The sequence below is a fragment of the Panthera pardus genome, unplaced genomic scaffold (genome assembly GCF_024362965.1).
Source record: "Panthera pardus isolate Hobbes unplaced genomic scaffold, ASM2436296v1 HiC_scaffold_11, whole genome shotgun sequence".
Lineage (NCBI taxonomy): Eukaryota > Metazoa > Chordata > Mammalia > Carnivora > Felidae > Panthera > Panthera pardus.
Genome location: NW_026526666.1, coordinates 8,920,001 through 9,165,116, shown reverse-complemented (window position 1 = coordinate 9,165,116; position 245,116 = coordinate 8,920,001). Strand labels below are relative to the sequence as shown.

General features: G+C 36.2%; 4 protein-coding genes and 1 pseudogene across 7 annotated transcripts; 4 read left to right on the top strand and 1 right to left on the bottom strand.

The window, feature by feature from the left end:
* Positions 1-8,303: 8,303 nt before the first annotated feature.
* Positions 8,304-15,666, bottom strand: SIKE1 (suppressor of IKBKE 1). Its single transcript, XM_019457935.2, has 5 exons — positions 15,427-15,666; positions 15,085-15,190; positions 14,075-14,217; positions 12,095-12,208; positions 8,304-10,261 (listed from the first exon to the last, which is right to left on the bottom strand). The coding sequence occupies exons 1-5, from the start codon at positions 15,583-15,585 to the stop codon at positions 10,160-10,162; spliced, it is 624 nt and encodes a 207-aa protein (XP_019313480.1). The 5' UTR covers positions 15,586-15,666; the 3' UTR covers positions 8,304-10,159.
* LOC109272106 (bile acid receptor-like) lies at positions 15,561-65,712 on the top strand. 2 transcript variants are annotated; one of them, XM_019457934.2, is made up of 11 exons: positions 15,561-15,670; positions 54,033-54,144; positions 56,265-56,627; positions 58,235-58,375; positions 60,015-60,154; positions 60,260-60,364; positions 60,528-60,627; positions 61,474-61,596; positions 62,003-62,128; positions 62,286-62,399; positions 64,958-65,712. In XM_019457934.2, the coding sequence occupies exons 2-11, from the start codon at positions 54,081-54,083 to the stop codon at positions 65,203-65,205; spliced, it is 1,524 nt and encodes a 507-aa protein (XP_019313479.1). In that variant the 5' UTR covers positions 15,561-15,670; positions 54,033-54,080; the 3' UTR covers positions 65,206-65,712. The 2 variants fall into 2 exon arrangements, with proteins under 2 accessions (XP_019313479.1, XP_019313478.1); XM_019457933.2 differs by lacking the exon at positions 15,561-15,670 and adding an exon at positions 49,750-49,864.
* LOC109272108 (microtubule-associated proteins 1A/1B light chain 3B-like) lies at positions 19,036-20,559 on the top strand (annotated as a pseudogene).
* Positions 65,713-67,515: 1,803 nt separating the features above from the next.
* Positions 67,516-192,338, top strand: SYCP1 (synaptonemal complex protein 1). Of its 3 annotated transcripts, XM_053890884.1 has the most exons (33): positions 67,516-67,871; positions 68,312-68,443; positions 71,661-71,745; positions 71,924-71,967; positions 72,152-72,208; positions 73,540-73,704; positions 74,390-74,457; positions 83,543-83,616; positions 92,637-92,695; positions 94,134-94,203; positions 95,147-95,220; positions 97,566-97,674; positions 104,996-105,090; positions 105,557-105,741; positions 107,186-107,253; positions 114,013-114,074; positions 121,835-121,939; positions 122,754-122,857; positions 124,341-124,458; positions 125,253-125,323; positions 128,351-128,432; positions 131,446-131,508; positions 133,951-134,013; positions 134,176-134,238; positions 148,234-148,350; positions 148,772-148,882; positions 150,131-150,223; positions 150,740-150,814; positions 171,624-171,683; positions 177,749-177,928; positions 183,922-184,065; positions 191,717-191,806; positions 191,904-192,338. In XM_053890884.1, the coding sequence occupies exons 2-33, from the start codon at positions 68,336-68,338 to the stop codon at positions 192,039-192,041; spliced, it is 3,000 nt and encodes a 999-aa protein (XP_053746859.1). In that variant the 5' UTR covers positions 67,516-67,871; positions 68,312-68,335; the 3' UTR covers positions 192,042-192,338. The 3 variants fall into 3 exon arrangements, with proteins under 3 accessions (XP_053746859.1, XP_019313481.2, XP_053746857.1); XM_019457936.2 differs by lacking the exon at positions 131,446-131,508; XM_053890882.1 differs by lacking the exon at positions 67,516-67,871 and having other exon boundaries at positions 68,139-68,443.
* Positions 192,339-237,831: 45,493 nt separating this feature from the next.
* TSHB (thyroid stimulating hormone subunit beta) lies at positions 237,832-242,308 on the top strand. The gene is made up of 3 exons (XM_019457937.2): positions 237,832-237,934; positions 241,394-241,556; positions 241,971-242,308. The coding sequence occupies exons 2-3, from the start codon at positions 241,395-241,397 to the stop codon at positions 242,223-242,225; spliced, it is 417 nt and encodes a 138-aa protein (XP_019313482.2). The 5' UTR covers positions 237,832-237,934; position 241,394; the 3' UTR covers positions 242,226-242,308.
* The last annotated feature ends 2,808 nt before the right edge of the window (positions 242,309-245,116 follow it).

Genomic DNA, 245,116 nt, shown 5'->3' with positions numbered 1-245,116 from the left:
CTATGCAATGGGGTAGTTATGGATTTTGAGGAGATATTTATTCTATTAAGGAATAAACTGAAACAAAAAAAATGCATACATTATTTTTTGGTATTTATCATCCCAGTTTTTCTTCCCTGAGAAACTTAGATAGTGAAATTGATTATGATTGTGTTTTTTTCTCTCTATAATTATCAATAAGCACATATCTCTCGAATCTATTTGACAAAAGCATCCTTTACACATTTGTAAGTTTTTCTTGAGCAGTGATGGCAACTGTATAGGATGAGATTTTTGTCAGTTCTCTGTGAAATGAGAAATATTAGGTCAATGTAGAGATTTTTTTAAAAAATAAGGCTAAATTTATTCAAGATTCTAAGGGCTGTTTTCATTCTGACATGTCTTTCCTATTTAGGGGAGGTAAAGGGAACTTTTATTTATTTATTTATTTATTTATTTATTTATTTTTAAATTTTTTTACTTTTTTGAAATTTTTTTTAATGTTTATTTATTTTTGAGACAGACAGAGACAGAGCATGAATGGGGGAGGGTCAGAGAGAGAGAGGGAGACACAGAATCTGAAACAGGCTCCAGGCTCTGCGCCGTCAGCACAGAGCCCGACGTGGGGCTCGAACTCATGGACCGCAAGATCACGACCTGAGCTGAAGTCAGATGTTCAACTGACTGAGCCACCCAGGCGCCCCTAAAGGGAACTTTAAAAAAAAAATTTTTTTTTAATGTTTATTTCTGAGACAGAGAGAGACAGAGCATGAGTGGGAGAGGGGCAGAGAGAGAGTGAGGCACAGAATCAGAAGCAGGCTCCAGGCTCTGAGCTGTCAGCTCAGAGCCTGACACAGGGCTTGAACCCACAGACTGGGAGATCATGACCTGAGCCAAAGTCGGACGCTCAACCGACTGAGCCACCCAGGCACCCCCGGGGACTTTTATAAAATTTTGCTAATAGTGGATGGTAAAGGTATCCACATTCAAGATTTCAGAACAGAAAAACACAATTTAGAGCAGAAACTTTCATAAGGAATCATTATTTCCACAAGAATGTAAATAAGATTTAATCCTAGAACCCTGCATTCCAAAACTTTTTATTCATTAACAAGCCTCTAACAGTTAAAATGCATTATGTAAATAAGAATGATATAAGGATAACAACATGTAATAAAATATTAGAATTTAAATAAGAATAATGCAAAAACTTTGTATAATGCTTCCCTTTTTTTTTTTTTTTTTTCAATTTTTGAAAGAGAGAGGGAAAGAGAGAGAGAGGGAATGGGCGGGGGATGGCAGACAGAGGATCCCTAGTGGGCTCTGCCCTGACAGTAGAGAGCTCAATGCAGGGTTCAAACTCACAAACCGTGAGATCATGACCTAAGCCTAGCTCAGTCGCTCAACTGACTGACCCACCAGGTGCCCCTATGCTTCCCTTTAAAGTGTCAACACTGCACGTAAGAGAAGAATTATATGCTAAGCTGCTGCATTAAAAGTAGTCACCATAACACTTTAGCTCTGGGAATCAGCCAGAGGGAAGGGTGGAGCAAAAGAATATTGTTAATTAAACTTAATTTAGATCCTAATGAAACCAATTGTACTCAGAATAAAACCCAAATTCTTTTACCATGGCCTACAAGGCCCTAACTGACCTAGTTCCCACTAAATCTCTAACCTCTGGTTCACTGTGATTCAATTCCATTGCTATTTTGGTTTTTCCCACATTGCAGATTTGTTTCTACTCAGGACTTGCATTTACTGTTGCCGCTGTCTGGAATGCTGTTCCCCCAAATTATCACTTTGTGACACTTTCTCATCAGTAACTTGTTAGCTTAAATGTTACTGCCTCACAAAGATCTTCTCTAAAGTAAAAGTACCCACTATCAGCATCGCTCTCCATAGTATTAGCTTGTTTTATTGTCTTCATAATATGTATTGCTGTCCAAAATTAACACATTTATGAATTTAGTTGTTTATTCCCCTTCTTTCTAAACAATAGTCCAAGTTTCAGTTCTCTGGTTCATCACTACATCCCCTAAATCTAGGACAGGGACTGACATAACAGTAAGTACTTAATAATATTCATCGAATGGATGAATTATCCATTTCACTAATTCTAAGACATTATTGATTGTACCATACATCATTATTTGTGCATCAGCAAGAAGAAAATATGTTGCCATTTTCACTCTGACATAATACTGTCATTGGTTACAATTTTTATATTTGTTAATGGAGTTCCTTTAAAGTTATTTAGACCTGGTTTAGGTCTAATTAGATAAAACTTTAAAAACATTTTCATCATGTGTCACTCTTGTGTGTATATAAAGTAAAAAAAAAAAAGCAAAGTAAATTGGTGGTCTTCCTAAAACTTCTTCACAAAACCTAACTCTTCTGAATCTTTCTTTGTAGTAATAAATTTTACTGTATTTTAAAAATTCCATTCATCAAGAGACAGCATTAAAAACTTTAAAAAATCAAGAAACTAGAATATATATGTTTGCAACATGTAAAGCTGATAATGTATTAGTATCATAAATATATACTAAATTAATACCTATAAATAGGAAAAAGTGAAAGAAAAGAAATGGGGGAATGACTTGAATGTCTACATTAAAAAAAAACGTTAAGGGCACCTGGGTGGCTCAGTTGGTTGAGCGTCTGACTTCGGCTCAGGTCATGATCTTGCAGTTTATGAGTCTGAGCCCCGCGTTGGGCTCTGTGCTGACAGCTCGGAGCCTGGAGCCTGTTTCAGATTCTGTGTCTCCCTCTCTCTGCCCCTTCCTCACTCATGCTCTGCCTCTCTCTGTCTTTCAAAAATGAATAAATGTTAAAACAAACGAACAACTGTATAGGTACGGGGTGCCTGCGTGGCTCAGTTGGTTGAGTGTCTGACTCTAGATTTCTGCTCTGGTCATGATCCCAAGGTCACAGGATTGAGACCTGCATTGAGCTCTGCATTGAATATGGAGCCTGCTTAAGGTTCTCTCTCTCCCTCACCCCTACCGGCGTGTGCGAGCTCTGTCTCTCTCTCTTTCTCTAAAATTAAAAAAAAGAAAACTGTTAGGCAAATAATCATTTGATATTATGCTCAGCCTCATTAGTAATCCAGGGAATACATATTTGTTTTGAGATAGTTTTAGACTTACAAAAGAATTACAAAAACTATATAGAAAGTTCCCATAAACACTTCACCCACTTTTCCATTATGTTAAGCTTACTTAGCCATAGGACAATTTTCGAAACGAGGAAATTAACCTTGACACAATATTAACTAAACTACAAAATTAATTCAGGTTTCATGAGTTCTTTCCCTGATATCCATTTTCTCTTCCACAATCAAATCCAGGATCACACCCTGCATTTAGTTGTTGTCTCCTTACTCTCCTCCATTCTGTGACAGTTCCTTGCCTTTCGTGACCTGGACACTTTGGAACATTGATCAGTTATTTTGTAAACATCCCTCAACTTGTTTTTGTCTGATGCTTCCCTGGGTTAGAGTGAGGTGATGCATTATTTGAAAGAATGTTATGGAGGTGATGTACCTTTCTCATTGCATTATACCAGGGGGCATAAGATGTTGAAATTTATTATTAGTGATGTTTACCTTAATCAGTTGGTTAAAGTGGTGTCTGCCAGGATTATTCATAGTAAAATTGTTATTTTTCCATTATAATTACTAAATGTTTTGGGGGAGATACTTTGGGACTTGATTGAATTGTCCTTTCAAAATTATATCTACTCAGAATCTCAGAACATGGCCTTGTTTGGAAATAGGGTCTCTGCAGATGTAATCAAGTTACAATGAAGTCATACTGAATTATAGCAACAACTAATCAAATGACTACTGTTCTTAGAAGAGGGATATTTGGATACAGACACAGACATACAGGGAGAAAATCATGTGAAGATTGAGGTAGAAATTGCAGTGCTGTATCTAGAAGTCAAGGAATGCCAAGAGTTGCAGGAGCTAGAAAAAAGGGGCATGGAACATACTCTCCCTTAGAGCCTCCAGAAAGAACCAACCTTGTCAACACCTTAATTTCAGACTTCTAGCCATCAGAACTGTGACAGAATACATTTCTGTTGTTTTAAGCTATCCAGTTTGTAGTAACTTGTTATGGTAACTCTAGGAAACTAATAGAAGCTAAGCAAATACCTTTTTCTGTTTAAACTTTAGTTCACTAGGGGCACCTGGGTGGCTCAGTCAGTTGAGCTGTTAGCACAGAGCTCACTTTGGATCTTTGTCCTCCTCTCTCTTTGCCCCTCCTCCACTCATGTGTGGTCTCTCAAAAATAAATAAACGTTAAAAAAAAAAAACCACTTTAGTTCACTGATTACAGCATACATTGATGAATCTTACTGAATCTCTTTTTGGCTCATAGATGTGCAGGTTTTTCCACACAGGATTATTCTTAGGCCACCAAAAATACTGGTAACACAGGATTTCCTAAGAGTGCTTCATTGTGGTGTCCAGAATTTTATTTCAAGCTAGCAAAAGCTGTGTGGCAGGCAGAACTGTGAGATGGCTACCAAGAATCCCGCCACCTGGTGGTGTACATGCTGTGTATAGTCCCCTGCCCTTGAGCATGGGCTAGACCTGTGGATATTAGAGGATACCTCATATCTCCTTTATGGCAAAGAGATTACTGCAGGTGTAATTAAGATCTCCAATCAGTTGGGTTAATCAAGAGGGGGATTATTCTGGTTGGGCCTAATGTAAGCTCTTAAAAGAGAGTCTAGAGATGGGAGACAAGGAAGGTTGGAGAGTGATCTCCTTTTGGCCTTGAAGTCCTGGGAGTTTTACACCTGTATAGAAATGAATTTTGCCAACAACCATGTGAGCTTGGGAGGGGGCCCAGAGCCTCAGATGAGATGCCTAGCCTATGCTGACACCTTGATTTCAGCCTTGTGACATCATTAGATGGGAACCTAGTTAAACCCTGCATGGACTGCTGACCTACAGAACTGTAAGAGAAGAAATGGGCATTGTTTTAAGGTGGGAAATTTGTGGTCATCTGTTATATAGCAGTAAAGAACGAATATAGCCATACTCCCAAGTTCTTATGCTGGCACTCTCTTGATCTTACCAGAAGGTTCACATGAATGGAAAGTTCACAGAAAACAGCTAAACCCCTACTCCCTTCTCAAATAGTGCTTAAAATAGTTTCTTGACAAAAATAGCAAGAGCTTACCTTTGTCCAGTCATGCCACCAGGAACATAGCCAATTATGCTTATGCTTACAGTCAACTACACCACAAACCCCTACATGTGTAAGACATATCCCAATTACAGGGATGTTAACATATGAAATAAAAATCAAGCTTAGGATCAATAACATATAGAAATCCACTTCCATCAATTCCTCTTGTATTTTTAGGCTAGATAAAATGTTGAGTAAATTGCAGTTCATTCAGCTCTGAAGGTTCTGCCTCCTCTTTAGCATTCTTTGTGGGTGACAAAAGAAAAAGCATCATCTGCTTTCCATTATATTAGCAGATAATAGTCCTTAATTCCCTCTAAAAGTTGCTGAGACACCTGCAAGTGAAATACTGAAAAATGTGCAATATAACTGCTTATTGTGAAGTGTATCTAATATAAAGATGGATGGAGAATTAAAATTCAGGAAGTCAGATATTAGCAAGGATTTACAAAATGCATAAATTGTAGTATTATATATGTATCTCTTAATACATTATATGATCACACAATGAAATAGTGAACATCAGTGGAAATAAATGACAGCTATGTACAAAACTATTTTTAGAAACATGTTCAGTTGAAAATATCAAATCCCTATAGACTATGTAAAATATGGTACCATTTTTATAGAAATCAAAATGGAACAAAACTAAAAAATGTCACTTTAGGGATGCATACGTATTTTAGGTCTTTTTGCATGTGGTAGAACTATCAAAAAGAGGGAGTAGGGAGATGGGGAGAATAGGAAAGGAGCTTAGATAAATGCAAAGTATGGGTAATGTTCTAATTCTTAAGTTAGGTGATGAATGATTATGTTTGATAGCTTATTTGCATGTTACATATCCTTTTCTAAGTGTCAAATATTAAAACGTAAGTGCAAAATTATGTATAAAGTATTGGCAAAATTTGTATTTGCACAGTTGTTTTTTAGACTATGCTTATTTGATCAGCGTTCTTAATTAGAGGCAAGTCAGGTTCATTTTAACAAAAAGTGATTTTATTAAAAGGCAATCCTCAGGATCTCTAAGACAGGCAGAAAACCAAAATGAGAGGCTACAGAGCCTCTAAATCACTTCAGATAATTGCTTCATTGAAGATCTCACTGTGTGGCAGAGACACTGCAGCCGCACCATTGACTTTACTGACACTGGATACTGAAATGTTGTCACTAAAGCCGCTTGGGCTGTTCCTCTGTGGAACTGGACATAGTAGCCAGCGTTGTAGGCCTTTACTCAAAAGGAATTCTGCATAGTTCCCTGCTTCTTTGTATGCCTAACTTTAAAGTTTAAAGCAGGTATATCTTCCTTAGCTGCAAAAGAGGCTGGGAAAACATCTGACAAATTTCTTAGGAGGGAGGAAGGCCTCTGCCTCATTAGGTGAGGGACTCCCTAACAGGATAGGAATGATATTGGGCAGCCAGGAAAGAAATGACAGTTGTCTGCCACAGCCACTCTTGGCCACTCAACACCAACACCTTCAACTTTCACTTATTAAGAATGATTCAGAGTAAAAGGACTTGTCAGACCTTGTTAGTTGCTTTCTCAATACTCTTTCCTCCTTGCTAATGGAATACCGACTTTATTTGAGGCAGCTATGTACACAGCCTCCTTTGAAGATAGAAGTTACCATTTAAAGAGGCAGGCAAATTAAGACAAGGGGAAATCTGTCTGGAATTTCAGGGAAAGCTTTGCTTTCCTTCGTAAAAGAGGATACACAGCTGGCACAGGCCATTTCCCTTTATCTTCCTGCCTTCAGTATGGACATGGAATCTGGCACAGCACCGACCTTGCAACCACAAGAAAAGAGCATGAAGGATGAAAAATGGCATGCCCAGGAGGCGGATTTGAAAGACAGCACTGCACTCTTTGTATGTAGGTAAGACCACCGATTAAACATTGTTTAATCGTATGCACACATGGTCTCAGCTGCACCACTCTAGAAAAGAGAGGACAATTACGTCTCATGAGTTAAGACTCCATTTATTGAATTCATATTTTCTAATATATGGGCTGTGGTGTTTCTTTTGCACTATTAGTAAAAATAGATTTTGCCAATCAAGAACCACTTGAACTCTGACCCGTATTTGGCATTTAAAGGCATCCTAACTCAGTGGTTAAGAGTATGTTTAAGGGTCTATCTAGGTTGGAATCTTGGTTCCAGTTTAGACAGATAGCATAACCTCCTTGTGCCTGAGTGTATGTAAAATGAGGTATAGTTGAAATGGAGATTATAGAATAACTAGAAAGCACCAAGCTTTCTCCTCCTTATAGAGCCTTCTCTGTATCCTATACATTCTCATATTGGATTTATCACTGCCCTGTAATTATATGTATACTTGTCTCCTCTACCAAATTTTTCTTCAAAAACAGTGTCAACGCCTTTCCCTCACCTTTTTTCTATTCGTAACTCCAAATGAAGTGCCTGGTACATAGCAGATTAGACATTCTCAAACTAGTATCCTTAGAAGTTATCTGGGATGATTATAAAATACAAATTCCTGGATCCCATTCCTAAGTTTCTATTTCAGTAGTCAGCAAACAATTTTGGGGAACACAGAATGGACCTTCAATGTTTGAATCAAATTATGTGAAAATTATCAATATAAGTCAAGGTAAAAGGTATTAAGGTAAGATCAGTAATATTTAAGCATTTTTCAAGGTACTTCTAAACTCAGTTTTTGTAATTTGATTTGTAATCATATAATTTTGGATTTCTAAATCATGAGGAAATCTCTAAAACTATTTTATTTATTCATTTATTTGTTTGTTTAGTTAGTTGAGAGAGAGAGAGAGAGCCAGCACATGAGCCGGGTAGAGAGGGCAGAGGGAGAGAGAAGAGACAATCTCAGGCAGGGTCAAGCTCAGCATGGAGCCCGATGTGGGGCTCGATCCAACAAACCTGGGATCATGACCTGAGCTGGAATCATGCTCAACCGACTGAGCCATGGAAGTACCCTTCTAAAACCATTTTAGATACAACTATTTGTAGACTTATACATCTGACTACATTATGCTAATTATAAAATATTTATGAAAAGCCCTGTCTACTTGACATGTTGCTATTATGTGAAAAATAGACCTTTGTATTTCCTGATAATTAGACTCACTGCGGAATAAAATTAACTGTTATTCTCAAAATGAAGTTTTTATTAGAAACATTTATATTAACACTAGCCAGAATTACATTATGTAGGGTGCTGAGAGCTCTTTAGACTCAGACTTCAAGCTTTTGATTTGCTGGGGTGAAAAGTTAACATAGACATTTATCCTGATATCTAAGATGTAAAGTACTCTATAAACACCTTTAAAGGAACATAAGGCAGATAAAGAGACACCATGTCATATTTTAATGGGCCATTTGATGGCCCTGTATAGTCCACTGCCTCCTGAGTGGAACTGTGGGACACACAGTGTCACTTAGGGTATATACTTCAAGCCAAATGGCTGGACTAAAGGTTTACTTACTCTTGGAAAACAAGATAAAAATGCCCACACTGGGGGTGGTAGTATTTTTCAAATTCTGTATAGGACTTTGAATAGAAATTTGACAAATTCTAAAATACCTGATTATTAAAGACCACCACTATAGGCAAAGTCATTTCAGTATTACTGGGATCAGATGCTTTTAGGATATCTTAGTGAAGTTTTACTGTTTTAATTGGAATTAATTCTTTATGGCAGTATGAAAGTTTACATCACACAAAGCACAAACAAAAAACTCTTTTTAATACTGGGTCTCTCCTATGCAGTATGGTGCTTAGTACTCCTGGAAAATATGGACAGGTTTAGGATTTGTTATTTCAATTATTTTTAGGCAAACCTAATCTGACAGTATAACATGAAGTAATTTGTAAATTTCACATGTGACTAAATTGAGATGGGAGAATGAGTTGATGAGTGAGCCTAGTTGACCACTCAGCATTTGAATCTCAACACTGCTTTGTTGTCTGCACAACACGATGAATGTAATAACTCTCATTAGGTGATAAACCTTTGCTTCCTTGTGAAAAGTGGATCTAAAAAGAAAGCCAACTGCCAGTACTAATAATGAAAGACATCCAAGTGAGTGATGGTACTCAACTATAAAAAGAAGTTCTATGTATAGTAAACAGAATGTTGTACATTAAAAACCATGATGTGAATAAACCCATTGTATGCTCTTCAACTGGGTGAATCACCCAAGTTGAAGATTTCCTATGAGGACAATATTGAAAAATTGACTATTAATATCAAATAAATAAAAGCTACCTTTAGGATTTAACTAAGAGTACATGTGTATATGCACATACACGGGACAAATTTCTCAGGATTCTTTGAACAATACAATGACTTTACTATCACCAGAAAAAAGGTGGACTTATTTTCAAGTATGTTTCTTGGGAACTAGCAGTAGGTTCTCTCAAATTAAGAGTAAAGACACCAGGTCAAAAAGTGCCAACTCTTAGCACCAGAGAGACTTAAAACTTCATAGGAGGTGAATGACGTTACAAATCAGAGAATCTACTAATCTAGTTCTATGGAATTGTATTACTTTTCTCAACGGGAAAAAAAACTAGGTGTGTGCCAAGTAGATTTAAAAAGCTAATCTCTTTTAAAAATTTTTTAGAATTGTAATTTACAGTCCTATATAAAATAAAATTGCTGGCTTATAATAAAAGGCTCTAAGTTTCAGAGATATGAACAAACAAAAAGGAACTGGTAACACAGTTTATATAAATCAAGGTCCCAGAACTGAAAATTAAAAGTAGTCTCTCAGAGAAAGGAATGGTGAAACTCAGTGTGTATTTTCACGAACACACCCAAAAACTGTTTTGTGGACAGCCAATCTGATTTCGAATTTCTGAACTGCCACCTGGTACCTTTAATCAACACTAAATCAAGTCTGAGGCAAGACATTACATGGACAATACTCAAATAGAAAGATAATAACTTCCTTCCTTCCTTGACAATCTCCAGCTGTCATTCAGAAGTGGAGTTATTTGATGGCTTGGGAAGCAGTGTCCATTGAGTTTTCCTTCCTGACCTGAAGAGATTCACTGCTGATGGACAATAATTCTCGAAGTTCCTTATTTTCAAGCTGGAAAAAAAAACGTATGTTTATTTCAGTATTTTGATTGTCAAACTGTATCAGAATACATTGTTTTGGGCCAGGAACAGAAAGCATATTAATTTTAAACATTTGAAAGAAACAAAATAACTGAGAATTTCCTAAAATACTAATTATTAATCACTTAATATACATTTACTGAGTAATTTATATAAACCACATGTTAGGATTACAAGGAAAAAAAACCAAAGTCTCTCTCCACCTGAGGTATTCAGTGCTTGTTGTACTTTTTGTGGTTCCCGCTAGTTTTACTACTATTTCTTCTACCTTTTAAATTCCTAATAATATTTTTACTGTGCTCAGTCTTTTCTTCTGAATGTGCTACAGTTTTGGAGGAAGGAAGAAAAGGAGAAGAAACTACACATGGGTCCACAGCCAGGTACCAGTTGGTGTCCTACATATATCATCTCACAACATGTAGGGCAGGTACCATTCCCTACATCCATGTTCTCTAGAAGACGAGGACACTGTGGCTCACCAAAGTCCAAAAACTTGTCCAAACGCAGACAACGTGGATGTGATACTGCTAGGGTTTCAATCTGATGTTGGTGTCCTTTCCACTTAAAATACTGAGTAAAATTTGTTCCACATTTCCTTAGGGCTATTTCCATATTTCAGGTACATCAGGGATACTACAGACAAGGTTGTTCTACTGTTTTAACTAACTCCTAATTCCTACTTGGGACCTTGTCTCTCCCTTTGATTTCCAGCTAGGGCAGCTTGCACTCTGTATCCTCATTCTCTCTGTAGGAAATTCTAGGAAACCATAGCATTTTTAGGCTTCATCAAGAGTCTGCGTCCATGGTCATTAAATCGTCTAACATATAAAGTGCTTCCCTTAGTACTGTGCATCTCTCCTAGCATGTACAAACCATTTCATATCATATAAGTACTAGTCTTATTCCTTTCAGTAGACTCTGTGCAGGGATCCTCTCTTTCTCTCTGATATTTCTCAAAGGGGCCATGACAGCATCTTGTAATAAGCAACATTCAAATGATTGTTATGTGTTTTCTTAATAATTTTATGGGATTCTAATACCTCCAGGTCTTTTTTTTTCCCTTGGTAAATTATTGCTATTATAATAAAAATATTACATGAAAAGAGCCTTTAAAAAATCAAAACTGTAAGGCTTATAAAATAAATAGCATGCCCTTGGCTTTGTTCCCCAAGGGCAACTACTTTTAAAACTTTTATCTATTTCTTTTGGTACTTACTTCCATAGTTAATAAATGAATAATTAATAGTAATTATTATGCCTGTACTGCTATATATATATTTTTAATGTTTATTTTTGAAAGAGAGAGTGTGAGTGGGAGAGGGGCAGAGAGGGAGACACAGAATCTGAAGCAGGCTCCAGGCTCTGAGCTGTGAGCACAGAGCCCAATGTGGGGCTCGAACTCATGAACCGTGAGGTCATGACCTGAGCCGAAGTTGGATGCTTAACCAACTGAGCCACCCAGGTGCCCCTGTACTGCTATTTCTTGATGATCAATTTAAGACATTATCTGACTTCCTTTTATAGCAGAGGAGGGATTTTAGCTCACATGTAATCTGTCTCTTCTACTCTCTCTACCCTCTCAATATGATAATATCTCAATTTCTAGCCAATACATAGTTGGCATTTTCATTGTTTGCTGCTGATTGTATTTACTTTCTTGGAAAGGATGTAGAACAGGAGTTTTAATTTTAAATCATGAACACACAGAAAACATCAATATACTGCCTAGGACAGCAATGGCATACCTTCTGGACTCTAAGAAAACTCCCTGAATATTGTGACCCTATAATAGCAACAATCTTACCTCTAATTGGGCTAGTTTTTCCTGAATCTTACAAAATTGGTCATCATCCACCTGAACTGCTTTCCTCATCACTTCTCCCATTTCACAGATTCTGTCAATCTGGCTCTCAATTTCCTGTAAAGATTAAGATTAAGAAAAGACAAAGGTGAAAAGTTATCTTTTCTACAGATGTTCACGAGAACATATGCATTATGAGTTAAAAAATTCCTTTAATCTATGCTATAGAAGTTACACAGGAGTTTCATCACAATCTGAGTCTGAAGAGGCAAAGACATAATCAAGTTATCTTGTGGTATTCACAAATAAATAATTTGTTTTCAAAAGATTGATTCTAGTCTAACCAACCACTGGCCATTGAACAACATCTCTAAGTGGCTGTTTAACTTAAATTTGAGTATATTTATTGGCAGGAAGCTCACCGCATTCCAAGGTACCTTATTCTATCATTGGACATATCTCTTCGCAACTTTTTCATGTGAGTTAAACTGTTTTTTTTTTTTTTCTTTTTTTAAATGTTTATTTTTGAGAGAGAGTGAGTGAGGTGAAGAGAGAGAGGAGGACAAGGTCCAAAGTGGGCTCTGCGCTGTCAGCACAGAGCCTGACGCAGGGCTTGAACCCATGAACCGTGACATCATGACTTGAGCTGAAGTCCAATGCTAAACCAACTGAGCCACCCAAGGCGCCCCAAACTAAACTGTCTCTTTTAAGGTTCAAGTTTTTTCCTCCAGATAACAGAAAATCATTTATTTTTCTCTTCTAGATGAGAGCTATTCACATATTTAAAATATTCCTGCTCCCTAAGACTTTTGTTAAGTCAGTAAAATGCTTTCAAAGGAATCTAAGATGCAACTTATCTTTCATAAATTCCCTGGAGCAAATAGGTGCCCATCTTTTAATCCCGTTTTAAATGATATAGTACATGTGAATGTACAATGACAACTATGAAGCACTCTACAAACATAAGCACAATTACTAGGTCTCCCAAATTAAATCATAAGCAACCAAAGTATAGAAACTACGCCATGTATTTTTTTAAAACCATACTTCTTTTTTTTTTTTTTTTTTAAATGTTTATTTATTTTTGAGACAGCGAGAGACAGAGCATGAACGGGGGAGGGTCAGAGAGAGGGAGACACAGAATCGGAAGCACGCTCCAGGCTCTGAGCCATCAGCCCAGAGCCCGACGCGGGGCTCGAACTCACGGACGCGAGATCGTGACCTGAGCTGAAGTCGGACGCTTAACCGACTGAGCCACCCAGGCGCCCCTAAAACCATACTTCTAACAATATAGTATGATGCTATGTAGTTCAGTTTAATAAAGGTTTACTGACTGCCTGCTATGTGCCAGGTACTATGTTAGGGATAAAAGAAGAATTCATGCTCCTTACAATCAAGGAGCTTATAGTTTAGTGAAAGTACAATAATAACCAACCAAATATTGGGGCGCCGGGGTGGCTCAGTGGGTTGAGCGTCCAACTTCGGCTCAGGTCATGATCTCGTGATTTGTGAGTTCGAGCCCCGCATTGGGCTCTGTGCTGACAGCTTGGAGCCTGGAGCCTGCTTTGGATTCTGTCTGTCTGTCTCTCTCTCTCTGCCCCTCCCCTGCTCCCTCTGTGTCTCTGTCTCTCAAAAAATAAATAAAACATTTTAAAAAATTTAATAAGCAACCAAATATTTACTGAGCACCTTCACCACTACCTGGCATTATGTTTGGTCAAGGAACTAAGCATCCATTAATCTTGAAAAGAGATCTTGGTGAAGAAGGGAAGAACCTTAATCCCACTCAGAGAAAAGCACCTGAACAGTCCCTTACCCCCTTCTTTCTATTCATATCCTTACAAAGGTATAGGGAAATCAAAGCAAATATGACAAACATGAAAGGAAAACAAGCTTACTTTTCTTCAAAAACAAGCAAACAATTTAAAACAATTCAAGATTTCAATCCTGTTCATTTAGAACTTATTCATCAAAATTTCTTACTGCAGAGTGAGACTGGTGAGCTTTCAGGACTGGTTCAGCATCCACGGCCTTTTTAGCAACCATTAATTGTAACATCTGTTTCCGGTACTTGCTCATGATGAGTTCCAAAGCATCCTGGTGTTCCTCCAAGGAAACCCATAGCTCTATAAGAAAATAAATAAATAAAATCACTTGGCAGTGATGTCTGAGAGAGAGCTCTCAAAGCCAAAGCTCTTAAAGTTGGAATTTTATGACAGTCCATGAGATATTGTGAATGCAAAGTTATAACTCAGTGTTTAAGTCCACAAAACTCAACAGTTAAGGTCTATCTGAAAAATAACTTTCTAGGCAGAGGCAGCATAGTCTGTTTGAAACAACATGGGATGTAGAACCAGAAGACATGGGTTTCGGTTCAATTCTGTGAGTTACTAGCTTACTACTACTCCTATGCAAATCATTTAACCTCTCTGAGCCTATTAACTGCATTGTAATATTAAATACTGGCTTATCTACCTCAAAATGAAGATATGAGAATATAATGTGATGATATATGTGAAAGCTCTCTGTAAACTGACATACAAATAACTTCATACTATCACTGATCATTTACTCATTAAACCTGAGAATATATACCCTGAGGATAAAATTCATTTCTTCCACCTTGCACAAGAACATTTAAAAAACTTCTTCAATCTTAGTGTTTATGTCAATTAATAAACAAAAAATTTAAGCTCTTGAGGATATTAACTCTTTTCTTATGCAAATATCCATATGGGGATACACAAATAAGCCATGCAATAATTCAACTCTACTAAGCACCCACTTTGGTAAGCAGCCTATAAATACAAAATCAGTCAGATGACCTTAAAAAGGGTAACGTAAACTTTATTGTTACCGGGCCAGCAAGGGATAACGCTTTTTCAAAGTACTAATCCGGAGATATATATAAGATGTGAAGTTAGTTTGGCAAGAACTTTTGAAACATTATTGGATATTAGAAAATAATAACTACAGAAAAAGACCTGACTAACCTCTGTTTTCCTGCTGCAAGTCTCTAATCTGTGTGTTCTCTTGGGACAGCAGAATGTGAGGTTTGAATTTGGACATGTCCTTTATATCGGGTGCATCTTCTTGATACTGGACAAACAGAGACAGACTAAGCGCGCCGTTAACAGGAAAACAGCCGCGGATGCAACCGAAGAAGTTGGGGTCGGGGCTCCAGGCAGCATTCTCAGCCCCGACCCCGCAGAAAGGTCTCACCGCCACCCTCTGAGAGCAGGCATAAATTTAAAGCCGGGTTCCCACCGTCCTATGCCCTCCACCCCTCCCGGTGCACAGAACCCGCGGGCACGGCCCCCTACCCTCTGCCCGACCTGGTCCGGAAGCGCCGTCCCCGCCTCCCTCATAGCGGCCACCCGCCGGTGCAGCGCGGCGGACTGATCCACTAGCGACTCTGCGGCCGCGTCGTGCTCCCGCAGCCGCTCCAGCAGCGTCTTGGCGTCTGTCAGGATCTTCTCGATGGTGCAGCTCATAGCGGCCCAGGACCACGGCCCCCCGCCCTGCTCACCTACACGAACCTTCCCTGAACCTGTCTCAGCGTTACAGACGTCACTTCCGGTATGTTTAAAAGGCGCCTAGGCAGCCGCCATATGCGCCTGCGCAGTGGCGGCCTAGTCCGCCGGTGACCCAGTTTAACCAGCAGCCTCGCCGTGCGGCCCCGCCTTGCGCGGAGCCCCAGGCCTGGCCTGGCCCCGCCTGGCCCCGCCTCTGGCTTCTGACTCCGATGGCCAGGTAGTCAAGCTGGGTTCTGGTCCGTGTCTTTTTTCCCAGTGGGTTCTGACTGATGTGGATTGCTGTTCAGTCATCTTTTTTTTTTTTTTTTTTTTAATTGGTGCTTGGTTTCTTTTTAAAATTAATTCTTAAAAATTGTGGTAAAATACACATAAAATGTAGCATATTAAGCATTTTCATGTTTATTTATTTTGGGAGATAGCTAGAGCAAGTCGGAGAGGAGCAGAGAGAGGGAGGGAGGGGGAGAGAGAGAGAGAGAGCGAGAGAGAGAATCCCAAGCGGGCTCCACGCTGTCAGCACAGTGCAGAGAGAGAGAGAGAGAGAGAGAGAGAGAGAGAGAGAGAATCCCAAGCGGGCTCCACGCTGTCAGCACAGTGCCGGATACTGGACTCCATCCCACCAACGGTGAGATCGTGACCTGAGCCAGTATAAAGAGTTGGACGCTTAACCCAGTGAACCTTTTTTAAATGTATACTCTAGTACTGTTTAAGTGCATTGCCTTCCTTATGCAACCATCACCACCATCCATTTCCAGAACTCTTCCTCTTGCAAAATGGAAACAATATGTCCATTAAATACTAACTCCCTATTCCGCAGTCCTCTCAGTGCTTGGTAACCACTAATCTACTTTCTGTCTGTATGAATTTGACTACTTTAGATACCTCAAGTACAGTAAGTGGAATTATACAAATCATATCTGTTGTTTTGTTACTAGCTTATTTCACCTAACGTGTCCTCAGGGTTTATCTATGCATTTCAGAATTTACTTCCTTTTTAGGGCTGAATCCATTCATCCACTGAGGGACACTTCCACCTTTTGGCCACTGTGAACAGGGATGTTTGCTTATCTGTTTTGAGTCCCAGCTTTCAATTCTTTTAGGTATTTACTAGAAGTGGAATTGCTGGGTCATATAATAATAATTCTGCCTTAGATTTTCTGAGGAAAGATCATACTGTTTTTCACAGTGGCTGTAACCATTTTACATTTTTAACAACATTGCATAAGGATTCCAGTTTCCCCACATTCTTGCCCACACTTGGTGCTTGCTTGCTTTCTTTCTTTCTTTCTTTCTTTCTTTCTTTTTTTTTTTTGATAGCTATCTTCATGGGTATGAGATGCAGTCATTATTATTTTCTGCTTGCCTATTTTTCCTTTCTAATTCAATTAACAAATAATAAATTTAACCAGAATGGCACTGACTTCCATACTATTTGTTATATTGGTTTATAAGAGTTTACCATATCAAGCTTGTATGCCAATCTTTGTTCTTTTTCATTCATTACTTTAATAAATATTTTTGGTGAGACTGCTTTGGTTCAGGCACTGTTTAGTGTCTGAGAATGCTTCAGAAAATGACACAAGGTCTCTGTCCTTAGGGAGTTTATATTCTAATGGGAGAAAGAGTTCATACTCATGAATAATTGAAGTTCATGACAGCATAAGGAGGCTGGTAAAACAGGCAAGTGCCTCAGAGAAGTAGTGACAGGTTAGAGAAGCAGCGGGGAAAGAGCTATGCTTTTTACTTTTGTATTTCAACACATGGCACAATGGAGACATTCAATGATTGTCAAGAGGGTGATGGGGAACAAGTTAAACAAAAATAACAAATCAGGACCACTGATCGACAGAATAAAGAATAATGTAGAGCCACAGATACAAAGAGGTTTCATTCATTCATTAAAACAAAACAAAATACCCTCCCTAAGTGATCTCTTTCACTTATTTACCTTTGACTTCTATTCAGGGATGATGGTTCTCAAATTCATCTCTGTAGCCCCAATCTTTTCCATGAACCTAGAATATATTTGTATTCGCAGAGGGAGAAGATCAAAACCCGATCTCATTATTGATGTTTATATACCTGCTCTTCCCCATTTCAGTAAAGAGCATATTCATATATCCATTTGCCCAAAAGAGCATCCTGGAAGTTGTCCTTTATCCTTCCTATTTATTCTTTACACTTAATTAGTTATCAAAGCAATCTATCTCCTTTATACCATTAGGACATATTTCCTTCTTTTTATTCTCACTGCTACTGGGTAGTTGGGCCATCATCCTTTCTCACCCGGATGCAGCAACAGTCTCCCAACTGGTCTTCTCCCTACCTCAAGTCTTCTTCTTCTCTAATAGCTCTCCCTTAAGGACACCACAAGCCATGCTGCCCTTTCCATGGTGTCAATTATTCTTCTATGCCCCACCCATGTTAGGGCTGAAAACTAGACTGTCATTGTAATTCCCCAATGACACTGCCAAACCATTACTTGTACTTGGTTGTGTAATTACAACCTCTACTTTATTTGAAGTTTACATCATGCAGCTGATGAATCTTCTGTCCCTCCTTATTGTTGTCAGTTACTGACTACCTTGGATAGTCCCCTTTATTCGTAGGAATAAGGAATTGGCTTACAGTCTTTTTGATTACTTCATTGGTTTGCTCTCATCTTGGGTGACATTCATGTCTATGTGGACAATTTGTATAATGTCTTCCTTGGCCTTTTCATTTCAAGAGACATTGAATTTATTTGGGCATCCATGACCACACCCTTGATCATTCACTAACAATTTTTCCTCATTGGGAATTTAAACTTTCAGGGGCACCTGGGTGGTTCAGTGGGTTGAATATCTGACATTGGCTTAGGTCATGACCTTACAGTTCCTGAGTTCAAACCCCACATGGGGCTTCTCGCTGCTGTTGGTGCATAGCCTGCTTTGGATACTCTGTCGCCCTCACTCTCTGCCCTTCGTCCACTTGTGCTCTCTCTTTCTCTCTCTCAAAAATAAACATTTAAAAAAAGGATTTTAAACTTTCATATCTAGTCATTTGACTGCAACCTTTATTTTAATCTGTCTAGTTCTTGCATACTTTTCTCCCACTACTGTCTCTTTGACCTCATCCAGCTCTTTCATTTCTGAATATGTCATAATCTCTCTACCTATCAGATTATTTTGTTATGCTCTAATTTTCTTTCCCTGAATAGACAGGGAGCTTATGATAGCCAATGTGAACCACAGTCTCTCTAGTACCCTTAATTTCTGTGCATATAATTAATAATCAATAATATATTTTAATTATTATATATACTAAGCCATATTATTATATAATATGTTACATGTTATGTATAATTATCATACATTAATTATTAATTATATATATGTATATTTATATATCTTTTTTTTCTTTTAAGTAGGCTTCATGCCCAACGGGGAGCCCAAGATGGGGCTTAAACACAGGGCTCAGATCAGGACCTGACCTGAGATTGAGATTTGGATGCTTAAGCGACTGAGCCACCCAGGTGCCTCTGTGCACTTTTTTAAAAAGCCAAATGCAAACAGTAAACTCCAACCGTTGACCAATACTATGATTCTAGTAGTGGTTAAAACAGGATACAGGGTTTTTGTTGCCATTTTTGCTTTTATTTCTATGAACAAGTGTTGAGCATGTTTATAGCCTTCATATGGGAAGGATCCAATGGAGGAAGAGTTAAAAGAGAGGAGGGGGTATGAAGGAGGAAGAACCAGAAGAAAAGGGACATAGTAACTATTTAATAAATTTTTTCAGGAGTTACTATCTCCACAGTCAGAGCCACCGCTGCTGCCATCCTATCTCAATCTCCTATGCCAAGATCTTGGAGAAGACCTTCAAGTGGCTCTGCACCTTGCAACAAAGAATAAAAGATGCCAAATTTACCCAAGAGCAGTATCCTACCCAAATCCCAGTGATAATAGAACCAAGAAAGGGTGAGAAGCAGTTTCCTATCCTGGATAAAACTGAGTTCTTTGCACCTGATCACATCAAAATGCGTGAACTCATCAAAATAATTAGCAGTCTCTTACAATTCAATGCCAATCAAGTCTTCTTCCTGGCTGTGAATGGACACAGCATGGTGAGTGGATCCATGCCAATTTATGAGGTGTATGAAAGTGAGAAGCATGAAAATGGTTTCTGGTATATGGTATATGCCTCTAGGAGACATTTGGAATGAAATTGTTGGTCTAAGATTAGAAAACTGGGTCTATTTTATTTTGCTCCTTTGTCCTCCATATGGTAAGTTTTGAGCTCTCATACCTATTTTTTTTCATGTTGTTGCTAACTAATGGCTTTCTAGGACTTGGTCTTGAAAAACCACAGACCTTCATAATTATGGTAAAAGAAATCTCAATAAGATAAGGAAAAATGTTTAGTCTTCTAGAAAGTCAGAAAAGCAGATACTCATTTTGTATCATAAAACTTCTTGTAAATGTTAATTCTAATTAAGAGACACCCTGACTTCAGAGATTGTTGCTATGGTCTGTGAAAATAACCTTTAACATCTAAGAAGTCTGTAATTCTGATTTGCTGTTTTACTTAATAATTTGTCCAAGCCCTAACTCCCTGTACCGGTGACTGTGACCTTCCTTGGAAAGAGATCTTTCCCCAAATGATATGTCTCCCCAAAAGATATGTCCAAGCCTTAACTTCCTATGCCTGTGAATATGACCTTACTTGGAAAGAGATCTTTGCATTTGTAATTAAAAAAAGGATCTCAAAATGAGATCATCCTGGATTAGGATGAACCCTAAATCCAATGACAGTCAACCTTAGAAGTGGCAGAAAAGGGGGTACCTGGCTGGCTTAGTCAGTAAAGCATACGACTCTTGATGTCAGGGTTGTGGGTTTGAGTGTTGGGTGTAGAGATTACCTAAAAGATAAAATCTTAAAAAAAAAAAAAAAGAGTGACAGAAAAGAAGAAGACACACAGAGTCAAAAAGAGGAGAAGGTCATGTGACGGAAGTAGAAATTGGAATGGTGTGTTTACAAGCCAAGGAATGCCAAGGTTTGCCTACAGCCACCGGAAGTTAGGGAAAAGGCATGGAATAGATTTCCTCAGAGCCTCCAAAGGGTATCAACCCTGCTGACACCTTGACTTCAGACTTCTGGCTTCCACACATCTGAGAGAATAAACTTATGTTGTATTAAGCCACCCGGGGGTAATTTATTATGATAGCCCTACGAAACTGATACACACATATAGTTGTTTTGTGTGCGTGTGTGTGTGTGTGTGTGTGTGTGTGTGTGTGTTAACGGAATCAGAAGAACATCATTGGTGATCACTGGCGATGTTCTTCTGATTCCGTTTAAAAAAACCCACAAAAAACAAAACAACTATATGTGTGTATCAGTTTTGTAGGGCTATCATAATAAATTACCACTGGGTGGCTTAACAACATAAGTTTATTCTCTCACATGTGTGGAAGCCAGAAGTCTGAAGTCAAGGTGTCAGCAGGGTTGATACCCTTTGGAGGCTCTGAGGAAATCTATTCCATGCCTTTCCATAAATTCACCCTTCTTCTCCTTCATGTATGGAGATTAAAAACAAAGAAACAAAAACTGTGATGGGTATATTTCTTAAGTAAACAAAAAGCCTATTCTTATTTAAATTAACGAGGGAATCCAAGAAACAGGCATTTGGGGTATTATAACAATGTTGGGAGAACAGCAAGATGGGTGGTCCTAGTTATGAAACCCAAACTACCTCTTGTTGGATTAGACTCTGCTGAATCTGCTTGCCTGGCAGAGTGGGAAGGCAGGTGAATGCAGCCCCAAAGTCCTATTAACAATGGTGGAGTCAGTGCAGACCAAAGGGTGGCTGACTATGCTTTTAATTGTTCATTTTTAAAAAACACTTCTGTGTATAATCCAGTGTTTATCATCTAATGTGCTCCAAATCTTTCACAAGTGTGCTGACCAATTCTGATCAATTTGTAAAACTATATGCAATAGGGTCACAAATTTACTTTTATTACACAGATATGTGCACAAACTGTAGCTTATTTTCTGTAATCTGCAATTTCTTGTGAACCCCCATGTCCACCTTATTAGGTAAAATAGGGCAAAAACCCCAACCCTAGCTTTTAGTTGAGTCTGATAAACTTAGTCTAATTAAGTAATTTAACAGTTTCTTTAGGTAAATCAGATTCTTATGTGTGATTGTTTTTCAGATTTCATCCCCCTTTTCCCTCTTTGACCCATGATGGAGTATGGGTATTTGGAGGTGTTGGGCAAAGAGTGTCCCCTGCAAACCCCAGCCTTTGGAGGTGTGATTGGTCTGTGGTTGGTCTGGTTCCATCCCTCAGAAAGCTTGGTCTTTCCTCTCTAGACTCGGGACCTAGTAGTCCTCCCTGACCCATATGCAGCAGTGGGGAGGGGTTTATACATCTAATACCTCCTTAAGGCCATACCTCTCAATAGGTTCCTGGCTGAGGCAGTATTTGGAATCCTTAGTTATAGGACCACCTGGGTACCTCCTGATGTTGCAGTGAATTCCTCTGGTAAGTTTCCTAGCCAGTTTCTCAGCTACTGCTCTCATTTCCTTAGAGGCCAGTGGGAACATCTGGGTGTCTTCCATGTTGTGATCACCATTTCTCTTTCTCAATATTTTGAGAGCGAGAGAGAGAGCGCGCGCAGTGGAGGGGCAGAGAGAGAGGGAGACACAGAATCTGAAGCAGACTCCAGGTTCTGAGCTGTCAGCACAGAGCCCCATGTGGGGCTTGAACCCACGGACCGTGAAATCATGACCTGAGCCGAAGTCAGATGCTTAACCGACTGAGCCACCCAGGTGCCCCACCATTTCTCTTCTTTATATCAGCAATGGTTGTTGTGGGGCCAGCAAGGAGTCCTCCTCTTTAACTAACGAGATACAGATTATCAAACTCTTTGTTTAAAAGAAATCTACCTAAGTCGGGGGTGGGGGTGGACAGGTTAAATGGGCGATAGGTATTAAAGAGGGCACTTGTGATAAGCACTGCGTGTTGTATGTAAGTGATGAATCACAAAATTCTACACCTGCAAGTAATATTGCACTGTATGTTAACTAACTGGAATTTAAATTAAAACTTGAAAAAAAAAAAAGAAAACTTGCATTTAGAAGGTTAGGTTCTGGAATTTTAACTAATTAATTTTAATTTAATTTAAATTAGTATTATATGAGAGAGCAGACCCGATGAGTTCAAATTTTACTAGAAGAAATAATAATGGGTATGGAATGGAATGCGTTACATCTGCATAGAATTTCAAATGGGAAGCAGGACAAAACATTCTTCTATTTTGGACTTTAACCTGGGACTTCACGGAAGAAAGGTCAGGACCTGTATGTGTCTGTGTCTTCCCACAATCTTCTGATTTTTTCCACAGTCCACCCTGACAGAAATGGCAAGATATTTTTTTTCTATTTCCTCTCAGGCCTGGACACTCCCAAAATATCCCCTCCCTCCTTTTTGGAACTGTAAAGTGAAAGGAAAGAGAGGCCAGTTGATTAATAAGAAAGCAAATGAGGTATTATTTCTAAATGCAATATATGTTATGAAGTTATGGAGTTATTTGTCAGCAGAAACACTGAGTTAGGTGAGATATGAATCGCTGTATAATATAGAGTATCAACCTGGGTTAAGAGGCAAAGTTGGCTCCAAAGCCTACTGAATGTTCCGTAAAACATGAATGAGATTGTAAATAGTTCACTCTGTAACATGGGCCCACCTAAATGGGTAGGCACTGTGTTCTGATTCAAAAGATTTATCACCCTTACCCTCATCCTTGACTGATCAGTGTGTCCCTAAATTATGGAAACATATAACCAACAGTGACAGATCCCCTTCCATCGTATGGAGAGCCACATCACAGAAGAGTCTTGGAATTTGAAGATTTAGCATTCGTGACCTTTGAGTATTCCCAAAAGATCGTGACAGTCCATGAAGTATAGTGATTTTTCTACTACAAGCTAGTGTGTAGGGTCTCTGCTTAGCTAGTGAGTTGGTTTAAGCAACAACTTAACTCTGCACTGGCACCATTTTATTGTTGCATATGTGGTTTTGTATTCATTTTGTGGGGAAAATTATATGCTGCAGTCATCTTTTCAAATTTGCAGTATCATAAAAGTCTCAGGCTTTTTCACTCAGGAATGTTAAGAGTCTACTCTATAAGAAACTGTTATGCCTTTGTAAGGAAGACTGTGTTGGTTGAGGCAAAGCTGTAAAGTGGTAAGAAGACAGTCAAGTTGTCTTCAAAACTACTTTGAAGGAAATGGGAATCCTGAGATGATGAAGTCTGACCACCTTGGTTTGCATCAACTCAGAGAAAAATGAAAATGCTTAGCCTATGCCAGATAAAATGGGCAATTTTATCAAAGTTTTGCCTTTCACATCATGCATACAGCCAGAACTGGGGAACGTAGGTTTGTTTATAAGCTTTGACAAAAAGCCGTGCAGGTTCCCTGAGAACTCTTGAAAACTCTGCAGCTTTCAGCCCTAGCTGAAAAATATATTAGACTGTTTTTGTTTCCTCCTTGAATTTTGAAAGAAATGGTGCTAATCAAAAGGCCCATAATCTAGATTCCTGATTGATGTAGTCATCTCCACTGTTTTTTTTTATTTCTTTTTCTTTTTCTTTTTTTAATTTTTTTATTCTTTTTTAATATTTATTTATTTATTTATTTTAATATATGAAATTTATTGTCAAATTGGTTGCCATACAACACCCAGTGCTCATCCCAAAAGGTGCCCTCCTCAATACCCATCACCCACCCTCCCCTCCCTCCCACCCCCATCAACCCTCAGTTTGTTCTCAGTTTTTAAGAGTCTCTTATGCTTTGGCTCTCTCCCACTCTAACCTCTTTTTTTTTTTTTTTTTCCTTCCCCTCCCCCATGGGTTTCTGTTACGTTTCTCAGGATCCACATAAGAGTGAAACCATATGGTATCTGTCTTTTTCTGTATGGCTTATTTCACTTAGCATCACACTCTCCAGTTCCATCCACGTTGCTACAAAAGGCCATATTTCATTCTTTCTCATTGCCACGTAGTATTCCATTGTGTATATAAACCACAATTTCTTTCTCCATTCATCAGTTGATGGACATTTAGGCTCTTTCCATAATTTGGCTATTGTTGAGAGTGCTGCTATAAACATTGGGGTACAAGTGCCCCTATGCATCAGTACTCCTGTATCCCTTGTATAAATTCCTAGCAGTGCTATTGCTGGGTCATAGGGTAGGTCTATTTTTAATTTTCTGAGGAACCTCCACACTGCTTTCCAGAGCGGCTGCACCAATTTGCATTCCCACCAACAGTGCAAGAGGGTTCCCGTTTCTCCACATCCTCTCCAGCATCTATAGTCTCCTGATTTGTTCATTTTGGCCACTCTGACTGGCGTGAGGTGATATCTGAGTGTGGTTTTGATTTGTATTTCCCTGATAAGGAGCGACGTTGAACATCTTTTCATGTGCCTGTTGGCCATCCAGATGTCTTCTTTAGAGAAGTGTCTATTCATGTTTTCTGCCCATTTCTTCACTGGGTTATTTGTTTTTTGGGTGTGGAGTTTGGTGAGCTCTTTATAGATTTTGGATACTAGCCCTTTGTCCGATATGTCATTTGCAAATATCTTTTCCCATTCCGTTGGTTGCCTTTTAGTTTTGTTGGTTGTTTCCTTTGCTGTGCAGAAGCTTTTTATCTTCATAAGGTTCATCTCCACTGTTTTAAAGAGTTATCTCCAGAGATTTACTAACAACTTACCTGTGGCCCTCAGACTTATTATGATTCTGGTAATCATGTCAGATTCCTTTGTGTTATGTCCACATGTCCATTGCCAATCACCTTAGGACCAATTTGCCAAACAGATTATATCAACAGAATTCTGGAAGACAAATTCCACTACCATATCTACTCTAGATAACACTGCTGGTCCTCCTACCTCACCACTGCAGAACTGCAAACAATACTTTAATATACTTTTTACTAAAACCCACAATTCCAGTACTCTCCCACAATTCCCACACTGTTGAACCACAACCCTCCAGGACATCTACATTATACAAAGCAGAGTACTTCAGTATGCACAACAGAGAGTGGCCTACAGGAGAGGCAGTCTTGTGGATGTCCCTGTCTAATTCTCTTGCTATGCTTGTACAATCTGTTCCTATCAAAATCTGGAAGACGACTTTTTGGGTCCATTCAAAGCCACAGAGATAACCAACTGCATTGAATTCTACCTCTCATTATGCTATTCTGTGATATTTTTTCCTATTACTATTCTGTACTGTGCCTCAGGAGGCCTACATCCTGCCCCCCTTCTCCTGACATGGGAAGCCAAAGTTTACAGAAGAGAATACTGGTTTTATAGAACCATAAACATCTCTGACACCTGGTCTAATGGAAGGTATTAGATCCAGAAGAGCTGTCATTGGAACCAAACTCCTACTTCAACAAGAATAATAGCAATACTGATGTTTAATAAGTGCTTACTATGTGCCAGTCACTGTTCTAAGGACTTTATATTAATTACTTAATCCTCATGATTATCCTATGTGTTAGATTTTTTTTTTCTTTTTTCTTTATTTTTTTTAAGGCTAGTTGAGTGAAGCAGTGGGAGTGGAGAAGGAACCAAGAAATCTGTAACTGGCTATGATCAATTAATTATAAACACCACTGCACTCGGACCAGCCCCATGTATTAGATACTTTTATTTCCTACTTCATGCATGAAAGAGCTTTAGTATTATCTGTCAAGCTCAGACTTTTATGATAAGTCAGGTTTTGGTTATACAATCGCATAATTCCTTACTAAAAATCTTGGGTCCCATGTATTCTGAGATTCAGAAAATTTAAGATTTTACGGAGGCACTGAGATCTATAATATTGATATTATAGAACACCCTTGGCAGGGTCTGGGGAAGTACTCAAAATTAAACAGATTTCTGCAGCAAATAAATGCATATTGATTTAACATGGGTATTAAAGATTATATATAACCTCACTCAGCAATAACTCAAGTCATGTTTTTTGTTTTACTTTTTAATACTAGCTTTATTGAGATATCATGTATCATGAATTTCACCCTTTAAAAGCATACAATTTGGTGGTTTTTAGTAGATTTTAGAAGTTGTGTATTGATCAACACTAATTCTAGGACATTCATTACCTGAAAAGAAATTCCATAACCATTAGCAGTCACTTCCCATTTCCCTCTCACCCTAGTCCTTGGCAACCTCTAATCAATTTTCTGTCTCTAATGATTTGCCTATTTTGAGTATTTCATATTAAACAGAATCATAGAATATATATCTTTTGTGTCTGACTTCTTTCACTTAGCATAATGTTTTCAAGGTTTGTCTATATTGTGGTGTGTATGAGAACCTCATTCCTTTTTATGACTGAGTAATGTTCCATACAATGGAACAATATATCACATTTTATTTACCTCTTTATCTGTTGATGGATATTTGGATTGCTTTTTGGCTATTATGAATAATGCTACTATGAACATCTGTGTACAGGTTTTTGTGGGAACATATGCTTTTGATTTTTATGGTTAAATACCCTGGAGTGGAATTGCTTGGTCATAAGGTAACTCTACATTTAGCTTTTTGAGGGACTGCCAAACTATTTTCCAAAGCAGCCACACATCATTTTACATTGTCAGTTTCTTCTCATCTTTGCCAACACTTGTTATCCTTCTTTTTGTTGTTGTTGTTAGAGCCATACTAGTGGGGCGAAATGGTATCTCACTGTGTTTTTGATTTGTACTTCCCTCATGGCTAACGATGTTGCGTATCTTTTCATATGCTTAATGGCCCTGATATATCTCCTTTGGAGAAGTGTCTATACAAACACATTGATCATATTTAAGTTGGATTTTTTGTCTTTTTGCTGAGTCATAAGAATTCTTTGTATATTCTGGATTTAAGTTCCTAATCAAATATATGATTTGCAAATATTTTCCTCTATTTTGTGCTTGCCTTTTTACTTTCTTTATGGTAGTTTTTGAAGTACAAATGTTTTTTAATTTTGATGGAATGTAAATTACCTGTTTTTAATTTGTTTTTTTATGTTGTAGCTGTAATAGCTAAGAAACTACTGCATAACGCAAGGTCATGAAAATTTACTTTTGTTTCATGTAAGAGTTTTATATTTTCAATTTCTTACATGTAGGTCTCTTATCCATTTTGAGTTAATATTTGTATATAGTGGGAGGTAGCCAGCTTTGCTGCCAAATGAGTTATGAAAACAAGCTTTCAAATTTCAGAGATTTTTGGATTTTGTAAGAATATTTAAGGGATTATAGGCCCTTATGATCCTGCCCCCTGACCACAGGTGGTCGAAGTAGGCATGGACAAGTCGCATGAACTGGAAAGAATGTCATTTTAAGGACAGTAGCCAGTCTCTATATTGTATGATGGAGCTTGGAGTTGTTCTGTAAGCATTTTGGTGACCTCTTTCAGTGTTGGAGATGTTGAATAATGAGTAATAGTACTTACTGTATGGGGATGATCCTTACCGGGTGAAACAAAACAAATTAATATGCTTAATTTCGAGATGATTAAAGTTTGGCTTATTGTGTGAATTATGTGCATCTTTTACACATAATTGCATCTTTTACAGAACAGGCTGCCTACAGTTAATTGTTTTCTTTATCATTCCAGAATTAGGCTGCTTTATGACAGAATATAATCATTACTTTTATTTGGGAGTGTGTATGTCTTTGTTACGAATGTTTGTTTGTAAGAAATTGGGAGAGCAGACCACAAGAGGAACATGAAGATCTGAAATCTTTTCAGTGTAACCTGGAGGAAAGTATGGGAAAAGGAGCTGGACTGGATCTGACACGGTGGCAGCTGGGTGAGACAGTCAGTGAGCCACATGTGATCCCTGTTAAGGCTGAGTAACTCAGACTTTGGAAACTCTAAACTATTGTGGCTTCCTGTGGCCAGGGCCCATATCATATTTTGTGTGGTGGGAAATAGGAGATCTTTCCTGAATACCACACTTGTTCCCACCGTTGGTCATCCTTGAGAAGGAGATGAGGCTCCTAAGGAGAGAAGGCCAGCCTTTTACTCTGGCTGGGTCTGGGAAAGAGCAGGAAAGCCCATGGCCTGGGAAGGAAAGGATAAAAAGCGTTGAAAGGACCCCGAACTTTGGGAGGAGAACTGTCATTCTATACCACTGTGGCCGACTGAAGGTCACTGGTAGGGAACCCTCTGTGGTAAAGTATTGCCAGTAGATACAAGGGCAATGATGACTAAAATTTTGTTTTAAATAATCATCTTTTCCTGTGTTGTAGTTTCTTTTATCTTTTATTTTTTTTTATTAATTTTTTAATATTTATTTATCTTTGAAAGCTAGAGAGACACAGAGTGTGAGCAGGGGAGAGGCAGAGAGAGAGAGAGGGAGACACAGAATCAGAAGCAGGCTCCAGGCTCTGAGCTGTCAGCACAGAACCCAGGAACCATGAGATCATGACCCGAATTGAAGTCGGATGCTTAACCAGCTGAGCCACCCAGGTGCCCCTATGTTAGAACCTTTTAGAGGGCAGAGATTTGTGGGAAGTCCTAGATTTTTTTTTTTTAATTTTTTTTTTTAATGTTTATTTATTTTTGAGACAGAGAGAGACAGAGCATGAACGGAGGAGGGTCAGAGAGAGGGAGACACAGAATCTGAAACAGGCTCCAGGCTCTGAGCTGTCAGCACAGAGCCCGACGTGGGGCTCGAACTCACAGACTGAGAGATCATGACCTGAGCCGAAGTCGGCCGCTTAACCGACTGAGCCACCCAGGCGCCCCGCCTAGATTTTTAAGTCTTGACAGAGTAGGTCTGAAGGTGGGAAGTGAGAAGCTTTCCCTGGTGCCACACCTTTAAGCCAGCCTGGCAAATGTGAAAATGTTAGCCATAGTCAGGCTAGTACTGTTTGTGGCTATGTATTGAACTTCATTTCCTCTCCAGTCTGTTTCCATCTGATCCTAATTCTTGGCTTCACCTCTTATTTACAGTTCTGCTCCTGCTCATTAGACTGGCATCAGTATTTGGTATTCCCTGTTGGACTTTTGGCCTTTCCTCAAGGATGTGTCTGACAGCCACTTTAGTATTTCAAGTCTCAAAATCAAGCTTGGTTTGGGGGTGATGAAAATGCTCTAAAATTAGATTTGTCGTGACGGTTGCACAAGTCTATAAACATACTAAAAATCACTGAAATTTACACTTTAAATGTATGAATTTTATGGTATATGAATACTGAATATGGTTGTGAATGAAACTGTTAAAAAGTCAAGGTCACTGGCCAGTGCACAATAAACATAATAGTAGCTTATATTTTTAGTGTTGACTATGGGAAACAAAATGGTCTCAAGGCTTTATTCATATTTTTCCCCACAACTGTATGAGGTAGGTATTATCACTGTCCCTACTCTTACAGAGAAGGAACACGTAATTTTCTCTCAGCCTTATAGCTTATATGTGCCAGAGTCCAGATAAGAATTGGGAGTCTGGCCTTAGGATTAGTATTCTTGGCCACTATGCTATAGTGCGGTGTTTGGTCAGGGTGGGGAGTTAAGTATGTCTGTTTTTCTTATTTGAAAAAGGAGGTAAAATTAGGTACCTAGAATGGTAGCGGGGGTGGTCATTGAATGCTTGGAATAAAGTACTGAAGTGACTCAGAAGGCGGATCATTTATTTCTTGTTACATAATAAACTACCCCCAAACTTAATGGCTTAAAACAATAACTATTTTGTTCATGAGTCTGCAGGGTAGTCCCTGTGGTCTGGGTCAGGCTGGCAGATTCTGGTTTGTGATTGCTTGGCTGGCAGGAGGCTAGATGGGAAAATATTTAAGTTGACTTTCTTAGTCATTTTAAATTGGCTTAAGGTGTAATATATAATATTGTCAATTGAAGCATAGTGGAAGTTCAGTTTTCCAAATCTTGCTTAACAGTTATTCTTCATTATCTAGGAGAAAGAGAATACAATGTATTATATTCTTTAGTATTTTAAGTATTTCAAGTCTCAAAATCAAGCTTTGTTTGGGGGTGATGAAAATGCTCTACAATTAGATTGTGGTAGTGGTTGCACAACTTTGTGAACATACTAAAAATTTGGGTATTTCGGTTGTAAATAACATGATTGAGGCTGTTCACTTAGATTACTTACGTTAGTGTTCTTTTGAGACTTCAGTCTAATCTCTCATTTAGAGACTATCAAGATATTTTACTATCCTATGTTTCAATTATTGAAGGAACACTCCTTCAATGTATTTTGGATAATCAAGTCTGCTTTGAAGCTCTAGCATCTCATAGAAGAGGAATTCATTTTAGGGTCAGGTCCCTCTGATTCTAAGTCAGTAGCCTTAAATGTCTTTATCATATTTGACTTTATTGATCTAGCTAAAATGTGGGGGACTATTTTCTCGGCCATTTGAGAATTTTCTGCCTCAAGCTTCTGCCTCCAGCTACTCCTTTATGCCCATTTCTACAGTCTTCTCCCTGATGGATAGTTGCATGTCCCAGTAGATGAGAACTAAAATGTAGTCTTATGTTTATGTCATAATACTGTCCTGTTGGACCACTCAGCTTAGTTTGTCTGTTCTACTGATGGTCTTGTATGAGATGGGCCATGTTCAACAATAAGCCAAGAAGTTCCAACAGGTTGCTCCTAGGAAGTGAGGATTATGGTTTTTATTTCAGGCCTCTTCCTTTTCTCTGGTCACAAGGCCATACATATTGCGGTCAGTGTTTGTTTGTTTGTTTTGTTTTACTTTTTTAAAAAAATTTGAGTGGAGTTGACACGATGTTACATTAGTTTCTGGTGTACAACATAGTGATTCAACATCTCTATATATTATGCTATGCTGTGATCAGCATTTTTCTTTTTTTTTTTATTTTAAGATTTTATTTTTAAGTAATCTCTACACCTAACATGGGGCTCAAACTTACAACCCCAAGAGCAAGAGTCATATGCTCCACTGACTGAGCCAGCCAGGCGCCCCTCTGTGATTGGCGTTTTGAGGAGGATAGGCCAGTTTATCTCCTGTCTTCACCTACTCCTCCTGAACCACTGTATGGGCTTTGAATATACCTAGTTGAATATACCTAGGTTTAATCTGGATAAACACCTACCAGCTGTGTAACCCTGGGAAAGCCATTTAAATTTTCTGAGCCTCAGTTCCCTCATCTATAAAATGAGGATTACATGAGTACTTGTGTAACATGGTGGCTGTAGAAATGAAAGAGGCAATATATACAAAGAACCAAGTATAGAGCCTGGTCCATAAATAGTCGGTGCTAGTCTGGGATGATTTCAGGGTTAAATAGCACAGAAGATTGAGCTGTGGAACTAGTCAGTTTATTGAGAAATGACTCCTAAGGAAAACAGTCCTAAGGTGAGGCAGAAGTAGAAAAACTGACCCTAGGGCTGGAAGCACACATCCTGCCATGATACTCTTCAGTCATTACTGCAGATCTCAGCTTACCCTGAACAGTTATCCAGCCAGATTCCTGGGGAAGTTTCTTTGCAAAGGTGCCAAATAGCAACTTTGCCTCTTTACAGCAGCTCATCAGTTGAAGACTGCTGGAGTCTGATGCTTTGGACAGCCCAAGTACCAAAATCCACTAAACCTGTCTTTGAAAACATAGTGTGAACAAAGGGAATAAGTGTATTGCTTACAAGATGTGCAGGTATGTAAACAAACAAACAAACAAACAAAACCCTGGGGAATTGCATCTCAACAACAACTTGGAATGATTATATGCATTATTCCAAATATATATTCTTTCCTTTTAGGAGTTGTAAACTCAAAGACCAGGAGGGGCCAGACAGGAATTGTGAGTTAATTGAACTTAGTGCTAGTAACAGGGAGTGGAGGGCCTTGGGGTCAAAGTGAATTCAAGAGAGCTTGTTTTTCACACACCCCCGCTCTCCCCCCCCCACCCCCAGATAATCACAGAGGATGTTTCTTGACCAATTCCCTTTCTGACACTAGTTTCACCAGTCATAAGTGATTAGAATTATGTTAACACTAAAACAACTATTTATACTGTCTCTTCCTTCTAATGCCTTACTTTCTATCACATTTATTCTTTTAGGTTAAAGGGAATAGATCCGTTGTTCACTCCAATTTTTAGCGTTTGACTTCAGTTTGATAAAATACTGAAACGCGGGTACTGAGTGAAAAATGAGGTTGCTAAAGGTTAATGTTTTAATGCTTTTAATATCTAGTAGTGCCACTTCTGCATCTTGTCAAAATGAGACAAGTTCCATTCTGGTAGGACTCAGAAGAGCTGCTAACAAAGAATTACTTGATTTAGTTAAAAACAAGAAAGGGCAACTCTTCCCCTGTATGCAGCTATCATCCAGAGCAACTATCCTCCTCCTTAATCTAAAAAAAATACCCATTCTAACTCTGACATTAATGTAAAGAGAACTGTCAAGTAGTCATAAACACTACATTAAAAATGTGAAAAATTTTTTATTCTTACAATTAGAGCCTGAGCTGATCTGTCAGTGCTGCATCACACAAAGCAGACTGGCAATGCCAAAACAATCCTCAGAAATCATGTGCATTTCTATAACATTATGCCAAACATAATATCAAGGAACAAGGGGAAGTATAATGGGAAAAATGTTAGAGTGTTTAATTCTATATTTTAATGTGCATTTATAAAACATATCTGACAGTCTAAAACCAATGGTGAAATTTCCAGGTAAAAAGTGTTAGTATCATAAGTGGTGACTGAAATTCTCCCTGATATCATTCAGTTCTTTAATTCATATAAAGGAGATTCACTTGTCGATTTAAATCAGATGGTGTGTGTGTGTGTGTGTGTGTGTGTGTGTGTGTGTGTGTGTGTTTCCTCTCAGAATACGGACCCTTAGCAGGTGCCTATGTACCTTTGCCACTTTGGAGAAAAATGAATATTTTTTCCTAGATTGTCCCTGATATTATGGGAAAATTCTGGGAAATTTTATTTTCTAAATCCTCCAGATAGGAGAATTGTAACTGGAACATTAAATTTTCTGCTCTTGAAATTGGGTTTGTAACAAGATTTAATTTTTTCATTGGTTGTTGTATTAATATAATTTTTTAAATGTGTAATATTCTGTAAAATCCAAATGAAGAAATTTCTAAAATATTATTTAATGCTAATTAGAAGTCATAAATTTTTGGAGCCATTTCTTCGTAAGTCAGAGCCAATCAATAAGATTTCGAAAATATATTGTCACAAATAAGTAGAAATGCCCATGGTATTATCTGCACATTCCTGAATTCTGAAAGGTCTGTACTATATTAATACACTAGAAACAACTTAAAAATGAAAAGGAAAATATTTTTAGAAAAGTTTAAACTTTGGGTTCAGCAAGCATTTATTGAGCATCTCTTATGCACAAGTCACTGTATTAAGCGCCAGGGAGATAAAAACGAACATGGTGTTTGCTCATAAGGTATACATGACTAATGGGTTAAATAAATATGAATGAAAACAATTAAGGCCCAGGGAGATAAAGTGCTAACAGATGCATAAACAGTGTTAGCTACTAGTGCTCAGTTTTCCTCCTGCAAAATGAGGATAAATAAATGTTGAGTTCGAAAGTGAAGGTGTAAGATAATGGGCTCCTTAATTGAGTATTTTGACGTTCTCGAATGCCAGAAGTATTACTTTATTACGTCTTCGCTTTCAAGTTCTGGACAGTTAGCTCAATTGGTTAGCATAGCCGTCATTCATCCTTCATTCATCCATTTGTTTATTCATCCACACAAGAAATACTGAGCACGCATTCTGAGCCAGGCCCTGAGATGGGCACTGGGAACACAACAGGGAGGCAGATAGCCACAGACCAACATTCTAATAGAATAGTAATGAAAAAAGATCAGGGATTAAATCACCCGATGTGCTTTCTCCTGCTCCGTTGCTACTGTTGATCTTTTAGCTAGCAAAGTACAATTGTGTACTAGAAAAGAAGCTCAAAGAACATGCTCAGTTGGTGATCTACCACTTGCATCATTTATATATATAAAGTTTGCATCTCATCATTATCTCTTGTATTCTGAATTAACATTTTAATTTTTGCCTTATTTTTCTAAATTAGTAATATTCTAAATTCTATAAAATATGAAGCCTTGGAGAGAAAGGATTACAATAGTGGAGCCTATTTTCCTAGAAATCATTTAAAACTTTGTGGCATTCTCATTAAATGCCAGTGGAGCAGTCTTTTAGAATACTTAAATCTAATTTTGTTTTTGGATATACAAACCATAATTTTGCTTGTGTGGTCTCATAAATATATCTTGAACTAAGAAATATGTCTTCAACTATCTCCCATGCTCCTTTTCAGTCACCTAAAAATCAAGTAAATAGAAAATAAAGTCTCTAAAGGTGGCTTGATTAAATAGGAATCTGATTTTTATAAGTAATAGACATAAATAAGCAGCTGAAAACTCAGAGCTTTTCATAACAGCGGATAAAAAGTATTGTTAAAATAATTCCTCTTGGATAAAAGAATTCAGATAACTATGCCAAGAGAAAATCTGTAGGTCCTGAAGGATTCTTTCATAATAAATGGAAAACAACAACAAAATAACTAGAATACTTTATAATTAGTTGCAGTAGCTTTCAAAGAGCTGTTACTTTGCCCAGATCCTATTCTTTGTTTAAATTTTGTTTGACAAGCATTTTATAAATGATTATAGGAGGTGGTTTCTGTTTCATTAATGAAGCTGATAATGGTTAATTACTAAAGTGGAGTAAACAGTTCAAAACCAGATCAAGAATGAAAAGCCAATTATGTAGAAATGATCCAGCTGTACTAAATATGATTTCCTTTTACTATTAAGAACCTCAAAAATATTTTAAAACCCTTAAGAAAAAAACCAACCAAACCACCTATGTTATAACTTTATTTCTTACTGTTTGGTTTAGTATTGAAAGCCATATCTAGTTTGGTTTTCAAATTCAGTGAAACAGCTCCAAAACACAAAATGGAATTCACTTGATCTTAACATGAAATGAAAGTCAGTACAACTGGAGACATTCTTTTTGATTGCTTAATATGAACTCTTAAGTATAGAACCAAATTTAGAATCCAGCTTTTCTGTTTCTAAGTTGAGATTCACGAAACATAACCATTTAAAAAGTGAACATTTCGGTGGTATTTAGTATATTCACAGTGTTGTACACTTACTACCTCTGTTTTAGTTCCAGAACATGTTCATTACCCCACAAGGAAAGCCCATACCCATTTAAGCTATTACTCTCCATTTATCCCATCCCCACCTCCTGGCAACCACCGGTGTGCATCCTGTCTTTATGATTTACCTATTCTGGATATTTCATATAAGTGGAATCATACAATATGTGACCTTTTGTATCTACTTACTTTTACTTAACAACATTTTTGAGACTTATCAACATTGGACCATATGTCAGGACTCATTTCTTTTTATGGCTTAATTAATATTTCATGGTCTGTTTATGCCACAGTTTGTTCATCCATTTGTCTGTTGGTGGACATTTGTAGTGTTTCCCATCTTTTGGCTAAAGTGAATAGTGCTGCTATGCATATGTATTTGAGTACCTGTTTTCAATTCTTTTGGGTATATATTTAGGAGTAGAATTGTTTGGTCATATGCTAATTCTATGTTTAACTTTTTGAGTTATCAATAAACTTTTTCATAATACTGAACTATTTTACATTCCCATTAGCAGTGTACTAAAGGTCCAATTTCTGCACACACTCGCCAACACTTATTTACTATTTTTTTAAATTATAGCTATCCTAAGGAGTATGAAGTGGTACTTCATTATGGTTTTGATTTGCATTTACCTAGTGGCTAATGATGTTCATCTTTTCATGTGTTTGTTGGCTGTTTATAGGTCTTCTTTAAAGAAATGTGTAATCAAGTCCCTTGTGCATTTTAATTTAATTTAATTTATTTAAAAGTAGGCTTCATGCCCAGTGTGGAGCCCAATGCAGGGCTTGAACTCACGACCCTGAGATCAAGACATGATCTGAGATCAGGGGTCAGATGCTTAACTGACTGAGCCACGCGGGTGCCCCCATTATGCATTTTTAAATTGGACTTTTTAAATCTTTCTGTGGTTGAGTTGTGAGAATTCTTGATATATTCTGGATACTACATATATGGCTTGCAAATATTTTCTCCCATTCTGTAGATTTTCTTTTCACCTTTTTGATAATGTTCTTTTATGCATAAAAGTTTTTAGTTTTGATGAAGTCCAATTTATCTATTTATATCTTCTTTTGTAACTCATACTTTTGATGCCCTATCTAAGAAACCATTCCTGAATCCAGGATCATGTCAATTTACCCCTATGTTTTCTTCTAAGAGTTTTATGGTTTTAGCTCATATTTAAGTCATTAAGCCATTTTGAGTTAATTTTTTTATATGATGTGATATATCATATATATGGAGATATATATATATATATATATATATATATATATATATATATATATATATATTTCCAAAAATATCCACTTTTGCATGTGGGTATTCAGTTGTCCCAGCACGATTTGTTGAAGGGACTATTCTTTCCCCATTGGATGGTTTTGGCATCTTTGTCAAAAATGAATTAGCCATAGATGAATAAATTAGAGACTGGATTTTAAATTACTGCAAAACCAACTAGTCATTTTTATCTTACTACAGAGATTCTAAAAAATTTGATCCAAGGCTAGCGGGGTGTATAAGGATTTTCCTGATGTTATACATTCTGGTCTCTTAGTTTAGTTCCTATAATAAGAAATGGTAGTGAGGAAGCATTTTACAGTGGAAAGAGCAGTCTCTGTACACTGTCTAGGCTTTGAATCCCATGTCTGCATTTACTTGTCATCGATCTTAGGCAAATAACATTATCCGCTTCTTTAGGACAGTGTCTAAACATTTCTTAGCTGAATTTATTATAATGGTGTTCATTATTGGTAAGCTGCCCAACACTACAGTCATGCTTCTGAACTTTGTTCTTTTACCGCAGTGAAAACTGTGTGAGAAAGAGGCTCCACTGGGTCTTTTTTCCATGACAAGGTGTACTGTAGAAGAAAGAAGCTTGGTGTATACTTTTCTGTTGTATATTCTGTTCTCCCTCCACCTTCCACTTAAGTGGTGTAGACTCATACAAGCCAACTGTGCGCATTTTTTCCTGAGTCTGTATCCTATAACATCACATTGGTGGCTTGATATTGGCCATGGTGGGAGTATATGCACCAGTGAAATAATCAACCACCACAAATCAAGTTTGTGTTTTTCCAGCAAGCTGGCTTACTAGCTTACCACCGCTTCCACTTCTCTCTTACCTTACTAATTGTTAATAATTCTTTAAAATTCAGTTTAAGTGAAATCTCACTCTGGAAGTCTTCACTCACCTCTCTAAGTCAAGTGTAACTCCTCTGCTTTCCTAGAAACCAGTGGATAACTTAATTGCCTTTTCAATGGCTTCTTAAGGATCAAATTCAGTATCAGTCAGGATTTAATCAAAGAAGCAGAACCAGGAATTTTAAGGGATTTACTGCAAGGAATCAGCTGAAGCATTTGTGAAGGGTGGCTAAGTGAGTCCAAAGTCCGTAGGCAAGACAGGACAGGAAGAGAAGATCACAAGTAGGCTGGAACCCATGGGCATGAGCTGTTTGGAGTCCTCTTTATTCCCTTGACTTGCTGCATCATTAATCTCTCCCCTCTTCACTGCGATCACTCCTGTCACCTGACAAAGATTGTCTCCTTGGCGTTAAAAACAACAATAGCAAAAAAAAAAAAAAAAAAAAAAAAATGCAACCAAAAACCTTTGGACCTTAAATCCCAGTCTAGATACCATCCCACTTCTCTGCTCCTCCATACAGCTAAACTTCTAGCCAAATGAAGAATGTTTCCATCTGTTGTGTTTTGCTGCCTCTCCCTCCAATTCACTTTTTTAAAAAGTCAACAACTTTTATTATAATTCCATGTATTTTACAGAAATAAGAATGTAGCCAACAGGTCAGAGGCATAGGACAAAATGTTCTAAAACTGCAGGTTTGTTCATGTTGCTCTACTGACATCTGGAACAGGCTCTCCATCACATCGGGCACAGCAGCTGCGCTTGTCTGATGCCTCCTTCTGATGCCAGATGCGGCCCTGGGCACACTTGGCACTGCCCACCAGGCAGCAAGAGCAGCAGTTCTGCTTCCTGCAGTGCATTTGCACTCTGCATGTGCAGAAGCCACTGGTGGAGCAGGGGCAGTTGGGTCCGTTTCCAGCTGAGGTGGGGACAGAGGTCCAAAGCAGGTGACACAGGGAGACACGCTGCAGGCATAGTTCCAGTTCCCTCTTCAGTCTCCTATGTAATCTGGTTTTGTTCTCATCACACCACTAAAACTGTTGTGGTCAGGGTCATCATAGCAGGCACTTTTGATCGACTTAACCCTTCATTCCCAACTCCCTTTTCCCTTGTCTACTTTCTCCGTAGAGGCTAGAAAAATTCAACTCTCACCTTCCCAGAGCTTCCCTTGCAGTTCAGGGTGGCTACGTGGCATAGCTCTGACTGATGAGGTACAAAAGAATTCTGGGGATGGAAGCTTCTTGGAAAGTTTTTCTATTATTAATAAAGGGATATACACTGTGGGCTCCACACCTTAGCTTCCCCCCGCCCCCCGCCTTGTACACGAGTCCAGAACAGTGACACCCATCTTGCTGCCATCAGAGCATAACAGGCTCCGATATTCAACTGCCAACTAGCGCCTGTAGCTGGTGATACCTCCAGACTTTTTGTGGTATGTGTGGGGAAAAAAATCCCAGATTCTTATTTGGGTTTAATCTCATTTTTTGTTGTTGTCATTTCTTGACTCTGAAACCCGTTCCTATTAATACAGTCACCACCAACTTTCATGCTGCTAAATTCAATAGAACCTTTTCTTTCCTCATCTTATTTAACTTCTCACTAGCATTCCACACTGTTGAGCACTTTCTCCATGAAACATGTCTCTTTTAACTTCCTTGATGCCTTTTTCTTGTTTTTTTCTTTTACCTTTTTAGCTACTCTCTCTATTTTGCAAGTTCTCTGTTGTCAAACCGATACTTAAATATTGGAGTTTGTCAAGGTTGTGTTCTACTACTTTTTTCTTCCTCAGTGATCTTATGTATTTTAATAGCTTTAAATACCATCAGTATCCTGAAAACTTCCACAGTATTACCACCAGCATGGACTTCTCTCAATTCCAGCTTCATATTATCTGCTTGGCATTCCAGATGCTTCACAAACATTTTAAACTCAATATGTCCAAAATTGAACTACTACTTTTCCATTTAAAAGTGCATTCCTTCTTTATGTCTATATATCTTAGTAAACTTAGTAATATAATCCATCAACCAGAAACCTGGGAGTTATCCATGGTTCCTTACTCTCCATCATCTTTAATGTGGCAGATACTATGGGTTGGCTCACCTAACACCCATTACAATAAACTCCTCCTTGCTTTTCTTTCCTTTAAAGACTGGAAAATGAAATACTCATTTCCTAGCCTCCCTTGCAGCTGAGTAGCCACGTAGCTTTTTTTTTTTTTTAACTTTTTTTAAAAGTTTATTCATTTTATGAGAGAGAGAGAGCAAGAACAAGCAGGGGAGGGGCAGAGAGAGGGAGAGAGAGAATCTCAAGCAGGCTCTGTACTGTCAGCACAGAGCCCAATGTGCGGCTTGATCCCACAAACCATGAGATCATGACCTGAGCCTAAATTGAGACTTGGTTGCTTAACCAACTGAGCCACCCAGGCGCCCACCAGTTACATAGTTTTGATCAAGGAAATATGAATGGATCTTTACAGAAGTGCTTAACTTTCTTTTCTTTTTCTTTTAGAGAGAGAGTGAGAGTGTGAGTGGGGGAGAGGGGCAGAGGAAAGGAGAGGGAGTGGGAAAGAGAGAGAGAGACGCTTAAGCATGCTCCATGCTCAGCACAGAGACTGATGTAGGGCTTGATCCCATGACCCTAGGATCCTGACCTGAGCCAAAATCAAGAGTCAGACGCTCAACCTGCTGAGCCATTCAGGCATCCTAGAAGTGCTTAACTTTCTACATAAAGTTTTACTAAAAGAAAATCTTTGCAAGTCTCTCTTTATCTTCCTTACTGGAACTTATCTGTGATACTGGAGGTACAGCATCCATCTTGTGACCATATGGTTCAAAGCTACATGCTAGTGATGAGAAAGCAATGCATAGAAGTATCTTGAGACACTGATGACATCAATAAAACTACTGTTAAACTGTTAGACTTGTCACATTCAGACTATTGTTATATGGGGGAGAAAAACCCTCCACTTAAGTCATTGTTGTGGACTTTTTTTTTTTTTTAGGGAGAGAGAGAGCATGCGAACAGGAGGAGGGACAGAGGTGGGGGTGGGGGAGCAGAGGGAGAGGGAGAGAGGGAATCTTAAACAGGATCCATGCCCAGCACAGAGCCCCATGCAGGGCTCTCTCTCATGACCCTGAGACCATGACCTGACCTGAAATTAAGAGTCAGACACTTAACTGACTGAGCCACCCAAGTGCCCTGTAGTAGACTTTCTATTGGTTGCATCCAAATGCAATTTCTAACTCTAACCATCCAATCCATCAGCAAATCCTACAGAGTCTACAGCAAAATATATCTTGAATCCATTTACCTATCTCCTGGTTCAGATCACTATCATCATCTAAGCCTAGGCTATCATCATCTTTCACCTGGAGTACTGTGATAGTCACCTAACTGGTTACCTTACTACTTTTTAAAGTCTCCTCTAATGTATTCCTCTTACAGCATCCAGAGTTATTTAAAAACAATATTCACTCAGTAAGTGAGGAATATAAGAGATTTACCTCAACTTGAGAGTATCTATAAAAAGTTACAGTTAATATCACAGAATGCTGAAAAACTATATGCTTTCTCAAGATTGGGAGCAAGGGAAGGCTGTCTGCTCTCACCACTCTTATTCAGCATAGTACTGGAAGTTCTAGCCATTGCAAAAGGTCAAGAAAACAAATGAAAGGCATACAGATTGGAAAAGAAGAAATAAAACTGTTTCTATTTGCAGATGACACGATTGTCTACATAGAAAATTCCAAGGAGACCCATGTTGGGTGTAGAGATTACTTTAAAATATTTTTAAATTTTATTTTGTTTTAGTTTTTAAGTTTATTTATTTATTTTGAGAGAGAGAGAGAGAGAGAGAGAGAGAGAGAGAGAGCGCACAAGCAGGGGCGGGGCAGAGAGAAGGAGAGACAGAATCCTAAGCAGGCTCCACGACATTAGTGCAGAGCCCAACGTGGGGCTCGAACTCATGAACTGTGAGATCTTGACCTGAGCCAATATCAAAAGTCAGACGCTTAACCAACTGTACAACCCAGGCACCCCAAAAATAAAATCTTTATTTTTTTATTTATTATTTATTTTTTTTGCATTTTTTTTTTCAATATATGAAATTTATTGTCAAATTGGTTTCCATGCAACACCCAGTGCTCATCCCAAAAGGTGCCCTCCTCAATACCCATCACCCACCCTCCCCTCCCTCCCACCCCCCATCAACCCTCAGTTTGTTCTCAGTTTTTAAGAGTTGCTTATGCTTTGGCTCTCTCCCACTCTATCCTCTTTTTTTTTTTTTTTTTTTTTCTTCCCCTCCCCTATGGGTTTCTGTTAAGTTTCTCAGGATCCACCTAAGTGAAAACATGGTATCTGTCTTTCTCTGTATGGCTTATTTCACTTAGCATAACACTCTCCAGTTCCATCCACGTTGCTACAAAGGGCCATATTTCATTCTTTCTCATTGCCACGTAGTACACCATTGTGTATATAAACCACAATTTCTTTATCCATTCATCAGTTGATGGACATTTAGACTCTTTCCATAATTTGGCTATTGTCGAGAGTGCTGCTATAAACATTGGGGTACAAGTGTCCCTATGCATCAGTACTCCTGTATCCCTTGGGTAAATTCCTAGCAGTTCTATTGCTGGGTCATAGGGTAAAAATAAAATCTTTTAAAAAAAGGGAGGGGGGCACCTGGCTGGCTTAGTCAGCAGAGCATGCAACTCTTGATTTGATCTTGGGGTTGTAAGTTCAAGCCCCATGTTGGGTGTAGAGATTACTTTTATTTATTTATTTATTTATTTATTTATTCTTCGTTTTTAAAGTTTATTTATTTTGAGAGAGAAAGCAAGGAGGGGGTTGTGCAGAGAGAGAGAGGGAGAGAGAGAGAACCCCAAGCAGGCTTTGCACTGTCAGTGCAGAGCCAGCTGTGGGGCTTAAACTCATGAACCTCAAAATCATGACCTGAGCCAAAGTTGGATGCTTAACCAACTGAGCCACCCAGGTGCCCCAGGTGTAGAGATTACTTAAAATCTTTTAAAAAAAATTTTTGTTTTAACGTTTATTTATTTTTGAGACAGAGAGAGACAGAGCATGAACGGGGGAGGGTCAGAGAGAGAGGGAGACACGGAATCGGAAGCAGGCTCCAGGCTCTGAGCCATCAGCCCAGAGCCTGACGCAGGGCTCAAACTCACGGACCCCGAGATTGTGACCTGGGCTGAAGTCGGACGCTTAACCCACTGAGCCACCCAGGTGCCCCAAAAATAAAATCTTTAAAAAAGAAAAAAAGAAAAGAAAAGAAAATCCTGAGGAATAACAAAATCACTCCAGAACTAGCAAGTGAGTTCAGCAAGGTTGCAGGATACAAGATCAACACAAGAAATGAAACCATATTTCTATATACCAACAATGAACATGAAGTAACTGAAATTAAAAACAGTACTATTTACAATCACTTCGAAAAAAATGAGATACTTAGGTATATACTTAACAAAACATGTATAGGATATAGATGCTGAAAATCATGATGAGAGAAATCAAAGAAGACCTAAATAAATGAAGAGATGTATTACGTTCATGTTTGGAAAGGCTTAATGTAGTAAGATGTCAGTTCTTCTCAAACTGATCAATAGGTTTAATACAATTTTTATGAAGAATCCCAGTAAGTTTTTGTTTTGTTTTCTTTTCTTTTGTTTAGAAACAGACAAGCTTATTTTGAAATTTGATTTGTGCGAAAAAGCACAGGTCCCAGAATAACTAAAGCAATCTTACTAAAGAAGGATAAAGTGGGGGGGGGGGGATCTCTTCACTCAATATTACAGGCTTACTTGATAGCTATAACAATCAAAATAGCGTGGTGTTGTACTGGTGGAGAGACAGATACACAAATCAGTGGAACAGAATAGAGAACCTAGAAACATATCCACACAAATATGTCTAACTGAATTTTCACAAGGTGCAACAGCAATTCACCAATGGAAAGATTGCTTTTTCAACAAATGGTGCTGGATCAATTGAACATCTCTTAGCAAAAAAATGAACCTTAACCTAAACCTCATACCTTTTAAAAATAGTAACTAAAATCGTAGACTTAAATGTGAAACTTAAAATATAAAATTTTAAGGAGCGCCTGGGTGGCTCAGTCGGTTCAGCATCCGACTTGGGCTAAGGTCATGATCTCATGGCCTGTGGGTTCGACCCCCACAACAGGCTCTGTGCTGACAGCTCAGAGCCTGGAGCCTGCTTCGGATTCTGTGTCTCCCTCTCTCTCTGTCCCTCCCCTGCTCACACTCTGTCTCTCTCTCAAAAATAAATAAACATTAAAAAAAAATTAAAATATAAAACTTGCAAAAAAAAAAACACAGGAGAACATCTTTGGGATCTTGGGCTAGGTGAAGAGTTCTTAGACTTAGCACTTAAAGTACACTCCATAAAAGGATAAACTGATAAATTATACTTTATCACAATTAAAAACTTGTTCTGCAAAAGATCCCCTCAGGAGGATGCAAAGACACACCACAAATTGGGGAAAAAAAGTTTGCAAATCACATATGCAACAAAAGATTAGTAAGTATCTAGAATATGTAAAGAACCCTCAAAACAGTAAAACAAAACAAAACAAAACAAAACAAAACCTCAGTCCAATTAGAAAACAGGAAAAAGACATGAACAGACATTTCTTTAAAGAGGATATACAAATGGCAAATAAGTACATTAAAAGATGTTCAGGGGTGCCTGGGTGGCTCAGTCAGTTGCTTTGGCTCAGGTCATGACCCCAGGGTCATGGAACCTACTTGAGATTCTCTCTCTCTCTCTCTCTCTCTCTCTCTCTCTCCCCCTCTACCCCTCTCCCAAGTTTGCTGTCTCTCTCTCTCTCTCTTTCTCAAAAGAAAAAGGATGTTCAATATGATTAGCCAACAGAGAAATGCAAATTAAAACCATGAGATATCACTACACATCTTTCAGAAAGGCTAAAATAAAAAACTGTGACAATATTGCATCCTAGCAAAGATACAGAGATACATTTGCATGTTGCTGGTAGAATTGTAAAATGGTATAGCCATTCTGGAAACGTTTGGCAGTTTCTTATAAAACAAAATATACAATTACCATAAAACCCAGTAATCACACTCTTGGGCATTTACCCAAGAGAAATGAGCATATACTTGTACATATCTGTACATGAATATTCATAGCAGCTTTATTTGCCATAGCCAGAAAATGGAATCCACCCATGTGTCCTTCAATAGGTGAATGTTTAAACTGTGGTATACCTATAACCATAGAATATTACTCACCAATGAGTAGACTATTGATACGTACAACAGCTTGGATCAATCTCCAGGGAATTATGCTGAGAAAAAAAAAAAGCCCACCATAAAAGGTTATATAATGTATGATCCATTATATGACATTTTGAAATTACAAAATTTTAGAAATGGAGAAAAATTAGTGACCTCCAGCACTCGGGAATGGGGAATGGGAGGAGGGAGGTGGGTATATACAAACCAGGGCAACACGAGGGCTTCTGGTGATGTTGGAACTATTCGGTGTTTTGACTGTGACTGTGGTGATGGATACATGAACCTATAGGTGATAAAATTACATAGAATTTAATACACATGCAAAAATAAGTACAAGCAAAATTGGGGAAATCAGTATCAATGTCAATATCCTGGTTCTGCTATTGTAGTATAGTTCTGCAAGTTTTACCATTGGGGAAAACTGGATTAAGTGTAGACAGATCTCTCTGTATTATTCCTTACCTCTGCAAGTGAGCTGACAATGATGTCAATGAAAGCTCCATTAAGAAAAGCAGGGGCACCTGACTGACTCAGTAGGTAGAGCATGTGACTCTTTATCTCAAGGTTGTGAGTTCAAGCCCCATGTTGGGTGTACAGGTTACTTTTAAAAAGGGGCGCCTGGGTGGCTCAATCAGTGGAGCATCTGACTCTTGACTTCAGCTCAGGTCATGATCCAGGGTCATGAGATTGAGCCCAGGATCAGGCTCCGTGCTGAGCGTGGAGCCTGCTTGGGATTCTCTGTCTCTCTGTCTCTGTCTCTGTCTCTGTCTCTCTCTCTCTCTCTTTCCCTCTCTCTCCCTGCCTGTACCCTTCCCCCACACGCACACGTGTGCTCATCCTCACTTTGTCAGGAAAAAAACAAAACAAAACAAAACAAAAAATATACTTCAGATTACGTGCCTTTTTTGGGTAGTCCTTCAATGATTTCTTATTATACCTGGAATAAATTCAGATGTCTCTCTAAGGCTCTTATGTTACCTAACTGGAATTTAAATAAAAACTTAAAAAAAAAAAAGAAAGAAAAACAAAGGGGAAAAAATCAGGTTTATGTCTTTTCCCCAGTATCATTTTATGCTAACTGTGTCTTCTTTCCCCATTCATCACACTGGACTTCTTTCCATATTACACAAGCCAATACACAACACTGTGTTGTTCCCACGAAAACATTCATCTCCCAACCCTTCTGTGGCTTTTTCTCATCTTTTAGGCATTGGCTTGGATGTCATCTCCTTAAGAGCCTTCCGTAATGATGCTCCCAACCCTACAGCAAACTAGTTGGTTAGATTTATAACTCTTTAGATTGTTTGTTACTGATATGGTAACAATGTTAATATTTATTTTAAATGGCATGTATTGATAAGATAACAATGTTAATATTTATTTTAAATGGCACGTATCTATCTATCTATCTGGGCTAGCTGCCTATTGAGTGACTGTATGAAAAGAATAAACTTCAGGATATTCCCCCATTTATGCTTATTAAGGAATATCAGTGAACTATGTAATTACAGAGTGCTTAGGTGACAGTAGCCTGTTGTATAAAATTTAAAAATATGTTCTGCATTCTCTATTTTAAAGTATTAACATATATTTGCACATATTTTCAAGTACTTGGAATGAGTACTATGTGAACAACATAGTAAGTCTAGGGTGTTATCATAAACCAGGGAAGTACATATAAAAATTTGTAACAGAAAAGGTCTGAATGAATTACTCTTTGCAATGCTAAACAAGGAAGCTGGTGGCAATGAATTGTAATATTTCAGATATAGTAAGGGTGGAATGAGGGTGTAAGTGGTCATGGTGATATGAATTAATGAAATGTTTGAATCATTGAGCATTTGAGATACATCACTGAATACAGAAACTAATAATTATAGTTATAAGTAGAGGCTAAAATTGGTAATTATCTGAATAATAAAATTAATTTATAAAGCTCCTAGAAGTAAACATGGACTATAAGCTCATTGCTTTGGTCTTGGTGATGATATTTTGGATCTAACACCAATAGCAAAGGCAACAAAAGCAAAAATAAATAAGTTGGACTACATTAAACTAAAAAGCCTCTGCGCACCAAAGGAAATACTCAAAATCAACAAAATGAAAAGGCAACCTACTGAATGGGAGAAAACTTTTGGAAATCATATATCTGGCAAGGGGTTAATTTCCAAAATATATAGAGAACTCATATAATTCAATAGTAAACAATCTGATTACAGAGTGGGCAGAGGACCTGTATAGACATTTTTTCAAAGATGATATAGAGGTGGCCAAGAGGTACCTGAAGAGGTGCTCAACATCATTAATCATCAGGTAAATGCATATCAAAACCATGATGAGATATCATATCACACCTGTTAGAATGTCTGTTACCAAAAAGACAAGAAATAACAAGCATTGATGAGGATGTGGAGAAAAGGGAACTGTTGTACACTGTTGGTGGGACTGCAAATTGGTGCAGCCATCATGGAAAACAGTAAGGAGAATCCCCCCAAAATTATAAATAGAACTATTATATGATCAAGAAATTACACTTCTGGATATTTATCTGAAAAAAAAAATGAAAACACTAACTTGAAAATAAATATGCAATCCCATGTTCATTGCAGCATTATTTACAAGAGGAAACATATGGAAACAACCTCAGTGTGCATGGATAGATGAATGAATAAAGAAAACATGATGTATACCATTTGCATTTACAACAACAGGGATGGACCTTGAGGGCATCATGCTAAGTAATGAATGAAATGAGTCAGACAAGGACAAATATCGCATGATCTCAATTATATGCGGAATCCTAAAAAAAGCAAAATACAACAACCAGTCTCATAGGACAAATTGGTGATTGCCAAGGGGGTGGGGAGTGGAGGGTGGGCAAAATGGGTGAAGGGGATCAAAAGGCACAAACTTCCAGCTATAAAATAAAATAATGAACAGGATGGTAACTATACTTAATATACTGTACTGCATATTTGCTATTTGCTAAACGAGTAGATCTTAAAAGCTCTCATCACAAGAAAAAAAAATTGTAACTATGTATGGTAACAGACCTTAACTAGACTTATTATGTTGATTATTTGACAATACATACAAATATTGAATTATGTTGTAAACCTGAAACTAATACAAGGTCTTATGTCAATTACACCTCAATTAAAAAGATAAAAAAATGATAAAATAATTTATAAACTATCCCTGATACTTGTATACTAATACTGAAAGGGCTGAAGTTCTTTTAAAAATGTTTTTTTTTGAGAAGCAAATGTTCCTGATAAATATTTAGAAGTTAAACATTGCTTTTAAAACACATCAAGTAGTGTATGTTTGTTTTGCCTTATTTCATTGTAAGGTTTCCAGTAGAGTGTCAGTTCTTCTGAGACATAATTTGGAGCCTGTTTTTGGAATATTTTATAATCAAATAAATGAATTTATAATGCTGGAACTATTATTCTTTGGTTCACGGATTAAAATTCATAGACACAGGGCCTATTCTTTTAAGAAATAAGCAAAACTCTGTGTGACATGACTTGCAGATTTTATCATGAATTCTTCCCAGTAGTAGATAAGGTCCCTTGAAGAATTCAGCAGATATAGTAGTTGTGAAGTCAGAAACGGGAGGTGGACTAAGATGCCAAGAAAGGTGGAAATGTATACTGTGCTACGTTAACGTGCAAGCAGAACTGGGCAGGACAGAGACCAGAGCCTAGAGTCACGTAAAATAGGTGAGTTAGAGGAGGTGTTACCAGAAGAATTGGAGGTTAATGGTGGAACATGCCTCTGTAGAGATGCCTTACAGGGATGATACTATGAGCCTGGTAGCCAACAGACTTTGTTTACGTAAGTGACATTAAAAAAAAATCATAGTGAAGTTATTTATGTATCTTGTTCAACTACATGAATTTTCATTGAGTTTCAACTCTGCTACTAACTGGCTTAGCTATGAGAACTTGAACCAGGAGTAGTATTTATTGGTGTTGCAGTTTTTTAAGCCAAAACATCGAGAGGGTTGGACTAGATGGCTTGTATACATGTAACACTGTACCGATCTGAATTATTATCAACATTTCTAATTGGACTAACAATTACTTTGTAGGTAATGCAGAGATAAACTTCAAGTTGAATTGTTACAACACCTGTATTAATGACGTTTGAATTAATGACGGGTTTTCCTTTCCTGTACATATTGCTTAGTAGTTTCTAGAGACCCAGTGTTTTGTAACCAAAGTGGGAGAATGTCAAATTTAATCAAGAAAACAAAATATTTATTAAGTAAACAATAAGGAACTCTGGGAGAGTGTGACCTGAAGGTCCCAAAGAACTCTATCCCTGATGATCTGGTTATTATTTGATTTATGTCAAATAATAACTGCCCTTGTTTTGACCTAAGAGAGGATTGTCTGGGAAGTTTGTCTCTGAGATAGAGCTGAAGCGTTGCTCTGCAGAGTGTCTGGAGCCTAAGTGTATGCAGAGTGCCCCCCTCTCCGCTCCTTGATAAATAGGGAAAAGGTCCAATTTGCTCCAGCTGGAAAGTTGAAGTCCTTGTTAAATCTATCTATACTCGTTCTGCGAGGAAAAGGACAATCTCTAGTAATATCATTTAACTGTGAGTATTTTGTCTTCTTTCAAAACACAAAATTTTATAATTTTATGCTGTCTAAATTAAATATGAATATTAATTTTGTTGGCAATTTAAACTATTATTAAACTGGAAGGTGTTAAGGGTATTTTTGGAACCCTTTAGTTTCCATCATCATTAATTTAATTTTTGCAAAGCAAATAAGCCAATGTTGTTGCTATGATAGTCAAACTATAAAAAGCATTTGCTCCTTGAAAACAAGAAACTTAAGTAGCTTATACAGTGGTTTGGTTTTCCCCTGAAGAATGACAAGGCAATTTTGAACCGTAGCTGGGCTTCAGGTGACATTCGATGTAATAATGTAAGTTGATTCACAGTGGTATTTACTCTCATATTTAAAAATGAAATGTGTTTTTAATCAAGAACTTATTCTTAAAACACATTTTATTTTTTAAAGCAATAGGTTATATGTAAATTGAAGGCAACTTGAAATATATTCTGATAGGGGTATATTCAGGGAATTACACCTCTGTTCAAAATGCTATGATATTTATAAACATTCTTCCAGATTATGGAAGTAGACACAAACTGTATTTCCACATCTCTGAAGTATACATTAAATTCATAGCCATGAATTTTCTAAACATTTAGTCTGTTTTCTCTTTCTTAAGCTGTAAAAATTACTTGACATGATATTAACTAAATATGTTTTTTCATTTAAAACTATATATGGAATTGTAGGATTCCATTTATATGAAATGTCTAGAATAGGCAAATACATAGACACAGAAAGTGGATTGGTGGTTGCTAAGGATTGGGGGGGGAGAAGAGAATGAGGAGAGACTGTTTATGGGTATAGGATTTCACTTTGCAGTAATAAAAATGCTCTGCAATTAGATGGTGGTGATAGTTGCACACTCTGAGTATTCTAAAAACCACGAATTGTACATTTTAAAAGGGCGAATCTTATATTATGTAAATTGCATCTCAAAAAAGCTGCATGATAAAACTATATGTGAAGACTTCACAGTGTAAAATCCTCCAAGTATTCGAAGGTTAAAGGACAGATCCTTGTAAAGGAATCCAGAAGCCTTAATTTGTGCTGTTATTCAAATATATTCTTTTCATTTTCTTTGGTTCCAATAAGCTCAGAGAATTTTGGATCAAAGAAGTTCTGCTCTGAAAAACCTTTTTATAATTGTGTATCATACAGCACTATCATTCCTTTTTTTCTAGTAGAGGCTACTCTGAAGAGTAAAATGTTTTTCTTATGAAGCTATCTACTTTTCAGTGATAACAGTTTTATGCAATGCATTATTCATGATTCAAGTGACCTATTGCAAGAGTGAAAATGTAAAAACCGTGCCTTTAACATGTCACTGTAGTTCTCCGGAGTCAATATGTTTTTCCTGTTAAAAGTTCTGGCTACGTGAAGATTTCCTACACATGATTTAGGGTTAAGGCAGAGGAGATGCAAATTCATTTCTGCAATTAAGCATCTTTTCAGGTAAATAGCTATTATAATCTGTGGAAAGCACAATTTTTTAATAAAGTTATATTTGTTCTAGAAAGAAAATACAGACTTTGCCCATGCCAAATTGATCCTCTTGATAAAAGCTTCTCTCTTAACTAAGTTATTTTTGTTTTTAAGTAAATATTTACTAGGAAAGATAACAAAACAGAATCACGCCAGGCCTATTGTAACTTTTAACAGGATAGGAAGTCTTTGATTACATACCTTTCTCTATGTTGTTAATAATTTACTTAAGTGATCTTAAACTAATTGTACGAACACTGTATTTCTGAAAGCTTTTATTTACTATATATACATATTAAAATAATTCTATTAAACATCTAAAAGGCTGAAGAAAATTAGTGAAAAATTTTATGTAGAAAATAATACAACATTACTGTGAGCATTTAGAGAGATGAATATTTCATATTTTAAGAAGCATATTTTTAATCAAAGGCTTATTTATGTATGTTTCATGTATGCCCGGGAATATAACTAGTCCATAAACTGATAAAAACAGGTTTACTTTAGATAATATTTTTGGGTGTTTATTTACCAGCATTGGAAGGACTGGATTTTAGAACATCATTGTTTGTGATTTGAACCCTGATAGTGGCATTACTACAGGATACTTATGTGTGTCTTTGTCAGGATACTACCAGTTTTGTTTTAATGTGCTACCTCTGGTTTGTTCTATATTATTTCTCAAACTCTCCCTCAGCAAAGTCTGTATCTAAGTAGTACCAAATACTTTTAAATTATCAGACTTCTTCAGATATTCAATATTGTATGAAGCCTCATGGCAAATGCAGCAATTTTAAAAGGAGGGTGAATAACAACTTCAAGTTTTCACATTCATTTATAATTTTATGAAATTGAGTTGAGACTCCAAAGAGAAGTATGGAAAGAACTGAACAGGATCATTGCTAAAAGGGACCACACAAATTAAATGGATGGCATTCAGAATTGTTTTTTCCATGGAGGGCCAATTGACCTGTTGCAATATAGGAAACACAGAAGTGTATGCTGACTGATCATACTGATTTTAGTCCTGACTTTTCAAGGAAGGAAAACTTCATATCAAAGTTGCACTTATTTGGGGGCACTGCTTTTGCTTCATCTCTTCCATCCAATGCTCCTTCTACTGACTGCTATGCTGTCAGAAGACTGGAGATTCAAACGCTTTTAAAGGAGCATACATTCTATTAGATGATAAAGGGGACACATTTCAGAGATATTACTATTTGAACCGTCTTCGTGGACATAGAAACCTTAGCCACGAACTCGTCACATGGGTAATAAATCCAAGTGAAAGATTTTTCAATATAAGCTCAGAGACTGTCTCAGAAGTTGGTCACATAAATTTTCTGGCATGATTTAAAACCCCAATTTCTCCTTTTTTGGTTCTTTTTGAAGGTGAAAACAGTCTTTATCTTCTAATAGAGAAGATAAAGCTGTAAGATACGATGGACTCTAGGGTGAACTTTATTTTCTTCCAATAATTTTCAGTCTCTTAAACTGTGATTTCCTGTTTAAGTTTATTTAAATTTTTGGAGTTCCTTTCTAGGAAATAACAAAAATAAAGACTTTTTTTTCCCATTAAAGGATAGCCTTAGATTTTGAATAATTTTTCTTATAACAGCTTATGATTTTTAGGCTTTACTATTAAAAATAAAACACTTTCTCCAGTAATCCATAAACTTTCTTTAATAAATAAAAAAATAAAATTTTAGTTAAGCAGAACCAAAATTAATGTCTTAATGTTTAGCATATCATAGGACTATGAAAAATATTTATAGAGGACTTAGAAGATAAACACAAGTGCTATGAAAGGCATTTTTTTCTTCCTCTTTAATTTCCTTAGTGAAAAAGTCTCATTTTTCTTCCTAGTTCATCTAAATTTAGAACAGTGAAATCTTGAAACTATTAGAATAGAGATTATGAGAATCAGTTATTAAGACAAGAAGTGTGCTGGATTTTACATACATTAATTAAACTCTCCCAATAATTTTGCCAGGAGGGTTTTATTATTTTTCTTCTACAAATGAGGAAACTAAGGTTTAGGGAGGTTTAATAAATGACCCATAAGTAAGTGGTGAAAGCAGTGTATGAAGCCTGACACCAAAGCTTGGTACACTTTCAAAAGCCACATTAAAAAAAAAAAAGCCACATTGATTATTACCAAGGTTTAATGAGTTATTTGTAAAGAGCTGAGCAATAAGAAATTGGCAAAATTAGGGATGCCTGGGTGGCTCAGTCAGTTAAATGTCCGACTTTGGCTTGGTTCATGATCTCACGTTTCATGGGTTCAAGCCCCACTTCGGGCTCTGCACTGACAGCTCAGAGCCTGGAGCCTGCTTTGGATTCTGTGTCTCACTATCTCTCTGCCCTTCCCCTGTTCATGATCTCTCTCTCTCTCTCTCTCTCTCTCTCTCTCTCTTTCAAAAATGAACATTAAAAATTAAAAAAAAATATGTATAAAGAAATTGGCAGAATTAATAATTTGGTGTTGAGAAATTGAAAACTCACTATTTTTCCAATTAAAGTATAAATATAGATGTCTAATTTTAGTATAAATTCTGCTAACTCCTCTTTTCCAAAAATAGTACTGTACTTTTATAAAGTCATGCTGAGTTGATAATCATGCTTTCAGATAGTCTACAAAAGTTTTATTTCCTTCAGGCTCTATTTCAGCATTCACTGATGAGTAAGTGAGAATTGGACCAGAGAATGGCAAATACTTACGTTACTACATCTGATGGGTACTGTCTTGCTGAACCAGTGGAGTACTATGGTATGTAGACAAATACAGTATAATAGTTAATAAAACATTTTTGTGTGTGTGTGTGTAATATTGGTTAATAATAGGGTTTTTTTAAAAAAGAAATAAACAAGTAAACCAAAGACTTTAAATTATTCTTAACAAGAGGAATTAAAATAAAAAACTTAATAAAAAATTATTCCCTCTACGAGAATATAATTTAAAAAATCAGTAATATGAAAATATTGTAAGCCAGAATCAATTGTAAAAGGGAAAAGCCCAGCGTGCTTGGGTAACTCAGTCAGTTGAGCATCAGACTCTTGATTTTGGCTCAGGTTATGATCTCACAGTTCATGGGATGGAGCCCTGAGTTGGGTTTTGTGCTGATAGCTAGGAGCCTGCTTGGGATTCTCTCTCCCTTGCTCTGACCCTCCTCCGTGTGCCTGCAGGAGTACACTCTCTCTCTCAAAATAAATAAACTTTAAAAAAAAAAAAGGAGGGAAAATCAAGATAGTACAAAATTGTATTTAATTTTTAAAATGTGAATTAACATGCACATTAGAAGTTGTTTTAGGAGTTAGTTGTAGCTAGTTCACATGCAATTTAGTAAATGTAGCTCAGAGTGCTATTCAATGTACTTGAAATTTTAATCTTGATATAAGATTTTTATCAAAGGGAAAGAAATAGAAACAGAATGCAGGATATGACAGGAATTTTCTCCAAAAAGAGTAAGGCTATAATATAAATTTATTTTAGGGGCAGTTTTCTTGTTAGGGGTAAGGTTAGGGTTGAGATTTCAACTCGGATTGCCATGACAATGGAACATCAGCCAGTATTCTACAGTCTTTTGACACTCAGTCAAGAAGGGCCTTCTTTTTTAAAAAAAAAGTTACATTGTTTTTACTGATAACCTTTCTTTTCGTACCAGGTGATCATTAGTATTTACTCAACACTTAGCATTAGACTGAATGCTCTAAGATTGCAAGTGACTTATGTGAGTTAGTTAATGAAAATTATAATGTTTACTGATCTTGGTAGAATTTTGAGGTTAATCACCTGGTGATTCAGCATCAGGAAAAGTACAAATATTGTTAGTTACAGACATAGGGCACTCAGTACTCCTGGATCCATTTGGAGCCAATTTTCTGGATTTAGATTTAACAATTTTGCTGAAAGTGAAAAGTAAGTTGGTGTTTGGGAGCTTCTGATAATTATAATAGTGATATTCATTAAGCATTATTTTGTATCTTATGTTTTATGTTTTATATTTGCTTTTGCATACCATCTTTTATTTATCCTTACAGTAACCCTTTGAGGTAGGTGAACTTATCACCACATAATTGCTAGTTAGAACTGTTAGTCAACAAAACACAAAAGAAACTAGTAATTTAAATCAGGCCTATGAATTGCAAAGGAGAGTGTTAAGGTATATTAAATGGGGAGTTCAAGTAAATAATATTTTTTAAATTAATTTATTTATTTTGAGAGATAGAGAGAAAGCACGAGTCAGGGAGGGGCAGAGAGAGAGGGAGAGAGAGAGAATCCCAAGCAGTCTCCGTGCTGTCAGCACAAAGCCCAACACGGGACTTGAACTCATGAACTGAACTCATGAACTGTGAAATCATGACCTGAGCTGAAGTTGGACACTTAACTGACTAAGCCAGCTAGGAGCCCCAGAAAAAAAAATTTTCTTTGCTTGAAATAACCAGGTAACTGGTAAAATTGTATTTCAGTTTGGTATTTTGGGGAGGTGCTAATTTATGAATTCATCTCTTTGTTGGCCTGACTGCATTGCAAACGGTTGTATCCACAATAAGGGAAATGCATACGGTAGGGAAAACCTTCTTTCATTCCAAACTTTGGGAAATACGCATTTGTATTTAAGACGGAGGCTGGGGTTGGTATGCAGGCCATTAGCAATGACTGCCCTTTCTCCCAGCTCCTGGGCAACCTCTGCATACCACTGGGACGGCAGCACTTAGGATGCATTGCAATACAGTTTACTGCCTGCTCCTCATGCTGGACAGCAAGTCCCTGGGATGTAGTGGACATGTTGAACTGTTTGTTGAGCATAAAACTCTTTGACCTTTGAAAACAATTATGAAATTTTGACTTTTTACCATTTGTTCTTTGTTTATGCTAAAAACACCTAGATATTCTGCCAGAGCAAATCAGTTATCAGCTGTATGACACGGATTTTCAAGAATCGCCTTTTTGCCAGTATTCTACCGCCCAGTTTCCAACAGCTCTACAGTCCCAATCTTTACAAAGTCATTTCAACACTTACAGCTTGGATCCACAGTTCAGTGGTGGAGAATGTGGACTTGTTTCCTGTGAATTAAATAAACCCACTTATGTGGTTGACCATGATGTTGAAGACGGATACTCTGGAATAAAAAGGTCCAGACTAACTCATTCTTCTATGCGAATTAAGAGACAGGAAGACCTCTGTGTAGTTTGTGGTGATAAAGCATCAGGATATCATTATAATGCACTTACTTGTGAAGGTTGCAAAGGTAAGGATAAAGTTAAAACGAAACTGAAGTCCTAGTGTTCACTGAAGAGACATGAAATTTTAGGCCTGTAAGAATAGGCTTACTTTTTAAAGTGTGAAAAAGAAAACCAGGGAGACCCATTGATGTATTTAAAGGTGATCCATCTGTGGCAAAAAAGACATGAAAGTGGAATGTAATAAAGTTTTGATTTAGTTTTCATTTTTGATGAAAACTTTTACATTTAAATACAAACTTCAATATTTATATAATAGCAGGAGGTTTCTGTGTTCCTAGATGAATCTGATATTGGAATGGAAAATGATTTTTAAAACCATCTGAATGGTAACTAATACATCCTCTCATGCGGCTGGTATAATTCATGCATTAGAAAGGAATTTGAAATTAAATGACTTCTATGAGTCTATTTTAATTCTTTTGGAATGCTTTTTTGAAAACAAATGGGAAGTTTGCAAGCAAAGATCATTATTGACAATGAAATTTTCAAAAAGTGAAACAGCCCTTGATGAAATTTCGAGGTATTAAAACACTTCTGCACTATTTTTATTTACAAATGCAATGTTGAGACAGACCTGGAAATGCTTAGGCCAATGCAGCACTAGGTAAACATATCTATTAGAAGTTCACGGTGAAGACTTACTGTCAGAATCTCACAGCATACCCCTCACAAAGAATAGCCAAATAAAGACTGTGGGAAATGAAGTACCAGCTTTGTGAATAGAATAGCTGGGCATGTATTTGCTTACTCTTAAAATGCAGGGCCTTGCTGTTAAAACTAGGTGGAGGATGAGGCATAGTTCTTGAAGACTTCAGCTGACCTTTCTGCTCCCTTTGTTGAATCTAAGTCATGAAACTCTCACTCTCAAGTGTGGCTACAGAAAAAAGGTATGGCAGGCCTCTGAGAGAGGCATTGACATGGCTTATCAACTTTACTGCTTGGAATGGATTAAGAAGGTAGCAGGGGTGACTACAGAGAAATGGGAAATAAAAGAGGAAATGGGAAGAGGGACTGCTATGCGTGGATTTAGGAAATGAAAGAGAAAATATAGATACCTCCACCAACACACACACACACACACATAACACCGCCGACTCAATGTCTCAGGCCAAATAACTTAAAAATATTTTCTCACCTGTGGGGGTGCTAAAAAAGGAAGGACAGGGGACTAAGTTTCGAAGAATATCTCTTCCTTTATGGGTTGAGGTGGAAATGTGAGGAGAACAGAAAAGAGGTTTCACCTGAGCACATATTATTTCAAAGGCAGCTAGAGAGATGCTTCATGGAATCTTGATAGTCTGCAGAACATAGTTATAAAAATGCTTTAGATGATATAGTATAACCATGGTAAAATAGATAAAAGAAAATCTTAATGTGTTGGAGCTATTTAGTTTAATTTTCGGATGTGATTATTGAAAGGAATACCCTTGGAATAGAATATTATCAATCACGAGGGAATATAAATGTATATCAAACCAAACCTTCTTATTGATAGAAAAACACATTTATTGAAATAATTTTATTTTGATCATTTTACTAGGAAGGTATATTAATAAAAAACAACTAAAAATACCTAATCGTAAATTTTAAAAGTAGTTTTTCTTGTCATTAGGTTTTTTTCGACGTAGCATCACCAAAAATGCAGTATATCATTGCAAGAATGGTGGCCACTGTGAAATGGACATGTACATGCGTAGGAAATGTCAAGAGTGCAGACTAAAAAAGTGTAAGGCAGTAGGAATGTTGGCAGAATGTAAGTATTATTGTGGATTTGGGGGGCTCTTTTTTTTGAGGGGGATTTTAGTTTTTCTTATCTTCCTGACAACTTAATGCATTCCTCAGATTGTCATTTTGAATTGTAACATACTTGTCTAGATTTAAGCTATTTCTCTAGCAACTGATAAATTAGGATGACCAGTAACCAATCTAGGTAATTATTTCCATAAACCCCATTCTATACTATATTGCTCTAATTTTTCCAGTAATCATATGTTCTTAACTGGAAATCCTTGTACTGCCATATTACTTAACCTAAAGTTATATAATGTATCTGTAAAGAGCAGAATTTTAAATTGGTAGTTCCCCTTCTTTGGTCTGGTATCGTTACAAGCCTACATGATAACATGATAGGGAAGTAGAGCCTACTAACAACCCATAGGTGTCAAAACCCAACTCAACAGGCAGAAGAATACCTAAGCTATTTGGGTTCCTTGTATGTTCACTGAGTTTTTAGCTGAAACTTACATGATGTCATTTAATCCTCAGAGTAGCACTAAGATTTTGGCATTATTTCCTCAATTTCTCCTATTTCCCAGGGCTCAAAATCTCATGGTGATTTCAAAATTTCATTTTTCTTAGTAAGGTACTATTAATGTTTTCTTATGTCTAATCTTGCACAAACTCTTATCATCTTGCACTTATACTATTATATTAATTTTATGGCTATTTCTTCATTTTCTGTTTTTTAGTTCAATCTACCTTCAACTGCTATAATATTCTTCAATTTTTATTAAGTTACATTCTTGTTCAATAAATACCAATGCAGTATCCTGTTTATTTTATACAGCTTATTATAATAAAATCCAAACTCTTCAAAGTTTTTGAGCGAAAGGATTCCTATTTAAGATTCTAGGGTTGGAGAAGATCTGAAGGTTATCCTGTCCAGCCCGAATCCTTTACTTTATCCCTGTCTTGAGACTGCTCGGGCTGCCATAACAAAATACCATTTTCTTGTCTTGTTAGGAAAAAATTGACTTAGCTCATTTGAAAAATCACAAGATATTCTCTTGACCTTATATAAAAATCAAAGAAAAAAGCTCATGGATAAGGTAGTTAGTTCAACTGCTATACCAATTGATATTTTATGTTACTTCCGAGATCTAATTAATGTGTATATTTCTCTGACATAAAAAGGTCTAAACTTTTAGTTTGGAGATGCAAAATTAATTTTTAATTTATGTCTAGGCTATGTATTTTTTTTTGATGTTTATTTTTTGAGACACAGTGCGAATGGGGGAGGGGCAGAGAGCGAGGGAGATGCAGAATCCGAAGCAGGCTCCAGGCTCTGAGCTGTCAGCACAAAGCCTGATTGATGCGTGGCTTGAATTCACGGGCCATGAGATCATGACCTGAGCCAAAGTTGGAAGCTCAACCGACTGAGCCACCCTGGTGCCCGTAGGCTAACTATGTATTTTTAAGTAGAAGGTAGTGATGGAAGGAAAAGGAGAAAGTAATGTAGTAAATTTAATTGCTGCTTGCCATAAAAGAAAGATTCTTTGTGAAAAGACAAGTCTATGATTATATATGTATCCAGTATAAGACAATTTTCATCAAATCCTAGAATGTTATTTGCCATACCTAAAACATTTTATATGAATTTTGTAATATCACAGGTTTGCTCACAGAAATCCAATGCAAATCAAAGAGACTTCGAAAGAATTTTAAGCAGAAGAATAGTTTTTCCTCTAGCATCAAAGTGGAAGAGGAAGTAGACAACAAGCTTGTATCATCCACCACTAGATCTGGAAAAGTGGCAAGACTCTTCTTATAAAATTTCTTGTTTCTTTAATGATGACATGATGTCTTGTTTAATAAGAATTCATTATAGTTCTCCTCCCTCCCCCATGTTTTCTTACAGATTAAGGAGAGCATGGAACTAACTCACGAGGAACATCAGCTCATTAAGGACATTGTGGCTGCTCATCAAAAATACACAAGTCCTTTAGAGGAAACAAAGATGTTTGTATGTGTTCATTATTGGCAGGAAATAATTTATAACTAATTATGTTAGAAAATAAGAGTGTCAATGTGAAAGTTAAAAATTTAAACTTGTAATTTAAAAGTTAAACATTTTAATTTACTTAAAAGAAAAAAATCTATTAACCTTATTTCTTTTTGCTGGCTAGCTCCAGAAGTATGCAAATCCTGAGCTGAGCTTTTTGCAACTCTCGGAGACTATGGTCCTACACCTACAGGGGTTAGTGGATTTTACCAAGGGACTCCCAGGTAATCACTTCACCTTTGGAAAAAAAATTACTTTAACACTTTTTTTTTAATTAAAAAAAATTTTTTTTAATGCTTTATTTTTTTGAGACAGAGAGAGACAGAGCATGAGCAGGGGAGGGGCAGAGAGAGGGGGAGACACAGAATCTGAAGCAGGGTCCAGGCTCTGAACTGGCAGCACAGAGCCCGATGTGGGGCCTGAACTCATGGATCCGAGATCATGACCTGAGCTGAAGTCGGATGCTTAACCGACTGAGCCACCCAGGCGCCCCAACACTTTTTTTTTTAAGTTTCCTATTTTAAAGGAAGGGGACCATTTAGGAAAATAAAAACCTCTATTTTTCCAGCAAAGCTGGTGGAAATGGTTCATTTTGTCTGCTTTAAACAATCAGGTAGTTGAAAGTATAAATATTTTAAAATATTCAAATGACTTCAAGGACTTAGGAACAAGAGAAATAATATGACTGTATCTTTTAACTTTAGATAAAACATGAAACAAACAAAATTGCTGGTACAGTATGAAAAAATCAAGGTACAGTTGGCCAAAACTTACCTATCTACAAATACAGATAACTCACTGTAGAAATAAATTCTTTGAGGCTAAACTATGTTTGATTTGCTCTTGCCATATGAAAGTATTATTATCTAGTTCTGATGAAAGTGCTCCAAAATATTATCATGTGGAATCAAGAATTTTATTTAGATTTGAAGTTACAAATTGTGATTATTCTAAGGAAACATTTAGGATTTATATTATAACTAAATGGATGGTTAAAAATACTAAATCTTATACCTGAAAATTATCTTTTCATTATTGATTTCAAACAATTATGTGATCTTTTGTTAAAGGATTTGAAAATTTGACAACTGAGGACCAGACTGCATTACGTAAAGGATCAAAAACTGAAGTGATGTTTCTTCACGGGGCCCAACTTTACAGCCTGAAAGAATGTCTTTCGTCAGCTTCTGAAAGTAAAAAAGTCCGGCCAACATAACCTTACTGTTAACAGTTAACTATTAAATACAGCAACAAATTATACAACATTGAGTTATTTTTCTTATTATATTTTTGTTTTACTAGTTAGTGTAGTAATAAGAATTTCGTAACAGCTTTTCTAATTCATTGGTCTAGCTTTTGCTTTTCTTTTAAAGTAAACCATTTTTATTATATGGCATCATAAGAAAAATCTTTTTGGAAGGTTTTCTACACAAAATTTATATAAAATCTAAACTATTAATCTCACTTCCTGTTTCAGTAATAAAAATTATAAATCTACCATTTGTTGGGAGTGTTTCCTAACAGATTAGAGAGAATGGATTTACTATCTGTGTAAAGTTTTTTTCAAAAATCAGACTTTATGTTTTCCCCTGTTACTAGGTACTATGAGAATATCAGATCATTCAGATCATTCACTGAATTGTCACAATCAGAGTGTTAATGGAAGTGTTATTTATTCTATGGAAACCTTTTGCAACGAAGACTGTCCTCCTACTACACTGACTGGTAATATTACATATCATACAAAATATAATGGGTGGAAAAAATTGGTCAGATATAATGTTTTATTTTATTATTCTGCTTTAAGAAAAAATGATAATGACAATATGTTTGATTCTGCACTATGTTCTGATGAAAATACATTTGATATTAATCTTTTTAGGTATTGCTGAAGAATTTATTAACACATTGTTTTACTTCTACAGAAGAATGAGTGAGCTTAATATTACTAATACTGAATATGCTCTGCTTGCAGCAACAACTGTGTTTTTTTCAGGTAAAAACCATTCAAAAGTAAAAATTTGGACTAAGTTTGGCAATCAAATCATGATGTCTGTGGTTATTACATTATTCACTGATGCCAAATGTAACAATTTTGTTTCATCAAAATCTCTTTCTCCTTGAGAGAATTCTCTTTAGCTTACAAACATGCTATAATTTCTTGCATCTCAAAAAACGCCTTCTTGACCTATAATCCGCTTTCAGCTGTTCTCCCATTTCTCTGTTCTACTTTACAGAAAAAAAAAAAAAAACTTTTTGAGTTGTCTGTGCTCCTGCCTTTATTTCTCTCAACTCATTTACTCATGAACCCACTGCAGTCAGATTTTGTCCCCTTCTTTCCATTCTGCCATAACTTGTCAAGAACTTTAGTAATCTGGCATTGCTGATTCCAGTGGTCAATTCTTAGTCCTTATTGTACTTGACCCATCATCAACTTCATCTGACAGAGCAGATCATTCCTTCTTTCTTGGAACACTTTCATCACTTGGCTTCTGTTGGTCACTCCCTCCCTCTTGAAAAAAAAATTTTTTTCCCCACTTAATTTCCAGGACATCACACTCTCTTGATTTTCCTCCTCAATGACTGCTCTTTCCATCTCCTTTGTTGACTCCTCCTCATCTTTCACACTGATAAATGCTAAGAGTGTTCTAAGGCTCAGTTCTTTTCTCTTTCATACTCACTTCCTCTGAAATTTCATCCTATCTCATGGCTTTGAACACAATCTACATGTTAACAACTTTCAAATTTTTTTATCTGAGAGAGAGAGAGAGAGAGCGTGCATGTGTGCGCGGGAGAGTGAGTGAGGGAGGGGCAGAGGGAGTGAGAACTTAGGCAGTCTCCTTGCTGAGCCTGAGCTGAGCATGGAGCCTGATGTGTGGGGCTCAATCCCATGACCCTGGGATCACAACCTGAGCCAAAATCAAAAGTTGGATGCTCAACTGACTAAGCCACCCAGGCGACCCAGCCAATTCCCAAATTTATATACCAACTTGGACTAACTCCTAACTCCACTAAATAGCCTACTCAAGATTTCAACCTGCAGTAAGGCATATCAAATTTAACCTATCCCAGGATGAACTCCTGATCTCTCCCCGATCCTCCTATATTCTTCCTCCATCTTTACTAAATGGCATCTCCATCCTTCAAGTTGCACAAACCAAAAACCCATATCAAAAAGGCAACATCTCCTGTTGGCTCTAGCCTCAGAATATATCCAGAACTCAACCATGTCTTACTGTTCTGTTCCTGCCACCCTAATTCAAACTAGTGTCCTTTTTTGCTTTCCTGTTTCTGCCCTTTCCTCCCTAGGGTCTAGTCTCTATATAGAGACCAGAGTTATTCTTTTAAAACATAGGCCAGATCATTTCACTTCTCTGCTCATAACCCTTTCATGGTTTCCTATTCTACATAGCTTAAAGCCCAGTTTTTTCCATTATTGCCTACTACTATTCCTTTTGCTTACACCACCACAGCCACATTTTTTTTTCCACATTACTTTTGATACATTTTGTTACTTGAAAATGTCAAGCAGTCTCCTGCCACAGGTTGTACTGTACTTGACAAATATCCTTGGAAAGCTATTTCCCCAGAAGAGCTACATGCCTCCCTCCTTCATCTTGGATTTCTGCTTAAATGTCATCCTATCTCTGATTATCCTTTTAAAAATAGCTAGTGTGCCTCCCCCCCTAAATTCTTATCCCTTTCTGTTTATTTGTCTCTGTAACACATATCATTGTCATATTATATTTTTATTTAAAATGTGTATATGTCTCTTTTCTCATCCACTCCTCCCAAACTCAGGATATAAGCTTAATGAGGGCAGGAAATTGTGTCTGTTTATGTTCACTGCTGTATCTCTACCAAAATGCCTGGATAAATAACTGTTGCCTAAGCATTAAGAAATTCTTGGTTGGTTCTTATTTTTATAACTAGGTACTTAAGAAGCTTAACCTTTTGGGGCACCTGGGTGGCTCAGTCGGTTAAGCGTCCAACTTTGGCTCAGGTCATGATCTCACAGTCCGTGAGTTCGAGCCCCGCGTCGGGCTCTGTGCTGACAGCTCAGAGCCTGGAGCCTGCTTCAGATTCTGTGTCTCCCTCTCTCTCTGCCCCTCCCCTGCTCATGCTCTGTCTCTCTCTCTCTCAAAAATAAAGAAAAACATTAAAAAAATAAATAAATAAATAAAAGAAGCTTCACCTTTTACTTGTTGTTGACCCGGAGGAAATTAATCTTTTTAAGTTTCAAGTAAGCTTGAAACTTGCTTTTATATTCTTACAACCACTTACTGACCTTTCTCTTCCTATTTGACTTCTCTACATCTTAAGAAGCTTGTCCAAAAAAACAGCGGTAATAATAGAATTTACCTCATAGTGTACTCTGAAGACTAAATAAGACATTGCATGAAATAAATTACTTAGTGTAATATCTGGCATATATTAAGGGTTCAGTAAATATTTGCTATTTTTATTATTTACAAACTGTATTGTTTTCAATGAATTTGCTATCTTTTACCACTTTCCAGTATTCATTAAGATGTATATGATGATGTTTTTCAGATCGTCCATGCCTTAAAAATAAGCAATATGTGGAAAATTTACAAGAACCAGTTTTACAGATTTTATACAAATATTCAAAAATTTATCATCCAGAAGACCTACAGCATTTTGCTCGTCTCATAGGGAGGCTCACAGAACTGAGGACACTGAATCACAACTACTCAGAAATACTTAGCACTTGGAAAGCAAAGGACCCCAAATTGGCTAGTTTACTCTCAGAGAAATGGAATTTGTATTCACATTGCTGAAATTTTAGAATGTGGCTGTGGTTTGTCTTAAAACTTTCAAAATCTAGATTGTTTATCATTATAGGATGACTGCTTTGAAAAACATAAACAGGATTGCTAGGTTACCAATGTATCAGCATAAAATGGGACATTATCAGTGCTCATCAAATTTTGTGGAATATAGGACCACCACTAGAGGGACATCCAGGATTCTTTTCCAGATTTGACTCAAAAGAAGCAAGGATTATTGTTTGCATGGTTCCTTCTAAAGGGAAAAATGCTAAATAGAGTTCTTTCCTGAAGATGCTCTACTTTTTCCCTTTAGTAGAAAACTGAACGAAAATATGTAGATTACTTATAGACATGAGAATGGGTATCTAGTGGAAACAATTGTAATCAGAATAAAGGCAGTTTGTGAACCTCATTAATTAGGCCAGATTGATGGATAAAGAACTAACATTTTAAACTTATTCCTGTTATGGCATTTTATGAATTATTAAAGAGGAACAAAACTTTGTTCAACTCTTACCTTTTCTTAATGTTTTTTAAAAAGAAATCTTTTATAAGTCTAAATTTAAAAAAATTGCGATGGTAAAATATTGAAAAAAGTTAAAGTGACAAATCATTAAAATGGTTTTTAAAAATTTTTTTTTAACGTTTATTCATTTTTTGAGAGACAGAGCGTGGGGTGGGGAGGGGCAGAGAGAGAAGGGGAGACACAGAATCCGAAGCAGGCTCCAGGCTCTGAGCTGTTGGCACAGAGCCCGACATGGGGCTCGAACTCAGGAACCGGGAGATCATGACCTGAGCCAAAGTCGGACGCTTAACCGACTGAGCCACCCAGGCGCCCCTAAAATGTTTTAACACATATTGGGAAATACTGGCACGATTTACTGCTTATTCTGGCAGACAATACTTTGACATTTTTGCCAATATCTTTTGTAGAAAAAAATGAAGTACTTAAAAACTGAAATCTTCCCACAAATATTTTAATCCTTGTAAGGATAGGAAGGCTATCTAGTAAAAATAAATTTCATATGAAATGCATGAAATTAATAAATTCTGTGGTGGTTTTATTATTTTGAAAGACTGGGTGTAAGTCTTTCAATGCTGTGAATTTAAGCTAATTTGATAGCAGGAGTAGTAGCAGTTTGGTTTTCGATGAAAAAAAAAAGCCCATAGTTAAATTTTTCATATTTATAAAACTTAAAAAAAAAAGACATAGTTGAATTTATATCCTCAACTTCAAAAAGATCTTATTTAAATGTATTAATTATTGCCCCTGGGGGGGGGTATCTTGGGCATAAACCTGGAATCATCTCTTGGAGGGAATATTCTTTTTTTAGGGTATCTAGACTCAATTTTCTTAAAGTGTAAAATGAAGGACAACCTGGCTCATCTCTTTCAAAGCTCAAAAAATTTTTAAATTCTAGCAGAAACTATGATGTCTCATTAAATTTACACAAAACAAAATTGGTTATTTAAAAATATTACTCAAGTCCTTTGGAAAAACATCAATTATAGACATTAGAAAACAAAGTCAAATGTGGTCAAAACGGAACGGAACTCATCTAATTGCTCAAACCTAGGTACTTAGAATCATAATATTTATTACATTTACTTGCCCAAGTCTGAAACTAGGAAGTCATCTTAGACTTCTCTCTTTCACTGCTTACTGTTAAAATAGCCCATCAACTCCTATTAATTTTACTTCTAAATACCTTTTACTTTTGATGCCTCTTCCTCATCTCCAGCGCCACTGTCATGGCTCGGGTCCTCATACTTCACCCAGCCTATTAAAACTGTCTCCCTAACTCAAGTCCCAATGCCTGCCTAAACCATTTCTCATACTACAAATTTTCTTCTGAACTTGATCTTGCCTCCCTCTCCACTCAGAATTCTACAAGTTCCCCATCCACAGAGGCTAAAATCCAAAGGTCTTTGCAAGGCCTTATCTGTCAAGTCTGCAGTCTCCTTCCTGCCATTCCCCGACCTTGTCCTCACACACATACGCCACACTTGTTGGAGTCTCTCTTGTACTAATCTCTTTCACAACCACAGGGCCTTCGCCTACCTTCAGGAGTAGTCTTTCCCCATTGACTAGCCCAATCTGTCTATAGTCACTCTATTCTTGACGGAAGCCTTAAAAGAAGCCCATCACATCTGGGAAGCCTCTCCTGACTCCCCAGGCCACTGAAAGTACCGCTTTCCCTGTGTCCTAACCAGTCTTTGAAAATTACCACCTTTAAGTGATTACACGTGGCTACAACTGTTTGCCCATCTGTTTTTTGCCCTAAGACCGAACTCTTGGAAAACACAAGTGGAGTTTTTATTCTTCGCTCCAATCTGTCATGGGACTTGTTATAGTTTTCCTTGCATTCTCTGACAATCGCAGAAGCTTCAAGAATGTCTAAGGAAAAACAGAATCCAGAGAAGAATTGTTACTAACACAAAGGAAAATCTCGCGAGAATCGGGAGCCGGCCAACGGTCGCGGCTGACCGTTATTTAGCCGTTAAACCGTTGTGCACCCGGCCCTTTTCGGCCGGCCGCTGAGGCGGAGCGATTTCTTGCTTTTCTGGAGGTTCAGAGGCAGAAGTTCTCGTAGATTCTTTTTGCCGCCCTAGTAGACAGCGGGTAGCAGTTCGCGTGGGCACCGAGTCCACGGTTTCCCGCTGACTATTCAGAGGTAAGGGCAGGTGTACTGAGTTCTCTTCCTGACGACCGAACCCGGAGCTGGGCGATATTTTGATTCTGGCCGCCCCCCTCCCCACCCCCCGGCGCCTCGTTGGTAGCTGTAGCCCTCTAAGAACCTAAGGTAGTTCTCGCGGCTGGGTGATGCAATTTACCAGGGCCGGTGGGGGCAGAGCTTTCTTTTCTGGGGTGGGAGTTTCTGGCTTATCTACGCTGCCAGCGTGGCCATTGGCGGAGGGGGGTGGAAGGGAACAACTGCGGGGTGTTTTTACTTTGCCCAGTAATGTGACGCTGCAGACTCACATTGTGGCAAAGGTACACCTGCTCCTTGACACAGCATTTATTGTACAAACATCGCCTTTTAAAATAAAGAGGGTATTAATGAAACCATGTAAAACGCTTTCCCTCCCTCCACCCCGCCCGCTGGGGTAACAGATAATTACAACTGGAAGAGAGAAAATGGAAAAGCAAAAGCCTTTTAAATTGTTCGTACCACCAAGATTAAGTAGCAGTCAAGTATCTGCAGTGAAACCTCAGAATTTGGGAGGAGATTCTAATTTCTTCAAGGTAAATTTGCGTATGAATCTTGATTTGAATATTCTTCAGGTAAAGAGGCACGGTGTACTTTCTAACTGGTAATATTGTATAATTTTATTTGTACATTGTATAATTTGTTTTTCACCAAGTGTGGCCTGATTTGCCCAAGAATTTTTATTTTTAATTTATTTTTTATCTTTTTTAATGTTTATGTTTTATTTTTAAGACACAGAGACAGAGCACTAATGGGGGAGGGGCAGAGAGAAAGGGACACTCAGAATCCGAAGCAGGCTCCAGGTTCCAGGCTCCCAGCGGTCAGCGCGGAGCCCCATGCGGGACCTGAACCCAGGAACCCTGAGGTCATGACCTGAGCCGAAGTCGCTCAATGGGCAGAGCCACCCAGGCGCCCTATTTTTGATTTTATTTTAGCCCAAGAATTTGTAAACAAATTTATTTAAAAATTTAAATCCAATTTACTTGATATACAGTGTTATATTAGTTTCAGGTGTACAATAGTGATTCAGCAATTCTGTACATTATTCAGTGCTCATGAAGATAAGGGTACTCTTAATCCCCTTCACCTATTTCACCCGTCCCTCCACCACCTTCCCTCAGGCAACCACCAGTTTGTTCTCTATAGTTATGAGTCGCCTTCTTGGTTTGTCTCTTTTTTCCCTGTAGCCTCCTTTGTTTTGTGTCTTAAATTCCACATAGGAATAAGTCATAGGGTATTTGTCTTTTTCTGACCGACTTATTTCGCTTACCACTATACTCTCCCAACTCTGTGCTTGTCGATGCAAATGGCAGGCTTTCATTCTTTTTTTACAAATCAGTACTATTCCGTTGTATATCTATAGCACATCCTTAAATTTTTTTTTGATGTTTATTTTCGAGAGAGAGAGCGCAAGCCGGGGAGGGGCAGAAAGAGAGGGAGACACAGAACCTGAAGCAGGCCCCAGGCTCTGAGCTGTCAGCGCAGAGCCCGACGTGGGACTCGAACCCACAAGCTGTGAGATCGTGACCTGAGCCAAAGTCGGATGCCCAACCGAGTGAGCCACCCAGGCACCTATGACACATCTTCTTGATCCACTCATCTATCAGTAGACATTTGGGCTGCTTCCATGGCTCGGCTATTGTAAATAATGCTGCAGGAAACATAGGGGTGCATACATCTTTTCAAATTAGTGTTTTCATATTCTTTGGGTAAATACCCAGTAGTGGAATTACTGGGTCATAGGGTAGTTCTATTTTTATTTTCTGAGGAACCTCCATACTGTTTTCCACAGAGGCTGCACCAATTTGCATTCCCACCAGCAGTGCACAAGTGTTCCTTTTTCTCCACGTCCTCACCAACACTTGTTTCATGTGTTTATGGTTTTTGCCATTCTGACAGGTGTGAGGTGATACTGTGATTTTGACTAACATTTCCGTGATGATGAGTGATGTTGAGCGATGTTGAGCATCTTTTCATGTGTCTCTTAGCCATCTGGATCTCTTCTTTGGAGACCTGTTTGTTTCATGTCTTCTTCCCATTTTTTAAATTGGATTATTTGGGTTTTTTGGTATTGTATATATATTTTGGATACTAACCCTTTATTGGATATGTCATTTGCAAATATCTTCTCCCATTCAGTAGACTAGTTTTGTTGATTGTTTCCTCACTGTGCACAAAGAAGCTTTTTATTTTGTTGTAGTCCTAATAGCTTATTTTTGCCTTTGTTTCCCTTGTCTCAGGAGACTTGCCTAGAAAAATGTGGATATGGGCCAGTGTCAGAGAAACTCCTGCCTGTGTTGTCTTCCAGGATTTTTATTACCCAAGAATTTTGAATAGTATTGCTTTGAATGAATAATGAGCATACTTAATGTTTGTGAGCATTGTTCATTAAAAAAAATAATCACTGTTGCCATAGAACTCTGGGTACATAATGGGTCCTAATTTGAATCCTCTCTTGGAGGCAACTTATAAGACATGTACATTGAAGTAGCAAGATATAAAAGTATATTCAGAGACTATTAGGATCAAAAAAATAAGAAAATTTGGACAAATATGTCAATATACTGGTAAAAATTAGTGTCTGACTAAGCTTAAAATTTGGCTTTGAGCTTCCTGCTTGACAGGATAAAAAGAGAAATTCATTTCTGTAGTAGAGTTCTTACCAGAAAGGGGGAATCATACCAAGTTTCTCAGGCAAAACAGCTCTTACTACTAAATTATTTTAAAAATTTCTCTGGAGATTTAAAAAAAAAATTTTTTTTTTAAGTTTATTTATTTTTGAGACAGAGAGAGACAGAGCATGAACGGGGGAGGGCCAGAGAGAGAGGGAGACACAGAATCGGAAGCAGGCTCCAGGCTCCGAGCCATCAACCCAGAGCCCGATGCGGGGCTTGAACTCACGGACCGCGAGATCGTGACCTGAGCTGAAGTCGGACGCTTAACCGACTGAGCCACCCAGGCGCCCCTCTCTGGAGATTTTTATATCTGGAGATATAAATATCTCCAATATTTATAATAATATATAATCTATATATAATATATATAACATGTAATAATATAATAATATTATAATTATAACCCAATAATATATAATATTTATATACTAAATATATAAAATGTTAAAATATTTTAATTTTATATGCTGTAGAAAAATTTCTATGTCTGTATAGCTAAGAGGATAACATTAAAATGCTATTCAGTGAAGACAACTCTCAATTCTCTCAAGGGAAAGATAATGAAATTGAAGAAGACTAATATATTAAGCTAGTAATTAAAATTACTGTTACTTTTGGGGTGCCTGGGTGGCTCAGTTGGTTAAGTGCCCAACTTCAGCTTAAGTCATGGTCTCATGGTTCATGAGTTAGAGCCCAGCACTGACAATGTGGAGCCTGCTTGGGATTTTCTCCTTCCCCCTCTCTCTGCCCCTCCCCCCACTCATGCTTTTTTTTCCTCTCTCTCTCAAAAATAAATAAAAATAAATAAACTTTTAAAAATAAAATAAGATTTTACTGAATACTTCCAAAGTGTGTATTGTGAAATTTATAGTTTAGCTTTATCTTCTAAGTCAAAAAATTTTTTGCTTTCTTATATAGCAAAACCACTTGATATTTTAAATACTGTATATACATGAAAGGGTTTACAATTAAAGTCACTTTTTCAAGCAGATGTATGTTCCATATATAACTACATATTCACTCCTAGTTACCAGAGTGATATGGAACAGTATGTTTAAGAACTTCTTTGTGTTTCTAGAGTTTCAACAAATGTATTGAAGATGATTTTGGCTTTCCATTTGCAATGACTAATCTCTCCAAAAATGGGGAAAACGTTGATTCAGGTAAGAAACTGGAACAGCAATACATCACTATACGTATAAGCATTTTTTATATATACATTGTTAGATATTGAAAATGTAAGTATTATATTGATAGCCTTGACATTAAAGCTAGATATAATACTTGACCTAAAAAATAAGATGTTGGCATACTTAATATCAGTTGTCTTCTATCTTGCAGATCCTGCTTTACAAAAAGTTAAGGTTTTGCCCATGCTTGAACAGGTCAGTTAAGTATAACGTACAATACTATAACATATAACATGTTTAGGTCTTGAGTTGCTTGTTTGAAAAAAGGAAAAAAAAATCTTTATTTGTTGGATTACTAGCCTTCAGTATTTAATTGCTACTATTTGGAAACTCTCATCAGAAATATTTTCTTACAGGAAACATTTATTCATTTTTTTAGGTTGATAACTCTGACAGTTGTCACTACCAGGAAGGACTAAAAGACTCTGATTTTGAGGTCAGAAGTTTTTCTATCCATATCAATTTATTGTAATTGAGTATCATTTATTGTTATTTGTTTATATTTTTCTTTTGAAGCTTCTAAAGGATTAAAGTTTGGCTAATGTTTTAAGTTATATCCTTCAAAATCTTTTTCCCCTCTTTGTTTTTCTTTTAAAGTTATTGAAACACTAGGCTTCTGTATTTTCCTGGGTTATACAAGCAACCATCCTTTAGGAGAAATTTAATTTTAAACTATAGCAAGAATAGAAGAGGGGCTGTGGCTACAATTTCATAGGCTCAGCTTATGAAAAGGCTGAGAATCAAGTCACTATTTTACAAATAAAACTAATAGGTATGATTGTTTGGCTGGTTTGCTGTCTAAGGAATTTTTTTTTTTTTTAAGGTTTATTTATTTTGAGAGAGAGCACAAGCAGAGGAGGGACAGAGAGAGAGGGAGAGAGAGAATCCTAAGCTGACAGCACAGAGCCTGATAAGGGGCTTGATCCCGTGAAATGTGAGATCATTATCTGACCCTGGTGTTTAACTGACTGAGCCACCCAGGAGGCCCCAGAGCATGTGACTCTTAACCTCAGGGTCCTTAGTTCAAGCCCCACATTGGGTGTGGATCTACTTTAAAAAAAAAAAACAAAAAACCCAACAGAGAGAAACTATGGCCTGATAAAATGCTATATGTTTGTTGCTGTGATTATAGCATCACAGAATTTAATATTCATATATTTTGATAACAGAGCTAATCAGAAAACAGAAATCAATGTGATTTAAAAAATACAAACTCTGGCATTACCTTATAATGTTGAAATGGATAATGAAGGAAATCCAAATAAAATCTAAATAGAACCTGAGAATAAAAAAAAAAGAAACTGTGAATAAATGAAAGCTAGATCTTTTGTTAACTATATTTTTTGTCATATTTTAAAATTCTTGTCCTTTAGGTAATCTTCAAACTGTATAACCAAAATGTTTTAAGACCATGGTAAAAATTTATAGATATCATGTAGAGGGATTTACTCTAGCTTTTAATCAGCGATACTCTCTCACTGATTAAAATATTTCCAATTTCTGGCTTAGGTACATTTTGAAGGTATTTGATTATACTCAGTGGGTATAACTTAATCAAGTGACCAGTAACTTTAGTAAAGTAGCTAATACTGCCTTAGTATTTTAAAGAATTAATGTAGCCGTATGATATTAGGACGTAATTTGAGGAGAGATTTATTGTCAACTAGTAAGGTACTATTAGTCTTGGGTATTTTCAGTGGGCAGCTGTAGTTTAATTGTTCATAATTTTAGTGTAACCAATCTTTGAAAATCTATTTGTTTTAATAGAATTCAGAGCCAATGAGCAGACTGTATTCAAAACTGTATAAGGAGGCTGAAAAGATCAAGAAGTGGAAAGTGAATATAGAATTTGAATTGAAGCAGAAAGAAAATAAGTTGCAAGAAAATAGAAAGATAATTGAAGCACAGCGGAAAGCCATTCAAGAACTACAGGTATAATGAGATTTGGAATTGAAAATGTAGTGTAGTAGATTTTGTCATAATAGTATTTAAAATAGAGTATTTCTGTGGTGTGGATTTTAAGGACAGTACTTTTTTTAAGTTTCAGCGATACTGCATTTCAACTTTAGGATGAAGACAGAAGACAAGTTGTACAGAGCTTAATGCAAATGATTAGGGAAATAATAAATTACTTTAGATAAAGATTGATTTAATGATTCTAATTATAGACTTTGAATTTTTTAATTCCTATTACTGATGTTCTGTTTGAAATAAATGTCTTTTATTAATTGGAATATGATATTGGTGGTTAAAACTGTATTTGAAACTATTGAGCTTCAGTTTTGTGGCCTAGTGAAAGAAAAAGGTTGAGAAAATGCACCATTGGGTTAGGACAAAGATAAGACATCATTTAAAAATGTTTAGGGAAGATAATACTGCATTAAAATATTGTTGGATACTTTCTGGAGATGATTCAGCAAACTTGATTTTACATCTGTGAAAGTGAGACTGTATTCTTATGGGAAAATCCATAAGCTGTGACCAAAAAACTTTTTTGTGTGCAAAGAAGTTTTTTACACTTCTTAGTTGTTAGCAAAGAAATCCTGCTTAATAATTATACTCATGTTTATTTTCCTGAGCAAAATGTGATGCACTGTTCTTTTGTTTTGTTAATTAGTTTGAAAATGAAAAAGTAAGTTTGAAATTAGAAGAAGGAATTCAAGAAAATAAAGATTTAATAAAAGAGTAAGTAATCATTTAATGAATTTGTTCTCTCTAAATTTTATTCCAGATTTATTAAAATAATTTCCAGAAATGTACTGAACACTTTCTATTATGTATTATATACAGAATTTTACCTGGGTACTGTGGGAGAAGGAAGACATAGTTATTCTACATTCTTATGTTTGGCAAACAGTGGTCACTGACTAATAATTTTTCACTTTCTAAAATGTCAGGTAGGAAAAACCATTAATTGGGTGTCAAAAAGGTATCTGATAATTCTGTATCTACAACTGCCTATGTATATTGTCTACCTTTCTGTTGTAGTATTTTAGGTACAGTATTTATAGTGTAAATAGTATAATAGTTAAATAGTATAAATAGTGATCAATTTAGTTCCAAGCTAATTCTCACTCTCAAGTTTCTGTTTTTGTCAGTGGCCTAATGATTGTTTCATGAACATTAGCTTTAAATTTTAGAGTCATCTTTAACTTTTCCTTTTCTTTGTTCTAGGCAGTAGCTAAGCCTTATTTTATACACTCTTACCTCATCCTCATTCAGATTATATCATATACAATTTAATAGAAATATATAATTGTTTAATTCATCTGCTAAATAGATATTGAATAGTTAGAATGTAATGTATGGGTCCACAAAGAGTGCAAAACTTATTTATTCCTACTTGCTTGCTAAGTATGGTTTTAGAAGACCTATCACCTTGTCAGTGAAGTTGCTGATAAGTGAAAAGGGCTCTTAATGACAAATTGTTTTAGCCCAAGTGAAAGACAACCTGTGGAGGTGCCTGGCTGGCTCAGTTGGAAGAGCATGTGACTCTTTTTTTTTTTTTTTTAATTTTTTTTTCAACGTTTTTTATTTATTTTTGGGACAGAGAGAGACAGAGCATGAACGGGGGAGGGGCAGAGAGAGAGAGAGGGAGACACAGAATCAGAAACAGGCTCCAGGCTCCGAGCCATCAGCCCAGAGCCTGACGCGGGGCTCGAACTCACAGACCGCGAGATCGTGACCTGGCTGAAGTCGGACACTTAACTGACTGCGCCACCCAGGCGCCCCTAGAGCATGTGACTCTTGATCTGAGGGTCATGAGTTTGAGCCCAATATTGGGGTTAGAGATTACTTAAATAAATAAACAAACTTTAAAAAAGGTAACCTATGACTTCCCAGATCAAATTGAAATATTATACCTTAATTTTTTCTCTGCCTACTTGAGGTTTGGTTATTAGGGAGAAGAGAGAGTGAAGAGGAAGTTTCTGACATTGTGTGCCTATTGTATATTTTGTACTTACGGTCACTTTTGTAGGTTATGTGACTGAGTTCCTACAGTATCTTACTGTCACCCTAATACCAGTATTTGATAACTGGTGAGCTTTCTTAAGTTTGGTGTTACCTCCACTAATGAACATGTGTATTTTTGTTAATACTGTGACTGTTTAATTACATAGTATAATGTAACGTAGTGTAGCGTGACATAGGAGTTACACCATTTTTTTGAGGTGAGAGGTAGTTTATTTTGGATGGGATCTCCTTCTATTTTAAGCACTTGTTTGAGTTGTGTGTCTGTTTTGCCCTCAAATGCTGAATTGTCATTTGTCATCTGAAAGAACCTTGACGTTTAGGTAAGAGCTTTGTCAAAATGTTGGTGAGAAACAAAGTTGCACTTAAGGTCCAGTGACTTGATTGTTGGATGACAGACTTAATATAAAGTTGCTCAGGACCAGCCTATTCACTGGTCATGACTTTCTAAAAGGGATATAGATTTGAAAGAGACTTTGGGTATTTCTTTTTTTTTTTATTTATTTATTTATTTATTTTATTTTATTTTATTTTTTTATTTTATTTTTTTTTTAATATATGAAATTTACTGTCAAATTGGTTTCCATACAACACCCAGTGCTCATCCCAAAAGGTGCCCTCCTCAATACCCATCACCCACCCTCCCCTCCCTCCCAGCCCCCATCAACCCTCAGTTTATTCTCAGTTTTTAACAGTCTCTTATGCTTTGGCTCTCTCCCACTCTAACCTCTTTTTTTTTTTTTTTTTCCTTCCCCTCCCCCATGGGTTTCTGTTATGTTTCTCAGGATCCACATAAGAGTGAAACCATATGGTATCTGTCTTTCTCTGTATGGCTTATTTCACTTAGCATCACACTCTCCAGTTCCATCCATGTTGCTACAAAAGGCCATATTTCATTTTTTCTCATTGCCACGTAGTATGATACCACCTCACGCCAGTCAGAGTGGCCAAAATGAAGAAATCAGGAGACTATAGATGCTGGAGAGGATGTGGAGAAACAGGAACCCTCTTGCACTGTTGGTGGGAATGCAAATTGGTGCAGCCGCTCTGGAAAGCAGTGTGGAGGTTCCTCAGAAAATTAAAAATAGACCTACCCTATGACCCAGCAATAGCACTGCTAGGAATTTATCCAAGGGATACAGGAGTACTGATGCATAGGGGCACCTGTACCCCAATGTTTATAGCGGCACTCTCAACAATAGCCAAATTATGGAAAGAGCCTAAATGTCCATCAACTGATGAATGGAGACTTTGGGTATTTCAAAACCATATGCCTGGCCTGTAGTAGAAGTTTGAGAGGGAATGGACACTTTAATTTATTGACAGTTTTGAGCAGGAAAAGACTTTTGAGATAGTTTAGATAATTTGGGAGGGATTTTTTTTTTTTGAGTGGAGTGCAGGACCTTATATGTGATTTTATTTCCATATATTAGTGTCTCAATTTTCAAATTTCAGCAGTCAAACCTGAAGCATCCACAATTACATAATTCAGAAATTACTTTAAAAAGCAGCATTTGTCAGACTCCTATCTGGGATTTGTTTAATTTGATGAATTAAACCCTTATGGCATGCATATGGCAAACCCTGTGGCATGCATGTGATAGTGATAGTTATCAGAGAAGAGAAGGCTTTCTACAGATGAGGATGTCCAAAGGACGAATAGGAATTAACCAGGAGGAGAATTAGAGGTTGCAACTCTGGCATTTTGTGACACGCTAGAGTTTTGATTTTATCTTAAAGTGGGGTGGGAGGGTAGGGCTTGAAGAAGAGTGGGCTGAAGAAAGGCTGATTGGCTATAGCTATGGCTCCCTTCAACAAGAATAGTTTTATTTTTTCAGTATAATTTAAAATCTTGTGTATCCAGTTAAGATTTCATTTTGTAAGAGAATTTTGGTTCTAGAAAAAAAAAAAGATTGAAAATTGCTGCAGATGGTCATTTTGAAGCCAGTGAAGGGTTTTCAGAATTCTAAAATTGAGCCATTGTGAATACAGAGTAGACTTGAAATATTTATTTGATTGGATGATTGCTTGTATATGGATATATGGCTAGTTTTATACCAAGCTGTGCTGCTCAAAGGGTCTTTGTGGTTTGGGGAGCGTATTGCTAAAGACACTTTCGTCCTTTACCTCTCACCATAGATTAGCAGGAAGAGGCTGAAGTTGTTTTTTCAAATTGTAATTGAAAAATTAGGTTTATGGTCACTTGTTCTGATTTTTACAAAACCTCTAACAAAAAAGACCCTCTCTAGACCAGTGGTTCTCAAATTTTAGCAAGCATCTGAATTATCTGCATAGCTTGTTGAAGAATATACTGTTGTCCTCCCCCCCCCCCCCCACCCCGAATTTCTGATTCAGTGGAGTAGGGCTTCAGAATTTGCCTTTCTAACAAGTGATGTGGATGCTACTGGTCCAAGGATCATACTTTGGGAGCTACTGCTCTGTACTAGAGAACAGTCACAGGCTTTAAAAATAAAGCAAACCCACCTTTTCTCTGACTGGCTTATTTTTCTTAGCGTTATACTCTCTAGATCCATCCATGTTGTTGAAAATGGCAAAATTTCATTCTCTTATGACTGAGTGATAGAATGTTCCATTGTGTGTGTGTGTGTGTGTGTGTGTGTGTATGTGCATACACCACATCTTCTTTATCCATTCATCTATCAGTGGCCACTTGGGCTGCTTCCATATTTTGGCTATTTTAAAGCTGCAATAAATATAGGACTGTGTATATCCCTTCAAATTAGTGTTTTTGTGTTCTTTGGGTAGATACCCAGTAGTGCTATTACTGGATCATATGGTAATTCTGTTTTTAATTTTTTGAGCAACCTCCATACTGTTTTCCACAGTGGCTGCAACAGTTTGCATTCCCACAGTGCATAAGGTTCTTTTTTCTCCACATTTTCGTCAGCACTTGTTGTTTCTTGTGTTTTTGATTTTAGCCATTCTGACAGGTGGCGTGATTTTGATTTGCATTTCCCTGTTGATTAGTGACATTGATCATCTTTTCAGGTGTCTGTTGGCCATCTGTATGTCGTCTTTGGAGAACTGTTTATGTCTTCTGCCCATTTTTAAATTGGGTTACCAGGTTTTTTTGTGTGTGTTGAGTTTTATAAGTTCTTTGTATATTTTGGATACTAACCCTCTATCAGATATGTCATTTGCAAATATCTTCTCCCCTTCAGTAGGTTGTTTTTTAGTTTTGTTGATTGTTTCCTTTGCTGTGCAAAAGCTTTTTATTTTGATGTCCCAATAGTTTATTTTTGCTTTTGTTTCCCTTGTCTCAGAAGACCTATCTAGAAAGATGTTTTATGGCTGATATGCCTGTGCTTTCTTCTAGGGCAATCAGACAACAAAAAGAAATAAAAGGCATCCAAATTGGAAAGAGTTTTATGATTTTAGGTCTCACATTTAGGCCTTTCAAAAATCCATTTTGAATTTGTTTTTGTGGATAGTATAAGAAAGTGGTCCAGTTTCATTCTTTTGCATGTAGCTGTCCACTTTTTCCATTACCATTTGTTGAAGAGACTTTTTTCCCATTACATATTCTTGCCTCCTTTGTTGAAGATTAGTTGACCACATAATTGTGGGTTTATTTCTGGGTTTTATATTCTGTTCTCTTAACCTGTGTGTCTCTTTTTGTGCCAGTACCACAGTTTTGATCACTATATTTGTAGTAGCAGTTGAAATCTGGAATTGTGATACCTCCAGCCTTCACTCCTGTGGAATTTAAGAAACAAATGAACAAAGGAAAAAAAGGCAAACCAAAAACAGAACAAACAGATGGTTACCAGAGGTGAGGTGGGTGGGGGGTGGGTGAAATAGGTAAAGTGTATTAAGAGTACATTTATCATGAGCACTGAGTAATTTCCAGAATTGTTGAATTACTGTATTATAAACCTGAAACTAATATAACACTGTATGTTGACTACTCCTGAATTAAAATAAGTAAAAAATTTTGAAAAAGCAGACAAAAAACCACACTTGATTTCAGTGATTTCTTAGCTTTTTCATTTATTAGATTATTGAAAATGTCAAAGGATATGGTCTATGTAATAATCTTTTGCTTTTTACTAAACTAATATGTAGATTTAAAAACTCAGAAGTTTATTTTTATTTATTCTTCAGAGAGAGAGAATGCCCATGCAAGTGAGAGAGGGGCAGAGAGAGAGGGAGACAGAATCCCAAGCAGGCTCTGTGCTCAGAGCACAGAGTGCAGGACTTGAACTCATGGACAGTGAGATCATGACCTGAGCTGAAATTGAGATCCACACTTAGTGACTGAGCCACCCAGGTGCTGCTAAAAATCATTATTAATGAGAGGCACCTGGGTGGCTCGTCGGTTCAGAGTCCGACTTCAGCTCAGGTCATGATGTCATGGTTTGTGGTTTGTGCTGCTGTCAGCACAGAGCCCACTTTGGATCCTCTGTTCCCTTTTCTCTGCCTCTTCCCTGCTTGCGCTCTCTCAAAAATAAATAAATATAAAAACACCCCAAAAATCATTATTAATGATTAATTTTTAACAGTTCATTTCTATGGAAAATTTATAAGGTGGAAAATTATATCTAACTGTTGAATATATGATAACTTCAGGATATCTAGAGGTCTTTTTTCCCTCTTCTTTTTTTTTTTAAAATTTTCATTAACATGTAATGAGATTTGGAACATACAAGACTACATTGTATTGAACTTTCTAAAAAAATTTATTGGTATAATTTATCTATGACATTAATTTTAGGTATGAAACATAATTATTGGATATATGTATAGCAAAATGATCAGCAAATATATTCTCCCATTTAGTAGGTTGTCTTTTCATTTTGTTGGTAGTTTCCTTGGCTGTGCAGAAGCACTTATTTTTGTTTTTTTATTATTATTTTTTAAATACTGATCATGTATTGATTTCAGTTGTCATGGCTTTTTTTAAATAATTTTTTTAACGTTTATTTATTTTTGAGAGAGTGACATGGAATGCGAGCAGGGGAGGGTTAGAGAGAGAGGGAGACACAGAATCCGAAGCAGTCTCCAGGCTCTGAGCTGTCAGCACAGAGCTGGATGTTGGGCTCAAACCTACAAACCTTGAGATCATGACCTGAGCTAAAGTCGGTGCTTAACCAACTGAGCCACCCAGGCACCCCCAGAGCCAGCCACCAAGGTGCCCCTTCTCAACACCATTTATTGAAGGGATTCTCCTTTCCCCGTTGTATATTCTTGGCTCCTTTGTAGTGAACTCACTGACCATATATGCATGGGTTTGTTTGTTTTGTTGATTTATGTGTCTGTTTTTATGCTAATACCATACTTTTGAAAAACTTTTTAAATTCAGTTAGTTAACATACAATGAATATTAGTTTCAGGTGTACAATACAGTGATTCAACACTTGCATGCAATACTTGGTGCTCATCCCAACAAGTGTACTCCTTAATCCCCATCACCTATTTGACCAGTTCCCCCCTCCTCCCAGACTGTTTTGATTATTCTAGTTTTGTCATATAGTTTGAAATCAGGAAGTGTGATTCCTCTAGCTCTTCTTTCTCAAGTTTGCTTTGGCTCGTTGGTGATATCATACAAATTTTAGGTTTGTTCTGTATCTGAAAAATGCCATTGAAAATTTGGTTGGGATTGCATTGATTCTGTGAATTGTTTTAGGTAGTGTGATATTTATAAGAAAAATATATTTGGTCATTCAGATGACCAAATCTGTATTTCTCATATAAATATAAATATAAATATATATATACATACACATATACACACACACATATATGTATGTATATGTATATATATATGTATATATTTGGTTTTCATCCACCATTCCTGGCTCATAGCTTCCAAAACCCTTGGAATTTCCTAAGTGCTAAGAGTGACAAAAGTATCTCTTATTATGTTAATGAGATGACTTTTGGAACCTACTTAAGGATGAGGTTGGCTGCTAGGAGAACCCAGCATGTGATTAGAGGGTTGGAACTTACAGTCCTTCTCCACCCCTACCCCTCCACCCTTGGTAAGGGGAAGAGGGTCTGGAAGTCGAATCTGTCATCATTGACCAATGATTTAATCAATCATGATTATGTAACTTAGCCTCCATGAAAACCCAAGAGGACAGGGTTCAGGAAAACTTCGAGCTTGGTAAAGAGATTTGAAGAGAGTGGTGAGCTCAGAGAGAGAGCATGGAAGCTCCCCACCCTTTCCCCATGCCTGTCCCTATGCATCTCTTTTACCTGACTATTTCTGACTTACATTCTTTTATAATAAACTAGTAACATGGCAAGTGAATTGTTTCTCAGTGTTCAGTGAGCTGCTCCAGCAAATTAATTGAACCTAAGGAACCTCAGATTTATAGGCAGTTTGTCAGAGGTATAGGTAACAATCTGAGCTTGTTACTGGTGTCCCGAAAACTAAGGAGTGAGTCATGGGAATTTTTTATTTATAGCCAGTTGGACAGAAGTGTAGGTAACAACTTGGGCTTGCAACTGGTTAAGTAGGGCTGGGGGAACAGCAGTTTTGTAGGACCGAACCCTTAACTTGTAGAATCTCAAGTAGGACTGGGGGAACAGCAGTTTTTGTAGGACCGAACCCTTAGAATCTGAGGCTATCTCCAGGTAGGTAGTGTCAGATTGAATTGAATTGTGGTACACTCAACTGGTGTCCCAAGAATTGCTTGTTGGTCCCAAGAATTGAACCGCTGCCCCTCCACATTGGAATTGGTATTAGGACCCATTTAGGTAATGTGGACATTTTAACAATATTCTTCTAATCTATGAGCATGGAATATCTTTCCATTTATTTGTGTCTTCAATTTCTTAATGTATTATAGTTTTCAGTGCACAGGTCTTTAATTTCCTTGGTTAAATTTAATCCTAGGTATTTTATTCTTTTTGATGCAACTGTAAATAGGGTTGTTTTCTTAATTTCTCCTTCAGATAGTTCATTATCAGTGTACACAAATGCAGCTGATTTTTGTGTATATTGATTTTATATCCTACACACTTCACTGGTTTTTTCTAACAGTTTTTTGGTGGGGTCTTTAGAGTTTTCTGTATATATCATGTTAAGAGTTTCTTTTTCCTTTCTAATTTGGATACCTTTTTTGATACCTTTAATTTATTTATTTTCTTGCCTCATTGCTCTGACTAGTTCTTCTAATACTATGCTGAATAAAAATGGCAAGAGGGGGTATTCTTGTCTCGTTCTGATCTTAGAGGAAAAGCTTTTGGCTTTTTACTGTTGAATATGATGCAAGCTGTGTACTTGTCATATATGGCCATTATTATGTTGAGGTACATTCTCTTTATACCCAACTTTGTTGAGAGTTTTTATCACAAATGGATATTGAATTTTATTAAATGCTTTTTCTGCATCTATTGAGATGATCAGAGGTCGTCTTATTCATGTAATGAAAGGCTAGTCAGAAAATTACCTGTTTACTGTTTTGAGGGTAAGACAGCTAGAGTATATGTGGGATAATTAGTAAATGAAAAGCCCTACTCTCTTTTCTCATATTTTTTCTTCTGCAAATCTAGATCTGTTTACTGAAGGGTTATTGATAGCTACTTGGGTAGAAACTTGTTAAGGAACTATCCTTTTTACTTTAAAGGGAAGCAGTTACTAAATCATCTTTGCTAATAGTGCAGTCAACCCATTTTTTTTCCATATAGTCATTTATGAGGGATGTGATATATATATTAAAGTATTATAAGACTTTCTTCAAAAATTATAACAATAATGTTTCATAACTTTTACATATGATTTTGCTTTGAGATCAGATTGCACTTACACAGACTCTTTGCTTTCTTTCAGGAATAATGCTACAAGGCATTTATGTAATTTACTCAAAGAAACCTGTGCCAGATCTGCAGAAAAGACAAAGAAATGTAAATATTTTTCTTGTTTTATGTGATTTTCTAAGTTTGTTATTATTTAAAAAAAATTTTTTTTAATGTTTATTTTTGAGAGAGAGACAGAGTGGGGGAGGAGCAGAGAGAGAGGAAGACACAGAGTCAGAAGCAGGCTCCAGGCTCTGAGCTGTCAGCACCTAGCCCAAGCCCGACGTGGGGCCCAAACTCACAAACCGTGAGATCATGACCTGAGCTGAAGTCGGATGCTCAACCAACTGAGCCACCCAGGCGCCCCATCAACTTATTATTATTTTAATGGAGAAGGGAAGAAATTGTTTTTTCACTTTTTGGAGCCAACTTTGATTTGAACAAGTTACATGTGCCTCATACCATTTCTTTGCATAAGTAGTGATTTGATTCTCAGTTCTTTGAGCTTTCAAAGCTCAAAGTTTTTTTGAAAGATAATTTATTTCAAAAGATGTATATCTGACATTTGTAGTTCTTATTTCAGTTAAAATGTGATCTTGAGACTAAGCTTCTTTCTGTCTGGAACAACCAGCATATTAAATTTTGATGCATAACCATGTTTATAATAGAAACTACTGGTGGAAGGCTATGCTGAAGGCCTAGTACTTAAGAGTAGTGCAATATTTATTTCCTATCTAAATAGAATTCTCAAGTTTCTTCTAAAGAAACATGCTTTTAAAATATTCAAATAAGGTTGTGGTATATATATGAAAGTACACCTTTTCATTGTATGCATATTTTGATTTTACTTGTAGGAATTTTTTTCATTTCGATGAAAAACAAATTTTATTTTCAAAAATAATACTTTTATCTTTGTCATTATTTTCACACTAGCTCTACTTTGTTTCTGCCAAGAATCTATTAGGATATTCTGTCTATCTGCTTTTTCAGGATAGCTAAAATTTTAGTGTCACACAGCTTATTGCTTAAGAGCCTGGGCTTAAGAGTTAGGTTGCTGTCTACTTGACCTGGGATAAGTTATATAATCTCTGATCCACTGTTTATTGGTTAATAAAGTGCCTCTTAGTGTTGTTTTGAGAATTAAATTTGTTAATAAATATAAATTGCTTATAACAGTGCAAAGTGCTCCTCCCCTCCTCCTCCCTCTTCTTTTTTCTTTTTCTTTTTTTCCTCCTCCTCCTCTTCCTTTTCCTTCCCCCTCTCCTCTTCCTTGTCTGTCTTTCTTTTTTTCTTTCTTTCTTTCTCTTTCTTTCTTTCTCTTTCTTTCTTTCTTTCTTTCTTTCTTTCTTTCTTTCTTTCTTTCTTTCTTTCTTTCTTTCTTTCTTTCCAGTATGCACTATTGCTAGTGTTTTTAATTCTTTGTCCCTACACATAGTACTTTGCTTTTAGAACTAATATATATAGTTCTAGAATGTAGTGTACCCTACCAGCTCCTCCACTGCATCCTGTTTATTCAACTTTCAATATTAGCTTTCCCATCTATATATAAAAAATGGTGAAAAGTATACACTGATGGGTGTAGAGGGATGGTGTGTTGACTGCTTTGTAGAAAGTAACCTGGGCCATAGAGACAAGGCTGCTAGGTTTTTTTTTTTTTTTTTTTTTTTCTCTGTTTAGTTTTATGTTCTCTAAGTCAGAGATAGATGGTGGGAGAGGTTTGCTGAATCTTTAAAAAGATTTTTAGGTGATTTCTTAAATGAACCGATGAGTGTATCTTGATATGATGTGTAGATCGTTTTTTCCTATACAAAGTCTTTACACTTATTAATGTAAACTCCATCTAGATTCTTCCTGAAGTCTTTCCTTTTGCTGTTGGATTTTTCTGTCTCATTTATTCATTCACCAGCTTTTTAAGTGTCTACTTTGGGTCATGAAATATTCTGAATGCTGAGGAAAACAGCAATGAACAGTTTCTGCTTTTAAGGAGGATGCATCCTAGTGGAGGGACACAGACCATAAACAAATTATATGTTGGGTGATGGTAACTACTTAAGGAGAGAGTATTTTGGGATAGGGTGATTGGGGAAGTATTTTAGGGACCCTAGTAAGTGTGTGTGTGTGTGTGTGGGGGGGGGGGTGAGCCATGTAGTTATTTTGGGAAATAGTAAGTGCAAAGTCCCTTAGATGAAAGCCTGTTTAATCTTTTCAAGTCAGTGAGGCCACTGTGCTGTTACCTTTCATATTTCTGCCTTGTATATGTTTTTCATCTTTTTTCTTGTGTGCCATTCGGGAACATTTCTTCTAATCTCTCTTCTAGTACACTGATTCTCTTTTTAGCTAGTTCTAGTTTGTTTTTTAATTCATTAGTCGAAGTTTCAATTTTTGTTATTGCATTTTTTGGTTTTGTATATATTAGCTGGTCTTAAAAATATCCGTAGTGTCACTTTTTAGACTTTCAGGTTTGTTGCTGAAATTTTTCTTTAACATAAAGTTGATGGACAATGTTACATTAGTTTCAGGTGTGTAACATAGTGATTTAATATGCGATGTTCACCACTAGTGTTCCTTGCTGAAATTTTTAAGTTCAGCTTTTTTATCTCCATGAACATAGTAAATTAAACATTATTTTATTAAGGTTTTAATAAAGTTTATTAAAGGGGTCTATTCTGGTGTGTCGTCCTCTAGATTCTACTTCTTGTTTATCTCATTGTGTACTTCATTATCTATGATTATTTGCTTGAGACCTAGAATGGTGTCACATTTTCCTGGTTCTTTGAATGCTGAAAAGTTTTGATTATATCCTGGACATTTTGAAATTATATGTTGTGAGAATCTGGGTCCTTTTAAAATCCCCAGGACAATGTATGTTTGTTTATTTATTTTTTAGCAGTTTGTCAACTCCAGATCAGATCACAAGTTCCATCTTGCCTTTTGTGTGCTGGGTTCCAGTATCAGTTCAGTTTTCAAAGCCTTTGGTATACTGCTCTGGCTCTGTTTCTTGTATGCTCCACTCAAGATTAGGTCTGGGATGTGGGTAGTGGTTTATATTGGAGTTTAGTTTTCAAAGCCCTTGCTGTATTTGTTTTGGGTCTGTCTTGTACATGTATAGTCTCTCAATTTTCCCATGGGACTCATATCATAATTTAGGTAATCCTCTTTTGGAGCTGTCTTTAAGATTTCTCCCCCATGCTCAGCCTTGGGCCCATTTTCCCTGCCTGTTGGCTGTAAATGTGGAATTTCTTTTGGGGTTTTGTATGTCCTCGCTGCCATGGCTGCTACTATTCCACTACTAGGGCCATTTTGGGGACAGGTCTGTGAGGGGAAAAAAAAGAAAAAAATCAGGATTTCCTTTTGCTGCTCATGTTTCCTGTTACAGTTCTGCTGGGGCCTTACACTTTGGCTACTGTTAGGAGGGAAGATAGGAAAAAACCTTAACAGGAAACTCACCTTCCCATGAGTCATTTCTTTAAGATTTTACTTTTTGTCTCCAGTATATCTGCCTTTGCTTACTTTTCAGAGTCCTGAAGTAGTTGCTTTATGTATTTCATTCAGGGATTTTAGCTGTAAGTAATGGGAGAGAAAAGCTATAGTGGAATTACTTCATCTTGACTGGCACTGGAAGTTGGTTTGGTGTTTTTGAATTATAACCCTCAATCTATTCTTGGCCTGATTATGTTTTCATCATTATGTTTTTAGATCTTTGATTCCTTCAAGAATTAAAAAATCCTCCAGGTTTTTAACTGTCTGCAGTAGGAGGGTTGGTCTGAATTACTTAGCTATTACCAGAAAACAGAGTCCTTGATGCTTTCCTAAAATACAGACCAAATCATGTTACTGTCTAATTCATTAAATGGCTTTCCATATGTTTTTTGGTGGATAGCATGGTGTTTGCCACTTTCCCATATATACAGGCTCATGGAGAACTACTTGTTACTCCCTAAACAGATTATGCTTCTGAGCTTTTGAATATATTTTTTTATTGACTGATCCTCTTTCCTTCATCTCCTTAGCTCGTATTTGTCCTTCAAAACTCAGAATAAATGTTACTACTCTTGGGAAATATTCCCCAATTTTGTAGTCTGATTTAGATGCTCCTCTTCTTTGTATACCTTTACCATGTACTGTATTTATGAATTCCCTCAACAAATATTTGAGTGTCTACTACTATATGCTAGACATCTCACTGCAAGCTTAAGGACAAGGGATCATATCTTAATTCAGTATAGTCCGTTCTTTAGACAATGTCTTTCAAGATAGTAGGTGATAGGTTAATAAAAGAACAAATCTGTTCTTAGATGCACCTTTAAAAAAAAAAACCCTTTAAATGGCTGTTGCACACTGAATGATATTGAATTCTTTAGCCTGCTATTCGAAATATTGCATTAGCTTTTTTTTTTTTTTTTTTTTTTTTGTAGCCTTAAGTCCTAACCTAAAGTAGTTAGTGTTTTAGTGTTGGGAAAGACTTTAAAGCTTTTGTAGTCTACTTACATTTCCATTGATCTACTTTCCTTTATAGCATGTCTAACCAAGTGGTAGTCGTTTTTATGTTTGAATATATTCAGTGATGGAAACTCACTAACCCCAAGATTGTCATTTAAGGACAGCTCTTAATTTTTATGTTGAGCTGAAATCTTGACATAGTTTCTGTCTTCTTATTGTAGCTCTCCTTAGGGCATATGGAAAAAGTCTAAGTCATTTTTTATGTGCTATCTCTTTAGATCTTTAAAACTGGCTTCTTGTCCTTTTTTAATCTTGTCGTTAGCCTAGACATTTGAAGATTCTTAAGTGCTTTTGGCATTTTGGTTGATCTGTTGAACATCTTTGTTATAGAGTCCAGATCTGTCTGAGGTAATCTAGTTTTGTAACTTAACCTGTGTAAGGGACTATTCATTGTCTAATTGTAGGTGTCTTTAATGAACTCTAAGGTCAGCTTATTTGATAGTCACAATGCATTATAGGCTTAGTGAGTTCACTATTAATTAAAACCTTTACATTTTCTTTTTTGCTTCATTCTTTGCATGTACATTTACATTTTTGGATCCAGATAGCATTCTTTGCATTTATCCAAACTAGATTTAATCAGGCACACCTGTGTTTAAAAAAAAAAAAAAATTTTTTTTACATTTATTTTTGAGAGACAGAGACAGAGCACAAGTGGGGGAGGGGCAGAGAGAGAAGGAGACACAGAATCTGAAGCAGGCTCCAGACTGTCAGCACAGAGCCTGATGCTGGGCTCAAACCCACAAACCATGAGATCATGGCTTAAGCTGAAGTCAGACGCTCAACCGACTGAGCCACCCAGGTGCCCCCAGGCACGCCTGTGTTTTAATCATGTCCCACTACTCACTAGCTTTGGAATCCTGGAAAATAACATAATTTTCTGTCTCACAATTTCCTCATCTGTGAAATGGGGGTAATCACAGTTCCCTAGATCTATACCTAGATATTGTGTGTGTGTGTGTGTATGTGTGTGTGTATGTGTGTGTGTATGTGTGTGTGTGTGTATTTTTGATCATTATAATTCACAGTTTTGTCAGTACAACCATTTCAATCTGTACCGGTCTTTTTTTTAGCTCATGAATGCTTTATGATATCTTTGGGCACTGTCTGATTTTTGTTTGGGCAATACTTGTTTGTTGGCCTTCAGTTCTTCTTTTCTCTAATTGTTTTAATATTTTCCCCCTCATTGGGTTTGTTTCCTATATTTCCAGTTTGACTTTTGAAATATCAATTCTGTACTGTTCTGCCTCTAACCTGTAATTCTCTTGTAGTGTCATCTAATTCATTGCCCCTTTCCTCCTCATTTATTTTTCTATTTGATTTATCCCATTTCTTGCATTTCTGTTGTGGCCTGTTCTGTCTTTTTTCACTGTATCTTCCTCTTTCATTGACCATATTTTCTTGGTTCTGTTGAGAATACTGGATAGTTTTCTGAAATCTTCATCTGGGTTCTCTAGATAGACTTTGTTTTCAGAGATAGGTTATTCCTTTTAACATCTCTCATGTTGTTCCCTTTTCTTTGTTTGACAGTATTTTTTTGTAGGCCTCATGTGGGTTTTCTCACCATATATGTCATTGAAAAAAGCAAGAACTATCCAGACTAAATAAACTAGGTGATAAACTGACTTTAGTCTGGATTTACCTCCTCTGGTTTAGTGGCTGAATCCTCTTTTTATATTTACAGTTGTATGGCAGATCCCTGAGCAGTTTGTAAATTTTTCACCTTGTGTAACTCTGCCCCTTCTGGCTAGTTTTCTGATGCTCTGATAAATGTAGAAACTATGATTCTGCATAATTGTAATCAATAAACTGAAACATGCATAACACTTTGATATCTTAAAATATTAAAAAATCTTAATTTTTAATATCTTAAAGCCTTGATGCTGCTAACGTAGAAGAAACATAATCTTAGTAAATTTGGGAACTTTCCCCCTTCCCCTGGGGTTGAATCTAAATTTGGAAGTTCCCATATTGTACCACGTGGTAGAGAAGGACATTTGTTATCCATGGAGACTTTTCTCGTTTCGACTGGTATTCGGTAACTGGTCCACATAGGTTGCTGCTGAGTCCTCCCTCATTTCTGTCCTCAGGGCCCATTCAGATCTGCTGGTTCTCTGTGCTTTGTCCCACCATGCTCAGCTGCATCGGGTGTTGCAACAAGGGTAATGGAAGCTGTCTAAAGCCCTATCTGCCTAGATATACTTCACAGGCATTTCTTCTTAGGTTTTGTCATCTTTCTAGAGCCCTACTGAAGAAAAAAAGTATAGTCTCACTCTGCTCTTGGTTGGCCCACACTCGCTGGGGGTTTTGTGGTCCTCAACCCTGAGGCTTAGTCTGGTGAGTGTAGAGGGCTCCAGAACCTTTTCTTAAGTGTCTGCCAGAACCTACCAAGCTCTCTTAGCTTCCCCTTCTAAAGGCTTTTTCCCACAAATTAGTAAATATTTCTTTGACGTAGAGGATGAGAATCTTTGTTCTGACTCATATATTTAAAAAACCTAGTGTTTATGTCCTGAATCCTTCCCTTAATCCCCAATCTGGTGTTTTGAAACCCAAAGAGTTTTTCTTTGCTTTTGTTTGAATCATCTCTTCTTTTCTAAATTATTTTTTAAATGTTTATTTATTTTTGATAGAGAGAGAGTGTGAGTGGGAGAGGGGCAGAGAGAGAGAGGGAGACATAGAATCTGGAGCAGGTTCCAGGCTCTGAGCTGTCAGCACAGAGCCTGACGCGGGGCTCGAACTCATGAGCCATGAGATCATGACCTGAGCCGAAGTCGGATGCTTAACCGACTGAGCCACCCAGACACCCCTGAATCATTTCTTCTTTAAGGCAGTACATGCTGAAAGATCTAGTTGCCCAAACTGGGGCAAAGCATGTGTGGGGGAGGGGGGGGAGGAGGGGTAGAGTGTGAAGGGAGAGGGAGGGAGGCTAAAGGGAAGGGAGTGAAGGTGGGGGGTAGGGAGATAGATCAATGGATAGATAAATATCAAGAAGAAAAACAGAAAATGTAGGGTTATATTTTTACAATACTGCATTACCACATTGGAACACTCAACAGCTACCAGAGTCCCTACTTTGTACTACCTATAGGGTCTTGCTTCTGACAACTGTAAAGTATATCTATACCCGTTTATGTTCTTTTTTGTAGTTTTATTTAATTTCCAGTACTTTTCTATTGGAAGAATGGCTGGATGGTATCTTGGAAGTACTAATGGTATTGGTAATGGGAAAATTGGAGATGTTGGCAGTAGAATGCAGTTCTTTGGTACAAATCATTTCTGAGGAATAGAGAAGATGTGTTACTAAGTGTGTAAGTAGTGAATATAAAACAGAATAGATGGAGTGAGAAGTATGAACTATCTTTCTGTTCAAATGCTGATATATTCTGCCTCTATTTCCTTAAATTTTCCAGCCCTTTATTTCCAGCCCTTTAATATTCAGATAAAATTGGTTCAGTTCCTGTTTCATATGCTGTAAGTCCAGAGCTTTCTCCATTATTTTTTAGGGGTTTAGCACACCTGCATTCTTCTAAAGATAGTTCATGTACCCTCTTTTTGGTTATTTGGGTTCCCATTGACAGCTGCTATTCTCTTGTTTGCAGCTGGTTACTGAGAGTCTGGGACTAATACCCTCTTTACATTTTTTTTTTAACGTTTATTTATTTTTGAGACAGAGAGAGACAGAGCATGAATGGGGGAGGGTCAGAGAGAGAGGGAGACACAGAATCTGAAACAGGCTCCAGGCTCTGAGCTGTCAGCACAGAGCCTGATGCGGGGCTCGAACTCACAGACTGTGAGATCATGACTTGAGCTGAAGTTGGACGCTTAACCAACTGAGCCACTCAGGCGCCCCTACCATCTTTAAATTTAACATGCTTTAATGTAATGCTGGTCTCATTTGGGGGGATGATAAAGGAACAGCCACGTTGTCTGTTACTGCTTTGTAATTAAGGTACTGCCTTCTACCTTCATTCCCCTCAGCATAGCTAGAGGGAATCATTGCTCAGGTAAAAAAAAAAAAAAAAAACACCCAGAAAAATAAAAAGGTTGTAGAGGATTTATAGGGGATTTCTCTCTGGAGCCACACCTATTCTTAAACCTCAAGGCATGAAGAGCAAGTTTATCTTCCTTTCTGCCTCCTCAGAAGTAGAGCAAGAGATCATGGGCTTTGGTTTTCATGTGGACTCTATGAATCATAAATATACACAGGAGAAAGTACTTAATAGAATAATTGTTAAATCCCTACTCATTTTAAAGGCTAAAACTGTAAATATATTTTACAAAGTTTGAATAAATTCATGGGTAGTAATTCGGTAAAAGAAAATTAGAACTTTTGAGGTTGAAATAAAATCATGCCTTGCTGTGCCTTGCTGTGAAACTACTATGAAGTAGCTTATTTAAAAAACTTTGTTACTGAAGTAGAGTTGACATACAACATTATGTTAGTTTCAGATGTACAACATAGTAATCAACAATTCTGTACATTTGATACTATTTTCAGAGACTCAGGATATACTAATACATTTCACTAACAGAATTTTAAATATTTTAATGGTTTCTTGAGGCATTTTGAGTATTATTGGCATTATAATCATTTTTAAATTTAATTCTGAATTATTTTATATTAATAGATGAATATGAACGGGAAGAAACTAGGCAAGTATATGTGGATCTAAATAATAACATTGAGGTAAGTTGTAGTGAAAAGTTAAATGTTTTAAACAGAGGCATTTAAAAAAAGTGTTTATTTTTGAGAGAGAGAGAGAGCGGGAGAGAGCGAGCACACACAAGCAGGGAAGGGGCATAGAGAGAGAGGGAGACACAAAATCTGAACCAGACTCCAGGCTCCGAGCCTTTAGTGCAGAGCCTGATGTGTAGGACTCAAACCCATGAACCATGAGATCATGACCTGAGCTGAAGTCGGATGCTCAACTGACTGAGCCACATAGGCACTGCTAAATAGAGACATTTCTAAGCAAAATTGAGTGATAGCTACAAAGATATATGTAACTCTTCTTGATAAAAGGATTATTATTTGTTGACATAGGATTATATCCAATAAGATTAAGATTCTGTACTAGGTGTGTTAATGTTTTGTTATTCAGTGGCTTTTGAATTTATGTGTTAGTGACACCATTTAACTTAATTTATCAAAAATGTATTAACTCTGTGTCAGAGACTATCACATTATGTTACATAACCATTAATTTGAAAAAAAATACAAAGTATTACTAATGTGTCTGGTTCCTCCTTACCTTTCTTATCCCTCTTGTTTTCCACTTTGCTTTTTCAGCTATAGTCATTCTCTTCTATGTTTCTCAAACTTGTAACTTCTTTATGATCTCGGTTCTTTGACTTTGTCTAGAACTTTTGTGTCCAAGATTTTATGAGAACTCTTAAGCTTCATTCTCCTTTTTAATTATCCCCCTTACTACTTTATCTAAAATACCTTTCCTTTCAGTTTTTCTCTATCTCCTCACCGTGTTTAACTTTGCTGAAAGCCACATGACATTTATTTGATATAGATGTATATGTAAGTATTTTCCATTACCCTGGAATATAAATTGGTTCCCTATCAGAACCTTGTCCTATATCCTAAGTGCCTGAAACAGTGGCTGGCACATGGTAGATACTCAGTAACTATTTATTAAACAAATAAATGAATTCGTACAAATCCGCAAATCAGGATTTGTTGAATGCTGAATGAACTTAACACTGCTAGATGACGTAAGTGTTAATTTGGACTCTAATAGGAGGGAGACCTCACAGAGGTTACACTTTAGTGGGGGGAAGACAGAAATTAAGTAAGCAAAAAAATATGTAAAATTATAGACTTTGATATGGGCTATTAAGTAAATGACTAGAATACCAAAAATCATTTTGCTGCTGTTTGGTAGTATGTAACATGTCTCCAGTGCATTTAAGCATCTGGGAAGCTAATTTAGTAGGCACTTAATACATTTTTAGTAAGTTATTTAATTATTGCAAGTTATGGGAATTTCATTATTCAAAGTTGAGTGTTTTTATATCTAGTGATCATGAGACAAATTTATTAATATTTTCATAGTTTGAAGAACCTATTTAAAAAATGTTAGTATGATTCTTAAAAGTCAAATTTTATATTTCAGAAAATGATAATAGCTTTTGAGGAACTTCGTGGGCAAGCTGAGAATTCCAGATTGGAAATGCATTTTAAATGTATGGATCCTATTTAATTTTATATTACTCTACTGATGTTTATAAAAAATATAAATAAATAAAATAAATAAAATAAAAATAAATAAAAATATATAAATCTAATAAAAAATTAGATTCCTTTAATGTTTTCCTAGCTTCAGCTTGATTCCTCAGGTCTTTTAAATTTCGTACTCAGGGTTTTGTAAACCCCTCAAAATCTTGTGGAATGTGGCAGGGAATTGATATATGTTAAAAATAGTCTTTTGGCTTCAAAGCTACATTTTCCCTGAAATCAAACTTACTATGGTTTGTACTTAATTTTTTAGAAGAGTGATTTGGTCTTATTTTTACATTTCTTGGTAAAGTTTCATGATAAAATAACAAGTTGACCCTTGAACAACACAAATTTAAACTGTGCAGGTCCACTTCTGTGGATTTTTTTCAGTTAATACAACATAGTACTATAAATGTACTTTCTCTTATGAATTTCTTAACATTTTCTCTAGCTTACTTTAGTGCAAGAATACAGTATATAATACATATGACCTACAAAACATGTTATGGGTAAGGCTTCTGGTCATCAGTAGGCTATTAGTAGTTCAGTTTTTGGGGAGTCAAAAGTATATGTGGATTTTCAACTGTGTAGGGGTCAGTGTCCCTAATGTTTGTTGTTCAGGGGTCAACTCTGTATATATTTAAAATCTGTTATTTCAGGTTAGGGTGTTATAAAGTATAAGGTTTTACATATTTGCTGTTATAAAAATTATAGAATTTTCTTGTTATATTTTGATATTATTTAAATTCAATATTTTATTAAACAGCAAGAAAACAGCAGTTTTAACTTGATAGAACTTTGAGGTTTAGTATCTAGATACATAAGGAGGTGAAATAAAGTCTCAGAAACTTTAAATTTTATTGTGTAATTGTGTTAAGATATTAAAGTATATCGGCTTTATTTTTAAAGTAAAGGAAGATCATGAAAAATTCCAACACCTTGAAGAGGAATATAAGAGGGAAGTAAATGACAAGGAAAAGCAGGTATTTTTAAAAAAAATCAACTCTTTGTATTCTTTGTATTCGCTAATTCATAAAGTACTTAAAATTTCAAAAGAAATCTATTGCAGACTGCATGATAAATTTCTGTGAGAGATTTTAAATATATATTTCCAAATACTTAGCTATTTACCTAGCAGAATTAATTTCCATTGTTCAAACATGCATGCCCTGAATGGCAGCCCTATTTTAAAAACTCAGTGAATTTTCTACAATATTTATATTAGTGGGTAACATTGCTGCAAAAATATTTTATGAGAACTTTAGATAAAAATTTTATCAAATGTAAAGATGATGATCGTTGACCACTCAACTCCTATTTTGCAGTTTATTTTGAAATGTATTTGGTATTAATGACACCAAGGAGGGGGAACTAAAATACTCTTTTGCTTCTTTCTATTAATGTCACATAGTGGAAAATGTGAAAATAATGTCTGTGTTCTTTGACATTCACAAGAATGTCAATTATGCCAACTTAATCAATTTCAAGTCATGCTTACCAATGGAAAATGTTTTATAGAAAGGAATCCCCTTCTTTCTGTCTCCCCCTATTTTTTCAGAGTTTTTTTTTTTTAATTTTTTATAAGATACTTTGTAATGATAGATAACAAGGATATCTACTTAAACAATAGTAACAAAAGTTAATTGAAAGTACAGAGAAGATACTTGTATTTTTAAATTCTGGTTAAATTTATGTGTTAAGGCTTAGATCTTTTGAAAGACTTAATAATTTTCCATATTGTAACTGAACTTTTAAACCAGATTTCTGAGAGAAGGCCTTTTTAAAAGTTAAAATTGTGAATATTATAAAGAACAGAAAAGAAGAAGGAAGTGCTAAAAAGCTTGTTGGAGTTCTGGGTGCATGGGCAGGGCTTATAGATTGGTGGGGTTCCCTGTGAAATGGTGGCGTGGCCAACTAGTGTTTTGCTATGGACTCCTAAATGTCATTATTTATAATGCTTTTTTTTTTTTTTTTTAATTCTCCAAATTCCTGCATGGTGATACAGACTTGACTGATGGCATTTTGGATTGAGGCTGGCAGAGTAGGAAGGACAGAATGAGTTTTACTATTCCACAGGCTGACCTTTCATTACAACCCTCCCTGTGATTAGAAAACCTAGGTTTAGAGATTCTCTTTTTCAATATGACTACGTCTGTATCTTTAGTCAGGTTAGTTCTCTGACTACATTGGCTATCAAGGAGGAGAGTCCGAAAAAGGAGGATTAAGTGGACCTGGGGAGGTTTTAATACGCTTTATACAGACTTCCAAATAGCCTCCTTATACTTAGTCTTTTTTATACCTATCTTCCACAGTGTCTGTTGCCTCTAATTCTTGAAACATTCTGGAGTCCTTTGGGATTGAATTGTTTTGCTTCTCAATAGTATCTTCCCTGTGTAGGCTCTTAGGTTTGACCTTGCTTTTCTATACTACATCATTTTCCATTCCTTTTAACTGCTTTCCTTCTTTACATATTGTGGTTTGGGTGATAGAAGTCTCATAGTTTCATGGGAAATGGAATTTGTCTTTGTTCTCCTGGTTATTTCTTGGGTGATTTGGAATTGAATACAGGGCAGACAGGTCTTTCTGCCATCTTGAATCTGTGAGTCTTCAGCTTGTCTTTATAAGTTTATCTTTTACCTTTTTCTTCACATGGACTCTATACTCTAGCCATCTGAATATTTTCAGCTCTTTAAATAAAACATGATCTCTTGATCCTTTGTGTTCTTGTATGAGTTAGAATGTTAATTTCTGTGTTTGATTAATTTCTATTTGTCTATCAAGACTCAATTCAGTACTCTGAGAAGGATTAATTTTTATTTACATCCTCTAAGACTGATTTAGGTGTGTGTGTGTGTGTGTGTGTGTGTGTGTGTGTGTGTGTGCTGATTCATATAACATTTTGTCCTGTTACTAATAATATTCAAGTATAGTTGTCTCCTGGTGTAGGCTCTGAGTTTCTTTAAGGTAAGTTTCCTTATCTCTGTATACTCAATGCTTATTATGGTTTGTGGAATGAAGTAGGTGCTCCATAATATTTATGGAATAAATGAGCCAATAGATTTCATTATATATCTATTTCATTATCTGTGTATTCTAAGTACTAACTTGAAATGCATATTATAGTATCGCGTAGATCATTGGGTAGATCATATTAGTTTGTTCATTCACTTAGTAAATGTTTATTATGCAAATATGTACTAAATGCCAGGCACAACCAGTTGAAAAGCATATAAACAAATACATAAATAATCGTAGGTAATGGTAAATGCTAAGGTGTTATATTTAATTTTTCATATTTATATTGTATTATTTAAATATTTCATTTTAGGTATCACTACTATTGGTCCAAAATACTGAGAAAGAAAATGAAATGAAAGATTTGGTATTTCTGCTGGAGGAATCCAGAGATAAAGTTAATCAATTAGAGGAAAAGACAAGTAAGAATTTACATAAGAAAATATAACAATGTGTCTTGTGTATTACTCTTGTTATATTTAAAATTTTGGCTTTCATTACAGTTTTGTCGTAATGCTTTCTAGTGCTGTAATTCTCAACATGGATTGGATCTTTGGAGGAGGGTGTAATAGAGTCACTTAGGGAGATTTTTCAGTGTACATATGCTCTTTTCACTTTTCCATACTGTCCCTTTCTTCAGAATTTCAACAAAATGCTTCAAGAAAACAGGGATTTTCTTTCTTTTGTTTACTGATGCATTCCAAGTGCCTAGAACAGTGTTTGGCACACAGCATACTCAATAAATATTTCATGAATGAATGAATACCCTGGGAACACTCTAGAGGTATTGGGAAAGGTATTAGGGAAAATTGCTTGTTAAACTAAATATACCTTTGATGATTAAAGTTTCTCTACTGAATTGGAGGGGAGAATGTAGGCAGAAGAAATGCCTTGTGCAAGTCATAGAAGTGTCAGAGTTAGGGTATATTTGAAACACTGATTTGTGTGTTTATATCTTAGAGAACTCAGGTACATGACTGGAAAAGAATGTTTGGGTCAGATTGTGAAGGTTCTTGAATGTCATGTTATGTTTAGACCACCTTATTGAATATTTTTCAAACTTGTTTAGGTGGCAGGGCACTTGGAAGGCATAATACACTTTGTGAAATACTGTATACCTTCGAGAGCGTCATATAGATCTTGTGATATTTGTCACTTCTCTCTTAAAAAAAAATTCTTTTTTTCACATGATAAATGATTACATAGTTTGGGTGAAACGTTGCCCACTCATTTTACATTACTGTTATTACTAAATCGGTATACTCCAGGTATGAAATAGTTTAACTTCCCATACATTTTTTGTTCTTCTTATCTCTCCATCATGATTTTGGCTACTTCCTCTACCACAAGTGAGCCTCTTACCTCCACTCCAAATATTTTGCCTAAATTCCAGTGAACTCCTTATTCTTAAGAATGGCTTAACCATTACTCATCTGTGACTATGGGTGTCTTGCAGGCAGGGCTGTATTTCATTAAGTATCTGTGTAATTCAATGCCTAGCATATTGCTGTGTACATAATAGCTAAAGAGTTGTTAGGATGAATGAATGTTTAATCTTATCATTTAAACTGGAAACAATTTCCTGGTACTAAGTAACTAATTCTCTGTGATTCTGCAGACTCATAAGCACTGAAATGTATTCATTTAAGTTACTTTTCATTGTGTCCCATATGCGGTATATCTTTTATTTTTTCTCTTTGTTTCAGTTGGGAGATCTTCTATTGACCTGTTACCTAATCCCACCTTCTGTGTCTAATTTGCTTTTCTTTTTAATTTATTTTTAAAATATTTAAATTATTTTTAAAGTTTTATTTAAATCCAAGTTAACATATAGTGTAATAATGATTTCATAAGTAGAATTTAGTGATTCATCACTTGCATGTAATACCCAGTGCTCATCCCAGCAAGTGCCCTCCTTAATGCCCATTCCCCCTTTAGTCCATCCCCCCCCCCCCATCCAATACCCCTCCAGCAACCTTCAGTTTGTTCTCTGTACTTTAAGAGTTTCTTATGGTTTGTCTCTCTCTCTGTTTTTGTCTTATTTTTCCTTCCCTTTCCCTATGTTCATTTCTTTTGTTTCTTAAATTCCACATATGAGTGAAATCACACGATATTTATCTTTCTCTGTCTCATTTCGGTTAGCATAGTACACTTTAGTTCCATCCATGTTGTTGCAAATGGCAAGATTTCATTTTTTTTGATTGCCAAGTAATTTTCCATTGTTTATATATACCACATCTTCTTTATCCATTCGTCAGTCAATGGACTGGATTTGGGATCTTTCCATAATGTAGCTATTGTTGATAGAGCTACTATAAACATTGGGATGTATGTGACCCTTTGAATCAGCATTTTTGTATCCTTCAGATAAATACCTAGTAGTGTAATTGCTGGGTTGTAGGGTAATTCTACATCTGTTGTTTCCTGAGTTGTTAATATTAGCCATTCTGACCAGTGTGAGGTGGTATCTCATTGTGGTTTTGATTTGTATTTCCCTGATGATGAGTGATATTGAGCATCTTTTCATGTGTCTGCTAGCCATCTGGATGTCCTCTTTGGAAAAGTTCATGTCTTCTGCCCATTTCTTCACTGGGTTATTTGTTTTTTGGGCATTGAGTTTGGTAAGTTCTTTATAGATTTTGGATACTAACCAATTATCCAGTATGTCATTGCAAATATCTTTTTCCATTCCATTGGTTGCCTTTTAGTTTTGTTGATTGTTTCCTTCACTGTGCAGAAACTTTTTATCTTGATGAAATATAATAGTTATTTTTGCTTTTGTTTCCCTTGCCTCCGGAGACATGTCTAGAAGTAGTTGCTGTGGCCATGGTCAAAAAGATTGCCTGTTTTCTCCTCTAGGATTTTGATGATTTTCTGTCTTACATTTAGGTCTTTCATCCATTTTGAGTTTATTTTTGTGTAAGACAGTGGTCCAGGTTCATTCTGCATGTCACTGTCCAGTTTTCCCAACATCATATGCTGAAGGGACTCCCTTTTTTCCACTGGATATTCTTTCCTGCTTTGTCAAAGATTAGTTGGCCATACATTTGTGGGTCTATTTCTGGGTTCTCTATTCTGTTCCGTTGATTCATGTGTCTGTTTTTGTGCCAATATCATACTGTCTTGATGATTACAGCTTTGTAATACAGCTTGAAGTCCAGAATTGTGATGCCTCCAGCTTTGGTTTTCTTTTTTAACATTACTCTGGCTGTTCAGGGTTTTTTCTGGTTCCATACAAATTTTAGAATTCTTTGTTCTGGCTCTGTGAAGAATGCTGGTGTTATTTTGATAGGGATTGCATTGACTACATAGATTGCTTTCTGTAGTATTGACATTTTAACAATATTTGTTCTTCCAATCCATGAGCATGGAATGTTTTTTCATTTCTTGTGTCTTCCGTAGTTTTCAGCATATAGATCTTTTACCTCTTTGGTTAAGTTTATTCCTTGGTATTTTATAGTTTTCAGTGCAGTTGTAAATGGGATCAATTCCTTGATTACTCTTGCTGCTGCTTCATTATTGGTGTATAGAAATTCCACAGATTTCTGTACATTGATTTAATATCCTGTGACTTTGCTGATTTCATGTATCAGTTGTAGCAGTTTTTTGGTGGAGTCTTCTGGGTTTTTCATGTCGAGTATCATGTCATCTGTGAATAGTGAAAAGTTGACTTCTTTCATGTGGATTTGAATGCCTTTTATTTCTTTTTGTTGTCTGAATGTTGAGGCCGGGACTTCCAACACCATCTTGAACAACAGTGGTGAGAGTGGACATCTCTGTCATGTTCTTGACCTTAGAGGGAAAGCTCTCAGTTTTTCCCCATTGAGGTTGATATTAGCTGTGGGTCTTCCCTATATAGCATTTGTGATGTTGAGGTATGTTCCTTTTTGTCCCTGCTTTCTTGAGGGTTTTTATCAAGAAAGGATGCTGTATACTGTCAAATGGTTTTTCTCTATTTAGAGGATCATGTAGTTTTTTTAATTTTTTATTAATGTGATGTATCATGTTGGTTGATTTGTAGATGTTGAACCAGTCCTGTATCCCAGGAATAAATCCCACTTGATTGTGGTGAATAATTCTTTTAATGTAATGTTGGATTTGGTTTGCTGGTATCTTGTTGGGAATTTTTGCATCCATGTTCATCAGGGAAATTGGGCTGTGGTTCTCCTTTTTAGTGGGGGTCTTTATCTAGTTTTGGAATCAAGATAGTGGCTGGTCTTATAGAATGAGTTTGGAAGTTTTTCTGCCATTTGTATTTTTTGGAACAGTTTCAAAAGAATAGGTATTAACTCTTACTTAAATGTTTGGTAGAATTCCCCTGGAAAGCTGTCTGGCCCTGGAGTCTTGTTTGTTGGGAGGTTTTTGAGTAAGATTTAATTTCTTTAGTGGTTATGGGTCTATTCAAATTTTTTTTCTTTTACATTTATTATTTATTTTATTTTATTTTTTTTAATTTTTTTTTCAACGTTTTTTATTTATTTTTGGGACAGAGAGAGACAGAGCATGAACGGGGGAGGGGCAGAGAGAGAGGGAGACACAGAATCTGAAACAGGCTCCAGGCTCCGAGCCATCAGCCCAGAGCCTGACGCGGGGCTCGAACTCACGGACTGCGAGATCGTGACCTGGTTGAAGTCGGACGCTTAACCAACTGCGCCACCCAGGCGCCCCTATTATTTATTTTTGAGAGACAGAATGAGACAGAGCACAAGTGGGAGAGGGGCAGAGAGAGAACGAGACACAGAATCCAAAGCAGGCTCCAGGCTCCAGGCTCCAGGCTCCAGGCTCCGAGCTTCAGTTTCAAGGCTTCGGGTTCCTTGGACCACTCAGGTCATGGGAACCTGGGCTGCAAATCTGCTTGAGGATTGGTTTCCTTTGGCTTCCTTTACATAAACAGTGTGTCAGCTTATTGTATAGAGGTTTAGTTCTTGGATTCCTTTCCTTTTTTAATATTTGTTTATTTTTGAGAGAGCGAGAGGAGAGTGAGGAAAGCTGGGGAGGGGTGGAGAGAAAGAGGGAGACACAGAATCTGAAGTAGGCTCCAGGCTCTGAGATGTCAGCGCAGAGCCTGACATGGGGCTTGAACCCATGAAGTGCAAGATCATGACCTGAGCCGAAGTGGGACGCTCAATTGACTGAGCCACCCAGGCGCTTCAGTTCTTGGATTCTTTGTCTTATACAGTCTTTTTGGGTTTTCATGTTTCTTTTCCTGACCTCATTTTTTCATCACCTCATTTCAAATCAAAAGTCTAACTTTGCCAGGATCTGCAAATGCTTTCAGGGCAAAAGAGGGTTTCTGTGCTTATCTTCTCCAAGTTTCTGTTTTCTCCTTCACTTGGTCCTGGTAATTTCTTACGATTTTGTCAGGAGCTTAATGATTTTAATATTCTTAATATTTGATCCTGGGTTTTTATGCCTTTTTAGAGGAATGTTTGAATGACATACCTTACTCATTACCCCAATGGAATTTTCAGTTTCAGTTTTGTAAATGTCATTTCTAGGGGCGCCTGGGTGGCTCAGCTGGTTAAGCGTCCGATTTTGGCTCAGGTCATGATCTTGCGGTTCGTGAGTTCAAGCCCCGCGTCGGGCTCTGTGCTGACAGCTCAGAGCCTGGAGCCTGTTTCAGATTCTGTGTCTCCCTCTCTCTCTCTGACCCTCCCCCGTTCATGCTCTGTCTCTGTCTCAAAAATAAATAAACGTTAAAAAAAAATTAAAAAAAGTCTTTTCTAGAAGTATTACTTAGTTTATAGATATCTTCCTTTTTTAGTTTTTAAAGAATGTTACAATACTTTTTTTTTTTTAATCCAAAGCCAGTAATTCTAACATCTGAAATTTTTGCAGATCCAAGTACGCCTTTCATTTATTATGCTGACTCTGCTCATGGTGCTTTGTTTTCTCTTGTGATTTTGAGGTCATGTAACTTCATCTGTGTAACTTCTTTAAGACTTGGATTGGAAGTAAATTTCTACAGAGAAAATTTGCATTAGCAGTTCTGGATTCCTGGGTGAACTTAAGGACATTTCAAATTAAGTTTCGGCTTGGAGCTTTTTAGAACATTCAAGCAGCATACATTCAGTTCTCATACATGCTGAAGTACTAGTTTGTGATTATGATTTCTCAGAGGAGACATTTATTACCAGACTATAATAAATAGTACCATAGCAGACACCATAGTCTTTGGTAATCATTTTCCTCTCTCCAGATCTATTTTTCCCATTTTGTTTTCAGAGGTGGACCACTAACCTTTTCATTTCTACACAGATTTTCAGAGTGGAACTTTAAAAAAATATGAACTTGAAACATTCTGTGGTCTAGCATCTTTCATCATTTTTCATAGTGTTTATGACTTCTGAACTACCCTCTGAACAAGTCATATAAATCCTGTTATCTTGTCCTTGTTATTTTTCTAACCATAATTGCTATGATTCTTCCCTCTTACTTTATGTTTCATGCTACTGAAATGCATTTCATTTAGACATTTAGATGTGTCATCTCGTCTCTTTCATTTTTGTCTTTGTACATGCTCTTTGACCTGTCTGTGATATTTCTTTCTCTCCTAGCTCCCACTACTCTTATTAATTCTTACTGGCTTTCAAATGTTTGAACTGATCTGTCACTTTCTGGAAGCCTTCCTTGAACTTTCCCTCTTTATGTCTGTCTCCCCTTGCCTCTAACTTTTATTGATCCTTTTTGGCTTAAGTTCCCTGTCTGTATATTTCCAGAATTTCTGAGTGAGTGCCCATCAGCAGTTATCATTGATTATTTGTCTGCTTGCATTGTAAATACCATGAATTTTTAAGGCCCAGTTTCTAGTTTACACCATCATTATCATACTAATCGTTAACACTAATTGACTATATATGCTAGACACTGTGGTTAATCATTTTAAGTTGCATTATTTTGTTTAATCCTTCAGGATATGAATAACTATGATTATTCTCTTTCTCCAGTTGAGAAAAGTAGTGACAGACTAGTTATTATCATGCCTAAGTTTAGGTAGCTAGTAAGAGGACATAGAATAATTTGAATCCAGGGAAGAGCATGAACTTTTTTTTCACCCTATTTTTTCCATGAGGTTTAAAAGTAGAATGCACACATATAAAGCACATAGACTAGTACGTAACATTTAGTATTTAATAAATATTAGCTATAGAGTCAAAAGCCTTTTTTCATAATATTTCAATATATAAATGTAATATTTTAGAAAACTAAAAATCAAGATGTGCAATGATAAAAATAAAGTATTGAATAATTTCACCATTAAGAGGTAAATTACTTGCAATATTTTTGTATTGTTTCCTTTCATATGCATTATTTCTATAAATACCGTTTAAACTTGCCCTTTTTATTCTGCCCTTTTTATTTAATACATATTCTGTGAATATGTATTCCAATTTGGAATAAAGTCCATTATCTTTTATAGTGGTTACATGGTATGCCATTGTGTGTATGTACCATCATAATTTAATTTATCTCCTATTGAATATTTAGATTGTTTCCTTTGTTTAGCTGTTATTAAAATGTAGCATCAAACATCCTCATGTTTACTGGTGAGTGCTTGGGAGTTAATAGTCTTGAAAAGTCAGTAAAAGTAGATGATGCCAATATCAGTGCATCTATATTTGCATAATTTTCCTTCATTTTGGAGTATCTCATGGAGGAAAGAAAAGTAGTTGAACAAATAATTTGTTTTCTTGGTATGTATTTTTTTATTAAGTACTACCAATCCACAACTCTCTTTTTTAGAATTACAGAATGAAAACTTAAAAGAATCAAATGAGAAGCAGGATCATTTGACATCAGAACTAGAAGATACTAAAATGTCTTTGCAAAGAAGCGTGGTATGATTTAAAAACTGATTTGTGTGTGATAAGCCTCACACTATGAATCAATAAATACTTATAAAATGCTAATACTGTGTACAAGGACCCGGAACTTCATCCCAGTCTACAAAATGCTTATAATTAGAAACATTGGGTAAAAACGCATCAAAAGTATAAAATAGAAGACTCTGCTAAATACCAACAGAGTGATTCAGGCTAAAATTGTTACAGTAGTTCTAAAAATGGAAAGAACACTGTGGGCTAAGAAGACTCCATTGGGAGGTTGGGACTATAGGTTGGCTTTGGGAGAATGGTAAATTGAAGTAGGAATACTGAATGGGCATTGAAATTGGCCAGGGTGGGGTAATGGAGGAGGGTGATAGAATAATAAGGAGGGAGGAGAGGCGGCAAAGGCAGATGAGTTCAGTTTTTTTTCTTAAGGCCCTTGGATTATAGCTTTTGTTTTGTATTTTATTTCATTTAGATTACTCAGAAGGCTTTAGAGGAAGATTTACAGGTAGCAACAAAAAAAATATATCAGCTCACTGGAGAAAAAGAAACTCAGATGGAAGAATTTAACAAAGCTAAAGCTGCTCATTCATTTGTGGTTACTGAACTTAAAACTTCTGTCTGCAGCTTGAAAGAATTATTGACAACAGAACAGCAAAGGTAAAGCTATTTTTATTTAGCTAGATAAAAACAATTTATTTCCAATATTCACTGTATTTTCTATTCATTGTCAAGTGACTTCTAATTCCTATAGTATCTGTAACCAAGTCTCTTTTTTAATTTATAAAATGGGAATACATTTTAAAAGTTTGTATTAGGTAGGCAGGTGTCCTGGGAAAAGATAGCAGGTATTCTTTAGGATAGTTCCCATGCATACTTGGCCACAGAGTCCAGCTATATAAACAAGCTCATAAATGCTGATGCAGTGATAGGACGTATTTAATTAAACTGTGGATCATTATTAGCTTCATAGAAATAACTTCCCAGGTTGTGAGTTTGTTTTACTTGGGTCTGTAACCTCTCTGATGTATAAAATTAGTACTAGCCTGGTATAGGGTAGGTACTCAAAACATTTTTTTATTAAATTAATGAATTAGTGAATATTATATATAAGATATTCATTTGAATTTCATCTAAATAACAGTTTGTCTAAAGCTTGAATTAAAAACTTACTCTGTTTTCACTATATGTGTATTTTTAAAGCTGTGTTATGAGGCCTAAGTTATTATTTTTGTCCCATTAGCATTAGGGTTTAGTAAGTCTAGTAGGATGAAAGACAGGAACACGCTTTTCTGTGAATTCATGACCCGAACCTAGTAGTATTTCTTCTCTACTGCTTATGTATGGTGGTGGAAGAAAAGCTAGTTTTTCTACTTCAGCTCATCTTATATATTCTTTGTTGATATTATAGGTTATTTTCAAATTTTGAAATTGTAAGTTAGCTTAAATATCATCTGTTCCAATTATTTCAGTTAAAATTTTTTTTTTAAGTATTTATTTTTGAGAGAGAGAGAGAGAGAGGGAAAGAGAGAGAGAACTGGGGAGGGGAGAGCAAGAGGTAGACACCGAATCTGAAGCAGGCTCCAGGCTCCAAGCTGTCAGCACAGAACCCGATGCAGGGCTCAAACCCACCAGCAGCGAGATATGACCTGAGCTGAAGTCGGATGCTTAACTGAGTGAGCCACCCAGGGGCCCCCAATTACCTCAGTTTTATAGATGAGGAAGCAGAAAGCTAGAAGAGTTAAGCGGATTGCCCAATTCTCACATTTATATTGTTTCTAAGGCAGAATTCAATGTAACAGTAGTTACATATTCAGTCTCTTTTAAAGTTCTAGGATGCATTAATTTGATTATCATCAATAGCTAAGAGATAAATTGTGACCATAAGCTTTAAGGTTTTATGCAGATATAATTAATATACAACTATTGATTAATAATAGTGATACCTTATTTTGAAATGTTATACTATATGGCATGGTAGGTACTCAAAAATTGTTTAATTGGGTGAATCTGTGAAAGATATATTGTTAAATTGCACCAGTTTTAGTTACTAGATGAATTGTGATTAAAAGAATGTTTTACATATAAATTAATATTTTACAAGATTGGAAAAAAGTGAAGATCAATTGAAAATACTTACCATGAAGCTTCAGCAGAAATCACGTGAACTCGGTAAGATTTAGAGAATAACGTGTACGTGATAATATTAGTCTATTATACAGATATAAATGCTATTTCAGATTATAATATAGTTTCTCCTTTGTCATTTATCAGTAATAATTATTTTGTAACTTTTAATTTGATTTTCAAAGACAGAAAATTTAAACCTTAAGAAAGACTATTCTGTGCCATTATCCAATTCATAGATGTCTAGAAGTGGAAGGAGCTTAAGAGATGTTTCTAGTTTATTTTTCTTATTTTAGGATTTAGAGGCCTTAATAATTCTTAATGGAAAAGGTCTGTTATATTTTAATTGAATTTTGACATTTTATTGATTAGTCATGTTGGATTATGAACTATCTATAGGAGAATGCTATCCTGTTTTGTCATGTAGTATTGTTAATACTCAATAGATTTCATGGCCAAAAGAGAAAGAAGTTCTGTAGTTATTTTGTGAATTTATAACCCTTTAATTAGCTAATCATAATTTAACTCCTGTATTTCATATTTACAAATCTTCATATGTACAGATGTGGAGAATTATAAAGCTATAAAAACATTTTTCCAATTTTGGTGAAAAGAATTATTTTTATAAATTAACTCAGGAATTTGCAGGTGTTTTCTAGACTGTCTCCACAACATTCTGTAAACTTTATTATTAGGTTTGAGAAATTGTGTAATTAAAATAATTGTAAGAAATTTTGCCTTGTTAGGATGTTTGGTTGAACTTTCAAAACTTATTTATGCCTTTCCTTTGACAATGCTTAATCTCCCACTATAGACTAGACCAATCTTTGAGCATCCAAAATTGTACTTTTCAGTGGTAAATAATTCCTTTGGTATTATTTTATATTACAATGACTGTAAATGCAATTTTCATCTAATTTTTAAATCTTCCTTCAAAGCATAATGTAGTATTTTAAATCACTGCACATACCTGCTTTCTTAGAATTATTCAATTGAATGTGGTAGACTAAGGAATAATTTTAGTCCTTAAAATATCTTTAGTGGATATTTATTTGTAACAATTCAGTCTGATATTGAAGTTAAGTGGCTGTTATTGTCAGATTAACAAATCAAATGCATAAGGTGATTTTTCTCATAATAGAGAAATCTCTAATTTAATGAGAGAAAGGTTGAACACATAAAATCATTAGAGCAATGAGGGGATGAGCAAGAATTCTATTAAGAGAAGGGAATATTTAGAGTTTCTATTTCTATTTATCTTATGCTTTGCATATATTTCATAATGAATAGTGTAGTACACATATTTATATTTTAAAATTTTACACGATATATAAGTATGTATTTGGGGTGAATGCTCACAGACTTGTTGCTGATGGAGATGTGTTAATGCTGATGACAAGAGGAAGCCAAAGGTATCAATGTGGACTGCAGAATTGGAAATGATTCTCTAGAAGAGGTAGATTTTAAAAGTAGACTTTAAGGTATAAAGAGGCTTTGGGTAGTTGTAGAGAATGATGGAATGTATAAAGCATTATGTGTAGGAGAGCAGCATTAACAATGACATAAGTACTGAGCATTAGCTTATTTCCTTCTTTGGTTAATAGTATAGTTCTCAAAATCAAAATCTTGAATGATATTCTGTACTGTTCTTTCTCCCTTACTTTTCACTTCTAATTGGTTATCCAGTGCTGTTGTTTCTAACTTTTAATATCTATCTAGCTTGTAAGATCTAACTAATTTAACTCTATCTTGCGAATCTTTGTCTTTTTAAAAAATATTTATTAGAGGGTGCACACAGGTGGGGAAGGGTCCAGAGAGAGAGAGAGAGAGAGAGAGAGAGAGAGAGAGAGAGAATCCCAAGCAGGCTCCATGCTGTCAGTGCAGAGTCCTACCAGGGCTCAAACTCATGAACCATGAGATCATGACCTGAGCCAAAGTCAGACATTTAACCGACTAAGCCACCCAGGTGCCTGTGGTTTACATTTTTAGAGGATCACTGCCACTTTTGTATGGCAGATAAATTTGGTGGTGGGTGGGGAATGATGATAGGAAAAGGACAAAGAGGAGAAATCATATTAGAAGCTGTTTGAGTGGTACAGGCATGAGAGACTATCTTTTAAAAGTGGAATCATATCACACTTTTGCTAGCATTTGGTGAGCTCTTGAATCTGAGGACACTGTCTTCAGCTCTGAAAAGTTCTCTTAATTCTTCTTTTCTAGTGTCATTGTTCTCTCTCTGTAAATTTTGATAGGTGGATTTTAGAAATTCTGAATCTTTTATATTTTTATTTAAAAAAATTTTTTTAATGTTTTTTATTCTTGAGAGAGAGAGAGAGAGAGAGAGAGCGAGCATGAGTGGGGAAGGGGCAGAGAGAGAGAGACATAGAATCAGAAGCAGGTTCCAGGCTCTGAGCTGTCAGCACAGAGCCCCAAACGGGGCTTGAACTTAACAAGCCATGAGATCATGGCCTGAGCCGAAGTCAGACGCTTTACCAACTGAGCCACCCAGGCGCCCCAATCCTTTATATTTTAAAATTTCTCTCTTAAACTCTTTACTTTTTAGTTTATTTTGAGGGGAATTTTGGGAAAAAAGTTTTTTGGCTTCTCCCTAATAATTCAGTCTTTAGATATGTTTAATTTGCCTTTTTTTGTTTTTGGTAGAGAGCACATGCATGAGCTGGGTGGGGAGAGGCAGAGGGAAAGAGAGAGAATCTTTTTTTTTTTTTTAATTTTTAAAAAATATGTTTATTCATTTGTTGAGAGAGAGACAGAGACAGAGAGAGAGAGTGCACGCACAAGCAGGTGAGTGGCAGAGAGAGAGAAGGAGACACAGAATCCAAACCAGGCTCCAAGCTATCAGCACAGAGCCCCATGCGGGACTTGAATCCATGAACCGTGAGATCATGACCTGAGCCAAAGTCGGATGCCCAACCAACTGAGCCATTCCGGTGCCCCAGAGAGAGAATCTTTAACCAGGCTCCATGCTTAGTGCAGAGCCCGACATGGGGCTAGATCCCACGACCCTGGGATCATGACTAGAGTTGAAATAAAGAGTTGGATACTCAAATGACTGAATCACCAGGCACCCCTACTTTGCTGTTTTTAAAGTCTTAGTTACCAAATTTTAAGTTTCTGAGAGCTCTAGGTGATTAATTTCATGGATATTGTATCCTGTTGGAACATACTATACTTAGCAACATTTCTGCTTCTGTTTGCTCTATTAATTCCTTCTTGAATTTTATTTTAGTTCTTCTCTGAATTTGGTGCCTAACATTTATGGTTTTGCTTTTCTTCACTAATTGGTGATTTTTGATTATTTACTCATCTAAATATTTGAGAATCTTTTTTCTCCCACATATGTTATAATGTGATTTTTCTGATTATGTTGGGGGGAGACGGGAGGTACTGTAGGGAAGGGTGGGCTCGGTAGCTAATCTTTTGGATTTAGGGGATTGTTTGTAGAGATCATGAGCTGTTTGGGGGCACTGCCTTACCCCTTGGGCTCCAATTCCTAGGATCTTTGATTTAACCTGAGGTGGACTCTGTGGTGGGAGGTATAGTCACCTGGTCTAGTTGTTGCACATAGTCTTCAATGAATTAATGTAGGTGACCCCTCCTCCTTCTAGGATTCTTCAGTATTTTGGTTTGTTTATGGTAGTCTGTCTGGTTTTGTTATTGTTGTAAATATATATATATGAAGGGGTTTTGGGGTGATGGTGGGGTCCAGAGCAGACGGCCAAGGAAGAATTCTTGAAGACATCTTTGGTGTAAAAAGTCATTTTATTAAAGCACAGGGACAGGACCCGTGGGCAGGAAGAGCTGTGCTGGGGTTGTGACAGGTAACTGATTATATACCCTCAGGTTGGGAGGGGATTAGGGATAGAGTAACTCTCTAAGGTATTTTGGAAGCAAGGTTTCCAGGACTTTGAGGGGCTAGCTGTGTTAGGAAAACACCATTTATTACCGTTCAGTAAAACCTGTCATGAGACCCTTCATATGTGTATCAGGGGGCCATAAGCTTGGAGTATAATTGCCAGCATATATCTTAGGGGAGTTGAGATAAAGGAAGTTTCCAAAGGAATTTTTATATGTTGAAGTAGACTTACAGATTCCTGGGGGGTCAGGATAAGCCAAGATTTCCTTTTGCCCCTAGCAGAGGTCACTCTGCCTGTTCCAAGGACTTGTCAGTGGGCTGTAGACAGTAAGGCAATTTAATTTTTCATTTGTCTTCGTTTTCCACATCATCATGGCAAACACTTAAATCCCTTTCCTTTATTCTTGGGTAGCCAGGACTGTCTGAGGAATATCACACATATCCCACCTGGGGGTGGGTGGTGCCATTAGCCTGTGTTTTGCCCTCAGCTTGTCCTGCACTCCCTCATCATATATTTTTATATATGATTTATATTTTATATATATATAAAATACATATATATATATATATATATGTATCTTTAAAAAATTTTACGAGAGTGGGGATGAGAGAATGTGAAGATATGCTTAGTCAACTATTTTTAATTAATCCTTGAGTTTGAAAAACTCTTTTTACCTAAAATGAAAATTGTGGTTAAATAAGCTTTGCTTGTGACAGGTGTTTCTTTTAGACTCCATGCTGGCATTTCCTATTTGTTTGATTTTTCCTTAAAAATTGTGGGCAATTATTACAATTTTTTTATTTTTTACTTTTATTTTTTATTATTTTTTAAAAATATTTAGTTTTGAGAGAGAGAGTGTGTGTGCAGGCGGGGGAGGAGCAGAGAGAGAAGGAGACACAGAATCCAAAGCAGGTTCCAGGCTCTGAGCTGTCCACTCAGAGCTTGACGCAGGGCTCAGACTCACGAACCGTGTGATCATGACCCAAGCAGAGGTCGGACACTTACCCAACTGAGCCACCCAGGTACCCCTGTTTATTTTTAATGTACAGAGTCTTGGAAATTTCCAGTAAATCTCTTATATCTCCATTTATTAAAAACCCTTAATTAACAGTGAAGAAAGACAATGTTTCAAATACAATAAAATTGTAGCTGACAGCTAGGCATCACTTGGGAACTTTGTAGGCGGTTAAAGAATTTAAGAAAGGAGGATAAAGGTGGTTTGGCCTGGAAAAGTTTTATAAATTTATTAGTCTAATACTGAATTAATAGAAGATAGAAATAAAAGCGTTGTGTAGAGTGTTATTATTTAGGTTAGGAAAAAAAAAGAAGGGTGTCAGCAGAGAAAACAGGAAATGCAAATAACACAAGGTCTTGAAAATCAAAAAGAGAAAAAGAGAGAGTAGTTGATAGCATTAAATTCCAGAAAGCTCCACAATAAAGAGGACTGAGAATTGTACCACAGAATGGTTATTGAGGATCATAGTTTTAATAATGTAATTATAAATAATGTAATTATAAATATTTTATAAATATAAATTATGAATTATTTATAAATATTAAAGTATTTATATTTATAAATACTTATAAATAATGTAAAATAATGTAAGAGATGTAATTAATGTAATGTCATGAGATAGGCATTAGTTTTGCATAGGACTAAGAAATGTGTAGATAACAAACAGGAATTTGTTTGCAAACCAAAGAAATTGGACAGTAGTAAGAAAAGGCAGAAACGTCAGATATTGTTTTGTATTCAAATAGATGTTTCGATGGGATGGGGGAAATAAAAGATTCCTTTACAGAGAGTCAGTATATATATTGGTTATATAAGCAACTAAAGTCTCAGAGGAGGTAGGAATGTTGAGGTCCAGAGTACAATGGTCAGAATTAGCTTGAGAAAAGTAGATCACTTGTCCTTTTTAGTTGAGAGTGAAGATTAAGAGGCCAGGTATTTAGACAGTGATGAATTAAAGGTAAAGGTACATGCTGAGTAACGGAATGTGTGTGTGTGTGTGTGTGTGTGTGTGTGTGTGTGTGTGTGTGTGTGTGTGTGTGTGTGTATTGCTTATTTTGACTAATGAACTCCGGGCTCATTTGGTTGTGGAATTAACTTGATACAAACATTGCTATTAATACGTATCCATTATTTTTGCGTAGTTCCATTTGGACTTCTTCTATGCTTTATGGGGCTTTCTTTTTTATTTTGTTTTTTTTTAACTAAGGCATTTACTTATTTATTTTTTAATATGAAATTTATTATCAAATTGGTTTCCATGCAACACCCAGTGCTCATCCCAACAGGTTCCCTCCTCAACGCCCATCACCCACTTTCCGCTCCTTCCTACCCCTCATCAACCCTCACTCAGTTTATTCTCAGTTTTTTGTTTTTTTTTTAATAAGGGATCAGTTTATGGGTAACAATATCGTTTTTTTTTGTTTTTTTTTTGTTTTTTTAATAAGGATCAGTTTAGTTTATTCTCAGTTTTTAAGAGTCTCTTATGGTTTGCCTCCCTCCCTCTATAACTTTTTTTTCCCCTTCCCCTCCCCCATGGTCTTCTGTTAAGTTTCTCAGGATCCACATAAGAGTGAAAACATATGGGATCTTTCTCTGTATAACATATTTCACTTAGCATAACACTCTCCAGTTCCATCCACGTTGCTACAAAAGGCCATAATAGCCAAACTATGGAAAGAACCTAAATGTCCATCAACTGATGAATGGATAAAGAAGTTGTGGTTTATATATACAATGGAATACTACTTGGCAATGAGAAAGAATGAAACCTGTCCTTTTATGGTGCTTTCTTTAGTTGCACTAAACCATCTCGGTTTTCTTCCCTTTCAAACTGTGGTATTCTTATTTCTCATCTTTCCTTTCCTGTTCTTCTAATCTGGCTTTTCACACCTTGTATTCTTTTGCTTATTTTAGAAGAGATGACTAAGCTTAAAAATAACAAAGAAGTAGAACTTGAAGAATTGAAGAAAATCTTGGTAAGTATATAGTTTCTCTTATTAATACAGAGCAGTTATTTTTCAAAATAATATGAATCTGTTGACCTAGTCTCATACACTATAGATATTTTATATTAGTGTTTTCAGCTAAATATAAAAAAATACACTTGTGTTTTAGTAAAACCACATTCTTATCTGTACCAAGTTTTATACATCTGTCTTGGCAAAAGTGTTTATGTTATTTGAACATGTGTTGACAGTACCTTTAAGTAAGAGCAATGCATATGATATAGCTGGTTGTAAATTTGGTATGCCTTTGATCCCTTTGAACCACAAAGCTACACTTTTAAGGAAGATATGTATGTTATATATTCAGTAGCTATGTTAAGTGTTCAGATAAAATCACGTTTAATGGATTTGTTAGGGTAGGCTTCATTATGTTTTAATTGATTATAATGTGTGGAGCATGGGTGGCAAACTTTTATTTAAAGAACTGGATAGTAAATATTTTAGGCTTTATGAGCTATATACAGAATGTTAATTCTCCTCTCCTCCTATTTCCACACCCCCTTCTCCTCCTCCTCTCTTTTATTTTTAAATAAAATGTAAAAATTATTCTTAGGTCAAGGGCCTACATAAAGAGATTGTGGGCTGATTTTATCTAGCAGGCTACAGTTTGCCAACCCTTGCTATATAGTATTGTTTATGATTATAGATATTTGATGGTGGGTTTAACCTATTGTGTCTCTACCTGACTTTGCAACTCCTGATTCTTCCATCTCTTGGGAAGCATTATTTCCAAATGCTTATCTTTTCTCCACTGAATTGCTTTAACTCAAACTCTTGTGAATAGTAATGTTTACATTGCTTTCAGATTTGATAATGCAGACTCATACTTTAAGTTTCAGCTTGAATATCAGTTGTTTAGGAAACCTCTCTTTAATACTCTTATCTAGTTTAGGTCTCTGTATGGCTTGTTCCCATAGCCACCCTGTACATTTCCTGTGTAGCATTTATCACAAATAGAATTATTTTTGGTAAAATTATTTAAAGCTTTATTCACCCTTTTGATTCCCCCTTACTTAGCACAGTAGGTGGTATACAGTAGGTCTTCAGTTAATAAATAGTGGAATGAATGTATGCTCCCATAAGGGCTAAGGGCTAAGAATCCATGCCCTGTTTTCCTTATAAACCTAGTACTTAGTACAATGACTGACACTTTATGAATATTTGTTGAATGAATGAATACTAAAGCATTATTTTTAGTGTAAAGATTCACTCCTATGCAGACAAGAACTGGTTTAAGGTTTTGTTATATTTGGACAGCAATAGAACACAATTAATATCTTGGTCCTTAAAATTATGTTTTGGTTGGTAATCTAGCTCTTTGCTTCTTAACTGTATGACTAAGAGCAATTTAACTAAACTCTTGATGCCTCAGATCTCCATCTCTGAAATGCACATAGCTAATGGGGTAGTTGTAAGGGATAAATAAAATAATACATTTGCCCTTTTAACAAACATTTGTTGAGTTTCTATTATGCTATACTCTGGAGGTACAGCTGGGAGCAAATGGATGCATATGCAGCTTTCATGGATCTACAGTCATGAAATAATCACATTTAAATATAAGCAGTCATTCAAAGGTAATATTACAATGGTGACAAAGGCAATAAAGGATTAATTTTCAGTGCTATGAGGCCTATAATTAAGGAATTTGAACTAGTTGGGTCAGGAAAGTCTTTTTTTAAAAAAATAAATATTGAACTGAAATTCAGAGAAGGAAGGGAAGAGCTTATCAGGTAGAGGAAATATTATGTGCAAAGTTTCTTTAATAGGAAGGAGTATGGTGAGTACAACCTCGAGTGAAAAGAAGAGAATGGTACAAAATGAGGCCAGAAAGTTAGGTAGTAGGAGCTTGGCAGTTCATGGCCTTTTAAATCTTATCAGGATAATTTTGTATTATCCCAAGAGGTATGGTAAACTCTAAGGAATTTCAGTAGGGAGTGACTTGGTTTGCATTTTGAAAAGCTCATTTGGCTTGCAGAATTGAGAACAGATTAAGATAGAACAGTTAATTAGACAGACAATCACAGTAGCTAGAGGAGAGATGATTGTAGCTTAGGCTGGGAAGTAGTGGTGAGAAAAAGTGGATGGTTTTGAGAGATATTTAAGATTTAAATACTTAGGTTGATCCAGGATGATATTAGCATTTGTTGAAAAGATTCTTTTTCCCCCTTGAATTGCTTTTGCACTTTTATAAAAAATCAATTGGCCATATTTGTGTGGATCTGTTTCTGGACTATTTCTGTTTTCTTGATCTATTTGTTATCAATTCACTGACATAGTAGTGTTTTGATTACTGTAGCTTAATAGTCTTAGATTTGGGTAGTGTGGTTCCTCTGGCTTTAATATTCTTTTTCAAAATTGTTTTAGCTATCCTAGTTCCTTTATCATCTAGATTTTCAGCTTGTCTATTATCTAAGGAAATCCTACCAGAATTATGATTGTAATTGTGATTGTAATTGTAATTGTGATTATGATTGTAATTGTGTGAAATCAAGTTAGGTTGAATTGCTGTTATTACTTATGTTGGGTCTTCTAATATATGAACATGGTATCTGTCCATTTGTATAGATCTTCCTTCATTCTTTAGCATTTTTTAGTTTTCAACATACAGATCTGTACATGTTGTATTTATACCTAAATATTTCCTTTCTGGAAAGTGTTTTAAGTAGTATTTAAAAGTACTTTTTGACCTCTCTGACCTCAGCCGTAGCAGTCTCTTACTCGGCACATCCCCAAAGGCAAGGGAATTAAAAGCAAAAGTGAATTACTGGGACCTTATGAAGATAAAAAGCTTCTGCACAGCAAAGGAAACAACCAACAAAACTAAAAGGCAACCAACGGAATGGGAAAAGATATTTGCAAATGACACATCGGACAAAGGGCTAGTATCCAAAATCTATAAAGAGCTCACCAAACTCCACACCCGAAAAACAAATAACCCAGTGAAGAAATGGGCAGAAAACATGAATAGACACTTCTCTAAAGAAGACATCCAGATGGCCAACAGGCACATGAAAAGATGTTCAACGTCGCCTCTTATCAGGGAAATACAAATCAAAACCACACTCAGATACCACCTCACGCCAGTCAGAGTGGCCAAAATGAAGAAATCAGGAGACTATAGATGCTGGAGAGGATGTGGAGAAACAGGAACCCTCTTGCACTGTTGGTGGGAATGCAAATTGGTGCAGCCGCTCTGGAAAGCAGTGTGGAGGTTCCTCAGAAAATTAAAAATAGACCTACCCTATGACCCAGCAATAGCACTGCTAGGAATTTATCCAGGGGATACAGGAGTACTGATGCATAGGGGCACTTGTACCCCAATGTTTATAGCAGCACTCTCAACAATAGCCAAATTATGGAAAGAGCCTAAATGTCCATCAACTGATGAATGGAGAAAGAAATTGTGGTTTATATACACAATGGAATACTACGTGGCAATGAGAAAAAATGAAATATGGCCTTTTGTAGCAACATGGATGGAACTGGAGAGTGTGATGCTAAGTGAAATAAGCCATACAGAGAAAGACAGATACCATATGGTTTCACTCTTATGTGGATCCTGAGAAACGTAACAGAAACCCATGGGGGAGGGGAAGGAAAAAAAAAAAAAAAAAAAAAAAAAGGTTAGAGTGGGAGAGAGCCAAAGCATAAGAGACTTAAAAACTGAGAACAAACTGAGGGTTGATGGGGGGTGGGAGGGAGGGCAGGGTGGGTGATGGGTATTGAGGAGGGCACCTTTTGGGATGAGCACTGGGTGTTGTATGGAAACCAATTTGACAGTAAATTTCATATATTAAAAAATAAATAAATAAATAAATAAATAAAAGGTGTCAAAACCTTAACTATAAAAAAAATAAATAAATAAATAAAAGTACTTTTCCCAAAAAACCTGTATTTTTCCAGTTGTACATTACTAGCAGGTGGGGATACAATTGCTTTATGCATTGGCCTCGTATCCTACAGTCTTGCCAAAATCATTTATTTTTTATTTTTTTAATGTTTGTTTATTTTGAGAGAGAGGGAGGGAGCAGATAGGGAGAGATGCTGTCAGTGCTGAGCCCGATGTGGGGCTCGATCTCATGGCTGGTGAGGTCATGACCTGAGCGGAAACCCAGAGTCAGATGTTTTAATCCACTGAGCCACCCAGGTACCCCTTTTCAAAATGACTTACTAGTTCTTGGAGTTTTTTGCACATTCCTTATAATTTTCTATGTAGACAGTTATTTTGTCTGCAAATAAGGACAGTTGTAGTTCTTTTTTTCTTGTCTAACTGCACTGGCTCAGACTTCCCAGTATGATGTTGAAAAGGAGTGGTGACCATGTACATCTTTGATGTGATCTTAAAGGAAAATATTCAGTGTTTTACCATTAAATATGATGTTTAATTCTAGTTTGTTTTTTTTTTTTTTTTTTTTGGTGGAAGTGCCCTTCTGTTCCTAGTTTAAGCTTTTTTTCTTATGAATCTGTGTTGAATTTTGTCAAGTGCTTTTTCTGTGTTTACTGATATGATCATGTTGTTTTTCTTATTTAGAATATTAATATTCTAATCAATGTCATACATTGATTTTCAAATATTGAACCAGGCTTGCATTTCTGGGATAAATCCCAGTTGGTGTGGTATATTATTCTTTTTCTAAATTGTTGAATTTATGAATATTTTGTTGAGGATTTTTGGTTTTGTGTTCTTGGGAAGTCTATAGTTTTCTTCAATGGTCTTTATCTGGTTTTGGAATCAGGCTAATACTGGCCTCATAAAATGAGTTGGGAAGCATTTCTTTCTGTTTTCTGGAAGAGATTGTATACAACTAGTGTTATTTCTTCCTTAAACATTTGGTAGAATTCTCTGGTGAAATCATCTGGACTTAGAGATTCTTTTTTGGCAAGATTTTAAAGTATGAATCTAATGTTTTTCATTATTACAGAACTGTTAAGGTGACCTGTTTTATCTTAGGTGATTTGGTAGTTTGTGGTTTTTAAGGAATTAGTCCATTTCATTGAAGTTGTCAACTTTCTGTGCATAGAGTTGTTCGTAGCATTCTGTTATTTTTTTAATATCTATGGAGTCTATAGTCTATACTCTTTGATTACTAATATTGGTGATTGGTGTCTTCTGTCTTGTCAGTCTTGATAGAAGTTTATTGATTTTACTGACCTTTTCAAAATAACCAGCTTTGTGTTTTGTTGATTTTTCTCTACTGTTTTTCCATTTTCAGTTTCATCAGTTTTGGCTCTTATCTTTACTATTTCCTTTCTTCTACTTGCTTGGGTTTATTTTGTTCTTTTTCTAGGTTCTTAAGATGAAAACCTAGATTGTTTTGAGACTTTTCTTTTCCATTTAAACATTTAATGCTATAAATTTAATCACTTCCTTAACTGCATCCCACAAATTTTGATATCTTATATTTTCATTTTTATTTAGGTTAAAATATTTTCTAATTTCTCGATTTCCTCTTTGACCCTGGGGTTATTTAGAAGTCTGTTATTTAATTTCCATGTATTTGGAGATTTTCCTCTTTTACTTATTTCTAGTTTAATTCCATTATGGTTCAAGAATATACTTTATTATTTAAATTTATAAAGGTTATAATCTATCTTAGTAAATGTTCCATGTGTACTTGAAAAGAATGTGTATTCTGCTGTTGTTAGGTTCTATATGTGTTCTTTAAATGTTAGATTCATTTGATTGATGGTGTTGTGAAAATCTTCCGTGTTGTCGATTTTTTTTTTTTTGTCCTGTTCTATTACTGAGGGGTGTTAACATCTCCTATTTTGATTTATTAATTGTCTATTTCTCTATAATTATGTCAATGTTTGCTTCACGTACTTTAAATTTCTGTTATAAGTCTCACATTCATATAGAACTATTCTGTCTTCCTGACAAATTGATCTTTGATCATTATTAATATCTCTCTTTATCTCTGACAGTATCTTTTTGTCTTGAAGAATGTTTATGGTTTGCAAGGTATATCTTTCAAACTGGATTAGTCTTTTATTTGTAAACACTTGTGTATATGTATATATGTAGTCTGTATATAATTGGGTCTTCCTATGCAATAGTGCATAGGAGTTAGCTTTCTAAATCACAGATGCGATCATGTTATAGCTGTATCAAAATTTTAAATAGCTCCACATTGCCTATAAAATTGAGACTCTACAAACACAATTTAGTAGTTTTTATTATTAATATAGGGCCTTTATTGTCAAGCCTTTAATAAACCGTTGTGATCTCATGCTTAAGTAAACAACATGAAAATTGACTTAAATCTATGTTGGATAACAGGAGGAGTTGATAGTAATTAAGCACCTGTAAGTAAAGAGTTAATGGTTGTTTTATACTTAGTTTTGCTCACTTTCTAGAGCTATGCCATCCAGTATGGTAACTAGAGGCCAAATGTGGCACTTAAATTTAAATTAATTAAAATAGACCAAATTAAAAAAAAAAGTCAGTTTCTCAGCTCCAGTAGCCACATTTGAAGTGATCAGTAGCTACCGCATGTTCCTGTTATTGCAGAAAGTTCTATTGTATAGGACCCATCTAAAGCAAAGATTGACAGAATTTTTCTTTAAAGGGCCAGTAGCAAATTTTTAGGCTTTGTGGGCCATGTGGTTGGTCTCTCTTGCATCTATACAGCTTCATTGTTACAAGGCAAAATGGGAATATACAATATATAAATATGTTGGCTGTATTACAGTAAAGCTTTATTAAAAACAAGTAGGGACTGGATTTGGCCTGTGGGCTGTAGTTTGTTGATCCTTGATTGTCTAGAACATTGAATTTAATTCTTTTTTTTTTTCAATATATGAAATTTATTGTCAAATTGGTTTCCATACAACACCCAGTGCTCATCCCAAAAGATGCCCTCTTCAATACCCATCACCCACCCTCCTTTCCCTCCCACCCCTCATCAACCCTCAGTTTATTCTCAGTTTTTGAGAGTCTCTTATGCTTTGGCTGTCTCCCACTGTAGCCTCTTTTTTTTTTTTCTTCCTCTCCCCCATGGGTTTCTGTTAAGTTTCTCAGGATCCACATGAGAGTGAAAACATATGGTATCTGTCTTTCTCTGTATGGCTTACTTCACTTAGCATAACACTCTCCAGTTCCATCCACGTTGCTACAAAGGGCCATATTTCAACATTGAATTTAATTCTTGATACCTTATTTAAAATTGTATATTGACAAAGGAATCCTCGGGGAATGAAGTAATTTAAAACCATTTCATAGGAAGAATGATAATAAGAATTAGAGATTTTAGAATGGTTAAGAGAAAAAGAAAAGTTAGGGAGTGTTGATAATTCTCTTCAAATATTTGTCAGCTATCATGTAAAAAAGGAATTAGACTTCTATGCGACTAAGAAAGGCAGAACAATGACAATTGCATGGAAGTTATAGGGAAGCACGTTTTAGTGCAATATAAAGACAAACAGGATTGGTAGGATAGTGAGTGACTAATAAAAGCTAATAAATTAGAGTGAATTATGCATAAGATAAGGTTTGAATTCAATGACCTGTCTGATTTTTTTTTAAATAAAAAATTTTAGGGCTCTGTTTATTCAATCCTTTGTTATCGTATTTAGTTTTGGAATTAACTTATTAATTACTTGTTTTCTCTTTTTAAAAAATTTTAGCCAAAGAGAAACTCATAAGTCTCTTCACTCTAGTTAGGTAGTTTGATCATTTTGCATACGTGTGTGCTTTGGTTGTCATGATTTATGGTGTTCTTAAATAGGTAGAAAACCAAAAGCTTTTAGATGAAAAGAAACAATTTGAGAAGATTGCTGAAGAATTAAAAGGAACACAACAAGAACTGACTGGTCTTCTCCACACCAGAGAGGTTTGTTTAGAAAAGATACATTTTGTCCTGCAACATTTTGTTAGTAGAGTACAGATTTACAGAATAGATTATGGTATAGCTATTAGCTTTGTGAAAGATTTCTTCACAAAATTCCTTTCAAAGGAAGTGTTCCTGCTACATTTAATGTACTAATGATTTATGTGATACACATCTAGAAAATCTTCATATTCTAATGTGGGAGAGAGAGGTCAGCATTTAAGATATCAGGAGTATGCATGATGCTATGGTTTATAACAATCACATTTTTGATGTCTTCAGTATTCTTAATTTAAACATTTAAAATTTAACTTTTGTTAAGTTCTTAGTTTACAATAATTTTTATAGTGCTTACGTTATAATTTTGGAATATGTTTTTTATTTTATAAAGGTATTTTTTCAATACATAACAGTATTACGTTGTAACTATACAATAGTTTAAAATAGTAAGAACAGCTTAGTTTTTAAGATACTGCCTGACTTCATTAATTATTATATTTTTTCTTGATAATATAACATTTTAATGGAGATTAATTACCTGGTTGAGTAAAACTGATGAAAATATTTTATAATTTGTAAATATAATTTTACTGGTTGAGCTTTAGAATATCAAGATGGAATTTACTTGTATTACATTTGTCATTATTCATTATTCTAAAATTATAATGTTTTTGGCATTAAGTCTATTAAATTTTAAAATGTGACATTTTCTTACCAAATTTTTGCCTAATATATGAGTTGATTACAGACTGACCATACTTTTAAAATAAGAATATTGTAAAAATGTTTGCTGTGATTATACACATTTATTTTCCAGAGAAAAGTGCATGATTTGGAAGTACAGTTAACTGCCATTGTGACAAGTGAGCAACATTATTCCAAACAGGTTAAAGAGCTGAAAACTGAACTTGAAAATGAGAAGTAAGTTTTCTATCTTATAAATAGCTTATACATTTCATTTTTAAGCTTTCTGGTAGTTAATAAATTAGTAAATTATATTCAATATTTATTTGAATGGGGTTAAAGTTGTATTTTATTCCTAATTAGAGATCAAAATAATTTATTAATTTTACTGCTGATGAAATTAACAATGGTGTGTGTGTGTATATATATATGTGTATGTATATACATATACACATATACATATATACACACACACATATACACACACCATTGTTAATATATATATACAAATACATATACATATATACATATACATATATACATACACATATATATATAATTGACATAAAAAGAGTATATCACAAAGTTGAGAACTTCTTTAGAATATCAATATATTGGGGCGCCTGGGTGGCGCAGTCGGTTAAGCGTCCGACTTCAGCCAGGTCACGATCTCGCGGTCCGTGAGTTCGAGCCCCGCGTCAGGCTCTGGGCTGATGGCTCGGAGCCTGGAGCCTGTTTCCGATTCTGTGTCTCCCTCTCTCTCTGCCCCTCCCCCGTTCATGCTCTGTCTCTCTCTGTCCCAAAAATAAATTAAAAAAAAAAAAATCAATATATTACTTTTCTTGGCGATACTTAGTTCCTCATAAAAATAATTATTTGCAATTCTACCCATTTATTTTGGTTGCTTGTTAAATTATTTCATAGATTTGTTTTGGTGAAGTGACAAAATACATACAGGTCATTGAATTCTGGGTAAAACTTATTAACCAAAATTCCTTTTAGTAAATGGACTGGTTATTTATACATTAGTTTAGTGTTTCCTATTTCAACCTTTCAAAGCTATGTTTGCTTTTTCAACCTTTCATTTTTTAATCTACTCTTAGATGAATTTCCAGTATTGGTTAAGTAGGAGAAGATAATAGGTGCTTGCTACTGAAATCATTCCATAGAACCGCACAGTTCCCCCTTCTTTGATTTAAAATTGATCCTGACTGCACTAATAGCAGTAGTAATCTCTCTTCCAGTGTAGAGTATTTGAGATCTTGTAAGAGCAGTTTAAGTGTTGTACACAAAAATTAAATCTTGTTTTACTTATTTTAATGAAAATATTTTGTTAAAAATAGCTCATGCCTCATGTGCTACTATAATCAAATCACCAGAAGTTTGGAATAGTTTTGAGACTGTCTACTAGAGAAAATTATATGAGAAAGTAAGACACCCTTCAAAATTTGTGGAAAAGTATGGGGAGATGAGGTGTAGGGAATATGCAAGGAAATCTGTGGCATCTTAACTTAGTGTTGAAAATTTCAAACGTGTAGAGGGAATAATGTAATGAAGCAGCACATAGCTATCATTGCACTTCAGAAATTATTAATTAATGGCCAATCTTATTTATATTCCCAGCCCTTTCTCCCTTTCCCCTAAGATTATCTTGAATTAAATTCTACATCATATAATTTAATAGGTAAATGTTTAGGTCTGACATGTTTTTAAAAAACAGGCTTAAGACTACTGAACTAAATGCAAGCTGCAACAGACTTTCACTGGAGAACAAAAAATTAGCACAAGAAACAAGTGAAATGGCCCTAGAACTCAAGAAACAGCAAGAAGATACTGATGTGAGTTGTAAAAGAAAGTACCAGTGACTTAGTTTTCTAACCTGTAAAAATAGGGGGTTTGAATAGATGACTTTCCAAGATTCTTTACCCTTTACAAATCTGATTATCTTAGAACTGATCCTCTGTTTCAGAAGAAAAATGTGCATATTGATTTAGATGGTGATAATGGGCAACAGACTATAGAACTACCCATTGATAAAGTTAATGTAATTTTAAGCGTTAGGATTTTTATGAATATTTATTCAAGTATTTATCGGGTAAATCATATGACAGTGTGGAGGATACAACGATGAATACAATACCTTCTTTCCTCATTAAGATCTTATGACTCAAGAGAAGAACTAAATGCTCAAATAACTTAAAATAGTATGTTATATGTGTTGTTTTGGGGACAAAGTGTTATCTTCTTCCTTGGAGGAAGAGAAGGCTTCAGAGAGAATATAGCATTGATTTTGGTCTTAAAAGATGACTGATTATAAGTTCAGTAGGTAATAGTGAATGGAAAAGCATTCCTTGAAATCACAACAATATGAACAAGGATAGAAGGCCTTAAAGTGTCACTGGGAGACAATAAGTAAGACTTGCTTTTTAGCTGTTGTATATAAATTACTAGGGGAATAATTAAAATAAGGCTGGAAAAATAGTATGTAACTATGCAAGTTAAATAGCTCACTGTCTTGTTTTATATATAACTAACTGAATTTTATGGTGACAGATAAAGGTTTTAAATATTAGTTTCAATTTTATTTTTGTTGAAACAGAATGATTAACATAAACATTTATTATTTCTTTAGAATAGCAAAAAGAAAGAAGAACGGATGTTGAAACAAATAGAAAATATGGAAAAAACTGAAACACAATTAAGGCAAGACTAATGAGTTGGCTTTTTTTTGTCTGGCAAAAGATTTTAGTATGTTTCTATTTGTTATGGTTAATTTAAATTACACTTAATGTTGGATATGGTATAAAGTAAAAAATTAGAATGATTGCTTTGGAGTTCTGCTTAAAAATAAAATCATAACAATGTCTTTTGTTCTATTGTTGAAATAGGTTAGACAGGAATTTTAAAGCATCACGAAGAAAGTAATTATATGCAAGAAAATTTAGAAGCGAAATTTAAAAAAATTAATGTTATTTTAAAACGTTGTCCATGTTTCTAGGTGTTTTCACAATCGTCTATTTTTAATGCCTGTAAACCAGTCAAGTGGATATAACAATTTATTTTAATCCTTGTTGGTTTTAGAGATGACATTTTCCAGTTTTCCACTATCATAAATAGTATTGTAGTAAACATCTTGGAGCATACAGATTTTTTCCCTTATTTTGAATTTGATAGGATACATTTCAAGGAGAATTTACTGAGTCATAGGAATAATTATTTCAATAACTGTTGATAGTCAAATGGTTTCTAATAGGTTATACTAGTTGTAAACCATGCAGTACAATCACTATTGTATGAAAATGCTGGCTCCAAATATCTTTTAATTTGTTTTGGGTATTATTATTAATTTATTTGATAATATAATAGATAAAAAGAACTCATTGCTATTAGGACTTGTAATTTTCTTTTTTGGGGGGTAAGTTTTGGAATTTTTTGTGTTTGCTTGCTAGAATTTCTTATTTCTAAAATTGCTTATATCTGTTGCCTGTTAATACTTTTGAGGTCTTGTTTACTTACTGATTTACTTAAGCTTTAAATAATATATTTACATATATTTACAATATATTACAGTACATATTTCCCCCAACTTGTTGTTTTCCTTGCATTTTGGGTAATTTTTTGTTGTGCGTAAATTTTTTTAATTTGAATTAAATCTAGTTGTCTCTTTTTGGTAATTTTTCCATTGCTTTTCTACTTAGAAATGTTTTGCCTGCTTAAAATCACATATTAATCTTTTCTTTAGTTCTTTTTCAAATTGATATATTGATACTTAGTTTTCTTTCTCTTTTTCAAATCATAAAAACATTTGAAGATAGCAGTTTACTTCTTAACACAGCTATGGATCTATGACTTAGGTTTTGATATATAGTGTTTTTAATGTTTATTTTCTAAACAACCTGTTCCTGTATTTTAAGTTTCCTTTTAATCCATTAGTTAATTTAGATGGTTTCTAAATACTTGGGGGTCCTTGTCTGTACTTATATTTTGAAGTATTAAGCTTTGGCTTCTCATTTTGGTTAATATATAGGATTGAGGATTATATGAGGTAATGTGAATAAAGTACTACATATAGTGTCTGGCCACAAGACCGTCGCCATTTTCTAGGTTTGGAAAGTCATCTTTTATTACACTTCTAATGATTGCTTTTGTTGTTGTTGCTCAGTTTTCTCCTTCAGAGAAAGTAGCTGTTATTTCTAGATTGAATCTCTGTGATTAAAGCACTGTACATTTTGGAGATAAAAAATGAAGACCTATTTTAGGGAAAGGCTACCTTTTATTTAGGAGAATTAAAATTACTTAGAAAATATCTTTTTGTACATCTACCTACTCTATGGACATAAATAACTCTGAATATATATGTATATATACACTCTGAAGAGTTATATATAATAACTGTATATGTTATATAATATATATTGTATATATATATTATGTAATTATATATACAATATATATTACATATATCACAACTCTATATACTATATATATATACACTCATATATAGAAGTAAGAATATGCCAATTAAAAATTTTATACTCAGTTAAAGAGTAAATAGCCTGAATTCAGTTTTTACAAGGCCAATTATTTCATATGATTGAATAATATTTATATATTTCTATAAATAGAAATAGCTTCAAGAAGGGGTGCCCGGATGGCCAGTCGGTTGAGCATCGGACTCTTGATTTCAGCTCAGGTCATGATCCCAAGGTCGTGGGATCAAACCCCTCATCAGGCTCCACACTGAGCATGGAGCCTGCTTGGGATTCTCTCTCTCCCTCTCCCTGTCCCTCTCCCTCTGTCCCTCTCTCCTGCTCATGTGCTCTCTGTAAAATAAAATTTAAGGGGCGCCTGGGTGGCTCAGTCGGTTGAGCGGCCGACCTTGGCTCAGGTCACAATCTCGCGGTCTGTGAGTTTGAGCCCCACATCGGGCTCTGTGCTGACAGCTCGGAGCCTGTTTCGGATTCTGTGTCTCCCTCTCTCTGACCCTCCCCCATTCATGCTCTGTCTCTCTCTGTCTCAAAAATAAATAAACGTTAAAAAAGAAATTTTTTAAAAAAACAAAATAAAATTAAAAAAAAAGAAAAAAATAAATAGCTTCAAGGATTCAAGACAAAAGACCATTGCTTTCATGTGCAACAAATTTTTAATTTACAAAATTTTGAAAGGATAATACATGCATATGGTACAAAATTCAAAGTGACAAAGGGGGGCACATAAGGAAAGAAAACTGTCTTTCCTTTGTCTTTCTGCTATCTAGTTTCCCTCCCCAGAGGTATCACTGTTTCTTATGTGTGTTTCCAGAGATACTCTCTCTCTCTATGTAAGGATATTTGTCTATGCAAATATCTCAGTCATGTAGTAGTTCATTAAAAATCACTTGTATTTATGTCCCTAATTTATTTGTATAAAATAATAACTATGTCTTGACTATGATGACTAATTTAAGACTAAGGAAGAGTAAAGTGAAGTCTTGATTTAAATCAGAAGTACTTCTTTCTAGAGGTTTTTTTAATGGAAAAAGGATCTACGTAGTTTCAAGTTAAATGTATAAATTCATTTAAATGTAGGAGAGGAGGTATATATGTTGACATTAATGCATGAATAATTACCAAACAAAATGAAAATCTAAACCAACAAAAAAATATAGTCAAGCATTTTAGAAATCCCAGAAAATGAATAGAACAAAAAATATAAAGTTTATTACTATATCACTCTTCCATTTCCTTTAAGGAATGAACTGGAATCTGTGCGAGAAGAACTAAAGCAGAAAGGAGATGAAGTTAAATGTAAATTGGACAAGAGCGAAGAAAATGTATGTTATATTTAATAATAAATTGTAGAATAGAATTTCAAATCATAAAATCACCATGTGTGTAAAAAAAAAAATGGAATATTCTAGTGTATAAATAGTGATATAGGGACTATTGTAGACTGCTGACCTTAAAAATACAGGCAGAGCTGAGTTATTTTGCTTACAGGATTTATAAATAAAAGAAATAGTGGTATAATTCTAAATTTCTTTCATAAATCCTCAACATTTAATGTTGATATACATTTTTAGGCTAAAGAGGCTCAAGAAAAAATTTGTCAGTAAATGACATACTGATAAAATTGGTAAGTGTGTGTTGTGCTTTGGTGGGTATGATGTCAATATATAGAGATAGGAAGAAGGTTTTCCGGGAAGAATATCACAAAAGTGGAATAGTACAAAGTATGTGATTCCACCATGTTCTAGGCACTGTTCTGGGTGTCAAGCTTGGACTTCATTTGTTCTGGTGGATAATGTGTGATCCAATTAAAGTTTTTTTTTTTTTTAATGCTTATATATTTTTGAGAGAGAGCAAGCGAGAGCATGGGGGGAGGGGACAGAGAGAGAGAGAGAGAGAGAGAGAGAGTGGAGGGGCACAGAATCTGAAGCAGGCTCCAGGCTCTGAGCTGTCAGCACAGAGCCCAAGGTGGGGCTCGAACTCACGAATCACTAGATCATGACCTGAGCGGAAGTCAGATGCTTAGCTGACTGAGTCACCCAGGTGCCCCCAATTAAGATTTGTTATTAGGGAAGTGATATTTTTAATTTTTAAGAATGGAATGAGGAGATATGAAAGGTGCTGGAGTCAGTTGGAAGGCTTTAAAAAAGTGTCCTGAAAGCTCTGGAAAAAAAATCTTGGAAAGGACTTTGGCCTAGTTTAGTTTACTTACTTCTTCCTGAATTGATTATTGTGGGTAAGGGGTAGAGTAATTTGGCAAAGCCTGAGGTACTTACCCACGTGCTCCTGGAGACAGATTAGCTTCGATCAAACAACATGGATTTAGCAGGATTATCATGGAATTTACACTAACAGAGTTTTCTCAGGAAAGAATGGTGGCCAGACCAAAACATAGGTCCTCTATATAGATGCTGTTGGAGCCTGTACGGGGCATCTAATCAGGATAAGTTTCCTGGAAGAAGTGACATTCAATTTGAAACCTTAGATTAATAGGAATTAGTGGAAGGCAGAGAGGTGGACATAAATATATCAGGGAAAAGAGTGTTCTAATTTACAAGTATACACACACTGTATACAGACCATGAGAGAGTCTTTTGTATTTAAACAATTATGAAAAGTTCATTTTGGTTGAAAGGTGGAGTTTAAGATTGTGGTAATAGTGTAGAGAGTAGGGAAAGATGAGAGTGGAGAGATGAGGATAGGGAAAATGAAAGTTGGGAGAGATGAGGGCAGATTATTTAAAGTCTCATAAACTATATTTAGGAATTTGAGGTTATTGAAGAGTTTTGACCTGAGGAATGTCATGTTTACTTTTAGAAAGTTGTCAGACCATCTCAACTAAGGATGAGATGAGCTAATATTTTGAAGGGCTTACAGTGTACCAGGAACATTCTAGTTCTCTATATATGTTATCTTAGTTAACTGGAACTTACTTTTGTCCTCTTTTTATGAATTAAGAAATCAAGCCTCTAGGAGCACCTGGGTGGCTCAGTCTGGTAATGCATCTGATTCTTGACTTCGGCTCAGGTCATGATCTCACAGTTTGTGAGACTGAGCCCTGCATCAGGCTCTGGCTGGCAGCACAGAGCCTGCTTGGGATTGTCTGCCTCTTTGTTCATCTCTCCCTGCCTCCTCCCCCCAATAAATAAATAAACTTAAAAAAAAAAAAAAAAAGAAATTGAGACTCTGAATGGCATGAATAAGAAGTAGTAGTGGTAGTGCTAGACTTCTACCATTCTTTAGACTCTCCCATATTTTTTTCTTCCAAAAACATATTTTTTACTTTCAGTTTCATATTTACTACGTTCAACCAGAAAAAAACAATTTAATCTTATCCTAAAGACTTGCTATGTAATTTACTGCTTTAAAATTTGCATCGGAGGCTGCCCAAGACCCTAGTCCTTTTGTTTGTGTTGTGGTAAAACATGAATTTAGTGTTTAAAATAAAAATTCTCTACCAAGAATTTAAATTTATGTTATCAATGTACAAGATATTAGTGATGAGTTAAGGGAAAAAACCCAAAATGCAAAACAAGTTGTTAGCATATTTAAGCTTTTTCCATGGTTGGATTTCTACTTACCTATTGAAACAGCTTCTCAGAAAGAATCCAATTTGTAAGTAGTTCTCAGATATTTGCCTGGCATTGATATTCATTACACTTTTCCCCCCAGTCTGCTACCTTAGTTTAGACATTTATATTGTTTCATGCATGCTTTATCTGAGCCTATTTTCTCATCTCTAAAATGGAGATAATAATACCTGACCTGTCTTTATCATTGGGTTGTTACAAGGTTCAGATCTAACAAATGTTTGTGAAAGACACATTTAAAAAATTATAAACATTTGTATGCAAGACAACTGTTAAAAATCCAGGGTAGCGGGTGCCTGGGTGGCTCAGTTGGTTAAGTGTCTGACTCTGGATTTCTGCTCGGGTCATGATCTCATTCATTGTTTGTGAGATTGAGGCTTGCGTTGGTGCTGATGCTCAGAGCCTGCTTGGGATTGTTTCTCCCTCTCTGTCTGCCCCTTTCCCACTTGTATGTGTGCATACGCACACACATGCACTCTCCCTCAAAATAAATAAGTAAACCTCTTTTTTTAATTTCAGGGTAAACTGGGAAGTTAATAAAATATAAAGTGATTGTTGGGCCAAGATAAGAATGATGAACATTAAAGACAGTTTCTTTTTTTTAAAAAAAAGAATACTGAAATAAACTGGGAGAATGGATATTTTTGTAGAAATATAAGACTAAGTTTTATAATTCCATTTCTATAAGATTCTCATAGAAGAAAATTCTGTTAGCGTTTTTAATCTGATGTCATATAATGTTTTTTAGGCTCGCAGCATTGAATGTGAAGTTTTAAAAAAAGATAAACAAATGAAGATATTAGAGAACAAGGTATTATCAAATTGCAAAAAATGTTTTTGAGAAAAGAGACTTTGTAACAATATATGTATGACTAGATTCTTTAGGAGGAGTCTTTACACTGTCTTGTAGAAAGAGATCTCAATTCTCCATTGAAGGCTTTAAGGAATAATTTTGGATTTTTACTGCAGGTTTCTTTGAAGAGGCCATTAGTTCAGGAGTTTTGTACAGTGCTTCAAAGAGCAAAGTTTCACTAAACTTCTCTTTAGTTATCTCTTCCCTTTCCCCAGATTTCACACTCTCAGCAGCTGTATTTGTTGCAGATATCTTTAGAGCGGCAAGATGCTTTTAAACATTATTGTTAGACTTTGCTCTCATTCTTATAATCAAGGGAGCTACAGAAAATTTTCTCGTCTTTTTATGTGAAGTTATGAAGTGTTTTTACTGCCTGGCTGTCCATCCCAATTCACTCTTCCTTTCTCTGTCCCTCACCACACACTTGTACTAAACTTGACCTTCTTTATAGTTGAGTAGTCCTCTGGAAAAGTATAGTTCACTCTCTGAAGTTCTGACCTCTAATAAGCAACACTGTTTTCTTCTACCTAGAATTCTGGTGAATAAAATTCTTTGTGTCTATGCACATGAATTATTTTATTTAAAATTGAACTGTGATTTCAAAAACTGTGATAGTTTAAATCCTTTTCAAGAATTTTTGGACATCCTACCAAATATATTTATCTTCATTAGCCCTAAATTTGGAGATTATTTAAACTTAAAAGGAATGAAAACTTGTTACTTTAATTTTCATTAGCTTATTCAGAAAGAAGGGAGAGTGAGATGGGGCAGTCAAAATGACTTCAAAGTTGATAGTTTTGATGCCACTATCATTTTAGTAAGGTATATAATTTTTGGATGGTAGTAATGCCAATAATAAAGAAGGTTTTTTTAGGAATACCAGTATTTGAAGTCTTTTCAGGTCTCATTCTGCTTTTTGTTTCTGCTGATTCTTTTGTGTTTTTTAATGATTCTTTGGAATTTCATCTATGGGATTTCTTTGTGGTTTGTATTGAAGTTGGGATCTTCCCCAAAAGATTTTCTTGGGAGCACTGTTCACCAGGAACCATTTTAAATTAAATTCTCCATTTTTAAGTTTTTCCAAATAATAGAGATAGCATGAATTAAGCCTATAAACTCATATAAGGCTACCTCATGTCTACAAATTTCAGGGAAGATTTTGATACCTTTAACTTAAGTGTTAGCATCAAGACAGACAAGTTTTCTTACAGTACCCTTCTGTGTGGCAGATTTATTTCTTGTTTACATTTTCATAGGGTAGGTAGTCTTTTGAGTTTATGGCTTTATGCGGGGTTGTGTTATTGAATTCTTTACCTTTAGTGAGCTCTAAGTTTTATCTATTTCCCTTACCCTAGGTAGTTTCAACATACATCCTTAGCTGGTTTTGGTGCTACCCCCAAACCTACTATTATCACTTTAAATTGTAATTTCAAGTAAGCAGATTATCTGTTTTGTAGCCATTTACTTTTAAATTATCAGGAAGGTTGTTCAGAGTATCTAGCTGCCTTTTCTGTCAAAATTGGAAGTAAGGAAAAATTATATACACAAATAGTTGTACCTGCTAATATGTTTATACCAGTAAAATTGCTGTGAAAATCACTTTTCTTTAACTTTTCTTCCGTGAAGTAGACGGTTTGGGGGTGGGGGATATTAAAAAGGAGATAAATAAGTCACTTTAAACAACAGTGCCGTGTATTACTCAGCTTTAGAATAATACTTAACTATGACTGCACATGGGTTTTGCAGTAAAAATATTTAACACAATAGTTTGTGCTAAGAGAGGTTAGTTTCCCCCCCCCCCCCTTTGGAGTTTCTATTTTGATGGAAATTAGGACAATTTACAAAGTTGTAATGTCTTAGGACTGTTTAGAAATCTGTGCTTTTATGGTGCTCCAAATATTTCTTAGCCTAATGCCTCTTGATCCAATCATGCCTGTGTACTCAGGTGAAATAGTCTCTTAAAGTGAGATTTAAAAAAAGTGGTTTAGATAAGAGGAATTAGAATGTAGCTAGAACATAGAGTATCACCTTATTTCCCTTCCCCAAATATAACAAGTAAAAGAGACTCAGAAATGAGAAATGGGGAATAATGAGTGGGGAATAATTAAATGGGGAATAATGAGTAATAATGGGGAACAAATTACAGTTAATCTTATCTCTGGCTGTAGCTTTTGAAAATCCAATGAATATAATTCAGCCTTCTGTATAGAATTTACCAAGAGGCACATTTTCTTCATTACAATTTATACTTGATCACATAATTTTTGACATTAATGGAATTACTTAACCACATGATTTTTGAAATGACCTCTTTGTTACCTTATGCAATATTTTTGTTTAAAATTACTTATTTTGACTGGAATATTGAATAAAATAATTATAATTTCTCATAATTTGTAGTGTAACAATTTAAGGAAACAAGTTGAAAATAAAAGCAAGTGTATTGAAGAACTCCAGCAAGAGGTACGTGCTGATTCTCAAAATCAAACTATTAAAGGAAAACTATTTTTTTCACTATACTTTTAGAGAATAATGCTTTTCTTTCCTTTAGTAATTTCAGTCTAAGTCAGTGGCAGTGCAAAATTGAATCACTAAATGTAATTCTGTATTTTTAATTTTTTACAGAATAAGGCCTTAAAAAAAAAGGGTACAGCAGAAAGCAAGCAACTGAATATTTATGAGATAAAGGTATTTGGACTCTTTGTTTTTAAAATACTAGTAAGTAGATGAGAACTTAGGAATTTTAAACTCTTCATATTGTAGCAGTAATTTTCAGAAATTTTCTTTTGAGATTACAGGAATCCTTTTAGTTGTAATAGAGTACTTGTCTGTGATTTAGCTGAATTAAAATAATATAAGCAGCTTAAAATACATGAACATGTGTGGTATATGTGTGTATTCATATTCCTTACCCATACCTCCACAATTGAGATTGAGTAGATTTTGGGATGGAGCCTTGGAATCTACATTTTATAGAAGCTCTACATATGATTATCTGGCTGACCAAGAAGTTTGAGAACCATTGGTTTTGTAGAAACAAATTAAACTTAGGGAATGTCAGCTCATGATGTCAGAGCTCTAATTTGTTATCATATGCCCAAGTCTTTGAACAACAACTGACAGTACTCAAATAGTTTTTGAGTCTTGAATGGAAAACAATGGTTCTCAGTGTTTGAGACATGTCCCTTTTCTAGGAAAGCAAAAATATTACACCTTCCTGTAATACTATTTGAGATTAAAAATATATAAACATTGTGTTAAAAATGAAAAGAAGTCTCAAACTGCTAGAATTATGTAGAAAAGTAACTGATACATATATCCTATAAATCAGCCTTCTGTAGGTAGAATCAAGAGAAATGTACAAAATCTTCATAGCAGCATTACTTATAGTAGCCCTAAACTGAAGATGACACAATAACCATTAGCAGTATAAAAATAAGTCAATAGGAAATCACTCTAAGATGACCCAGATGATGGAATTAGCAGATAAGATCATTTATATAGCTATTTTAATTGTGTTCAAAGATGGAGAGTATGATTATAATGAAATAACAAATGGGGAATCTCCATGAATAAATGGAAACTTTAAAAAAGAATCACATGGAGATTCTAAAACTGAAAAGTAAAATATCTTAAACTTCAAGTGTCCTAGTAGTAGATTGAAAATGGATGAAGAGAGTGTCAGTGAGCTTGAAAGCTGGATCAATAGAAATGATCAGAGAAGCACAGAAGAAAGATGGAGAAGAAAAAAAAAAAAAAAGGAATGGTACTTCAGTGGCCTGCGGGACAATATCAAGTGGTTTTAAATGTGTAGTTGGAGACCCTAAGAAGAGGGTAGAGAGAGAATAGGTCAAAAGAAGGTTATTTGAAGGATTTCTGAAAAATTTCCCACATTTAATAAAAAACAGAAACTTGCAGATCTGTGGCTTTTATCAAATCCAAAGGAAGATAAACAGAAAATGATACCTAGGCAGGTATATCTTAGTCAAAGTGCTAAAACCCAAAATAGAAACTTAAAAGCAGCCAGAGAAGAACATCATATTGCATATGGGGAAACAATGACACAAATGAGGGCTGACCTTGCATTAGGACAGTGAAGGCTGGATGACAAAGGAATGACATCTGTAAAGTGGTGCCAGAAATAAACCATCAAGCCAGAATTCTGTATGCAGCAAAAATAAGGACATTGAGAGTTGTACTAATCGTTAAAGACCTGCTGAAGGAATTTTTTTCTGTCTGAAGGAAAATGACATCAGATGAAAACTTGAATCAATGGAAGGAATGAAAAGTACTAGAAACAGTAAATATGTAAATGAATACAAAAGGCTATATATTTTTCTTTTTTTAATTTTTAAAATGTGTATTTGGCTTCTATAAAAAAATTCTATGTACAGTGCATAAGATATATGACAACCATGGCTCAAAGAGCAGGAAGGAAAATACAACTATTTTGTTGCAGGATTTTTACATGATACATGAAGTAGTACACTATTAAGTCCTTGTGTAGACTATAAGTTAGTGATACATATTCTCTCTAGAGCAGTCACTATAAAATAATGGAAAGAAACAGTGAAAAGCCAATAGAAAAATGGAATGAAGAAAAAAATTTTTCCATTGGTTGTCAAATGATCCTTTTTTGAAATATTTTTATTTACAGTTCTTCACCAGCTTAGCTCCACTGCTCTCTATTGATGTCATGAGAGTGTCAGCCATCAACATTGCAGCCCGCAGATTGGGCAGTCAGTCCCCAAGATCTCTTTAATGGTTCCAGAGAGTTCTCTAGCAAAGATCGGTGCCACATCTGTCTGACTTTGTTGCCAGTCTCATCAAAAGTGTTATTTCCACTGTGCTTAATATTTTTCTGCTGCTTTCTGTCTCTTGGCGGTTTCTTGATGGCTTTGATAATCAGGTCAGAGGCAGAAGGTACTACTTCAATCTGGGCCTGTCTGTTCTGAATGGTCAGTTTCACTGTAATCCTCAGACCCTTCCAATCACCAGTTGCCTTGGTGATATCATCACAAACCTTTTTTGGAGACAGACGTAGGGGGCTGATCTTCGGGGCTAGGACAGATGTGGCACCAACTTCTCTACCATTGCCCATCAGGTATACAACTTTCATCTCATTGGGATCAAACTTTATTGGCATGGTGACAGCAGTTGATGTTGGCTGAATCTGGATTTAGGACCACCAAAGACAGTTGCACCTTCATCTCCTCCCAGCCAAAAGCCAAAAAAGTGGAATACTAAAAAATTTTGATAAATCCAAAAGAGCAGAACAAAAAGATGACGTGAATGGAAGGCAAAGAGCAAAATGATACATCTGAATCAAGCATATCAATAATTACCTTAAATATCAATGGACTAAATAATAAAAAGAAAGGCAGAGATTGTTAGTCTGGATAAAAAATTGAGACCAAACTATATGCTACCTATAAGAGACATACTTTATTTAATATAAAGATACAAGGAAATTGAAAATAAAGATGAAAAAGATACATTGTATACCATGCAAACAGTAAGAATAGGAAAACTGGAGTGATTGTTTTAATAACACACAAAACAGGTTAAGATAAAAGTATTATCAGAGATCCAGAAGAGCATTTCACAGTGATAAAGGCATTAATGTATCAGGAAGATGTAACAATCACGAGTATGTTTGTATTTTATAACAGAGCTTCAAAATACGTGAAGCAAAAACTTAAACTAAAATGAATTATAATACACCTCTTTCAGCAATTGATACAACTAGTAAAAAATTGGTAAGAATGTAGAAATTCTGAACAACACCATTTACTACCTTGACTTAATTTGCATTTATAGAACACTATAGTTAAGCTGTGAATTATTTTGTAGACACATAGAATGTTTACCAAGGAAGACCATATGCTGGGCTATAAAACAAGTCTCCATATGTTTAAAAAGATTGAAGTTTTACAAAGTATATTCTTTAACTACAATAGAATTAAGTTAGAAATAAGTAACCTTAAGATACCTAGAAAAGTCTGAATATTTAGAAATTAAATATCACACTAATAAGTCATAGGCCAAAGAAGAAATCACAAGAAAAGTTAGAAATGATTTTAAACTGAATAATGATAGAAATACAGCATGTCAAAATTTGTGGCATGCATTTGGCAGGTTTTGGAAGGAAATTTATAAACAATGTTTTATTTATTTATTTATTTATTTATTTATTTATTTATTTATTTAATATATGAAATTTATTGTCAAATTGGTTTCCATACAACACCCAGTGCTCATCCCAAAAGGTGCCCTCCTCAATACCCATCACCCACCCTCCCCTCCCTCCCACCCCCCATCAACCCTCAGTTTGTTCTCAGTTTTTTTTGTTTTTGTTTTTTTTTTTTCAACGTTTATTTATTTTTGGGACAGAGAGAGACAGAGCATGAACGGGGGAGGGACAGAGAGAGAGGGAGACACAGAATCGGAAACAGGCTCCAGGCTCCGAGCCATCAGCCCAGAGCCCGATGCGGGGCTCGAACTCACGGACCGTGAGATCGTGACCTGGCTGAAGTCGGACGCTTAACCGACTGCGCCACCCAGGCGCCCCTTGTTCTCAGTTTTTAACATTCTCTTATGCTTTGGCTCTCTCCCACTCTAACCTCTTTTTTTTTTTTTTTTCCTTCCCCTCCCCCATGGGTTTCTGTTAAGTTTCTCAGGATCCACATAAGAGTGAAACCATATGGTATCTGTCTTTCTCTGTATGGCTTATTTCACTTAGCATCACACTCTCCAGTTCCATCCACGTTGCTACAAAAGGCCATATTTCATTCTTTCTCATTGCCACGTAGTATTCCATTGTGTATATAAACCACAATTTCTTTCTCCATTCATCAGTTGATGGACATTTAGGCTCTTTCCATAATTTGGCTATTGTTGAGAGTGCTGCTATAAACATTGGGGTACAAGTGCCCCTATGCATCAGTACTCCTGTATCCCTTGGATAAATTCCTAGCAGTGCTATTGCTGGGTCATAGGGTAGGTCTATTTTTAATTTTCTGAGGAACCTCCACACTGCTTTCCAGAGCGGCTGCACCAATTTGCATTCCCACCAACAGTGCAAGAGGGTTCCCGTTTCTCCACATCCTCTCCAGCATCTATAGTCTCCTGATTTGTTCATTTTGGCCACTCTGACTGGCGTGAGGTGATATCTGAGTGTGGTTTTGATTTGTATTTCCCTGATAAGGAGCGACGTTGAACATCTTTTCATGTGCCTGTTGGCCATCCAGATGTCTTCTTTAGAGAAGTGTCTATTCATGTTTTCTGCCCATTTCTTCACTGGGTTATTTGTTTTTTGGGTGTGGAGTTTGGTGAGCTCTTTATAGATTTTGGATACTAGCCCTTTGTCCGATATGTCATTTGCAAATATCTTTTCCCATTCCATTGGTTGCCTTTTAGTTTTGTTGGTTGTTTCTTTTGCTGTGCAGAAGCTTTTTATCTTCATAAGGTCCCCGTAATTCACTTTTGCTTTTAATTCCCTTGCCTTTGGGGATGTGTCGAGTAAGAGATTGCTACGGCTGAGGTCAGAGAGGTCTTTTCCTGCTTTCTCCTCTAAGGTTTTGATGGTTTCCTGTCTCACATTCAGGTCCTTTATCCATTTTGAGTTTATTTTTGTGAATGGTGTGAGAAAGTGGTCTAGTTTCAACCTTCTGCATGTTGCTGTCCAGTTCTCCCAGCACCATTTGTTAAAGAGACTGTCTTTTTTCCATTGGATGTTCTTTCCTGCTTTGTCAAAGATTAGTTGGCCATACGTTTGTGGGTCTAGTTCTGGGGTTTCTATTCTATTCCATTGGTCTATGTGTCTGTTTTTGTGCCAATACCATGCTGTCTTGATGATGACAGCTTTGTAGTAGAGGCTAACGTCTGGGATTGTGATGCCTCCTGCTTTGGTCTTCTTCTTCAAAATTACTTTGGCTATTCGGGGCCTTTTGTGGTTCCATATGAATTTTAGGGTTGCTTGTTCTAGTTTCGAGAAGAATGCTGGTGCAATTTTGATTGGGATTGCATTGAATGTGTAGATAGCTTTGGGTAGTATTGACATTTTGACAATATTTATTCTTCCAATCCATGAGCAGGGAATGTCTTTCCATTTCTTTATATCTTCTTCAATTTCCTTCATAGGCTTTATATATTTTTCAGCATACAGATCTTTTACATCTTTGGTTAGATTTATTCCTAGGTATTTTATGCTTCTTGGTGCAGTTGTGAATGGGATCAGTTTCTTTATTTGTCTTTCTGTTGCTTCATTGTTAGTGTATAAGAATGCAACTGATTTCTGTACACTGATTTTGTATCCTGCAACTTTGCTGAATTCATGTATCAGTTCTAGCAGACTTTTGGTGGAGTCTATCGGATTTTCCATGTATAATATCATGTCATCTGCAAAAAGCGAAAGCTTGACTTCATCTTTGCCAATTTTGATGCCTTTGATTTCCTTTTGTTGTCTGATTGCTGATGCTAGACCTTCCAGCACTATGTTAAACAACAGCGGTGAGAGTGGGCATCCCTGTCGTGTTCCTGATCTCAGGGAAAAAGCTCTCAGTTTTTCCCCATTGAGGATGATGTTATCTGTGGGCTTTTCATAAATGGCTTTTATGGTCTTTAAGTATGTTCCTTCTATCCCGACTTTCTCAAGGGTTTTTATTAAGAAAGGGTGCTGGATTTTGTCAAAGGCCTTTTCTGCATCGACTGACAGGATCATATGGTTCTTCTCTTTTTTTTTGTTAATGTGATGTATCACGTTGATTGATGTGCGAATGTTGAACCAGCCCTGCATCCCAGGAATGAATCCCACTTGATCATGGTGAATAATTCTTTTTATATGCCGTTGAATTCGATTTGCTAGTATCTTATTGAGAATTTTTGCATCCATATTCATCAGGGATATTGGCCTGTAGTTCTCTTTTTTTACTGGGTCTCTGTCTGGTTTAGGAATCAAAGTAATACTGGCTTCATAGAATGACTCTGGAAGTTTTCCTTCCCTTTCTATTTCTTGGAATAGCTTGAGAAGGATAGGTATTATCTCTGCTTTAAACGTCTGGTAGAACTCCCCTGGGAAGCCATCTGGTCCTGGACTCTTATTTGTTGGGAGATTTTTGATAACCAATTCAATTTCTTTGCTGGTTATGGGTCTGTTCAAGCTTTCTATTTCCTCCTGATTGAGTTTTGGAAGAGTGTGGGTGTTTAGGAATTTGTCCATTTCTTCCAGGTTGTCCAATTTGTTGGCATATAATTTTTCATAGTATTTCCTGATAATTGTTTGTATCTCAGAGGGATTGGTTGTAATAATTCCATTTTCATTCATGATTTTATCTATTTGGGTCATCTCCCTTTTCTTTTTGAGAAGCCTGGCTAGAGGTTTGTCAATTTTATTTTTTCAAAAAACCAACTCTTGTTTTCGTTGATCTGCTCTACAGTTTTTTTAGATTCTATATTGTTTATTTCTGCTCTGATCTTTATTATTTCTCTTGTTCTGCTGGGTTTAGGCTGCCTTTGCTGTTCTGCTTCTATTTCCTTTAGGTGTGCTGTTAGATTTTGTATTTGGGATTTTTCTTGTTTCTTGAGATAGGCCTGGATTGCAATGTATTTTCCTCTCAGCACTGCCTTCGCTGCGTCCCAAAGCGTTTGGATTGTTGTATTTTCGTTTTCGTTTGTTTCCATATATTTTTTAATTTCTTCTCTAATTGCCTGGTTGACCCACTCATTCGTTAGTAGGGTGTTCTTTAACCTCCATGCTTTTGGAGGTTTTCCAGACTTTTTCCTGTGGTTGATTTCAAGCTTCATAGCATTGTGGTCTGAATATGCATGGTATAATTTCAATTCTTGTAAACTTAATGAAGGGCTGTTTTGTGACCCAGTATATGATCTATCTTGGAGAATGTTCCATGTGCACTCGAGAAGAAAGTATATTCTGTTGCTTTGGGATGCAGAGTTCTAAATATATCTGTCAAGTCCATCTGATCCAATGTATCATTCAGGACCCTTGTTTCTTTATTGACCGTGTGTCTAGATGATCTATCCATTTCTGTAAGTGGGGTGTTAAAGTCCCCTGCAATGACCACATTCTTATCAATAGGTTGCTTATGTTTATGAGTAATTGTTTTATATATTTGGGGGCTCCGGTATTCGGCACATAGACATTTATAATTGTTAGCTCTTCCTGATGGATAGACCCTGTAATTATTATATAATGCCCTTCTTCATCTCTTGTTACAGCCTTTAATTTAAAGTCTAGTTTGTCTGATATAAGTATGGCTACTCCAGCTTTCTTTTGGCTTCCAGTAGCATGATAAATAGTTCTCCATCCCCTCACTCTCAATCTAAAGGTGTCCTCAGGTGTAAAATGAGTCTCTTGTAGACAGCAAATAGATGGGTCTTGTTTTTTTATCCATTCTGATACCCTATGTCTTTTGGTTGGCGCATTTAAGTATGATTAAATTCAGTGTTATTATAGAAAGATACGGGTTTAGAGTCATTGTGATGTCTGTATGTTTTATGCTTGTAGTGATGTCTCTGGTACTTTGTCTCACAGGATCCCCCTTAGGATCTCTTGTAGGGCTGGTTTAGTGGTGACAAATTCCTTCAGTTTTTGTTTGTTTGGGAAGACCTTTATCTCTCCTTCTATTCTAAATGACAGACTTGCTGGATAAAGGATTCTCGGCTGCATATTTTTTCTGTTTAGCACACTGAAGATATCGTGCCAATCCTTTCTGGCCTGCCAAGTTTCTTTTTTTTTTTTTCAACGTTTTTGTTTTTGTTTTTTTTTTTTTTTATTTATTTTTGGGACAGAGAGAGACAGACAGAGCATGAACGGGGGAGGGGCAGAGAGAGGGAGACACAGAATCGGAAACAGGCTCCAGGCTCTGAGCCATCAGCCCAGAGCCCGACACGGGGCTCGAACTCACGGACCACGAGATCGTGACCTGGCTGAAGTCGGACGCTTAACCGACTGCGCCACCCAGGCGCCCCATGGCCTGCCAAGTTTCAAAAGAGAGATCAGTCACAAGTCTTATAGGTCTCCCTTTATATGTGAGGGCACGTTTATCCCTTGCTGTTTTCAGAATTTTCTCTTTATCCTTGTATTTTGCCAGTTTCACTATGATATGTCGTGCAGAAGATCGATTCAAGTTACGTCTGAAGGGAGTTCTCTGTGCCTCTTGGATTTCAATGCCCTTTTCCTTCCCCAGTTCAGGGAAGTTCTCAGCTATTATTTCTTCAAGTACCCCTTCAGCACCTTTCCCTCTCTCTTCCTCCTCTGGGATACCAATTATGCGTATATTATTTCTTTTTAGTGTATCACTTAGTTCTCTAATTTTCCCCTCATACTCCTGGATTTTTTTATCTCTCTTTCTCTCAGCTTCCTCTTTTTCCATAACTTTATCTTCTAGTTCACCTATTCTCTCCTCTGCCTCTTCAAGCCGAGCCGTCGTGGTTTCCATTTTGTTTTGCATTTCGTTTAAAGCGTTTTTCAGCTCCTCGTGACTGTTCCTTAGTCCCTTGATCTCTGTAGCAAGGGATTCTCTGCTGTCCTCTATTCTGTTTTCAAGCCCAGCGATTAATTTTATGACTATTATTCTAAATTCATTTTCTGTTATATTATTTAAATCCTTTTTGATCAGTTCATTGGCTGTTTTTATTTCCTGGAGATTCTTCTGAGGGGAATTCTTCCGTTTGGTCATTTTGGATAGTCCCTGGAGTGGTGAGGACCTGCAGGGCACTTCCCCTGTGCTGTGGTGTATAACTGGAGTTGGTGGGCGGGGCCGCAGTCCAACCTGATGTCTGCCCCCAGCCCACCGCTGGGGCCACAGTCAGACTGGTGTGTGCCTTCTCTTCCCCTCTCCTAGGGGCGGGATTCACTGTGGGGTGGCGGGGCCCGTCTGGGCTACTTGCACACTGCCAGGCATGTGGTGCTGGGGATCTGGCGTATTAGCTGGGGTGGGTAGGCAAGGTGCACGGGAGCAGGAGGGGCAGGCTTAGCTCGCTTCTCCTTAGGTGATCCACTTCAGGAGGGGCCCTGTGGCAGCGGGAGGGAGTCAGATCCACTGCCGGAGGTTTGGCTCCGCGGAAGCACAGAGTTGGGTGTTTGCGCAGAGCGAGCAAGTTCCCTGGCAGGAACTGGTTCCCTTTGGGATTTTGGCTGGGGGATGGGCGAGGGAGATGGCGCTGGCGAGCGCCTTTGTTCCCTACCAAACTGAGCTCTGTCTTCCGGGGGGCTCAGCAGCTCTCCCTCCCTTTGTCCTCCAGCCTTCCCGCTTTCCGAGCAGAGCTGTTAACTTATGACTTCCCAGACGCTAAGTCGCGCTTGCTGTCGGAACACAGTCCGTCCGGCCCCTCCGCTTTTGCCAGCCAGACTCAGGGGCTCTGCTTGGCCTGCGAGCCGCCCCTCCGCCCCGGCTCCCTCCCGCCAGTCCGTGGAGCGCGCACCGCCTCGCCGCCCTTCCTACCCTCTTCCGTGGGCCTCTCGTCTGCGCTTGGCTCCGGAGACTCCGTTCTGCTAATCCTCTGGCGGTTTTCTGGGTTATTTAGGCAGGTGTAGGTGGAATCTAAGTGATCAGCAGGATGCGCGGTGAGCCCAGCGTCCTCCTACGCCGCCATCTTCCCTCTCCTCTCAACAATGTTTGTTTTAGAAAAGAAATGACTCACGTTTTTATTCAGCAAATTAAACCGAAAGAAAGTAGACAAAAGGAAATAGTAAAGAAGAGAGATCAAAGAAACAGAAGAGAGACAAACAGAAAAAAAAAATGAAAAAAATCAATGAAGTCAAAAGTTGATTCTTTGAAAATATTACTAAAATTGATAATCCCTTAGCAGGATTGATCACAAAAATAATAAAACTCACTAAAGGTAAGAATGAAATAGGACATTATTAATATAAATATTATAACTATTGGAAAGATAATAAGGGAATGTCATGGACAATTATATGCCAATAAATTTGAAACTTAGATGACATGGGAAAATTTGGAAAACCTAATTTACTAGAACGGACACAAGATGAAACAGAAAATCTAAAGAATCATATATCAGCGATATTGAATTCGTCATGAAAAATTTCCTAGAGAAATATCCAGATCTGGAAGGTCTCACTGGTGAATTCTAACAAATGCTTCAGGAAGAAATAATACCCGTTTTGGGGGATGGGCAAAATGGGTGTTAGGGAGTAGGAGATACAGCTTCCTAGTTATGGAATGAATAAGTTGTGGGAATTAAAGGTACAGCATAGGAACATAGTAGTATTGTAATAGTATTGTGTGATGACAAATGGTAGCCACAGTTGTGGTGAGTGTGTAGCATAATGTATAGAGACGCTGAATGACTTTGTTGTACATCTGAAAGTAATGTAAAACTGTATGTTCAGAAATTTTTTAAAATAATATCAGCCTTCTATGAACTCTTCCTAAAAATAGCAGGGGAACAATTCTCAACTAGTTTTTTTGATACCAAATCCTGGCAAAGACATTACAAGAATACCTTTTATTTTTTCACTATCCCTTAAAAATATAGGTATAAGGGCGCCTGGGAGGCCCAGTTGGTTAAGCGTCCGACTTCGGCTCAGGTCATGATCTCACTGCTCATGAGTTTGAGCCCCGCGTCAGGCTCTGTGTTGACAGTTTGGATCGTGGAGCCTGCTTCGGATTCTGTCTGTCTGTCTGTCTCTCTCTCTCTCTCTCTCTCTCTCTCTGCCTTTCCCATTTGTTCTCTGTCTCTCTCCCTCAAAAATAACACTAAAAAATATATATGTATAAAATCCTTAATATAATAGTAAATTTAATCTTGTAATGAAAACTATCTTACATTGAACGAGTGAAGGTTTATCTTGAGAAGGTAGTTTAAAATTTGAAACTATTAGTGTAATTTCCTGTATCAAGTAATAAAAGAGAACAATGTAATCATTTCAGTGATTGCAGAAAAAGCATCTGACAAAATTCTGCACTCATTTTTTTAATTTTTTATTTAAAAAAAAATTTTTTTTAATGTTTATTTATGAGAGAGAGACAGAGTGTGAGCGGGGAAGGGGCAGAGAGAGAGGGAGACACAGAATCCGAAGCAGGCTCTAGGTTCTAAGCTGTCAGCACAGAGCCCGACGCGGGGCTCAAACTCATGGACCGTGAGATCATGACCTGAGCCGAAGTCGGACACTCAACCGACTGAGCCACCCAGGCGCCCCTGCACTCATTTTTTTAAAAATATAATTTATCGTCAAGTAGCTAACATACAACATATACAGTGTGTTCTTGGTTTTGGGGATAGATTCCTGTCATTTATCACTTACATACAACACCCAGTGCTCATCCAACAAGTGCCCTCCTCAATGCCCATCTCCCATTTTCCCCTCTCTCCCATCCCCCTTATCAATCTTTAGTTTGTTCTCTGTATTTAAGAGTCTCTTATGGGTTTGCCTCCCTCTCTGTTTGAAACTATTTTTCCCCTTCCCTTTCCCCATGGTCTTCTGTTAAGCTTCTCAAGTTCCACATATGGTGGTACATGGTACCTGTTCTTTCTCTGACATATTTCTTAGCACAATAACTTCCAGTTCCGACCATGTTGTTGCAAATGACTGGATTTCATTCTTTCTCATCACCAAGCACTACAGTACACTCATACAATGGAACAGCGTTTAGCAGTGAAAATGAAGGAAGTGTATTTACACACATAAGTATCTGAAATATACTGATGAATAAAAAATACAAGAAAGAAAAATAAACATACATTTACATAAAGTTCAAAAACAACTCTGAAGTATTGGTAGATAAATATACGGTAGAACTATAAAGAAGAGCAAGGAAAAATGAATATTAAGGATATTTGTTACATTTGAGGGGCAGAAGGGGCAAACCAATGAAAAGAGGCACTCAGAAGTATTTATCAATATTGATACTATTCCATCTTAAAGTTGGTGGTTGATTCTTGAGTACAGTATACGGTCTGATTCATTGTTAAATTACTTATACCTCCCTTCCCCAATTCCTGTCCCTGCCATATACCTACTCTTCATTTCTAATTCACCTCTAAAGTAATAAGTGACTCTGGAGGGTGGATATGCTAATTCAGGTTTCTCTTTCTTTTGATAATTTCTGTTTTTGAATCATGTCTACACAACTCAGTACATTTTTGTACAAAATATATGAAAATAATAGAAATCAGAGATACTATTTTTTTATAGAAAATCTCTTTAAGACTATGTCTTTCATGAAATCTATTTTTCTCATTTGCTTGTGCTTTTAGTATCCTATCTAGGAATCCATTGCCAAATCCATGAATGTTAGCTCCTATTTTCTTCTAAGAGTTTTATAGTTTTAGCTATTACAGTTAAATCTTTAATCTGTTTTTTTTTTTTTTTTTTATGATACGAGGTTAAGTGTCCAACTTTATTTCTTTCCATGTGAATAGCAGTTGTCTCAGCAACATTTGTTAGAGTATTCTTTCCCCATTGAATTGTCGTGTTACTCTTGTTGAAAATAAGTTACAAATTGACCATAGCTGTATGGCCTTATTTCTGGACTCCCAATTCTGTTGCCTTGATCTGTATGTTATCTTATGTCAATATCACACTGTTTTCATTATTGTAGCTTTATAATAAGTTTTATTATAAATTATTAATGAGTATGTGTCCTCCAACATCATTCTTTTTCAAGATTGTTTTGGCTATTCAGGGTCCCTCATAATTCCATACAAACTTTAGGATCAGCTTCTATATTTTCTGACAAAAAGATAGTTGGGATGTTGGTAGAAATTTTACCGAATGTATCAAAGGGCAGTGTCAAAAGAGTGAAAGGCAACCCACAGAATAGAGAGAATATTAGCCAATCATATACTTGGTAATGATCTAGTATTCAGAATATAAAGAACACTTCCAATTCAGCAACAAAAGCCAGTCACAAAAGGACAGATGCTGCATGATTCCACTTTTTTTAGCATGAGTCAGATTCACAGAAGCAGAGATTAGAATGGGCAAGGGGTAGGGGGAAATGGAGAGTTCCTCAATTTGTATAAAGTTTCCATTATGTAGGATAAATTAGTTCTAAGATCAGCTGTACAGCAGCAGATGGTACAGCATGGAACCTATAGTCAACAATACTGTATTGTGAACTTATTCATTTAAGAGGATCTCACGTTAAAATGTTCTTAATGGCAAAAAACAAAGGGATAGCAGGAAACTTTTGGAGGTGATGCATTATGTCTATCATCTGAATTGTGGTGGTTTTACAGTATATGCATATGTCTAAATTTATCAAATTGTATACATTACGTGTAGTTTTTTTTATGTGTATCAGTTGTACCTCAGTAAAGCTGTTTGTTTTGTTTTGGTAAAAGAGCAGACTTTTCTTTGAGTCACATGGGTGTTCTATCCAAATGGAGTACTTACTGTAATAAACCTAAACCTGAGACTAAATAAATATTGCTGAGGAATGGATTAAAAAATATATATGTTTGCTTTTAAAACATTACTTGCTAAGACTACATACATACTTCAGGGGAGAAGATAGATTTTGTGAAAAATAAAGCACATCTCACCATATAAAAAATGTAAGAAAATGATCTAACCACAATTGCAATGAATAAGTAATCTTTTAAGATTCACAATACCCCAAAATGAATACAGAATATTTTTAAGTAATCCACAGCATTTACTAATGTTCATGTTATTTTTTTTGCTTAAAGGTCAATAAATTAGAGTTAGAACTAGAAGTTGCCAAACAAAAATTTAAAGAAATGACTGACATCTATCAAAAAGAAATTAAAGACAAAACGATATCAGAAGAAAATCTTTTGGAAGAGGTAGGAAAAACTATGTTTGAAAATTTGTTATCTTAAAACTATATTTTTTATTAGCATTTTAAGAGAAAAGCAATTCTTATTTTTAAATTATGATTTTTAAAAGATTTAATAAATTTATATGAGACAGTTTCTATGAAGCTTAAAAATATCTTTGTTATTCTAGGTATTTGATTACTGAGTAGTATATTTTGCCAAGATTAAGATTATAACATTAAAAGGTTATAACATTACAGTGTTATATTGTCATCTCACTTGATAGAACACCCTAAAATGAACCAAAACAGTAATGCATTTTCTGCTTGGCTTTCCTAATATCCTTGTGTTTGACTTCTGCATTTTATGTAAGTAGTGTGTATGGTCTTTGGATTTAAGTTAAATTTGTTTTTTGTGCATTAATTTTAAGAATCACTTTATTTGATAGGTTGAGAAAGCAAAAGTAATAGCTGATGAAGCAGTAAAATTACAGAAAGAAATTGATAAACGATGTCAACATAAAATAGCTGAAATGGTAGCACTTATGGAAAAACATAAGGTAACTCTTCCCTTTTTGTGTATTGAAAACTATTAATTGGAGCCATATTTATGAATAAAATGAAATCAAGATAACATTCTGATATGTCAGAAAACTATGCAAGAATGTCGTATTACAGCTTGAATATTCTTGATCTCTCATTTCTCAGTTTGGGTCTTAACTACACAAAGCTGAGTTCGGGTGTCACTTCCTTGGTAGAATCTCTCTTTGTCATCTATGATGTATGGAAGTGATCACTTTTCTTCCGAATTTTCCTAGTAGTCTCTTATAGCCACCTTCTATTTATTTAAGCACATCCCCAGGATATGTATCTGGTAAATATTTATATCATCTATATGGCTAACACATATTAAGCTAAACAAATTTTTATCAGTGGTATAAATAGATGAAAGACTTCATGTTTGTTGTGTTTGTGAGTATGCTGTATTTTTTGTTCTAAAAGTAGTCATTCTTTTAGGGGAATTTACCTTTATTCCCTTCAAGATTTGGAGAGGAGGTAGGCTATATCTATCTATCTATCCATGTTAAAAATTGTTGGTGGAATATAACATTGTTATGAGGTAACCAACAAGAATTAAAAATATTTAGGTAATAAATATTAACAAAATTCATAAAAATATTGGGAACTTGGGGTGCCTGGGTGGTTCAGTCAGTTAAGCATCCTACTCATGATCTCAGCTTAGGTTCGTGAGTTCAGGTCTCACATTGGCTTCCGCGCTGGGCGTGGAGCTTACTTTAAATGTGAACTCATAGATTTAAATATATTTTATATATCTCAATCCAGTATAATCCTTGATGCTCAAATTGTTTATCTTTTGGCCAGCGGGAGGCTCTTCAAACTCACTGGCCAGTCCTTTTGACCTTAATAATTTCTGACGGCTTTTTTGCTTTCTATTGTGACAAATGTTCAAGACTCATCCTGTATTCCCAGATCTGGAATCAGTTACTTTTCTAAGAGGTCCTGGCATTCCTACCTTAGTTTTTAAAGTATGACATTCAACATTTCTAATTAAAAAGAATTTTTTGCTGCTCTTGTGTTAGATTATTTTCAAGACTGTTTTTTTATGTTTCATTGATTACGTTATATGAATAAAAAAGACTTGAAAAGTTAGGAACAAACTCAAATATATATCACTGAATTCCTAGACATTGTCTAACAAATATTAAATGCTTAAGAATACCACTATTATTGAAACATGACCTATTTGTGTTCTGATACACCTAAAATATTTTCTCTGTTTAATATAGCACCAATATGATAAAATAGTTGAAGAAAGAGACGCAGAATTAGGACTTTATAAAAGCAAAGAACAAGAACAGTCATCAATGAAGGCATCTTTGGTGAGATACAGAGCAAATAGTAGTAAACCCAATTTTCATATCAGCATGGCTGGTGGTAAAGAGTAATATATTAAATAAAGCCATAATTTTAGAGCTATAGAATCAATCTTACATTTTGAAAAAGATCTTATGGGTTTGATAGTTAAGTGGTTTTCCAATTTATATTCTGAAATGGTGGAGTGAACTATTTTTTCAAATGAATAAATATAAACTCCAGTTACAAATAAATTTGGAGCTCTGATAGAGATGGGGAGAGGAGGAATGGGATATATTAGAAGATGCTGAGGAGGAGAATATACATGGTGTTAATATTTATTCAGAGAAAACTGTAAGAAATTTGTCTAAATGAAATCTTTAGTCATGTTCAGCTGGCAGGCTATCAGTAGACTTTTAAAGTGTATATATTTTATTAGTGAATTTATTTCTCTGAAAAACTGAATATATTTGAAGCATTTTTTAGCATTGTTTTGAGAAATACATGGATGTACTTGAAAATTTCATGTTTTTTTTCTTTAGGAAGCTGAACTATCTAATTTCAAAAATGAACTTTTGTCTGTTAAGAAACAACTTGAAATAGAAAGAGAAGAAAAGGTAGGTTTTGTGGCATTATAGATAAAGTAACTAATTGTACCATTTAGGTGTGACTTTGTTTTCTTAATTTTTTACTGAAGTATAATTGCAACATTGTTCTTATAAACATGTCATACTAGAAAATATATATTTATTATATATATTAAATATATATATAATAAATATATATTTTTAAAATATAGTTTTTCCCCATTAGCTTCTTTTTCAGACATATTTAGTATATTCCTTTATTGAAATGTTAAACATATAAATATAGCCATACTTTAGGAGTGCTTTTAGATAGAAGTACTTGGAAAATATTATCTCATATATTATAAAATGCTTATGTATTTAGATGTGTTTTTTAAACTATTCATCAGGTTTTAGGAAAGAATAATGCCTTATATTTGTATAGTGTTTTGCAGTTTACAAAATGAATTGACTTACTTAAAAATTTTTTTTGTAATGTTTATTTTTGAGAGAGAGTGCGCATGCAGGAGTTAGTGGGAGAGGTGTGGAGAGAGAGGGAGACACAGAATCTGAAGCAGGCTCCAGGCTCTGAGCTGTCAGCACAGAGCCTGACATGGGCTTGAACCCACGAAGTGCAAGATCATGACCTGAGCCAAAGTGGGACGCTCAACTGACTGAGCTACCCAGGCACCCTGACAAACTGAATGGGCTTATTTTAAAATGGCAGATACTATTTATTTATTCTTGCTTTCTATAGGACTATCCTACCTAATCCTTACAACAATGGTATAAGCAATACATATTATCCTCATTTTTACAGAGTTTAGGTTATTTATTCAAGATCACATAATAAAAAAGTAAAATGACTTAGAATTCAAATCTAGGTCTATTTTACATGATTCCAAAATCTGTGCTCTTAATGACTCAACAGCAGCCTAGGTAACTTGCACTTTCAATTTCAAGACCCTGTGCATTTGTTCACTTTGTTTCTTGTACTTAATTCCTTTCTTCACTATGGCAAATCTGACACATCTTTCAACTTCCAAAGGTGAGCTTACTGTATATAAGTATTTTCATAGCAGTTTGTACTTACATTAAAATAGTTATGTCACTCTATGCTTCTATTATATTTCAGGCTCTTCAGAGGCAAGGATTATATCTTATTTATTTTTGTTTTCTCTTTATCTGAGCACAGTGCTTTGAAAAATTTTTTAATGTATTTATTTTTTTATTATTTTTATTTTTTTAATGTTCATTTTGACAGAAAGACAGTGCAAGAGGGGGAGGGGCAGAGAGAGAGGGCAACACAGATTCTGAAGCAGGCCTGTCAGCACAGAGCCCAACACGGGGCTCAAACCCACAAACCGCAAGATCATGACCTGAGCCAAAGGTCTCAGACGCTTAACCCACTGAGCCACCAAGGAGGCTCTGAAAAGTTTCTGCTTTTAATGAATGTTGTCAGAGGAATGACTAAATGGTTTTCTCTTCACCTGTATTAGTAACATATACTTACCTTTATCCTGCTGTTTTAGTATAAGAGGTCTTCTTCATTGTTTTTAACTACTCTTAAGGTTCTTTTCTTTCCAAATGTTTTCCAGTTTTGTTGAGATATACTTGGCATGCAGCCCTGTCCAAGTTTAAGGTACACAGCATGATTTGACCTACATATATTGTGAAATGATTACTGTAATACATTTAACATCCATCATTTCATATAGATGCCAAAAAAAAAAAAAAAAGAAAAAAATGTTCTTTCCCTTTTCATGAGAACTCTTAGGATTTACTCTCTTAACTTTCACGTATACCATATAGCAGTATTAACTATAGTCATTGTGTGGTAAATTACATCCCTAGTACTTATTTATCTTATAACTAGAAGTTTGAACCTTTGACCATTTTCATATAATTCCCCAGCCCCAAGCCCCTTGCCTCTGGTAACCACAAATCTGATGTTTTTCTATGAGTTTTTTGTTAAAAAAAATTTTTTTTAATGTTTGTTTATTTTTGAGAGAGAGAGCACAAACAGGGCAGCGGGATGGGGGAGGGCAGAGGGAGGGAAACACAGAATCTGAAACAGGCTCCAGGCTCTGAGATGTCAGTACAGAGCCCAACACGGGACTCAAACCCACAAACTGTGAGATCATGACCTGAGCAGAAGTCAGATGCTTAACCGACTGAGCCACCCAGGTGCCTGGAGTTTTTAAAATTTTAGACTCTCATATAAACGAGAACATGTAAGTATTTGTTTTTCTTTGAATTAATTCATATAGCATAATGCTCCCAAGGTCCATTCATGTTATTGCAAATGGCAGGATTTCCTTCTTATTTATGGCTGAATAATATATCAGTGTGTGTGTATATATGTGTATGTATGTGTATCACACTTTATGCATTCATCTGTTGGTAACACTTAAGTTGTTTCTTTGTCTTAGCTATTGGAAGTAATGCTGCTGCAATGAACATGTGGGGACAGATATCTCTTTAGCATAGTGTTTTCATTTCCTTTGGATGTATTCCTAGAAATGGAATGGCTAGATCATATGGTAATTTTATTATTGATTTTTTTGAAGAAGCTCCATACTGTTTTCCATAGTGGCTGTACCAATTTACAGTCCCACCAACAGTGCACAAGAGTTTTCTTTTCTTCTTGTTTTTGTTGTTGTTTCAAGCTTGTATTTAAATTCTAGTTAGTTAACATATAGTGTAATCTTAGTTTCAGGAGTAGAATTTAGTGATTCATCACTTACATATAATATCCACTGTTCATCAGAACGGGTGCCCTCCTTAATACTCATCACCTATTTATCTCCCTCCATCAACCCCCAGTTTGTTCTCTGTTCTTAAGAGTCTCTTATGGTTTGTTTCCCTCCTTTCTTTTCCCCCTTCCCATATGTCCATCCATTTTATTTCTTAAATTGCATGTATGAGTGAAATAATACAGTATTTGTCTCTGACTTATTTTTCTTAGCATGATACACTCTAGCTTCATCCATGTCATTGCAGATGGCAAGATTTTATTCTTTTTGATGGCTGAGTAGTATTCCTTGTGTGTGTGTATTTATACCACATCTTCTTTATTCATTCATCAGTCAGTGGATATTTGGGGTCTTTCCATAGTTTGGCTGTTGTTGGTAATGCTGCTGTAAACAAATTGGCGTGCATATATCCCTTTGAGTCCGTATTTTTATATTCTTTGGGTAAATACCTAGTGCAATTGCTGGGTCATAGGGTAGTTCCATTTTTAACTTTTTGAAGAACCTCCATATTGTTTTCCAGAGTGGCTGTACCAGTTTTCGTTCTCATCAACAGTGTAAGAGGGCTCCCCTTTCTCCGCATCCTTACCAACGTCTTTTGTTTCCTGTGTTGTTAATTTTAGCCATTCTGACAGGTATGGGGGTGGTATCTCATCATGGTTTTGATTTGTATTTGACTGATGATGAGTGATGCTGAGCATATTTTTTGTGTCTTTTATCCATTTGAATGTCATCTTTGGAAAAATGTTCATGTCTTCTGCCTATTTCTTCACTGGATTATCAGTTTTTTGGCTGTTGAGTTTGATAAGTTCTTTATAGATTTTGGATACTAACCTTTTATCAGCTGTGCTGTTTGCAAATATCTTGTCCCATTCTGTCAGTTACCTTTTAGTTTTGTTGATTGTTTCCTTTGCTGTGCAGAAGATTTTTATCTTGATGAGGTCCCAACAGTTGATTTTTGCTTTTATTTCCCTTGGCTTCAGAGATGTGTCAAGTAAGAAATTGCTGCAGCTGAGGTCAAAGAGGTTGTTGACTGTTTTCTCTAATAGGATTTTGATGGTTCCTGTCTCACATTTAGGTCTTTCATCCATTTTGAGTTTATTTTTGTGTATGGTGTTAAAAGTGGTTCAGTTTTGGAGTGTCTGGGTGGCTCAGTTGGTTGAGCGTCCGACTTCGGTGCAGGTCATGATCTTGCAGTTCATGGGTTCGAGCCCCATGTTGGGCTCTTTGCTGACAGCTTGGAATCTGGAGCCTGCTTCAGATTCTGTGTCTCCCTCTCTCTCTGTCCCTCCCTGCTCACATGCTCTCTCTCTCAAAAATAAACATAAAAAAATTAAAAAATAAAGTGGTTCAGTTTCATTCTTCTGCATGTCACTGTCCAGTTTTCTCAACACCATTTGTTGAAAAGACTGTCTTTTTTTCCATTAGATAGTCTTTCCTGCTTTGTAGAAGATTAGTTGACCCTATGGTTGTGGGTCTATTTCTGGGTTTTCTGTTCTGTTCCATTGATCTATGTGTCTGTTTTTGTGCCAGTAGCATATTACAGCTTTGTCATATAGCTTGAAGTCCAGAATTGTGATGCCTCCAGCTTTGCTTTTCTTTTTCAAGATTGCTTTGACTATTTGGGGTCATTTGTGCTTCCATATAAATTTTAGGACTGTTTGTTCTACCTCTGTGAAAATGCTTTGATAGGGATTGCATAAAATATGTAGATTGCTTTGGGTAGTATTGACATTTTAACAATATTTTTTCTTCCAATTTGTGAGCATGGAATGTTTTTCCATTTCTCTATGTCATCTTCAGTTTCTTTCATCAGTGTTCTATAGTTTTCAGAGTACAGATCTTTTACTTATTTACTTAGGTTTATTCCTAGGTATTGTATGGTTTTTAGTGCAGTTGTAAATGGCAAAGATTCCTTGATTTTTCTTTCTGCTGCCTCATTATTGGTGTTTAGAAATGCAACAGGTTTCTGTAAGTTGATTTTGTATCCTTTGACTTTACTAATTTCATTTGTCAGTTGTAGCAATTTTTGGTGGAGTCTTTTGGGTTTTCTACATAGAGTATCATGTCTGCGAATAGTGAAAGTTTGACTTCTTCCTTGCTGATTTTGATGCCTTTTATTTCTTTTTGTTGTTGATTGCTGTGGCTAGGACTTCCAGTACTATGTTAAGTAATAATGGCAAGAGTGGATATCTCTGTCTTGTTCCTGACAGTAGAGGAAAAGTTCAAAGTTTTTCCCCCATTGAGGATTATATTAGCTGTGAATCTTTCATATACGGCCTTTATGATGTTGATATATGTCCCCTCTATTCCTACATTGTTGAGGGGTTTTATCAAGAATGGATGAGATACTTTATCAGATGCTTTTTTCTGCATATATTGACAGGATCATTACGGTTCTTAGCCTTTCTTTTATGTATGATGTATCACATTGATTGATTTGTGAATATTGAACCAACCTTGCAGCCCAGGAATAAATCCCATTTGATTGTGGTGAATGATTCTTTTAATGTATTGTTGGATTTGACTTTCTCTAGTATTTTGTTGAGAATTTTTGCGTTCATGTTCATCAGGGATATTGGTCTGTAATTCTTGTGTTTAGCTGGGTCTTTGGTTTCAGAATCAAGGTAATGATGGCCTTGTAGAGTGAGTTTGAAAGTTTCCCTTCCATTTCTATTTTTTTGGAACAGTTTCAAAAGAATAGGTATTAACTCTTCTTTAAAGGTTTTGCCTGAAAAGCCATCTGGCCCTGGACTTCTTTTAGTTGGGAGTGTTTTGATTACTGATTCAATTTCTTTGCTAGTTATCTCTGTTCACGTTTTTGATTTCTTCCTTTTTCAGTTTTGGTAGCTTATATGTTTCTAGGAATTTATCCATTTCTTCCAGATTGCCCCATTTGTTGGCATGTAATTTTTCATAATATTCTCTTACAGTTGTTTGTATTTCTGTGGTATTGGTTTTGATCTCCTCTCATTTGTGATTTTATTTATTTGGGTCCTTTCTCTTATAAGTCTGGCTAGGGGTTTATCAATTTTGTTAATTCTTTCTAGGAACCAGCTCCTAGTTTCATTGATCTGTTTTATTTTTTTGTTTCTATATCATTTATTTTTCTCTAATCTTTATTACTTCCCTTCTTTTGCTGACTTTAGGTTTCATTTGTTCTTTTTCTAGCTCCTTTAGGTGTAAGGTTAGATTGTATATTTGAGATTTTTCTTTCTTCTTGAGGTACGCCTGTATTGCTATATATTTTCTTCTTATGGCCGCTTTTGCTGCATCCCAAACATTTTGGTCTGTCATATTTTCATTTTCATTTGTTTCTGTGTATTGTTTTATTTCTTCTTTAATTTCCTGTTTAACCCATTCATTATTTAGTAGGGTATTCTTAACCTCCATGTACTTGTGGTCTTTCCAGATTTTTCTTGTGGTTGACTTTAAGTTTCATAGTGTTGTGGTTGGAAAATATGCATGGTATGATCTCAGTCTTTTTGTGTTTGTTGAAGCCTGATATGTAACCCAGTATGTGATCTATTTTGGAGAATGTGTATGCTACCCTAGGATGAAAAGTTCTGAATATTTCTCTTAAGCCCATCTAATCCAGTGTGTCATTCAAAGCCATTGTTTCTTTGCTGATTTTCTGTTTAGGTGGTCTGTCCATTGCTGTAAGTGGGTGTTATATTACTGTATTATTATCAATGAGTTCCTCTATGTTAGCTATTAGTTTTATATATTTGGGCGTGCTCAAGTTAGGGGCATACATTTTTACAATTGTTAAATCTTCTTGTTGGATAGACCCATTTATTATGATATAATGCCTTTAGTCATCTCTTGTTAGTCTTTGGTTTAAAGTCTAGTTTGTCTGAATTAAGTATTACTACACTGGCTTTCTTTTGAAATCCATTAGCATGATAAATGGTTCTCCATTCTCTCACTTTCAGTATACAGGTGGCTTTAGGTCTAAAATGAGTCTTAGGGTGCTTGGGTGGCTCGGTTGAGCATCTGACTCTTGATTTTGGCTCAAGTCATGATCCCAGGGTTGTAAGATCAAATCCCACGTTGGGCCCTACATTGAGCATGGAGCCTGCTTAAAGATTCTTTCTCCCTCTGCCCCTCACCTGCTTGTTCTCTCTCAAATAAAATAGGAGAAAATAAGTCTCTTGTGAACAACATATAGATGAGTCTTTTTTTTTAATCCATTCTGACATACTATATGTCTTTTGATTGGAGGGTTTAGCCTGTTTACCTCAGAGTGGTTAATGATAGATATGAATTTAGTGCCATTGTATTATTTGTTAAGTCATTGTGTCTGGAGATTTTCTCTATTCTTTTCTTTTATTTTGCTTTTGGTCTTTATTGCTTTTGGTCTTTCTTTCCCAAAGAGTCCCCTTTACTATTTCTTGCAGGGCTGGTTTAGTGGTCATGAACTCCTTTAGGTTTTGTTTGGGAAACTCTTTGTCTCTCGTATTCTGAATGACAGCTTTGTTGGATAGAGTGTTCTTGGCTGTATATTTTTCCCATCAGCACATTGACTATATCATGCCACTCCTTTCTGGCCTGCCAAGTTTCTGTGTGGAGGTCTGCTGATAACCTTATTTGTCTTCCCTTGCAAATCAGGGACCTCTTTTCCATTGCTGCTTTTAGTATTTTTTCCTTATGTATATATTTTGCAAACATTACTATGATATATCTTGGTGCTGGCCTGTTTTCCTTGATTTTGATGGGAATTCTCTGTGCCTCCTGGATTTCGATGTCTGTTTCCATCCCCAGATTAGGGAAGTCTTCAGCTATCATTTTCTTAAACAAACCTTCTGTCCCTTTTTCCCTCTCTTATTCTGGGACTCCTGTGGTATGAATGTTATTATGTTTTATGGAGTCACTGAGTTCCCCAAGTCTACATTTGTGATCCAGTATTTTTCTTTTCCCTCTTCTTTTCAGCTTCATTATTTTCCATAATTTTATCTTCTATATCAGTCATTTGTTCCTCTGTTTCTCCCATTGTCATGATCATTACATTCAGTTGGTTTTGCATTGCGGTTATAATATTTTTTATTTTGGCCTGAATAGTTTTTAGGTCTTTTATCTCTGCAGTAAGGGACTCCCTGGTGTCTTCTGTGCTTTTCTCAAGTCCAGCTAGTATCCATATGATTGTTGTTTTAAAGTCTAGATTAGTCATATTACTTTTATCTGTTTCCAGTAGATTCCTAGCCATGATCTTTTCTTGCTCTATTGGGATGAATTCATCTGTCTTGGCATTTTGTCTAGGTCTTTGCCTTTTTTGTGTGTGTTAGGAAAGCCTGTTATGTTTCTTGCTCCTGAGAGTAATAACTTTAAGAAGAGGTCATATATTGTTCTGGGCCTGGTGCTTTAGGAAGTGTTTCTGGTGTACACTGTGTTTTGGCTGCTCTTTCCCTTAGGTCAGTCCTCTGCAGTTTCTCCTTGCCTGCAGTGGGGAGTATTTGGACCTTGGCCAGAGTGTGTAGTGAGTTTTAACTAGGTGTGTTCTTGTCTGCTTGTTAAAATAGACCTGATCAGTTATTTGCACTAGACCTGAAGCTTTGCAGCATTCTATTAGGTCAGCAGACTTGGTGCATGTGGGGGGTTTGTACTGGTCTTCTTGGGGAGGGGCCTGGTGCTCTGGTTCTCAGGCACACTTGCCCTAGTAAAGAAGCACCTGCAGAACACTGGGGGGTGGGGCTTGGCATAAGTGGTTTAGGCCTTCAATTTTGGTGCTGTCCTGCTAACTGAAATTAGTTTACACTAAGGGATAGGGGAGGAAAATGATGTTAGCCCTCTCTCTTGTCCCTGGAGAGTGGAGTTTGCTCCCACTGCTGTCTGGGAAGCCCTCATGGAAGAGTGAACCATCTCCACTCATGTGTGCCAGGTGTCCCTCAGATCCCTGCCTTCACCCTGCCTGTGTTTGGGTGATCTGCCCACTCTGGCAGTGCAGTACACCTGAGTTTTATCCAATGCAGGATGGCTAAGATTAAAAAATTCCAGGGGTGCCTGGGTGGCTCAGTCGGTTAAGCATTCCTCCTTAGCTCGGGTTATGATCTTGAGGTTTGTAGGTTCAAGCCCCACATCAGGTTCTGTGCTAACAGCTCAGAGCCTGGAACCTGCTTCAGGTTCTGTGTCCCTCTCTCTGTTTCTCCCCTGTTTGTGCTCTGTCTCTCTCTCAAAAATAAATACACATTAAGGAAAAAACACCCTCCAAACTTTAGGGGCACCTGGGTGGCTCAGTCAGTTGAGTATCTGACTCTTGATTTCAGCTCACATCATGATCTTACAGTTTGTGGGATTGAGCCCTGTGTCAGGCTCTGAGCTGAGAGCACAGATCCTGCTTGGGCTTCTTTCTCTCCCCTTCTCTCTGCCCACCCCCCCTCTCCAAATAAATAAATGAACTTAAAAAAAATTTAAAACTCCAAACTTTAGAGACCTGGCATGGAGCAGATCCATGCTGATCCTCTGGGGGAGGGTCTCGCCATGATGGGGCTGGTGCAGGTTTATCCCAGAAGGGCAGTCACACCAATATGCAGGAACTTTGAATTTGGAGTAAAGCTCAGCAAAAAGCCAATGTCCAGGTTAGCTGTCTTCAGCAGTTGTCTCTGCACCTATGCTAAGGAGTGGGAGAGTGTAATGGTGCCTGCTGGCTCTTTTGTCCGCCAAGAAGCAATGCCATCTCTTCCAGTTGTGCTCCAAGAAGGAGGATCCGTCTCTCCCAGTGCATCCCAGGAGATCGTCAGATCTCGCTGTCTGCTCCCAGCCTTCTGCCCTCCTTCTCCACAGGAACACTGCAATGCCCACCAGGCTCAACACCAGCCATGGTACAGACCTCTAAAACTCCAGTCTTTGAACTCTGATTGTTGTAAGAACTCATGATAATCAGCCCCTTTCATTTTCTCAATCATTGGCTTTGGGAAAGTGTTTTCCTTGTGCTCCTTCCTCCCTCCCTCTTCTTCTTTCCCTTCCCCTCCCTCTCCCTCCCTCTCTCTGTGATCAGGGCACCCTCTCCCCTGCAGCACCTGAGATCCTTTTCTCCCCCAATCACATATCGCACCTCCTTCCTTCCAATGTCATGTGTACTCTTCTCTCCTAGTTGTGCAGTTTGTTCTGTCCTCAGATCGATTTCTTGGCTGTTCAGAATGATTTGATATTTATCTACCTGTATTTGAGGGACAAGGCAAGCCTAGGGTCCTCCTACGTTCCCCTGTCTTAGCTCCCTTCAAGGGTTTTCTTTTCTATACATCCTCTTTTGTCTTTTTGATGATAGTTATTCTGACAGGCTTGAGGTGGTATCTCAATATGGTTTTGATTTGCATTTTTCTGATGATTACTGATGTTGAGAACCTTTTCATGTACCTATTGGCTATTCATATATGTTCTTTGGAAAAATGTCTATTCTGGTCGTTTGCCCATTTTTTAATTGGATTTTTTTCCTCTTGAATTGTGTGAATTCTTTATATATTTTTGATATTGACCCCTTATAAGACACATAGTTTGCATATATTTGTTCCCCATTTTGTAGGTTATCTTTTCATGTGATCCATCATTTCTTTTGCTGTGCAGATTGACATAGTCCCACTTATTTATTTTGATTTTGTTTGTGCTTTAGTGTTCTATCCAAAAAATCATTGCTAAGATCCTGTCAAGGAGCTTTTCCCCTGCTTTCTTCAAGGAGTTTCATGGTTTCCAGTCTTACATTTAAGTCTTTAATCCATTTTTAGTTAATTTTTGTGTGTGGTGTAAATATAGGATAGTGGTCTTTTATTCTTTTACTATGAATATTTAGTTTTCTCAGCACCATTTATTGAGGAGACTGTCTTTTCTCCATTGAGTATTCTTGGCTCCCTTGTAAAATAATAGTTGACTGTATATGCATGAGTTTATTCCTGGACTCCTGATTCTGTTCCATTTGTTTATGTGTCTGTTTTTATGCCATTACCATACTGTTTTGATTATTGTAGCTTTATTTTTATTTATTTTTTGATTACTCTAGCTTTCTAATAGATCTTAAAATCAGGAGGTGTGATGCCTCCTGCTTTGTTCTTTTTTCTCAGGATTGTTTTGGTTACTTGGGGTCTTTTGTGATTCTATGTAAATTTTAGAATTGTTTTTTCTACTTCTGTAAAAAATGCCATTGGAAACAATAGAGAATACATTGAATTTATAAATGGTGTTGGGTAGTATGGACATTTTAACAGTATTAACTCTTTCAACCCATGAACATGGGACATCTTTCCACTTATTTGTGTCTTCTTTGTTTTCTTTCATCAGTGCCTTAAAGTTTTCATGTACATTGCACTGGGTGTTGTATGTAAGTGATGAACCACAGGACTCTACTCCAAAAATCAAGAGCACACTTTACACACTGTATGTTAACCAATTTGGCAATAAATTATATTTAAAGAAAAGTTTTCATACACAAATATTTCACCTCCTTGATTAAATTTATTCCTAAATACCCTATAGTTTTGACACTATTATGGATGGGATCATTTTATTTTTTTTATTTCTTTTTCAGATAACTTGTTGCTAGTGTATAGAAATGCTATGGATTTTTGTACATTAATTTTGTGTCCTGCAACTTTGTTTATTCTAGCAGCTCTTTGGTGGAGTCTTTAGGATTGTCTCCATATAAAATCATGTCATCTGCAAATAGAGATAATTTTACTTCTTCTTTTCCATTTTTGATGCCTTTTTTTTTTTTCTTGTCTGCTTTCTTTGGCAGAGAAATAAGTGAATAGGAGTGGTGACAGTGGGCATCTTTGTCTTCTTCTTGATTTTAGTGGAAAGGCTTTCAGCTTTTCTCCATTGACTATGTTGTAAGCTGTGGGCTTTTCATATATGGCCTTTATTATGTTGAGGTGTATTCCTACTATACCTAATTTGTTAAGAGTTTTTACATGAAAGAGTGTTCAGTTTTGTCAGGTGCTTTTTATGCATCTGTTGAGATCATCATATTATTTTTACCCTTCAATTCTGTTAATGTGGTTTATCACATTTATTGATTTGTGTATTTGAACGATCTTTGTATCCCAGGGAAAAATCCCACTTGGTCATGATGTATGATTCTTTCGGTACTGTTGAATTCCCTTCACTAGTATTTTGTTGAGGATTTTTGCAGTTGTGTTCATCAGGGATATTGGCCTGTAATTTTCTTATAATTCTCTTCCCTAGCTTTGTTAACAGGGTAATGCTGGCCTGGTAAAATGAGTTTGGAAGTGTTCCTTCCTCACTTTGGGAGGAATATTTTGAGAAAGATTGGTGTCAGTTATTCTTTAAATGTTTGGATGAATTCCCCAGAAAAGCAATCAGGTGTTCTCTTGGACTTTTCTTATTGGGAGACTTTTGACAACTGATTCTTATTGGTCTGTTCAAATTTTCTATTTTTTGATGATTCAGTCTTGGTAGGTTACATTTCTAGGGATTTACCCATTTCTTCTAGGTTATCCAATTTGTTGGCATATAATTGTTTTCGTAGTCTCTTAGGATTCTTTGTATTTCTGTGGTGTTTGTTGTAATATCTCCTCTTTTAATTCTGATTTTATTCATTTGACTCTTAGTTCTCTTTTTTCTTAATGATCTAGCCAAAGGTGTGTTGGGTTTATCTTTTCAAATGATCAGACTTAGCCATTGTCCTTTTCCTTCTGTCCTCCTCCCCCTGTCCCATCCTCTCCCCTTCCTCATCTGTCTCTTTCATGTTTTTATACTCTGATCTTTGTTATTTGCATTCTTCTGCAAACTTTGAACTTAGTTTGTTCCTCTTTTTCTATTTTCTAGAGATGTAAATTTAGGTTGTTTACTTGAGATCTTTCTTTTTTCTTAGTTGAAGGTGTTTACTGCTATAAACTTTTTCCTCTTAGAACTACTTGCATCCTGTAAGTTTTAGTGTGTTATGTTTCCATTTTCATTTGCTTTATATATTTTTTAAATTCCCTTTTGGATTTCTTCTTTATTGGTTATCCAGGAGTATGTTGTTTGATTTCCACATTATTTGTGAATTTTCCAGTTTTTCTCCTGTTACTGATTTCTAATTTCATACTCTTGTGGTTCTAAAACATACTTGGTATGATTTCAGTCATCCTAAATTTGTTAAGACTTGTTTTATGGCCTAACATATGAGTTACCATGGACATGTTCCATGTGTTTTGAGAAGAATGAATATTCGTCTCAATATGTTTTATTGGATGAAAAGTTGTGTGTATGTCTGTTAGGTCTGTTTGGTCTAAAGCATAGTTCATATTCCAATGTTTCCTTACTGATCTATCCATTGTTGAAAATGGAGTACTGTTCAAAACCACTATGAGATACAACCTCACACCTGTCAGCATAGCTAGAATAAAAAAAGATAAGAAATTACAAGTGTTGATAAGGAGAATAAGGAAGAATGGAGAATAAGGAAGACTCAGGCACTGTTGGTAAGAATGTAAATTGATGTAGCCACTGCGAGAAGCAGTATGGAGATTCCTCAAAAAATTAAAAATAGAAATAAACATATGATCCACTAATTCTACCAATTACTCTAGCTTTGTAATAAATCTTAAAATCAGGAGGTTTTTTGTTTCTCAAAAAACACTAATTCAAAAAGATATATGCACTCTAATGTTTACTGCAGCGTTATTTACACTAGCCAAGATGTGGGAGTGATCCAAGTGTTTATTGATAGATGACTAGATAAAGAAGACATGAGATACACACACACACACAATGGAATATTGCTTGGCAATAAAAAAGAAAGAGATCTTGCCATATGTGACAATATGGCTGTATCTAGAGGGTATTATACTCAGACACAGAAAGCCAAATACCATATGATTTCACTTATATGTGGATCTAAAAGAGAAAACAAATGAATAAATGGACTCATATTTTACTTATTTTTAAAATTTTTTATTTGTTGAGAGAGAAAGAAAAGGACAAGCAGGGGAGGGGCAGAGAGGGGGGTACAGAGGATCCAAAGTGGATTTTGCACTGACAGCAGAGAGCCCAATGCAGGCAGGGCTCAGACTCATGAATCATGAGATCATGACTTGAGCTGAAGTTGGACGCTTAACCAACTGAGCCACCCAGGCACCCCTGAATAAACAGACTCTCTCTCTCTTTTTTTTTTTAAGTTTATTTATTTTGAGAGAGACAGAGACAGTGTGAGCAGGGGAGGGACAGAGTGAGAGAGAGAGGGACTGACAGTCTGACAGTACAGAGCCTGATGCAGGGCTCGAACTCATGAAACCGTGAGATCATGACATGAGCTGAAACCAAGAGTCGGACGCTTAACTGACTGAGCCACCCAGACGCCCTGAACAGGTTCTTAAATACAGAGAACAAACTGGTGGTTGCCAGAGGGAAAGTGGTGGGGAGGGGTAAAATAGGTAAAGGAGATTAAGAGGTACAAACTTCAATTTAAAATAAGTAAGTCAGGGGCGCCTGGGTGGCTCAGTCGGTTGAGCGTCCGACTTTGGTTCAGGTCGTGATCTCGCAGCTCATGGGTTCAAGCCCCGCATCAGGCTCTGTGTTGACAGCTCAGAGCCTGGCGCCTGCTCTGGATTCTGTGTCTCCCTCTCTTTCTGCCCCTCCCCTGCTCATGCTCTGTCTCTCTCTCTCTCTCTCTGTCAAAAATAAATAAACATTAAAAATAAATAAAAAAATAAGTCATAGAGATGAAAACTACAGTATAGGGAATATAGTCAATGATATTATAACAGTGTTGTTCTAATGATATAACAATGTTCTAATGATATTATAACAGTGTTGTGACAGATAGTGACTACACTTATTGTGATAATCACTGAGTAATATATAGAATTGTTGAATCAATATGTTGTATATCTGAAACTAATTTAACATTGTTAATTATATTTCAATAAAAAAATGAGGTACTGAAGTCCCTTACTATTATATTGTTTTCTGTTTCTCCCTTCAGGTTTGTTAGTATTTGCTTAATATATTTAGGTGCTCTGCTGTTGGGTGCATATGTATTGACAGTTGTTATATGATCTTGATAAGTTGACCCCTTTATCATTACGTAATGACCTTCATTGTCTTTTGTTATAGCTTTTGACTGAAAGTCTATTTTGTCAAATAGACTTTTTTTTTTTTTTTTTTTTGCATGGAATATTTCTCTGTCCCTTCACTTTGACCAATGTCCTTAAAGCATAACTGAGTCTAGTTGGCAGCACATTGTTGGATCTTTATTTATCCATTCTTCATCCATTACCCGTATTTTTCCATTCAGCCACTCTCCATCTTTTGCTTGGAGAATTGAGTCCATTTATATTTACAGTAATTAATGTTAGGTAAAGACTTACTAATGCCATCCAATTGTTGTCCGGCTGTTTTGTAGTTCCTTTGTTTCTTTCTTCTTTTGCATCTTCCTTTGTGAAATGATAATCTTACCTACTGGTATATTTTGATTCCCTTCTGATTCCCTTCTGTTTATCTTTTGTGTTCCTACTGTAAGTTTTTCCTTGGTGGTTACCATGAGTCCTCCCTAGAAACTCATATAGTTCTAATAGTCTATTTTAAGGTGATAATAACTTGTAGTGCAAACAAGTCCCTTTTACATTTTGTGTTTTCAGTCAGTGTTACAGTTTGCATCTTTTAATAATGTGTGTCCATTAACAAATTATTGTAGCTGTATTTCTTTTTTCTCATTTTTAAAATTTAATTTTTAAGTTTTATTTAAGTTAGTTAACATATAGTGTAATGTTTTCAGAAGTAGAATGTAGTGATTCATCACTTACATATAACACCCAGTGCTCATCCCAACAAGTGCCCTCCTAATGCCCATCACCCCTTTAGCCCATTCCCCACCCAACACTCCTCCAGCAACCCTCAGTTTATTCTCTGTATTTAAGAGTCTCTTATGGTTTGCCTCCCTCTCTGTTTTTATCTTATTTTATTTTTCCTTCCCTTCTGCTATGTTCATCTGTTTTGTTTCTTAAATTCCACCTATGAGTGAAATCATATGATATTTATCTTTCTCTGACTTATTTCACTTAGCAGAATATACTCTAGTTCCATCCATGTGTTGCAAATGGCAAAATTTAATTCTTTTTGATTGCCAAATAATATTCCATTGTGTGTGTGTGTGTGTGTGTGTGTGTGTGTGTGTGTGTGTGTGTACACGTACCACATCTTCTTTATCCATTCATCAATCAATGGACATTTGGGCTCTTTCTATAATTTGGCTATTGTTGATAGTGCTGCTATAAACATTGGGGTGCATGTGCCCCTTCAAAATAGCACTCCTGTATCCTTTGGATAAATACCTAGTAGTGCAATTGCGGGTCATAGGGTAGTTCTATTTTTAATTTTTTGAGGAACCTCCCTACTATTTTCCAGAGTGGCTGCACCAGTTTGCATTCCCACCAGCAGTGCAAAAAGGTTCCCCTTTGTCTGCATCCTCGCCAACATCTGTTGTTTCCTGACTTGTTAATTTTATAGCTCTAGCTATTTCTAATGCTTATTTAACTTTTATACGAGAGATAGTTAAGTGATTAACATACCACCTTCATACATATTAGAGTATTTTGAATTTGACCTTTACCAGTGTGTTTCATAGTTTCATATGTTTTCATATTACTAGTTACCATCCTCTCATTTCAGCTTGAAGGACTACTTTCATTATGTCTGCATGATGCAGCATTGACCCAGCTTTCTGCACATGATCACTTGCCATCTACAAAGACCCACACTTGCCACACTTATAGGGGCATGCATAGGTTGGCAGCGGGGTAGAACGTGTATGGGTGAGATGTGTGGAGCGTTGGGAGAATGCCCATTGGCCAGTTGAGGAGATCTTCAAGCAAGGTATCCTCAGCAGCTCTTAGTCAGGCTTTCCAATAGAGTCCATGATGTAGTTAGTAGGATCTGTGTCCCTTAAATACATTCTAAACTTTTGCTGCTATAGTCCCAACCCTCCTCACCCCTTAGTCTTATAGTTAACCTCAGTATCATGGATGGAGTGATCTTGTACAACTGGGGAAGCTGGGCATCCCTCTCTTGGCAGTATCCTATATAACTGGGGAAGCTGGGCATCTCTCTCGGTCTCACTTTTTCCCATAGGAAAAACTGCTGGCTGAGAGGTCTTTCTTGGCACTGAACTGTGCTTTCTTGGGAGAAGGGGTAACATGGGTAAAGTGAAACTGTTCCTCTTGTCATCTTCAGTGTGTTCGATCTATGATTTTTTTTCTTTTTTTTTTCTTTTTTTGGTTCCAGTGAAATGCTGTAACTTCTCTGCTGGATTCCAGGATGTCCATAGAGGAACTCTCATCTGTGGATGATTGTTAAAATATGTTGTCTTGGTGGGGTAGATGGTAGAAAACTCTTGCCATTTTGCTGACATCAATCTTCTCTTTTCCTATTGAAAGCATTTAGTATTGTATGCTATGCTCACCCTAAGTGTAGTTACCATCTGCCACCATACAGTGCTGTTATCACTGACTATATTTCCTATGCTGTACCTTTCATCCCTTGACTTATTCATTCCATAACTGAAAGCCTGTATCTCCTATTCTCAATCACCCATTTTGCCATCTCTTCACCCTTTTCCCCTCTGGCAGTCATCAATTTGTTCTCTGTATTTATGGGTCTGTTTCTGCTTTGTTTATTTGTTTTTTAGATTCCACATAAGTGAAATCAGATGGTATGTGTGTCTTTGAGTTATTTCATTTAACTTAATACTCTATAGATCTATTCATGTTGTTGTAAATGGCAAGATCTCTTTCATGGCTGAGTATTATTCCAGTGTGTGTATTCACTTTTGCCATTTACCAGTCTCTCTTCAAGCTGTGTTTCTTCATGCAGTTTATGCAAGAAAGATAAGAATATCATGATTTGGTATATTCTACTTACAGCGTGGTAAGCGGGAGGCTGGGAAAAGGACAAAATTCATTTATTTTTTCAGTGAATCTCTTCTTTTTGTGTTTTCTGCTCCTTCAGGTGAATCTTTTCTTTCTTTTTTTTTTTTTTAACTTGTCTTTTGACTTTATTGCTAGTATGTCCTATTTATTGGCATGGATAATTAATTCTGTATGGGTATGTTTGTTGTACTTTCTTTATCCAGACTAGATAGACCAAAATGAAAAAAATTTAGTCATTTTTCCTGAAACTTTCACTCTCTGTGCATTTTATAGGCCTCTTTTTTTTTTTTTTTTTTCCTGGACTGCCTACTTATCCCCTCAGATTACTTCTTATCAATACAGGTATACTAGTGACAGTTATTGTCATTATTATATGTGTCCACTTTCACCAGTACTATACAAGTGGTGATTAGGTTAAGAGCCATATTGACTAGAATCAAATAAGCACAGGTCTACAGTGGCTGTCATGCTGAGTCTCACTGGAATCAGAAATTATGGCATGTGATTGTATGTTTATGTTATTGAATTTATTTTGGAAGTTCTTAATTGTTTCCTTCCCCTGTTGGCCATTTACACGTCTTCTTTGGAGAATTGTCTGTTCAAATCCTTTGCCCATTTTTAAATTGTTTTTTGTTGTTGACTTATATTTTCTGGATATTAACCCCTTATTGATATGATTTATATCATGTTTTTGTCCTCTTATTTTACATTACATATTAATATTTATTTATTTTTTCTTTTTCTCTAAATGTGTGTGTGGGTATCTTGTTAATTTGAAAGGTGTGTGTAGTATTTTCAGTTATTTTACTGGTTACCTTTGTATTTGTAAACAGTGTATCTAACACTTCCTCCTACTGCTTCTTCCTTGCTTATACAATTTTGGTATTAATTTACATTGTCAAGATTAATAAACACATGTATTTGTTCTGTAACCATGATTCTGGTATTTAATTTGAGCTTTATATTTACATAGATTCAGGTCATCTTTTCTTTTTCATTTTTTTAATGGTTATTTATTTTTGAGAGAGCGAGGAAGACAGAGCACGAGCCAGGGGAGTGGCAGAGAGAGAGGGAGACACAGAATCTGAAGCAGGCTCCAGACTCTGAGCTGTCAACACAGAGCCTGATGTGGGGCTCAAACTCATCAACCGTGAGATCATGATCTGAGCCCAAGTCGGATGCTTAACTGACTGAGCCACCCAGGCGCTCCCCCCACCCCGATTCAGTTCATCTTTTATATGAAACTATTTTCTTAGTTCTCAATTTTGGTCCCAGTCATTATGGCAATCCGTATTTTGACTTCTGTTACTTGCCCATTGGTATGACCAAATTATTACTAGATGACAGTCAAATTTAATTTTCCAAAAATTATCTCTGTGGGACTGTGATAAATCACCTTCTCTATATCTTCCATGGTTTAATGGGACCTTAGTCTCTGCCTATGTGAGATGTGACATTTGATTTGTATTTGTTTACATTCTTGATATGGAGGAAAATAACAAAGTCTTCCAGTTGGTCCTTCCAAATTTAAAACCCTCATTCTGTGGTTAGAACCAGTATGGGGATTATGGCACTTACTGAATTTAAACTCTCTATCAAACTTTATTCTTAGGATCCAAAGAAATGACCATAGATTAGGTTTATAGTTCCATGGGCTCATTGTGAAAGTAGACTTGGATTAAATGCCATTTTCACCTGATCCCAAAACGCCTGCACTTGATCTAATGAAAAAATAGTAACATTATGGGTGTAATAAATGGGGTTAATTTATAGTCAGTGTCCACTTACCCATAAGTCTTAGTGTTTCAGCGCACAAGATACTAGAAAATACAGTATTTATTTGTGATACTATTACAAAATCGTTCCACAAGAGTTACCAGGCTTTCTTTTAATTTAGAGGGTTCTAGGTTTATAAATTTAATTTGTTCAAGTCTGAAATCTGGGTATAGGCCTGTCATTCTCTATTCCTGTGGCTGAAGTCAATCCTCTGTTTGCCAATGTGTATTACAGGCATATTTTAGTTATTCAGATTGAATAGGGACCATAGTGGACTGCGCATTGGTATGTTCTTAAGGAACTCAAGATCAATTAACCACTCCCAAAGATACATGTTTGTGTATGAGCTAATAATTCCCACCTTGGAAACATATGTTGTATTAGAATAGACTGTACTAAGATCTCCAGACCAGTAAAAGTCTCCAGACTTTAATAGAGTCATTGCAGTCATAAGAGGTGCTTTTGCCCTTCTGTCTTCTAGAAGCCAAGATACATATTCAGAGAGGCAGTGCAATTTTGCTGGTTTAGAGGATGTACTTTACAATAGAAGATAGCATTCTAGGCCCTTATTCTAGTCCCTTAGTAGAGACCCCAGTTTTCACTATAACTAAAAATCAACCATTGGTGGTTGATAGGATACATAATAAGAATAGTGACTATTGTTAAATTAGTTTACTGCCAGCGTCTTTGTGGTGAAGTGAGTTTTTTGGTTAGGAGCAACACTCTGGGATAGAGAGCACAATGTACAAGAGGCATTCAGTGAGGATTGATTTTGGCATAGGCATCATGGGCAGGCACGGCAAGTTTGCTTAAAGTTCTGTGTGTTGGAACTTTCCCTTCTCTGAGTCCTTTAAGTTCCCCTGGGGCTGTAACAATTCTGTTTTCCAGTTGGCTGTCATATTAAAGGCATAATACATATTTTTTTCTGTAGGCCAGGGGTAACTTTTCTCTTTTCTATACTGAGTACACGTACCCTAATCTCCAGCAAAAGTGATCTATTATTTCCTAAGTATTTTGTACTCTTTTTTCCCTCATCCTTGATTATCTCATGTTGAAAGTTCATTATCCAAGGTCCAACTGAGATGTATCCTCTCTCAGCACACAGAAAAATTGAATTCTGCATCTAAAGGCCCATAATACTTGGATCTCTTTATAGCTCTTCACAGTTATTACTTGTGTGTATTCCTTAGTTTATAATCCAATTCGTCTACTTCATTTTACAAATGAGAAAGTTGATTCAGAGTTTTAAAAGACTCAGGATTCCACAGATACATACTAGACAGATCAGAATTTTTAAAAAAGATAATCAAAACTAAATAATGGGCTCTGTAGAAAGAAACTAATCTGCTTTTTTTCATTATTTTCTAATATTTAGAGTTTAGCATTCTTTGTTGATACTTCTCAGCAAAGATTTTGATAATAGCATTAATTTTTGATAACAGTAATGACTGCATTGTGTGTACTCATTTTTAATAGGAAAAACTCAAAAAAGAGACCAAAGAAAACACAGTTCTTCTCAAAGAAAAAAAAGACAAGGTAAGAGTTTTATATAATTCTCCTGGTTTTTCTAACATTTACCTGAAAAATTTTTTTGATCATAAATATGTAAGGAACATCTAATATTCATTTCTAAATATAGAATGTGCTTAGTGTATACCAGTATATATCATGTATCCTTATGGAGTTATTTTGATTCATGTATAATTCCAGTAATATAGGCCCATTATTTAGATTAGTAAATGCCCTATATTTCGTTTGGGGTTCTGGATATATAAATTACAAATGAGGAAATAATACAAGAAATAAAAAATTTTAATAAGCTTTTATTTGCTATGCCTTATTCCAACAATATTGAAATAGCACAATCTTTATATGTAATGACTATTAGGTTTATGAAACATTTCTGAGTTTGGGAAAATTACTTTATGCCTCAGTTTCTTCATTGATATAGGGATAATTAATAGTATCTATTTTTTAACGTTATAAGGACTAAATGAGATAATATTTTAAGGCATTTATAATAGAGCGTGGCACATAGAAAATGCCATATAAGTGTTTAAAAAATACAGTGATGAGCACTGAGTAATGTATAGAATTGTTGAATCATTACATTGTATACATGTAACAAATATAATACTGTATGTTAATTATATTTCCATTAAAAAAGTAAAGCAGAAAATCGTGAATGTTCTGTATGTAGGTACACCTTGAAGATAGTGCGGGTTCAGTTCCAGATCAATGCAGCAAATACCACAGTAAATGAATTTTTTGGTTTCCCACTGCATATAAAAGTTACATGTATACTATATTGTGGTCTGTTGAGTGCGCATTATGTCTAAAAAACAGTGTACATACCTTAATTTAAAAATACTTTATTACTTAAAAATGCTAACCATCATGTGAGCCTTTAATGAGTAGTAATCCTTTTTGCTGGTGGAGGGTCTTGCCTTGATGTTAATGGCTGCTGACTGATCAAGGATGATGGTTGCTGAAGGTTGGGATATGTGACAATTTCTTAAAATAAGACAACGATGAAGTTTGCTTCACTGACTCTTCTTTTCACGAATGATTTCTCTGTAGCACGGGATACTGTTTGATAGCATTTTGCCCATAGTAGAACTTATTTTAAGATCAGAGTCAGTCTTCTCAAATGCTGCTGCTGATTTATCAACTAAGTTCACATCATAGTTTAAATCCTTTGTTTCATTTCAACAATCTTCACAACATGTTCATCAAGAGTAGATTTCATCTCGAGAAACCACTTTTTTTTTTTTTTTTGCTGATCCACATGAAGTGACTCCTCACTTGTTAAAGTTTTATGAGATTGCAGCCTTTAAATCACATCTTCAGGCTTCACTTTTAATTCCAGTGTTTTTGCTGTTTCCACATCTAAAGTTATTTCTGCCACAGAAGTCTTGAACCCCTAAAGTCATCCATGAGGATTGGAATCACATTCTTCCAAACTCCTGTTAATACTGATATTTGACCTCTTCTATGAATCACAGATATTCTTAATGGAATCTAGAATGGTGAATCCTTTCCAGAAGGTTTTCAATTTACTTTTCCTAGATCCATTAGTAGAATCACTATCTGTAGCAGCTGTAGGCTTACAAAATGCACTTATTAAGTGGTGCTTGGGTGGCTCCATCAGTTAAGCATCTGACTTTGGCTCACGTCATGATCTCACAGTTCATAAGTTCGAGCCCTGTGTCAGGCTTTGTGCACACAGCTCAGAGCCTGGATCCTGCTTCGGATTCTGTGTCTCCCTTTCTCTCTGCTCTCCCCTACTCACATTCTGTTTCTCTCTCTCTCTTCCTCTCTCTCTCCCTCTCTCTCTCAAAAATAAGCAAACATTAAAAAAAACGCAAAATGCATTTCTTAAATAACTAGACTTGAAAGTCAGAATGACTCCATGATCCATGGGCTGCAGGCATCAGAGCAGTAACCTTGTACATCTCCATCAGAGCTCTTGTGTAACCAGGTGCATTGTCATGGAGCAGTAATATTTTGAAAGGAATCTTTTTGTCTGAGCAGTAGTAGGTGTTAACAGCAGGCTTAAAATATTCAGTAAACCATGTTGTAATCAGATGTGCTGTCATCCAGGCTTTGTTCTATTTATAGAACATAGGCAAGTAGATTAGTGTAATTCTTAAAGGGCCTTAGGATTTTCAGAATGGTTAATGAGCACTGGCTTCAATTTAAATTCACCAGCTGCATTAGCCCCTAACAAGGGAGTCAGCCAGTTCTTTGAAGCTTTGAAGCCAATCATTGACTTCTCCTCTCTAGCTATGAAAGTCCTAGATGGCATCTGCTTCCAATATAAGGCTGTTTCATGTACATTGAAACTCTCTTGTTTAGCATAGACCCCTTCAGTAATTAATTAGCCTAGGTCTCATGGATAATTTCCTGCAGCTTCTATATCAGCACTTGCTGCTTCACCTTGCACTTTTATGTTATGGACATGGCTTCTTAAACCTCATGAACCAACCTCTGCGAGCTTCAAACTTTTCTTCTGCAGCTTCCTCACTTCTCTCAGCCTTCATAGAATTGAAGAGATTTAGGGCCTTACTCTGGATTAGGTTTTGATTTAAGGGAATGTTGTGGCTGGTTTGATCTTCTATCCAGACCACTAAAACTTTCTCCATATCAGTAATAAAGCTGTTTTACTTCTCATTTGTGTGTGTTCACTGGAGGTAGCACTTTTAATTTCCTTCAAGAACTTTTTCTTTGCATTTACAACCTGCCTAGCTGTTTGGTGCAAGAGGCCTAGCTTTTGGCCTATCTCAGCTTTCAACATGCCTTCCTCTCTCTAAGCTCAATCATTTATAGCTCATGCTCTTTTTTTCACTTGAACACGTAGAGGCATTGGAGCGTTACTGATTGGCCTAATTTCAGTTTTGTTGGGTCTCAGTGAATAGGGAGGCTCCAGGAGAGGGAGAAGGACGGGGAATGGGTGGTCAGTGGAGCAATCAGAACACGCACAGCATTTAACAGTTAAGTTAGCCATCTTATGAGGGTGTGATTCATGGTGCCCCCAGACAATTACAATAGTAACATCAAAGATCACCAATCACAGATTACCATAACAAATATAACAATAATGGAGAAGTTTGACATATTGTAAGAATTATCAGGATGTGACACAAAGAGAAAAAAGTTCCAGTAAGTGAGCAAAATGGTTAAGGAAAAATGTTGCCAATAGGCTTGCTTGACACACAAACAAAAAACACCAAAAAACACACAGCATCTGAAACACAGTAAAGTGAAGTGTAGTGAAAGGAGATATGCCTGTATATGCATCACTAGAAATGTAACCTTCAGAAAAGAATGAACTGGTAGGAGAATATATACATTTCTGTGACTTATTATGAAGGGGAATATTTCAGTATTCTAGAATGGGGGTGAATTTTCTTTCAAACTACCCTTCTACCCCAGGAAGTGTTAAATTCCTAGACTTGGCCACAAGGTGGTGTAGTTGTCATTATCAGTCCTTCCAAGAGAGAAAAATTTGTCTATGAAAACAGCTACGTTTTGGAAATTCTGAGGATGACTCCTGATAAGTCCAGAGAGCAAAAAGATTTACTTCCATCAAAATTGTGTTATCAACTATGATGCAGAAATATTTAGGAAGGAGGATACAAAAATGCAAGTGTGTGAAAAAAAGCTACCAAAATTTATACCTGCTGGAAAAAAGATTATGAAATGAGATCACTAGAACTGGGCAGAAGCCTACACGTCACCTCATTTAGCTCCTTGATTTATGTAGATGGACAGATTTAAGCCAAGAGGTACTTGGAGATTTACTTAGAATCACCCAGCAAGATAGTAAAAGATTGAGGAGAAAAGAGTATATTCCTTGACTCTTAGTCTAATGTTTTGTTCTGTTTTTTAAAATATAGTCAACATACAGCGTTATGTAAGTTCAGGTACAACATAGTGATTCAACAAGTTTATACATTATCCTGTGTTCACCACAAGTGTAGCTACCATCTGTCCTATTACATCACCATGATAATATCATTGACTGTAGTCTTTATGCTGAGCTTTTTATTCCTGTGACTCATTCATTTCCTAACTGGAAGCCTGTATCTCTCACTTCCTGTCACCAATTTTGCCCATTCTCCCATCCTCTTCCCATCTGACTACCATCAGTTTGTTCTGTGTATTTATAGGTCTGATTCTGCTTTTTGTTTATTCTTTTGTTGTTTTTGTTGTTTTTGGATTTCACATATGAGTGAAATAATATGGTATTTGTCTTTCTTAGTCTGACTTATTTCATTTGGCATAATAGCTTCTAGGTCCATCCGTGGTGTCTCAGATGGCACAATCTCATCCTTTTTTATATGTATATTCCTCTGTGTTATGTAATAACACAGTTATGTAATATTCCTCTGTGTGTGTGTGTGTGTGTATGTATGTATACCACATCCTCCTTATCCATTTGTCTATTGATTAGTCCAGTGTGGGATTAAAAAAAAATTTTTTTTTTAATGTTTATTTTTGAGAGAGACAGAGATAGAATGCGAGTGGGTTAGGGGCAGAGAGAGAGGGAGACATAGAATCCGAAGCAAGCTCCAGGCTCTGAGCTGTCAGCACAGAGCCCGACACGGGGCTTGAACTCACGAGCTATGAGATCATGACCTGAGCCGAAGTCTGTTGCTCAACTGACTGAGCCACCCAGGCGCCCCAGCGTGGGATTTTTTATTACAAATTTTTAAATGTTTTATTTACTTTTGAGAGAGAGAAAGTGTGAGTGGGGGAGGGGCAGAGAGAGAGAGAGGGAGACACAGAATCTGAAGCAGGCTCCAGTCTCTGAGCTATCAGCACAGACTGATGCAGGGCTTGAACTCACAAACCACAAGATCATGACCTGAGCCGAAGTTGGACACCTAACCGACTGAGCCACCCAGGTGCCCCAAGTTTTTTAATTTTTAAATTAAAATTAATTTATAGAGAGTGAGAGTGTGAAAGTTGTAAAGGGGGGAGAGGGGGAACTTGCGGGGGCGGAGAGAGAACAAACCTTAACCAGGCTCCATGCTCAGCAGGGAGCTCGACACGGGGCTGAATCCCATGACCCTGGGATCATGACTTGAGCTGAAATCAAGAGTCCGATGCTCAACTGACTGAGCCACCCGGGCTCCCCTACTCCCAATATTTTTATAGCACATGTGGTCACCTCTTAATCCTGCATCTTATACCCTCCTAATTTAAATTTATGGCAGACTTAACCACTGAACTTTTGAGAATAGCCCTTTGTGTGTGGTTTGTATGTGCTCCGTTTTTTCTTGTGAGTAATTGCCATGCATGGAGACAGTGGCAACCAGGAGAAGTGATAAAATACAAAGCAACTAACACAATTCCACTAAAGTAGCTACTACGAACTGTTACTAGAAAGATAGGTCAGATGCTAAAGAGAAGATACATATGAAGGTAGAAAAAAAATGGAAGACATTGAATTGAAATAAAACCTAAGTATTTAAATTTGCAATTTGTTTCAGAATTGAAGAAAATTTTTTTCTTCAAAAAATTTTTTTTCTTAAAAAAAAAAAAACAAACATTTTTTTTTTCCTCCTGGAAAAAATTTCTGGTTCTTTACTTTTATAGGTTTTCTTACCTATTTTTCTTTCTTTTCTTTTCTTTTCTTTTCTTTTTTTTTTTTTTTTTTTGGTGGGGAGTAAGGCTGGTGGATAGGAAAGGCGATATTTTTATAGATGAGAGAGAGGAAATACGAAAGCATAAAAGAGAATGGATAGAAATGAGAATAAACTGCCCTCTGGCTTTTAGACTATTGTAATGAACAACAAAGAAAGGCTTTTTTGCTACCAGGAATAGAGGTTTTTCTTTAGCAAATCCTCAACTTTTGGTCAGTTAGAGAGTTGAGATGTTTTATTTCTTTTTATAGCAGCTCTGTGAAGACAGAGAGGGGCAGATACCATTTTCATCTTAAATGGGAATATAAAGTGATAAATATAATTTATTGAAAGTTATTTAATAATAAATTTGGGGGTAAATTCTAGTTTATTCCAGTGTTATCTCTAGTAGTTGCTGCACTTTAAATGACATATAGTGATGATTTTATTCCTATTTGTTGTTCAACATAGAAAACACAGACATCTCTGTTGGAAACACCTGAAACTCATTATTGGAAGTTTGATTCTAAAGTAGCTCCTTCACAAAATATATCCAGAAACATCACATCAGTGGACAATGGCAAATCCAAAGACAAAAGAGACTATTTGTGGACATCTGCCAAAAGTACTTTATCCACACCATTGCCAAAGGTTGGTTGCTAAAATTTCTAAGAAGTTCATAACGTTTTGGTTAAAAAAGGTTTTAGTATCATATGCCATATATCTGGTATTGCACATACATATATAAAACCAATTCAGTTTTTGTGATACCAGCATGAAATGGTTTCCTTTTTTTTTTTTTTTTTTTTAAGTTAAAAAAAATTTTTTTTTAAATTACTGTCTACAACTTAATGACATCTTGGGCAGATTCCGTAAATTTTTGGCATTCACCAGGTGGCATTCCCTGATGTGGGAAATCTGGTTCTGACTTGGCATTTTTCACCCCAGTTGCTTCCTTTGCTATTTACCCTTCATCATCTTGCTGGGAGAGTCCTTTACTTAGCAGTCAGCCCTTGGTGGATCAGGTACCACCAGGAGGTGGCTGAGTTACTAGCTATCTTCCATATGCCCACTTAATCCATGGGGAATTCATTCAGCCTTTCCGTGCTAAATGGTAGTACAGAATGTCTACTCTGGCCCACCCCCCCTCCCCCACCACCATCCATCTCTCTCTAATTTCTTTATACTCTAAACTATTCAGCCAGATGCAAAGACAAATGAAATTTCTTCCTAAGTGTGTATCTAGTGAGGTATACATTAAGTGTGTATCTTCTTAAAGGTGCCCCTAGTTTTATATTAGTTCCTCACTTGGCTTGGAACTTGAAGGGAAAAATATCTCTACCTCTTTGTATCCTTCTAAGTTGAAATTTCATACCTTTCCTTCTCAGTTTCCTTAAGATAAGGAAACCTCTTTTCTTCCCAGAAAGGAGGTGTTTGGTGCTTGTATGGCCAGTTTAACCACTTTTTAATAAGCCAGAAAGAAGGATCGAAGGATCCAGGCTTTAATCATAGGTTACTTTCTTTAGAATATGGGTTACTAGCACTTTTTTCCACAGCTTTGTGCCCCAGTTAACAGTTCCAGAGCAAAAAGAAGAGTCTCTCACATCCTGTTGATACATATTATCCACACCATGGAAATTATGAAAATTAGTAAACTACATGGCTTAGAGAGGCTTTTATATAAAATTATTTTGTTGTATTTATAACTATATTATTCACATGAAATGATCTTTATAGAAAATGAACCTTACTTAAAAAAAAACCTTTTTATTGAAATATATGCAAAAAAAATGCCCAGGTCTTAATTATACAATTGGATGAATCTTTACAAACTAAAGATGACTTTTTTAGTAATCAGCATTCACAATAAAATACAGAACATTACTATCACCTCTGAAGATCTTCTTGCCCCCTTACTAGCTTCTCCCCCAAGGCTAACTACTGTCCCAACTCTAATATTTGATGTATCTGTTTCTGCATTTTCTATAAACAGAATCATTATTTTTGTTTTGGCTTTATTCATTTAACATTATGTTTGTGGGACTCATCTATATTGTTGCTTTAAGTTGTAGATTCTCTGTTTTTGTTCCTGTATAGTAATCCATTGTATGATGTGCCATATTTTATTTATTGTATTGTTAGTGGACTTTTGGGTAGTTTCCAGATGGGACTTTTATGAACAGTGTTGCTATAAAAATTCTAGTATTTGACATGTATGCATTTTGGTTGGGTATGTCTTTAGGAATGAAATTGCTGGGTAATAGCATTATGCATAATATGTTACATTTTAATAGATATTGCCTGAGCTGTTTTTTACTGTGATACAAAACATGTGTTTTTTGTTTTTTGTTTTTTTCCCCCTCATGCCAGTTCTCTGATTGCAGACACCAACTAGGTGTCCCACAACTTGATTAAATTCTCACACTACCTGGAGCTAATGTAGATCCCAGTAAGTTAGGGCTCAGTCTCATAAGACTGCTTCCACTTCAGACACCAGTCACAATCCTGGTTTGCCACTTGTACTACTGACCAACTGGCTCTAAATTGGGGGTTCCCACAACCCCCTCCTCAGGTTTGCTAATTTGCTAGAATGACTCACAGAACTCAGGAAATTCCTTTACTTACTATTACCAGTGTATTATAAAGGATACAACCCAGGAACAGCCAAATGGAAAAGATGAGTAGGGCAGGGTATAGGGGAAGGGGTATAGAGCTTCCATGCTCTCTTCAGGAGTTCCATCCTTCCAGCAGCACCTCTGTGTGTTTGCCAACATGGACATTCTCAGAACCCTATCGTTTAGGGTTTCTTTTTAATGGAGATTTCACTACCTAGCATGATTGGTTAAATCATGGCCATTGGTAACTCAATCTCCAACCTCTCTCCCCTCCCAGGAGGTCAGGGGGTGGAACTGAAAGGTTACAAACTTCTAATAAAACCTTGTTTTTTTCCGGCAATAAGCTACCATCCTGAAGTTATGTAGGTGCCCTTTACTGCCAATTGTTTCATTAACATTAACTCTTGTCCAGTTGAAAGGAGTTCATTCTGAATAGGAAAAGACTCCTATCACATTACTGTCAACAAAGACCAAATGTTGTACCAAAAGATGCTCCTTTCACTCAGAAAATTACATGGGTTTTAGAAGTTCTCTGTCAGGAACCAGGGACAAAAACTAAAGGTATGTTTCTTGTTGTACCACACTGCCAATCATTTAAAAAAAAAATCATTACATCAATTTATATCTAAGCTAGCAGCGAGTGAGAGTTCTAGTTGCCCCACATCCTTGCTACCACATGGTACTTTTTATCTTTTTGATTTTAGCCATTCTCATGGCTGTGGTGACTTTACTTTTTAAAAAAGAACATTTTTACCATAATTTTAGATTTACAGGAAAATTGCAAAGGTAGTACAGAGAATTCCTTTATACCAGTCACTCAGTTTTCTACATTGTTAACATCTTACATTACCATGTACATTTGTCAAAACTAAGAAACATACATTGGTACATTACTGTTAACTAAACTTTATTTTTCCATTAATGTTTTCTTACTCTTCCAGGATTCAATCCAGGGTACCACTTTGCATTTAGTTGGCATACTTCCCTAGTCTTGATCTTAAATTTTTAAAGTTTATGTATTTATTTATTTATTTATTTATTTTGAGGGAGAGAGAGCATGAGTGGGGAGGAGCAAAGAAAGAGGGAGAGAGAGAATCCCAAGCAGACTCTGAGCTGTCAGCATGGACCCCAGTGTGGAGCTCACAAACCGTAAGATCGTGACCTGAGCTGAAACCAAGAGTTGGGCACTTAACCAAGTGAGCCCTAGGTGCCCCTAAGTATTTTCTAGTATACCATTTTAATCCTCTTGTTTTTTTATTATACTTTTTGAATTATTTTCTTAGTGATTACCTTAGTATTAACGTCTTAAAATGATTTAGTTTGAATTAATACCAATGTAATTTCAACGGTATACAAAAACTTTGCCCAAACTTAGTTTCATTCCCTCTCTCTTTTGATATCATTGTCATGCAAATCATATATTTATACATTTTAATCCCATTGATACAGTATAATAATTATTGCCTTATGTGTCTATATTTTAGATTAGATAGGAAAAAAGAATTATAAACAGAAATACATGTATACTATCTTTTATAATTATATAGTTTTCTTTACTGGATGGTTTTGGTGTATATAGAATTATTTGAATTATTTGGAAACAGGTTTTTTTAAGTGCTTTGGAGTCAACCTACAGCTGTTTTAACTCCATGCTTTATGGTAGAAATCAACTGTATGTAATGAGTCACTTGTCTCTTACTGCTTTTCTAGTTTGTCTTTGACTTTTGACAGTTTGATTGTATGTCTAAGTGTAGTTCTAATTGAGTTTATCCTCCTTGGAGTTTGTTGAGCTTCTTGGGTGTATAGATTAATGTTTTCACCAAATTTGGGAGGTTTTCGGCCATTATTTTTTCAAATGTTTCTTCTTCCCTTTCTCTGCTCTTATCTTGGAACTCCCATTATGTGTACTTGATGGTGTCCCACAAGTCTCTGAGGCCGTGTTCATTTTTCTTCTTTCTATTTCTTAGACCAGATAATTTCAATTGAACTATCTTCAGGTTCATGGATTCTTTCTGCTTTAATCTGATATTGAGCCCCTCTACTGAACTTTTCATTTCAGTTATACTTTTCAACTGCAATTTTCAATTTGGTTCTTTTAAAAAAAAATAAGTTTTATCTTTATTGATAATTCCATTTGGTTAGAGATTGTCATCATACTTTATTTCTTTAGATATGGGTTTCTTCAGCTCCTTGAACATATTTAAAATAACTGACTTAAAGCCTTTGTCTAGGAAATCCATGACAGGTCTTCCTTAGGGATAGTTTCTTTTGATTGTACCATCCCAACCCCTGTGATGGGCCATAGTTTTTTGTTTCTTTGCATGTCTCATAATTTTTTCTTGAAATCTGAACACTAAAAATAACATAATGTGACAGCTGTGGAGATCAGATTCACCCCTGTCCTTAGGGTTTGTTGTTTCTGCTTGTTATAGTTGTTGTTTGTTTAGTGACTTTTCTAAACTAATTCTGTAAAGTTTGTATTCTTTGAGTGCCACTGAAGTTTCTACTTGGTTAGCTTAATGTTCAGCTAATGTTTGAACCAACTGAGCCTGTACCAATAAATCTCCCAATTTTTACCAATGGACTGTAGGTACTTATTAGGGTATACCTTCAGCACTCAGCCAGACCATTGATAACTGAATCTTCAAGCTCAACTAGGGCCTTCTTAGGTCTTTCCTGTGCTTATTCACAGTCCTATGCATGTGTGGCTTTCTACATTTCCAGGAATGCCAGAATTTTTGAAGTTTTTGTCTAGTTTATCATTTGACCTGTTAAAATCATTGCCTCATGGAACTGCAAAGTGAAAACACTTGTCTATAATTGTCTTGATAAATGCTGTGTCCTACTCAACACCAAAGAGAAAGCTTTTGTACTGAATGAGTTCTGAATCAGGTTAAATACAGACTAGCTTGTGAGGTCTTTCACAGAACCCCTAGACAGATCAAATAATGACAACTCTTTGGGAATAAAAGCTTTGAAAGAGCTCTCAATTTTGTTTTGCTCTAATGGCTGCCAGTCTGGACCGGGAGTGTGGGATGTTATTTTTATGGGTAACATAGAGAATGGGAGCTAGGATGAAGAAAAGTTAAGACACCGCAAAGCTTGCTGTTCTTATGGAGGTTCTGCCAATTATTTTATTTTATTTTATAATTAAAAAAAATTTAATGTTTAGTTTTGAGAGAGAGAGCGAGCGAACATGAGTGGGGGAGGGGCAGAGAGAGCGAGGGAGACACAGAATCCTAAGGAGGCTCCAGGCTCTAAGCTGCCAGCACAGAGCCTGATATAGGGCTTGAACCCACAAACTGTGAGATTATGACCTGAGCTTAAGTCGGAAGCTTAACTGACTGAGCCACCCAGGCACCCCTCTGCCAATTATTATTTTTTTTAAATAAACACTACAGTTTGTGACAAGCTTTTGGTTAATTTCCAGAGTTCTGAAAAAGTGGACTTTGACCATTTTACTAGTATTTTATTTCTTTATGGAAGAGAAAATTTTTGGAGTACCTTACTGTGCCATTTTTGCTGATGTCACTGACCTAACTTTTTAAGGTACTTGAAAAAAAATTGTAAAACTTACGGGGAAATATGGAATACTAAACATTGACTAATGTGAATTACTTAATCAACAAAATATAAGCATACCTATTTTCTCATAAATCAGTAAGGATTTTTGTAGAGAGAGCTAAACTCACTCTGTTTTTTGGTCTGAATCATTGTTAAAAAAGTTAAAAATCCCTCTTCTTAAGATCGTTGACTCCTGAAGTTGAAGAGTGTCTCTCCGCACTCTCTCCTGCCATTATTTTCTTCAGTAAGTTGAAGGGAAGGACAAAGAAAAAGTTTTCTATTAAAAATTTTTGGAAGGAAGTTGTAAGTTTTAGCATCAAAAATACCTGAATTAAATTCTTATCAAAAATCTCTATATACATTCCACTAATAATTGAGAGTTATTGATTGCTAAAGACTTAACTTGCCTTTATTAATAATACGGGTTTTTTGATGGGAAAATGTATTGTTTTTCTTTTTGGATAGGCATATACTGTGAAGACACCAACGAAACTAAAAATTCAGCAGAGAGAAAGCAAGAATATACCTACCGAAGAAAGTAATAAAAAGAGAAAAATGGTCTTTGAGTTTGATATTAACTCGGATAGTTCAGAAACTACTGATCTTTTGGTAAAAATACTACAAATCAGTATTTATTACTTGTTTACATTATTCATTATTTTTATACATTACTTTTTGATGTATATGTATAATATATACACATAGCATCTACCATTGCAATATTAAAATATAGTAGAACTCTACTACAACACAGAGCCCTATATGCTTTTGCAGCATTTCGGATAGGGTTCAAATAATCTAACTTCAGTAAACATGGCATTTTGAATTACTTAATGTAACATAGTTGACACATGATTAACAATCTTGTTTTCCAGCAGAGTGTTACAAGGAATTTTTAACCACATTTTCTCTTTTTTTGTTTCTTTTCTTCTTCCTCTTTCTTTCTTTCAGAAAGGTTAGATGAATCTTGCTATGGCCAAATTTGTTATTTAGGGCCCCTTTTGATTTTGCTAATATACATGTTACTTCATTTTATACCACTTTTTGGTTGAAATCTGTATCAAGGTATAACATTACTATTATTCTTAAAGAGTTAATGTATTAAAGATGAGTTGTTTAAGGAAGATATTTCCCCTAGCAGTTTGTAGTAGTAATTACTCCCTACCATGAGTGTATCCACACATACCAGTGTTTTCTGAAGTTATAATATTGATTTATTGAGAATAGTTAAACTTAGATTCATTTAATTTAAAACCAAATAAATCTCATCACACAAAATGAAGCAATATACCAAAGATTCCTAATTACAAAATTCCAGTTAAAAGCACTTGTTTCATTGTTGCCACTTACAACTTTTGAGATTCTTTGTTCTGATTTTTTGGGACTTCTTTGTTTGATTTTTTGGGACTTCTTTGTTCTGGAAAAATGAGTAGCTGAAGTCTTAAAACTTTAATTATTGAAGTTAACATACAGAATCCTTACTCAAGTACCTGTTGTTTTATAGATGTTAACATTTTAATGATTAAAACTGAACCAAGCAATGTTTCAAAGACTACATAGATTATTTCTTAGAACAGTCTCCTGTTTAAGAAGTATAGACAATGTTGCTGTTCTCATTTTACAGAAGAGGAAACTGAGTCACACAGATACCTTGCCCAAGATCACATAGCTAGTAAGGCAGGGAGCCAAAATTTGAACACAGACCATCTAGCTCCAAAGCCTATGTAAGACCATGTACATAGTAACTTCCAGCTTAAACTGAAGTCCAGATATATAAAAATGTAAGGAGAATTAGTAGAAAGACTATGAGCTCTGGGATTAGACACTCCAGGGTTGGAATCCCTACTATTTTTCTAGCAGTGTGAATTTAGCTGATCTGAGATTCAAAATGACTCATCTCATTTTTAAAAGGAGCATCACAACTTTGCAACACCATAAACATACTACACTATTATATGTATACACAGTTATTTCCACTGGTCTAAAAAGACATTTCATGTCTGTTTATTTGGTTATAATTATCATTTGAAGTTACTATTTTTGTAAATTTCTTAACTGTTGTGTTTAAATTTTGATGAACATTCAAATTATTATAAAAAGTTAGATGTAAAAATGGATTGTCTAAGTGATCTTGGAGAAGATGGTGGAGTAGGACATACCACAAATTTATTTCTCCACCTAGATAGCAATTGTACTTGCAGAAATTGCCAGAAGTAACTATTTTGGAGCTCTGGAGACTATTTGAATGCTTGCAGTTTCCAGGGTTGCAACTTGGTAAATTATAGTTAAGTTTGCAACCTTAAGAATGGTGGTAACTACCTATCATCCAATCCATAGGCCTGTGGCAGACAGCTATGCTCAGGTCTTGGCCATAGCCAGGGTAAGCAACAAGGACTTTTTCTCTGAGTATCAAGGTTCATTGTTCCATATCATGATTGCTGCTTCTCACCACTGAGGTGCAGGCACAGAAACTTCCTGTCATTCTTTCAACCCTCGCTGGCTTGTGTCTTCTTAGAGGATTTAAGTGATCTGTACCTGTGGGTTTTTTTTGTTTTGTTTTGTTTTGTTTTTTGCCTTCCTCTTCTTTTCATTTTTCTTCTTTGGAAGACCAGGCATTTAAGAATTAGTACATTCAAAAGCACTCACATTTATGGGGTATTTAAAACCACTACATGTGCCCAGGGAAAGACCAGCTCAGAAAAAACCTGAGATCTCAAATTTTCACCTCATCCTGATCCCTGGCATAGAAACTTATACAACATAAAACAAAAACAAAACTAACCCACTACAGCAAACCCTGGGGAAAGTGAAGAATCTGATTTGCAGACCTATCTAATTATAAGATTCCAGTGTCTAGTTTTCAACAAAAATCACAAGGTATACAAAGAAAAGGAAAGTATGGCTATACAAAGGAACAGAACAAGCCAACGGAAAATGTCCTTGAGGAAGCCCAGATGTTGGGCTTACTAGATAAAGGTTTCAAAACAACCATCTTAAAGATGCTGAAAGAGCTAAACGAAGACATAGACAAAGACAGAAAAATGATGTATGACTAAAATGAGAATACCAATAAAGAGATAGAAATTATAAAAAGAACCAAGAAGGAATCCTGGAGTTGAAAGTACAGTAACTTAAAATGAAAAGTTCATTAGAGAGATTCAAAAGATTTGAGTAAGCAGAAGAATTGATGAATTTGGAAATAGGATCATTGAAATTACTGAGTTTGAGGAAAGGAAAGAAAAAAGGAAAAGTGAGTAGGCAGCCTGAGACTTGTGGGACATCATCAAACATATCAATATATGTTTTGTACGAGTCCAAGAAGAAGAGAGAGAAAAAGGGGAAAAAATATTTGAAAAAGTAATAGCTGAAAACTTCTCAAACTTTGATGAAAGAAAATGAATCTACAAATCCAAGAAGCTCATTGAATTCTAAGTAGTATAAAATCAAACAGACTCACGTTAAAACACATTATAATCAAACTGTCTAAAGACAAAGAGAATCTTGAAAGTAGTGAGAATCAACTCATCACAAACAAGGTACTCTCAATACAATTATCAGCTTATTTCTCACTGAGAAAGACTTGGAAACCAGAAGACAATAGTTTTCCATATTCAAAGTGCTGAAAGAAGAAAATCGTCAACTGAGAATTTGATACCTGCAAAAACTGTTCTTCAAAAATGAGGGAGAAATTAAGACATTCCCAGATAAACAAAAGCTGAGGGAGTTACCAAATAATTTACACAGGAACTTACAAAAGCTAGCATTGTAATTTTGTTTGTAACTCCACCTTTTATTTTCTACAGGATTTGAAAGAAATTGCATCAGAATTGTTAATCTACATTACTGGGTACCCAAGGTATAAAGATGTAATTTGTGACATCAATAACAGAAAAGGAGCATGGAGCTGTATAAGAGCAGGATTTTTGCAGGCTATTGAAGTGAAGTTGGTATAAATTCAAATTAGATTGTTATAACATTATAGGATGTTAAATGTAATCCCCATGGTAACCATACAAAAAAAATCTGTAGAATATACACAAAAGGAAATGAAAAGGGAATCGAAACATTTCACTACAAAAAAAAAAAAAAATCACCTAGCCATAAAAGAAGACAGTGATGGAGAAAATGAGAGAGAAACAACAAACCTATAAGGCATATAGAAAACAAACAGCAAATAGGCAGAAGTTAGTCTCTCTTTATTGTAATTACTTTAAATGGATTACACTTTCCAATCAACATAGATTTACAGAATAAAGAATGATCCAACTAGTGTCTTGTCTAAAAGAGACTCATCTTAGAGCCAAAGACACAAATTGAAAGTCAAAAGGTAGAAAAAGATATCCCATGCAAATAGTAACCATAAAAGATCTGGGCTGGCTATACTTCTATCCAACAAAATAGGTTTTAAATAAAGTGCAAGAGGCAAAGAATGACATTTTATATTAATAAGAGGTTCAGTACAGCAAGAAGATATGAGAGTTTTAAACATTTATACCTAATAACAGATCCTCAAGGTACATGAAGCAAGTCTTTACAAAATTGAAGGGACTAATAGTTCTACATCAATAGTTGGATACTTCAATACCCCATCTTCAATAAAGGATAAAACAATCAGAAGATAAATAAGGAAATAGAGGACTGGAAAACCACAATAAAGCAAATAGGACTAACAGATCTATACAAAACACTCAACAACAACAGAATACACATCATTTTCAAGTGCACATGGAATATTCTTCAGGATAAACCGTATAGATTACAAAACAAGTCTCAATACATTTTAAAAGATAGCCATCATACAAAGTATCTTCTCTGACTACAATGGGATGAAATTAGAAATCAGTAAGAGTAGGAAAATTAGAAAATTCACAAATTTGTGAAAATTAACACACTTTTAATCAGAGAAGTCGTCACAAGGGAAATTAAGACTTAGATATGAATAAAAATGAAAGCACAGTATATCAAAACTTATGTGATACAGCAAAAACCACACTCAGAGGAAAGGCATAGTTCCCAAATTCCTACTAAAAAAGAAAGATCTCAGTTCAGTAACTTAACTTTACACTTTATGTAACTAGAAAAAGAAGAACAAACTAAACCCAAAGCTAGCAGAAAGAAGGATATAATAAATATTCAAGGGGGAGATAAACAGAGAATAGAAAACAATAGAGAAAATCAATGAAACCAAAATTTGTTTATTTGAACAAAATTGACATATCTTTGGCTACACTAACAAGAAGATGTAAATAACTTGAATCAAATGAAAGTGGGTACATTATTACTAATTATTCAGAGATAAAAAAATACTGTGACTATATGGTAACAAATTTTATAACCTAGAAGAAATGGACAAATGGGTAAAATCCTCAAAACACAAATTACCTAAACTGATTCAAGAAGAAATAGAAAATCTCAACAGACTTATCTACAGTAAGTAAAGAATTTGAATTAGTAATAATAAAACTCTCAACAAAGAAAAGCCTTGGACCAGATGGTTTCATTGATGGATTGTATCAAACATTTGAGGATATAACCTTCTCAAGTTCAAAAAAATTAGAGAACTCATGCTAACTCATTCCCTGAGGCCAGCATTACCTTGATACCAAAGCAAAATACAGATATCATTAGAAAAAAATTAAAGACCATTATCTTTTATGATTGTAGATGTAGAAATCCTCAACAAAATATTAGTCAAATTCCACATCATATTACAAGGGCTATTCACCATGACCAAGTGGGGTTTTTCTGAGAAATACAAGGATGGTTCAGTATAAGAAAATTAATGTAATATATCACATTAATAGAACAAAGGGAAAAAATTCATCTCAATTGGTATAGAAAAGGCACTCAAGAAAATCCAACATTTTTTCATGATTAAGAACTCTTATAATAAAGGGAAAATTCCTCAGCATGATAAAAAGTACTTCCGAAAACCCACAGCTAACATCATAGTGGTAACAGATTGAAAACTTCCCCCTAAGATTAAGAATGAGACAAGGATATCCGTTTTCACCACTGCTAGTCAACATTGTTCTGGAAGTTATAGCCAAGACAAAAAAGACAAAGGGAGAGGGAGGGAGCTAAAAAGCCGGCATACAGATGGAGTATGGTGTACAGCTATGTGCAGATGTCATGATCCTATCCATTGAAAATCACAAAGACTCCACAAGAAGGCTACTAGAGCTAATAAATGAAGTCAGCAACATGGAAGGGTAGAACACATGACATCAGTTATGTTTCTATACACCAGCAATGATTAAAATCCAAAAGGAAATTACTACCACTACTACTACTACTACTACTACTACTACTACTACTACTAGTACTATTATTTAGGTACAAATCTAACCAAGAAGGTAAAACACTGAAATACAATGAAAACTATAAACATTGCGGGAAGAAATTAAGACTTAAAGAAATAGGAGAAAATTCTGCTTATGGATAGGAAGACAACATTGTTAAGATGTCAAAACTACCTCTGATACTAAAATTCATACAGAACTACATGGGTCCCCAAATAGCTAAAACAATTTTGAAAAAGAAGGATAATGTTGGGGGATTCATAGTTCTCAACTTTCAAATTTTCTACAAAGCTAGTAATTTAAGCAGATTAATACTAGGATAAGGACAGATATATGTGGAATAAAATAGCCCAGAAATAAATCCTCACATATATAGTCAATTGATTTTTGACAAGAGTGCCAAGACCATTCAGTGGGTAGAGAAGACATTTTTTTCAACAAATGGTGCTAGAACTGGATATACCCATATGCAAAAGAATGAAGTTGGACTCTTACTTTATACCACATATAAAAATTAAGTAAAAATGGATCAAAGATCTAAACTTAATGCTAAAACCATGAAGCTCTTAGAAGAAAATATTGGGAAAATTTTCATGACATTGAATTTGGCAAGGACCTAATGGGCATGACACCAAAAACAGCCAAGAAAAGAGAAAATAAATCAATTTGACTTCAAAATTAAGAATTTTTTGTGCATCCAAGGACACTATTAAAGTGAAAGGACAAGCTAGAGGGTGGCAGAAAATATTTCAAATCATATATTTGAAAAGGGATTAATATCTAGAATACATAAGGAACCCCCATAATTCAACACCAAAAACCATACAGCCCAATTTAAAAATGGACAAAAGACTTGAATAGACATTTCTCCAAAGAGGATATATAAATGGCCAACAAGCACATGAAAAGGTGAACGTTACAGAGTTAGAAGGACAGATAAGGTTTTGTTTTAATTGGGTTAATTTATTTTTATTTGGGCAGTCATTAATGAATTATCAGTTTGCTATGTACTGAGTAAAATTTTAACAGTTTCCAGGATGATTTAAAAAATTTTTCTTTTCTAAGCTGGTCAGTTGGTACATACTGGTTCTGAGTGTAACTGAAAAGGCAGCTTTTTATGAATTACTGAATTCTGCTGAAATCTTAGAATTCATGAAAATCTCTCTGAATATTTTTATTCATGAAGCTTCTGTAAATGTGACATTAGGAGCAGGAAAAGATAATGTAAACAGATTGCTTGCCTGACTAAATCTGTGTAGTATATTTATTAAGAGAATGGATTCTGGAACCAGCCTACCTGGATTTGAATCCTGGCTCCACCTCTTATTAGCTGTATAATCTTAGGCAAGTTACTTAATATTTCTGTGTCTTCATTCTTCACCCTCAAAATGGGGATAATAATAGTATACCTACTTCATAAAATTGTTGTGAGGATTAAAGCTAAAATACACAAAGTGATTAAAACAGTTTCTAACATAAAGTACTAAATACATGTTAGCTATTGTGTAGGGACATTACAATACTCATAAGTTGATAATTGATAACATTATAGCTTTATAGGATTATAAATGCTTATTCTAAAGCTGAAGTGTGAGTTTGAATAAGTGGGCTGGGGGGAAGGAGAAGGAAAGGTAGTATAAAGACTCTGAAACTGAAATAGAAATAACTAAGTACTATTCATACACATCTTGTATTTCACATAACCTTTCAGGAACACAGTTAATAGAATCCAAATCTATGTCCTTGTTTGACAGATGGAGGATTTATTTTGTCATTGTCTTCAGTTTTTCTTCTTTTTTCTCTCCTCTTTCTCCTCTCTCTTCCCTTCTCTTACCTCCTTTCTTCCTCTTTTCCCTTCCTCGTTTTTCTCCTCCTCTCTGTGATATGTAGGAAAAATCTTAATAGCAAATATCAGTGATGACAGACTCCAAATTAATATTTTTGTATCTTCCTTTAAGGGCATGGTAGCAGAAGAAGACACATCGAAAAAACTGTACAAGACTCATAATCCACCAACTCCTCATCTTTGTGTCAGAACACCAAAACAGGTATCTTTTCATTTTTACTTCAGAAAGCAAATTTCAAAAGCTGGACTTTATCTTTTTAAATTAGATATACTATGATTTTATTTTATTTTATATTCAGACCCCTTCATCTCTAACAACGCCTGGATCTACACTGAAGTTTGGAGCTATGAGGAAAATGAGGGAAGATCGTTGGGCTGTAATTGCCAAAATGGATAGGAAAAAAAAACTAAAGGATGCAGAAAAGCTATTTGCTTAATTTCAGAAAATAAGTGTGATTAAGGAGCCTAATAACATCTTATTTATAGTTAATTAAAAATGTTTATTTTCTGAAGAGCCAGTTTCTGAAATTGAGACTTTTTGCATAAATAATTTGGTTTTTAAAATTTGTATATTTTGGCCTAAATTGAAATAACCACATGTTACCTGAAATCTTGTAATTGTATTCAAATAATAAGAAGATTGTATTTTGTTTTTACCTTTTCTTGTATTTATGAAAACTGTTTTAGCTAAGTTTTCAAATTTGTAAAGTTATCCATTAAATGCTAGGAACACATTGAGATTTACTCTTTATTCTTTACTATTAAAATATTTTGAACGCAAATAAATGCTTTTCATTGATTCTGTGAAGTCATCTGAACAGCTTATCATAATTTTGATAATATTTGTTTTTAAAATCTTAAGGTCCTTTTAGTGAAGTTTCATAATTCTGAAGAAGCTTTATCTATTTAGTTGTAGGGGGAAAAAGGCTATACCTTTTAGCTATACTAAACTTTAGAGCTATACTAATAGCTCTATCTATTTAGTTGTAGGGGGAAAAAGGCTATACCAGTATGCCTTCATAACATTATTTATTCAACACTTACTAATTTAAGCAAATATTTATTGAATGCCCACTAAGAGCAAAACACAGTTCTAGATACTGGAGATATGACAGTGAACAGAACAAAAAAAAGAAACCCTCTGTTTTTCTAGAGCTTACATGTTAGTGAGGGAAATAGACAAGACAGAAAATTTAAAGACCAAAACATAGTGTACTGTTAATGGTAATTGCTAGGAGAAATAAAACAGAAGAGTACTAGGGAGTATGAAGAAGGTTGGACTTTTAAGTAGAGTGGGCCTCACTGAGATAACATTTGAAGATCTGATGACTAACAAGTGAGCCTGTGGCTCTATGGGAGAGTACATTCCTGGCGCAAGGAACAGAAGTTCAAAGACCCAGAGGTGGAAGTGTGCCTACTGTATTTGAGAAGCAGCAAAGAGGTCACTGTACCTGGAGAATCATGAGCAAAAGGAAGAGTAGAAGGAGAAAAGGTCTATCTTTATCAGGATGGGGAATTTGGGTGGGCAGTTTATGTAGTGCTTGTAACTACTGTAAGAACTGTGGCTTTTACTCTGAATAAGATGTGAAATTAATAGTATTTTTTAGCAAAGAAGAGCTATGATCTGACTCAAGTTTTAACATAAGGACCTTTCTGACTACTATATTGAGAACAGATTTTGAAAAGAAGACAAAAGGCTAAAACAAAACAGGAACTTTTTTTTTTTTTTATTTTAGAGCAAGTGAGGGAGAAGGCCAGAGCAAGAGAGAGAGAATCTTAAGCAGGCTCCATGCCCAGCATGGAGCCCAAGATGGGGCTCAATCCCATGACCCTGGGATCATGACCTGAGCTGAAATCAAGAGTTGGACACTCAACTGATTGAGCCACCCAGGTGTCCCAGGAAGTTATTTTAATAATGCATATGAGAGATGGTATTTGGCTTGAACAAGGGTGAAAGCAGTAGAGGAATAACGTGGTCAACTTTTGGATCTGCTTTGAAGATTAGATCTGGGACGTGATAAGAAAAAGAGCCAAGGATAATTTAGTATTTTCGGCCTGAGCAATGTAGTTTTGGACATGTCAGGTTTGAAATGCCTGTTAGACATCCAAATAGGGGATGGTAAATAGGCTTAGAGACAAGTTTAGGGTAGTGATATAAATTTGGTGGGAGTTAACAGCATATTTAAAGCTATCAAACTGGATGAGAACATGTATAATCATGGGTGTGACTGTACCTAGAAAAGAGGAGATTAGATGATAAGAAACCATCAAAAGATTAGCTAAGAGTGATAGTGAAGTCAAGCAAGAAAGTATTTCAACAAAGAGGGAGTGATAAATTGTGTTAAATACTGCTCAGAGGTAAAGTAAAATTGGTTAAGTTGTTGTTAATGTGGAGCCTGGATGATCTTAAGAATGGCAGTTTTGGTGACTGGAATTTGAAGGGGACAGTCAAGAGAATGGGAGTAGAGGAAGTGGAGATAACATCTCTATCAAGAGTAAGAAGCAGTATGCCTGGGTGGCTCAGTTGTTTAAGTGGTTGACTTTGGCTCAGGTCATGATCTCATGATTTATGAGTTCAAACCGCGCATCAGGTTCTCTGCTGTCAGCGCAGAGCCCACTTCGGATCCTTGGTCTGTCTCTATGCCCCTCCCCTCCTTGTGCTCTCTCTCAAAAATAACATTTTTTTAAAAAGTGTAAGAAACAGAAGAAGTTACACTTTAAAGGGAAGAAGATAAATGAAGCAGTTACTAGAAATGGAAGTGGATCAAGAGATTTTTTTTTTTTAAAGATCTAAGAATTAATAGCATGTTTAATAATTAGGGAAGGATTCAGGATGGGGGGAAATGATTATGCAGGAGAGAGGGAAGTGCTTTTTTTACTGTTTTGTTTTGGGTTTTTTTGGTAGAATGTTCTATGATAGGCAAGATGAATAGAATCTAGTGGAAAATGAAAGTGCTGGGCCTTAGGTAGGAAAATAGAGAGTTCTACCATAGTAACCAGAGAAACGGAAGAGTGTATCACACAAGATGTTGGTAAGTGGATAGGAGTTTGTGGAAGTTGTGGTTTCATAGCTTCAATTTTCCTAGTGGAGTAAGAATTGAGAATGAGAATGGAGGAGAAAGATGAGCAGGTAAAAGATTCATATAAACTAGGGAAGCGAAAATAAACTGTCAAAACAACTGACAAGTAGATAAAAAATAGTTCCAGTTGTCTCTAACAATTTTGGTGTAGTAGAACTCTAATTCCCTCATAGTGTGGAATTCTGTGTGCCAAGAAAAAATGGAAATGCTATAACATTACAGAAATTGTGTTCCTCCTTCAATTTGTAAGCCTTTGACTATACTCTGATAACTGGAAACGGTTTGGGGATTTCCAGCTTTCTGGTTTTTGTTTTTGTTTCTTTTTAATTTTTTAATGTTTGTTTATTTTTGAGAGAGCGAGAGTATGAGTGGGGAAGGGACAGAAAGAGAGAGGGAGACACAGAATCTGAAACAGGCTTCAGGCTCTGAGCTGTCAGCACAGAGCTGGATGCGGGCTCAACCAACTGTGAGATCATGACCTGAGCCGAAGTCGGAGGCTTAACCCAATGAGGCATTCAGATGCCCCTCAGCTTTCTGATATCGTGATTGAAATTTTATAATTAGTCTCCTGAGCAAGTGTTTTTTAGAGGATTATTGGTCTTGATAATGTGATATTTTGTATTTGAAGCTATGTATTTTCAAACATTTTATTTTTTAAAAATGTTTATTTTGAGAGAGTGCATGCACATGAGTTGGGGAGGGGCAAAGAGAGAATCCTAAGCAGGCTCCAAGCTGTCAGTGCAGAGCCCTATCTGGGGCTCAACCCCACAAACTGTGAGATCATGACCTGAGCTAAAATCAAGAGTCAGATGCTCAACTGAGCCACCAGGCTAGTGTATTAAGGTAACAAGCTTCTCTGGCTAATCATTCATCAACTTGTCACTTATCTAAACTCCAACATAAATGTTCCTATTTAGTGAGAAGCATTCCTCCAAGCAGTGATTCAGGAAACCTGGCTACTTCCAACTTTTAGTTCTGCCATGTTTAACAACGGGCTTCCAAGGTTGCTGCAAAAGGGGAAACACCAAAAAGATTTGCTGACAGATTGGCTTGAAATAAGGATGAAGTGAGAGAAAAAGAAGGTACAAAGTTGGGTCTTGAAGTTTTGTTTTGATGTAATATTTGGAGGCGGGGGCTACGTAATATTTGAGCTATCTTTTTTTTTTTTTTTAATTTCTTTTTTTTAACGTTTATTTATTTTTGAGACAGAGCATGAACGGGGGAGGGGCAGAGAGAGAGGGAGACACAGAATCGGAAGCAGGCTCCAGGCTCTGAGCCATCAGCCCAGAGCCCGACGCGGGGCTCGAACTCACGGACCGCGAGATCGTGACCTGAGCTGAAGTCGGACGCTTAACCGACTGCGCCACCCAGGCGCCCCGAGCTATCTTTGATATCTAAGTGGAGATGTTGAATAGATCTTTGAACAAATGAATCTGGAGTTCTCCAGAAGGATCATTATTTGGTAATCATTGGCATATACATGTCATTTAAAGCATAGGACTGTGTGCACTCTTTCTGTGGACAGTGAGTGTGTAGTTACAGAGAAGAGTTAATACCCTTGGGATACTGGACCATTTAAAAGTCAAGCAATAGAGGAGTTGCTGCAAAGACTAAGAAGGACAGACAGGTGAAGTGTAAGGGGTCATGAAGCTTAAAGACCAAAGTGATTTAAGAAGGGAGTATTCTCCCATGTCCAATCCTTCTGAGTGGCAATACTTGAAAGCAAATAATTGGATTTATCTATATGACATACAATCTCTGCTGTCAATGACTTGATGTCCAGTAGCAAATATAAATGTGTAAACAAATGAATCACTTATAATGTAAGCAATTCAACAGTACGTAAGAGATACAGAGATGTGAAAGATAATTTCATGTCTTGGCTTCAGAGAAGACCTTCTAGAAGAGATGAATTTTGGACATAAAAAAGAATGCTACCGGTGTATAAGAAGGACAAGGGAAAATTAAGGCAGGAGAAATAGCAATATAAAGGATGAGCTGAACCAGACCATGGTGTCTTCATGTAGTATGTTATATTCCAAAGCTTGGACTTTTTGATATGGAAAATTGAATAGAGTTTAAGCAAGGAAAATAAGACTTTATTATTTAAAATACAGTATTTTAAAATTTAAGTTTTACAAAATTGTAACAAGTGTTTATAAGGTCTCCCAACTCTATTATTCATCCCCATAATTGAAAAAGACTTTTGTGTTTAGAAAGCTCATTAAAGGTCAGTTGGAACAGGGTGACGTTATTGCAGCTATGGAAATAGTCCAGATGAGAGATGGGAAAATTTCTTAGACTAAAAATTTTAAGTTCCAGACTTTTAGATTATATCTAATACCTAGCATAAGAAAAATATCCATAATTTTATCTCTTTAAACCCTCCTTCATGTAAATGTAAGTTAATGATGTCAAAGAACAACTTGCTTTGGTTGATATAAAGGTTAGAAATAAATTATTTATAATTTAGGCAACCTGAATTCAGTATAATTAGTAGTCCACAGGCTGTAGAAGTACATCTACTTTAATCAGTGGCAGGTCATCTCTGGGTTAGAAATAGGAAATGACAAACAGGAGACAGGTAGGACTTACCGTTATTAAGTTATGAAATCGTAGGGTTTAGAGCTGGAGGGAACTGAAAAGATAATTTAATTTCAATAGATCAATAATTTGAGGCCTATAAAAGTAATCATAATTAAAAGGCAAAGATAGTTTTGAAAACTGAATTTCTATGCATATACATACTTTACATCAATACATAAATATAATCATAAAATCTTACTGCCTTCTTTTTTCCTTTTGCTTTTGTCTTCCCCCTTTCTTCCCCTCTCCACACACATCAGGGTCGCCCTCTGCCAAATCCCCCTCTCCTGGGGGAAAAATCCTTTCCTGTTTTTTTCAATCACTGATAGATGTAGATAATAAATGTAATATATTTAGTTACATACTTTTACATAGGCACACACACAGGATTCTCTTGTCATGGTTAATTTACAAAAATGGGATAATATATATGCTTTTCAGAGTCTTTACACAGTATCTCATGACAATCTCTTTAAAGCATGGTGTAGTTCCAATTCATTCTTTTATTATTATTTTTTTTAAGTTTATTTATTTTTGAGACAGAGTGAGCACAAGTTGGGGAAGGGCAGAGAAGGGGGTGGGGGAGAGAGAGAATCCCAAGCAGCCTCCATACTGTCAGCATAGAGCCTGACACAGGGCTCAATCCCACCAACTATGAGATCATGCATGACCTGAGCTGAAATCAAGAGTCACTTAACTGACCGAGCCACCCAGGTGCCCCTGCAATTCATTCTTTTAAATGGCTGTAGTAATATTTCATGGATGTACCATAATTTAGCTATATATTAGAGTATGGTAGAGACTTTTATGATCACTTATACCTACTTCTTCTCTCCTTCTAGGCACACAAGATAAAGATTACATTTCCCTTCTCATCTTGGTGAGCCTATATTGTAAGTTCTGGCCAAGGGAGTTTAGATAGAACTGATACGCACTAATTACTTCTGTGCCAGAGTATTTGATTAATAGTGTGAGACCTTCTAGAACATTCTTCCTCCTGCTGCAGCAATTTGTGATGTTACAGATGACAAAACTCCTGTCATTCTACGTGAGTAAAAATTACATAAAATAAAGTTTCCCCATTAGCCCATCATGGTCATGTAGTATGAATAAGATATAAGACTTTGTAGCATTAAGCCCCTGAGAGTTTGGGGTTGTCTATGATTGTTGGCATAACCTACTCTATCTTAACTGATATAATGAGAATTCTCTTTGTTTCCAGTTTTTTGCACTATGAACAATGCTAATGTTAGTGCTTTTATTTCTGTAAATTACTAACTTTGGAATTGATGGGCCTACAGATATGCATATTAAAATTTTTAATAGGTGTTGCCTAGGAGCGATAGTAAAAATATGTAATCACTGGTATGGAAATATATATTATGTGTATAAATCATTATGTAATTAATAGTTGAAACTATATTCTATGACAATATATTCTACAGAGTACAGCTTATTCTCTTATAAAAGCCTGGGTGGCTCAGTCAGTTAAGTATCCAGCTTCAGCTCAGGTCATGATCGTGTGGTTTGTGAGTTCAAGCCCCTCATTGGGCTCTCTGCTGTCAGCTGGAGTCGCCTTCAGATCCTCTGTCTCTCTCTCTTTCTGTTCCTCCCCCTCTCATGCTTTTTCTCTCTAAAAAATAAACATTAAGTTAAGTGATAATCAAGAGTTGTAAACTGTAATACAAATTGATTATTCTAAATTATTTTTTAATTTTTAAAAATTATTGCTATGTTATATGATATTACATTAAAAGTTTTCTAGTCCTTATAATAATAACTGAGATTTTTGTATATTCTGTTTATCAGCTAAATCACAACTATAGTTTGTTGGGGTTATCATGTTTACTTAAGTCAAAACTAATTCTTTGGCCCAGTCTGCATGTTACAAGTGTCAGTTAAAAGTATTGTGGTTTTTTTTTTTGTTGTTTTGTTTTGTTTTGTTTTGGGTTTTGTTTTTTTATTTTTTGTTTTGGCCTACTGAATTTGTAATCTTAGCAACTGTTGTTCATGTTTTGAATAACAACCTCTGTGTGGCTGAGTTTTAGGTCTAAAAAAATGATGATACTTATTTTTTTTTTTTTTTAAATTTTTTTTTTTCAACATTTATTTATTTTTGGGACAGAGAGAGACAGAGCATGAACGGGGGAGGGGCAGAGAGAGAGGGAGACACAGAATCGGAAACAGGCTCCAGGCTCTGAGCCATCAGCCCAGAGCCTGACGCGGGGCTCGAACTCACGACTGCGAGATCGTGACCTGTCTGAAGTCGGACGCCCAACCGACTGCACCACCCAGGCGCCCCTATACTTATAACTAGAAAAAAATAATAGGCATTTTGAAAGGTATCTAGCACAAAGCAAGTGCTAATCATGATTACCTCTCATTTTTATTAATAAAATCAATCTTATGCATGCCCATGACATGTAGGCTTTCAGTGGATTTTGATGAATTTGACTCACCATATGAAGGTGAAAATTTAACAGGGACAGTGAAAAAGAAGGACCCGTATTCTAGAAGTTCCCTAGCTCCAAATTGGCCAAGTGGACTCTCTCCAGCCTCAGAAGCCTCCTTTCTGTCCTAGGAATACCTGAAATGTCAACAGAATCCATATTGCCAGACTGGTGCCTGCAATAGCTATTGTTACCACACACCTGTTTCTCCCAGGTTCTTTGAAAAATTTGGAGTTAACTTGGAGGCTACTGTTCCTATGAATGGACACGTTAGGGGCTACCTCAGGGCAGCTCTGGCCAGTAATAGGTGGCCACAGTCTGTGAAAAGCCAAATTGGCATGGAGCATTGGTCTACTATTGCTAGCTTCACTGACTGAGGAAGTCTGCCTTGCTGAGGTCTGCATGTGTTTGGAGGAATCAGAAGATGGTGTTTGGTGTATGGGAACTAAAGCAGGATAGCTAGCGGGACAGCAGGTAGATGGGCCCAAGGATGGCCCCCTAGCAGTACCCATCTATAGAGCCTAGGATCCAAAAGGAGGTGTGAGTATGGCATGGCCAGGCCCTCCAGATACAGTGTGGCAGGGGGAAGATAATGATGCCTGGGGAGGTGGAGATTTTTGTCTAATCAACTTGTATCCCACAACCTTGATAAACTCACTAGTTCCAGTCGCACTTTTATAGATTCCTTGGGATTTTCTATGTGGATGATTATGTCATCTATGGCTAAAGACATTTTTACTTCTTCCTCTTCAATCTATAACTTTTTCTTTTTATTGCCTTATTGCACAGGCTAGTACCTTCAGTACAATGTTGTATATATATGATGAGAGTTGACATCCTTGCCTTTTCCCCAATTATTTAACCTTAAGTATGTTGTTAGATATCTTTTTATCAGATTAAAGAAGTTCTTTCTATTGCTAATTTGTTGAAAATTGTATCATGAATGAAAGTTGAATTTTCTCAGGCTTTTTCTGAATATTTTGAGATGATCATATGGTATTTTACTTTTAGTCTGTTAATATGGTGAATTGTACCGAGTGAGTCTTGAATGTTAAACTAACTTTGCATTCCTGGAATGTGAAGGTCATTATATTTTATTCTATTTATATATTATTGGATTCAACTTGCTAAAGATTTTCTGAGGAATGGCATCTAGTTTTGTTTTTTTGTAATATTTTTGTTTGGTTTGCTATCAAGGTAATGCTGGCCTTATAACATGAGTTGAGAAGCATTCCCGCAATCTAACTTTTGGAGTTTATGTCAAATTGGTATTATTCTTTTTTTAATGCATGATAGAATTCACCAGGGAAATCATTTGGGAATGGAGTTTTTTTTTAATAATATATTTAATTATGAATAAATTTATTTGATAAATATGTGGCTACTTACATTTACTATTTCTTCTTGAGTCAATTTTGATAATTTCTATCTTTCACAAAATGCATATTTTTTTTCCTAAATGGTTGAGTGTATTTGAAATGAAGTTGTTCATAATATTCCCTTAGTATCATATGAATGTCTTTAGGATCTGTAGTGGGGGCTATTTTTTAATCCCTGATTTTGGTGATTTGTGTCTTTTTCTCTTGACCAGTCTACTTACATGTTTATTGATTTTATTGATCTTTTCCAGAAAAAAATGGTTTTAGTGGTTTTCCTGTTGATTTTTTGTCTGTTTCCTATTTCTTTGATTGTATTCTCATTTTAATTTTTTCCTTTATTTTGCTTACTTTGGATTTACTTTTCTTCCAAATAGAAGCTTAAAAACTTGATTTTAGACCTTTCTTATTTTAATATGTACACTTAAGGCTATACATTTTTCTCTATACATTAGTTACATCTCACAAATTTTGACACATTTTTATTTCTATTCAGTTTTAAATATTTTCTAATTTACTTTTTAACTTTTTGCTTTTTTGCTTTGCACCATTGAATGTTGAAATTGTGTTGTTTAATTTCCAACTATTTGGGAATTTTCCAAATATCCTCTGTTGATATTTAATTTCACTTTGGTCAGAATCTATACTCAGTATCATTATGATCTTTTAAAATTTTTTGACACTTGTATTATGGCCCAGAATATAGTCTTATCTTGGTGAATATCCCATATGTATTCATGTACACAAAGAATGTGTGTTCTGCTCTTGGTGGATGGAATATTCTACATATATCAATTAGGAAAAGTTGTTTATAGGGTTCAAATTTTCTATATTTTTTCTTATATTTTGTGTATTTATTTCAATTACTGAGAAAAACGTGTTGAAAATTTCAACTATAATAGATTATTTCTCGTTTTAAATTCTATCAATTTTTATTTCATATATTTTGGAGTTTGTTTTTAGGCGCATACACATTTAGGATTGCTTTTCTGGTCTTGACTAATTTGACCCTTTATCATTGTAGAATATCCCTCTTTATTCATAGTATATTCCTTGCTCTGAGGTTTACTTTGACTTGCATATAGCCACTGCAGCTTTCTTTTAATTAATGTTTGCATAATGTATCTTTTTCAGTCCTTTTATTGTCACCCCATGTGTGTCCCTATATGTAAAGTGCATTACTTGGAGATGGAATATATCAGTCTTGATTTTTTCATGCAGTCTTATCATCTTTGCTTTATAATTTTGAATGTTTAAACCCTTTACACTTAATGTAATTGTCAATGTGGTTAGGTTTAAGTTTATCATATTGCCATTTGTTTTCTATTCTTTATATTTTCCCTCTATTCTTTTTTTTATTTAAATTTTTAAATATTTATTTATTTTTGAGAGAGAGAAAGAGAGAGCATGCGTGGGGGAGGGGCAGAGAGAGAGAGGGAGGCACAGAAACTGAAGCAGGCTCCAGGCTCTGAGCTGTCAGCACAGAGCCTGATGGGGTTGAACCTACAAGCTGTGAGATCATGACCTGAGCCGAAGTCAGACACTCAACCGACTAAGCCACCCAGGTGCCCCAATTTTCCCTCTGTTCTTATTTTTTCTGCCTGCTCTGTTTTATTATGGTATTGTCATGATTTCATTTTATCTTCATCATTGACTTTTTAAAAATTAATAGACTTTATTTTTTTTAATTTTTTTTTAATGTTTATTTATTTTTGAGACAGAGAGAGACAGAACATGAACGGGGGAGGGTCAGAGAGAGGGAGACACAGAATCTGAAACAGGCTCCAGGCTCTGAGCTGTCAGCACAGAGCCCGACATGGGGCTCTAACTCACGGACCGTTAGATCATGACCTGAGCCGAAGTCGGCCGCTTAACCGACTGAGCCACCCAGGAGCCCCTAGACTTTATTTTTTAGAGTAATTTTAAGTGCACAGCAAAACTGAGTGGAAAGTATGGAGATTTCCTATATACACATTCCTCCACACATGCATACTCTTTCTATAAATATCCAATACCAGAGTAGTACATTTGTTACAACTGATGACTCTTTATCAATACATCATTATTACCTGAAGTCCATAGTTTACATTAAGGTTAATTCTTGATGTACATTTTCTGGGTTTTCACAAATGTATAATGACAGATACCCACCATTATAGTATCATACAAAATATTTTCACTGTCCTAAAAATTCTCTGTTCTCTGCCCATTCATCACTTCCTTCCCTCAATCCCTGATAACCACTGATATATATTTTTAAATTAAAGTGTAGTTGACATACAATATAATATTAGTTTGAGGTGTACAAAATGGAGATTTGATATTTATATACATTATGAAGTGATTACTATGATAAATCTAGCAACCATCTGTCACCACACAAAGTTGTTACATATTATTAACTATATTCTGTATGCTCTATATCTTATCCCCATGTCTTATGTATTTTATAACTGGAAGTTTGTACCTTTTAATCCCCTATTCTATTTCACCCATTTTCCATACCTCTCACCCTTCTGGCAACCACTAGATTTGTCTCTGTATCTATGAATCTATTTCTGTTTTTTTCTGTTTGTTTTTCTTTTTAGATTTAAGTGAAATCATGATATTTGTCCCTCTCTCTTTGGCTTATTTCACTTAGCATAATATCCTCTAGGTTCATCCATGTTGTCACAAATGGCAAGATCTCATTCTTTTTTAGTTGAGTAATACTTCATTGTGTGTATGTATGTGTGTATATATTTTTCCTTCAAAAAAGCTAACTTATTTTTTTTAATGTTTATTTTGAGAGAGAGAGCATGTGAGTGGAGGAGGAGGAGGAGGAACATGTTTCTCATTTTGTTTATTGAGCCCTTTATCTCTGCTATGTTATTTTTTATCTCTGTGTTAAGCATCTCACTCATGTCTTCCGCTCTTTTCTCAAATCCAGGGAGTATTCATATGATCATCACTTTATTTTTTATTTTTTTTAAGTTTATTTCTTTATTTTGAGAAGGAGGGAGGGAGAGAATGGGTGCGGGAGGGGCAGAGAGAGGGAGAGACAGAATCCCAGGCAGGCTCTGCGCTGCTGGTGCAGAGCCTGATGCAGGGCTCAAACTCATGAACCGTGAGATCATGACTTGAACTGAGATCAAGAGTCAGATTCATAACAGACTGAGCCACCCAGATGCCCCAATAAATTACTTTAAATACTCCATCAGGCATGTTATTATCTCTATTTCACTTAGATCACTGGCTATAGCCTTGTCCAGTTCTTTCATTTGAGATAAATGTCTCTGTCTCCTCATTTTGTCTGCCTCTCTGTGTCTGTTTCTCTGTGTTAAGAAAGTTAGCTATGTCTCCTATTCTTGAGGGTAATGGCCTTATGAAGAAGCAGTCCTATAGTGCCCTATAGTGTACTGTCCTGGCAGTTTTGAGTGCTTCCAATGTGTGCTACGTGTTCTCTGATGTTTTGTCTTGGCCACTTTAACTTTCAGGCCAGTCATCTGCAGAGGCTATCTTTGCATCTTGTGGGCAGTATTTGATTCCAGGCCTGAACGTGGTGCATTTTAACTAGGTATGTTCTGGTCTGCGTGTGAAATGAGGCCTGTCCCCAGTGGAAATGAGGCTCCAGAAAACTCCTGCATGGAGACATGCAGTGTGAGCATGGGTTTGGGCAGGTCTTCTGGGGAAGGGGTCCAACAAAGCTGGGACTGAGGCAAGTGAGACTGGAAAGGGTGGTTCTGCCAGAGTGCTGTGGGGCAGTTCCTTTGTTCCCAGCAGGGTTTCTTCATGAACACTGCCTCTCTGGGATATGCTCTGAAATGAGCAAATAACCTTCCCAGTGTGTGTCCCTGGTGCTCTTCAGATCACTGTTTTCACACTACCTATCTACAGATTGTTTCCTGCTGTCTTGCCGAGAGCATGGGGCTCTATCCCAGCCAAGTCTGCTGATCTTCAAAACCCCAGGCTTTGGGGGTGCCTGGGTGGCTCAGTGGTTAAGCTTCTGACTTTGGTGGCTCAGGTCATGATCTTGCAGTTTGTGGGTTCAAGCCCCGCATTGTGCTTTGTGCTGATGGCCCAGAGCCTGGAGCCTGCTTCAGATTCTATGTCTCACTCTCTCTCTCTCTCTGTCTCTGCCTCTCCCTCGCTCATGCTGTCTTTCTCTCTCTCTCAAAAGTAAATAAACATGAACAAATAATTAAAACAAAACAAAACATGCCAGGCTTTAAGCCCCACTGGTTGCCAGAAGTCAGGAAATTTGTTCCCTCTCACTTTCCAAGCCACTTGCTATGGGGATACATTTTCCCTGTGAGCTCCCCTGTACACACAGTTTGTCTCTTGCCCTTCTCTCTGACCACAGCTCCCTGCCTACCACATTGGCCACAATCCATTTCTCTCCCAAACCATATGTCTACGCTTCCTACCTTCTTTCATATGGCCTCTTCTTCAGTTGTGGAGTTTGTTCTGCTAGTCTTCAGGTCAATTTTTGGAGTATTTAAGATGATTTGATAGTTGCCTAGTTGTATTTGTGGGACAAGTTGAGCCTAGGGTCTTGCTACTCTGCTGCCATTTTCCAGCCTCCATGTGTGTGTATCTGTACACACACACACATACACACACCACATTTTTATCCATTCATCTATTGATAGATGCTTAGGTTGCTTCTATATCTTAGCTGTTGTAAACAAAGCTGCAATGAACACAAGGGTGCATATATCTCTTCAAATTGGTATTTTTATTTTCTTCAGGTAAATATTCAGAACTGGAATTGTTGGATAATATAGTTGTAGTTCTACTTTATTTTTTTGGTATACAGTTTTATTTTTTTAAGTTTTTATTTAAATTCCAGTTAGTTAAAATACAGTGTAATATTAGGTTTCCGTATAGAATTTAGTGATTCCACACTTACATACTACATCACGTGCTCATCACAACAAGAGCACTCCTTAACCCACATCACCTATTTAACTCATCGCTTACCCGCCTCTCCTCTGATAACCATCATTTTGTTCTCTATAGATAAGAGCCTGTTTCTTGGTTTTCCTTTCTTGGTTTTTCCCCTTTGTTTATTTGTTGCTCATATTCCACATATGAATGAAAGTAAATGGTATTTGTCTTTCTCTGACTTATTTCACTTAGCATAATATTCTGTAGGTCTATCCAAGTCATCACAAATGACAAGATTTCATTCTTTTATATGGCTGAGTAATATTCATTGTATATATAAACCACATCTTCTTTAGCCATTCATCAATTGATGGACATTTGGGCTCTTTCCATAATTTGGCTATTGTTGATAATGCAGCTATAAGCATAAGGGTGCATGTATCCCTTCAAATTAGTATTTTTGTATCCTTTGGGTAAATATCTATTAGTGCAATTACTGGATCATAGGATAGTTCTATTTTTCACTTTTTAAGGAAGCTCCGTACTGTTTTCCACAGTGGCTGCACCGGTTTTCATTCCCACCAAAAGTGTAAGAGGGTTCTCCTTTCTTAACATGTTTGCCAAACTTGTTTTTTCCTGTGTTGTTAATGGTAGCCATTTTGACAGATGTGAGGTGATAGCTCATTGTATTTCCCTGATGATTATTAATATTGAGCATCATTTCATGCGTCTGGTAGCCATTTATATGTCTTCTTGGGAAAAATGTATATTCATGTCTTCTGATCATTTTTTAACTGGATTATTTGTTTTTTGGGGTGTTGAGTTTTATAAATTCTTTCTATATTTTGTATACTAACCATTTATAAGGTATGTCACTTGCAAATATTTTCTCCCATTCCAAAGGTTGCCTTTTAGTTTTCTTGATTTTTTCCTTCGCTGTGCAGAAGATTTTTATCTTGTCGATTGTAATACATTTATGAAAGAAATTGAAAGTGACACAAAGAAATGGAAAAACATTCCATGCTCGTGGATTGGAAGAACAAATATTGTTAAAATGTCTATACTACCCAAAGCAATCTACACATTTACTGCAATCCCTATCAAAATACTAACATCATTTTTCACAGAGCTAGAACAAACAATCCTAAATGGCTATTTCCACACTCTATGCCTCTGAGTTGTTTGCCAGCCTTCTCTCCAGGAACAGTGAAGTGCCTTCTTAACAGTTCCCAGCTAACCCTTCGGACTTTGAAAATTCCAGGCTTTAGGGATGTGGTATGGACAGAGGCCTGCCCTGGTTTTCTGGGGGAGGGTCTCACCATGCTGGGAATGAGGCGGGCTTCACTGAGAAGGTCAGTTGTGCCAGATGTGGTCTTGGTGTAAGGAGGTTAGGCAGCCACTGTCAGGGCTGAAACGCTTCTCACAGGTGGCTCTGCATTTATGCTGAAGGGCAGGGGAGGGAAATGGTGCCAGCCAGCTCCTTTGTCCCCGGGGAGAGACATCTCTGTGAATGCTACCTCTCAGGGACTTGCTCCAAGAAGAGTGAATTATCTCCCAGCTGTGTGTCCCAGGTGTTCTTTAGATCCCTGTTTCTAAAACCTGTCTGCCCGTAGGTTTTTTGCCTGCCTTCTCTCTAGGAGCAGGGAAGTACCCTCAGGGCTTTATTCCAGCCAAGCCTCTTCACCTTTAAAACACCGGTCTTTAAACCTGGCTGGTTGCAAGAACTCCCAAAAATCAGCCCCTCTCATTTTCCCAGCCAATGGCTGTGTTCTCCTTGTGCATTTCCCTGTGTTCTCCTGTCTCCCTCACACTTCACCACAACCACAGCTCCCTCCCCTCCGTAGCACCTGTGGTCAGTTTCTCCCTCATACCACACCTCTGCACCTCCTACCTTCCTCAATGTGGCCTCTTCTCTCCCTCAAGTTGTGAAGTTTGTTCTGTCAGTCTTCAGGTTGATTTCTGGGGTATTTAGAATGGTAGTTATCATTTGATAGTTATCTAGTTGTGTTTGAGCTATGAGGTGAGCCTAGGGTCCTCCTACTATGCCATCATCTTAGCTCCCTCACCACCTCCATTTGAATTTTTTTGAGGAAACTGTATACTGTTTCCCATGGTGGCTGCATCATGTCGCATTGCCACCAACAGCGCACGAGGGTTCTCTTTTCTCTACATCTTTGCCAACACTTGTTATTTCTTGTCTTTTTGATAATAGCCAATATGATAGGTATGAGATAATATCTCATTGTGGTTTTGATTTGCATTTCTCTGATGATTAGTGATGTTGAACATCTTTTCATGTATCTGTTGGCCATCTGTATATCTTCTTTGGTGAAAGGTCTTTTCAGATGCTCTGCCCATTTTTTGATTGGATTGTTTGTTTTTTCATATTGAGTTGTGTGTTTTTCCACATTTTGTTTCAGTTATATCATTTGCAAATATTTTCTCCCATTCAGTAGATTGCCTTTTCATTTGGTTGATGGTTTCCTTCACTATGCAAAAGCTGTCTAGTTTGATATAGTCCCATTTGTTTATTTTTGCTTTTGTTGCTCTTGCCTGAAGAGAAAGATGCAAAAAAATTGTTGCTGAGACTGATGTCCAAGAGCTTACTGCTGATGTTTTCTTCTAGGAGTTTTATGATTTCCTGTTTTACATTTAAGTCTTTAAACTATTTTGAGTTTATTTTTGTATATCATATAAAAAAATGGTCCAGTTTCATTATTTTGCATGTAGTCCAGTTTCCCCAACATCATTTACTGGAAACTGTCTTCTGCCCATTGTATGCTCTTGCCTCCTCTGTTTTATATTAACTGACCATAAAACCATGGGTCTATTTCTGGACTCTATTCTGTTCCATTGATTTATTATCTGTTCTTGTGCCAGTACCATAATGTTTTTATTTACTATAGCTTTGTAGAATAGTTTGAAATCAGGAAGCATGATACCTATAGCTTTGTTCTTTCTCAAGATTGATTTGGTTATTTAGGGTCTTTGGTGGTTCTATAAAAATTTTAGGATTATCCTAGTTCTGTGATAAATGCCATTGTTATTTCGATGTTTTGAATCTGTAGATTGCCTTGGGTAGTGTATGGATACTTTAACAACATTAATTTTTCCAATCCATGAGCACAGAATATTTTTCCTTTTATTTGTGTTCGTCTTTAATTTCTTTTATCAATGTCTTAGAGTTTTCAGTGTAAGAGTCTTTCACCTCCGTGGTTAAATTTATTCCTAGGTATTTTATTCTTTTTGATGCAATTGTAAATTGGATTGCTTTCTTAATTTCTCTAAAAGTTCATTATAACTGTATAGAAATGTAATAACTTATGTATATTAATTTTGTATCTTACAACTTTATTATATCTTACAACATACTGCATGACTGCATGTTAACTTTTTAAATTAGTTCTAATATATTTTGGTGGAGTCGTCAGGGTTTTCTATATATAATATCATGTCATCTGCAAATAGTGACAGTTTTATTTCTTTTCCAATTTGGATGCCTTTTATTGTTTTTGCTGTCTGACTGCTATGACTTCCAACACTGTGTTGAATAACTAATGATCTTTTTAATGTCTCTGTAGTGTTGCCTTTTCCAGAATGTCATACGATTGGGATAATGCAGTAAGTAGCCTTTTCAGATTGTCTTCTTTCACTTGGTAATATGCATTTAGGGTTCCTCCATATTTTTTCATGGCTTGGTAGTTTGTTTGTTCGTTTGTTTTTTTCTACTACTAAATAATATTCCGTTGTCTGGATATGCCACAATTTGTTTATTTTTCACCTTCTGCAGGATATCTTGGTTGCTTTCAAGTTTTGATGATTATGAATAAAGCTGCTATTAACATCTGTGTGGCTAGGGTTTTTGTGTGGCTAGGGTTTTCAGCTTTTTGGGGTAAATACCAAAGAGTGAGGTTGCTAGGTAAGAGTATGTTTAATTTTTGTGAGAAACTGCCAAACTGTCTTCCAAAGTGGCTGCAGCATTTTGCCTTCCCACCAGCAGTGAGTGAGAGTTCCTCTTGCTCCTCATCCTTGCCAGCATTTGGTGATGTCATTGTTCTGGATCTTGACCATTCTCTTAGATGAGTAGTGGTATTGCGTTGTTATTTTAATCTGTATTTCCCTGATGACCTATGATGTGAGGCATCTTTTCATATGCTTATGTGCCATCTGCTGTGTCTTTTTGGTTGCAGTGTCTGCTCAGTTATTTTTTAAATCAAACTTAGTTTTCCTACTGTTGATTTTTAAGAGTTCCTTGTATATTTCAGATAGCAGTCTTTTACCTGATATGTCTTTTGCCAATATTTTCTCCCAGTCTGTCTTCTCATTCTTTTGACACAATTGGCTTTTAGCTATACTTTTATTTTGAGTGATTGCTTTAAGATTTGCAATATACATCTTTAATTTATAGTTTACCTTCAAATAATATTATAGCACTTCACATATAGTTAAAGAAGCTTACAGAAATATATTTCTATTTCCCATTCCTGTTCTTTGTTTTATTCTTGACGTATAATTTACTTCTTTATATGTTATAAATCCCACAAAACATTGTCACTTTTTCTTTAAGCTGTCATTTGTCTTTTTTTTTTAATTTTTAGAATTTTATTTAGTTTTGAGAGAGAGACAGAGTGAGCAGGGGAGGGGCAGAGAGAGAGAGGGAGAGAGAGAATCTCAAGCAGACTCACACTGATGCCACAGAGCCTGATGTGGGGCTCGAACTCACAAACTGTGAGATCATGACCTGAGCCAAAACCAAGAGTCAGACGCTTAACCGACTAGGCCACTCAGGTGCCCCCACTTTTTTTTTTAAGTTAGGTGAAAATTACATAATAAAATTAAATGCTTTAAAGTGAACAGTTCTGTGGTATTTAATACATTCACAATGTCCCAAATGTTCCATAATGTACCCTTATCTAGTTCCAAATCATTTTCTTTTTATTTCTTTTTATCTTTTAATTTTTAATGAGAGAGAGAGAGAGAGAGAACATGTGTGCAAGTGAGCAGGGGAGGGTCAGAGGGAGAGACAGAATGCCAAGCAGGCTCTACACTATCAGCGAGGAACCCAACATGGGTCTCAGACTCACAAACCAAGAGATCATGACCTGAGCCAAAATCAAGAGTCAGACACTTAACAGACTGAGCCCCCCAAGTGCCCCTCCAAATCATTTTTATAACCCCAAAAGGATGGGCCCGCACCCATTTGCTGTTATTTCCCCATTCCCACTCCCTGCAGCTCCTGGTAACCACCAGTGTGCTTTCTGACTTTATGGGTTTACCTATTCTGTATATTTCAAATAAATGGAATTGCACCATATGTGATCTTTTGTGTGTAGCTTCTTTTCACTTTGTTTTATACACACATTGGTTAAGGAATTTAACTGCATTGTTCGTTTATTATTTCTTGGCTACCACAGATTAATTTGCTAACAGAATCTTTTTTTGTTTTGTTGAGAGAGTGGGGGGTGGAGAGAGCATGAGCAGGGAGGGGCAGAGAGAGAGGGAGAGAATTTCAGGCAGGCTCCGCACTGTCAAGTGCAGAACCCGACGTGGGCTCAAACCAACGAACTGTGAGATCATGACCTGAGCCAAAACCAAGAGTCAGATGCCTCCCTGATTGAGCTACCCAGGTGTCCCACTAACAGAATCTTTTATTGATTTTTGCATATAAAAATACTATGAACTTCTTTTAAGATAAAAGGTGTACTAAACAAAGATGAGAAAAGTTAAAATAAGTTTTGATGAGATTAATAACCAAAAATTAATATTAACTAATACTGTTGATTAATATTGTTGATTAGCTGTTAGGAAGTAGCTACACATGTTATTATGAGTACAGTTAATACTACTCATATTATTCAGCCAGAGAAATAATATCTAATTACCAAGAGTTTATGCAAAGCAACAAAAATAGAGTGAATGATAGTACACTAAGGGATCAAGAAATACGTTTTGATATACAGGAAAGAAAACTTGATATGGAAGATGCTAGCAATTCCTATTAACATTAATATATGACCTTAATTTCAGAAATGTTTTGAAAAGGATGGAAAAAGCTTATATAAATTCATATAAATCTGGCATATCAGGGGCTTTAACCTGTTACCAGATGGGAGAAGCACACTGACATAAATTTTATACATATTAAACCAATTTTGTCCCTCTACTTGGGAACTTTAGGATAATAAAATGATCAATACGCACATTAGGCCCAACTCTACTTGCTATCATTTATTTGTGTTGTTTAAGAAAAAAAACATTAAAAGGAGTTAAAAAACAGATTTTGTTTCAAATGGCAGACAGTTCTAATGTGATGCTTACAGATAACTCAGAATTCAGATAGATAAACTGATTAAAAAATAATTGTTGTACAAGATTTTAGAATTTTATGGAAGCAGAGCAAACTACAAAATTACCCTCTCTTTGAGGAGGGGAAAATACTATATGTCTGATTCATATTCCTGTGCCACTCCTCTGTTTCTCTGTTTAGGTAATTGAAGGTTGTGGGTAGCTTTTTTTTTTTCTTTGAAAATGAGTTAAAATTTTAATGCAATAAAAGGGCATCAGGAAACTTGGATTTTAGCCTGGGGTTGCCTATAACTATCTATAGAACATCAGAGCAGTTGGGGTGCTTGGCTGGCTCAGTTGGTAGAACATGTGACTCTTGATCTCAGGGCTGTGAATTAAAGCCCCACGTTGGGCATGAAGCCTACTTCAAAAGGAAAAAAAAACAGGGCAAAAATTTTTTTCAGAACATCAGAGCAGTTAATAGCCTCTCTGAGTATCAAATTCTACTTTTGTTTTTTTTAATTTACATTTATTTATTTTTGAGAGACAGAGGCAGAGCACAAGTTGGGGAGGTGCAGAGAGAGAAGGAGACACAGAATCCAAAGCAGGCTCCAGGTTCTGAGCTGTCAGCACAGAGCCTGATGCAGGGCTCAAACTCACAAACCACAAGATCATGACCTGAGCCGAAGCTGGACACCTAACCGACTGAGGCACCCAGGCGCCCCCCTGAGTATCAAATTATAAACTCTGGGAAAAGCATATCTATTTCCATTTATTTATGCATTCAGTAAATATTTATTGAACATCTAATGTATGTAATAGGCTGGTTTGAATTCTAAGGATACAGTGATGACCAAGACAAATAATTCCCTCTATTTAGGGTACTTACATCCTAGTTAGAAGGGGAGAAACAGAATAAACATGTAAACAAATGATATGATATCAAAGTTATAAGTGCTTTGAAAAAAGTATGAGATAGTGGATTAACAAATGACAGAACCGGAGTGCTATATTAGATCTGGTGGTGAAGGAAGTCTTTTCTGAGGAAAGTAGTTTTAAGTAGTTTAAACTGAGATGATGAGTAAGCCATTTGGAGATCTGGTGAAAGAGCCCTTCATAATGAACGATAGCAAATGAAAAGTCCTGATGCAAGAACAAGTTTAGCATGTTCAAAGGAACATTGTAAGTGAAAGGTAGAGTGAGAGAGTGATATGACATGAAGCCAGAGAACTGACCACAGATCATTTGTACCTACTGGATTTTAAAAACAGCTTTGTTGAGGTATAGGTGACATACAATAAACTGCATGCGTTAGTTTCCTAGGGCTGCTGTAATAAAGTACTACAAAACCGAGGGGCTTAAACAACAGAAATTTTTGTGTCACAGTTCTAGAGGCTAGAAGTCTGAGATAAGAAATTAGTAGGGCCAGGCTCCCTCTTAAGGTGCCAGGAAAGATCTGTTCCAGGCCTGTGTCCTAGCTTCTGATAGTTCTTTGCTTTGTGGCAGCATAACTCCAGTCTTCATATGGCATTCTCCCTGTCTACATGTCTGTGTCCAAATTTCCTCTTTTTATAAGGATATCAATCACGTTGGGCTAGGAGACTACCCTCCTCCAGAATGACCTAATCTTAACTAATTACATCTGCAATGCCTCAGTTTCCCAAATGTGGCCACGTTCAGAGATACTAGGGGTTAGAACTTCAACATATGAATTTGGTGGTGCACAATTCAAACCATAACATTGCATATATTTAAAGAACACAATATGATACATTTTGACATATGTATATGCTGTGAAATCATCACAATCAAGATAAACATTTTCATCACCCCTAAAATTTCTTCTGCCCCTTTGTAACCCCTCTCTTCTGCTCTTCCTTCCCTTTCCCCATATTAGGCACTCAGTAATCTGCTTTCTTTCTTTCTTATGATTAGTTTGTACTTTCTAGAATTTTTTATAAACAGAATCATATGATCTGGCTCTTTCACAAAGCATAATTACTTTTTGAGGTTCATCCATGTTATTACTGTATCAATAGTTTATTCCTATTTACTGTTGGAAAATATTCCTCTGTGTGTGTGTGTGTGTGTGTGTGTGTGTGTGTGTGTGTGTGTGTGTGTAATTTGTTTATCAGCTGTGGATGGACATTAGTGTCTAGGTTTTGGCTTTTATAAATAAAGACATTATGAATGTTTATGTACAAGTCTTTGTGTAGGGACATGCCCTTTAATATCTCTTGTGTAAGAATGGAATGGTTGATCATAATATAGGTATGTATTTAAATTTTTAAGAAATTGCCTGTTTGACAAACTATACCATTTTATATTCCTACCAGCAGTGTAGGAGAATTTTAGTTACTCCACATCCTTGCTGACACTTGATATGGTCAACTTAAAAATTTTAGACATTCAAAGAAGTATGCAGTAGCACATCATTGAATATGCATTCAATGTGCACATTCCTAAGACCAAGGATGAACATTTTTTCCTTATTTATTTATTGACATACAATGTCACATTGGTTTCAGGAGTACAACATAGTGATTTGACAAGCCTAAAGGTATACAATCCTCACCACAAGTATAGCTACGATCTGTCACCATACAATGCTATTTTGATACCATGGATTATGTTCCCTTTGTTGTACTTTTTATCCCTGTGACTTATTCATTCCATAATTGGAAATCTGTGTCTTCTACTCCTCTTCACCCATTTTGCCCATCCTCACACCCCTTCCCCTCTGGCAACCATCAGTTTAGTTTGTTCCCTGTATTTATGGGTCTTTTTTCTGATTTTTGTTTGTTGTTCATTCATTTGTTTTGTCTTTTATACTCTACATATAAGTGAAATTATATGGTATTTATGGAAATTATATGGTCTTTTTCTGTCCGACTTATTTCACATAGCATAATACCCTCTAGGTCCATCCATGTTGTTACACATGGCAAGATCTCTTTTTTTTTTAATAATTTTTTTAACGTTTATTTTTGAGAGAGAGAGAAAGAACATGCGTAGGGGAGGGGCAGAGAGAGGGAGACACAGAATCTGAAGCAAGCTCCAGGCTCTGAGATGTCAGCACAGAACCCGACATGGGGCTCGAATCCACGACTTGTGAGATCATGACCTGAGCTGAAGTCAGGCACGCAACCAACTGAGCCACCCCGGCACACCAAGATCTCTTTCTTTTTAAAGTCTGAGTAATATTCAATCACTATTCAGACAAAATATAGAACCTTATCATATCCCCCTCCCACAAGGTTCACTCATGCCTTCTTTCAGGCAAGTTCTTGAACATCATGTAAATGGAATGACATAGTATGTATACTTTTTGTTTTTTTTTTTACTTTTTTCATTCAACATTATGTCTATGAGATTCATTAATGCAATTGCATGATTCAGTAGTTCATTCTTTTTTCACTATTGCATAACATTCCATTGTATAAACATGTCACAGTGTATTACTCATTCTAATGTTAATAGACTTTTGGTATATCACATCTTTTTATCTATTTATCTATTGATGGAAACTTGGGTTGCTTCCATATCTTGGCTATTATGAACAATGCTGCAGTGAAGATAGGGATGCATATATCTTTTTGAATTAGTGTTTTTGTTTTCTTTGGGTAAAAACCCAGTAGTGGAATTATTGAATCATGTGGTACATCTATTTTTAATTTTTTGAGGAACCTCCATGTTGTTTTCCACAGTGCACCATAGTTTTTATTGCTTTAAAAAAATAATTTATTATCATGTTAGCTAACATACAGTGTATATAGTGTAGTCTTGGCTTTGGGAGTAGATTCCCATGATTCATCACTTATATACAACACCCAGTGCTCATCCCAACAAATGCCCTCCTCAATGCCCATCTCTCATTTTCCCCACACACACCCCCAAGCCTCCACCCCCAACAGCCTTCAGCTTGTTCTCTGTATTTAAGAGCCTCTTATTGTTTGCCTCACTCTCTGTTTGTAACTTACCTTTCCTTCCCTTCCCCTATGGTCTCAAATTTCACATAAGAGTGAAAACATATGATATCTTTCTCTGACTGACTTATTTCACTTAGCATAATACCCTCCAATTTTATCCACATTGTTACAAATGGCAAGATTTCATTCTCTTTCATCACCAAGTAGTAGTCCATTGTGTGTGTGTGTGTGTGTGTGTGTGTGTGTGTGTGTGTGTGTATGTATGTATGTATATATATGTATACCACATCTTCTTTATCTATTCATCAGTAGATGGACATTTGGGCTATTTCCTTAATTTGGCTATTGTTGATAGTGCTGCTATAAACATTGGGGTACGTGTGCCCCTATGAATCAGCACTCCTGTAACCTTTGGATAAATTCCTAGTAGTGCAATTGCTGGGTCATAGGGAAATTCTATTTTTAATTTTTTTAGTAACTTCCATACTGTTTTCCAGGGCAGCTGCACCAGTTTGCATTTCCACCAACAGTGCAAGAGGGTTCCCCTTTCTCCACATCCTCACCTACATCTGTTGTTTCCTGAATTGTTAACTTTAGCCACTCTGACCAGTGTGAGGTGGTATCTCGATGTGGTTTGATTTGTATTTCCCTGATGATGAGCCATGTTGAGCATCTTTTCATGTGTCTGTTAGCCATCTGGATGTCTTCCTTGGAAAAGTGTCTGTTTATGTCTTCTGCCCATTTCTTCACTGAATTATTTGTTTTTCAGGTGTTGAGTTGGTAAGTTCTTTATAGATTTTGGATATTAACCCTTTATCCAATATGTCATTTACAAATATCTTCTCCCATTCCATTGGTTGCCTTTTAGTTTTGTAGATTACTTCCTTCTGTGCAGAAAGAAGCTTTTTATCTTGATGAGGCCCCAATAGTTCATTTTTGCTTTTATTTCTTTTGCCTTCAGAGACAAGTAAGAAGTTGAGGTCAAAGAGGTTGTTGCTTGTTTTCTCCTCTAGGATTTTGATGGTTCCCTGTCTCACATTTAGGTCTTTCATCCATTTTGAATTTATTTTTGTGTATGGTGTAAGAAAGTGGTCCAGTTTCATTCTTTGTGTTGCTGTCCAGTTCTCCCAGCACCATTTGCTAAAAAGACTGTCTTCTTTCCATTGGATATTCTTTCCTGCTTTGTCAAAGATTAGTTGGCCATACATTTGTGGGCCCATTTCTGGTTCTCTATTCCATTGGTCTATGTGTCTGTTTTTGTGTGAATACCATACTGTCTTGATAATTACAGCTTTGTAGTACAGGTTAAAGTCTGGATTGTGATGCCTCCTGCTTTGGCTTCCTTTTTCAACAAAACTTTGGCTATTCAGGGTCTTTTGTGGTTCCATACAAATTTTAGGATTGCTTCGTCCAGCTCTGAGAAGAATGCTGGTGCGATTTTGATTGGGATTGCATTGAATGTGTAGATTCCTTTGGGTAGTATCAACTTTTTAAATTTTTTTTTTAACATTTTATTTATTTTTGAGACAGGGAGAGACAGAGCATGAACGGGGGAGGGTCAGAGAGAGAGGGAGACACAGAATCCGAAACAGGCTCCAGGCTCTGAGCTGTCAGCACAGAGCCCGACGCGGGGCTCGAACTCACGGACCGCGAGATCATGACCTGAGCTGAAGTCGGCCGCTTAACCAACTGAGCCACCCAGGCGCCCCCTCAACTTTTTAACAATATTTGTTCTTCTGATCCATGAGCATGGAATGTTTTTCCTTTTCTTTCACTAGCTTTCTATAGTTTTCAGCATACAGATCTTTTACATCTTTGGTTAGGTTTATTCCTAGGTATTTTATGGTTCTTGGTGCAATTATAAATGGGATCGATTCCTTTATATCTCTCTCTTTTTTTTTTTTTTTTTGCTTCATTATTGGTGTGTAGAAATGCCACTGATATCTGTACATTGATTTTATATCTTGTGACTTTGCTGAATTCATGCATCAACTCTAGCAGTTTTTCGAGGGAGTCTTTCAGGTTTTCCATGTAGAGTATCATGTCATCTGCGAGAAGTAAAAGTTTGATTTCTTCTTTGCCAATTTGGATGCCTTTTATTTGTTTTTGTTGTGTGATATCTGAGGCTAGGACTTCCACTACTATGTTGAACAACAGTGGTGAGAGTGGACATCCCTGTAGTGTTCGTGATCTCAGGGGGAAAAGTCTCAGTTTTTCCCCATTGAGGATGATCTTAGCTATGGCCCTTTCATATATGGCTTTTATGATGTTAAGATATGTTCCTTCTATCCCAACTTTATTGAGGTTTTTCTATTAAGAATGGATACTGTATTTTGTTAAATGCCTTTTCTGCATCTATTGACAGGATCATATGGTTCTTAATCTTTCTTCTATTAATGTGTTGTATCACATTGATTGATTTGCAAATATTGAAACCAACCCTATAGCACAGGAATGAATCCCACTTGATTGTGGTGAATCTTAATGTACTGTTGAATTCGATTTGCTAATATCTTGTTGTGGTTTTTTCATCCATGTTCATCAGGGATATTGGCCTGTAATTGTTCTTTTTAGTGGGGTCTTTGGTTTGGGAATCAAGGTAATCCTGGCTTCATAGAATGAGTCTGGAAGCTTTCTTTCCAGTTCTATCTTTTGAAACAGCTTGTGAAGAATAGGTACTAACTCTGCTTTAAATGTCTGGCAGAATTCCCCTGGCAAGCCATCTGGCCCAGGGCTCTTATTTGTTGGGAGATTTTTGATAACCGATTTAATTTCTTTGCTGGTTATGGATCTGTTCAAATTTTCTATTTCTTTCCATTTGAGTTTTGGTGGTGTGTGGGTGTCTAGGAATTTGTCCATTTCTTCCAGATTATCCACTTTATTGGCATATAATTTTTCATAATATTTTCTACTAACTGTATTTCTGTGGTGTTGGTTGTGATCTCTTCTCTTTCATTTGTGATTTTTCTCTATTTGGGTCCTCTCTCTTTTCTTTTTGAGAAGTCTGGCTAGGAGTTTATCAGTTGTGTTTATTCTTTCAAAAAACAGCTCTTAGATTCATTGATCTGTTCTACTGTTTTTTTTGATTGTATATTATTTATTTCTGCTCTAATCCTTTATTATTTCTCTTCTTCTGCTGGCTTTGGGCTTTCTTTGCTGCTGTGTTTCTAGTTCCTTTAGGTGTGAGGTTAAATTCTGTATTTGGGATCTTTTTTGCTTCTTGAGATAGGTCTGGATTGCAATGTATTTTCCTCTTAGGACTGCTTTTGCTGCATCCCAAAGGGTTTGGACTGCCATATTTTCATTTTCATTTGCTTCCATATATTTTTTAATCTCTTCAGTTTCCTGGTTTACCCATTCTTTCTTTGATAGGATGTTCTTTAACTTCCATGTATTTGGAGGCTTTCCAAATTTTTTCTTGTGGTCGATTTCAAGTTTCATAGCATTGTGATCTAAAAATATGCACGTTATAATCTCAATCCTTTTATATTTGTTGAGGGATGTTTTGTGACCCAGTATGTGATCTGTTTTGGAGAATGTTCCCTGTGCACTCGAAAAGGATGTGTATTCTGCTGTTTTTGGATGAAAAGTTCTGAATATATCTGTTAAGTCCATCTGGCCCAGTGTATCATTCAAGGCTATTGTCCTTATTGATTTTCTGCCTAGATGATCTGTCCATTGTTGTAAGTAGAATATTAAAGTCACCTACATTTACAGTATTATTATCAATAAGTTTGCTTATGTTTGTGATTAATTGATTTATATATTTGTGTTCTTCCACCTTGGGGGCATAAATATCTACAATTGTTAGCTCTTCTTGATGGATAGACCCCGTAATTATGATATAATGCCCTTCTTCATGTCATAGTCTTTGGTTTCAAATCTGGTTGGTCTGATATAAGTATGGCTACTCCATCTTTCTTTTGACATCCAGTAGCATGATAGATGGTTCTCCATCCTCTCACTTGCAATCTGCAGGTGTACTCGGGTGTACAATGAGTCTTTTGTAGACAGCATATAGATGGATCTTGTTTTTTCTATCCATTCTGATACCCTATATCTTTTGATTTGGGTATTTAGTCCATTTACATTCAGAGTTATTGAAAGATATGGATTTAGTGCCATTGTGTTATCTGTAGGTTTTGTGCTTGTGGTGATATCTCTGGTCCTTTGTAGTCTTTGCTGCTTTCTACTCATAGAGTTGCACTTAGGATCTCCTGCAGGGCTGGTTTAGTGGTCGTGAACTCCTTTAATTTTTGTTTGTCTGGGAAAGCCTTTATCTCTCCTTCTATTCTGAATGACTATCCAGCCTAACTGGATAAAGGATTCTTGGCTGCATATTTTTCCTATTCAGCACATTTAATATTTCCTTCCTCTCCCTTCTGGCCTGCCAAGTCTCAGTGGACTGGTCTGCTACTACCCTTATGTGTCTACCCTTGTAGGTTAAGTTTCATTTATCCCTAGCTCCTTTCAGAATTTTCTCTTTATCTTTGTATTTTGCCAGTTTCGCTATGATATGTTGTGATGTTGACCTGTTTTTGTTGATTTTGAAGGGAGTTCTCAGTGGACTTGGATGTCTTCTTCTTTTCCCAAGAACTTTAGGGAAGTTCTCAGCTATAATTTGTTCAAATAAACCTTCTGCCCCTTTCTCTCTCTTCTTCTTCTGGAACTCCTATGATATGGATATTATGTTTCATTGAATCACTTAAGTCTCTAATTCTCCCCTCATGGTCTACTAATTTCCTAGCCCTCTTTTTCTCAGCTTCATCATTTTCCATAATCTTATCTTTTATTTCACCTATTCTCCCCTCTGCTTCCTCCATCCTTGCTGTCACTGCATCTAGTTTATTTTGTATCTCATTTACAACATTTCTTAATTGGTCTTGACTATTTCTTAGGTTCTTGATCTCTGCAGCAATAGATTTTCTGTTGTTTTCTATGTTTTTTTTCAAGCCCTGCTATTAGTCCTGTGACTGTTATTCTAAATTCATGTTCAGATGTATTGTTTATATCTGTTTTGAGAAATTCTTTGGCTGTCATTTCTTCCTGGAATTTCTTTTGAGGAGAATTCTTCCGTTTCATCATTTTAGCTAGTTTTCTGTCTTTTATGTGTTTTAATAGCTTTTTATGTGTACTGCACCTGTGAGTACTACTATATTTAAAAGGGGTTATCCCCTGTCCAGGTCCTGGAATTTCAGGAAGTGTTTCTGGAGTGTGTTGTGTGCACTTTGTTGTTGTGTCTCTGGTTGTTTTATCTCCCTACTTGTAGTGGAGGTTTGGACCTTCCACCAGGTGTGCTTTGATCTGTTTGTTGAAGTAACACTTGAAAAAATGAAAAAAGGTGGAGAGTGGAAGACACCTTATCCCATAGAAAGAGAGAAATGACAGGGGTGGGAAAAAAAGACCAGGCAGAGAATCAAAGAAACTATAAGGCTTAATCCAGAAAGAGAGAGAGAGAGAGAGAGAGAGAGAGGAAAATAAAGAAGGAGATACAGCAAAGATGTAAAAAGAATAGAGTAAAAGTGCCTGATTAAACAAACAACCAGAACAGAGAAAGAAAGGAAAGAAAGGAAAGGAAAGAAGGAAGAAAAGGAGAGAGAGAGAGAGAGAAAGGAAGGAAGGAAGGAAGAAAGAAAGAAAGAAAGAAAGAAAGAAAGAAAGAAAGAAAAAGAAAGAAAGAAAGAAAGAAATATAATAAGAACTGGCCAAAAATCAAACCAGAAAATGCAAAACTGCAGGATGGTTGTCTGTTGGTGCTTTGAAACTGGCGGCTATACTGGTCTGGAGGAGAGGCCGTCTGGTTTGGTCAGTGTCAATCTTGCTGCTGTAGATAAGCAGTTACCAGGCATGAAGTGAAAGGGTTTGGTGTAAGTGGGTCCTGCCTCCACTGGGACCCACTGTCCTGTTCTCCAAAGCCCCACTGTGTTGGTGATGGCCAGAAAAATGGCAATACCCCCATCTCTCCTTCCTGGGCCAGGTGTCGCAAACTATTCTGTTTAGGCAGCCCTCACAGAGCAGTACAGGTGGGCAGGCTTGTCCTGCTTTACAATCTCCTGCTCCTCCCAGATGCTCGAATGGGATTCAAAACCAACTGTCTTAAAGGATCCCATTCTGTGGGGACCCGTTCTGGAATAGCACCACTCTGCCCAGTCAACAAAAGGGCCTCTGGCTGGTGCCTGCAGGTCTTTTGTCCTTGGAGGGGCAGTATACCCTCTTCCCACAGTACTCAAGGGAGGACTGCTTATTCCCACTATGCCCCCAAGATTGCTACTGAGTCCCAGTGCTGACTCCCCTCCTCCTGAAGTTCATGCACACAGCTCCAGTCTGGAGATAGTTGTGCAACCCTGAAAACTCAGATCTTCACTCTGAATGCTATTTGCAAGGTAGAAATGGGCTCTCTCCGTATTTTTCATTCTCTGGCCCATGGTCCAGAGAGGTTTTTCTCTTGTCCAAATACAATCCCTTACTTCCAGAGCCTTTCTCTTCCCTTTGTCTCTCCACTAAAGTGGTTCCCCCTGTCCATGCCTACACCACCCAGTTCACTCTCCCAATTCACAAACATGCACCTCTGTCCTGCCAAGCTGTCTCTATACACCTGTAGAGATGTTTCTGTTGCTCTGTAGCCTGGATTCCTGGAACTTCAAATGTTCTGACCTCAGTACTGCTGTGTTTGAGGGCTGAGGGAAATTCTGGTTCCCCTACTTCTCCTTCATCTTGATTCTCCCCTATTGTTTAGTCTATTCGTATAGTGAATTGCATTGGTTGAATGCAAATTATCCTTACATTCCTGGAATAAACTCTATTTGGTCATGTTTTATCCTTTTTATATATTATTTGATTTGATTTGCTAAAATTTTGTGAAGAATTTTAGCATGTATGTTCATTTCATGAAGGTTATTGTCTGTGGTTTTCTTTTCTGTAATGTCTTTGTCTAGCTTTATTATCAGGATAATGTTGGCTTCATAGAATGTATTGGGATGTACTTCCTTCTCTTCACATTTTTTGCAGAATATGAGTTTGTATAAAGTGATAATGCAGTTCTCATCAAATGAGTTGAGGAATGTTCTGTTTTCTGCTGCTTTCTAGATTTGTGTAAGTTTTGTTTTATTTATTTTTTAAAATTTTGGTAGAATTTCCTTAGTGAAGTCATTTGAACCTGGCATAGTATTTGTGGGAATGTTTTTAACTACAAATTCAATTTTTTAAATAGATATAAAGCTATTCAAGTTACCTTTTTTTTTTTTAGAGTTAGCTCTGGTAATTTGTGTCTTTTACAGAATCTGTCAATTTTATCTAAATTGTTGATATTTGAGAGAGAGAGAGAGCAAGAAGGGGAGAAGGGCAGAGGGAAAGAGAAAGAGAGAATCCCATGCAGGCTCCATGCTCAGCACAGAGCCTGACACAGAGCTTGATTTCATGGCCCTGGAATTATGACTCAAGCAAAAATCAAGAATCAGACACTCAACTGACTGAGCCACCTAGGCGCCCCTAAATTGTTGATTTTGAGAGAAAGTTATTCATAATACTCCCTCTTAATACCTGTGGAGTCTGTGGTGATGTCACTTCTCTCATTTCTAATCTTAATAATATGTGTTTTGTCTTTTTCTTATCAGTATGGCTAGAGGCTTATTGATCTTATTAATTTTCTCAAAGGATTAGCTTTTAATTTCATTGAGGTTTCTCTACTGTTTTCTTATTTTATTGACTTTCTCTTTGACCTTTATTTCCTTTCCTTTGCTCATTTTGGGCTTACTTTGCTCTTCTAGTTTCTTAAGATGGAAGCAGAAGTCATTGATTTGAGACCATTTTTCTTTTCTTTTTTTTTTTTTTAAATTTAAATTCAAGTTAGTTAACAAATAGTGTAGTATTGGTTTCAGGAGTAGAATTTAATGATTCATCACTTACATATAACACCCAGTGCTCATCCCAACAAGAGCTCTCCTTAATGCCCATCACCCATTTTCCCCTCTCGTCTGCCTTCCCCCCTGCCCCCCATCAACCCTCAGTTTGTTCTCTGTATTTAAGGTCTCTTTTGGTTTGCCTCACTCTCTGTTTTTATCTTACTTTATTTTTCCTTCCCTTCCCCTATGTTCATCTGTTTTGTTTCTTAAATTCCACATGTGACTGAAATCATATGGTATTTATCTTTCTCTGACTGACTTATTTTGCTTAGCATAATGCACAATAGTTCCATCTATGTTGTTGCAAACGGCAAGATTTCATTCTTTTTGATAACTAAGTAATATTCCATTGTATATAAAGACCGCATCTTCTTTATCCATTCATCAGTTGATGGACATTTGGGCTCTTTCCATAATTTAGCTATTGTTGATAGAGCTGCTATAAACATTGGGGTGCATGTGCCCCTTTGAATCAGCATTTTTTTATCCTTCATATAGATACCTAGTAGTACAATTGATGGGTCATAGTGTAGTTCTATTTTTAATTTTTTGAGGAACCTTCATACTGTTTTTGAGAGTGGCTGCACCAGTTTGCATTCCCACCAATAGTACAAAAGGGTTCCCCTTTCTCTGCATCCTCACCAACATCTCTGTTTCCTGAGTTGTTGATTTTAGCCATTCTGACAGGTATGAGGTGGTATCTCATTGTGGTTTTGATGTGTATTTCCCTGATGATGACAGGTGTTGAGCATCTTTTAATGAGTCTGTTAGCCATCTGGATGTCTTCTTTGGAAAAATGTCTATTCATGTCTTCTGCCTACTTCTTCACTGGATTATTTGTTTGGGTGTTGAGTTTGATAAGTTCTTTATAGATTTTGGATGCTGACCCTTTATCAGATATGTCATTTGCAAGTATCTTCTCCCATTTCATCAGTTGCCTTTAAGTTTTGTTGATTGTTTCCTTCACCGTGCAGAAGCTTTTATCTTGATGAAGTCTCAATAGTTCATGTTTGCTTTTGTTTTCCTTGCCTCTGGAGACCTGTCTAATGAGAAGTTGCTGTGGCTGAGGTCAAAGAGGTTGCTGCCTGTGTTCTCCTCTGGATTTGGAAGGTTTCCTGTCTTACATTAAGGTCTTTCATCCATTTTGAATTTATTTTTGTGTATGGTGTAAGAAAATGGTCTAGTTTCATTCTTCTATATGTCACTGTCAAGTTTTCCCAGAACCATTTATTGAAGAGACTTTTTTCCATTGGATATTCTTTCCTGCTTTGTCAAAAAAGATTAGTTGGCCATACATTTGTGGGTCCATTTCTGCATATTCTGTTCCATTGATCTATGTGTCTGTTTTTGTGCTAGCACCATGCTGTCTTGATTATTACAGCTTTAAGCCCAGAATTTTGATGCCTCCAGCTTTGGTTTTCTTTTTTAACATTACTTTAGCTATTCAGGGTCTTTTCTAGATCCATAAAAATTTATGAATTGTTTGTTCTATCTTGGTGAAGAATGCTGATGTTATTTTGATAGGGATTGCATTGCATGTGTAGATTGCTTTGGGTATCATAGACAGTTTAACAATATTTGTTCTTCCAATCCATTAGCATGGAATGTTTTTCCATTTCTTTGTGTCCTTTTCACTTTCTTTCATAAGCATTGTATAGTGTGCAGTGTACAGATCTTTTACCTCTTTGGTTAGGTTTTTTTTTTTTTTTTAAGTTTATTTATTTTGAGGGGGAGAGAGAGAGAGTGGGGTAGGGAAGATAGAAAGGGAGAGAGAGAATCCCAAGCAGGCTCCATACTGTTAGCATGGATCTCAATGCAGGGCTTAACCTCATGAACCGTGAGATCCTGATCTGAGCCAAATCAAGAGTCAGTAGCTCAAACAACTGAACTACCCAGGAGCCCCTGATTAGGTTTATTCCTAAGTATCTTATGGTTTTTGTGCAATTGTAAATGGGATCAATTCCTTGATTTCTCTTTCTGCTGTTTCATTATTGGTATATAGAAATGCAACAGATTTCTGTATGTTGATTTTATATTGTGCAACTTTGCTGAGTTCATGTATCAATTGTAGCAGTTTTTTGGTGGAGTCTTTTGGGTTTTCCACATAGGGTATCATGTTGTCTGTGAAGAGTGAAAGTTTGACTTCTTTATTGCCAATTTATATGCCTTTTATTTCCTTTTGTTGTGTGATTGCTGAGGTTAGGACTTCTACTACTGTCTTGAACAACACTGGTGAGAGTGGACAGCCCTGTTGTGTTCCTGACCTTAAGGGGAAAGTTCTTAGTTTTTCTCCCCTGAGGGTGATATTAACTGTGGGTCTTTTGTATATGGCCTTTATGATGTTCAGGTATGTTCCTTCTATCCTTACTTTCTTGAGGGTTTTTATCAAGAAAAGATGCTGTAGTTTGTCAAATGATTTTTCTGCATCTATTGAGAGGATTATGTCATTCTTATCATTTATTTAAATTTTTTTTTTACATTTTTTACATTTATTTATTTTTGAGAAACAAAGTGAGACAAAGTTTGAGCAGGGGAGGGGCAGAGAAAGAAGGAGACACAGAATCTGAAGCAGGCTCCAGGCTCTGAGCAAGCGGTCAGCACAGAGCCTGATGCGGGGCTCCAACCCACAAACTGTGAGATCATGACCTGAGCCGAAGTCGGACGCTCAACCGACTGAGCCACCCAGGTGCCCCTTATCATTTCTTTTATTAATGTTGTATATCATGTTGATTGATTTCATGATATTGAACCAGCCCTGCAGTCCAGGAATAAATCCCACTTGATTGTGATGAATAATTCTTTTAATGTATTGTTGGATTTGATTTGCTAGATCTTTTTTTAAGATCATTTGTTTATTTTGAGAGGGGGAGGGGCAGAGAGAGAGAGAGAGAGAAAGAGAGAGAGAGAGAGAGAGAGAGAGAGAGAGAGAGAGAGACCTCAAGCAGGCTCTGCACTGTCAGTGTAGAGCCTAATGTGGGGCTCAATCTCACAAACTGTGAGATCATGACCTGAGATGAAACCACGAGTAAGACACTGAACTGACTGAGTCATCCAGGTACCCTAATTTGCTAGTATCTTATTGAGAATGTTTGGATCCAAGTTTGACAGGGTAATTGTTCTGTAATTCTTTTTAGTGGGGTCTTTCATTTTGGAATCAAGGTAATGCTGGCCTCAGAGAATGGGTGTGCAAGTTTTCCTTCCATTTCTATTTGTTTGGAATGGTTTCAAAATAATAGATATTAACTCTTCTTTACATGTTTGATAGAATTCCCCTGGGAAGTTTTATCCAGCCCTGGACTGGTTCGTTGGGAGATTTTTGATGGCTGATTCAATTTCTTTACTGGTTATGGGTCTGTTCAAATTTTCTATATCTTCTTGTTTCAGTTTTGGGAGTTTATGTCTTTCTAGGAATTTGTCCATTTTTTCCAGATTGCCCCATTTGTTTGCATGTAACTGCTCATAATATTCTCTTATTATTGTTTGTATTTCTGCAGTGTTGGTTGTGCTGTCTCCTCCTTTATTCTTCATTTTATTTATTTGGGTCCTTTCCTGTTTCTTTCTGATAAGTCTGGCTAGGGGCTTATCAACTTTATTAATTCTTTCAAAGAACCAGTCCCTAGTTTCATTGATCGGTTCTTCTGTCTTTTGCTTTTTGTTTTTTTACTTCGATATCATTGATTTCTGCTCTAATCTTTATTATTTCACTTCTTCTGGTGGTTTTGGCCTTTATTTGCTGTTCTTTTTCCACCTCCTTTAGGTATTAGGTTAGGTTGTGTATTTGAGACATTTTTTCTTTTGTAGGAAGGCCTGGATTGCTATACACCTCTCTTATGACTGCCTTTGCTGCATCCTAAAGGTTTTGGACTGTCGTGTTTTCATTTTCATTGGCTTCCATGTACTTTTTAATTTCTTCTTTAATTTCTTGTTTAAACCATTCATTCTTTAGTAGGATGTTCTTTAACCTCCAAGTATTTGTGGTCTTTTCAAATTTTTTCTTGTGAGACCATTATTCTTTTCTAAGGTATTATCTTCCCAGGCAGCAAGGGTATAAATTTCCCTCTAAGTACTGCTTTAGTTGCATTTCCCAAATTTTTACGTGTTGTGTTTTAATTTTTAATTTTCATTCTATTCAAAATACTTTCTAATTTTCCCTTTGAATGTTTTTTCAACCCATGGGTTATATGAAGTATGTTTATAAATATTTGAGGTTATTACTGATAACTTTTTATTATTGATTTGTAATTTAATTCCATTTTTTGTCAGAGATCATATTTTGTATGACTTGAATCTTTTTATAAAAGAGTGTATATCATATTGTTTTGGGTGGTATGTTCTACAAAGGTCAGTTAGGAAATGTTGGATAATGTTGTTTAAATCTTCTCTATCTTTAATAATTTTCTGTCCACTTGTCTATCAAGTGTTGAGAGGGGCATTGAAATTTCCACTTATAATTATGCATTTGGAAATTTTTCTTTGAAGTTCTATCAGTGTTTCAACAAATTTGAAGCTTTGTTATTATGTGCATAAATTTTTAGAATTGCTATGTCCTCTTGATGGATTGGCTTCTTTATTATTTTCAAATGACCCTTTTTAACTCTGGTAATATTCTTTGAAATGTAGTGTGTTTTGTATTAATATATTTACTCTAGCTTTCTTTTGATTGATGTTAGCATAGTTTATCATTTTATATTCTTTTAACTTTTAACCTATTTGTGCCTTCATGTTTAATTCTTTTTTTTAAAAAAATGTTTATTTATGTATTTTGAGAGAGAGGGAGAGGGAGAGGAAGAGAGAGAGAGAGAGAGAGAGAGAGAGAGAGAGAGAGAGAGAGAGAGAGAGATAGCATGAGTGAGAGGAGGGGAAGAGAGAGAGGAGAGAGAGAATCCCAAGCAAGCTCTGCACTATCAGCACAGAGCCCAACCTGGGGCTCAATCTCATGAACTGTGAGATAATGACCTGAGCTGAAATCAAGAGTCAGCCACCTAACCGACTGAGCCACCTTAGGACCTCTGTGCCTTCATGTTTAAAGTAGATTTGTTATAGGTGGCATGTAATTGAGTAGGGTCTTTTTCCCTTCCACACTGACATTCTGTACTTTTAATTGGTGTGTTTATAGCATATGTTATTTTGCTGAGTGAGAAATTACCACAGACAGAAATTTAAATCAACACAAATGTATAATCTCATAGTTTACATGGGTCACTGGTCTGGTACATCTCACAAGGCTGACATTAAGGTGCCAGTAGATTGCATCCTTATCTGGAAACTTGATTATGGAAAGATCCACTTCCAAGCTCCCTCAAGTTGTTGGCACAATTGAGTTCCTAACTGCTGTATGATTGAGGTTCTCTTTTTCTTACTTATGATCAGGGACCACTCTCAGCTCCTTGAGGCCACTCTCAGGTCCTTGCCATGTGGCACTTTCCTCAACATGGAAGTTTGCTTCTTCAAGACCAATGGAGGGCATCTGCTATAGCTTTGAGTCTTTCTGACTTTTTCTGTTTCTGATCTCCTTTTAAAAGTGTTTACCCATAATCAAGGAGAGGGAATTATACAAGGTATGTATAATAGGAGTCAGGAATCTTGGGGGCTAAGATTCTGCCTACCATAGACTATTTAACTTAATACAGTTATTGACATGGTTGGATTTAAATTTGTCATCTTGATGTTTTCTATTTGTCCCATCTGTTTTGTTGTTGTTGTTACCTTTTCCCTTATTTTTATGACTCCCTTTGGATTGAACATGTTTTATAATTTCATTTTATTTACTTTGTTGACTTATTATCCATAATTCTTTGTTGTGGTATTTTAATAGTTTAAGGATTATATCTTTATCCATCTTTAACTTAATCTTAGTCTATCTTCAGGTGATGTTATATATATAATTTTACATATGGCATAAGAACATTATAACAGGATACTCCCATTTCTGCCTCTTGGCCATTGTGCTTTTGTTATATAATTAACTTCTTCGTATATTATGAGCCCTATATTATTGTTTTCCCCCTAAACATTCAGTTATCTTTAAAACAATGTAAATAATGAGACAAAAATTTTTTACACATGTAATGACCATTTCCAGTGTTCTTCATGCTGTTGTCTATATCTAGATTTCTATCTGGTATCATTTCCTTCTGCTTATGGTGCAGATCTGTTGGTGATGAATTCTTTCAGATTGTGATTGTGCATGTCTGTGAAAGCCTTTATTTTCCCTTCATATTTGAAAGATATTTTTGCTGGCTTAAGAATTCTGTGGATAGGTTTTTTAGTTTTTTGTTTTTGTTTTTGGCAGTACTTTAAAGATGATAATCCACTGCCTTTTAGTTTGACTTGATTGTTCCAGTGAGAAATCTCCTGTCATCCTTATCTTTGCTCTACTCTGCATTATGTGTCTTTTTCTCTGGCTGCTTTTAATTTTTTTCTCTTTCTTACTGCCTTTAAGCAATTTAATTATGATGTGTCTTGGTTTGGTTTTCTTCACATTTCTTATGTTTTGGGGCTTTTTGGATCTGTAGATTTATAGCTTTGATCATGTTTGTAAACTTTTTTGGCCATTATCTTCAAGTATTTTTTTTCTGTATCCCTTGCCTTCAGGAGTCCCAACTACATATATGTTTGGGATCTTGAAGTTGTTCCACAACTCAATCATTTACTATTATTTTTTTTTTCCTCTGTGTATTTTATTTAGAATAATTTGTATTGCTATGTCTTTAAGTTTACTAATCTTTTTCTCTGCAATGTCTCCTCTATTGTCAACTCATTTAAATGTATTTTTCTTCACAACCATTGTTGTTTTCACCTTTAGAAGTTCAGTTTTGGTCTTTTATATCTCCATGTCTCTACATACTTAATCTTTCCTCTAATATATGGAAACTAGTTATAATACCTTTTCCCCAACTTTATTTATTGAGGGATAATTGACAAAATAATTGTATATATTAAAATTATACAACATGATGATTTTATACACACACACATACACACACAGTGGAATAATAATCAAAATCAAGATAATTAATACACCATCTTCTAACATAGTTGAGTCTTTTTTTTTTTTGTTATGTAGTGAGAATACGTAACATCTACTCTCAGCAACTTTCAAGTATATACAATACTGTATTATTGGGCCATCTTTGGAAAAATGTCAATTCAGGTCATTTGTCTATTTTTTAATTATGTTATTTACTTTTTTGCTATTTAGTTGTATGAGTATATATATGTGTGTGTGTGTGTGTGTGTGTGTGTATGTATATATATTAGATATTACCTCCTTAACAGACATGGTTTGCAAATATTTTCTCCTTAACAGACCTGGTTTGCAAGTATTTTCTCCCATTCTGTAGGTTGCCATTTCAAGTTATTATTTCATTTGCTTTCCTGAAGCTTTTAAAATTTGATATGGTCCTACTTATTTATTTTAGCTTTTGTTACCTATGCTTTTGGAGTCCTATCCAAAAGATCATAGTCAAGACATATGTCAAAGAGCCTTTTCCTATGTTTTCTTCTAGGAATTCTAGTTTCAGGTCTTACATTTAAATTTTAATCCATTCTGAGTTCATTTTTTTTTTTTTTTTTTTTGAGAGAGTGCACACATGAGTTGGGGAGGGGCAGAGGGAGAGGGAGAAAGAGAATCTGAAGCAGGCTCCATGCCCAGCACAGAACCCAATGTGGGGCTTAATCTCATGACTGTGAGATCATGACCTGAACCGAACTCAAGAGTTGAACATTTAACCAACTGAGCTACCCAGGACCCCTGAGTTAATTTTGTTGATTAGTATAAGATAGGATCCAGTTTCCTTTCTTTGTATGTGGCTATCCTATTTTTCAATATCATTTATTCAACAGACTACACTTTTTCCTTTGTGTGTTCTTGCCCCCTTGTCAAAGACTAGTTGACCATATATGTATGAGTTTACTTCTGGGCTCCCTGTTCTGTTCCATTGTTATATGTGCTTGTTTTTATGTGAGTATCATACTGTTTTGATTACTGTATCTTTGTAATATGGTTTGAAATCAGGATGTGTGATGCCTCTAGCTTTGTTTCCCTTTCTCAAGATTGCCTTAGTTTTTAGAGATTTTTGTGGTTCTGTACAAATTTTAGGATTATTTCTATTTTTTGTGAAAAATGCCATTGGAATTTTGATACAGATTGCGTTGACTTTGTAGATTGATTTGGGTAATATGGACATTTTAACACTGTTATTTCTTCTTTATTTAAAAACATTTTTTTAAATGTTTATTTATTTTTGAGAGAGACAGGGACAGAATGCAAGTGGTTAGGGGAAGAGAGAGAGGGACACACAGAATCCGAAGCAGGCTCCAGGCTCCGAGTTGTCAGCACAGAGCCTGATGCAGGGCTCAAACTCACAAACTGTGAGATCACGACCCGAGCCGAAGTCGGACGCTCAACCGACTGAGCCACCCAGGAGCCCCAACACTATTATTTCTTCTGACCCATGAATGCAGGATAACTTCCATTAATTTGTGACTTCCTCATTTGTTTTCATCAGTGTCTTATAGTTTTTGGTGTATATCTCTTTCACTTCCTTGTTTAAATTTATTCTGAAGTATATTATTGTTTTTTTGATGCTATTTTAAATGGGATTGCTTTCTTAATTTTTCTTTCAGGTAGTTTATTGTTAGTGTATAGAAATGCAACTGACTTTTGTATAATGATTTTATATCCTGCAAATTTACTGAATTCATTTATTAGTTGTAATGTTTTTTTGGTGGAGCCTTTAGAATTTTCCATATATTAGATTATGTCATCTGCAAACAGATAATTTTCCTGCTTCTTTTCTGATTCATATGCCTTTATTTTTTTCTCTTGCCTAATTGCTGTGGCTAGGACTTCCAGTACTTCATTGACTTGACAATAGTGAGCCTCCACGTCTTGTCTCTGATCTTAGAGGAAAGGCTTTTAACTTTTTACCATTGAGCATGATGTTGGCTGTGGGCTTGTCATATATGGCCTTTATTATGTTGAGGTACATTCCTTCTGTACCTAATTTGTTGAGAGTTTGTATCATAAAAAAATGTTGAATTTTTTAAATGCTTTTTCTGCTTCTATTAAGACAATCGTGATTTTTATTCCTCATTTTGCTAATATGGTGTATCACATTGACTTATTTGCATGTGTTAAACCATCCTTACATCCTTGAGATAAATCCCACTTGATCATGGTGTATAATCCTTTTAATGTGCTCTTAAATTTGGTTTGCTACCATTTCATTGAGGATTTTTGCATCTATGTTTATCAGGGATATTGGCTTATAATTTTCTTGTCTTGTAGGTCCTTGTCTGACTTAGTATCAGGGTAATGCTGACCTTATAAAATTAATTTGGAAATGTTTCATCCTCTTCAATTATTTGGGAAGAGTTTGAGAAGGATTGGTATTAATTCTTCTTTAAATATATATTTTAATTGGAGAATTCACCAGTGAACCATTTGGGCTTTTATCATTGGGAGATTTTTGATTACTGACTCAGTCTCCTTACTTGTTATTGGCCTATTCAGGTTTTCTATTATTGCATGGTTCAATCTTGGTAGCTTGTAAGTTCCCAGAAATTTATCCATTTCTTCTAGGTTATCTAATTTGTTGTTGGTAATTGTTCATAGTGTCTCTTATGGTCTTTTGTATTTCTGTTGTCAGTGTAATGTCTCCTCTTTCATTTATAATTATTATTTATGTCATGTCTTTTTTATTTCATGGTGAGCCTAGCTAGGGGTTTGTCAATTTTGTTTATGTTTCCAAAAACCCGACTTTTAGTTTCATTGATTTCTATTTTTCTAGTCTCTACTTCATTTATTTCTGCTCTAATTTTTATTATTTTCTTCCTTCTAACTTTGGGCTTTGTTCTTCTTTTTCTAGTTCCTTGAGGTATAAGTGAGGTTGTATATTTAGTATCTTTTTTGTTTCTTAATGTAGGTATTAATCACTATAAACTTTCCTCTTAGAACTGCTTTTGCTATACCCCATAAGTTTTGATATGTTGTGTTTCCATTTTCATTTGTTTTAAGATTTTTTTTCATTTCTTTTTTGACTAGTTGGCAGGTCAGGATTGTTTTTGCTTAATTTCCACATGTTGGAAATTTTCCAGTTTTCCTTCTGTTATTGATTTCTAGTGGGCAGAAAAGACGCTTGGTATGATTTTAGTCATCTTAAATTAGTTATCACTTTTTTTGTGACCTAACATATGGTCTATCCTGGAGAATGTTCTGCATATGGTTGAGAAGAATGTGTATTCTGCTGCTGTTGGATGGAATCTTGTGTATATATCTGTTGGGTCCAACTTGTAGTTTAAGTCTATTATTTCCATATTGACTTTCTGTCTGGATGATCTATCAATTTTTGAAAGTGGGGTATTTAAGTTCCCTATTATTATTGCATTGCTGTTTGTTTTTGCCTTCAGATTTGTTTATTATTGTTGAATGTAGTTAGGTACTCTGATATAGGATGCATGTATTTTATAATTGTTACATCCTTTTGATGATTTGCCCCTTTATCATCACATAATGACCTTCTTTGTTTCTTGTTACAACTTTTAACTTAAAGTCTATTTTGTCTGATACAAGTATAGCTACCCCTGCTCTTTTTTGGTTTCCGTTTGCATGGGCTATCTTTTTCCATTCCTTCACTTGTTGGCTATGAGTGTCCTTAAAGCTTAAGTGAGTCTCTTATAGGCAGCATATCAATGGGTCTTTTATTTTTTTTCCATTCAGCCACTCTGTGTCTTTTAATTAGAGAATTTAAACCATTTACATTTGGAATGATTATTGATATGAAAGCACTTACTATCACCATTTTGTTAATTGTTTTCAATTATTTTGTAGTTCTTTTTCTTCTCATCTCTCTTTGTGAATTGATGATTTTTTAATATCGATTCTCTTCTATTATTTGTGTATCTACTATGGGTTTTTCTTTGTGATTACTATGAAGCTTATATAAAACATGTAATGTTTATAACAGTCTATTTTAAGCTGACAGCTTTACTTCATTTGCATAAAAAAGTTCTACACATTTATTTGCCTCCCCCATTTTGTTTTTGGTGCCCAATTTACATCTTTGTATACGGTGTATCCACACAATATAAATTAACAGATATTTTTTTCAACAGTTCTGTCTTTTAACTTACATACTAGAGTTCAATGTGGTTTACATATTTTTCAGTTCCAGAACTTCTGTTCGGTTATTTTTTATTATTTTTATCTTGTTGTTGAACTTCTTGTTTTTTCATGATTGTTTTCCTGAGTTCATTGACTTGTCTACATTCCCTTGAATCTCTCTGAGCTTCCTTAAAATAATTATTTTGGATTGTTTTTCAGGTAACTCAAATTTCTGTTTCTTTGGGATTATTTACTGGAAAGGTTTTGTGTTCTTTTGGTGATGTCAAGTTTTGATGTTCTTTGTCTACTAATTCTATACCATTTCTGGGTCAGTTTCAATTGATTAATTTCCTTTTCATTATGGATTGTATTTTACTACTTTTAAAAAAAGTTTATTTATTTATTTTGAGAGAGGGAGAGTGCACACATGTGCTTGAGTGGGGTAGGGATGGAGAGAGAAAGGGGGAAAGACAGAATTCCAAGCAGGCTCCACACTGTGACTGCAGAGCCTGATGTGGGGCTCAAACTCACAAACCATGAGATCATACCCTGAGCCAAAATCAAGAGTTGGACATTTAACCGGCTGAACCACACAGGGGCCCATGTATTTTCCTGCTTCTTTGCATTACTACTTATTTTTTTTTATTAAATTCCACATATGGTGGATTATACCTTCTTGGGTACCAAATATCATTGCATTCCTATAAATATTCTTTGGTTTTGTTCATTGACTCAATTATGTTACTTGCAAACAGTTGATCCTTTTAGGTCTTGCTTTTTAAGCTTTTTTTTTTTTTTTTTTTTAGGATCAAAACATGGAATCACATGAAATAGGTTAAGTTTGGTATCTTCATTTCAACTTTTCCTGTTTTCAGAGTTTTTCTCTTACTACACAGTAACTTATATTTCTGATATTTAGAGGCCTCTGGCCTAGCTATTCCTGGTATACATACCAGATTCTGCCTTGACCTCTCCATCCTACCTCCAGAGCGACGCACCTATAACAGGACTCATTTTTTGCATTAACTTTTATTAACAAGAAAGACTAGGATAAATGAAGATCAATGGGATTGTCAATAATCAAGAATAGTATCTATAATTTATTGAATATCTACCATGTGCCAGATGTTCTATTATTTTCTCAAATTCTTTTAAAACCACTAACCATGATGAAGGCCTTGGGGAATCAGGGCTTACAGAAGGGCTGCTTACTCAGTTAAGTATTGAAGGATGAGTAGGAATTAGGTGGGATGAGGCACGCAGTGGGGGATCAGGCAGATGTTCCAGAGATAGAGAATGGTATATGAAAGGACTTGGAGGCAAGAAAGAATGTGACTAATTTGAGAATTCCATTTAGATTGGCTGAAGGACATAGAAAATGCAGACAGGGTGGGGAAGTCAGGGTGAGGGGTGACAGATAAAACCAGAGAGGTAAAATAGATTGCCAGGGATTTGTAAATGTTACTAAGGAGTTTGGACTTTTTTTCCTTGAGGGCGGTAGAAAATTCTCGTTGAACTTTTGGCATATTACCTTGTTACACAGAGGCAAATGGGTTAAAAGAAGTAAAATTGAATTACAGCTGTGTAGATGGAGAAAAGTGTATGTCGGTTTCAAAAATTCAATAATTATGTTTTCATGCCCTTCCTCAGCCATTTATACATTAAACACATATAACGACTGCCTGCTATATACCAGGCATTCTGACTAAATAGTTATTAAACAAGTGAGTATTGAATTATCATAAATTAGCTATCATTTATCGAGCACTTATTATATGGCAGATACTGTGTTAAGTGCTTTACATAAACACTGATACTACCTTTAAGTACGTGATGAAACAAAGCTCAAGCATGCTAATGTCATAGTAAATGGCAGAGTCAGGATTTGATCTCAGATCAGTTTGACATCTTGTCAGATTTGGTCATTTACTTAAATGACCATTCTTTCACACATGTAAATTTTGTTTATTATTTTTTCAAATCCAAAGATAGAACAATAAAATATTTTGAACTAAAATATTTGAACTAATTAAATATTTTTTTATTTTAATCCACAACACATATGCTAATTGCCCTGGGTTTCCATAAAAAAGGTGCCTTTGTTTTGTAGATGAGCAAAATTTTCTATTATCTGTAAAGGAGCATTCAGGCAAAATTTGGGACACTCAAGCCCCAAATAAATTTATTCCCAAGATTTACTTAGGTGATGTTGAGGGGGTTTTTTTTGTTATGTTTTTTTTCCTTCTGTGTGTATCCTTTGTTAATATTAATAAATATTAATAAAGGATGTATTTAAAAGGGTAATTTTATTTTGAAATTAGAGAGAGGAAAATTCATGCTGCAATAATGTCAGAGTTTCCAGGGGAATATGTTGTGAAATTGTTTGTCTAAACACATTTTATTTGGGGTTAAGTATGAATTTTCAATAGATGTTTTTTTCAGATAAGAAAGCAGTAATTCAAACGCAATTATATAAACAAGAAGATCAGAGAGGAATTATCCTGAAGGGTATAAAATGAACCAAGAGCTTTTAGTCTGGGTCATTATACCATCAGCTCACCAATGCAAAGTAAGGTAGGTGTCTACACTGAAAAGGCTTTGTGAAATGAAATGTTCTTACTTGAATTCTTTCTTCATTTTCATGATTTTAGCTAATACTCAAAAATGGCAAGTGCTAAGTGATAATTTGCTTCAATAGACTCCAAGAATTCTAATTACTGCTCCAAAATTGTTCAATGGTGGTGGAGGTGAGTGAATGACATATATAAAGATATGAAAAACTACATTGACTTAAGGTAAGAGGAACAACTGGTCAGTTCTCTAATGAAGGCTGATTGATGTTCATGGCTTTCTCTGGTTACATTTTGATTTAAACATTTTTATCAGTGTATTAGATCCTGTCAATTACTAATGGTTATGTTTGATGATCATATACTTCTGGGAAAACTTACAGTAAATTCACTTTGGATAGTGTCTAATGTACACACCTGCCTTATAGTATATTTTGGTTTCCAGAAAAATATTGCTTTAGTGAAGTTCTGGATTGCTCATAGGGTGGGCAATTGATTTTTTTATGGCATAGTAAGGAATTTGGAGACAAAAGATAGGCAAAGGAATTTAGCAGAGTAGAGAGCAATGTGTTTATTAAGAATGAAGGTAGTGAGAGCAAAAAAAGAGGGAGGGAGGAAAAAGGTGGGGTAAGTGGCAAAGGAAAGAAGATACTTTATATAGGAAAAAATGTCGAAAGTGTAGACAGATGGTCATACCACTGAAAGAGGCATCTCTCATTATTAGGACCTGAAATCATGCCTTCTGTTTTTAGGTGCTTAATAAATCACTTATGATGATTTTAAAGAGGCATTTAAGTTGCAGAGATGAGAATCCAGGTGACAATAAAGGAGAAATTATGGCAGATCATATAGGGAGGTATTAACTAATAGTGATTTATATAGTGTTATATAGTTATTAGTCTTTGTTCCATAGCATTCCAAGAGCTTCACACATATTGTTTTATTCTTTTTATGATTTTCAGGAAGGAGCATGTGGAAAAATGAAGGCAAATGATATTAAATTGCTCAGTTACTCATAATTGTAATGAAATCTGGAAGCAGAATTCTAGATCACTAACTCTTATAGCTCAGGGAACTGGCACTAATTTATCACATAGAATCACAATCTATTTGTGCTGAAAAGACCTTCCTGATCATCTTCTAGTTCTAAGCCTTCCTTTTATAGATGAAGAAACAGGCTCAGAAAGATTCTGTGGGTGAAGTTTTACTATTTGCAATGAAGGGGAAAGAACAATTCTTACTTTTTTTTACACTCACAAAAATATACAGCTACTATTGCTTGTAATTCAGCACTTAAAAAATTATTTATTAAAAAATTTTTTTTTCATTTTATTTTATATGTGCAAGAGAGAGAGAGACAAAATGTGAGCGAGGGAGGGGGTGGGGGCAGAGAGATGGAAACAGAATCTGAAGTAGGTTCCAAGCTCCACGCTGTCAGCGCAGAGCCTGCCCTGGGGCTCGAACCCATGAACTCATGAGATCATGACCCGAGCTGAAGTCGGACACTTAACCAACTGAACCACCCAGGAGCTCCTAAACATGTTTTTATTCATTTTTGAGAGAGAAGGAATGCAAATGGGGGAGGTGCAGAGAGAAGGGGACAGAGAGTCCAAAGTGGGCCCTGTGCTGACAGGAGAGAGTCAGATGTAGGGCTCGAACTCAGGAACCATGAGATCACGGCCTGAGCTGAATGAAGTCTGATGCTTAACCGACTGAGCCACCCAGTAACTCAGCATTTTTAATTTTTCCTTTTGTTAGTTCAGAGTTTAACATTTATAAGAGGAACTCTCAAAACATATACAGTATCCATAATGAATATGGCAACAGTGGGTAAAAGTTCTAAAACAGTGTTTTATCCTACAATTAAAAAAAAAATTGTTAGGTTTACTTGTCTCTTTATGTTTTCCAGATGAGAAAATAAGGCCCAGATAGATTAAATATTTTAGTCAATTTCTCATAGATCTATGGGAGATCTTGAAATAGCATTCTGTTTCCTAACTCCAGGACCAATATTCTCACCAGATCACCACACATCTATTGTATATAGAATCACAGACAGAGCTAATAGTTAAAATATCCGAGTTAATTATTTTTTATGCAAAAACCCAGTAGTTGGCTAGACAGGCAAGAACCATATGATCATGATGGCTGAATATTTTATATCATTCTTAGAGAATCCTCTAAATCTGTGGTTTTAAAATAATGGAACCAATTCTCTACCATAGACGGAGCTCACATTTGTGAAGCACTTGAGAAAACCAGACCCATGAGCCAGAAATTCTTATATTTTCACTCCTTAACTGAAATACCAAAAAATTCCAAAGAATACTTGAATATGCAACATTTTATCCAAAAGAGTTAACCAGAAAACCCTTTTAAATGGGTTACTTCACTTCCTTGTATATTATACAGGAGACGTTTTCTATAATTTTGTATCTTGGAGTCATGATTTGGACTCTTTCAGAGCACTTAGAACAATGCTTTTATTATTAGTGTTCACACTTCTCTCCTTAGACTGTTAGCCCTTGAAGTCATGGACCATAGCTTATCCATTTTGTATTTCTCATCGTCTGGTTCAAATGCTCAGTATATGTTTATCTAATTTATCTGCTATAAGTCATAATAACATTATCCATCTGCTTAGAATGACCCATCAATATTGAACAGACTCTCCATTAAACAGGTTCTATTGAGATACATATTCTCCTTCTACTTGAGGCACAGTGGACCCTCTGTTATCTTCCAGGTAGTGAAACCTCATTTTATTTTCCCGGCTAACCCACAGTAGATCTGTCCTTGAATGGTATTACTCTCACTATGTCAACCTATATTTTTTGTTTCTATAATTTGTTTTAAGATAGTGCGCCCCATACATTTTCTTAGTAAAATAACTTTTATTTGTCCAACTCCACTTCTTTCAACCATCAGAGAATATTCTCAGGGTTGGAAAAGGGGGGGGGGTTCTAGATTTCTGGGTTAACCCTTTAACACCGGTTAGAATAACACTAGGATAGTTGGCCCATTCTAGGCTTTCTCTAGCTTCATCTTCCTTGCCGGACATTGGATAGAATTGTATGCAAGCTTATTTGCATTGAGATGGCACTACAGTTTGATTATACATTTTCTTGGTTTCTATACGCTTTCTAATTATGACTAGTCTGTTGGCCTTTTAAACTATCGAACCAAAGATTTTAGAAAACTGCTGTTTTGAAAAGCCCCTACTGAGGGCTGTTAAGTCACTTCTTATAATTAGAGGCAGGTATTTAAACTGTTTCTACCGAATGAATTGTTTTGCGCTGAGTTGACCTTATGTGTCTGTCACTTTTCTGTTGTGATGTTTCAGGCTTTTCATTTCACTGCCCAGTGTTGTTAAGTGGCACTGGCAAGCAGGACATTTGCTATGTGAGTTCCTACACTATGACGTATATGGCTCATGGCCACATTATAAAGAAAGGTTATTGAGAGTACTAAGTATGTAAAAACACCTAATATAGGGCCTAGGACAAAGTAGGCATTCGATAAATATATATATTTACACACACACACATGCACACACATATGCACACGCACTGTAGCTCTTTCTAAATGTCCTAAAGGATTCACGTAATAGATTCTTTAATTTTGTCTTTGATTTAGCATGACTGCAATCTACGTGATGTCCGTGCTTTTTGGCCTGGCATGTGGACAAGCGATGTCTTTTTGTTTTCCAACTGAGTATATGATGCATGTCGAAAGGAAAGAGTGTGCTTATTGCCTAACCATCAATACCACCATCTGTGCTGGATACTGTATGACACGGGTATGTAGTTCATCTCACTTCTTTTAGCTGAAAATTAGATAAACCTAGACTCAGTCCATTTCTATCCAGAAAGGAAATGAGATAAATCACAACCTCATTTCGCAGACCTAACGGTCATTGGCTCCTTAGAGGTAGAGTCCCTAGGTTATAATATACGGACCTACTCCATACAGTTGGTACAGATAATTTTTACAATAGTTTTACTCCCAAAGTTTATTTAAACCTTATCTTGTTCCCACGATCAAGGATAAAAGAGAGGTGTGTGTGTATGTCATTTTTGTCTCTATAGGATTCAGTGTGGATATGCTGAATTGGTATTGGGGAATGGGACTAAGGAATCCTCCCCCAGTCCTATTTGTATCTATGGGATGTAAGCGAATTAACATTTTGCTTCCTCTTCTGTTCTTCCCTCAGGATATCAATGGCAAACTGTTTCTTCCCAAATATGCTCTGTCCCAAGATGTTTGCACCTACAGAGACTTCCTGTACAAGACTGTAGAAATACCAGGATGCCCACACCATGTTACTCCCTATTTCTCCTACCCGGTAGCTATAAGCTGTAAATGTGGCAAGTGTAATACTGACTATAGCGACTGCATACATGAGGCCATCAAGACAAATGATTGTACCAAACCCCGGAAGTCCGATGTGGTAGGAGTTTCTATCTAACTTCAATAGCAAGTTCACTTGCGGTTCAGTTCAATGTGTTTACCTGGAATACAATTAATAAAATGCCAATATGTTTCACAACACACTGTGTACATTTTGAGTACTCTTTCATCCAAACCTATACCCACACATGCATTAGAGAGCTTAGGGGATTTAGAAGAAAAGGTCAATGAAACAGCCTTTTGAGCTCGCATAAAGGATGGTTTCCACATGGAAGGGCAGAGAGCAGGTAAAATGGTGAACAGGGATATCAGACACTGATGAAAGCCAGCCTTGAGCAGGCTTTAAAAAAAATTTTTTTTTAATGTTTTATTTTTTCTTGAGAGAAAGAGAGAGCGTGAGTGAGGGAGGGGCACAGCAAGAGAGGGACACAGAATCCGAAGCAGACTCCAGGCTCTGACCTGTCAGCATAGAGCCCGACGTGGGGCTCGAACTCATGAGCCGTGAGATCATAACCTGAGCTGAAGCCGTGAGATTGTGACCTGAGCCGAAGTCGTGAGATTATGACCTGAGCCGAAGTCGGACGCTCAACTGACTGAGGCACCCAGGCGCCCCCTGAGCAGGCTTTCTTAACAGAAGGTCATGAGGTTTGTCTTGATATAGAAAATGAATGTGGGGATGCTGCAGAGTTATAAGTAGAGGGTTATGTGATCAGAAAGTGAAGGAATATATGGCAACAGGGTACTGGAGACACTGACTTCCAAAGGCTAGAAGCAGGACTGGAGTGGAAATGGTGGGTAAAGGATATGTGAAATCTGCAATATAGCCTTTTATTCTAGGCTACTCAAATGCATATGATAAAACTTCACCAAAACTCAGAGGACAGTATATTCCATTCTAAAAACTGTTCTCTTTAATTTAATTACTCTGATGGGCCAACTGACTTATGAAAGTTATACGCCCAAAAGCCTAGAAAAGAGGCCATGATCATTTTACATGTGGAAGTCTAAATCCTTTGTATTCTTTCAAGTAATAGGAGACACTTTTCAGCATTTATACCAAGAGTAACTTGTGCTGCTTTGGCTTTTGATGTCCTGAAAAACTAGAAGGATTTTGAAAGATTTCAGGGACAGGGGGAGAATGCTAAGGGATTCAATAACATAGAATCATCCTAAATTCTAAACCTTCATCAATATTGAAACACTGTTATCTGGAAAATGCACTTGGTAAGTGGCCGTTTATTTTTCTTTTCTGTCCTTAGGTACTCTTTCATGAGTTTGGTTTCAGCACACGTGTGATGCGAGACAGACCTAGTCTAACCTCAAAAAGACTTGACCTCAAAAAAGATGATTTATCATGTATTTGCCCATTTCTCTCCATCTAAACTGCTACCCTCAGGGTAAAAATCAATTATCAGCAGGGATGGTTACCTTTGCCATACCCCACAGTCACCGGCTACATTCAGCTGGGCATCTTGTAAATGCCCGCATGCAGACACGGGAGAGCTGGGCGAGTGCGCATGCGTGTGTGTGCGAGTGCGCATGTGTGCAGGTGTTCAGGTGGCATAGATGGATTACCACCAAGCCCGTGCTCTGTCAATGGGGAGGGAATAGTTGCACATTTATAGACAAAGTCAGGAATGCACATTATGCTTACCTTACTGTGTTTGAGGTTGACAGTACAGTTTCCAAGTATTAATCTGGGGCTTTGGGTTCTTATATCATTTGATAACATGAACACGTTAAAGCTGCAGGATTATAACATCCCCTCTGAAAACTGTGTATCAAACATAGATCTCTGATTAATGAGTAAACTCTTTAATGTTCAAACCTAACTGGCACTAATCACGTGATTCCATGGCTTTCATGGAATCTGAAAGATATTTTCCAGTGACTTGAACTGTGACTACGCTGAGAGATTTAGGGAGGCCCCTTAAACAGACTTCCACTCAGAAGACATTGCATAAATTAGCTTCCTATACCTGTAGGGAGGAGACTAGGCCTGGACATGGCTGTGGTGGGCCTATACCATCATGGGCCACAGAACCCTAGAATGGCATATCAGAGACAACTTGTCTCCACCCACTGAAGGCAATCCACTTAGAATAGGGGCACGTATAAGTTATACTGAACTATTTTTAAAAGTGAAGTAGTCTAAGACAATCCTTAGGAGAAGGGTTTGGGATTGGCACGATCAACAATTTGCCTCAACTGGATCTAGAAACACATACATATGGAAATGCTCTTTTGGAGGGTATCGATGTTCTTTGGGTTTAAGAGAAGCGGAATGAATAGAGAGCTCAGAAATGGGAAATAAAGAATCATTGCTGGTGGAATAAGTGAAAGATGGAGACTTTGGAACATCTTCTGAAGTGGCTTTTAATTCAACCTAAAGTTTAAAGGAGTCAGTTCTTGACAGAAGTTTGAGACTCAGGTCTGTAAAAAACCCTTTTGTTCCTCATTTGACTCTGAAATATAAAGAGTTTTTTCATAAGTAAATGGATCTGGGATCAGTGCAGCCGCCATCTCTGCTTTTCTAATAGCCAAACTCCTCAGAAGTATGTAAGAAAGAGAAATAAAAGGCATCCAAATTGCAAGTAACACTGTCACTATTTGCAGATGACATGATACTACATATAGAATACCTTACAGACTCCACCAAAAACCTGTTAGAACTAATAAATAAATTCAGTAAAATTGCAGGGTACAAAATCAATCTACAGAAACCTGTTGCACTGAAAACAAACACTAAAAAACCCCAGAAAATTATCAGAAAGAGATTAAGAAAACAATCCTATTTTCAATTCTATCAAAAAGAAGAAAGTATTTAGGAATAAGTTTAACAAAGGAAGTGAAAGACACTGAAAACTCTAAGACATTGATGAAAGAAATTGAAGAAGACACAAGTAAATGGGAAGATATTCTGCTCATGGATTGGAAAAATGAATATTG

Coding starts and splice junctions, on each gene's coding strand:
- SIKE1 (XM_019457935.2), bottom strand. CDS start 15,585: ATGAGCTGCACCATCGAGAAGATCCTGACAGACGCCAAGACGCTGCTG. Junction 14,218..15,084: donor CTTGCAGCAGGAAAACAGAG/GTTAGTCAGGTC, acceptor ATTTTCTTATAG/AGCTATGGGTTTCCTTGGAG. Junction 10,262..12,094: donor AAAAACTAGCCCAATTAGAG/GTAAGATTGTTG, acceptor TTTTTTTTCCAG/CTTGAAAATAAGGAACTTCG.
- LOC109272106 (XM_019457934.2), top strand. CDS start 54,081: ATGGCAAATACTTACGTTACTACATCTGATGGGTACTGTCTTGCTGAA. Junction 56,628..58,234: donor TACTTGTGAAGGTTGCAAAG/GTAAGGATAAAG, acceptor TCTTGTCATTAG/GTTTTTTTCGACGTAGCATC. Junction 62,129..62,285: donor TCCTCCTACTACACTGACTG/GTAATATTACAT, acceptor TAATCTTTTTAG/GTATTGCTGAAGAATTTATT.
- SYCP1 (XM_053890884.1), top strand. CDS start 68,336: ATGGAAAAGCAAAAGCCTTTTAAATTGTTCGTACCACCAAGATTAAGT. Junction 121,940..122,753: donor GTCTTCTCCACACCAGAGAG/GTTTGTTTAGAA, acceptor TTTATTTTCCAG/AGAAAAGTGCATGATTTGGA. Junction 134,014..134,175: donor TTGAAGAACTCCAGCAAGAG/GTACGTGCTGAT, acceptor AATTTTTTACAG/AATAAGGCCTTAAAAAAAAA.
- TSHB (XM_019457937.2), top strand. CDS start 241,395: ATGACTGCAATCTACGTGATGTCCGTGCTTTTTGGCCTGGCATGTGGA. Junction 241,557..241,970: donor CTGGATACTGTATGACACGG/GTATGTAGTTCA, acceptor TTCTTCCCTCAG/GATATCAATGGCAAACTGTT.